This window comes from Rhopalosiphum padi, chromosome 4 (genome assembly GCF_020882245.1).
Source record: "Rhopalosiphum padi isolate XX-2018 chromosome 4, ASM2088224v1, whole genome shotgun sequence".
NCBI classification, from domain to species: domain Eukaryota; kingdom Metazoa; phylum Arthropoda; class Insecta; order Hemiptera; family Aphididae; genus Rhopalosiphum; species Rhopalosiphum padi.
The window spans coordinates 10,814,613-11,066,204 of NC_083600.1; the positions used below are offsets into that span (position 1 = coordinate 10,814,613).

At 30.5% G+C, this 251,592-nt stretch overlaps 15 protein-coding genes, 1 long non-coding RNA gene and 1 pseudogene across 21 annotated transcripts; 9 read left to right on the forward strand and 8 right to left on the reverse strand.

Annotated features, from left to right (window-relative positions):
- The first annotated feature begins 993 nt into the window (after positions 1–993).
- Positions 994–85,819, forward strand: LOC132928898 (uncharacterized). 2 transcript variants are annotated; one of them, XM_060993843.1, is made up of 20 exons: positions 994–1,904; positions 29,412–30,287; positions 44,017–44,174; positions 52,746–52,905; positions 71,579–71,840; positions 71,928–72,126; positions 72,201–72,417; positions 72,884–73,682; positions 74,025–74,157; positions 74,308–74,589; positions 75,141–75,373; positions 75,534–75,664; positions 75,794–75,886; positions 75,985–76,077; positions 76,492–76,664; positions 82,380–82,521; positions 82,738–82,932; positions 83,377–83,776; positions 83,948–84,036; positions 84,327–85,819. In XM_060993843.1, exons 2-20 carry the CDS (start codon positions 29,417–29,419, stop codon positions 84,599–84,601), a joined length of 4,905 nt encoding a protein of 1,634 aa, XP_060849826.1. In that variant the 5' UTR covers positions 994–1,904; positions 29,412–29,416; the 3' UTR covers positions 84,602–85,819. The 2 variants fall into 2 exon arrangements, with proteins under 2 accessions (XP_060849826.1, XP_060849827.1); XM_060993844.1 differs by lacking the exon at positions 75,985–76,077.
- LOC132928905 (ciliary microtubule associated protein 1B-like) lies at positions 76,891–78,401 on the reverse strand. Its single transcript, XM_060993853.1, has 2 exons — positions 78,024–78,401; positions 76,891–77,247 (listed from the first exon to the last, which is right to left on the reverse strand). Exons 1-2 carry the CDS (start codon positions 78,399–78,401, stop codon positions 76,891–76,893), a joined length of 735 nt encoding a protein of 244 aa, XP_060849836.1.
- Positions 85,820–87,516: 1,697 nt separating the features above from the next.
- LOC132928901 (structural maintenance of chromosomes protein 5) lies at positions 87,517–97,921 on the reverse strand. Of its 2 annotated transcripts, none has more exons than XM_060993847.1 (21): positions 97,847–97,921; positions 96,558–96,735; positions 95,889–96,030; positions 94,819–94,974; positions 94,612–94,741; positions 94,419–94,542; positions 93,483–93,600; positions 92,913–93,041; positions 92,656–92,848; positions 92,453–92,578; positions 92,192–92,352; positions 91,903–92,114; positions 91,622–91,785; positions 91,409–91,541; positions 90,259–90,505; positions 90,015–90,191; positions 89,705–89,941; positions 89,400–89,627; positions 89,142–89,324; positions 88,966–89,058; positions 87,517–87,880 (listed from the first exon to the last, which is right to left on the reverse strand). In XM_060993847.1, exons 2-21 carry the CDS (start codon positions 96,683–96,685, stop codon positions 87,818–87,820), a joined length of 3,144 nt encoding a protein of 1,047 aa, XP_060849830.1. In that variant the 5' UTR covers positions 96,686–96,735; positions 97,847–97,921; the 3' UTR covers positions 87,517–87,817. The 2 variants fall into 2 exon arrangements, with proteins under 2 accessions (XP_060849830.1, XP_060849829.1); XM_060993846.1 differs by having other exon boundaries at positions 97,843–97,920.
- A 161-nt stretch (positions 97,922–98,082) lies between these two features.
- Positions 98,083–105,819, forward strand: LOC132928903 (AN1-type zinc finger protein 4-like). Of its 2 annotated transcripts, none has more exons than XM_060993851.1 (8): positions 98,083–98,613; positions 98,856–99,096; positions 99,166–99,361; positions 100,138–100,272; positions 100,342–100,471; positions 102,551–102,840; positions 103,101–103,520; positions 105,461–105,819. In XM_060993851.1, the coding sequence occupies exons 2-8, from the start codon at positions 98,934–98,936 to the stop codon at positions 105,498–105,500; spliced, it is 1,374 nt and encodes a 457-aa protein (XP_060849834.1). In that variant the 5' UTR covers positions 98,083–98,613; positions 98,856–98,933; the 3' UTR covers positions 105,501–105,819. The 2 variants fall into 2 exon arrangements, with proteins under 2 accessions (XP_060849834.1, XP_060849833.1); XM_060993850.1 differs by lacking the exon at positions 105,461–105,819 and adding an exon at positions 103,759–104,520 and having other exon boundaries at positions 98,086–98,613.
- A 542-nt stretch (positions 105,820–106,361) lies between these two features.
- LOC132928904 (eukaryotic translation initiation factor 3 subunit F-1) lies at positions 106,362–108,142 on the reverse strand. The gene is made up of 6 exons (XM_060993852.1): positions 107,883–108,142; positions 107,747–107,817; positions 107,466–107,683; positions 107,209–107,300; positions 106,695–106,954; positions 106,362–106,632 (listed from the first exon to the last, which is right to left on the reverse strand). Exons 1-6 carry the CDS (start codon positions 107,989–107,991, stop codon positions 106,546–106,548), a joined length of 837 nt encoding a protein of 278 aa, XP_060849835.1. The 5' UTR covers positions 107,992–108,142; the 3' UTR covers positions 106,362–106,545.
- A 158-nt stretch (positions 108,143–108,300) lies between these two features.
- On the forward strand, positions 108,301–111,203 carry LOC132928902 (sec1 family domain-containing protein 1). Its single transcript, XM_060993849.1, has 2 exons — positions 108,301–108,459; positions 109,009–111,203. The coding sequence occupies exon 2, from the start codon at positions 109,164–109,166 to the stop codon at positions 111,030–111,032; it is 1,869 nt and encodes a 622-aa protein (XP_060849832.1). The 5' UTR covers positions 108,301–108,459; positions 109,009–109,163; the 3' UTR covers positions 111,033–111,203.
- A 6,052-nt stretch (positions 111,204–117,255) lies between these two features.
- On the forward strand, positions 117,256–120,236 carry LOC132930120 (endoplasmic reticulum lectin 1). Of its 2 annotated transcripts, XM_060995800.1 has the most exons (9): positions 117,256–117,679; positions 117,991–118,158; positions 118,219–118,354; positions 118,497–118,761; positions 118,867–118,993; positions 119,108–119,158; positions 119,293–119,439; positions 119,506–119,751; positions 119,810–120,236. In XM_060995800.1, exons 1-9 carry the CDS (start codon positions 117,533–117,535, stop codon positions 120,137–120,139), a joined length of 1,617 nt encoding a protein of 538 aa, XP_060851783.1. In that variant the 5' UTR covers positions 117,256–117,532; the 3' UTR covers positions 120,140–120,236. The 2 variants fall into 2 exon arrangements, with proteins under 2 accessions (XP_060851783.1, XP_060851784.1); XM_060995801.1 differs by lacking the exon at positions 119,108–119,158.
- Positions 120,237–121,364: 1,128 nt separating this feature from the next.
- Positions 121,365–123,039, forward strand: LOC132930530 (NADH dehydrogenase [ubiquinone] 1 subunit C2). The gene is made up of 3 exons (XM_060996460.1): positions 121,365–121,633; positions 121,708–121,851; positions 122,767–123,039. Exons 1-3 carry the CDS (start codon positions 121,438–121,440, stop codon positions 122,814–122,816), a joined length of 390 nt encoding a protein of 129 aa, XP_060852443.1. The 5' UTR covers positions 121,365–121,437; the 3' UTR covers positions 122,817–123,039.
- Positions 123,040–123,069: 30 nt separating this feature from the next.
- Positions 123,070–123,579, forward strand: LOC132930531 (dnaJ homolog subfamily B member 4-like). Its single transcript, XM_060996461.1, has 2 exons — positions 123,070–123,137; positions 123,200–123,579. Exons 1-2 carry the CDS (start codon positions 123,070–123,072, stop codon positions 123,399–123,401), a joined length of 270 nt encoding a protein of 89 aa, XP_060852444.1. The 3' UTR covers positions 123,402–123,579.
- A 196-nt stretch (positions 123,580–123,775) lies between these two features.
- On the forward strand, positions 123,776–125,184 carry LOC132930529 (dnaJ homolog subfamily B member 1-like). Its single transcript, XM_060996459.1, has 4 exons — positions 123,776–124,290; positions 124,358–124,532; positions 124,598–124,769; positions 124,846–125,184. Exons 1-4 carry the CDS (start codon positions 124,144–124,146, stop codon positions 125,015–125,017), a joined length of 666 nt encoding a protein of 221 aa, XP_060852442.1. The 5' UTR covers positions 123,776–124,143; the 3' UTR covers positions 125,018–125,184.
- A 1,556-nt stretch (positions 125,185–126,740) lies between these two features.
- On the reverse strand, positions 126,741–128,027 carry LOC132929273 (nuclear nucleic acid-binding protein C1D-like). Its single transcript, XM_060994515.1, has 2 exons — positions 127,742–128,027; positions 126,741–127,282 (listed from the first exon to the last, which is right to left on the reverse strand). Exon 2 carries the CDS (start codon positions 127,269–127,271, stop codon positions 126,819–126,821), a length of 453 nt encoding a protein of 150 aa, XP_060850498.1. The 5' UTR covers positions 127,272–127,282; positions 127,742–128,027; the 3' UTR covers positions 126,741–126,818.
- Positions 128,028–129,766: 1,739 nt separating this feature from the next.
- LOC132929272 (tubulin-specific chaperone cofactor E-like protein) lies at positions 129,767–150,576 on the reverse strand. 2 transcript variants are annotated; one of them, XM_060994513.1, is made up of 8 exons: positions 150,445–150,576; positions 133,487–133,765; positions 132,588–132,784; positions 132,420–132,529; positions 132,092–132,262; positions 131,863–132,014; positions 131,620–131,798; positions 129,767–130,553 (listed from the first exon to the last, which is right to left on the reverse strand). In XM_060994513.1, exons 2-8 carry the CDS (start codon positions 133,724–133,726, stop codon positions 130,232–130,234), a joined length of 1,371 nt encoding a protein of 456 aa, XP_060850496.1. In that variant the 5' UTR covers positions 133,727–133,765; positions 150,445–150,576; the 3' UTR covers positions 129,767–130,231. The 2 variants fall into 2 exon arrangements, with proteins under 2 accessions (XP_060850496.1, XP_060850495.1); XM_060994512.1 differs by lacking the exon at positions 150,445–150,576 and adding an exon at positions 143,970–144,327.
- Positions 150,577–167,113: 16,537 nt separating this feature from the next.
- Positions 167,114–175,407, reverse strand: LOC132928717 (histidine-rich glycoprotein-like; annotated as a pseudogene).
- Positions 175,408–179,481: 4,074 nt separating this feature from the next.
- LOC132928900 (DNA damage-binding protein 1) lies at positions 179,482–186,970 on the forward strand. The gene is made up of 19 exons (XM_060993845.1): positions 179,482–179,944; positions 180,390–180,538; positions 180,622–180,884; positions 181,169–181,307; positions 181,382–181,531; positions 181,593–181,746; positions 181,818–182,039; positions 182,108–182,558; positions 182,644–182,810; positions 182,884–183,014; positions 183,094–183,278; positions 183,338–183,461; positions 183,533–183,764; positions 183,841–184,106; positions 185,177–185,347; positions 185,414–185,523; positions 185,602–185,771; positions 185,838–186,064; positions 186,722–186,970. The coding sequence occupies exons 1-19, from the start codon at positions 179,878–179,880 to the stop codon at positions 186,818–186,820; spliced, it is 3,477 nt and encodes a 1,158-aa protein (XP_060849828.1). The 5' UTR covers positions 179,482–179,877; the 3' UTR covers positions 186,821–186,970.
- A 3,643-nt stretch (positions 186,971–190,613) lies between these two features.
- On the reverse strand, positions 190,614–195,250 carry LOC132928939 (cuticle protein 19-like). The gene is made up of 3 exons (XM_060993895.1): positions 195,102–195,250; positions 192,338–192,583; positions 190,614–191,727 (listed from the first exon to the last, which is right to left on the reverse strand). Exons 1-3 carry the CDS (start codon positions 195,243–195,245, stop codon positions 191,470–191,472), a joined length of 648 nt encoding a protein of 215 aa, XP_060849878.1. The 5' UTR covers positions 195,246–195,250; the 3' UTR covers positions 190,614–191,469.
- Positions 195,251–195,319: 69 nt separating this feature from the next.
- LOC132928940 (uncharacterized) lies at positions 195,320–199,066 on the forward strand. Its single transcript, XR_009662071.1, has 3 exons — positions 195,320–195,772; positions 197,875–197,958; positions 198,834–199,066. It is a non-coding gene; the product is annotated as an uncharacterized LOC132928940 (long non-coding RNA).
- A 37,912-nt stretch (positions 199,067–236,978) lies between these two features.
- On the reverse strand, positions 236,979–244,495 carry LOC132928938 (cuticle protein-like). The gene is made up of 3 exons (XM_060993894.1): positions 244,351–244,495; positions 239,663–239,841; positions 236,979–238,418 (listed from the first exon to the last, which is right to left on the reverse strand). Exons 2-3 carry the CDS (start codon positions 239,759–239,761, stop codon positions 237,528–237,530), a joined length of 990 nt encoding a protein of 329 aa, XP_060849877.1. The 5' UTR covers positions 239,762–239,841; positions 244,351–244,495; the 3' UTR covers positions 236,979–237,527.
- Positions 244,496–251,592: the final 7,097 nt, after the last annotated feature.

The window sequence follows — 251,592 nt, forward strand, 5'->3', positions numbered from 1 at the left end:
AGAACTAACGCTGAGATACGAAATATGCGTTTGAAAAACGATCGACCGATTACGGTTAATTCGAATAACATTACCGGAGTACGTATATTATTATAATATAATAAACGTTTTTGTACGCGTGTGATTTTCCTCAAAATTCCGTCAATATATACTGCATAATAATAATATTATAGTGTTAAAAAAATCGTTTGTGCGGCGTATACTTACGACCTAAAAAAAAAAAAAAACTAAAATCGTAATTTGTTTTTAATCCTACTATATGAGGCGTCTATAAAATATAATATTATAATAAACGCGTTTTTTATACGAAATACCTACACATAATAATAATGTATAATAGGTACGTGTACATAAAATATATTTTTTTTAATTGAAATCATTAACTCAACCGCCGCATTATTGTAATATACCTAAATAACACAGGTAGGTACAGCATATTATTATATAAACAGTGAAGTCTAAAATATTCGCGTCGGTTTCGCAAGCGAAATCTATTTCTATAATACACGCCTATATAACTGGTAAACGCCGTCGCGATCGCAGGTTAAGTCGCGGTTTACTCCCGGACGATCCGACGCAATAATAACAATGTACATAGGTAATAGTATGTAAGTACCGAAATAATATAACGAATATATACAAACGGCACGGCGGTATACCTTATAATACATGTATATTATACATATATATATTATTATAATATACGAAGGTACCTATATATATAATATATATATACAATAGAGCGAAAACGTTATAATAATATAATTTGGTTTTATTTTAGTGTTAATTTTTTTTTTTTTTTTGGAGGGAAACGCGTGAGACGTGGCCATTGGACTCGAAAATCCGTTCCCCCTGCCCGCGCGGCGGGCCGCGCCCAGACACGGCCGAACGGTTGCGGCGGCGTGCCGGGGGCCGGGTCGGCCGCTCGGGCGCCGTCGCCGCGTCCGCGGTGGGGATACGAAGGGTTTCCTGCTTTTCGAATTTTACGTTTCAGTGTCACCTGGCCACCGCACCGGCACCGGCACCCGACTACGACGACGACGACGACGACTATTACACTATACGCGGTACGACATACACGCGCCGCGAAATTAATAATAATAATAAAAATAATAAAAAGGAGGAAAAAAATTACGCCGCAGCAGCACGCACGCGGGATATACACTCGTCGCTCCGCCGCCGCCACCGCCGCCACCGCCGCCGTCGCAGTCGCAATCGCCGTCACCGTGGTTGTCCGCTGTCGTCCGTCGTCCGTACAGCACTGCACGCGCGCGCGCCCGGCAAGCACACGCGGTCCGACCGACCCCTCTGCTCACCGCCGGACCGACTACGCATCACGCGGGGGAGAGAAAATTTTTTTATTATTATTTTCTCGCCGGAGCAGAGATTTTCCTCGATTTTTTCTACGACGATAAATGCGATTTTTGTTTGTTTGATTTTTTTTTTTTTTTGTTTTTTTACCGTGTCATTTGCTCAAGTATAATAGTATATAATATATAGTATATATTACAGTGTTTTTATCCGCACCGCCGAACACGCGCCCGCGACATGCCAACGCCGCGTACCGTGAGTGCCGTTCGCCCCTCGACTGTTTCGCGATTTTTGCGGATTTTTGCCGATTCTTAGTTTTGTATACTTATAAAAAAAAATTTGTGTTTTCTGAGTGAATGAGTGAGTGACGCGCTCGTTAAAACACCGGTATATACACACCTGTATATATTAATTTTGACATTTACGAACCGTTTTTTTTAGTAATATTTATTTGTTGTTATTTATTTTAATTTTTTCGTTTTTTTTTTGCGGTAAAACCGTATAAAAATTTCACTGTTAAAATTCTCACTGTTTGTGCAAGTGTCGTGGACGCAGGACGTGTGCGTGATTGTACACCACGATCGGCTGTTACTGTAAGTAAATCATCATCGTCATAATATTATTTTGTACATATTAATGTTAATTTAATTTTTTCACTCAAAAAACGTTAACGATCCAATTTTTTTTTCTTTTCTATTGCCGCTCGCGCATGTATTTTTCTGCGCGGTAATGACTCCATAAAAGGTTTTAAATGTTTATTTTCCGTCATCATAGTTGAGATCTGTGCCAAAATTTTCAATTATTATCTTACTCGCCAGTTAACGATTATTTTTGGTCATTATGGGTTTCCTTTGAACAAACTTAACACGTATTTATGCGTTTTCGTCAATATTGTAGTTTTTAATAATTTCTAGACTTTATTTTTCTCTCGCATTTACCATTTACGCCACAATCCGATTCTTACCTAGAGTTATGATAGTTTAATATATAGAATATAAACAGTTTACGTTTACAAAACTCGTAATCGGATTTATTACGCAATTATAAAAATTCCCACCAATTACCGTATAAAAACACACAGTAAAATACACACTCGTACCCAGAAATACTTGCTATAATTAATTAATTAAACGATACACCTATACTTATTTTTACTTACAAAATACAGTAAATTTCCTAACACGCGTGTATACAATTTTGAGCTACGTACATACATTTACATAAGTCTTTATTATGGAGCTCAGAATGTTAGAAAACAAAAAAAAAATATATTGATAAAAATAATAGATTGAAATTATTGATGCAATTATTTTGGCAATCGCAGTATTCTAGGAATTGAAGACAATTATTATTATTATTTGCCATCTGAACATAATTATTGTTAAGTGCCACCTATAATTATTTGCACAACAAGAAAATTCGTTCAATTTCGTGAAATTCAGTCTTATCTAGTCTTGAAGTGGCATCCATAAAAAAATTATGATAAATTCACGTAAGCCTGTAAAAAAACGATGAAAAAAATAAGACTAGTTGACCTAAACTAATTAATACACCTCGTTATCTAATAATTTTTTATTCTAATTTTTTAATTCTTTTCCCTTCCCATCTATTTGATACGATTTTTCATGTAACTAAGTAAAAAGCTTAGATACCTATAACGATTAAAACGCCTGATATTATATATTATTATAATTTTTTTTTATCAATTGGGTGTTTTTTCTATAATCTATAATACACATATTATGTAGGATATTATGCCTACTATATACTAATTAATATACACGCATTTTCAATTACATTTCATATTATATTATCTGATCACCCTTGCAATTTAATATGTATATCATAAACCAAATGAAATTCCATTGCATTTTCTGGGATATTATTCAATTATCTTACAATAGGCTCTTCTATACTGTCCATATAAACAAGTTCAAGTTCAATGTACTACAAAATATAAGAAGATACTTATTATCTATTTTATGTTCATTTTAATTTGAACTGATCTACCATGCATTACATATTTGTTTATCTTTTTTACACAATTGAGTTTCTTATCAATACATTTTAACGAAACTTATGTTTAACATTCTGATCGATATTTGTGAGTACTTTACAAATCTATAATACATGTTTTATGCAATCATAAATTTTTCATATTTTGGCGACATCTAAAATAGAACACGGCACCTCGGAAATGTTAGCCGACAATGTTTTTTCTTTCGATTTCGTAATAATGCTTACAAATGCATTTAATTCGTGTAGAATTTCAACATTTTTTTTTGGTTTCCGGAAAGAAGTCTGTCTCACCTGTACACAGGAAGCCATTTAAAGTAAACATTCATGCTACCTGTGCTAAATGTGTAATTTTTTGTAGCGAATACGCAGAGACATACATGCACCTACGAATGATTGTAAGGACTTGATATATAATAAGTATATTATTATTACAAAATACCATTCATTTTACATTTATGCGTTTTACTGTCTTAGAATTTTTATATTAAATAACATTCACAGAATGTTATTATTTTAAATAAATCTCATCTCGATCTTTATTATTTAAATATTTATAATAAAAATAAAAAACATATAATGTATTATATACAGTGCGGTTCTTTTATCGAACACTCGTTATTTCAAAATCTATTAATGTTTTTTAAAATATTATTTTATATAATTTTTAGTTGAAATTATTTTTTTTTTTTTTTTAATGTATTTCTTGATATTTTTTATCGTTATAACTTTTTCAGTTTTTTTTTTTTGTGAACGACAACATGCATTTTTTATTTTATATTCTGAAGCAGGATATTTTTCGACGTATTTCGATACATAATAATCAAAATTCGGACTAGCAATTTACAAGTTATAATATAGTATTTAAACTTTAGGTAAGAAGAATATAAGTGGACCAATATTTTTCAGAGTATCTTTCCACCTCTCTATACCGCTCACCAATACTTTAAATACTTGTAACTCATATACTACTCGTCCGAATTTTATGTATCAAAATACTCTGTTATATATTCTGCTTAAAAGAATATGAAATAAAAAAATGTAAGTTGTCATTCAAGAAAGTAAAAAATGAAAAAATTATAACGATAAAAAATAATATATTTTTTTTAATCTTGTTTTATTCATTTATTATGGGAGAAAATTATGTAAAAAAAATATTTTTAAAAACATTAATAGATTTTGAAATAATGAGAATTGTTCGATAAATGAATCACCCAGTATAGTTGATTTACACGTGATCATTAAAAATGACAAATTTTATACTCTCGTTTTTGAGCTGCGCATTATCGTCGAGATCCGTCTAATAAAAGTTTTACAGCCTTCACGCATTTCTTTTATACCTCACGTATTCGTATTATTATATATTGTATTATATGCGTTTGACTTGCCGTCCAAAATATACTCGCGAAGCAGACACCCGTTTATACGTGTAATATAATATAATATATACCCATTACCCAACTGCCGGCTGATAAGTTTTTCGAATAAGAGAAGAAACCCTTCGGACATATTATATCTCATAATAATTTAAAATATAAAATAAATACCTACATATATTATAATATAATCGTTTACCCTACAATGATATTTTCACCGGGAGGCGAACCCAAAACGTAAAATAAAAAAAAAATCGTCAAATAGTCCTGAACATAAATAATTATTATACGGCCAAATGTTTGATGTCTTTTTGCTGGAGGCCATGGTCATATGTTTTTTTATTTTTATTTATCTCTATCTGTAAAATAATAATAATACTTATAGTTGTCGAGAAAAAGGTGCAGCTCAGTGTGTAAAAAAAGTAGAGCGTCGTGTTTCAGTGTTCATCGCTTACATTTTTTTTACCATACTCAAAAATAAAATCGAAAACGTTTGTCTGTCTTCACGTATATTTTTTCTTTCTTTCATTTTTTCTTGTTTACCAATATTTTCGTCTACGTACATGAGCGAACACGTGAAAGGGTATCCGCATACACGCGTATACGTATAATGTGTAAAGGATACACTGCGCCGGATATAGGAGTGTCCGCTACTGTTTGTTTACTCCGCATTGCGTGTTAGTGTGTACATACTCAACGCTCTGTCAAGGTTTCTTAAACATTAAAGGCGCGAACCGTGCTCACTTCTCATTTTAAGCTAATTACTTACGTTTTTCATCGCGTAAACGTCGCGTACCTAAATTATACGGATATACGTTATAATTACACGTTTTAGGTACAATGTGTACACATTAGTAGCTACACTTCATATATAGGCACACTTTTTATTTTATTTATTTTTAATTATTATTATTATTATTATTGTTATAAATAAATTACGTCTTGACTTTCAACAAACCTATTACAGGTTATAGTGTTGTATTTTAATAATATATTATAATCATAATAATTTGGGTATATACGTATATTTATATAAATAATATATATATATATATTTCACTAGAAATTCAAAAATTTAACGATGAGGTTTATTTATTTTTTCGTTCAAATATAATATTTAACACAAATATAATTTCCATCATCATAAACTAAATAAAACCTAATAGTATTTTGTTCGTGCAGCTACACCCCGGAATTATTCGTGTCACATTATATGATACGTATATTATATAGGAGACCGCGACCAGATAATATATTACGCATACCATATTATTATTTGTATGTATTTGTATTTCAGTATTTGTCACCCAATCTATTAATTGCCCAATAAACGCGTGCACCGCATAACCCGCCATCGCCTCCGTTGTACACATCACGATAATATAATATAATGGGCCTTATTACTTTTTGACCGAGTAATTAACTACACATTATAATTTATAGTAATAGTATATTATTCAAAAACTATAAAACTCTCGTACGTTTTTACTACCCGGAATCAATTTTATCGGGTTCTATTATACGTGCTCGAGACATTATAATATTATACATTTTTTATTCCCCGGGAACCGATAAAAAAATGTATATAAGAAAAAAACATTTTAGAATTCAATTAAAACAACAAAATCGTTACGAGTCGTAAACCGTCAGATATTATACGCAGCACTACGCGTCATTAAAATAATTCATAACAATATATTACTTATACCTATATCATTATTATCATCATCGATCGTCTTGTATCTAAACACAACTCGCGGGATCGACTGTGCAATTATTGAGAATTCAATCATTTCGACTGACGCCAAGCACGAGAATTTGGCAATTTTATTATTCACTGACGTCTGGCTGTAATAATATATACGTAATATACAGCAACGGTTAAAATATATGTTCCGAACATTGGCATCTTAACAACTACGTTTTAGGGTTTTTTTAAAATTTGTATTATTAAACTTGTAAAATATAAATTTCTAAAATTCTATAATGTTTGATCGATTGATCGACATATTTATAATTATACGCATTATTAGTATACATTATATATATATCATACGTTTAACGTATGTATCTTTTACTATTACTAACAAATCACGATAAAAATGACAAATTGCATTTATGTTCTTTCGATTAGTAGATTATGTAATAGCAAATGTTCACCATACATAATAAGTAATAACAATAACGCACCCGCGCCAGTATTGAATTAAAATATTATAATATTATAATCAATGATGGCAAACGAATATAATATTACGTATTAATATTATATTTATTATTGACACCAGGCATATAAAGTAATTCACGGGTGTATCCTGTATAAAATATACAATAAGTATATTGAATCGTAAATTTATTTATGTCGAATCAATAATATACCGGATAACGAATAAAATAAGAAAAACAAATGAACATTACGCCTACGATAAAGCCTATACATACGTATAACCGAGTAATATAGATGGATACCGATTCCCCCCGTACTTAGGTATATATATAAATAAGGTAGGTAACAAACGCGCGTTTAAAGGTTCGTCATGATATTATATAATATACATCTATAAATTATTATATTATTACACCGTGTATGTTGTGGTTTATAGAGGGATTATTAAATAATATATCTTTCCACCACTACGTGTCCTTGGTTTTCGCGGGTGGAATTCGCAATTTTTATTATTCTTATATATTATATATTATTATTCTTCTCTATAACCCACGCGTGTGTGCATGTGGAATTTATATTATTGCAATAGTCCATTTATATTAAAATCAAAATATATATAATAGTTAAAAAAAAATAATAAAAAAAAAATGAACAGTAAAAATGTGCGGAAAAACAATTTTTCCTGGAATCAAAAGTCCATGCCTCACACACGTGCATTTCTCCTGGTAGGGAAAAACGCGTACAAGCACTGCAGCAACGTGGAATCCAGTCGACCCAGATGCAACTATACACGCGCATGCAATAAAAATGTAAACAAAAAAATGTACATCTACCAACTATTAAAATGTATATTACATTACATTATTATTTTTATTATAATGTAGTATTATTGGTTATTTTAGTGCCAAAACGGATGAAAAACGGACGAGTACTATATAGCACCCGGATTTATTTCGAAATTCGCTCCCGGCCATTTCGGCGTGTATATTTTCCCTCCGACGTTGCAGTGTAATATATAATATATATTATACGCTATGAATGATATATATATTATATACACAAATGAGAGGAATCGGTTTTTTTGTGCTAAGTTTTTTTTTTTTTTTTTACTGTTGACCGGCACGCAATCATCCGTCTGAATTGGCCGAATAAATAAATATAAAAATGTATAAAAAAAGGCACTAATGTACGAAACGTCGAAAAAGGCGGCTAAGAACAAACAAAGACATAATTCACAAGCACACACATACGTTTACTCGCATATATGTATATAATATTATATACGCGCGCATGGAAACCATAAACCTTTCTTTTGGCCGAAAAATCTGTGCGAGTGTGTGTACGAGTGTCTTTATCCTGTTACACGAATATTTTTTACTCAGACCGAGCCGTGGGGGAATTATTATTATTATATTTTATATTTTTTTTTAATTAATATTTCCCCTCCCCCTCATCACTACCGCCACCGTCTTGTACGCGCATTTCTGCCGACGCGTTATTATTATACACACAGACATCACACACACACACACACACATACACACACATGTATATTATATAGACAACGCCGTGGCCATATGGCTCTTCACTCGCGTATTATTATTACACAGAGGCGACCACTTCCCTTCACCCGTCCGCCGCGTACACACAATGGATATTTTCTGTTCTCCGAGTCCGTTTCGTGTACGCCGGACGCTATGATACATATTATAATGAAATAATATTATGATTCTGATCATCGCTCAATTTTGTAGTTATATTCGCGATGTCTACAGAAATGTTAAATTGTATGATTAGGTAACTAAGAACTGTATAGGTACATATAATATATTATTATAACCAACGTCCAACGGTATTATCTATATATAATATTATAATGTTATGCCGTGGTATAGAGTGGTACATAAAGGTAGGTACACGATAACACTGAACATCTCTTAGATATAATTTGTTCGCGCGTTACATATATTATGATATGCCGAAGTCTTGGCAAAGACCCATCATATGCCAACAGTCAACACCAAAACTCTGCAGTATAATTCACGTATATTTTTCATCGAAGTAAATGATATTACTTATCGTAAATTTATAATAAATATTTTTGAATCGAATAAACAACAAAAATAATCTTTCAAGCCCCGACCACATCTGCATTAGGTGGGCGGAGACTGTTATTCCGACGTGATATAATAACATAAAAATATGTACTATAACAGACCTAATCTGTTACCCATATCAATAATACGTATGGGTATCTATAAAATTACACACTGAACAAGCAATGTCTAAAATTGTGTATAGTTACTACAGTAAAATAATATTTAAAAAGTTGATGCCGTTTAAGTAATTGTCGTTTCGCTATACAAGAGTTTTCTTGAATGATAATTAATATGTATTTTTTTGGTAGTATTACGCAATGACAGATCGCGTGAACGAAGACTGAGGAAAGATATTATGTTTGTTGAGATCGACCAATATACGCGAGCACATAAAAATAATATCTAGTTTCACCTATCGTACACGAACTACATAACCATTATAACTACGGTGATAAAATCCCAGGAAGAATAAAAACTCCGCGCCGAATGAAACGACGGAAACGAAAAATGACATATATATCCTTAATGTTATAAAGTAACGACCGTGGTTTATTATAGCGAACGCGTGTACATAATCGGAATCAAATTAGGTAAAAGTTGACGCGAGTGACGTGGAAATGTACTGCGACAAGACGTATCCATTGTGCAGTGCTACCAAAGCATGGTGATTAAGAAAACTCGGAAGAGATAAATTCCGAAATTGTTTTGAAAAAGAAGAGGTCAATCACTGTTTATTATATATGTATGTCTTTATATACATGAATATATTTTATACAACTATTCCAGATGTGGTTTTTTAAAATATTTTTTCGCGGTGTACATATATTTATATACGTGCACGTCTACCGAGTCGAGTTTTTTTTTAATACATCTTTAACAGTTTTGCAAATGCATTAGTATTTCGATTTTTTTTTTTTTTGCAAACCATTATTTTCCACGAACTCGTCGTCACACCGTGGATCTCCTCGTCCGACACCGCCACCACGCATAACAAAACGAACATTACGACTTACGACTTTACGATCTCGACGGGTGGCAGCGGGGACGTGCTGCAATATTTATTGTTAATATTATTATTATTATTATTTTGTTCGTTCGCAAAGGAATCGGACGAGAATTCCACAGATATCGAGTGTAACGTATATAATACTCGTATAGTTATATAATTGCTTTTTGAAGTTAGGGTTGCCATTTATTTAAAATTAGAAACCCGTGACATGAAATATTTAGTAATATTATAGTATTGTTTTGTATGTTAAATAAATTTATTAATTAGCAGAGATTCATAATATTGTTATTAATTTATAACGTTTTAAAAACCATAAGTATCATGTATCCAATTTAACTATGGTAAAATTAATTAGTATACATTATACACTTTTAAAAATATGCATATGACATGGCGTGCGTGGTTAAAAATTTCACCGGGCGACGAGAATATCATTGAAAAATATTATTTTGATGTTTATTATACCTATACCGTTTTGATCGACGATTACTGTTCTCGCCGGAAAGTCGTCATCGGTAGTGAAATTAATTTTTTTTAATCGTCTCTCTATCGCGGGTTTCTTTGGCGGCGGCGGTATTCGAGAGAGGGGTGCAGCGTTGAGCGGGTGGCAGTAGTGGCCGGAACGCGCGCATAATGTGCGTTTAAGGAGAGAACACGCATAATGTCCGTTGAACTCGAACAAACGTAATGTAATAATGCCGGTTCCGTCTGTCGGCGGTGGCGGTGGCGATAGATATAGATGCAGATTGTGCGCGGCTGCGAAAACCGGTACGGTGTACGACGATCGGCGGCGACGACGGCGGCGGGTGCGCGCCCGGAATGGGAGCAGTTCGGATTAGCATACGATACACTTATATATGAGTGCGCGGACACACACACACACACACACACACAACACACGCACTCGGAGATACATGTATACATATGAATTAATACTGTTTTATTATGCGCTTTTAAAACCGGGTTTTATGTATATATAATACCAATACCGCGACGAGATTATACTATTATTTTGTATTTTTATTTTTTGTGTTCTCATAGCCAACTGCGCGATATAGAAATAAATAAATAAATAGTATTTATATAATAATAATACTATATAGCGGAGAGCGAACGAAACGGGAGCTGCTGGGGTGGTCGGGAGGGGTGAGCCGAGAGAAAAAAAAACGGAAAAAATTGTAATAATCGTTCGCGTATATATATATAATGTACGTTCATTTATATAATATATTATATATATAGTATATGATGCCGGTCGTACATCAATTATTATATTACATACAACCATTGTTGTATGCGCTTTTTATTGCAACTGTAGTATGTTTTGTCCGAGTATAGACACGTATGTGTGCGAGAGCGTGTGTGTGTATCATAGGCCGATCTATACAAACAAAACCGACCACCCCCAAATCGGTTTTTTTTAACAAAATTAATTTCCGTTTAGATTAAAATTTTTTCCAGACATATAAACAAATTATACATAAATATACACACTCACACACAAACACAAAACACGCTGCGAGTCCCTGTCCTTCGTCCCTGACTTTTTCCTAGTACTCGACCGCTATAAAAAAAAAAAAAAAATAAAATAAAAAAATAAATAAATAAAACTGAGGAAAAACTTTTTCGGATCAATACTGAAAAGCAGTTTAAACACACAACAAAGACTGCAACATTTCTTTTTTTTCATTTCTTTTTCCCAGCAGACGAATACATTACCGTCTGCAAAAAACCGATAACGTCGAGACTTTTACGACATTTGCCCGTGTAAAAGTACATTTTTATCGTCAAAACTTATGGAAACCCGAAAATGATTGCGTTGCAATCGTATGTATATTGTATATATATTGTATATATATATAAATAATATATAGTTATATCTACCGGTGGTAAAATGGGTAGGAAGTCTTGAAGGGGTGGAAAGGAGAGAGTTAAGAAGAAGGAGAAACCGATGTTATATGACGATGAATGCGGCGGCGTGGTGGCGGTGATATGTCGATATACATAGTGAATTGATTTCAATGCAGTTTTCGCATAGCGCGGTTCACCCCGAAAGAGAGGACGACTGACCTACATATTAATAATATCATATAAAATATTATACGCGTTTCGAGTGGTTTTTATATTTTTCGTTTAGAAAACCAGTTCAATCTCGTCAAAACGATTATTTTATCAAAAAAATCCACGCCATCCGCTGGCCGGTTATACTAGACCAGTTTTCATGTAATCATGATAGATAGACGTATGTGTTTTCCGTTTTGATATTATTATTATTATTTTTTCTTAAAGAAAAAACCGTAAAACGCCCCGAGGTTGAATTCAAATCGGATACACTGTAATTTCGCCAATTTTTTCCTACTTTTTAATCGTGCTGATATTATATACCTACCTACCAATATAACGTTATTATATATTATTTATACGCAATGTATCTATATAGATACGCTATGTGCAGCACGTCGTTATTTTATGCAAACGTTGCGGTCACCCGTTTCGCGGTGGTGTTCAAACCGCTCATCAGTATAGCGTGCTCCGGTTGTCAGAAGCGTTCTGACCGCAAACGAAAATACCGACAGAAATCGCGCGGTATATAAATAGTGTACATACCTATACAGTACATTACAACCGGCAAAGGATATGTCGGTAATTTTTTATTATCGCTTGTTTTCTCTTCTTCTTTTCCTTCGATTCTGCCCACGTTTTTTCCATTTTCTAATTATAACATTATTGTTTATGCACCCATTTCGGGGCGAACACACCAATAAAAGTGTAGGGTACGTTTTTTTTAAAAAAAAAAAGTGTTGTATCGTTTGAACGTGATTTTCACCTTTTGTCACACCACCATAAAGCTACAGCGGCTTGGACCGAAAACGGCGTGCCGGCCGGTCGCACACAAAAGGAGCAATTAACGTATAATTAATATTGTTTCACGCTGAGAACCACTTGATCGACGCGCGCGCATACCGTAATAATAATAATAATATTATATATAGGTACCCTCGCCTCTATAAAATATATATACATTTTATATTATATATATATATATATATATGTGTGTGTGTGTGTTTATGTATACGGTCTCGAGAACAAAAAGATTGTACGGTTTTGTGTGATGTGATTATTATCTCTCTGGAGCTATTGTAAAAGCGCCAAGAATACTGATCGTTTCGTATATATATACCCACAATAAATATTATATGGTAAAAGAAAGAAAAAATAATAATACTCGCGTTCGTCTTATTTATATATATATATATGTATACACCGTACATGGGTACGCAGCCGCGCCTATAAAACGTGTTAATGGATGTATAATATTATTTCACCCACCTCCACCCCACAACCCACAGTACACAGCCACTGCCGCCGCCGCCGCCGTCGTCATAATCCAAAAAGGTTAAAAACGCAATGACGGCTGTTTTCGTTATAACGCGCAATGATTATGTTATATTTGTAATATTTTTTTTTTTTTTTATATCAATACTACACCTTTACGAGCTGACGTGGGTACGATACGGCAACAGATGGATTTAGAGATGGTCAAATAAATAGAGAGAGAGATACATTATAGATACACATTACACCTCGGATGATATATAACCTATATATATTGAAATAATATATGTAAATTATTATTCGTTATTATCGCGTAGTATTTAGGGGAAGTTACGCGTCTTCGTAAACGATGAAAATCTATATACAAGACCACATGACAAAAAATAAAAATACCGAAAGAAATAATCTTGAGGCCGTCCCTGGCACTTTACATTTTACTTTTTGTTGTTTTATGTGCCGCCGAACAAAACCGTATTGTGGGACTTTAGTATTGTATAGTGCATGCACAAATGAGTGTGTGCAGCATGTCTGTTGTGTGTGTTACGGCGATAAAACGCCTTTGACGTTTTTACAACTCGAATAATGCATAATAATCGTTTCGACGATAATAATCCATGTTCGTCGTGACATAATAATATTAGCCGAAACAGCGATAGGACAACAATAAGGTCCCTTTAGTTATTATGTCATAATACCTAGGCAAAATAACCTAACCGAATTTCGGGTAAACGGGTTTTATCTTCTACGGATAGTAAGAAGACGTTGGGCGTAATACTATTATAATATTATACATAATTGATAAATATTTATCAATAAAATAATAAATAAGTAGACAAGTGGAAGACAAACAATAGCCATACCCTTCATATAGTGCTAATTTAAATAAAAAATATCGCATTAACGTCACTAACGCTTATTTATTTTTCCACGAGCTACAAAAATTCCAGAAACTATCGTGAAAATTCGGTTATCTCAAATCTCTTCGTCGTACTTATATGGTCGTAAATCCGTCTGTAGTTGTGTCCGTCCTACCCGCGTCATCACCGCACGACCGTTCAATATATACCCCGGTAACCGCGGAAGCCTAGCACGGTTGCACATCAATAACGAACGACCGTATACGATATTATAATATTTCATTTATAATAATATACTGTACGGTAATAATATAATAATAATAATAATAATAATAATATTATTATAAGAGTGGACCAGAACGAAAAAAAAAACGAGTCGTGTGCGCACGCAACCAACCACGTGGACGAGAGGAGCTAGACGGCCGCGGCGTAAACGGACCGTGAATGAATCAACCGGTTCTCCCGGCGGTTACGCTCCTCGCACCCTCGGCCCGCGCGTCGAGACGGTCGATCGGTCCGCCGCCGCAGCCCTCGTCGGGCACGTGACATCGGAAGCGCGCGCGCGCCCACCGGTTCGGACCGCGGCCCGCGCGACCGCCGAACGACGTCCGTTATCTGTCGCGTGTTATCGGCCGGCGAGACGTTAATGCGCGCGCGACGAATATCACGTTGATTTATCCCGAGTGGCCGATGATCGGCAACAGACTTTTCCGAATGACCTGTCCGTATTGGGCGATGATAATCGCAATTTCTGTACTACGACCGGGACCACCGGCAACGACCCGAGAATTGCGTTTTCGTGTTTTTTATTTCCTCGGGATTTATTATTTTCCGATCACGACGGCTATATAATAATAATAATATGTATAATATATAAAGTGCCTATTATATGCCATTATCATATTATGACGCCATGCGTACACACGCTCAGTACGGTAACACACCTCCCCACCGCCACACAATATGTGAGCCACTCCAATCAGTTTTCAGTTCAACGCAGTCTTGACCGTCAATTTACTGTGCCCTAAAACAATAAAAAAAAAAAAAAATATATGAGCAGATGGAAAAGCCGAAATTTGTAGAATATAATATAATATAATGCAATATAATCACAAGCTCTGCGCAGACCATGATATTGTAATGTTTAAAAATTGGGGTGTAAAAATCGGAAATTATACAGCACTTAAACACCGAATAGAGGGATATCACCTATATGCTGTAAGTATTATATAATCTGTTTTTCTGTTTAACGTGTTTATTATAATTTATCGTACATTAGTCCAACCTTTTTGTAAACGCGTATAGCTGAATAACATGTGAATTTCGTTACACGGCCGCGGCCGTTGTGGTGTAACTCGATAGTTTTACTTGTCGTTTAGAGGGTTGAGGATTATAGGGAGATACGATATATTATATGTAGTTTCAATCCGGATCCATTAAACGATGAGTACAACACTCGTTTTTTTTTCATTTACGAGAAAAGGAACGTGTTGCGGCGTATTATATCGATTAATAAAATTCCGCTCGATTCATCGTGTTATACAGTAAATATATACATATATACCGTTCAAATGTGTAGTGGCGAGTTATTATGCATATACATATATTACACACAAATATAGGTACTTACAAGTTAAAAGCCTACAATGGTCACAACCCGTAGGGAATATATGCGCAAAACCGATGCAGTCGTATACTTGTATATTATAATGTTATACCTTTACGTCGAAAAACTATGCGTGTCCAAAGTGTTGGTGCTCGAACACTGTAGCAGTATAATATTATTTACGGACACCAGAGCTATAATATAAAACGTGTAGACACCTGCAACTGCTGCAGCGACGGATTCGAATTATTAATATCGAATCACATGCAAATTATGCGTACATAATATTATACATTATTATCGAGTTTAGCGATAATAAAGAATATATTCTCTATTATATATTATGAATATAAATATACGGGTCTGGGCGTGCTAAAATATATATACAATATATTATTGTGTATTATTATGAGGTCACGTTCTTGTCCATATATTATAGTAATATTATGTATTATATAGGTATATATATATCATATCATATACTATGCATAATATATTATCATAATATAAGCTACGAAAAAAATAAAAATATAGAACGATATTTCGATATGATCAATGACAATAAAATATAATAACAACTTTTATCGGCAGTATACGTAAACCTACGTTGTAGAGATTAATATAACCTTTCGAGTTTGCAATATAATTTAGAAATAGCTATAATACTATGGACAGCAATTAGTTCGATTTTTACTGATGCTCGGGTAGGTACTTCGTACATATACGTAATTGTGCGAGTACATCGCGGTCCACGCCTATTTTAATACACCTGCAAAAATTGTAATTGTAGATACTTAATACACGATTATATGTATATATACTCACGCGTTGGTTTCGCGCACGCACCAGCAATAGGACAGACACGCCTCCGAATAGATATAGATTGATACGTGTTGGCTTAAAATCAAAAAAATAGAAATCGATAAAATACCAATATATTTTTTTCTAAGTTTGTACACTATTTGAGTTGTGACACGTGGAACACATCAAGTAATATATAATATATATATACAGCCATAAAGGTATAGGTATATAATACAGGTGAAATTGTGTATTTTGAAGGCCGTTCCCAATTCCCATACCGAGGTAAACACATTTTTTGCCAAAAAACGCATGTTAACAGTAATTACACGTATTTTCATTTAAATTATTAATTCAGTATTTCCAGACCCCCAGGGAGTTGGCAATTTTAGATTTCGGCATTCCGACGCGACCTCCACGCCGCCGCATATTATATTAATATTATATTATATGCCAACCGGTCCGATCAATCAGCGGCTTGTCACGTTTTCTCGAATAAACCAAAAAACGTACTCTCCCGAGTTTAGCAACTCGTTGGATATACTCATATTATAATATTCATAATAATATAATCAATCTGCGTTGCATAATTATTAATATTTTTTATTCATTTTATTTTCCAAGTATACAAATGACGCTGGGCATATTATATGATATTTTTTAACTTTCTTATTAATTCTCTATTATTGATTCAACGGTCAAATTATGTATTATTACTATTATAATATATCTGTTATTGAATTTCACGCGACTGAGAATGAGTGCACGATTTCTTGTTTAAAACAATTTAACAGCTGTGTGTATGAGAAAAAAAGGAGTGTTTTAATAACTATAAATAATATTATAATTTGTAATATTTTCAACCGATAATTGTTTTAACTGCGATGGTATACTTTTACATTTACTTTAAAATACATACATTTTCACATATATGCCGCTCATATAATAATTATATTTTACGGATAATTACTATCATTCGAACGATTTAATATCAGACGTAAAAAATAAACAGTTTTAGGCGATGGTAAAAATAGGAGTAGTGTTATAATATATACCCGCGGTATTACAAGATTTCATTGCGCGCGCGATCCGGTTAGGAAACGTGCACCCGTCAATAAGTAAAATCCGTGTGTTCTTTTAATATTTTTGTCTTAAAAGATGTTTTATACGCATACACAATATATGTATATTATGTATACATTCATATCTATATTATATATAAATAGGGTCGGATGCTGCGACGCATTCATTATCGCAGATTACACGAAAATATTGTAAATACCCAACAAAAGAATCGTGCATTTACATATTCACCGAGCATCGTCGGTTATTAAATAAATCTTATTAACATAACAAATGTGTTACATCCTTTCACTTTTGATAGGTTACGCACACACGAAAAAAAGGTTCATTCATTCATTGAAAAATAAAATAGGTAGTTATATGTATATGTATAAATAAATATTATATATATGTTATAATATTTTATTACCGTTTTATTTCTCATCCGTTTTCCCATCGTGAGATAATATCATAGTTATCGCACATCGTCTGGACCTTGACGTCATATTCTATCCAAATCTCGCCCGTCGTTTAAAAGAGGAGATGCTTTTTTTCGCTGTCCGACCTAATAACAGTTCACGATCAGCGCTCGGAGGGGGTGGCAGCGACATGGACGGAGGGCACGGAAATCACTTTTCGCGCTTTCAAAAAAACTTGTTTTAAACACTTATTATTAAGCTGTGCGCACTATATATAACGCACACTGTATAACGTAAGTAAGAAGTAGGTTTATATATATATATATATATATATATGTGCCCACATCACTATATATTGTACATAAAAACGAAATTCGACTGTGGGCGCGCGCGCGCGAGCGTTTTACTCTAAATTCCGAGAATGAGGTGAAGGAGGAACGATCTGTGTGACTGTGTGTGTGTGTATATAATATATTTTGTATACGATATGGTCCGCGGGCGATCTTTTTGTGTTTAACTGAAAAAAATAAAAAACCGGATCGACCGCGACGTCTAACCACGTTATATAGCTATATATCCATACAGTTAAATAGACATCGTATAATATAATATAATGATACGTCGAAAAAATAATCACAATAAATATATAAGTATCTACCTAAATAATAATATCGCATAAAATATAAGGTGTTAAAATAATACTCGGAATGTATATTAATAGCAGTGTGTCTCTGTTTCTCTTGACAATATACCGTTTTGGACGTTTTCGCGTTAATAACCGGCCGGAGCTCCGTTTTTTTTTCTTTCTAACATTTGATATAAATGCGTTACATCTCGGTCGGCTGAATCGATATAATTGGCGAACTCGTCACAACTCGTACACGCAGTTATAATATACCTACGCAATACGCGTATATTATACATGATATTGTAATGTATTATACGGCTTGCTCGCCATCTCAAGTCGACGGTGGAAAAAAAGTTTAATATATAATAACAATAATAATAAACACGCCTTATAATGGCAGCCTGCGACGACGGAGAGCGGAGACTACGGCGATACGGCGTGACGCCATCGCGAACGGCGGAAGCGTGTCGAACACCACACCGTTACACGTATTCGCCACCGCCGACCGTCAGCTAAATAATATAAATAAAAATAATTGATGATTGTTTTATTATTATTTTTTATTTTTTCCTTTTCAATAATAATTATTATAAATCATTATTACATCCGTCCGTTGGCGCGTTTCTTCCCGCTCGGTACAACAGCCACTCACTACACAATAATTACATCGCTCGATCGCGCCGTTCGCGTTTTACCGCGATATTGGTACCTATTATATTATTTACACGCGGTCGATCGACGTCGATTTTCCGCGACAATCGAAAATTTGTCTTATCGTTTACCTGCCATAAAACGGTGCTCGTAAACATTTAATGATTGGGTTTTTCGTATTTTTGCGTGTAACCACAAAACCTAGCTAAGCTAGCTATTATTGCTTGTAGACATAACACGAGGCGAATCTTTATGAAACTGGAAAAACGTATACATCACGTCGTCTGAAAACTGTCTCTTTTATAGTCCCAGTTTTTTTTTTTGGAGGGGGGGGTTAATATTGTTGAATTAACGTACAATAGGTACAACAACTGTAATAACCGATGACTGTAGGTAAAATGAAAAGACGTTTTGTTTAATAACATAATATTGGGCGACGACTGTACGTCCAGAAATAAATTTATATAGTTATACGTTTTTATTAACGATGTACGCGATGATAATAAAAATAAAATTCAAATCTCTATACGCATATATATATATGATTTGCCTGTAGTAGTGTAGTTACCTTTGTATGATGTATTATGCGCGAGAACGGAGGAGACAAAAAATACGTATATACTTATTGTCGTTTGAACGTCATGCTTTGTATTTTTGAAATTGATTTCGAAATTGATTAAGTCAAACGGACACACACTCGCACACAAAAAGACCATTGCGGCGCATAAGGGTGCTATGCACATAATTCATGTATATATATATATATATATATTTATAAACAATATACTTATCTAATGGGGGAAACGCCGTTCGGGTGACATGTCCTAGGCGGCAGTGTCGATGGCGGCGGAGGATTATGGGAGCGTTGACCATGATGATGATCAATATGTTCAGGAAAAATTGGAGGAAGGCTGAAAACAAAAGGAAACTTAAAACGGGTTCGTGATTCCAAAATGGCGACCGTACGGTCGACTTATGCAAATATTAATAACGGACGATGGGAACTTTATACATGTATATTTATCGGGGAAAAAAAGTAAAAAAAGAATGTAAGGGTTACCGACAAACAAACACAATAGCAATAATAAAATATATAGAAGGGGTATATATATTTTTTTTAATACTCTTTGAGAACTCGTTACGTGCTAGGGGTACTCACTTCTGTGTGTGTGTTTGCATATGAATAGGAGTTCAATTTTTTATTTTTTTTTTTAATTCTTCCCTACAGTAAAACAGCTAGAGTGGGAAAGGCGTACGCGGGCGGGGCGCGGCGTCGTAAATACTAATATTCGATATGAGTCATTATTTTTAATGAAAAGCGCCGTAAAGCCCGGTGTCAATTTTAGAAGCACGAAACGCTTGCGCGTGAGTCATCGAAAAGGAAAAAATGCATATTCCACACAAAAAAATATATACGTATATACTACAGTGGAAATTATACGGGTCGGCCAAAATTCGTTTTTTCCCCCGTTTGAACACAATAATATTTAAACGGTCGTCTAATGAATCCTCGTCGAATATTATATACCCTTGAAGCTAATTAGATTCCATTATATAATCTCCATCGCCACCGCTGCGCTGCGATGGATACGTCGTGCGTGCACTAATTCTCCGGGCCCGCTGAGGTCGTTCTTATTGGCTCGTTAATCATATTTTAATTAAAAATAAAATAAAAAAAAAAATTAAAAAATTAAGAGAGAAAAAATATTATTATACATAATATATTATATTATATATATATATATATACATACGTTGCACACTACACGTTCACTGGCGTATATGATGCGTATAAACTCGGGTAAAATACGAAAAAGAATACACAGAGCTGGGTTTGTTTAGACGATATTACGGTGGGCCGGCAGACCGTGTTTTTTGAGGTCATTTATCATTTCGTATGAGACGATAGCCGGCAGACACACTCCTTCATCGTATTTATTTATTTATTTTTTCTTCGTATTCTTTCTCCGCGTCTCCTCATATCCTCTCTTAACTAACCGGGGGAATCTTAATTATTTTGGTTTTTTTGACAAAAACAAAGATTTATTATTGTTCTTTTGTTCGCAGACGTCGTCAAATATGACGGGAATTTAATTACATCTGTATAATAATAATAATAATAAAGTATATATAAAAACGGTCAGATCTTTGTTCTAAACGTCGTCATCGTTGTCGGATGGGTATCATAATATTATATATTAGATGATGTCTTTCGTTTTCTTTTGGATTTCTAACGGACAGTGCCGAGATAGCTATATATACAATATACATTGTAGGTTTTTCTATGCGTGTTACGTCCATTATAATACATAGTTTTCGGGATATTTGCTAGTTTTAATGACAGCGAAACTTATGTATTATCATCATATGTGTTGAATTTGCCACCTTATTGTTTTTCGATTTCTTTTGATCGTTTCGTGTTGCCATATATACATTAATACTCGCGGGATTTCAATTCAAGGTTATACCAATATCAATACGCCTGTATATAGATAATTATTGCCGAATAATGTATTCAACAAGTATACGAAGCAACAATAATTTCAAAAATCTCTACACCTTCAGGATTTGAAATAATAATAAAATGTTTTATAGTGCATAATAATATTATTCGAAAATGAAATAGGTCTTGCGCAGTGACTGCACCCCGCGCAATGTAGACGTCGCGAGTATGCACAACACTGTGCTGCAGTCTCGCAATCATTATAATACAGATATATAGTATAGTTCCACAGACCTTGCCCGATTTTTATTTCGGGAGAATTCATTATTATTATTATTCCAATTTACAATAAACATGTATACATATACAAATAAATGCCATCGGCAGTGACGTGTCGTGTCGCGAATAATTGTTGTCTACTATATATAGTTGTACATTATACGCGCGCACTGCAGTGTTTAATATATATATATATATATATAGGTACAGTATTGAGTGTAACGTTGCACAATAATATGGACGCGAACAATGCGATTTACATACATTTGCGTGCAAATCCGAAACCCCGCAAATACCACATAATATTATATACGTATATATATTGGAGTATCGGACCCGATTTGACTTTTTTTTTTTATCGACACATATACATGCGCGTGAACACGTAATATAGTCACTTCACTTGTACGTACGCGTAAACTATTATATCATATATAATATACTTATGGGTACATTATAATGCAGTATAGGCATGTTCGGGCGAGAATCCGTCATCAAATAATACGCAATGACTGTAATAGTCGACTATAGCCAGATAACGATCACCGTTTTATTAGATACGTTTGGTCGCGAAAGCTGCAGCATTGAGTGTATTTAGGTAGACAATCTATGTATACTATTGTAATATACCTACATAATATAATAGTATATTATTTGTTGTTATTACGCGACAATGAAATTCAGAACGTTATCCGCGGTGTGATTTCGGTTAAATTTACGGGCGAGTACCTATAGGTATAATATGCATTATAACAGTGGTACGATTCGACCGACGGTATTATGCGTATACCAACGATTACTATTTTTATACGTAAAAAAAAAATCGCATTGCTCGAACAATAATTAAAGTCGAGTGGGGTTCGCCAACGTGACTGTCACGGCAACGCGCGAACGCTATTTAAAAAAAAAAAAAAACACCGAACGCACAATAATATTATGATATATACTTATTACTTATTATCTATATATCAACTATATACATAATATATATACTTATGTGTAGTGGGCAGGTAAGTTCTTTTTTTCACGACTGCAGCGTATAACAACACGTGTGTGTTTATGTGTACCTATATAATATTATAATGTGTACACAGACTTTACTCCAAACGGGCGATCATCATATATCATATGTGTTATATGTATATAAACTTGGCCAATGTCGTCGCACTGCTGTTGCAGAAAATTGATTTAGCCGGCCAAAATTATTAACACACCGCCGCAACGCAATAAATTATGTAAAGGATTATAATGTACACCAGCGCTTGGCGCAGATACATTATTTACAGTTACTTATACTCGAAAGACGTCATGTAGGTATATATAATATTAGGTATAACTACATGTTTACAATTTCGAATTCTGTATATGATCTCAATACTAATCCACAATTTTTTCTCTAGTTTATACGACACCGACCATAAACTCATTCACTATGACAATGTACACTCCATATAATTTCGCATTTAATTTTGCTCGACTCGTTTTGTTATGCAAAGGGTCAGTCAATAGAATTTGATTTGTAATTGATGAGCCATGATGGGTATATAGTGATGAAGTCATCGCGGAGAACAAAATGTTTTCGTCGTAAATGTAATTTTAACGTGAATTACCCGACTGAATACAGTATTATGTATAATATTATGTACATATTTGGCCCATGTTTAATATACGCTGATAGATATAGATTCTGTGCGAATTTTATTTGTAAATATGTGTGTGTGTGTAAAATCTGCGTTTAACACTCGCGAGTTATACGGTAATACATCGCCCACGCGACCAACACGAATAAATAATTTTATACGATTTCGCAAACGATTGTATATTTTCATACGCAGCATAAATGTATAATAAATAGGTATAAAACGCGTATCGGAAACTTGTTATTATTTTATTTTTCCGATTCGCGGCCGGACACCCGGGGTACCTAAACTACACGCTGTATTCTATTACACGTACACATTATTATATATTGTGTGTGCGTCGAACAACAGAATGATAATAATAATAAAAAAAACCAAATCATAGCTATTACTATATACGCACATAATATTATATGTACGACGATATACCGCAGTATATATAATATTATATATGGTACTGGTACAAAAGAATAACACGCGATAACACGACATCTAGTACATATACTATATGCCTATATATAACATGTATACACACACACACACACACACACACACACACACTATATAGGTAATATTATAGGTACACGCATATTATAAAAGCGGCGTCAGACTGCAACAACCGGAAGATTGCGGCGTGACCAATCGGCCGCACGTTTGACTCGCTGGCGCCCGGACCTACCGACGATGGACCTACATAACCGTATTTTCGTATTACCGCGCGTCGTCGGTATATTATACCTACACCGTGTTGTTGTTGCTCATAAACATACATATATATATATATTATAATTTATATTATATAAAAGTTGGCTCACGCTTTTTATTTAAATATAAATTATACAGTTTATTACAATGATGCACAGGTACCTATATTATACGTTTTACAGGAGGCGCTCACATAATACCGACCACGAGTATTGCGCCGCTGCGGCGTCGCGTTGACTTCATGTACCGCCGTTAATGTCTCCGATAAATGTAATCGATAATATATAATATATCGTATTATTATATTATTGTTATCATACGTATTGGCCATCGTCGCGCGTTTTGGGTCAACCCGCTCTTGTCGTCGTGTCTGATCGCGTATCTATATAGTTAAAAGTATACATAATATATATTATTAAAGATAAATTTTTAAAAAAATCGATTTGTTCGTACGTTGATATTAGGTATATGTGCGTATACGTGCGTATCGTTTCACACGAGAAATATTGTGCATAATATGCATCGCGTATTTAATCTGACCGTCCGATATACTTGCAACTATCAGTATACATAGGTTTTAAGCACACGAAATACACATAACGTATATATTTGTCTATTTAATACATTTTCTCTCTGCAGAAAGATCATATTTTTGCTCAGTGCATTATATATAGATGTGTACATATCTCGCGCGTTGTACACTATACGCATATCGTATAATATAATCGACTTTTATCGGGAGAAGGCGTCCACTTCGTCATCTTCGTCATCCGCACTCCTTCCCCACACGTCTGGTTATTGTTACACGTTTATCGTACATAAATATAAACTATAAAGTGACCTTTACGCCAGGTTGTAAAAGCTCAATTTCGCAACAATGCTATTATTTATTTTTTTATTAGCCCCTGGACGAAAATGAACGTTGCCAAAACTTATCGATTCGATTCATATGCGCACAAAAGCTGAAAAGCACCGGTACTTTTCACGATTTTTTATTATATAATTACAGAAGATTATAATACATATTATATAAAAAAAAAAAACAATGAGAAATAGTGCCAAGTCTAGTTTCTATATTTTACGGTAGTGCTATACCTAAAAATAACGTTTTAAACATTTTACAGTTTTTTTAAACTATTATGATTTGTGATAAAATGTTTTATTAGTTGTGACTTTGTTCATGTCAAAAGTGGCCTAATTTTTTCTTAAATTGGGTTTATGAAAAAAACTCATTTCTTCAAAAACCTCATAAATGCGCCGTTGATACCTATGATGATATCTATTCTTTTTAGTATCTCTTATTTATATAGCCTTGCGTCGCGATCGATACTCCCAGCCTGCAAGCACAAATCAGTTTGGAATGCGTCCTTAACTTGAATCCCACAACAAATGTGACGATAAGACCAGACTGCACTGCAGCAGCCGCGACAAGGACAGGAGTGCGCGCAAGAAGGGCGATTGGAAATTCCAGTAAAACACAATGAAACATTGTGGGAACGGGCACAAAAGGACGTCCTTCAGTTGCGATGTCTTGTGTGTGTATAAATGTATAATAGTCCTAGTCTATAGGTGTCTATAATACACGTATAATGTTTATATGCTATATATATATATACGCCTGCAATAGCGGACAATAATGTGTTTTTCGAGAAAAAAAAAATAACAGAAAAGGGAAAACACGTTTTTCAAAATCTTATTGCGTACTATATTGTGCAATTAATACAGTCGTTTAGCCCGTAATTCACTGCAGTGTGTAGTTTAACTATTGCTGCGCTGCAGCCGGCTACTATCGGTGTCGCTTGCAGCTGCCGAAAATCTTGTCGGTCTAAAAAAAAAAAATACCCTCATAAAACAAACACAATAATATTATAATTATTGTATTCTTTAGCCGATCGCAAAAACTAATAATTATTTTAATGTATCATATAGTCTGCCGTTTACTATTGTATCTAACCGTTTCGTATTTCACCTGATCGGATTATTATTATTGCTATATTATAATTTTTTTCTTCGAAATGCAAAGCACTATATATTATATTTTATACGGTCTACGGCGGCCGTGTCATTTACAACCAGGGGAACCACACCTGTATATTATCGGTAACCAGGTGTCAGCGCATTTTTTTTTTTGTTATTATATGACGTATATGTGTATTATTTTTTTTTTTTTGTTTCCGGCAACCCGATTTTATTATTCGAGTGCAAAAAGGTTAGCTGAAACCCAACTCCTATTGTTTTTCGAATAATTTAAATCGAAAAACATCGATCACTACAAAAGTCAGACTGCTCAGTCTGACGACCTATAACGTTTGTCGGGCGAGACACCGCCAACATTGCAGTAGTATATATATATATATATATATATATATATATGATATACTGCAGTCGTATGGTTATAGGTTATTAAACCACGCACTAATATTACACTCGTTCCACGCGAAATTTACCCTTTTATTCCGCGTTATGTAATATAAAACATAATATACGACCACCGCCGGATCGTCTGTTTTGCATCTGTTTACGGTTTTTTATTATTTTTTTTGTTTATATTGATCGCCGTCGCCCGAAAAGCGAATTATTAAGTGGTTATCCCTCGCAGCGATATTGAATTGCAACCGGGAGGGTACGAAACCGATCCAAAATAAAGACACCGCGACGATATGCCGCGTGGATACGGTTCATTGATTTGCGGGGCACGTTTTATTTCTATTTTTTTTTCGGTCCGACCTACACTTGAACGAGTACCTATATATATTTGGGGACCGGCATATCATACTGCATGCTGCACGAACAGCTCGTGTGTGACTAATGATTTCGGGGGCTTTCTTTCCGCGCTCCCGTCGAAACAACGCACCTGATCATTGTCAACCCCTCGTCGACTTCGGTTTGACCTTTGCGATTTATTGTTAAATTATTTTATTTTTTTTTGCCAATTTTGTCGGGTATGGGCTTATATTTATAAGTTTGATTACGTCCGCGAATCCGTCGTTATAATTATACACTCGCGCCCAATAAATGCGCGTAATGTACTCGACTCGACCTATCCGTATAACCTATCCGTATTGCTTTCACTCCGTCTAGACCGTTTTAAAAATCGATTATCGCGGACGCACAGTGCGCGAGGCACTGTAGAAATCAGATTTTAACGTACGGTATTTTTTTTCTGCAGTTTTAGAAACGAAATCCGTTTAGCGAACGACGCGAGAATATTAATTAACGGCGCTGTGTATCAGGTCCTGTTTCGTCTTATTTGGTGAATTCCGGTCCGTAAAAATTAATAGCCGCCGGACTGTAGCGGAAAAAAATAGTAGTCGGTGTTGTATAGCAGGTGCCGTTTTTATACAACTATCAATAGTTTTTTCCACGCATTCCGCGCGTACTGGATTCTGCGTATTTAGTACGTATAGATGGGTATACAGTATACACTATATAATAAATAAACTGCAGTAAATTATGTTTTACATGCATCGCGCGTCTCGTCACGAGTCCCTCGACGTCACTGCGTCAAAATTGCATTTCCTGCGTTCCGCCGCGGTAATTTCCGCCGCGTATTGTGGAAAATTATACAGACATTTGATTTGAAAATGTCACTTCCTGGGACTTCATTCTCGCGAGTTTTTTAAAACGTCAGATTTTATTTTTCTGTCCGGTTGGTCGTCCAATTTGAGTTCTCATATTGTTTCGTCTGTACATTATAGCGAACGTATATAGGTACCTGTATAATACAATATATTATATTATATAGTCTAGCGACTCTTTTATTCCAACACTATCGATTATACTTAGGCCTATAGTATCGAGACTTTCGATTTATTGCTTTACGTGCGCGAAATACGAGGACGGTGGTGACCGCAGTCGTATTATAGGTAGCACGTTATAGAAGAAAAAAAATTGGAAAACCAAAAAGTGTCATATTATATTATTATACGCATACTACGAGACCCGCGCACGCGCACTCGTCCATCTCGAGTTCTCCCACGTCCATATACGTGTCCCATTATATCATATATATATATATATATATAAATGTATAATAAAATATTATCCTTTTGTGGACATCGCGTATAATAATATACTATACACGCGTCGCTGTCGCCGTGAAAAGGACACGCGGGAACCGATGGCCGGAAGCAATACGTCTATATAATATTATGTATTAATAGGATATTATTATATATTATACACAGGTGCCTCCCGTGTCCGTCGGACGTACACATCACAATATATATATATATATATATATATATATACATATATTACTGTAGTGCGAGAAAACTGTATATATATATATATATATTATGCTCAGGCCGAGGCGCCGGGCGCATCGATGACGACGACACCGAAGACGGCCGCGTTATTATTATTGTCGTCGCGGTATATTATAATATTTATAGCGTACGCGCGCGTCTGGGTCCTCCCATACAATGATATATATTTATATATACTGCGTTGTTATTGTGGATGTCCGAGTCATTGTATTAAACCGACCCGCGACCGTATATACCCGTGTGTTCATATATTATTGTATTGGTATACGTCTCTGCGGGGCGATCAACGCCCTGCCATCTCATCGTATTCGTCGTAAACAACGTCACTGGTTTTCAGCCGACTGTGCGTATTTTATATACGTAATGTATAGGACTTGATCCGCAGTCGACGATAATTAGGCCAAGAGCCGAGTCGGTTTTAATTCGTGCGCGGCGCGATCATTATTAGTCTTCTCGCATATACTAGTCGACTTTAATATACCTATTTAAGTCGATTTTGGATTTTCACTGTCGAAAAAACATTTTTTTTTTTTTTTTTTTTTTATTTGATTTAAAAAGAACATACGCGCTTACCATAAATATCTACGTACACGTATATAACTACAATATCTCGTGATTAGGTACATAAGTTAACTGCGTCAATTTGAGTGCGAACTTCGCAGCTGTTTTTTGACATTACAACACAATAAATTAGCACCTGCACCTGCAATAATGGTATGCATATTTTTTATGATTACAGGTTGAATGGTGACAATGGCCGATACGGGATTGTTGGCTGCACCGGCGGCGGCGGCAGCCCGGCACAGCAAAGTGCAAACGCCGCCGCTGGGCGTGTTCTCGTCGGCCGAGGACACGGATTCGGAGGCCGAAGCCGACCGGACCCGTGACGAGGAAGACGACGACGACGACCATCAACACAAACACCAACACCACCATCTCCATCAGCAGCACCAGCAGCAACACCACCACCGCCGCCGTCAGCGTCAGCAGCACGCGCTGCAGCAACAGCAGCCGGTCTGCTTGGCGGCCAGATCCAACGCGTCCGTCGTCAACCACAACAACAACAACAGCAACAGCAACAACAACAACAACAACATCAACAATAATCACAGTACGCGGAACAAGCGGAAAAACTTTCAGCCGCGCAACATCAGCTACACGCAGGACACGGCCGAGGACGGTTGTGACGGTGGCAACGGGGGCGCCGGCGGAGACTCGGCCGCGGCCGGCGGCGACTCGACCGCGGCCGCGGTGCTCGACCTGAGCGCGTGCACCGGGTCCACTGTGGCCAAGCGGCCGCGCGTCGACGACGGTTCTGCACCGATGGATCTCACGTGCGCCGTACCCCAACCCCCGGCGGCGGGCGTGGCGCCGGTGGACAAGCGCACGTCCAACGTCGCCGCGGCAGCCGCAGCCGCCGCCCAAGGTGTCCAGCACCTGCTCGCGGCCGCGGCCGCGGCGGCTGGCCACCACCAACACCACCAGCCGCACGACGCGACCGACTTGAAGGAGTACGCTCAGAACACGGTCCGCGAGCTGCTGGAAATCTACGGGCTCAACACGGACGTGGCCGACGCCATCACCAACAACGTGCCGATGGTTAACTTCTCCACCGGTAAGTCCCGAGTTTATACACCAAACAATTTCGACGACTCCGCATAGTTTAATATTATTAAATCGTACTCGACGCGCCGAAAACGAGATTAATCGAGAAAGGTACAATAATACGCTATAATCGGTAAAAGTTAAGAATCGACAACGAAAATTAGTAACATTTTAACTCGATTTCTAACTCATTAATTATATATAACTCGCGATTCCAGAGCTACTAACATTTCGGTCTTACTGTTTCGATTCGCTCAGCATCATCTACTAGTTTACACTGCGCGTTATAATGTATTATGTATCAATCGGCGAATTATCGAAGAGACGGCGCGATGCGTTGTACGACCAAACCGATGATGATGGTCTGCGAGTAGCTTTTAAACGGTACAAACGTAAAGTCAACAAAGTCTAATCGGCGTGTAAAGGACACGACGACAGTGCGTGCGGCGTACCTATATACACACACACACGATAATATAATATAATGTTGTGATCCTAACGAGGAGATGTTTACATAATGCGCGCGGTAGCCACGAATACTTTGGCCCGCGGACGTTTCGAATATTATTGAATTCGTGTCTGAACCGAACACGCGATCGATTATTAATAGCAGCGGGTTATATTATATCGTTGTATGTGTATAATACATTGTACATGTGTGTGTGTGTGTGTGTGTTTATATGGATGCGCAAAAGACTGCCGAAGAATGATTATGCGTTCTTATACGATATAATATATAATGTAAATCCGGATGCTTTGACGCACAACCATCCCGTATTTAGGTATGTACCGCGGTTTCAATTACACGAAAACGTGTTTCCCCCACGGAGTGGTGGTCGTCGTCCGATCAACCGAGATGAATATTGATTAATGTACACGTAGAAAAATATAAAACAATAATTAAAACGTCTCGAGGGGCCGGCCGATGTGCGCACTCGCAACGGTATAATAATATAATATAATAATAATACTATGGACAAGACACGTTCCGAGTTAGGACCAGTTGAGAAAAATATATTGAAAAATTGCAACTCGTTTGGATCAATTATTTATACGGGATAATTATATTGTTTTTATAGAGTTTATCGTATTTAATTATTCGCGTTAATTATTTTGTTATTATAGGTAATAATATCCTAGTTATAAATTATTAGACATATTGACATAAACTACAAATTTGCATATTGTAATTAGAAAGCATAACAACGAATAAAAAAACAATGCGCTTCATATATTATTTCGATGAATGATGTTTTCTATTTTTTTCCTTATATTCATAAGGTGATATGCACAATATTACATTTTAAAGACTAAAAAGACTTATTTTTTGAGTCGTGAAAAATAAATATCGCACTCTATGTCTATATACTCAATCAATCATATATCGTTTTTTGATCACGTTATAATAACTTTTTGTTTATTTTTTCTTTCAATCGACACAAACGGATCCCGTTCAATGACATCCTAACAAACGGTACGAATAACGTCAGAATTCGACATTTTTAACTAAAACCGTCGAAAACCAATACCCGCCGACGGCACACCCGCGGTGAAAATACCCGTTGTGTATAATGTATATACATATTTCCTATTGTAGGTACCGATAGATATATACGCTGCGTAGTCTACGAATTACCGCGTACTTACACACGAGCCGTTTGAGGCACTGGCAGGGAGGGATAGGTATTCGTGCGTATTGTATCGACCTTGATGAATAATCTACTCTGCGGGTACCTATAGATAGATCTACGACGTCTAAATTTCAAATCATTTCGTTCGGTAATTTTTGACTCATTTCTTTTGGTTAATATTTATTTTTTTATTATTCTTATTATTCCATCGTCAGACTTGTTCACATACTGCCGCCGCCGCCGCCGCCGCCGCCGCTGCTCTACACATCATCATCATCACACACACACACACACTCGCTCGCTCGCGCCCGTGTTGTAGTCGTGGCACCTGTAAATTTTGTAAGAATGTGTCGACTCACCTCAGCAATCATTATCCTCATCTCGGTCGTGGGAACGATTAATCAAACCTTCCTCCCCGTCCCCACCACTTACACCCGTCCGCGTTCTGAATCGGTCTTAATACACTCGTTCGTACTAGCCAGGTATATACATTACGCCCGATGACTTATACGCGAGCGGCGTTTTATGGAGATTTTTCTTTCTATATTTCGAATGACGCGCGTAATTAACAACGATATATTGTACGCATATACACGATATTATACACAATATTTTACACGAATACGTCTCGAACGGGCACCCAACAACGCGTCATACAGCGCGTTCAGACGTCGATGAAGCGGATTTCGGAAGAAACGCGCGTAAAGAAAAATACACTATTTCAAACCATATATCGTTTAATATATCCACGTAATATATTACAATAATATACTTACACGAGTAGTATTGTAGGTATATAATATTGTTGTTTTGGGAAGCGAACGCATTATCGTTACTCGTCACCGTACACACACACACACATATATATATATATAATACATAATATGTACTATACATGCATATATATATATACGACTAATGTACACGTTTTATTGGTCATTAAAGATTCGCAGAAGGGGGAAAAAGAGCTGTATTATAAGCCTGTGGAGTTTTTTAACGGAAACAAAAATATAAAATAAAACATAAGTCTAGTGAGACTTTATTTTAATGAAAAATAAAACGAGCGTTATACGCACACACGCGCACACACACAGGGTTGTAAAAACCGTCTGTCTTTGGGAGACGACGGCGGCGGCGGCGGCGGACTCGTTCATTTTTTTTTTTTTTTTTTATTTTTTTTTATGGTCATAATATTCTTTTTTTAGGCCGATACAAATCGTATGCTAACATCTGCAATAAATTATGGCCAATGTGTGCACGCTGGCCTTAAAAACATGGAAAAAAACCAAGAAAATATTCCTATATAGTGTTGGCGCGGCAATAGCTGCGACGGTGGTGGCGGCGGTAACGTTGGGACGGGTCGAAGGGAAAAAATTTGCCGCAAAACCGTCTTGAGGGAACCGCCCGGCCATGTTGGCCCCGTTTTTATGACGCGATACGCGAAACTTTTACGATAGCTTTAACTGTCCCAGACGGACGGACGCGTTTTTCTATTATATTCCGGGGTGCGTTTTATTGACTATATTTTCTTCGCCGTTCTCCCTTCCCGCTACTCGCCGCCGCGCCCTCTCCCACTCACACGATCGGTCTCTCTCTCTGTCTGCTCTGTCTGTCTCTCTTTCTCTCTACCTCTACAATACCTCGGCGGCTCTCTGTCTATCGCCCCGCGCCACCACTGGCATACTATCCCCGTTGTACGATTTTTAATTGTTCGAAAAAATATCGTTATACGTATACGAACCACCACCCCGAGCGATTTTTTTTTTTTGTTTCCCCACAGCACACCCCATTGCTGTCGGTTTTATCGTCACCCATTGTCGGGGAAACGAGTCGTTTTCATAAAAAATAAATAAAAAAAACAATAAAATCGTCTCCGATCGACGTCCAATCGTACCGACTGCATAACATAATAATATAATATGTACATCATACAATAATATTAGATCATCACCGTACGTTCCGACCAATCGACGAGTACACTTATATGTACGCTGTATTATATACATATGGATATACGTGTAAAAGTGCAATTATAACGCTATTATGACTCACGCCACTGACATTTCAATATTTCACCATACCCGCAGCAGTGGTAAAAGCAAAATCAAACGAAAAATTATATATACTTACGACACGCGGCGTATAAGTACTCGAGTGTATACTAGCCAATACCAGACCGTGCGAGAGGATTAACCTATATAATACACTTACAAATTATAAACGCGCTCTAGAATAATATAATATACTTATATGTGTATATGATAACACACATTTTTAATAATAATATATAAATAAAAGTGTATATATATTACATGAAGTAGATCGCCACCGCAGTGCGTCGAACGGTATACCCCGCCGATCCCTGGCAAATCATTTGCATTTGATTTGTACCTATAAATTTTAATATATATATTATTATATTGCGATACATATAGGTACACGACAAAGAGGGTGTCTGGAATGAATCGAGTTTTTTTGTGCGAATTTCTTTGCATTCGAGTGTTTAAGTGTCAATATAACGGTCTGACTGCAGCAATAATATAATACACGCATCGACTATACACTGCGGACGACGAAACGCTGTATAATGTATTACATTTGAGTATTACAAAATTCACACCAAACTACGTTTTGTGTCGTAAACATATAACGTTATATTATATTATCTATATATAAATTCGAAGTAGACGCATGTTATTACATATTATCGGTTTGTCGAGTCAGCGAATTCTCTACGTGTATATACACCTATATATTATATTATACTATGTACGCACACAGATACATCACACGATATACACGTTGTTATTACGTATATATATATATATATATATATATATATATAGGATATATAATATAAAACCGTCCGCCACCGCTCCGATGACCCTTCTTGACGAGTGCAATTGAAATGCTGCAATTTTGCGCACCGCTCGCGACGTGTTGTGCTGTGTCGGGTAGGGACGGCACGGAAACGGTAATCGGATTTTCTTCGAGCGGAAAACACGCTTTGTACGGTTTCGCCAATGCGGGTTTTTTTTTTGCAGCCAATGGCAAATTTCACCCCAGTGTCTTTTGGGACAATTTTTTTCCTCGTATTTTCTATTTCCTATTGCTGTATTATTATTTACTTATTTTTTTCGTTTTTGATTTTCGTTTTATTATTATTAATATTATTACTATTTTCCTACGTTGAAAGGTTTCGGAAACCTTCCGACGGCGCGCGGCGGCGGCGGCGACTGCGGTGGTTCGCGTGTATCGGCGCCCGACCCCGGCCGGATTTTATATAACACGCGCGCGTAAACCGAACCTTATCGCATTATCACGCCCGCGGTCTGCACATAATATATGTAATATATTTATTATTATTATTATTATGTCGCGCATTTGTGTCGTCGGTGCCTAGAATGACACCCGGGGCGTGTCTCTTGGCTAGCGTTGGTCACGGTGCTCCCAATGATAAATGGTTTTGCCCTAACATAAAGTATATAATATATTATAACGTCGAGAAAAAATAATATGTTACGGCGGTAGAAGGTGGCGAACACGTTGATCGGTGAAATCTGGTGAAGTAGAACATTGAGACTATTTATCGAGATTTTACTTAAAAAAATATGCTATGTGCGTGTTCAAGATAACAGTCGTTGAGGCATAACTATATCTTAATACATTCTACATAAACCTAGATAAAGGAATATGCGAGTACCTACTATATTATAATACCTACACAAATATTATTAATTTTTTCTGGCTACCATGGGTGCACGGTTATCGTTTCCTATGGTTGTTACCAATTAGTCTACGCGTCACCATCGTTAATGGAATATAATATATCGTATTCACACGATTGTCTGAATTATTTATTAAATTACAACATTAGTAACATTAAATATGTATATTCTATTCGATAAAGTCGTTTAAATGTTGGCCTAAATGTGTACTCGTCTTAAATAGGTGCGTTAATAAGCGTTAACAATCAAGTTTAAAATACATTTAACAACGCCGAAACCACAAGAGTTTGTTATACCGTTTAACGTATGTACACCACAGTTAAGCGTAGCGTGTGTCTGCAAGGGTTTTTAGACCACAAATTGTTTGTACAAATGCGCACATTTCTATAGTATTTTTTTTTTACCACTCGCTCTGAAGAGCTTCTAGCCATTTCTCTGCATACATATATAATGAGCCGAGTGTAAAACTCCGAAGACCCCGACTACTGCAGTAATGTATGTAATATTTTGTGTATATACATATAGCTTGTACGCGAATTACGTCACAGGTGTACGCGTATACACACAGAAGTCTTGTCTGTGCAACAGCAGAGCCCGGCAAAGTGTATATCAAAAGCTGATTCTCGGTCTACCACCCAATAATAATATCACAATTACAGTCACAATATTATAGACAATGCGATCCATGTCACGGAGACAATCGTTGACGTCGAGAACAGTGTCGTTTGACGAAAAAAATGGTTTGCCCGTACACAGCGCAAGTTCGTTGGAAGACTTCGCTGCGGATTGTCGAAACGGCTAAAGGCAAAGTGCTTGATTTTTTCCCCTCTTCTTGACTTAAGTCGTCCGCCATCTATTATACTGACTTTAATGAACACCGTGCTGATAAATTACCAATGCGACTCGCCATTGATCTCATTTAGCAACATCACGGCTATAGCTATATGACCCTCAAACGAGAATATCCTCTACGTAGCCACACTAGGAACTTCCACTGTAAACAATTTTGTGTGAGCTTCCGGAAACAAAAAAAAAAAACATCTCTGTGTATAACACATAACAGGCCGTTTCGCATATACAATAAATAATAATAAATCTACCGAATTCGAAAGCCTCCGACGAGTTCCTCCGACCAGAGTTATGTGTATGCGATTACGAACGCGGTAACCACTGTGCAGGCGTCCATCGTCAACGTAAAGCACGTTTATACTCGGTTAATCGTGAATATGACACATAAGAGCTATTTTTTATTCTCTTCGGCGAATCGCGCGTTCATTTGTATGTTCTATGCGGAAAACTAAAGCGCGGCGCTTAAAGAAAAATCCTTTATCTGCGTGTACGTTACATCATAATAATATGACGTCGCCTGTATATCGTACGGTCGTATACATGTGTACGCCACGCGTGCACGATAAACTCTACTCCTGCAGTATAGTACGTCACTATATTCTCGTCCACCGCCTCTAGTTGGAAAATTATACTCGGTGGACATGTAGTTATTTTAACCGAGACCGTTATTTGTCGGAATACGTCAATGTATAACGAGGTTATTACCGGGATCGACATCTGTAATTACACATTCTGTAACCATTATATTATTATTATTCGTTCAATGTATGTGTGTGAGCATGAGTGTATTTGTGTGCATACCTATACACTGGACGCGTGGGGATATTATTATATCCGAGTCTCCTGCCGTGGATTCGGTTTTGAGCACTGCAGACGTGTTTTTATCGCGATGCGTGTGCTGATCACAAATTATAATAATATATATACGCGTATTAAACATAGTCCTACACCCTATAAATTATAATCTAATTCTCTTATATCGCGTAATAGGTGTACGCTGTGTGTTTATTTGTTTATTTGTTTTTGATTAATTTTTCTCTTATACCTGTCCAACTGATTCATTATAATATATTATTTACGCGTCGAGATAACCCGAGTTCGTTTTGGCGCAATCCTCTCGCGTTGATGTAGTACCTATATTATTATGGAATACCCTTCAGCGGGCCAGACGACGATTTATTTACATTCTTACCGAAAAAATTCACGTTAATTGATATATTACGTGTACGCACAGAACAATTGGAAGCGCCCACGTGTGGCTGTTCTGCGGAGTTTTTCTAACGACGTTATTATATATTATTTCGATTTTTTCATCAATTATTATAATGATTTAGAGAGTCGTGTCAAAATACACACGGACCAACAGCGAGTTGTCTCGTTTTAATGGAAAACCATTCACCAGAACGCAGTTCGGCCCAGTCGCACGTTATAATAATAACGTTTAAAAACCTTATATGTACGTATATGACGTGTATTATGTAGTTTCGAAAAGTCGTATATCTGCAGCTATATTATATATTATATGTGTCTGCGCTGGTGACGTGTGTCTACAAACACTGCACGAAACCAGTCTCAGATTTGATTTCGCTGGTTATCAAATTACGACCGAACGTTTAAATTTTCGCCGTTTTCAAGTCGTATATATCTATATTATGTATTTTAGTATTTACATTATACAGCATATACCTAATAATAATAATAATATTATTATTATTATACGGAAAACACGAACACTAATGTCCGTTTCAATTATAATAATGTATAATATAGCGGTACTCTAACGTGGATATTATATACATTTATATACAAAATGGTAGTAGCGTTTGTTACAAAACACACACATTATAATATATTATATATACGTGTGCGTTAATACGATTCTAACGATCGTTATACGTTCAGATGCTTTTAATTTGATGTTTTTTATTTTTCAACAACGCGGTCATCCGAAATCTTCGAACTTTCGGCGTACCTCTATACTGGTATCTATTACGTTTATAGAGTTATAGGTAAACCTATATTAACGATAACTTGGAAAAGCAGATGTCAAAAGAACCCCCGCCGAGGATCGGCATAAACTATAATAATATACAGCTGGCATACATCTGGCCAGGTAGGATAATCTTGTATATATATAGTTTTTTTTTTTTATTATTATTATTTATCCCCATGTACACGAAAAACACTTGAAAACATATTTTCGTACGATTTTTTTCCCCCATTATTTAATCCTTTCGGTTATTCTCTGGGAACTCAACGTAACCCCTTCCGATTCGTTATTTCGGGTGTCCTGGATACACACACGCACGCACGCACGTACACGCATATATATATTTACGAACGATATGAGGGTTAAAAAACTGCACCACGACAGCTGCATGACGTGTGTAATCAGATTTTTCTCTTTTGTTTTGGGTTCAACGGCCAAAGGTTTGCGCGAGGATTTCCAAGTAATATATAATAGTTTAGACCCTATGGGCTTATGGACGATGGAAATGCTCGACTACGAGCACCTACCTACCACAAATGTGCACGACGAAAAAAAGTAAAATATCTGTATTAAGATTCAAAACAAATTGTTATGCCCGATAATATTCTATGCATACTGCTGTATAAAAATATACATATTTATATAATTTACAATAATATGATGGTGGACGGCCGGAGAGGATAACGTGTAGTTATATTATTATTTAAGTCGATAAACAATGATGTCACGATGGATCCGCGGACCAAAGAGGCTTACCGAAAAACGCTTACGTCACTTCGATCAATATGAACATAACTGTTTTGATTTACCAAATACGGCGTTTGTTGACGAGTGTAAGCCACGTTTTTTACTTCCATTTCATATTACCAAGAGCACGTTCATTATACAACTTTTTCATTTTTTTTTTCTTTCCACTTTTTTTTTTTCAAGAAGAAATACTTAAACACGCACACATACGCCTTATATAGGAAAACACATTGTAGAAACACACCAGATTTGTGTGTTCAATGGATTCTACTGTTCGTCAAGTGGCCAAACACATTGCAGCATGCTCTACGTCCGTGTTTAAATATAATATAATACATTAACCATGAAAATAAATATACACAAATAATTTGGTTTTTATAAAAATACTTAGTTCGATTTTTTTTTTATGTGTGTGCGCACGAGTTTGTTGTAATATTTGAACACGATAAAATGTAAAATGTAAATAAAATTCTAATGAATTGAATTATTGTAAAAACACATAACTCAGTCACGTCGTAAATTTGTAAATTATCATCAATGTTGCAGCTTAATAATCAGTTATTTTAGTATTAAATTTTTTTTTTAAATAATATTACGATATTTAAGCATAATATATTAAAATGACATTGTGTAGAGCATTAAGTGGTATAATATACTCGCCTTATACATATTAAACGTATGCCACTATACATATACAATATGTAAAATATTATAATATACGAAGAAAAGTGCACTTATAATATATAGTTGGAGTCAAACCACTCGAAATTAACGTTTCGAGAAAATACTTTCTAGAATATTTACGGGTTTAAATGTATGGTTCGATGGACTGTACATTGTTTTTGGTAAAAGAACTACTTCCCTGCGCGTATGAGTTACTCATGTGGAAAATGTTCAGTCTATTGTTATGTAGTAGCGTTGTTAACTAGTCCGATGGATGGATGCGTCTAGTCAAATGCGGTAAAAAATATCTTAATATCACTGACATTTTTATTTCTTTATTTATATTTTTTCTCATTGGGATTTGTTAAATTTCAATTCGTCTAAAAACCAACATAGAGCCAGTCACTTGTGACGATCTCCATTTTTCCGACGAAAAAAAAATAATTCTAGACAGTTGCCCGGAAATAATGAACTATTATATTCATTAATATTTCATACTACTGCAGTGTATATGTGTGTATTAACAAAACGTATTCATTAAAATTCGTAGAAATTAATCATTACAACTGTAGAGCGGATGTACTCTATATAGCATTATGCATAATTTTTCGGATAGTTAAATACTTAAATAAACAACTCGTCTGAAAATGACCAAAAATTCATGAATAATTTACCAACAATGATATAGGTGTAACTATAACAGCAGTATATAATAAAATAATATTATAAGTATAATTTCTTCGGATATCCCAGTAAATTATAGGTGATATCTTTCAACAGGTGTCAGGTATCCACACAATATTTTATAAATTCGTATATTGTATTTATTTATACCTTATAATATATTTATAATATATACCTACTACCAATGCATATATTATTTTCATAAATCACTGACAAAATATGCTGTTAACGTATTTTATTGCTCAATCAACAAATAAAACAAGAGGAAAAAAAAACTTTTTTCTAGTTCAATATATTTGGGGAAAGAACTTTGGGGTCTCCGCTATAGGCCGTTAATCTTTTTGTTACTTATGTACGTCGTCGAGGACTTCAGGAAAAAAACGTATAAAATAAAACGATCTTCACTATTCACACGCAATCTAACTCTATAATCGAAGCCTTCTCTTTTTATTATTATACAATTTTTTTTATTGTCAAATCGTATAATATAAATGCAAAAGTATCCTGCCGAGTTTTCGACAATAGGCGGCGAGCCACGTATACGCATAAACCTATACCTACCTATCTTGTCAGCTGCTGGCTGTGTTTTTTTGCAAAATCATATTCCGGGTTAAACGCCCAAGCACGGTGGGAACAAAATAGGATGTCATCCATTAGTCCCCTTTAAAAAACGTAAAAAATTATCCCGGTCCCAGGATATTATGCGGAGCGAAAAAAACCTCTCGTTTATATAGCTTTTAACCTGTTCAATTGATCTCCCCATGTGTCTGTGCGTCGTATAAATTATATATATATATAATATAATAATGAGGATATCAAACTGCCGAAGGGGACTGCTACAACAGTGCGTGGTATATACGGCGATAGTGTGTACGAGTGTGCGTGTGTACGGTTATTAACAGTTTCCACCGCAAATAATATTTACCCATTTTACGGAAACCCTCGTGCAAAAATATTCGGTCGAAAAAATATATAATAATATACGATATGGGGGGTGACAAGTGTGACATAGGGGTCGAGGGTTTTTTTTTTTCGGACGCTGCAGCACGAACCCCCGGCGCAAAAGCACGCACGCACGCGGATTAAGATGGTAATGACGGGAACGAAATAACCGAAACACTCGAAATTTTTTCATCGTTTTTTTTTTCCTTCATCCTTCCGGGTGTCACATTACCGCCGCATTGTGCTCCACTTTTACGGGTCCCTGAGTCACAATAGAAAACGGATTGAACCCGTCCACGCGAACCGCGCTGTAGCGGGGCGAAATGCAGATCACGAGAGCAATATAATGTTATATTATTAGGTATTATATAATGTAGAGGCGTTTATTGTATACACAATATAGATAGTATTATTATAATATCATATATATAAAATAGTTATATATCGACTATTGTACGTAAATAATATATATATTTTTTATGAAGGCGTTATTAGTATCATATTATTATTATTTTTGGGGAGAAATAATGGTTCCTATATTTACTCGTATATTAAATGGGCATGTAAAAAAAAAAAAAAACCTATAAATTAGTCAAATGTAAAATATTCCAGTAGTGGAAACTACTTTTTAATTTAACATGTAAATGCGTATCCGGAGCCACCGTTTGCGACTTCTCACGCGATATAGCAATTTTAGGGGAATATATATCTATATTTTATTTTAAAAACAGTCAAAAATAAAAACATTAACCTGACGATAACCGACCGTGATCCGTGTCGACGAGATTAACGCGTTATACTGACTAAACGACGGTTTCTCGACGACGATAATGGGCGTATTTACATAAAACACTACAAATATGTACACCTATACGATATTATACGTATACAATATACAGGCAACCGGGAAATAACGACTGGTCAAACAACATGGAAAACGACATAACAAATTTTCAAGAATTCCTAGTAAACAATATTTCGAATGCAAATCATTATAATAATTAACACAAAACATAATAAATCCATCGTGAACTCGCAATAATATCATGGCCAGTAAAACGGTTGCAAGACCAATCGATAATTTTTTATTCGCGCGGAAGAAAAACAAAGTCACACCACCGGCGAATTTCACCAAAGCATACAACCATCACGGCGGTCGCTGTAGACGGTCTGACGGAACAATTTTTTCGGATAAAATCTGAGTTCAACGGTGTTTTGTTGGTAATTACCTATGCTAAAATTACTATACGGCTGATCGCAATTTATTACGAACGTTTTTTTTTTTTTTTTTTATTATTATTTGCGAACGTCAAATTACAGTTTGTACACGTTAAATGTATAGCATATTATTATAACATACCTACGGGCTACGGGCTATACCTACGCTCTATAGCGGCGTGTTAATGACATGGCCGTACAATTGAATAATATGCGTGCGCGCAATTTTTGATATTCGACGATAACTCTTTGGGTGCGCGCTATACTGTTATCTCGGTGATCTCCGGAGTCGACTGTATCGCGTTTTTTGCGTATTCCTACCATCCGACAACTATACTATACAATATAGCAGTACAGCGTAGTCGCGTCTTCGTCACGTTCGTCGTTCTAGATACGTCAAACAGACACTCCGCGGGGATTTTCGACGTTGGATTTTTTTTTTTTTGTGACTTCTCGCACGATTTCTCGTGGAAAATATAAATTCACTTCACGATTTCCGCCAAAAGAAAGAGAATAAAAATGATAAACGTGTGTGTTATTCAAAGACGATAAATAATAAAAACGAATAATAATAATAATAACAATAATATATACATGTATAATACTCGCATAAATATATTACATTATTATTATTATTATTATTATATATTGTAATAATATGTGAACCACATTTTCATTACGCATAATAAAAATGCCGTTGTATATGCTACTGACGCCCGTGGCGTTCCACGCCGCCGATACAAATATGAAATAAAAAATATTAAATGTATGTGTGTACCTATATAAAATGCTTATCTTACGCCAACTGACAGGTTCACAAAAATTGCCCCAAAGGCGTGTCATAGTCGTCGGTTTCTACACGTACGCGTATAGTATCGCCAGGCGATAGAGAGCACGATTTTTCACCTCCTTTATTTTTTGCTCCGGTTTCGTGTTTACCTTATTTCACGTCCGTCTGTGACACAATGACTAATGCGTTGATTATGTAAATATACGTGTATACGCACACACGGCAGCCACTGTATTATTGTATATTATGTCTATATCTTTACGTATATTGTGTATATATAAGTAACTCATCGGGGGTATTTGTGTTAACGCTCCCGTACGCGCACGACAAGCGCTTTCAATATAATATTATATAAATATATAGGTAAACGTTATTATTACTATTCGACTTCAGCGATATACCTACTCGCAGCAGTCTATGTGTTTTAGTCGGATAATATATTATAACGACGTATTATAATAGAATTTTAGTTTTAACAAATTGTTTTCTTATTTCAGGTCGTATACTGGAATCATTGGCCGCCAGAGGTGTGGGTCTGTATCCAGCCCTGGGTCTGCCACTGCTCGCGGCCCAACACCAAAAACCGACTAGCGTCTCGTCGGCCAGTCCGCGGTCCAGTCCCGCGAATTCGGCTCCATCTTCGCCCACACAAAAGGTAATAATTATATTTATCAACATAACATCGGCTCGGCGACGTTATACTCGATATGCCTTCCAAAAGTCCCCACTCGATATATAATATACATATAAATAAATAAAACAAAAATCATTTATTCGTCCCCAGTCCTGCAGGTCATGTTCATTCCGCTATGCGCAGTATATTTTAGACGATATGAGACGCCGTGATGCACAAATGCACTTTTCGTTAGTGTTTTCTATTATTGCATTATAGATTAAAGTATATATACATAAACCTATATATATTATACATTTATACACGTATGTGTGTGTGTGTGTGTGTACAAATTTTATATACGTATACGTATAATATAATGCATCGAAAAATACTGATCTTTGTTTCAGCGCGTCGAAATGTATTATGTCGTCAATCGATAGCTTTTCGTTTTATTCCGCATCAACTTTCCGATTTTACGTGCCGTCGGTGCACTGTACATTTATATAGGAACGCCGTCGTATATGATTTTGCTCGAAAAGTTGTGTCTCTTACGTATACACAAACACATATGCAAATGCATATTGTAAATGCACAAATATATATATGCTTTAAAAAGATGAAGTTGCATGTTGTTGAAAATTGACTTATGTTAAAACAGTTTTTACTCCAATACGCCACGGTACAATATAAAATTTCGAGCTCGCGTTCGGGTTAAAGACAACAAGTCACCACTATCCCCTCCCCAACATCGCCACATCGCGCGCATTTCATATCGTATTTTACACGATATTTTTTGCACTATTTGTGGATAAACGCAAAAAATATTCTACTCGAGTTCACCAAAAATCCAACACATGCGTGTGAGTATGTGTGTGATGCGCGATATGCCAGAGTTTATTGATCTTACTCTTGCATATCATGTTTAACGATACGCGTTTACCGAACTATACAGTTACAACTTGTAAACATAATAATTTATATATCTAGTACACTATATAGTCTATAAGTTATAACAATGATATAATATATAGCAATATATAATATATTGTATTGTGTGCGACGCGAGGCGTGTCGCGCAGCCCAACACCGAGGAACTTCGAAAATCGGTCGGGTGGTCGGGGGATACGCGCTAAAGAGGTTCAACAGAAAAAAAGTCACAAAATAATTACGACGTAATTATCATATAATTACCCCGCCGATGCGATGTATAACGATGACGGTGACGCCTCGGGAATTCGATAATGTGTGCCAGTGTAGAACATTATTATTTATAATACGAGACCGAAGAATATACAGAAAAAATGAGTGTGCGCGCTCTTAAGGATCGGCCAACATTAGACAAGGCGTATATTTATATATATATATATATTTCTGTATAAGACAGTATTATTATTATAAATATATTTAGTACGACAAGAGCCATTAAACGTTTCGGTATTGTGTGCAAATCGGGTCTAGAAAGCCAACGGAGAATAATGGGTGTGTCGTACATATTTTTATGTTTGTGAATATAAATGCGTATGAAAAAAAAAAGAAAAATTAAAAATTAAATATTAAAAAATAGTGTGATTGTTGTATAGGTTAGCCTACAACCGTGCGTGAATATTAATGCGGTACTTTGCGCTCGCGTATATAATATATACGTACGAGTATACCGTATACGTATACCTACGGTTATATGAGTTTGGAATCGACAATATATAATAATAATAATAATGTAAAATGACGTGTGTTTAGGTCGATCGCATCATCGCCGGTGCCCATTTTATTTAAACACACACACACACACGCGCGCGCGCGCAAATGTATGCACACGCACAGATACCTGTATTAATATCGTACGAAAATTATTAGAAATTTAATCGCCGTCGCTTTAACGACGATTTTTACCGATTTGCTAATCATCGTCCGTACGGTGCGCATTATATTTATATTGTATTGTAATAATGACGACGACGACGATAATAAATTAATAATAATAATAATAATAATAATAATAGGTATTAACGTTATTGCATTGCACCCTCTACGGCACGGCTAATCGAATAAAGATTTACCTATTATTCTCGGAGAAACATGCGCGTAAGTTACGATAGAACACGATGGAAACACACGGTGGGTAATTATATTATTACTCTGTCGCGTAATTGCGAATTTTATCGGTTATTTAGTACGCGTGTCTGTCTGCGCACGACGTAAGTATACATTGTATGTGTATATATATATATGTGTAGGTACACGCGAACCGATATATACTAATGCTTACGGTTTTCGTCGTGTATATACACATACGTATATATAAACGCGCATCATAATCACCAACGTGATATAAATCTCGCCGTGACGGAATATTAAATATTATTGTCGTCGACTACATATTTTCACTGCCGCGCGTATACGCTAGTATAAAATAATCAGAAACAAAATAAATATCGTTGTCTCCGTCGCCGTCCGCATATTATTATAACTCCTGATAGATAATAATAATAACAAACACGCGTATTATCATACCATACACTATGTACGTATTATTGTGCAGACGAAATATGGAAAATGTTTGCCTTTGATTCGGGTTTTTTTTTTTTCGTCCTCCAATCGACTGCCATCGCGATTTTTCTCGCGAAATTTCAATTTATCGCCCATAAAATTATCACCGCGATCCGCCGCCGTCCACTGAACAACACACGAAATATAATAATATACTAGTCCGCTGAGCCGTTATTGCACAACGATGAATATTATTTACGTGCGAAATATACGTATATGCGCGTATAACGAGGGTCATGGCGCGTGTAAATTTATTTCGGAATAATTTTTTCGCGAATAATAATGCAAATCTTCGGGATCTACGGCGGGCGGGGTCTATAAGCAGCCGAGACGTCGTCGGTGTGTGGTGAACGACGAATACACCGCGTGGAATAACAAAAAAAAAAGCGTATAATTCGAAGCGAACAAAAAAAAAAGCTAAATAAATAATATAAGGATAATAATAATAAAAAAAAAGCCATACATTATACGCAGGTAATATACGTACCTATACATATATATAGTGTCTTGTGGACAATGAAATTTTTAGCGTTTCCGAAGGGCATTTGCAGTTTTTGTCTTATGATATTTTCTGCAATGATTTCAGATCAAACTATACAATCCGATAACATTATTTAATATGTACTATTGCAAAACGTAATAATATGTTGGACGCGGCTATGCGCGAGAACACCGCGAGAACGTACATTCCGTATTATATACAGGTTTATGAAAAATTAAGAACCGTTTTCCACCCACGCTTGTCCCGCCCGTACCTGCACAGGAAATACGTTTTTGCCTGCGTATACGTGCGTATTACAGTATATTATGATTATGTGTATATGTGCGAATACTCGCGCGAAATTCTTCTTATGATTTCTCTCATATATACCATCCACGCCGAGAACACTTATACACATCGCACACAAAAGTATATAGCTGGATTACCCTTGTCACGGCTTATGATTCACTGTCGTGAATGTACATTATAACAATTTTCCCGGCTTGCGGATATAATAGGATTCCTCCCTATACCTCCTATACCACCTATTATGGGTTGGCGAAGAGAAGAAGGTGTTTTGTTTCAACAACAAAATACACGATGTCTATGTCTGTATGATATGTTCCTACTCGGATACTCAGATCGCTATCGTGATGTGTGGCGCGTACGTGCGTGTGTGCTATCAAAACCGGAACGGAATCGAAATATCGTTATGATTTCGTTTCCCCTCTTTACATAATATTGCGTTCGTTTAACCTGCTTTTAATTATTGCCACGGCCCGCGATAACTATCGCGTGTTCTTGTCCAATACAACATTATCGCTTATTCGTGTACCTACCTCTGTATGTACATATAATGGACAAATGATGTGCTCATAATATATATAAATAAACGTATTATACACGTAGGAACACATTTTATATACATAATACCAAGCCCGTTCCGGCCGGCTGGCCAAAGAGTCGGATCTACCGCGTTGGTATAGGTACGCGTAATACGTATACTGAAAAAAAAACTACACGTGTTTCGTACATTTATCTTTTAAACGGCACATTAAACATTGTTTAGTAAATATATATATATATATGAATACCCCGACGAAACGATTTAAATTAGCAAATTTTATGCGTCCGAAACAATGCGCGATTTAAACCATCATTTACTGGAGGTGGTTTATATTGTTTCTAATTTCTGTCGTTTTTTTTTTTTGCAAACATTTTGTATATATTACCGGAGGAGCAGAGGCGGTATTAATAAGTTCCATTACGCTGCACGACGACAATTCCGTACGGCTGATTCAGCCGATGTATATAGGTACGCTTGATGACGTTAAGCTCGGACGAAAAACGCACAAAAATCCGATAATCTGCAGTATAAAAAGCCAGAGTCCTAAAGTGTAGTCTTTTACTATTATTATAATATTTTCTGTACAAGACTCGTCTACTCGTATATATTACAGTTAGCCGCACGATTCGAGATACCGAATACCGATCGATGATAATTGATTTCATTGCTACGCGTAGGTATTATCGTCGACGCGTTTTCCGTCGTCTAAGCGAAACATCATCGCGATCGTTTTCCGTTCGAGGCGTGCAGGGTACACCTGTTTTCTAAAAATGTTATATGATCCGTCACGTGCATAACGTTTTTAGCGCATACATTAATTAAGTACAACGGTCGTTTATATTATATATTATGATATATACTGTATAGTCTGCCACTATATATACCGCAGCCGCGTCGGCGAACGTCCGACAGGAGGTTGACATTTGACCTGTAGTTTTTCACCAATGATAATGATATAGGTATACGCCCAATAATGCTACAGACGCAAATAATTTTCAAAAACTACCGTCAACCCGCGGTGCCGGTGGTGCGGTCAGTTCGACGTCTATCAATAATGCTGCGCGCACTTTCTAAATTATATTTTGTCCGTTTGGGTAGGGGAAAATTATTATACTGATAAGAAAATAAAATATGCGACTCTATTTTGCATAATTTACGCATTTGTGTATTATATAATTAGAAAAAATAATTATATCTAAACACCTATTCCTCTCCTAAATAATATATTATTATTACCATTAAAATATGGTGGTTTTATAATGCAATTTATTTCGCACTACTACCGGTTTCGACGGACCACTAATCCGACAGTGACGGAATGTTAATAATACAGTTGTATAGCTTGTAATATGTGTACAACGTGTCGATGCGGCGTTTGCGTCTGCTCGCCTCGGCGATCGATCCGTGAGAGAGAGAGGATTATTTAGCGAAAATGGGACGTGTTGTCGTAATAATATATCAATCCGGCGTAATGTACGAAGGCATATCGAGGTGCACGCCGCCTAATATATTATATCGCATGTCTGTACCATCAGAATATGATTCTAATACGATTATGTCGCACGAGTAGAGAAAAAATTCCATTTTGAACGATTTTGAAATTAGATTTTTTTTTATAAAATGTTTATATATTAGATTAAGCCATTTAGAGTTGGTAGACGTATAACATTAGATTATAACACGGGCGAACAGTTATCGAACGCGTTACCGAAATAGGTATAGGTAATATATGATAAAATAGATAAGGTTTATCACACATATATTGGTATTATAACACGGCCGCAGTCGTGGGTAGATGAAAACGTCTCGACAACGAAATTATTTTTTCTGTCAGTATACCTCTATACGTAAAATGTCAAAATATTCCTCGACGTTGTTATCGCACATGTTTTATTTCAATTTTCGAATTTCCAAACAGTTATCTGTGTTATGTTATTTATGTTTTTTTTTATATATATACAAAGGAAATATGGATAGGTGAACTAACAGGATTCTGTTTTTATTTATAGTATAATATACAAGATTAATATATTCTTGGTAAATATTTGTTGACAACTGAAGTCATAATAATGTTTGAATCAGCTGATTTGTCGAACTCTACAGCAGCTCTAACAATAGCTCGGCCGTCATCGATCCCCCGTTATTATTCTTATAAAATATGTTTTAATTAAAAACAATGAAAAAAAAAAAAATTATTAGTGCGTTCTCCGAAAGCCGCTATTGTTTTCAAAAAGTCAAACTATTCGCACAACATTATTATATTATATTATGTATAAATCGAAACGTCGTCGGTCGCAGCGACGTGATAAACGCGCCCGTGAGCGTGCGCACGTGTTTGTATAAATCTCACATTTTCGCAATACGTGTAAAAATTGCGATTCGGATTTCGCGAAAATCCTTGATCTACACGCGCGCACCGCCACTGCTGCTTTTCTGTTACATGTACACGTATGTGTGTGTGTGTGTGTATGTATGTATATAATATGTCGGTTACGTGAACAATGGACATGACCTTATAGAGAGGAAGGATAAAATTTAAAAGGAGAAACGAAAAACACAAACACACACACTATATATACCACGCGCGAAAAGAACGTTTACAATTCGGAAATTTAAATCAGCAGCGCTGCAACACTCCAACACCCCAACCCTCACCGCTGCCCGCGTTTGGACGGACGCGAGTTTGTATAATATTTGCGAAATCGCATAAACAAATTCGGAAAAAAACGCGTCGACCTGAGGACATGTGAAGGTATGAAGAATGACGGTGGGAGGGCGCGGGGAGGTCTTAACGAGTGTATATATATAGTATATAGGTATCATGATACGATTTTTGCACACCAAAAAAAGGAATAATAACCTCGGCCTATCTTTTATTAGAATCTGCAATTATTCAAGTACATCCGCGTTTTGGAATCGAAATTCGCATTGTAATAATAGGCGAATTTTTTTATTATTATTATTATTATTATTCCTTTACATATATCGAATCTCCCCCGTGGTTCTGAATTTATTATTACTCTCTTTTTTTCTTCTGTTTTCGCTTGTTTCACAGCGCCGCGAATAGTATAGTGTATAATATGTGCAGCACTCCGACCCCGCTCCGTGCGTTTATTGTCTATTACATAATATGGGTATATCTATGTAGTATACAATACTAAAGGTAATAATAAAATAAAAAAAAAACACATAATATAATATATATTATAATATAGTATAGCAACACGCATCGACGAATTTCGGTTCCCCGCGGGAGTGTAAAATTCAAATTGTCTAGGTGGTGTCTTCTCCGCGATGAAAAGAACTTTACCCCTTTTTCGCACAAATACCGTCTCTCATTATAATCATTATAATATATATTATACACGGTTAGGCAGGTGATGTTTATAAGCCAAAAAATTATTAGTTGTTATTTTTTTTTCTTCCTTTCCATGGGACCTAGTAGAAATGTAATTCTTAGTATAAGTTGCCTATATAAATGTATATTATAATGTACGATGTATGAATAATAATTATTACTATTATTATTCACCCCCGAAATTCGAACGGCTAAAAGATTCATTATTATTTTTCGCATCCTATTCCAGCATAATTATATTATTACAATACCACTGCCGCAAAAAAGTCTCTCTTTCTCTCTGTCTCTAGTCTCCTCCCGTCGACATCGATGGCCGTCCCCGTGTGAATCGTATGCAAATGATATCGTTATACCGAGCACACGCTGTGTGTGTGTGTTTTGCCGCCGCATCGTGTAGGTATATAACTGCCGTACGTCACGAACGTCGTCTATTGTTAAAATAAGGAACGACGATTGCACAATCTCGTAACGATATTCGCATTCGGTTCTTATAACCGAGTGAAATGCAAAAAATCCGATCCGCGCATAATACCTGACTACCATTTTATTACAATATGTACAGACGATGTTTGCGCATTACACAATTTTGTTCAATTATACATACACATTCCGAGTTTATACATGAAAGAACTAATGTCATCTGTTTGGTCATCCAACACATTTATCTATACATATATATTCATCTATTACATATATGTAATACACTCACACTTGACAGTTGACAAGTGCTTTAATATGTGATAATATAATAAAACTATAAAGTCTATAATATAAGCTGTGTATAATATGCAACAGAATTGACGAGCGTGTGTGTCTGTGAAAAGTTCGATATCATCTAATCTTCGCGGTACAATAATATGTTATAATATTAAATAGCGATTTATTTCTGGTATATATACCTAGTTATACCTTCCGTCATAAGTATATTCTATTGCTGGATTGCGCAATCATAATGCGACGAAAAATTAAAAACACATTAAATTTATCATACTATTTTTGAATATAACCACTGTTAAAATATGTATCTATCATTACACAAACCATCATCATCTTTGATGGAATCTAATAAAGGTATAAGTATAGTATAAAATACAAATATATAATATACGATCGACGAATAATACGATTTAAAATTTAAATAATGCTGTGTTGTATATACACGCGCCCGCGCTAGTGCTCACACACATTTACACACACACACATATATATATATATACCTAAAATTTATTATTAATCAAAGTTTTGTATTGTGCGTATATCAATTAAAATTGTCTGCCCATTTACAACGACAAATCGTATCATAACCGTCATTAGAATAGATAAATTTGCGTGATATTAACTTTGTTAGTAAAACGATTTTTGTTTTGTCTTTTGCAGCACGTCTCACCGTCTGTCATCGTACCCTTGCCTCCGGTACACAGGGACACAGCCGGTACCACAGCTGCGATGACGTCACTAGGCATTCAGACCCTGTCGCCGCACTCGGCAGTCACCGCTCCGCTCACGGTGCCGACGCCGACCTACGCCAATGCCCAAGGTCAGTGAAAAAAAAAAAAATAAAAATAAAACAATTTATATATACATATTATATGAATAAAACCTCTGCGTGCGCCGATGCATACTCATATTATATATATATATGTGTGTGTGTGTGCGTCACATATTACATGTATGTGCAAGGGTTGAGCGTAAAACAATTTGTTGGTTCGGGTTTTTCTTTTTTGGCAAACGAAACGAAAGCCCATAACCTCGATACCGGTATATACCATCACCACTACTACAACCACCTCCCTTCCATCGCTCCCTTTTTACTTGTCCCTCCCCGCCACCCTTGACCGTCTATTTTGGTGCACGGGTGGCGCGAGACGAACAAACGAGTTGATTTTCTCTCTCTCTCTCTCTCTCTTTTCATTTGCCGTCCGATGGTATTTGTGTCAAGCGATCGGCCAAAAGCCGCCTATCGCAAATGTCGTGTTTTCCAAACAATGCGGGAAATGCACAACCGCTGGCCGCATACGAAGGTCAAATACCGGACCACCTTTACGCTCTTTTATTCAAAAATAAATCCCAAAAGATCGATGAACCCGTTCGAGGAATCCGTCCACGTTACGCTTTTTTAACGTGGTTTCTTTTAGCACATCTCTTATTTTAAATCTTGGCGGACGAATGGACTTTTAGTTATTTCATATATGGTCAGCTACTCAGCTATACATGAACGTACATAATAATATAAGGTATATAATATTATACCGCGTGTTGCGCGGGTTGCTTCCCATTACGGCAGCATCGTCGACCACTGGTGGTCTGTCTCCCAAAACGGCGTGAATTTTGAGCGAAAGGGTGTGTTTTTCCGGCTTTAAACGTAAACATGTCGTATTTGAGTTTAACAAAACCAATTTTGTGTTGCTATTTAAAATAATAATAATATAAATTGATCTATTGTCAAACTTAAAAATAAGGACATTATCTGTTTTGATTTGTTTTCGACATTTTAATCTTTAAGTATAACTAACCATTTTTAATTTGCGATATTTCACATAGTGATATTCTGCCAAAAAAAAATTTCTTAAAATAAATCCGACACTTATGCACATATAATTTTCTTACGTTTAAGTTTTAAAATAGGTCAATTTACATAATTATTTTATATAACAACACAAAATTGGTTTTGTTGCGAACTCAAATTTGAAATATTTTTTTACGTTTGTAAGACAGATACAAAATACGAATAAATAGCGTTTTCTAAAGAAAAAAAAATGTTTATCTTTTAAAATTAATCATGCATGGTTATAATAATAATAACTACGCGCGCTAAGCAAGACCAGAGGAAATGAATCGGTTGATTATGTACACCACGGTGGACCGTAATCATCGCGTATTTTTGGTTATTATTATTATTATTATTATTATTATTGGTATAATATTATTTGTATTGAGGATCCGTACCGGTGGCAGGGTTGATTTGAAAATTACGGGCAATTGGTTCGGAGCATAATAATCCGACGTGGGAAATGTGAGCTACTCAGTTAAAATATATATATATAATTATATGGGATGATGACGATATCGTAGTAACGTATTTAAGCGCGCTCGGTTAAGTTTCCACAAAAATGCGAGAAAAACGATACCGCGAACGTAACCCGATGCCTTTGTCTGATGCGTGTAATCGTCGATTGTTTTCTACAAAAACCTTTTTTTTATATATTCCCCTCTCTCCACATATGCACGAGGGTGTATTTTCCTTTCGTTTTTTGTTATTTTATTTTTTTTTATCGTCGCTACTCACTATAAAGGTTCGCAGCGGTCTTTTTCTTGTTGACTGCGCGTCCTAGTTTGTTTCGCATCGCGTCGAAAACCTTTTCGCCACATCGATACACGTGTTTACTGTACACAACATCTTATTTTAATTTTATTTTTTACGAATATTTTGAAACTGTTTTATTTTCTTGGCGCACACCGGTAACGGCGGCGGCGTCGGTATGTAAAGAACGCATCAATTGCTCACATTTCTTATAGGCCCTCACCACCACCATCGTCGTCATCATCGTAGTAGTACTTACTGTGTGTACATTAGCCTATAATACGGCATTTGTATCAATCTAAATTTATTAACAGAACCAGTTTAGAGCAATAAAGACCAATTGCCGTTTGTCCGACGTCGTTTCCTCTTAACCCGTTCCGCAGACGAATGGGAATATATACTCGAAAAAAAATTAAAATAATAATAATAATAATAAAAGATGAAAACGGTAACTGTGAGGGAAAAAAAGAAAGAATTCGTAGACGATGAAAAAAGTGTGTATTAATAAAGAGTTTAACGCGCATATGCGGGACTCGACAATTTAGCAATCAAACACAATAGCTCGTTTTAATGAACCGCTTTCGGACGATTTACTGTTTGCCCTAAGGTCCCATGTGATTGAGGTTAAACCGATTTTATTCAAATCAAAACCCGGTCTAACTAGATCATATATAATATATATAACATAAATCATTACAATTTCAAAAAAAAAAAAACATTCACTCATTAATTCCGCTAGCGAATTAGTCTTAAACGATCATTGATTACTGTTCTCCCGTGCGTATATAAAATAACTACGGCTATAGCTATTGTAACCGTGTAACTGCATAGAACACTGCAGGAATATAATATTTGATTTATATATAATATTTATAAAACGATTTACAATAACGATTAATAATGTACGCAATAGTATGAATAGTTCGATCCCATAGTGTGATAAATATTATGATTTAGAAACGACAACTCCAGCATATACTATATATATAACCGTATTGGTTTATTTGTTTTTACTCTTAACTATGTAATTATGCACAAGCATCAATTTTTTACAGCCTATTGCATTATTTTAAATACGATAAAAAAATAATTCCAATTCATTATTACTTATTAGTCATTAGTATATAGTTTTTATTTAATTTTTTTTTCACTATTGTATAGTTTGTTGTCGAAGAATCTTAAGTTGTATGTCACGATCTTTCGCAAATATATGTTTACAGATAATATATTTTATACGTACACAACGTCGTGAGATCTCATGGTTTGTAGCAAACAAACAAAAAAATAAAACTCATATAATTTAAATTATAATAACAAAACATGCAGTGAATTTGTTTAACAAATACTTCTACAAAAGTCGTGAAAAAAATTTTTTATGTACCTATGCCGTATAAAAAATTCAAGAATCTCGGGAATGAAAATATGTTCAAATGTTTGATAGTATAATATTTTTAGATTTTATGTTTTCGCTGTTACGTAGTAAAACACGTTATCGTTGGCCAAAAATAAAAAATAAAATCGTTCTGAAATATTATTTCGCAACCCTTTGCAAGCATTAAAAAAAACATGTTTACAATATTATACTTATTTCTAAAATGACTAATTAGATCGTTCTAATAAACGAAAGGAAAAAATATTGGATAGTCGTCATTCAAATAACCCATTGCAGTACAATAATTTAACAACTGTCCTTCGGTATAATATATATATATAAATATATATATGATTGTAATAAATTATGTTTATTATAAATTTATACATTATAGCAATATTATACACTATACATAATGTTAATTATATTATAAATGTGCATACAAGCGGCTGCGGGGTGTAGTACACACACACGCTCATATTTTACCACAAACTATCGTTTACGTGTCATCCTTACAACCAGAGCAAACCTTGTGTGAATTGAAATCGAGCAAGTGTAAACAGACACGGGTGGGGTGCAAAAAAAAAAGACACGCCTGTCACTCATTCAACTGGGGGTGTGTTTTTTTGTGTCATTTCTGCGTTTTTTCCGAAAAAAAAATGATATACATTCGTTTTTATGTGTGTAACACGTGTACCTATAAACGAATCCCCATATTTCTTACACCCTCAAAGCGCCACCGCTGCCACTATCGTAATAAGTAATAACTACGACCGCTTACCACAAGGGCGACTGAACATTTGCTACGATGTGATTTTTTGGCTATTGTTTTAATGAGTTTATTATTTACGGAAATCTCTGAAAAAAACCCATACTCAAAAATTATAAACACTAACATTAATAATAATAATAAATAAAAAAAACAATAACCGACAGCGCTTATAAACAATAGAGTGATTTATCGGAATCCCCGAGACGTATGTTTTGATTATGTTTAAAGAATTTTCCCAGCCCATATAATACACAATGTAGTCGACGAGTTTTGTATTGGAGAGGTAGAGGGGAAATCCATTATCATCTGGTAAAAAAATTTTCTTTTTATTGATAGTCTTTCGATCGTCTGACGTCGTTTTCTCGTCAACCGAATTTATTTAATATTTATTATACCTGTATATAGCATACTGCAGTGTATACGATTATTATTGTATATAAATACTATACATAACTACATCTCTTAGTTCGTATACATCATATACCATATACATTATTTAACAATAAAAGTACAGATAAGAGTTAGTATAGCGACTAAATAACGAGGATTTTGACAACGTGTATGTTTTATATGTATAATATAGAGATGTAATAAAAACAGAAAATAAAGCACTCGTTTGGGTTCAATCGAGTGATAATATTATAGTTTTAAACGGCGTCGGAGTTGTGTGTGTGTGTGTGTGCGTGTGTGAGCATATATGAGTATAATATGGGCACTCGAAGCGTATATTATAATATAGTAATATGTTTGCGATTCAATAGTATTCGCGCGGCCGGAATTGCATCGTTTCTTTCGTATTCTTATATAATCCGTTTGTTGCAGAATGGCTAAAGTCCGATGAAGTGTTGTGATTTCCCACCTCCCCCGAATGTTTCGATTTTTAGGCATTACCGTCACGCACAGTCGTTTTCGTCGTCATCTCCGTACGCGTATATTATTAATATATTTTATTAGCTATACAGTAGCGATGTATAAATAATATTAAAAAAATAAGAATACCTACCAACTACTTATATTATTATACGCCGAGTTAATTAAAAAAATGTCACGTTAGGATATTTTTTGCGCACGTACGCATCCACGACGTATCACGGGCGGGCGCTTGGCTTATAATTTATAAATAATAATAATAATATATTATTATATTAAGAACCCGAAAGAATAATAAAATAATAACGCATTCTTCAGGTTGTCCGGCACGTACTTACAAGCAGTCGCCGTAAATACATCGTAAAATGTCGCTAATTGTTATCGGTTAAAAATAATAATGTGCGTAGATAATATATGGAAAATAATATTGTATTATTGGATAAGTGGCGCGCGTACGACGACCGGTGGATTTTTAATTATTCTGTTAGTATGCTACGGGCGCACTTCCTTACGAAGTCGATTCGGGTCAGATATTTTGGATACCTACGGTGGTTAAGACGAGTAAGAAGAGGAGAAGGAGGTATAATTATTATCGACTGTTTCTAGATAAAATGAACTAAACGACGCGGCCAATATTTTTCCAACAGAGCGAATATAAACTATAACAAATACTAAAAAAAAAATTAACATAATACCCTATATACAGTGTTTATAGTAACTTAATATTGAACGTGCAGATAATAAAATATACAGAAAAAGAAAATCGTCCGTTGTTTTCCGGTATTATATTATACGCGGACCATGTCGCTTTTGCCAGTCGAATATTATGCGTATTACATGACGTCTCGCCACCGCGGCTATTCGAACGGCGCAAATATCGGTTTGCGCGAATAGAACGAGAAAAAATTAAAATAATTTCTAGTAGAATAAAACCTTATTATTATTATTACTATACAATAGGCATATACATATACCTACGCCATTGTCGCAGATAATATATTACACACGCAATGAAAACGGGTAGCGCAAACACAAAGTCCGCGCACATTTACCGCCAACGTACACTTTTATATTATTAAAATATGTATATTTAGGTATCCTCTATGTCATCACGACCGTGTTCACAATGAGTGCGTATTTACCTTTGCGCAAGTCTTAGTCCATAAGTGATTGTACGCAGTGTTTGTATACACATTTTATAATTTGGCCAGTGATATTTAAACTCCTGAAGTAGATATACCTATATCGTATACTAGGTAAACTTATTTTATGATGAGCGAAAAGATCTTGTTTTGACGTACTGTAGATATACATATTATGTGCTTAATAATAAATTAAAATTTGATCTGCGCTGACTTGTGATCACAGTGTCTACGTGCTGTGGTGTAACGCGTCTCGTAGTATAAATAATATATGTGTATAATATAATATTATTGAGGTATCGCGAATTGTCATACGATCTATACCACGGACGGTCGCGATGATGAACGATAGACCTCATGCTGAATTTTTCACGGAGATCGACATGACATGATAAAATTCTTACTCGGTATTGAGATGAAATTGTCTCCACAACATTATATTATATATACCGGAACACCGTTTTTTTTTTTACACATAAGTATATAATATAACTAACGCTGATATTATAGTAAAATTCCGTAAGAGGGGAAAATATATCGAAATAAACATATTATTATTACCTATATATTTAAAAACCCGGGACCCGTCGCACTAGATAATATAACATATCGCGATAGGTATACTTAACCATCAGTTATTTTTTTTATATTTTTGACTTTCTTTTCAAACAGTGTTTTACGGCGTAGTATGTATATTATAATGAGCGCGTTAACTTGAAAATTATAATATATTAAGCACACCGCCTTCGACGAAACCGGAATACGACTCCGGGTTCGGTGTTTGCATATTGTATACGATTTATTAGATATTAACAGTAACGGCTGCTGTTGTGCGTAAACTCGGAAAATGTCTCAATCCTATCCGTGAGGTGGCAGCAGACACGATTATATATTTAATATACGTACATACGTATAGCATACATGAAGGTTTAATACTCGTTTCCGTCTCCAATCGATTAGCGTCCATCTTTACAATAAACGCTTAATAATTATATAACAAACTCGTCAATTATATTTAAATAAATCATTATTCTCACACTGATCGGTAAACCGTTTGCCGGAAATTTTTGGCGTCACCGCAAAAAATATATAATACTACCGTTTTATCAGCTCTGTAGAAACGCGCTTGTATATGACACCTATTGGGTATATATTACACATAATATAATTGTATTAGTGCAGTATACATCCATTCGCGGGTGCGTTGTGTTCGTCTTCGAATTATTATTTTTTTTTCATTATTTTTTTTTTCATTATGTATATATTTATATAAAACCGACATGTGTTAATTCGCCTCGTTCACCGACCGGGTTATAATGTTAATTATCATTGTTTGCTATATATAATAACGTCGGAAACACAACGTTTGTCTGTTTTTTATTGTCCTCTAGTAATTAAGTATTTATGAATTCGTCGGTAATGCCCTTGGTTTTTTTTATTTAATTTTTTTTTACGATACCGTTTCAGGCGCGTGTAAATGTATGCGTGCGCGCCTCTGTATATGTGTGTATGACACGCGCGCGCTTGTGTGTGTGTATGTATGTGCGGGCCCTTTGTCGACCGAATTTCAGATCGCATTTAGGTACACACACTTCGAACTATATACATGTATATAATATATAGGAATATTAGGTACTTAAACTACTACTAATAAATATTATATTAATATATTATTAATTATTATGTATTTAAAATTTGTTTTCACGCAATTTTTTTCTCGATTAATACTGTATTCTATTAAAAGCACATATGCGATTAAAACTGCTAATTAGAGTTAACGTGTGTACACAAAAACCATTTACTCGACAGTAATAATAATAATAATTCGATAGTCCGCCATTAATACAATGTAAATATTTGACGTGTTCGGCAGTGTGACGCCGCGAAGCAGTTAATAAAACCGAAAAATGATTCCGTATATTATGTTCGTGTTTCTTTTATTATTATTATTTTTTTTTATGCAATTAGCATTTCATAATATTTGAACGAGACTCTTATATTATACCTACTGTTGTAGTAAATTTAATAAGTATCATATAATTATACTTAACAGTGTGCATTTAAAAATTAAAAACTTATGATAATTAATTTAATCAGGTAATTTACCATTCGTGTTTACCAATAATTTATAATTAGACAAATAGAAAAATATTGATATTTATAATCGATAATAATTATTGAGTACCTGTCGTTAATATAAATATTTATAGGACGCAAAAATATGGTAATAGTATACAATATACAATGTCATAGATACCTATGTATAATAGATTTTTATATTGATGGTTTTAAAATAATGTGTATTATTTATGTATTAGTATTTGATCAATAAATCATTATTCGAATAAAAGGTTTAAGTCTTATATATTTATAATTTATAAATAAAAAATTAGACACAGAGAGCAAATGGGTAGGTGGTACTGTAGAAAGGTCAAATTAGGTAGTTCCCAGTAGATTTCCAGAATACAAAATCAACGAAAAAACCTTAATATTTTGGGAAATCCTAGGTAAGAACCAATATTCAATTCCCGTTAAGTAGTAAAACTTTTAGCGTTATTTTTTAACTTTTTATGGTCTTAGAGTGATATTAAATTTAACAAATACCTATAGTTTTTATTTTATAAAATTTGCAATTTTAATTACGCAGACAAATACTCGCAAGGTTATAATCACAATATATGTATGCCATTTTAATTAAATTGAAAAACACTATACATTATTAAGTAGGTATGCATAATACATAATATGCAGAAAATCGTTTTCCCTTCAAAATCTGGTATATTATACACAACAGTATTTTTGCTAGGAAGCGAACGAAATGACGAATTGACGCAAGTCATACTGCAGTACCCTCTAGTTCTTTTATTATTATTATTATTATTATTAAAAATAATAGTTTTTACATTTTGCTGTATGTACTATAATAATATTGCGTACCTACGTTTGAATATCCGACGTAACGGAAATATATTGTAATATTTCCGTTAAATCAAATTAACATTAATGTCTATTGTTTTCTGTGAAAACAAAATCTAATATGTATGAGAAATATAATGTAAGTCGAAGAGAAATCAATTTTCATTTCCGAGACTTTGTTGTGTATTGTCTGTACTCACAATAAACTTACAAGAATATCGATTATTTTTACCATTTTCCCTGGAGCGTGCCACAATAGATAATCAAATTGTAAAGTAAAATACACAACATTTTCGTTTCTCGATAAACACGCGCATTTTCCCGCACAAACATATTTTTTTCTTTTATTCAAAAAAAAAAAAAGAACAAAATAAATACGACGAAATAACCTCCGAACTGAGTACAAATTTAGTGTAGGTCTACATAAAAAAAATAAACCTATACCATGGTAAACGCGTACCGCACACAGTAATAGCTTTCACCCATCACGAAGATTTCGAGAAAAACCTGAGGCGGCACGCGTGGGCTGTACAAAAAGACCGTTCGCGGCCACTTGTTAATTAAATACTATTAAAAATGCACAGTTTAAACACTATTAAAATAAACGCGCTCGCCGATGAAGCCCGTTTTCTCGGGCCACCGCCGGTGATTCCGATCTCGTTTTGGTCGTAAAAGAGAAAATCAAAATGACGATAACAATATTATATAAATATCGTATAGGTATAAGGTAAACTCGATACGACGCGTTACATTAATTTTAAAAAAAAATTGAATTTTTTGAAATTTGCCACATACACATAACGCCCGCACCGAGATGGTATATTGCCCAATTATTGTGTAATGATATTTCAATTGAAGTAGCGTGTATAAAATACTTATTATATGTGAAGATAATATAATAATATCGTGCGGGCTGTTCAAGGCTGATCTTCTATAGAAAAACATATTTCGTTCATCCGCCGCGCGCACATTTGTCGTGTTCGTTAGTTGATACTAATAATAATAATATTTTTATTTCTCCATCTCCGGCTCTCTGGTCATTTTTATGTAAAATAACAATAATAATAATAATAGTGAATATGGTGGGGAGACTATATTGACTGGTAAAAATAATTTCTGTAATATAAATAATCGTCATTAAACTGAATAATTATATAAAATATTATACAAATGTACATTTTTATTGTTATTATTTTTGCGGTGAGAGTGAAAATACTGCTATTAATAAGTATACTTATCGGTATATCGTCAGTGCATATCATAAGATAATGTAGGTATATAATATTATCTAATGACTCGTCCATTAATCCATTTTCAACCGCAACGTTCGCGCGTTAAACGAAAAAAAAAGCTTCATTTCTCTTCGTCAATCATGAATTAATTATTTAAGATAAAAAATTGCCTACTCAATTTTCGCATCCGAATCAATCATAACAGTAATAACGATTACGTATATATTTCCATTCCGAAAACCATATTAACATGTTGTATTGTCAATTAAATATTAATATATTGCAAAATCCACAAACGTAAAAAAATAATATTAACAATAAGTCGGTTTCGTCGAAAACTCGAGAACAATATAATATATTAACATAACGATGAAATAATATTAAGAGCGCTATTCGAAATTAAGAGCTATTATAATATTAAATATAATAATATAATGGTAAACTCTTTGCACGACGGCTCAAGTTTTCGGGAAATTTCTATCGTCTATATACGTCTTTATGTTGGTAATTTTTTATTTATTTTTTCAACAGTCATAAACATTTCGTTAAGGTGTATATTATTATTAAATATTATATTGTGTGCGCGTTATGAAGTGTACTTGTATCTGTATATGTGTATATATTTATATACGTACACGTACGCGAGAAGTTTTCGAATTACTTATGCAAAATTATGTAAAACGTAAAATGTCATATTTCGATTATTTACACGTCGAAATACATTTCCAGTTTACACGTGTATACATTTTATATTATATATATATAAATTATAAGGTCGACGTGCTTAATATCATGTGTAATATGTATACATATACACGTAGCGGGCATGGGTTCTATATCCAAAATGCAAATTATCACTCTCGACAGTCGACACATCCGTTTCCCGTAAACGAATTAACCTCATCGTGGGGGAGCAGGGGGTTAAAATAGTATATACATTTTTTTGTGTTACTGTCGTGTGAAACGCGACGAATAAGTACAAACCTACTACATATACATGTTTTAAGCACATTGTTCAATAAAAATTATATTATTAATCTAGAAGAAAATAATTTTATTTCGATTCAAAATTCCGGCTGTGTTTACGTTATAACAATAAATTATTAATATAACGCACCCGTCCGGACGTGTGCATATTATTATTATATAATATAAAATATACAACCAAATAGATTATACGATATGTGTACATAATATTATATATTTATAGCTATAGGTGTATCTTGCTGTAATGTATTTACTGGTATTATACGTTTTTAACATTGTCGTTTTTATAATTAAAATTATTATTATAATTTGTTCGCGAGCGTGATAGGTATCGTACCATTCTTACCTATTTATTTTTCACTCATCAATAATGTATACGACGGCGGCGCTGAAAATGTCACGGTTTGTGACCGGACAGCGGAGAATGCGCGTGCGCCCCTCTCCCCCCCACGATAACCTTTTTCTGCACAGTTTGTCGCTGTCGTGATTTTTTTTATTCAATTTTTTCGCTATACAGACATAGATTCGCGTTTTTGTCTTACTGCCCGTTAGGATTTATGACGTGTAGTATTATCACCTGAACGAAAAAAATTCGTCATAACTGTGACGTTCCCCATCCGATTTCACTGTTGCAACTTTTCAAATGCACCCGAATTACTGCAGACCGAAAGTATAGCGTGGCGGTAATAAGAAGTACGTTTCGTGTAATCGTATTCTATCACCAGTGAATACAGGTACGCATTTATTATAAAGTATAGCGACGAAAAAAACAAATACCTCTTAGGGCGACGAGTGCAGCACCGAAAACGGTCGTCGTCGTTGTCGTCGTATGTGCGCCGAATGTCGAATATCGCAAATGTTTCAGATTCTTAACAAACAGAATAATATTATTATATTGCATTATGTACAGCACCTAAATCGCGTTACATTCACCAGCACGCCGTTGAATACAAACTTATTCGCGCTCGTGGATTTCTCTGTTTCGGACATTATGTGTTATAATAATAATCGTGCTCGACGTAATAATGATCGCGATATAATGTATCGTTACTATATCGAATATTTTTTATCGGATTCAATTTCGCCGGGCGACTATTCCGTCCACACCAAGAAGCATGCAATATATTTTATATAATATCGTTTCATATTAATTTATCAGATGTGCATACATCGAATTTGTTTTTCTACAAAAATATTATGTACCAATTTCATCGTCCGACGTGACGTGGGAGTGTTATACATTGCCAGTGTCGTACATATAAATATAGTATATTATGTCGCGCGCGGGTGTTCGGAAAGACGACAAAGAGCAAAAAGGGGGAAGAAAAAAAGCTCACGTATATGCCCACAACACATATTGTGATGTTTAGGTCCAGGTGGTTCGCAACCCCTTCAGAAAAAAAATATTGTATTCCTGCATAGTACGTACACACGCGTGTGTGTTTGTCTGTTTTGCCCTATAAAATGCGTATCTTTATATATAGGTTAGGTTAGTAGAAAACGTATGAAATGAAAAAAAAAGGGTTATGACGAGCATTATGAAGAGTGATTTTTATATTATTTAATCATATATACGTGTATATATATATATATATATATAATCAGAGGGTCGGTTTTTTATAAAAAGGTCGAAACTAACAGAAAAAAATAAAACCGGTCCCTCCCGTTTCCCCATACATGTCGTCGTCGTCGTCGTCATCGTCGCCACCGCCGCCAGCCTCGGGGGAACCCCGCCACGGTGTATACACCTATATATATTATATTGTATACGTTATTTAATTTGTGGAAAGGATTAAGGACGACCGTTTTGTCGTCGTCAACAGTAGCAGTGGCAGTGGTGCGTTTCACTAGCGCCTCGCCGAAAGAAATTAAAAAATTGTTATAATACGCAAAATGGCGCGACCCTGCTAGTTACGTAAACAGAAATCGGATACGGGATTAGAGAATTTCGCGCTCCGCTATATTATATTATTGTATTATATTGTGTACAACTTACATATTATGGGGTGCAGCTAGAATTATTTCCGTAAAGGGGGTAACCGCGCACGGCATCATATATATATCCGCATACAACATAAAGGTAATAGTATATAACACACGTACATTATATTATTATTATATGTGTAGGTACGTGCGAGTCGAAATCCGGTTACGGTCACGGCGAATATTTTACTGTATATCGTCGTGCGTGTGAAATATTATCGGTAAGACACATTATTGTTCCTGTATGTATATGCACCCGGATCAATAAAATCGCGTAAAAACTAAAAACAACGACACGTAAGACAAACGGATGTGGTGTCTATAATAGATAATAAATTGGACGCGTTCGTGTTAAAATGATTATTACTGTCTTGTATAATGCCAGCGCATATACCGAGCCGAACCGGGCGATGATGATAATAATATAAAAGATGTGTTGTCGCGTCAATTTTCGAACAATAATTATTGTCGTTATATACCTACTCGTTATATTAGTGGGCGATCCCGACTGTGATTACGTTAGTAATAATAATAATAATGCTATAACCGTTGTGTACACGCTTCCCGTTTATATATATAATATATATGCCTATGGGTATATATGACCATATCGTTAGACTCTCGGCGTATAATAATAACATAATAATGATAATAATAATTTGTCACTAGTTTTTAAAACCTAATTCTCGCCTGACGACGAATCGACGATAAATAACTCGTAATAAAACTAATGTTTATACTGGTCTTTCGACCGTTGTCGGCCTTAGCGCCACAGGCTATACCTGCGAGTGAAAAAAATACGTGTTAACACAAATATGTATATATTAAAAAAAAAAAAACAAATAAAAAACACACCGGTATTTGTTAATTCGACTTATAAAATAAATCAAACACTGCGATAGCGTTTGGCTCGAGTATATTACTTTTTTTAAACACGATTTTTTTCTTTCCAAATCATTATTAAAAATCAATGCAGTTCAAAAATATCATAATAATATATTGGCAAGCGATATAATATACTTTATACGCCATCGATAATGATAAAAAAAAAAATCGAAACGATACTATCTATCATACGCACGCACGCCGAAATGCGTCAAATTCATTATAAAACGAAAACTTTACACCTTGGCAGCGTTTCACCATACGCCTGTTTAATATATCTATATTTTTCGAATTCGTAAAAACGGAGAGGATAATCCGTTACGAAACAAAATAATAATAAGAAATATTATTTACATCTATTATAAAAACAGTCGCAATGGCTGTGCCTACAAATTATATATAACATTATACTCGCGGGTAAGACTATCGTTCGGATTCAGATCATGCGACGACGATCGGATTGCATAATATTGTATTCGCACTTCTACCCATTGTTGGTTGATTATATATTTTTTTTCTTACTATTATGTTTATCTTTGCTTTTTTGCTTAATCCCACGGGTACGCGGACCGTGACGCACTGGTCGAATAAAATTTATGTAAAACCACACACGAGAAAAACCGACGAAAACGGAAAAGAAACAGTCTAGGCATATAGTATATACTTACCGCAGTTATAAAATGTACGACACTGTAATTCGATCATCTCGCGTGCAACGCGCAATGGAGAAAAAATGCCAATAGCAATCCGAATTACAACACTTTTTGCAACAATATAAATATATACGCGCGAGTGCGGTTACAATAAACATATAAATATATATATATATACGAGTATATACACGTATTAAAGTATAGGTACTCGCAAAAAAAAAAAATACCATGTACGAGAGCGTAAACCCGAAAGAAGTCATTAAGTCGCGAACGCGGGTGGTGAAAAGCCGAAGGGAGGGAGTGAGAGAGAGATAGAAAGAAAAAAAATGTTTTCCTCGTTGTTTCTGGCACTGAATAGATAACGGATGCCCATTAATCACGTCGAAAAAATATCACAGATTTCACTGCGTACAAAATACCTCCGGCGGCTGTGGCTGCCGCATACATAGATATTTTCTGTTAATATTTATTTTACCCACATGTTCTTTTTTAGTGTATAATACCTACTGGTTGAGAAAAATATATATACAAAAGTAAAATAAAATAAAACGATTTCTTTTTATTTCATTCCCCTACTAAATCCCGCATGCAACGCGTATATACTGCATATGTATATAATATAAATACATACATATATATATATATATACGGAGGAGTCGTGCCCACACCTCTATAAGCGTTTCGGTTTATGCTTCGTCATGACCTCATATATGTCTTTAAGACACGTTTCGTACAATTCAAATACCATTATCGTGTCTTTTCATCATCATTTTTAAATTTTCTGTAAAAGGACGTAAAAAAAAACATAGTGTTTAACCCGTGAAATCCGTATATACATAGTGGTAAAAATGGTATTTTTCATTTTTTTTTTTTTGTTAAACCATCCCTTTATAACGCGCATCCGATGAATTATGAGACAGAATATGTATTTTTTATGTGTGCGCGCGCGCCTGTGTATATATATGTGTGTGTGTGTGTGTGTGTGTGTGTCGCAGGTGACACCGATACTAAATGGATTTGTGCCCAAAGCAATTTTCTGTACACCCACGGGAAAAATGATACGCGAGAAATTCGGTACGCGTGTGTGAGTGTGTGTATCGTATATACGCAGGGGCGAAGACGGGCGGACAGCAACGGTTAAAAAGTCGCACAATTCGCGTACATAATATATATTAAATAAAGTGAGTTAGAAAGGAAACCGTCCGATGAAAGACGCACGCGTACTGATATATATATATGTATATATAAACTTATAAGAAAAATATATCATAACTATAATAATAATATGATAATTACATATAAATATACTTTAATATTATAATATATAATTTTTAACTATCACATTATACACTGCAATCGCCTATAATAATATTATAAATAATGTTAAGTATATAATATTATATAGATTTAATAAAACGTCATTTACGAATATCATCGCGGTTAACTTATGTTATAACACTATAAGTATATTATTATGGTATTATTATCACATTCTTGTATTTACAAGGCTGTGACGGTTGCAGTGCACCCCCGTGATTTGCCTACGACCGCGAACGACCGCGCCACCGAATGTGATGGACGACTATAATAGCAACGTGGCGACCGGAATTTTCGCGAAAGCGACGGGCGTTTTGTTTTTGTTTCCTCGTGAAAAAAATACTACCGAAGTACCGACAGACTAAACCGATTTGTATTATTGAATCCGGCTTGTGTTAGTATATACTACTATATATATATATATATATATAAGTGGAAAGACGAATTCGCAGGATAATCAATTTTAAAGTCGAAGAGGGACGTAAGGCGAGTACCGGTGGGGGGGAGGGGTAGGGAGAGAAATGTTCAGAAGTCGAGAAGAGTGGATAGGAGTAAAAAATAAATAAATAAAAATAAGAAGAAAGAATTTCCAATAATATCAACAATAATCGGTTATCATGGTGATTGAGTTTTTGTGAAACGTCTACGAGGCCTGTGCGCTTAAACTTTTTTATTATTATTATTATTATTATTTTGTTCCAGTCAGTTGTACAATAGGTACTCGAACAATGGCTAAAAAGTTTAAAGTTCGATAATGTAAAAAAAAAATACCTGGTTTACTCGGAGATCAATAGTTTTCATTAGAACAATAAAACTATGTTCATTATAAAATTCTTTTTCCGTTTCTTTCTTTCTTTTTTTTTAATTTGCGTTGTGTCGTCTTGCGGCCAGATATGAGAGAGACGACCCGAACATGCGTATTTAAACCGAATCTGATAAGTTTTCAATTTCGCGCACAATATGGGCTGTTAGTGAAATAAAAGGGGAAAACGGCTGTGTATGGAACCTGAATAGGTGCTTGTTGGTAGTCGTAGTGAGTATGAGGGGGTATGGCAATTGTAAACTTTCAATCGAAGACATTGCGACACGCCGATGATAACGAAATATTTCGTTGGCCGACGAGTATTTATTTTTATAAATTTCAATTCTTCACATTAATTCTGAGCAACGCGCGGAGTATGAGTTTGCGAAGATAAGACTTTATCTCAATATATGGGTCGGTCGGCAGATAGACCATAATATATAATATTATTGTGATCCGATTTTTTCATACCGCTCATTCTTACCTTCAGTCTATTTTGGAATTTACTTTTTACCTAACCTTTTGGGTTTTTTTTCTTTCCTAAACAACTACACTTCTCTATATAGCATAGGAATCTTACGGATTCAAAAAAAGGTGTGTATATACACTATACAGCTTATATATATATATATAGCGTACACCTACATTACACACAAATATTATTTAGGTACAATTATCACCTTTTTCGTTTATTTATTTGTTTATTTTTTTTTTCTAACTCGTAAAACACTATCCGTGTCAAGGGCGGTGTGCAGCATAAGACGCGCGTGTACCTATACGATTGTGTATACAAGGAATGACTTGCAACTGCCGAGCATCATGCACTGCGCGCGCACAATAACGCTTTTATATTATTATTATTATTATATTATGCACGTTTGGCTCAGGGTTTGGTCTAGTTGAGTGCGTGTGTCTTGTCCCACGTGATTTCCTTGACGTCACTCGATACGATCGCGCAATGACAAACCGGGAAAATCAAATACGAAAATATTATAATACACGCGGGCTTTAATAATGATTGTTATCACGTAGGTAACTTCTTTTGCATCGTGGCGATTAAAAGACTGTTTTGGGCGCATCAAATTATAATGTGACAGTTGCAGTGACATTGTTAAGTCGTCGACCGTAGTACAAAAAAGCTACCGCGGTCGTTGTTTACCGGATTTATTAAAATTAATGCTGGGAATCGGTACAGAGCAAAAAAAAATGTAACGTCACGTATATATTAATATAAAAAAAATAAAATAATAATCTTACAAAACCGACAGTATAAACTCCTTAAAAAATATAATATATAACACAATGTAGCGCGATTCCCTTTTTGATAAATTTCCCTTTTTAAACATCACATGTTTCATTGTACTCGCGGTCTTTTTTTCACAAAAAGACGGTGACCTTTTTTTTTCTTTTTTTGTCGAAAGGGTTGGTCTCACTCACGAAGGATTTATTATTTCGTTTCTACGCGCACCTGGACCACTGCAAGTATACGTAATTATGGGAAAACAGTCCGGCGCGTCTCTCCCGGTTGCGTGTGTCACCCCTTTCGCCCAGCATCGGGTTACGCGTCTGCCACCTTATATTTTTTTTTCCACAAAAAAACCATTCTGCAACTTTATATTATGTACTGTTATTATATATTTTTGTATTACACGCGTACAAAGAAAGGTTTTTTTCGGGGTAAAATGAGGTGACACGGACAGCTCGGGTTACCGGGAACACAATGATTTAACCCTATCCGGTGGCTTCTCGTATTGTCGTTATTGTTTTGTTTTCGCAATATACGGATTCTTTATAGAGGATTTGAAAAATTCGCTCATTTTTCTCATGGCCTCGCTGAGAACCGAACGGGTAACCCGACACCCGGCCTAAGATGACTTATAAGTCGCGTGTTTTAATACATAAACAATATATAATATATTTACGCGTACACATTACATCGTGTTATATATATAAATTTCATTTTTACTTTTTTTCACAGATAACGGAATATCAAAACGATCCCTAAGTCCGTTGGCGCTGACGACTACTAGACCTGAATCTCAGACGACCGGAGTTTCCTCGATCGCTTCGGCCCTCAATAACGTCACCATGGTGTTGCAAGGGGCATCGTCCAACATTGGCGGCAATGGTGGAGGTAGCGGGTGCTCGACGCCGACCAGTGGCGATTACTCGCGTTACGTGAGAAGGTTCAGTAGCTGTCAAGAATGTGGATCAGCCCGGTGCAGAGATTTGAACTACAGGTACGGCGACGACTTCTTACAAAGCGACTCGCCCGAAGTGCAATGCGAGACAGTGTAATATTATTGTTATTTGTTTTGTTCTCGCAGAGAGCACTTCCATTGTCTCGACTGCAACTCAAGAGTGTTCGTCAAGAAAGAAGAAATGATCAGACACTTCAAATGGCACAAAAAGAGGGACGAGAGCTTGCAACACGGTTTCATGAGATACTCGCCTAGTGATGACTGTTCGGACAGATATCAGGGATGCAGTCACAACCGCAAGCAAACACATTATCATTGCATTCAAGTGAGTTATAGAAATTTTAAATATTTAATATTAGCACGTCTATAGTTTACATTATCGTAATTAATTTTTCGCAGGGCACCTGTGATAAAGTATATATAAGCACGTCCGACGTGCAGATGCACGCAAACTATCACCGAAAAGATTCGGCCATAATACAAGAAGGGTTCCAAAGGCTTAGAGCCACGGAAGAATGCCGGACACCGTACTGCGCGTTCTACGGTCAGAGGACAACTCATTTTCACTGCAGACGTGATCACTGTCAGTTTACGTTTAAAAACAAAGCCGACATGGGTAAGTCTCGTTAAATGATTTCAAATTCGTATATTATTCGTATCTCAAACTTAGGACATTAGTTAAATATAATACATTTTTTACTATTTCATATTATTTTTCTTAGCCGCATTAAGACCTCTATTCTATGATTTTTAGTACTAATGACTGTTATTGTAGGTGTTGTATAATATTGCATACATATTATATTGTATATTTATTATAGGTACATAATATACCTATTGCATACCTATCCACAATAATAATATTATTATTATTATTATGTTGATCGATACGAACAAAAAATACAAAATAATGACTGTCACTACTCGGCCAGTTCAATGGTGGTGGGGGGATAATGTATATATTATTTTAAAACGCAAAAATCGTGAGACGAACAAAATTAATTATTCGTACATAAATACCGATCAAAACGTGCCCGCGTATTATACACGATAAATAATGCACATTATTGTTATTTTTCCAGAAAAACATAAGACCTATCACATCAAGGACGAACAATTGGCGAGAGACGGATTCAAGAAGTTCATGAAACCGGATCCGTGTGGTTTTTCCAACTGCCGGTTCTCGCAGGTGTGCAATCACATCCACTGCGTGCGGGACGGATGCAACTACGTTCTGCACTCCAGCGGACAGCTGCTGAGCCACAAGCGGAAGCACGAGCGCAAGGACAGCGAAATCGCGTACCGAAAGTTCAAACTGGCCCAGCAGGCCGTGATGAACATGGCCGGTAGTGGCGGCGGCGGCGGCGTCGTCGGCGGCGTAGTGGTCGGCGGCGGCGTTGGCGTCGGCAACCCACCGGACCAGGTTAGCGACGACGAATGGGTGCCGTGGGACGGGAGACGCGTGGCCCACGGTGCGGCGGCCGCGGGAGATTCGCAAATGAACGAGTTGTCGATATCGCCCAGCAGCTCGCTGCAGTTCCTCCACCAGCAGGCCAACTCGCTGGCCTCGCTGTCCGCGCTCGCCGCACAGGCCGGCGACGCGGCCAGCTACAGCAACAGCTCGAGTGATGGCGGCGGCGGTCCCATGTCGCCGTTGTCCTCCACGCCGCGGGCCCAGTCCAAGATGAGCGGTGGCCACGGGTTCTTCACAGACAACTCGTCCACTGGCGGCGCGGACGGCGGGTCGCCCGAAGACGTGGAGATGTGGCCCAGATACCTGACCCGGTTCAAACCGAACACGTGCACCGGCGGTTCTGGTTGCGCGATGTCCGACACCGACCATTTCCACTGCAAAGAACCCAACTGCGAATCGCCCGTCAAGTAAGTTCTTAATACATTTTCAAAATACTATAACTATATAATATAATGTTTAAATGCACATACGTTTCATTCAAATTTATTTATATCGAATACCATTCTTTGTGTGCGATTGAAATTTAAAAATCATAATTCACAAAAAATAGTACATATAAAATGATAAAATAAAGTAATAAGAATAATAAATGTATTCGACACCAACAAAAACGTTTCAATACTTTTGATTGAATGGGAAGTGTAACGATATTTTTATCGGTGTTAAATTGTGCAGTGGTGCATTATGCAAGTTATACTAAATACTTATTACTATAAAATCTAAATGTTTGTATGTTTTCTCGTTTACAGGACTCAAGACGCTGCCGAAACGCACGCTCGTAATCACGACAACCAGGAACGTATCAACGAGAGTTTTTACCCGGGCGGCCCGGCATACTGCCAGGACACGTGCACCAAGGACCAACATTTCCATTGCGTTTTGGTAAGTACACAGTTTCCGCCGTTTCCGGTATAACGACATTAATCACTCATTAAAAACACACACACACACACACCCACAATACGCCACCATATCAATGTTGTGTATAGTAGAAATAACAATAATATAACACGAGACTCGTACGTTTTGCAGGAAGGATGTTACGAGGCTGTACTGCCGTCCGAGCGCGGCGAGCACATCAAGAGCCACGACGTCCCGTACGGTCAATACAATTCGTTAGACGCTCTGTTCAGGAGGAAGCGAGGCCGACCGCCGAAGAACCGAGTGATCGAAGTGTGGAACGACTACGCGGGTGGGTCCACCGGCGATTCCCCGCAGGCCATATTCACCAGTTTCAAATTGCCCAAGCCCTCGCAATCGTCGGGACAGTCGCAACAGTCGGAAGATGCGGAAGTGCCCACCCAGACCACGCTGGTAAGACTCACCGCGACGTCGACAAAAACGACGATACGCGATATGTGTACATATCATATTATTTCACTACCATTGTCATGTCGTGTGCACTTACATGTGGTTTTAATAGATAGGTTTTTTCATCCGATTTTCGATATACGAGGGTTGGGGTTGTCTTTTAATAGCATATATAGGGGTCGCGTAACGAGACAATGTTCTCCGACGATTTTATTTTATCACCAAACGCGAAATATATATATATTAAAAACATTCGATCAAATTAAAACGTTTATAAGAAATACTAAGAACGTAATTTATTGATTTATTAAATTCGATAATAATTTTGCCCTTTTCGATTATATAATATCGAGTTTTGGCTATATTATGTTTCTATTTTTTTATTTATTTATTTTTTGTATCGTCGTATTGTAACTACAGCGAGTGAAAAAGAAACCATCACAATTTTATATGACATACGTATGAATAAGACGTCACGATAATGTAAACATATTTTTTTAAATATCGTTTTATTTGCCGAGATTTATAAAACATGCATTTGCGTCCATTTTTAGGAACAACACTGTTTCGAGGAATATCGTTACGGTTGTCCGGACAATCTCTGTAAGTACACCAGCGAAGGCGTCGCGTTGCACTATCACTGCCGCCGGCCCCGATGCTTTTTTGCCACCGACAACGACGAAGAGTTACAAGCCCATTCCACGCATTTCCATGACAACGTCACCATCATGGAGGGATTTTTGTTCTTCGACCGATCGGTCGACTGCCGCCTAGAGACGTGCGCTAAGTGAGTGCAATAATATAATTATAATACATGACGACTGGAAAAATGAAATCATTATTCCGAGTCACTGCCGTTGATAATATTATGATGATAATACGTAATATTGTACGTTATGTAAACGGTTCGTTATTTTATGTCATGGTCCGTTTCGATATTTTTACAGCAACACGATCAACAAGCATTTTCACTGCGTGAGAGCTGGATGCGGTTACTCGTTCACCAGATACACTCAGATGGCTCAACACTTATTACAGCATCAGGCGACCGCCGGTTTGCAGATTTCTGAGAAATTAGGTAAGTTTGCATTAAAAATGCAATAATATTGTAAAATAAATTCCTTTAACAGTATTATTACGGAATAATAAAAATGAAATGCCTAAAAACCATATAATAATAATATAACTCGACCGTGGTCTGTCACAGAAACTCAAATCAAAGAAGAGATCATGTCACCAGTGCGGCCTCAAGCTACCCCGTCGCCGTCGGATTCAGCTACGAGCCAACGATCGACAACGGGTAAGTGTTTTATTTTATTTGTATTTATTTCTGTTTTAAACGAATTATCTTAGTGTAGTATTTTTGTCTTGATTGTTTTTTTTCTGTCTTGTTTAAAGTGGTGAAGGCTTCGGGCACTTTCTACCCTATGAGCGGCCTATCGAACGCTAAGAGTTCCTCTCCAAATTTTTCAGACCCTGCAACCCTGACAGGTGGGTCATGCAGAAATTATTTTTTTAGTTGTTATTATTATTTTATTTTTTTGTTATAAAATAGAAATTGATTATATTATTAGGTTTATGATATAATTATATGTACATATACAATATTATATTATACACACAAAATAGTATTACAATTTATTAGCTTCGCTTTTACCGGTGGAAGTGATCGACCGTTGTACACGTCTTATTATGATCGTCACACTACAAATATTTATATTATAATATAGTCGAAAGACTTTATTGTACACCACGCAATTCTTGTTATTAATTAGCTATAATATATTGATTTTTAATTATTATAGTTTCGAATTAAATTGCCAATGTAGATTTAACTATTCGTATAATAAAAAATTTAACGACTGTAATAAATACTAATGGGGACATTGTTTGTGCATTATTTAGAAAAACCGAAAACAGATTCCAGTTTGAGTATCGAACCGGTCGTGACTATTCAGGTTTTACCAGAGTGGATGAGTCTAGAACGACACGAGAAGTACGGACCCGAACAACCCTGCAGCCGCGCTTTCTGCAAACTCAAACGAAAAGAACATTATCACTGTAACGCGTGTAATCAGGTAAATATATAAATATAACAACTAATTATAACTGTGAATATTTTCACGAAAATTTTATTTTATTTATCGTAAAACTTGACAGTACCTATAGATAGATATTATACACTACGATGTCACTATAATAGTTATTTTCGAATTTCGAAGTAGGTACACCAATATCTAATTGTGGTTGCAAAAAATAAATAACTCGCGGGGTTGTTATAGATAAAATATAGTTAAAAACCGTTTATTTTGTTATTTTCACTTCGTCGCCGCACACCACTAGTGGTGGAAATTTATCAGGGCGGCGCATCCCAAACGAAAACTTCGGCATAACTTTGTACTTGTATTTGAGTGTGGGATTGTATGCCTGCGGGCTCGGCGATTGACCCTTGATCTCGTTGGTCAACACAGGGTCCTCGAATTTCTTTGCCAGACTGTATTGGGGTGCTTTGCTTTTGTATTTGTTCAAAGGCACCGTTTGATATACCGGTCCGGGCGATTTGATGTCTACGATTTCGTCGATTTTCTTGGCCAGCGTAATGGTTTTGCGCGACAATGTCGACGGCAACTTGTAAACGTTGGACCCGGGGTTAGCGGCTCTCTTAAACAAACATATATACCCACATAATGATAACCTTATACTATGTACTCAAGTAGTCAAATGCGTAAAATATATAACTAAGCAATTTAACTACCAATGAACAATATTAAATGATGCGAGGTTGAACAAGCTATTGATCTAGCAAATCAAAATTTGTTTAAACAAAGACAACCTCTATAATAAAATCTTTTTTAGTGCCATATGGTACATTCTAGATAAAAAACTGATATATTTTTGAATTTTTTTTTTCAATTAGGTATATGATACATTTTTGTTTTCAAACGACTAAAATTCGACTAAATACGAGTTTATTAAATTTTAATAAACACATTTACCGTAATAGGTATGCAGTATGCTATATACTTTGTAGAAATTCCGATTTACAATGAAATAAAATAAAGTCAGAATATCAATAAAAAAAAAAAAAAATACGTCTAGTGAAACTAGAGTGAACGATATCTCTGATACGAAAATCGTATACTATTGATTGAATTAACTTTAAATTTAAATTATACATATTTAAAAAAAACTCCAAATATTATGCTTTTAACAACGGTCTAAAAACTTATCATTAAAAAAGGAAATTTTTGATGGGTCGCCGAAAATCAGTCTGACCATGAATGTTTAGAGCAGACCATTGATGTACTATTTATTAGTCCAATTCAAGACCGAAACAACTCAAAAAATATTATTTTCATAAATTGAAATATTTTTAAAAAAGGAACTTATGGGGGTCATTATATATTTTAAAATAATAATAATATTTCCGACATTACGGGATCCGGGTCGACCAGCGGAAACAACATTTTGGGTACGGGCCCCTTGACCGGCACTCTGGGCATGTACGCCGCCGGTCCCGGGTTGTCCATGTCGCCGTCCACTGGCAGTTTCTTGGCCATGCTGTACTGCGGCGCGAGCGCCCGGCCACGGCACGTCAGCCGCGCCAGATTGTACACCACCGGCCCTGGCCCGTCGGTCTCGTTGCCCATGTCCAACTTCTTGTGCATCGAGCACGACGGCGCGTCGGCCACGGTGGGCAACCGATTCAGCCGGCCCACCGTCGTCCGGGTCCCGTAGGCCGCCGGTCCCGGGCCCGCGTCTTCCATTCCGAATTCGAACACCTTGCGGTCCATATATCCCGGACACTTCTTCATGACCCGCCGCCGGTTTAGCAATTTTTTTGGTCGAAAAATTTAAGCTCAAATCGCTCCTGCGATGGCCGTATATATATATATATGTTGATATAGTTTATTTTTTATGAATCATAAATTAAATATTGTGTAAATTATATTATAAACACGCCGTTCCAGGCGCCGTCGACGTGGAAACTAAAATTTACGAAACCAAGCGTTTTTTGTGTATATAGCAGCTATGTACGTATACACACTGCGTAGTATTATTATGATATAATATTTCAACAACGACGCGTAAAAAATTATTCGGCCGGAATTATTCAGTCTTTAAAATATAAACGGCAATACGGGGCACATTAAACGGTTTCAATTCTAATCAATTTAAGTGCGCGCACATTTCACACTATCAACTCATTGCTGATTAAAATTGATGATGGCGTGAAAAAAAAAACACTCAATATTTGTAAAGAAACGGAGGGTATCCGGTTACGTGTCTTGAATTTCGCATCAACAACTTCGTTAACAATAACGAAAATAACAATCTCGTGAGAATTTCAAGCACATTAAAAAAAAAAAAAAGAAAAAAACTTTTTCTGCAAAAAAAACTGTTTTTTAAGGAAATAAAAGAAGGGAAAAATCATTTTTTAAAAGAAACGAGTAGGTAGTAGTAATATTAGTGGTAGTAGTAGTAGTAGTTTTAATCGATCGTGCGGAATCGCTTCCGAAAAGATGATTAATGATGCGACGACAAAAGGCGAATATTATGGAGAAAAAACGCACCCGGCTCGGTTTTATTATTATCATTATTATTTTTTACCCGCGGCGCGTAGCACCGCCGCCGCCGCCCCGAGAAAATCGATAATCGATCAGCATCAATGTCATCGGTTTCCGCGGCGTTCACCCCTTTTCGTTTTTTCACTTCTTTCGTTTTTCGTTCCGGCCACGTACATATATATAAACGTACAAGTTGCGATAATTATTGTCGTCGAATCCCCGGGAAATACGCGCAGGGTGCGCATTACGCTTTTATACAATATATACACATTTTTTTTTCGTTGAACATATGCAATCGCGAATGACACGCGTAACGAAAGAGTTAAATGATTGACGACGCCGGCACAATTATGTGCGCGGACCGCGTTCGTAGCCGTTTCATTTATTTATTTTTTTTTCGCACCACTCGTTCCTTTTCCGGGTGTTAATTTTTTCGGAAACGGAAAAAAACCGATTAAAAAACTATGAGCGTATTTCCCCTTTGGCTCCAGCCGAATCGCGCGGGCTAATGATTTCCGCCGCCGCCGCCGCCGCCGTTTTCCCAGGGTTTTGTGTGTTGTCACGCATCGCCCGATTTCTAACGGCCGGGCAACAAGTCGCTGCTGCCACTGCCGCCGCAGTCATCGCCGACGCCGACACCACATCACGTACCTATCAATTGGCGCATGATGCTGATGCATATAATTATATTAACTCGTTTGTAAAATGTGATAACAATAATTTTTATTTTTTCCGATTGTTTTTAAGTTATTTTATAAAAATGTTATGTTCCGCTTCTCTCTCTCTCTCACACACACACACACACACACACACACACACACACACACACACCTGTATAATAAAATAATACGAATAATAATTTTAATTGTACCTAACAGTGATATGTATATTATATTACGTGCAGTAGATCGAGACTTAGGGTTTCTCGCTTCAACGATATCCGAACGAAAACCGGTCGAAACACTCGAACTTACTCTGGACGGCCCCTCCCGACGTTCGATTCCACTCCGCCCGCCTGCACTCGGACGGTGTTTATATACTTTTCTTTGAGCGCTAAATTATTCGTTCCGTATTGCTTTGCGTCACATTAATAAATATATATGCGAGCAGACTACCCGCTGCGTTCAACAGTAATAATATTAACGTGTTTCGACCGAGTTCGTTGTCGTTAAATCTGTCAAGCCGTCTGCAGAAAAGTAAAAACCATGTAATTGTCGTTGAAAAACCCAAGACACTATCAGCGACTATATAGGTCGTTATAATTGGTACGCACTTGGTTTTTGCAATTTATAAAATCCCAGTGCGCGTATCATATTTATCACCTTTCTCTCTATATGTACTACTGCTGCACAACATTATGTGGACCGTATGGGTCTTGTAATATGCACATGTTATATTATTTATTGTTATTGCTCGTATGACGATGACTCGCTCGTTGAAAAAATAAATAAATCGACAAAAAACTAAAAAAAAAAAAAAAAACTGCTAGACAGATAATACCTATATATACGTGATGTGTAAACGAAAAACGTGGTTAATGGTCGTTTATTTTATTTTATTTTTTTTAATATTGTCGATTTATCACTTTTAATTATTTACGTACATCTATATATACTTGTACATATACATTTGTGGCGATCGATAGTTCTTAACAACGAGGACCTATAGTACGCCCAATGCGTGCGTTTAATAAATAATAATTTTAATATAAAATCATAAACCACGTAAATGCAGACAATAAATATCATTACAATATAATACATAGGTATACTATACATATATATAATATTACCAATATGACCTTCAACTTTTTTTTTCGTTTTGTCTTTTCATTCCGTTGTTCTTTTTTCGCACTGACATCGGTGCAATAATATCAATAACAATAATAACAACATATCCTGGGCGTGATGATATCGCGTACAATATAATATTCACGTTTATCGTATAAAACTATAAACTATTATACGCCTCGCATTCGTTCATTTCCGTCGATCGGCGGATAACGTACTTCAAAAAATAATTTGTAAAAAAATAAAATATGACGATACAAAGAAATTATTTGTGTATTCATTTGAATATAATTGATACAAAAAAATTATTATACACCGCGATCGAGAGGATCTTCTCTGTCTGCAGGTCATCGCCATGTATTGGTATTATATATTAATATATGTTTATAAAATTATAAAATATTATAGAATATAGGTATAGATTGCACGGTTATTATTTTTATTATCAATGTATTATTGCAGTATACCGAACGTAAAGCCTTAAGCTTGATACAGAAAATGCGGTACCTACCGTAATAAAAATAAAAGCTTTTTTTCGTTAATATATTTTCACCACACGATAAAACTTTACGCGTTTATACGAAATGGACAAATTTCAGTCATGAAAACTATTTATGACATACATTAATCGAAACCAATCCATTTTTTTTTTATCTACGGAAACCCTCAGCCGCCTGCAGAACTTATTTATATCGTATTTTATATTTATTATATTCGTTATTTCATCAGTATGTTAATGCCAACAAAATTGAAATGACCTATGCTGACGTCGCGTTATAGTTAAATGAAAAAAAAAAAGAAAAAAGTAACTAGCAATTTTGCTTCTGATTTTGACTAAAAATATTATAATACTATCGTGTATCGTGTCGTTGGAAAACAAACGCGTGGCGCAACCTGTTGACGTACAACAGTGTAGTGCCCTGCACTGCCACACGCTTTGTTTCATTCGTATTGTATTTATAAATTCAGTTCAGAGTTCGTTTACCCACCAAACCTAACCACTCACCCGATGATGCGCAAAAAATTAACTATAAGCACATCGTTCACGCCCACGTTTACCCTGTTTTGCTATTAAAAAAAAAAATATGCTTTTAAATACGTTATACGAATAATAATAATAATAAATTATAATTGTATATGTTTATATAGTATATTAGTATATACTATGTATTAACCACGTACAAAATGTACAGAATTGAATTAATTGCTGCGATAACAAGCAAATAAGAAACGTGCGCACAACAAAAATGTTTGGTTTATTCGAGTCTTCGTCGTCCCGTCGTTATATATATAATAATATCTGCGATCACCGATAATATATCATATACGAATGAGTCCGTCTGCGTGCAGCGGCGTCAATGAATTATTATAAATTATAATATCAATATTATTACGTCATTAAAAAACGTCTATGTATATTTCGTTTTTTTTCAAGGCTTTCTCAGAATTGGACAAGCTCAAGCCGCATATCATCAAACACACGCCGGGCGCCTTACCGACATTTATGCAAAAAACCGAGAACATCAACAATAACAACAACAACGACGATACCGAGGAGATCGCACAGCATCCACCCGGTAAGAAACGTTTTTATTATTAAATATTTCACCCGAAAAGTTATTTAGCCGGTCCACCGAAATTACATAAATAATCTATATCTTCTGATCATAAATATTCCTAATTCCCTTGAATTTGATTTGTATTTGAAAAACATAAAACGGTTCTGTTTACCTTGATAGTAAGTAATAATAATTATTATTTCGTTTCTCGTGGTATTTACCGCACACCCGCAGCACTGACAATGATGCCGATCTCGAACGACAGCAATAACTCATCGGCCGCCGGTATGCCGCACTCGCCGTACCCACCGGGATTCGGTGCAGCCATGGCTGCCGCTATGGCAAACCAACAGTTCGCGTCTCTGATGACGTCCCAAGGGTTGCCTTTCATGCCACACGCCATCCAAGCCATGTACTCGTCGCCGACAAGTAAGTACACACTATGCACAGCACAAACCGTTTTCGTAGAAAAAAAAAAAAAATGATGTCATATATAATGTGATCGACTAGTGTGATGGATTTTTTTTTCGCCCCGCGAATTCATTTAATAAATAACACAAACCGAATGAGTATAGCTCGCCAATGCTGGTCCGAAAACCTTTAAGAATTTCGAGCCGCAGCCAGGCAAATGTACCGCGAAATTATTTAAATTATTACGTCGAAGTCTCAAACGTCGCAATGGCGGGATTTTATAGTTTTTTTCTTAAATTCGTTATATTATTATATCAATCGATGCTTTTCCTCACCCTGCCCCGTTTACGGCGGACAGTCAAAATCGGCGTTCATAATATTTTCCGATAATACTAGCTAAAACTCCCTATAAATATGCTAATAATATAAAATATGCTAATGACATGATGATGTATTTTATAGGCCTGATGTTCGCGCCACCGCCCGGCTTCAACCACCACCAGACCATGTTGGCCGCGGCCGGCCACAACGGGCTGCTGAACCACCACCGGGGCGGCGAGGCGGCCGGCGGCAGCGACGGGACAGCCGCCGCGGCGCCACATCACCACGTCAACCTGCCGGTGTCGCCGTCGCGGGACATGAGCCCGGAAATGAGGAAGGCACGCGTCCAGAACTCGATGCGCATCCTCAAGGACGAACCCGTTCCCGAGGGATACCTCCGGTTTCGGTTCAACGAGGACTGCCATTACGCGCATTGCGGCTACAGAGAACACCAGACGCACTTCCACTGCATGCGCCAAGACTGCGGTTACAGTTTCTGCGACAAGACCAGATTCGTGCAGCACACGGCCAGACACGAGAGGTGAGTTCCGATAAGACATCATATAATATAATAGAACGATTTAATATTTATGTAGACAGGGTCACGGCATTCATTGACTACATTAGTTTTGAAAACACGTTGATTGGCACATATTGCGTGGCGCGTGTGGGTATCGTTTATCTGACATTTGTTTTTTTTTTTCTTCTGCAGACTCGACACTCTGATGGGAGGCGACTTCCAGCAGTACAGGGCCAACGTGTCGTGCGGGCGAGCCGAGTGCACTTACATTTCTGCCATAAGTGAGTACACCTTCTGACTATGTCTGTAATCAGACCTTATCGTATATATAAGATAATATCCCACACAAATCAAAACGGTTTTCTCGGCCGACAGAGTTCTCAGAATCGATACTCAAAATTTACCTATAGAGAATAGATACTGATAAAAAAAAAAAACCGTAGATAATATCGATTAATGCGATTTCAAAAAAAAAAAAAAATCACCTATTTTATATACTCTGTCCCGCCCTTTACTGTATATTGTTATAACGACTTTACCTATTATAACCCAACCCGTTTTTCGCACACAGGTACCGGCCAGAACAAGGCGTCGCACTTCCACTGTCTCAAGTGCGAGTTCGTGTGCACCGACACCAACAAAGTGGTGGCGCACCGGCGCCAGCACCAGAAACTCGACTCGATCATGGCCGCCGGGTTCGAGAAGTTCACCCCGGCGCAGGCGTGCGGCCAGCCCGGCGGTTGCGTGCACTCGGGCAAGCAGACGCACTACCACTGCTTGAGCTGCCAGTACGCCGTGCTCGGCCTGTCCCAGATGACGGCCCACAAGTACCGGCACATGGAGTGATGCGTCTCCGCGCGCGTTCGACGCGTACAGATCTGCCCACGTCAATCTCTCTCTCTCTCTCTCTCTCACACACACACACACTCTTGTCTATATTATGTATATATCAGTTCCTATGTAGACGCATATACACCTATAATATATACATATATGATATTATAAATATTACAATGATAATTATTAAAATTGTTATAAAAAAAATTGTTATATACATATATAATAGGTACTATATTATACACTACGAGATGGATAATAATAATAATGCATATATGTAGTAATAATATGTGGTATAATCGAATTTTTAGTATATTTTCGCGATGTACATTTCTTTTTTCGTTTTGATCTAATCATTTATTTTGTATACACACACACACACATACACATACACACACAGGGTGTACCTATATATATATTATATTATATTTATATACGCGCGGAGCAGTGTCGATATTGTGTATATATTATTATTATTATTATTATGTTACATATACTATTATTACCGATGATATATTGTTGTACATATATATATATATACGTATAAGTAGAGAGAGGGAAAACAATTATTTAAATAATATTATAATTTATTATATCATACCATATTTACCTAGTATTACCTATATATATACACTCGCGATATATATATTAATATTACGTGTGTACGCCGTACGGGTATGATATTATCATCATTTTTATTGTATAAAAACGCTCAATCGTATATTTTGTATAGTAAGTCTCGACGACAATTCTACGTCTTTTCGCTGTTCTGCGACCACGTCGTATAATATGTACAGAGGTGGCCGCCACCCTCTCGCCCCACCCCTCACACCACACACACACACACACACACTCACCCCCCAAAGACTCTGACTATACCCGACCCACGGTAAGCCCGTCGTCCGCGATCACGTCTCATTGTACGGCGTAGGGAGGTTTAACATACAGTCACACCACCACGTACTATGATGGACCTACGTATGGTCACATTATTACGCGAGTTATATATAAATATAAATACATTTTTTTAGACTCGATCACTATCTTTATTATTATTATTATTTTTTTTTTTCTAAAACTAGTCTCGCTTATTATTTCTATTATTATTATTATTATTATTATTATTTTTATTTTATTATTAATCATCTTTTAACAGACCAAGTTCTTGTTTTGTAATATTATTTATGTACATATTATATTTTAATATACACTTACCTATTATTATTATATTTTGAATCGTGTAACTTATTTTTGGAAACGGTTCCTCCCACCTCGTTTGGCGGTTTCATTAATTTTTTTTCTTTTGTGATATTGATTTATTATTATTATTATTATTATTATTTGTACAAACACCACTCACCCCGACACAACCCCCCAAAAAAAACGGTGTACATAAAATATTTTAATTTATATATATATTCTTTATAGTTTATATAGATTAATAATTAATAATATAAATAATTACAATAACGTGCACACGCGTGTGTGCGCGGGAGGGCAAACAAATACCTACACGTCGCGCGAGTGATCTACATAATATTATATTATATTGTTCAAATAGAACTTTTATAAAACTATAAGACATCGTAATATATTAATTATTATTTATTATAATAATTCGTTTACCTAACACTATTATGATATGTTATATCGATCGATCGAAAAACGCGATTACATAGACTTTATATTATCATAATAATATTAACGTAGTCCGCCAATGCCTTCATCATTGTTTTGAGTTTTCGTATAGATTCGAGTATAATACTATATATTGCCCGTCATCATCATTATAATAATATTATAATTTAGGACTTCGTGATACGTATAAACGCGTAAAATCGTGAATATATCGTTATGTAGGTACCTACAGCATTTTATTATCATCTGTATGCCGCCTTTGGTTTTGGGTGCGGGTGATTTGTCGGTTGCCGAAAACCGTGGGTGCGCAGAGCGTCGTCGTACAGTCACTGGGACTAAAAAGTAAAAATGTTACCCATTTGCCGGAAATAATTCGCGCCGTCGATCTGTTGACTGTTTCCGGTGTAGCGGTGTATGGATTACAACACCCAGTCATACTTATTATTATATTAGGTACCTACGTGAATACTTTGTCGCCCGATTAACCCGATTGACCACGCGCCACACTATGACGTGTAATATGCTACCCCTCCGACAAATGTTTTGTATTAAATTTATTTTTTACGCGGTTGGTGACCTCCCTTTGCCCTACCGGTCAACACCGTCCCGATCGTCCACCGAAACGCACTGCTGGGGACGATCGCTGTGGATTTCATCAGAGGGAATACAAAATTTAAGCGACGAGAGCGCGAAAAAAACGGATAAAATTTAATAAAAAAAAAAAAAAAAAAACTACAACATGATAATATTATGCCATCGCGGACACGGCGGTATATAAAAATAAATGAATAATACCAATGCGATAATGATTTTGGTTTTTTTTTTAACAAGTATTGTGATAGAATTTTTTTTTCGGTATACATTCGTATTGATTTTCACGGCTGCCATATATATATATATATACAAATATTTTTTTTCAACTAGGTACTGTGTTTAGATTTTTATATAGTTATTATTTATTTATTAATAATAATATATTGTGTATTTGTAATAAAAAATTAAATAATTCATTTGAATATAAATATTTATATACTATTATGGGTTAATTAGTGCCTTAACACATTATTATTATCAGTTTTTTTTTTTGTATATTTGATTTTAGATAATCATTATGATGTGAGTTGATTATAAATATTTAATTGTACAATCTTTGTTTATTATTATTATTATAATCATTATTTTTTTTTTTTTTAGATATTATTTAGATGGTAGATATTAAGTATAATTTTTATGAGTTGGTGTATAATAAATTTGTGAATTGAATAATAATAAAAAACAAAACAAAATTATTGAAGAATGTCATTTTTAATGTTTATATACGTATAAATAATATACATTCAAAACAGTTACACATTGCTCTTATGAATATTTAAGACTTCAATATTTTATGAATACAAACATGAAACATAAATCTTAACAATAACTCATAGCACTGTAAATAACATAACATAAAAATATAAATAATTAGGTAAAAATTAAAAAATTGAACAATCTTAATACTAAATAGAAGAAGAACACAAAATATTTGAAATATTGAGTCATTCTTATAAGTGATAGGATAAAAAAAATCCCTATGGTCATGTTTCTTTATTTATCAATACAAAATATAATGTCCACTGTGGTGTTTTTAAATGTGAGGTTCTTGATTAACTGAAATTATAGTATAAAAAATATTAAATTAAAATACAATTCATTTCAGTTACTACTTATAATATTTTGGGTATGTTTAAGCTAATATTAAACTAAAAATATTATTTAGACATGACAACAGTGTACAATACAGTGGCGTGGTGAACATAGGTCCCAAACGGGTATTTGCCTTTGTCAAACTTTGAGGGGGTACCCCCTTACCTGGCACCAGTGTATTTGTAGACCAACATTCATGTATACTGTATTTTTAATTAGGCAAGAGAATGCGGGAAACTTTGGGTAAACCAACACTTTCATTATACAATTTAATAACTTAAATTGTGTAAATACAGAAAAAAAATATTGGCACTTAATAAAATTTATGCCAATATTAATTGGCTGAGTAGTGGTGGGAGATCTAAAAATATGTATTTTCCCACAGTTAATATTTAATTTATCATACCACTGGTACAATATACTATTCAATTATAATGATCATCTAAGACAGCACACTTGGTATTATCATTGATTATAGAATAGATTATTCTATAACCAATGGCATTATGGTATCTAATGATGTAAGTTTAATTAGTATACTAAAAATTATTTTGTTAATGATTGTAGCCATAATAACTTTTAAGTTGAAAAACAAAAATTTTAATACATACTCATCTCATTAATAATAATTATTATATATATGTACTTAAATTATTAAATTTAACAACAACTATATTATGATAACCAAATTATTTTCATCACAAATGTCATTTGATTTAAGAAAATAATTAATTGATAAAGGATTATTTTACATTGATATGATACAAATATTTGAATTATAATATAATATTGAAAAAAACCTATGTAGGTAGATTCAATACAGAAGGTACACATTTTTAAAGAACATTTTCATTATATGGACATAAAATATGCAATTATTTGATATTGATTTATAATAAATTATTTGGCTGCAATATTTAAAAAAAAAAATTAATTCTATAAAGACATACTTAATAGTGGCGTACTGCATTTACTATTAAAGTAAAATAAAAACTATTAAATTTAATAGAAAAAATTCTCATTCTTTCATACAAATACATTTAACAGACCTTTGGTGTAACTACAAAATATTGATTTTTCCTGTCTTCAAATAACTCCATAAACAATTCCATCAATTTCCTTTCATAGATTTTATCCATGCCCTACAAAATAACATTATTGTATATCATTTATACAGTTATCTAATATCTAATATTATCATAAATGTTTCATTTTAATAGCCAACCTGATTAATTTCATCAACAATTCTAAATGGAAAATGTGTGACTTCTTGGAGGGACAACAAAAATAATGCTGTTGTCAGTGCACGTTCACCACCACTTTGGGTTTTAGCATCTAATAGCCTCAACGAAGGAATATCATTTCGAAATTGCACCTTTATCAATAGCCCATATGCTTCAAAATCATACTATAAACCATCAATTAGATTTAATTCATAAATTATAATCATTGCCAATAAGAATAACAGTTACAAAATATTTACCCTTGTTACGCCAATATCCAATTCAATTATGCCACTACAACCAAATGATTTGAGAAACTTATGGAAATTTTCACTCAACAAACCTGTAAGTTCTTGTATTTTCGGTAACCATTCAGAGTGTAATCTATCAATTTCATATTCTTTGGTTTGAGCATTCTGGTTTAAACTTTCCAATTTCTTTTCCAAATTTTTTATTTTTATTTTTCGTTCTTTGTATTCTTTTATTAACTATAATATAATCAACAGAAAATATAACTAATGTGTATTTATTATTATGATAAATTATTTTTTTGTTCTCGATTTACTTGAGGAGCATTTGGATCAATATTCAGGCAGTTCAGTTTGGCTTTTTTCTCAACCATTAATACATCTAATTCTTCAATCTCAGACTGCTCTATATCATCAAATTTTTCCTTGAAAGGTTGAAATAAAGTTTTATCATATGGAGACACTCCTCTAGACCAATGTATAGCTACATCAAGCATTTTCTTAAATTCCGAATCCAACTTTTGTATGTACTTCAGGTACTCGTTGAAATTGTTCTAAAAATAAAGATGTAAATCCTAAAAGGTTTAATTAACTAAACAAACAATTTAAATTCACAAATATCTATACCAAGTTAGTTTCATAGAGTTTTTTCAATTGCTTCAAAACTTTATTTTCTTCTTCCATATCAACATGACAATTACTGACAACAAAGGTTGAAGCAATCAGATATTTTATACTTGTTGAATAACTGTCCAGCATCTCAATAATTCCATTCATTGAATCAAAATACTTATTGGTTAATTGCTAACAATACAAAGACAATAAACAAACTGATATATGATTAATATTTAATATAATATAATAAACAAACCGAATTTTGGCTTAATAATTTGGTCAACCTTTCTTTTTCTGTTTTAAGTTCACTTTGTTTAAACTCCTTATCTTTGATCATTTTATCATAAGCTTGTTGCCTATTTTGAAATTTCATAAAACTTCCTTGTATTTCTTTTTTTCTAGCAATAAAAGGCTGACGACTATCTTCAGCCATTCTGAGCTGATTATTAAATTCAGTTTGTTGTTGTTCAAAATGTTCACAATTTACTCTAGCTTCTTCTTTTCTAGAAAACACATAATAACAAAATTATGTTAAAAACAAATTAATTTATTTAAAAAATGTGAGGACAATTTAGAATACTAATAATAAGTACCTGGAATCATATGTAATTACATATTATTTTCATTAGATAATTAAAAAATAGGTAAGATACAATGAAATTTAATTTCACATATTATTACATAATACATTTTTGTACATTTTTAATTATCATACATATTTTTGTGTTTTTCAAAAATATAATACATGTAAAAATGTAACATACAAAAAATAGTATGAAGTTAATATTATTACTTAACTAAAGATATCCATAAAAAAATCTACTAAATATTTCATCTCTATTTTTGTTCTAACTGTGGTTTCTATACGAAGTGGTTCCAAATTTATGTTACAGTCATTTTATACATGAATATAAGATATTTATAATAGAGAAAAATATTTACAGTAGAACCTCTCTAATCCGTCACCTTCGGGACTGGGGGTGTGGTCGGAACGCGAAAAAAGTCGGATTTTCAGAATATAGAGAACCCTGATAAGGGAAATATTAAACTAGCGATTAATTTTATATATTTACTATAAATTGGAAATTACAAATGTATTTATATCGATAATACTATGGTCGGATCAACCGGCGTGGCGGATGAAGGGTTCTACTGTATATGAAAATACTAAAATAGTTTAAAATGACCTGAAATTACAAAAAAAAAAATTTAAAAATATAAAATAAAATGCAAAATAAATATAAGTTAATATTTATTAATATTCATGTTTAATCATTTTATCATTTCATTCTTTTTTTCTTAGTAATATATTTTAGCTAAGAAAATATCATCAAAGTAATTCAAAGATAAATGAAAATAACTAATCATAAGCAAGTAAGAATTATACAATTGTAATAACAATTTACTTGATAGTCAGTGATTTTATCAAATTTGAGTCTACAGAAAACAACAAAAATTGTGCCTCATTTGATATTTGTGTTTGACGGGTGATCTTTTCTCCTGTATAGTTTGAAGTTTTTATATGGACTTGATCATTACCTATAAATACAATTATATCACATAAAATAAAAATACAATTAACAATAATAAATATTTCAATTTCAATTTTGTTGCATTACCTGCAAAAAAGAACCCAATATTATTGGGTAAATTCTGTAGATTATTAATAACTTCCTTGGATCCAATAGGTATATTTTGCATGTCATAATTTCTAGCTAGATATCTCCTTATAACAGTTGGAGCTTGTATCATATCTAATGCATATGAATGGAAACCAAATTGTCTGTTTCAAAAATGAAAATATGTTAAGTTTGTATACAAATAAATAAAATAAAATAAAAGTTTTTATAAGATCAAAAAAAAATTGTTTTATTAAGTATTTTGAATTTTCATTGCTTACCTTAAACTATTTATATCATAATTTGGTGTCTCGTTAATGTGAATATTGGCAGGAGGAGCTGAAATTGAATTTATTCTTTGCCAACGTTCTTGTTTTACTATTTTATTAAATGTAGTCAAATCTTCTGCATACTCAAAAACAAATGCAATCATATCCCGATAATTAATAATGTTTTCTATGTACTTGGCATTTTTTTGGTCATGTACTTCAATCTATTATCATTATTAATTTTATAAACACATAATTAAAAACTTAATAAATAATAAATAATGTTTTTAATATTAAATACCTGAGTGAATAATGGTTCAAATACTTGTCCATGAAAAATTTTTGACTTGTCACAATTTCTTAGCCATTTAATTGCTTTCCACATTTCCGGAAACTTTCTCTGCAGTAATTGATTTTTGCCATCCTCTTTTCTTTTTTCACGTTCAAGTTCTTGATCAATACCTTAATAAAAAAATATAAATAGTTAAATAAAAATTAAATAAATATTGTATGAAACTAATATAACATATCATGTTTACATAAATAGTTTGAAAATACTAACCATACATTTTTTCAGTTAGACCTTTCAATTTATTTTTAACACTCTCTAAGTTATTCCTCACAGGATAAATATTTGAATCGATGCTTTTGATGCTTTTATTAATTTCGTTAAGTTCCAATTTACACTCTGGATAAGATATAATTACTCATTTCAGTATCAAAAATATAAAATGAATGAAAAAATATTCAAGACCTTAATTTTACCTTCAACATTTAATGTTTCATTTTTTATACTCTGTAACTTCTCTTCCATAACAGATATTGACTCTGTAAGGTCTTCAATTTTTATTGAACTTTTTCTAGCAGTTTTTTTCAAATCATTTAAATCAGATACATGACATTCAGCAGCTCCAACATGATTACTAAGTTTTTCTATTAACTTACTTACTATATTTGCCTAAACGAAACATACATATTTTTAAATTATTCGAAATGTTATATAGGTAGGTTTAGTAAATTACATTCTGAAGAACCACATTTTTCAGATTATTTTCTCCTAATTTTTTATTATTAATTATTTCTCTGTGCTGATTGATAAGACTCAAGGCAGCATTGTTATGTTTTTTTGATTCTTCAAATTTTTTTCTTTCCTATGAACAAAAATATGGGAATAAATATAATATAAAAGTTTATCACTTTTAATAATATTGGTTCATATCATTCAAAAAAATAATACAATGAAAGATATTTAATTTTTAATACATTGGTGTAGTGGCAAATCCACATATTCTAACACTTAGACAATCATGCCCAAGGCCATCATTTTATTTATAATTTACACAGTTATTCCAAAAGAAGATTAATTAACACCATTAATAATGATATATTTTGTAATCAATGCTGACTATAAATATAAATTTGTAGATTAATATCATGCAATTTTCAATAGTTTTATAAATATTTAAAATAATATTTTATTATAATAATGAAATTCTTACTGAGTGAGCCTCAACACACCCCAACACAAATACACAACCACTATATAAATACAGTTCTGTGAACCATAAAAAAATATAAAAATATATACATACACTAGAAATTTGTTGCCAAGCTAATATATATAAGGACCAACATCTCTTCTGTAACACAGTCAATAACTGTTCTTCTAATAATTTTTTTTCCGTGAATGTATTGACAATTGTTTCCAATCTATAAATGAAAAATTTTAAGATAGAATTAATAATATAGGTGAATGAATTCAGAGAGATTGAAAGCAGTGACTTTCTGTCGTTCTTCTAGTCCAACAAATTAATATAGAAGAGTTTTGATGTGTTCTATTCCCAATACACTAATTGTTCCAATAAAACGATAAATTCTGAAAACAAATTTGAATTTTATGTTGTCGTATCAAGTATACTTATTAAATTTTATCTTTTAAATTAAAAAAATAGTTATATCACAAAAGTAAAATCTAAAAAGATATTATAATAAAATTATTGAAAAAAAAATCAAAAATTTGGTAAAGTTTATCTGATGTAGATTTTAAGACAAATTTAAATTATTTATTAAAATTTTTTTTTACCACGTGCTTATCTCATAAGAGATGTAAACGGAATCATTCTCATTACAAAATATATTAAATAGGCTCCCTACCTTAAAGTGAGAAAAATGTAGGCTAAATTTTCATGACAACCTAGATAGTCGACAACACAACAAAACACTATATTCTGTCTCAAAGTAGAATAAACTAAGCGTCAACCAGTTTCCATCCAGTGGGCTTCTTACACATAACAGCATAGGTAACGACCGATGGAAGGGGAAAAAAGTGAATAGAACTGATGTATTCTATTTTGAGTATACACGTTATTTAGATATACAAACTGTATTTGTTCTCTCATAACACAGGCTTTATTAGATTAATTGGTACATTAGTAATAGTCGATAGAACCAATCTAAATATCTATGTTGAGTGTATAGTGGACAAAGACAGTTTACTACTTTCAATTCCTTAAAGAATACAAGCTTACTTTAGATTTACAGCAGTTTCTGATCTGATACTATCTTGTAATTTCTTTTTATCGCCATCATATGTGGTTATACTATCAGCAAGAGTTTTTAACTTTTCAAAATTGATCAATAAGTCTTTATTTTCTACATTAATATAATTAAATAATTTAATAAAAGCCATTTATCAAATCTTAAATCTTGTTAAAAGCTTACCTATACTTTGTAAAGCATTTATTAATAAACCTTTAGAATCTAATTTTGAAAAATCTTCTAATCTGTCTTGTGGTAAAAACTGACATAAGTTATGCACTTTTATGTTAAAGCTTTCAACAACATCAATGTACTATAAGTAGAATAAAAAAGTGACAATATTCATTAACATTAAACAAACAATTTTACAATATTTTTTTAAATATTTACTTTTTTTTTTGAGACTAAGATACTATTGACATAATAGTGACAAGTTTCATTGCTGGCAAATATTGTCCTTCTCAAATTCATATTTTGATTTGATCTTTTGTAAAGTTCTATAGAAATATCTGCTACAGATTTACCTTGTTTTACAAATTGACTGACCTACAAGTAAATTATACATAATAATAGTTTAATACAATATCAACATTCAAATTAAAAGATGTTTTAATGATTACTTATGTTTATTTATTTTTTTACATACTTATTAGTTATTATTTTTAGAACATTCAAGTTTAACATGAAAATAATGTACATTGATATATATTTCCTCGAGCTAGTTACAAATATTTTGACTCAATAGTGACTATGCTACATAGTACATATGACTATATGAGTATAAAAATTGTATCTAAAAATTAGTTATGAATATTTTTATTACAAGTATAAATGTATACTTTAAATGCACATTTAAAAGTTTTTTAAAACATGAAAGTCATTGCTCTAGTGAATAAATAATGATACTTAGAACTCTCATATTTTAAGATATTGATCATTGATTCTCAATTGCTATTATCATTCATGGAATATGGATAACACATTTACATATTAACCTTCATCGGAACGAATCAATTTTTTTATTTAAAAATGATAGCTGATACAACAGAATTAATAAACGGAAAAAATCACATATTGTTTTTAATCATCGTCCAATTAATATTATAGCTACAGATGCTGCAGTTGTATTCATATTGAACTTATAGAGAAAGTATTTGCAGGAGAAGACAGTGCTTACTCAGCTTCTCCTGTATCTAGTCACGCATTTATTACTAATTGATATGTTACAAATAAGTAAAAAATTGCCTGATAATATTTGATGATGCAGGGTCGGCCTGGGTACCTGAGGGCCCACACAGGAATTATTTTCTGGAGCCCAATAATAATTTTATACTGTATTTTGCGGTAACACAAGTACAGGGGCCCAGGAACTATAATACGGCAAGTGCCAAGGCAGGAATCCCTGCCCTCCGGTCATGGCCAGGCCGACCCTGTGATGATGTTACTAAAATTATACTAACTTTGTCTCCTCTATTAATATCCTTTGGATTACCACCAAATCCTAATATGAGAGCTGTAACAATTGATGATTTTCCAGATCCATTGGGCCCAATTATTAAATTCAGTTTTGAATGTGGAGTATATACAACTTCAGTAAAAGTCCTGCAAAATCAATAAAAATGTATATCTTTGGCTTATTAGGTAATGTTTTTAAAACTTCAAATTTCTTTAAAAAACATTCAATATAATTGTTGGAAATAGATATTAAGTATTCATATAATTGTAAAACTCTTAACTACACATAGTAGTAAAAACCAAATAAAATTAAATAAATACTCACATTACAACAATTAATAACTTTGATATATTTCCATACTAAATAAAAAATTACTTCTATATTACTTGTAAACAGTATAAGAATGTGTGTAAAATAACAGTCAACTAGTATTAAGTAGACATAATACAATGGCATTGCATTACATATAGTTAAACAGTAAAATAAATAAGTTATGAATAATTTTATAAATCAACTAGACGCTTAAATTAAAATTGTATTATTATACTTAGTTATATTTGTATAAAATAGTAATTCATGTAATCTATGTGAGACTATTTATACAGTATAAAATTCTAAAATAAATATGTAAAAATTAAAAATGATAATTTAATGGATATAAAAATCAACTTACATGAAATTCTTTAATTCTACTTTGACAATTGAACCATCGACCATGTGATCAATTTTACGTTTTTTGTTTAAAACTTCTGAGACTTCTGAATCATCACCACTTCGGGAAGTTGATGCGGAATTTTTCATTATGATAAAATAGTAGAGAAAATACTCAAGAATATTTTATACTTGACGTACTTATAAAAATAGTAAAAACTCGTTGAATGCAAATATATCATACAAAATTACTATCAATCCAAAAACAAAAATTTAAACCTAAATCACATCTAAATAAAACGTTGAACATAATTCCACAGTTTATAAAAGATAATATATTTTCGATGAAAAACAATCATGCATTACTTTTGATGGTTTCCAAAAACATACAAGAATTATTAAAACGGATAAGAAAAATAGAACAATTGACTACAGTATCGTCGAAAGATCGGACATGTTCATAAATGAAAAAGTAATTATTCCATTACCACGAAAACAAATTTGAAATTCTAGTTAGAGGCTATAAACTGTGAAATAAATACTCAATAGGTACTCGGTATAACTATAAAAGTCTTTAAGTCTTTTGTCCATACAAGATTATAAGATAAAAATGATAAAATACAATCGTCAAACGGTATTTTAGCAGTTCCGAGTTCGTCTAAAATAGTAAAATATAAAAAAGAAGATAATAATTGAATAATAATTGATAACAAATGGCGCGAAAGTTAACAAAGCAGTGTCGCTACATACGGTAATCTGAAAATTATTTCTCGACTACTAACTACTCGACCTTTGTATATATTATATTATTATTATGACTATTGTTCTGTGTTATGACTACGAAAAGATATACTAATTATATTTAGTAAATATTTTAGATATATTTAGTACCTATTTTAGTATACCTTAATATTGATGATCACATTTAAAAATATTATATATAAATAAACTATAAAGTATATCAAACCGATGTATGACGTATTTAATAAATAGACAAAAATGGATCCGTTTTTTCATGATAAATACACCTTAATACCTTTTATAATACATAAAAATGATATGACATAACCATTAACCATATAATAATTATTATATTAATGAACATTGGACATAGCAAAAGGTTTTTATTTGTGGTCTGTGCCTTAACTGTTGGTTTGCTGAGTAAGGAAACTGAGGATTATTATAGGACTACTGTAGGAGTCGTGACTTCGCAAAGGCCAGAGATTTATAGATAATATATTATATTTAAATATAATAAAATGGACAATGCACATAAAATATGGATATTGTACACTAAATAGGCGTACCTACGCAAGAGGCAAGAGCTTAGAACCTTAGACTGGTGAGTGGTGACAGTTGATGGTAGACGGTGTTGATGAGCGGCGGAGAGGGAAAGGGAAACTGAAAAAGAAATTGATACCAAGGAGGTGTCGCGAATTCGTGATTCCCACGATAGAGGTCGTGTGTCGTCGGTCATCGTCGTAATATTATTATTTTTATTTCGCCATAATTTATTATCTCTCCGTCTCCGCAGTCCACAGTCCTCAACACTTCCGTTCGGGGGTCCCCCACACGGCACACACCTTTCCAACAACAACGACACCGTCCTCGCCGCCGTCGCCGTCGTCGTCTTCTCTTTTTTGATTTTTTCTTGACGCGCGTACACTTCGGCGCACGAGCGCGCGACGTCCTTGTCGGTGGATTAATCGTTTGTTATTTTTTTTTATTATTATTCACCATCCGCTTCGTAACAGTGTGTTCAAATTCAACAATATAATAATAAAGAAAAAAGTCTATTATCATTAGTTCGATCACCTACTGACCCACCACCATCACCAACGGCGAAATAGCTACCATTTCCGCATTTAAGTCATTCACATTTCACGTTAGGCGCCTGCGAAATTACAATCACTAATACCCACTACCTATAGTATCGCCTCTTTGTCTTTCCGAGACGCTCGTTACTCATCACCTGGGAGGGCCGACGGATTTACACAACAATCATCGAGCTGATTGTAGGTAGTGGACTTCAAGTGTCATACTTCGAATTTGCCATTAAAGACATCGTTTTGGAATAAGTAAGTATTTACCTATGCGTCGTTCAAATGCAATAAATGTTTAAACAAAATATAAAATGCGTTTTATTATTGTGTATTTGGCTCTGAGGCCTAAGGTCACATACTATCTCACTGTATATAATAATGGCATATAACATATATGTTTTAAATTATAATCTCAATTCAGTAGCTATTGAACTTTGTTGCACCATTTATGGCAACTGAGTATGATGTCATCATTACTATACATTTCATTTTTCCAGGTGTTGTTGTTTTAACCGGAATAATATAATGTTTAGACAACAATAGTACGACAGTATACCTTGTAAATTCACTTAGGTATGTCACGCAAACAAAAATGGAGATCAAATCCTGAAAATGAACAATTGGATGAATCACCCATATCGCTTACTATTGAAACACTGACGGGTACAGCATTTGAAATTACTGTGTGCCCAACAGACTATATAAGTTCATTGAAGTCACGAATACAACGTGTTGAAGGTTTGTGTTATAATTTAATATCTGTTTGTCTGTTATATGGTATTCAATATTTTAATGATTATTCCTCAGGTATACCAGTTAACCAACAACATTTGCTCTTAGGCGAAAAAATATTATCTGACCATACAACTATAGCTAATAATAATCTTCATGATGGATCAACATTGCGACTGGTATTGTCCTTACAAGGTGGACCCATTGGCACAAGTCGTAGAATGCTGCCCTTGGACAATGAAACTATTCGACAATTGGTTAATCTAAATAAGTAAGTAATATTTTATAAGCAAAGATAAATTATATCTCAAACACAAACTTATAAATGACTCAAAAATCAGAATATACAAATTTACTTAATGTTTAATAGCATAATAACCATAAATCTAAAATTATTATTTTCGTAAGTACTTTTAATTTATACAATATAATCAATAGAGATTAATAAACAAAACATAGGTGTATACTAAAATTGTAGATACTAAAACTAAACACAAGTAAAATTAGTTAACTATATCCTTATTTTATAGGTGATATTAATGAAGATTTTTTTCTAAGTTAAATTTCCTATAAAATAAATCTGTTAGTATTCTTATAATGCACTGGATTCTGATAACTGATACAAATGATTTGATCATTTTCCATTTTTTGAAAATTCTAATTCAGTATTTAGGGAATTCAGAATATATTACCATAAACTCATTAAATTATAGTGTTATCATGACTAAACTTTTAATCACTATTACTGACATACCAATTATGTAACAATTTTAGATTATAAGTGAAAAGATAAATGTTTTGAATTTATAATGATAGTTATTTTTAGATTTGCTTTCTATAAATACCAAATACTTATATATTTTTTAAATCTGCTTTATGATTGGGAATCAAACCTAGTTAGTGACTTAAAAATTTATAAAGAAGTATTGGGAAAATGATTATTGATTTTTGGTTCTCTGAATTTTAAACCCATCATATAAATTATATCATAATATAATTTCTCTTATGTAATCTTATCTTACATAATTGTTATTGTTACATTTACAGAAAAGAAATATTGGAGGATGCACCTCCAGGTAGTAAGCTTGCAGTCTTGATATTTCGCGAAGGTGAAGTAATTAACTTACTTCGTGTAATTGAAAATAGTGATGGTTCGTTAACAAATTTAAAAGAATCCACTAAGTAAGTTTTAAAATATTTCTGAATTAATTTTTTGATAATATAATATATATATGAAAAAAATGTGTCTAGAAAAATATCTACAGCAGAATTACCAAAAAAGAAAAAATCTAAGCCATCTGTTGAAAATAATACAACATATCTCAAGATGATGCTGTTGAAACATAATTTAGAAACACTTTCTATTTCTTCAAAATCTAAAGTAAGTTTAATTTTTCTTTAAAATTATTTTTGTAGTTTATTACCTATTCTTTCATTACTTATTGATAGGTATTATTTTAGTATCAAATACTACACTTTTAGTACGTAACCTGGGATCCACTAATACATTTTAAGTTTAAACTAAATATTTAAAAATTACTAATTAATTTCTTTAGCCTGAACTGCTGAAGCTATAAGTATGGCATTTGGCCAGTTATTTCTTTATATCATGTAGAAACCCACTTAGAAGGGATTTTACAAAATTCATTCTCTAAAAAATGGATAATATTATTTTTTAACTTAATATACATACTCTGTAAATCTTTAATAGTCATTATAATTGTGTATTATTTTAGACCTGTATTTTTTATTTGGTCAACACTAAATGAGTATTAAAAATAATGTTTAATTTAAATTACTGGAGTTTAAGAAAGATTAAATCTACTGGCATTATTTAATTTGTCATAGATAACGCCGTGTAAGATAAGCTATTTATAAATATAACACTTTACTAGTGTTAAGTATATAATCAAATTCCAATTATTCACAATTTGTTCAAAGACAAGGCAAGTTCTTGATACCCAATTTCTGTAGTTGTTTTTATTTTAGACTAGTTAAATAATTTTAATTTTTAGTTGTTATTCATGATAGGTATAATTATTGCCAATATACCAGTTTACCATTTAATTGTAAATTTGTACTTAACTATTAACATTTTATTGTTTTTAAAAGTTAATACTAAAAAAGTGAAATATAAAATAAACTTTACTTTTTTAATTATATACTTTCAACGTATTTTTCAAAATTTACACTGTAACCATTTTATCATATAAACGTAAAATATTTATAATCAATAAAAATTTTTAGTATGAAAGTTTTTTTATTTATAAATGATAATTCATCTAAAATTATTATTAATTTTTGTATTCTTTTACAATATTTTGGGGAGGTTTTAGGAATCAGTTTAAGAAATTAAAAAGGGAACCTATACTTTTTTGCAATCGTAAGTGAAGAATTTTTTCAAAATATTGGTAAGAAAAGTAGTAGACTAACATGTATGGTACCCCTACCATTTCACTCCTCTAATCTAAACTTTAACTACTCATCTAAATATTGATTTTTAAGTATCGAAATACTTTGAAAAAATTATTCCCATTAGGATTGCAAAGTACTGGTTTACCCATTTGAATTTCTTAAGTTGATCAATAAAACCCCACCTAAAGTATTAAAAATATAAAAACTACTTATCATTTTAGGTATTTCTAAATAAAAAAAACCTTTATACATACATTTTTCTCTAATATGAATATTTATATAATACAATGGCTATAACATACATTTTGAATTACCCTGTAAGTATAGGTACTCAGTAAACTTCTTTTTTATCTGAACAGAGCAATGAATGTATTGATTTTTTAGTGATGTGTTTGTATGTATACTTTATTTGAAGATACATAATAGAAAGTATTTTTTGATCTTCAACATTGAGAAATTTTTCTTGCAAAAAAAATTGTCTCTAATTTAAGCTATGATGGGTCAACAATAAAAATTTCCTAGTACTGTTCTAATTAATTTTAAGATAAGATTTACAAAAAAAAAAAATAAGAATATTTACTCAAAACAAATTTTTAATTAAATAATTAACTCTGTCAATGATTTTATTTTTAATGTACATATGTACTGGTTTATAATATACTCTTTTATTAATTATTTTCATCAATATTATATAAAATGGTTTAATATTCATTGTTAGTTTCTTTTGAGAGTTGAGGGAAAGTTACTGTAATGATTTTGTTCACGCTCTACTTATTTGTGACTATTCACCTAATCTCATGGCTTAATTACATGGCAAGTTATTTTACATTTAATAAAATAACTTTTACTCTAAAAAGAATAATTAAATTAACTTATGTTAATTTATAGTTAAATTTTGAAATAAAATATATAAACTGACCACAATAATATTTCACCTAGTAATTAAGTATATTATTACTACATCTTAATTTATTTTGATTTATATTATATCAAACAATATTTTATTATTTTTTTTAATTAACATAACATTTTTAAAAATTTCCAGTTAAAAAGAACAAAACCTGAACATCGTAAATCAGCTTCAGCACCAGAAAAATCACAAATGAAGACTGAAAAAGATAGTAGCAAGTTACATACATGGAGATTACCTATTGTTCAATCAACTCCTGTTTTGGGGAAATATGTTCGTAGTGCTGAATTCTCAAGAATACCAGTATTACCGACTATCGCTAGTACTACATGCTCGGAAAAGAATGCTAAATCAACTACAACTAGACAACTTTGCCATATCATGAATGAGCCTAGACATACTGGTAGTACTTCAAGTATTGACAGGTAATTTAAACTATCAAGTGTAGATATAAAACATTAAAATATTTTTATCTTATAATTAATTTTGTAAGATTTGATATTAATGTATAATAATAAAATAAATTAAAAAATATTATACTATTTTAAAACTGCAGTTTAAAATTTTAGGTTTAGATTTAATAGTTAAGTATTGTATTGATAAAATGATATAATTGATTAAAATTAATGCAATATGTATTATTTATAAGCTATAATAACATTATTATTTCATGTTCTGATTTCAGTATTTCAGAATCTGGTACTGATATTGATGTGTCCAGCACAGATTGGTCTAGGCGTCCTAGTAGTTCATCATTGGTGTTATCCCATAATATCCACATAAATGTTTCTAGACAAGCGTCACCGACTGAACAAATGACTGCCATGTCCTCCCTGTCTAATAATACTGGATTGGGGGCTATACATAGGATATTGAATAGATCAGATATGCCTATTCAACTTGATGATGATGAAGAACCTATGGAATCAGAAAGTAATAGAATGGAAAAAAAAACCCCAGCTATTGTACCTGAAGATCTGAATCAAACTATACCTGATCAAGTGGTGGAGAAAAAGAAAAAAAGATGCGCTCAATGCAATAAGAAACTAACTATTAGCGCTCAGTATACATGTCGATGTGGGCTTACTTTTTGTCCTGTACATAGGTAAGTTATAAATAAATTTAAATTGTTTTTACAATTATAATAACATTTGAAAATATATTTAATGTGTACTTATTCTAATTCAAAACATTTGTGTTTGGAGCAAAAAAAAATAATCATTTATTTTAGAGTATAAATTAATTATGTTAGGTTTTATTTATTTGTTTCTTTGTTTCTATTTTTTTTAAATGTTAGATCTTAATTGTAAATTCTAACTTGTTTTATTTATATTACATTTTAGGTACTCAGAATCGCACAATTGCTCCTATGATTATCAAAAGAATGGTCGCAATTCTATCGAAAAAAACAACCCTTTAGTTGTTAGGCCCAAGTTACCAAAAATTTAATATGTTGGTTCAGAACACAGAATACATATTATATCTTATTTGTAGATGTAATTTAATAGGTACTCATGACTCACAACCTTTAATGATTGTCTGCATATTGAATTATAAATAATTATTAAAATGCCTCGTTGACCCATTTTTCCGTAACTATGCAATACTTGTTGAGTAATTTAACTATATAATAATTGACTCAAACATTGTTGTTATAGAAGTGGTTTTAAAAGAGCTTTTTACGTGTTCTAACACCAACTTACTAATATAGTTGTTTAATGTTGACTATCTTCCATTTAAGCAATTTATTAAACTTATTATAAGATACTACTCATAATATAATAATTATAATAATAAATAATAATACAATTATAGCATTTTTGGTTGTTAGAATTAAAGTACGGGTAAAAATGTAATTTAACCAAAATATGTAATATTTTTTTTCCTAAATGACCTATTATTTTTTTTTGTTCTTAAATTTATGATGCCTATATTTATGTTTGTTATAAGTTTATTGGCTCTTTAAAATATCTGTAACCTGATATGACAATAAGACATAAGTGGTGTATTGCAATGAATGTTGAATTAGAGTTGAAATTAAAATTTAGTTTTATTTGTGTTAAAAAAAATATAATACATGCATATAGTTTTATATGCACACGAAACATTTTTTTAATTTATTTTAACTATAAGCAATGCAAATCAAAATATAAAAAAAACACTATTGGCAATAGTCAATAGGGTATTTTAAAATATACTACAGAACCACTTTTATTATTAAGTATAGATTTTTCCAGGTCATAGTATACAATTAATTGTGCTCTATTTGTGAATATTAAAAATATCTATTATATTACAAAATGCACAAAAATAACTTTAAAAATGGCAAAGAACTATTAAATGCTTTATTTATAAAAAACAAAATGTGTATATTTAAAAAATACTATATAATTATAAAACAAGCAGTATTTATTCAATGTTAAATTATTATTCATTAGTCATCAAAATATGTTTTTTATAACCTACAGAATGTTATTCTTACAGCACTTAAATAAAAAATAATACAATTGATTCTTCACTTACTTACTAAATTATAAAGTAATTAATATTTTTCTATTGTGTATATTGGATATATTTAAAAACTAGAACTACTGGTTATAATTATTGATTTCTATACTAAATCAATATATACTACTTACAATATTTAAAAACTAAGACAATTATTGAAAAAGGTATAAAGTATAACCATTGGCCTTTGATTGTAGATTAGTGTATTTAATAATTATTGGTACAAGTTATTTATTTAACATACGTAGGTATTAAATGCACTTTGTCATTGAGTAAAACATTAAAATGTTAATGTTCATTTTAAATTCACTAATATTTTTTATAGATGAAAAATAATTCTGAGCAAATATAACTGTCAGCATATTTTACTATTAATACGACGGTAGGTTAATATTTTATCAAAAATATAAAATATTACATTAATATTAGAACTCAAGTATAAAATCCCCACTTAAATTATTACTAAATTACAAGATAATTAATATTTTTATTATTTGTTTAAATTAAATATATTAAATTAACTTAACTTTTGTGCAGAAATGAAAAGAAGAACCTTAAAAGTTTAAAACTGTATTAGAATGGACACCAACGAGGAAGAAACCTCTTAGAAGACAGAAAGAAATAGCTGAATAAAATAAAAGACCCCATTAAACTAAGGGTTCAAGAATGGAAAACATTAATTCAAGACAAGTGGAGGGAAATCCTGATGGTGAAAATAACCCTAAAGTACTGAATGCCAGTAGAAGAAAATAGCTTAAAATATCTACAGTACCTTATGGTTATTTATATTTAAATTATCAGAAAATGAAAAAATTGTTTTTAAAAATATGTATTGATGTGTTAACATACATTTATTATGCATATTTATTTATTCAATAAATTTTTCAGCCTTTTAATTTAGTTACTGTACTGATAGTGCCAGTAGTAATTTAAATATTATATTTTAATTTATGACAAAATGCTTATGATACTTGCTGCACACCTACTACATGACTGTTGCTAACTGTCAGTACTGATAAGGAACAGATCTACAGACATTGTTTTCTTCAGTTGGTTCATGCAAGAATCAATTATAAATTTTTATAGCCAATCTTACTACCTCCAAATCACTTCTCATGCAATAACCGATAATTTGTTCTCCTTTATTTTGGATACATATATGTAATGCACTCCTACTCTATTTCTGATGAATTTCTATTCTTTATTCTACCCTCCCTAAGCATTATCACCCTATATTTAGTATTGAACCTCTACTTTACATTGACTGTCTAACCAATGCAACCTCATTTTTGTTGCATCTTATAACTAATGAGGGTATCATACTACAATACAGGAAAATAATTAGTCTTAAATACTACTAAAATACCAAATATATATATATTTAATTCTATAATATATAGGAAATAAAGGAATATGTATAAAAACCGAAAATAATAAATTTAATTAATAAAGGTTTTTAATTCCATTATTATTGTTTTAAGAATAAGATAAATTATCAATTATTATTATATACTTAAAACCTTTATTAAATTCCTACGGCATAAATTGATTAACTTATGGATGATTAAAGATTATAAATTTTTTTTTTGTTTCGGTCTGTTATAGTAATATACTTGATATATTTATGACAAACTGAGTAATGTGAGTTTTTCGTTGAGTTCTAATTGGGTCTTGGTCAATTGAGATAAAGTAATAACCATCAACAAATCCTAAAAAAATAAATATATATATTATTTATCCTTCTATTAAAAAAAAAATTAAACAGAATTACCTTAACATTGGAATTAAACATTTCTTCAAATCGTTCAGGTGTCACATGAGGTACACTGTGCATAAGGTCAAGTAAAATACGACCAATATGACTGTTGTCAGCTGCATTACAGTCACTTGATGCTAACACCTTATCAATGTAAGATAAAACTACCTCCAAAAGATCAGAGATTTTTGATGATGCTTCTTCTATTTGTATCAGCTCAGCAATTGGTTCTTGACATTTTTGTCCGACAGCTACAGTTTTCTGGCACAAACTTACTAAAAAAAAAGAATCACAAATAAATAAAACTAAAATTATAACAAAAAATGTAATACTGCTAGTAGATTTAAACAATCAAAGCGTAATTCTGAATTATTATTTTTGAGTTTACTTCAGTAATATTATACTTATATATTTGTAAAATACTGTTCCAATAATTTGTACTGGTATAATTAATACCATTACTGTATTACAAATATTTTTAATTATAAAATTTAAAAAAAAAGATAAATATATATAAAAATTGACATACATCCAACTGTTTCAGGTTGATAACATGTAACTTCAATTGGTACATTAATGAACATATTTCCAGTTTTTCCTCCAGGAACACCAATTTGTGTACTATAATATAATATTATAATTAAAATAAGGTATGTAAATATTCATAAAAAATAGAAACAACTAAAAAAATTAAATGCAGAAATAAAAATATTAACATATTAGTCACACTTGCCAGCAAAAATGTAGGCATATATTTTTTTATTTATTCTAAAATCAATAGCTTACCTAATGTATGCTTTTAAACCCATATTATCGTTTTTCAATGTTGTATCCAAAGTGATGTGTACTGGATTGTTACATTCCATCAAGTAGTATTCATGTATAGTTGATGAATGTGTAGTTACTTCGTTACCTGTAGCCCACCATCCAACAATTTGTTCTGATCTATTGACTTTTTGATTCATTTTGAACATATCTGCTGCATATACAATATCAGCCTCCACCTTAAAGTGTATAAAAGATTACAAGTTTAACTATCAAGGAAGAGTTTATGCGAATGTACTAACGGTGTCTTCATATTCTTTATGAGGGACTCCAAAAGAATTAGTCACTTCAACTACACCTTTGTCGACAGTACCTGGAACGTAAGAAATTATAAATGATAGGCCACAGTGTTTTGTATTTAATTTTTTTGTCACTTACCCATCAATGTTCCAATTACTCGATGAGCATCAATATTCCTACGCTCATACGCATCCACAATTTGAAATAACACAACAGGGTGCACTTTTACTTTTAAATTCAACGCCATTGTAATAAACAAAGAAACTGAATTACTGAAATTATAATTAATTTAACAAATTAAATTTCAAAATTTAAACTTATTAAGATTCTTCTTGCAGAGAATTTCAGATACAGAAATTTTTTTATTTACATGAAACAGTAAAGACTAAAGAGAAACGTAAGAATTTATTTTGTGGTTATGTCAGACGATCACGCCGTTCTGTTACTAGGTACTCGGTTAAATACGAAATTGACGTGGTAACTGACAACACTACATTGATAACAAACTTAATTGATAATAATCAAAAGGAAAAGGTATTTAATTATTTTTTATTATTATTATAATTAAAAAATAAAATTGTTCATTTAAATATTTAATTAAAAACCATTACATTTTATGATCTTTTTTAAGTTATTAACTTAAAAATTAACAAAAAAATGTTCATTTAAGTGTTAAAATTTATTTTTGGTCTTATACATTTGGATTTAACTAAAAGTAAGTGTTTTACATACCTATTAAATTTTAAATTCTACTGAGGTCTAAATAAAAAATATTATTTTGTTGAATTAATTATAACATTGATATTACATCGAAAATGAACCATAGAAATCTATATAGTTAATACAATTTATACATAGGTTATCATATAAATATATATACATTTATTTTCAAAATCATCTAACTAAAATGCAATCTTAGCATTTCAATTACTTAAATGTCTTTATTAATTATTGTACCATTTTTAAAATCAATCACCGATGTTAAGTTTCTGAAGGTTTCTAGATTCAAGTTAAAGATCAGTATATATTTTTACCATTTTTATTTTACAATAACCAGTAAGGGTTGGTTATGTCAAAACAACAATTTAAACATCTAAATATTAGTTTTAAAGTTCAGAAATTAATAAAAAAAAGCATTACGACTTTATAATAGGCTAATATACTTTTATATTGGCTTAGACTACAGTGTTAGTCATACTTTACAACAAACACTATCTTTCTCATATATTTATTTTAATTAACTATGTTTTTTATTTTATTTTAGGTGTTTTATCCAGTTAAAAAGTAATATGTATCTATAATTATATCAAGTTTGTAAGATCATTACAAGTCTAAAGACATTTTAGTAATGATATCAATATTTATTCAATAAAATCTTACATAATAAAACACTAACGAATCAATAATAAAATTATAATTATGGCATCTTCAATTCGGGATAAACAAATTGCTGCGTTGAAACAAATGCTCAACTTAAATAGTCCCGAATATAAAGATAATGGCTCAGAACCTGTATGGAAAGTACTTATATATGATCGCCGTGGCCAAGACATCCTATCACCATTAATTCCAATTAAAGAATTACGAGAATGTGGTGTAACATTGCATTTAAGTATTCATTCTGAACGAGATCCTATTCCTGATGTAGCAGCTATTTATTTTTGTATGCCAGATCAAGATAATCTTGATAGAATAGCTCAAGACTTTCAGAATAATGTATATGAAAAATATTATTTAAACTTTATCTCTGCTATTTGTCGTCAAAAATTAGAGGATTTGGCTAGTTCAGCATTACAAACTGAAAATGTAAGTCATGTTCATAAAATTTATGACCAATATTTAAATTTTATTTCTTTGGAAGATGAATTATTTATATTAAGCAATCAAAATGCTCAATCAGTATCATATTATGCATTGAACCGTGCAGATGCTAAAGATACTGATGTAGAAGTAATGATGGATGATACTGTTGATGGATTATATTCAGTTTTTGTAACTCTTGGGACATTACCTATTATTCGCAGTGCTCGTGGTAATGCTGCAGAAATGGTAGCTGAAAAATTAGATAAAAAATTAAGAGAAAACTTAAGAGACACTAGAAATAGTTTGTTTTCATCTGAAAACTCTGGAATATACAATTTTCAACGACCCCTCTTGGTTGTACTTGACCGTAATATTGATATGGCAACACCTCTACATCACACATGGACTTATCAAGCATTAGTACATGATGTATTAAAACTAAATTTAAATAGGGTTACAGTATCTCAAGAGCACAAGAAACCAAAAACTTTTGATTTGGATCCTAAAGATTCCTTTTGGATAACTCACAAAGGAAGCCCGTTCCCTACAGTAGCAGAATCAATTCAATCTGAATTGGAGCATTTAAAGAACTCCGAAGAAGAAGTCAAACAGTTAAAAGAATCTATGGGTTTAGATGGCGAAAGTGATGTGGCTTTAGCAATGATGAGTGATAATACTGCTAAACTGACATCTGCTGTTAACTCTTTACCACAACTATTAGAAAAGAAAAGATTAATAGACATGCATACAGATTTAGCTACTAGCATTTTATCAGTGATTAAATCACGACGTTTAGATTTACTGTTTGAATTCGAGGAAAAAGTAATGAGCCAAGCATCTTTAGATAAACAAATATTAGATATTATAAATGATACAGAAGCTGGAACTCCTGAAGACAAAATGAGATTATTTATAATTTATTACATATATACACATTCCATATCAGATTCAGACATCGATATGTATTCATCTGCTTTAGAGAAACAAGGTTGTGACCTCAGCCCACTTAAATACATTAAAAGATGGAAAATGTTTTCTAATATCACAACAACATCAAATCAGTATGGAGGTGGTACTAAATCTGTTAATATGTTTGAAAAATTAATTTCTCATACTTCCTCATTTGTGATGGAAGGAGTGAAAAATTTAGTAGTTAAAAGACATACATTTCCTGTAACTAGAATTGTTGATGAATTATTAGAAAATAAACAGTCATCTGGCACATCAGATGAATTTCGTTATTTCGATCCAAAACAGCTACGTAATACTGATGGATTTAAGTCAAAAAATAATTTTAGTGAGGTTATAGTATTTATAGTTGGTGGAGGCAATTATATTGAATACCAAAATTTATTGGAATATGTAAGAAATAAAACTGTGTCACCTGGTTTACCACAGTTAAGAATTGTCTATGGATCAACTGTTGTGAACAATGCACCGGAATTCTTAGAACAGCTGTCATTATTGGGTCAAGAGTTACACTAATTTTATTTATACAATAATATTGTGTAATAATTTTATTTTTTTATAATAAATTCAGATTTATATATATTTATGTAAAATGTATTAAGATTAATTTATATTATAATAACTGTTATTGTCATTTATCAAAAAACAAATTAAAAAAATTATAATAGATAAATAATATTATTTAAATACGATTTTAAATACCTACTTTAAACTATCAACTATTTAGTGTTTAATATGGTTATGGAATTAAAGATCAACCTAATATATTTTATTCAAATCTTATTGATTTGCATAAAATTCACTAACTTCGTGGTTTTTTGGTACCTAGATTTTTGCAATATTAGGTAAGTTTAATTATACCTTGAAAATTATGATTGGAAACAAACAACCCATATAATATAACCTAGGTAAACAGAGTAAATCGTTTGGGAAAATAAATTATCAGTGATAATTTACTGTTTTATTATGATTTGAAAATAGCTATATTCTTAAATTATGTTGAATGATGAATTTAATTATTAATTCATTATACCTAATCAAAGTTTATTTTCTTTGTTTCTTTAATTTTATTGTGGAGTGTGCTCGTCCCAGCAATTACTTTGCACCTTGCTTAAAACCAATATTATCAATGGAGCATTGGAGCTTACTACCAGATATAGTAATTTTTTTAAGAGGATATTGTATACAGCTGTATTAGCAAGTGCATAATACTTCATCTTAGTAAATCTACATAACCAGTGGCGCCGAGTACGTACTTATTGTGGTGCAAATGCACCACCTAAAATTGGGGGTGGGTACCTGAGTGACTAGGTCTATATAATTTGGTAAAACTGGCACTTAGTAGCCTAGTAGGCTTTGTGTTTTAAATATTTTCTCAAATTTTTGAATAGGTAATGAATTTTAGGTGGGTGGGTGATATTTTGTGAGAATTGAACCACCTTTTTTAACTGAGCTCGGCGCCACTGTACATAACGATTTCTTACTACAATTTTTTACAGTCTATATTAGAGCAAATTTTATTTTATTATGAGTAAATTTACTCTAACATAAACAATAAATAAACTGCGCTTTATAGTAATAATCAGAATGTATATTATGACACAAACAACACTTTTCCTCTTAATCTAAACTACCATAAAAGTTAATTAAACAAATTATGAAATTTAACAGAAAAACCGAATAGTCACTACTCACTCTATTATATAGTAGTTATCTACCATCTGTCTATCTAGTTTAACTTTGTCATTGAGACGTAGTGGTGGTGAATGTGTAAAATTTGTGTTTAATGTTAAATCATTGAATACAAAAATTGATTTTGGGTGGAGGTCGGAGACAATCTATCAGCTGTCAACTTTATAATATATATTATATATAATACTATGTAAATGTTATTATATACTATATTTATAGATATTTTTGTATGAACAAAAGGAAGTAAGTTTGGTGAATATCACGGTTAAAGATATATCTTTAATCGTGATGAATATTAAAAATTCACAAATTTCACTAAAATTATAAATTGTTATTACATTTGGGCATCAAAATAAAAATAATAAAATATAACTATGTCCTTTGCTAAAAATTACCTGTATAACTATATAAACTTTATGATGTATCATACTATAATATACGTATAATAGTATAAAATAAATAAAAAATAGTTTAACCATGGTCCTATTTCTTTCATATTATTTCTATAAATTATTATTTGACTGTATTTTCCAATATCAGCTGAACCAAATGGAATTGGTATTATTATGGTATATAATAAAATATACAGTAACAGTTTTTTAATTGCAATATAATAATGGTCACTTTTTCAAAACTAAATAAATTTTAAATTCTGACCAAAGCGATGAAAAATTATTGAGTTTCTAATAAAGTAATAAGCTATTACAGTGATGTATCAATGTATGTCTTTTATTTTTCTTATTTAGTCATAAGAAAATGATTAAACAATATTGTTAATTGTTTATAATTTAACACCACACCCTCTCTCCCACATTAAAAATATTGTGTAGTGTGTACGCGATACTGGCTGATTTAAAAATGTTCATAATATTATTATTGATCATTGATGATCACGTAGAGTTTACATTCGATTAAAGCGCCAGTACAGCATCATAGTGTATAAAGTAATTTGTAGTACAAGATACAAATTATTGTTAAAATTATGTTAAAAAAATTAATAAATTAGGTAATAAACTAAATAAACTAATAACATCATAAAATGTAATGTACCCACTGACCACTATAACATGTAGTTAAATTGCCTATTTATTACGCCGTATAATCATAGAAACATTTTAAAATACAAGTGTCAGACTAATATAAGTAGTTAATAGGTTAACCAATAACAGTAATAAGAATAACTAATAAGTAATAAAATGTGTCTGATTTCATTGTAAGTTAATATTTTTATTAATAAATTAGAATAGGATCCAGTAGGGAAGAGACAACGGGGAAGACCACGTATGATAAGGGAAGATCTGGTAAAAAAAATATGTAAGTGCCTTAGACGCATAGATAATATCATCTATGCTTGAACTTAGATTGAAGGGAACGAGCATCCGGCCGAGATGGCTGGAAGAATGGGTGTTTTGGGCATTCCGCTATCCCAGTCATAGCAGCCAATAACACGAAGAAGAATGAAGATTGTAGTAATTACTTTGCTACATTATGCATATATAAATAGGCAATAGCTTAAAACTAATCTAAATATTATTTAGTAAATTTCATACATATATTGATGATAGTAAAAATGTTAAGGCCCCGTAAATATTCTTATTGGATTACAACAAAATAATTAAAATCTTTAATCTAAAGAAATACTTTGTCTTAAAATCAAATTAAATAGTAATTAATCTGTAATCAACTATAATATCATTAATATTCTTAGCAGTGAGTAATGAACAATAAACAGTCATGATTAGTACTTTAATCAAGTCTACATCGAGCGATAATATTATATTAATTATAGACTATAATATATAGTATATAATATCATTATCTAGAACTATTTATTTATTATTTGGTTTATTCACTATCTTTATCGAGTTGTTATTGTTAATACTGTTATTAGTTGTTATTGACAACAATTATATAGATTCTTTTATGCACAATTTTATTATTGTTGACTTAAATTATTATTTTATCCATTTTCATTCGTTAAACATTTAATTATTTTTATATTTTTGTATACTTTATTATTTTTATTTCATTTGTTTCTATAGATATAATAACACCAATCGAAATTTTACGTATGTGAAATATCAAACAGTACATAATTAATTAATTAATATGATTATAAAATTAATAAAATAATATAAATTTCGCTGTATCTTATATGAGCTATTGAAATTTATTTAAGCTCATTATTATGCTAGAGGATAAAGTGAATTAAAAAAATTATGCTTATAATCAAATAATGGCAGTATAAATATATCGTAATACAATATTTTTTCATAATTTTATAAAATTCCTACTAGTATTAAATAAATATGTACTCGGAGGGGGTGGGTGGAGGTATGCTACACCTACAAGTTGTAGGCTACAACTCCTCTCCTATCGCAACACCACTAATCGCAGAAATAATTATGGGAAACTATTGCGTCATAGCAGGTGCAGGGATCATATAAATACTAAATAAAGTCTAGAACAGAGTTTGTTATGTTACATAGTTTGCGGTGAAAGCACCTTCATGCCAGTCAAATTCCATAAAATATATTTTACAAGTACCTTAAGTACCTGCTTTAAATATTAGTGTGTTAATTAATAGATAGTTTCAGCATTTAATACATTTATTTTACTTGGGATGATGAACACATTTCTGCATCAACATAATACACTAGGCACATTATATTGAGGTAACTTAAAATATAATTTAGGTAAATACTTAATACGGTGAAAATATTATAGATCAATTAAATTAATTCAAATTATTTATTTTTGATTTAGTAACGGGATTTGATTATAAACTTCTCGTGAACTGTGAAGTTACTACATTTTTAACAAATCAAACTCGTTGACGGCTGGTTTTATTATGAAAACACTTCACTAAGACATCAACTACATTTCAAAAATTAATGTATATTTATACTATAATCAGGAATAAAAGTAATAAATGTATAGTTTACTCGCATGATATAGTGATATACCTACCTACAACCTACCAATAATTAATTTAATACATGACTGGTGATCTGCAAAGCACTAAAACGCGATTTACTAATATCCGAATCATGCTATAAGATTTTTCAAACAGTATTATAGCTGCTATTTAATTTTAGTATATTAATATTGTTTAAATTCCTAATTAAAAATTTAAATCAATATTTTTAAATATATTTATTATCGATTCTAATATAATATTTAGTCAGATACTCCGCCCAGAAAAAAAAATTAAATGGAAATAAAAATGTATTTTATCTACTGCATCGTTGGAACTATGCTTCTGCAAGTTAATGCCAGTTGGCTATCCTTTTCCGCATGCATAGATAATTGTAATGCTAAATGTCAATGTGAAGACGTTGGTGGAATAAGTAGAAGTCTATCGTCGCCACGTGCATGTGATTGTATTTTGATATGCCCATCAGAGTGTCAGCATCATTTGAATCGTCGACGTAGAAACGTACTTAATTGGCTTAGTAATTGGTCATCTCAACCAAGTCAACCATCATATTTTTGCAAAGGAACCAGATTCAATGTATTTAATAATTGTATAAGTCAATGTAATCAAGACCGGTGTTCTTGCCAAGAGATAAATCATGATGGTGGCACGATGTACTATTGCACTAATAGAACTTAAGATGTTGTTTTCTTCTAAAATTTCTGTCGTGCTGAAAAGAATCAAAAGTAATAATTCATACAATTTTAAAATATAATACCCAATGATTTTATTATTTTAAATACTATAGCTGTGTAATAAGTAGTTGATTTTATCTACTAATTATATATATTTCTCCTTAATTCTTACTCAAACTTTAAGTTTCAATATTTACGTGACAGTATTGTGCCAAGACTGCCAAGTATAGAATACACATAGATTTAGAATCGTAACTACATTATATATTTATAGACCATCATGTTAAAATATGTTGGTATCTTCTAATTATATTATATTAATCATTTTCAATAAGTACCTATATCGTAAATGTAATTTAAATTTAAAATACCTATGTAAATTATGATTTTTAAGATATATTTCTAATAATGAACAAAAATTGTTAAAAATCAAAAAAACAAAAATAATGTAGAATAATATATTATATAAATTATTAATTTACCGTTGTATCGATAAATATAATCATAACATATCTAATAGGTAATAAACTGTATTGATGTTGAATATTAATTATTATAAAAGATTTATGTCTTGCACTCTTGTAGTTTGTAGACCGTAAGTCCAAAAACTTTCTTTTGTAAAAAGATATTACGGACTCTAACAGTAGAATAGCTTGTAGATTTAAATAGTTAAGAACAAGTATTGAAAAAATTAATCCTCACCCTTAAGTATTTATAGAAGATCGACTAACATTAAAAAAAAAAATAATATTAATAAATACGATTGTCAAAATATATTACAATTTATTCGAATATTTTAATTTAAGTTATTGTTTTGGATTATATAAGGTTCATAGGTTTGGTTTAAACCACATAAATTACAAAAAAAAAAAAAATGATAAATTAAACAATATATTTTAGTTGATTTGATCAAAATATATAAAACGTTTTTTATAAACAGGTCGAGTAGACTATAGTATTACATATTAACATTTTAAACATACTAACACCAATATATTACAATATACCATATACGAATATACGACATACAATAATGTTAACACAGTACTTTTATCGTTTTATACCGTAATTGGCGTAATTGCTAACAAAGTAATTGTTGTCAAAAGAAAAAAGTATACGTGTTTATTAGTTCGCTCATAATGCAATAGGTAATATTAAGAAGATAGGAGAAAACTAAAAAAAAAAATTCTGGATACGTTACTATTGGGAGATTCAAGAGATATAACTAATTTTTGAAAAAGCCAAAAGCTACTATAGTCCCAAATTAATTTAATAATTATTCTTTTTAGGTGCGGTACATCATTTATAAATGTTATCGACTTTGAGTCTACTCACGATTTAAGATAGTACTATCTTTGGTACATTAATAATCTACGAATTATTTCAAATAGATAAATAATGAAGCTTATCGTTATCACTATAATGTTTTAGTTACCCATGTATATATTGTATATCGTGTCGTCGCCTCGTCGGTCAAATTTCGACCGTATATGTATATTTGCATATTGTTTAATGTTTAAACAAATTCTTACACTTTCTGTGTTTTAGTGTTTGCCAATTTGCCATCTGTTTTCTATATTAATACATCATACAATGATGAAGTATATAAAACGAACGTCAGTGAAATACATTGTTTGAACTTACTTTACTTACTTTTGAATTTGCTATTATAGTTATTAAGATTAATTATTCTTCTCGAACTGTATTATAATATGATATCGTCGTATAGAATTTATACGAATTTACTCATTGTTTTCTTATTAAACTTTTGCTATTCACAAGAGTTTAAAGGATTCGATGATACTATACTGTATAAAATAAATTGGCCAGGTAAAGATGTCACTGACCGATTGGCGAAGGTAAGTTTTCATATTAATAAACTTATCTATCCAAAACAATTACAATTAAAATAATTATTTTTAAATTAACATTTTAGTAAAATATAGTCATCATTAAAAAGAAAAACTGGAAGTATAAATTCTATCTTATGAAAAAACATTACTATATCTTGATTGAAATTTAGTCTCTCAAAAAAATGTAAAAATCGTTATGACATACTCATATTTTAAACCCACTTGTCTTAAGTTAATTTAAATTCATAGGTCTTGCCACTGATAGTGACCAGACACGTAAACACATTTTTGACAATAATTTATTGTTAATTTATTAGGAACAAGATGAAAACACATTAAATGTAATGACGGCTGTTGGTGAATCATATAAGTGTATTTTACCAAAACAAGATGAAGTAAATAAAGAATCCGACACATCTTATAATGGACCTAGCCCATTGGAACTATTATCACCATTATTCTCAAAACAAGCTTGTTCTTATAGAGTAAGATATATTCTATGATTTCTATTTAAACAATTTTAATTGAAATTTTTTTTATAACAGGTTGATACGTATTGGATTTATGAGGTATGCCATGGGCGGCATGTCCGACAATATCATAATGAACGTGAAGGAAAGACACAAAAAGAGCAAGAGTACTTCTTGGGAAAATGGAAAATTTTTGATGGTCTTAAATTAGGTAAACTAATGTACAAAATAATTTGTATTGACTTTGTGACAATTAATCAGAAAATGATATGATAGATACTTGTGTAAAAATAACTAATCTACAGTTATAAATATTTTTATATTCTACTTCATTAAATTGTTATATTTTACAGAGGAAGAACTGAAAAGATTAGCAAACTTAAATTATCCTGGACCTACAAAGACAAGAAAAGTTGATGGTGTAAACTTACCCTATTTTGAAATGAGCATGTCCGATGGCACAGTTTGTGACCTTAGTGGCCGTCCAAGACAAACCAATGTTTTGTATGTTTGTTATCCTCAAAGTAAACATAATGTGTTTTCAGTAAAAGAAACATCCACATGCCAATATGAAGTGATCATTTTAACATCTTTTTTATGCACACACCCCTGGTACAAGTTAGTATTTATTATTTATAAATTAAATAATATGTTCTATATTATTTTTATAAAACTTTTGTTTCTGCGCGATTAAGTAAAATTAATTTGCAAAAATTTAAATAGGCCACCAAACAGTGATGAATTAAATATTGATTGCCTTCCAGTTGGTGATTCAATGCGTAAACCCCACAATTTAAAAGTCCTTCAATCTGATACATCTAAATTGAAAAAACAATTAAAAATGCTAACTGTAAGTTTAATTAAATTTATTTTTAGTATACATTTAGTACAGTTTGTTTACCAGTTGCAAGCTTATTTATTATTTTTATTTTTGAAAGTATTTTTAATTTTATTATTTTTAAAGGATCCCCTCAATAAAAAGGAAAATTACATAATTGCTGTTTCAATAGATAAGGTTTATTATTTTATTTTTTAAATTATCTTGCTTTTCTATTCTTTTTATTGGTTTATTGGTTATTTTTCATTTTGAAATTGAGTTATAAAATTGAATATTATAAATAATATTTTGTTTTACATATATTTTTCAAGAATGGAGAAACTAAAATACAAGTTAAAGTACAACCAAATAAAGAATCAGAATTAAATTTGTCAAAAGAAGATTCTTTATTAATGCATTCCAAAACACCAAACAATGAAATTGAAGAATATGTGAATGGAGACTTATGTTTATATGGAGTAAGCAAAAAAAACTGCATAAAGAAATATTGATCAATATTCAATGAAAATGGTTATTTGTTATAGGGCTCTGGCTGGTGGAAATATGAAATATGTTACAATAAATACATTCGTCAAGTTCACAAAGAAAAAGGAAAACCGGATGAAATTGTTGTTTTAGGAACATTTGATATGGATGATCATATTAAGTGGTTATCTCAAAATCCAGAAAAAAAACCTAAGCTGGACGCTTTTGGCAAGATACAAGTTATATCTCATTTTTACTCTTCTGGATCGGTTTGTGAAAAAACTGGCGATAAACGAGAAACTGAGGTAAATAATTAATTTTTTAACTATTCAACTGTTATCCTAATCCCTACAATTTTTTCAGGTACGGTATAAATGTGTCAAAGGTCGATATAATGAAGAATCAGTAGCACTTTATTTGTTAGAGCCCAAAACATGTAAATACATCTTGACAATAGAATCACCATCACTATGTGAAATTATTAATGGACCAATGGATGAATATGGCATGTTCAACATAAAGCCACTTTATGACACAGAAAATATAAAAAATAGTGCTCCATTCCAAACACAAACCATAGATAAAACAGAGGAATATTCTGAAGAAAATATAAAAAAAGATACAATTCCACCTGTTGAACAAGAAACTGAAGTAACCGATGAAAAAAAGAAAATAGTGAAAATTGAATTATAGAGAATATTTATTTTTAAATATTTTGCATATTATTGTTTGTTTATATATTTTGTTTATTATTTATTAACTGCCAAATAAAATGGGTCCATGTATTTAATATGATAGTTTTATTTGAACTAAATCCTAACAAAAAAAAAATATATAAATATTTTTATGATGTTTTATATCATCATATCTGGTGACTATTATTCTCGTAATTTATTTATTATTTAGTGATTTAGATTATAGATAAACATTTTCTTAAGTTGTAGGTAAAGAAAAGTTAAAAATTAGAAAATGGAAATTAATCAGACATTCTAATAGGTACTAAAAGATGCAATATTGATATTGAAATAATAATGCATCTATCATCCAAAGTTGAGAGGAAAAAGTAAAACAAGATAATATATTAATAAATACAATATAGTATCTTAATTTATAGAGCGATATGTTTTCAGAACTTTTTTTTGAATTATTCATTTTAATTGTCTTTAGTTGCATAACTGACAGTTAACAGAAACATAGATTAATTTTTGTATTATTATTATGAAATTATTGGGAGTTTGTCGGCTTATATTTTTAATGATATTCTATTATATATTTAATATTTATATTACTTTATATGAATAAAAATCATTTATTTTTCTATAGCCATTCAGACAACCTATATGTCGACTGATATAATAATTGGCCTCATATCCGCACATATACATTAAAAATAAAAAAATATTAGCCTTTAATGTGTTCTAAAATTGTAGGTAGTAGGTACATAACTATCTTAACCACCATACTTCAACATTTATTATAATTAATAATTGTACAAAACTTTACAGAGTTAACCCTCAACATCGAAGATCAAATCATTTTTACTACTTCTAAAGGTTAATGCAAAGATATTAAAAAAAAGATGCCTACCATCATATAGTATGCAGTCTACTGCAAATATCTTAATATTAATATAGTATTAAATCATCTTACGAAAAAAAAAATAAATAAAAATTATAGTTAAATATAGGTATTTAGTAGGTACTTATTAGTTATTGTTGATGTTTATCAACTGTGTTTAAAATATTGTGTTGTTAATATTGTCTATTAAGTATTAATATATCTATGAATCGCGGACTAAGATATCTTAGTCCGCGCTATGAATTATACGGCCAGTTTTTGTAACGCGGACTAGTTATTACGTGTATAGTGGTATTGGCAATACTGGCAAGTCAATCGGTCGTACGGGTAAAATCTTTGATAACATTGATAAGAGGTCAAATATAAAATTTTACTTTAGCTAGGTTTTTATTTTATTTTTCAAAAAATTTAAAATGAAGCCCATTGTAGATTATAAACCGGCGACTTCTGTAGATCCAACGCCAATAAATTTATTGACACCAGGACCAGATTATGAAAAATACCATACAACGTGGTTGGAAGACAAATGGTTTCCTTTCATGGGGTTTGTATTGGGTGCGGGTTCAGTCTGGTACACATACACAATTAATAGAAGGCCTTTTTATTCTGGTGAGTTTTATCGTTGTGCCATTTTAAACGTAAACATTAAATGTATTTATATTGGATAAATTATTTTTGTTTAGGATTACATGTAAAGCTAGGTGCTGGAATCATTGGCGCTACTGCCCTCTATTATTACAAGCAATATAGAACTTCATATTTAGCTGATAAAGATGCCATGTACAGACATTACATTCAACTACACCCTGAAGATTTCCAAGCTCCAGGTTTGTTTGTAAATCAGTTCTCATAGGCTAAATATTTATATACTTAGAACACATTTTTATTGGTATCAGTCAATTTCAACCCAAAAAATAAGATATTTGTCTCCTGGAGATGTATTTAAATAACATTTTAAACGACACAAAATGTTTAAAATTTTCAATTTTATGCTAAAAAGACAACTATTTTTATTTAACATTGAACATACTAATCTACCTAGTTATGCAATATGGACTTTGAAAACAAATTCAAATTTCTCATCTTATGGTATTTAGTCATACTAACAACTATTAAATTAATTTGGACAATCATTTATAAAAATTTGACTTTAAAAATGTATACAGTTTTGTATATTCAACTAATTATCCTTTTTTAGATAAATGAATAGAAAAGTTGTTTGAATGATTTAACTTATTACATTAAAATCAGTTTTAAACATAAAAATACATAGAATATTTAATTTTAATACTTATGGCTTGAAAATGTATCACAAGATAAGTTTATCTTATTAGAATTAAAAATTAAGTTTAAGATAAAGCCATAATATGTTCATGGCTCATCATAGTACATTTTGAGTGGCAATTGTCTACTACCCTTATAAATAAATGGATGGTAATTGATCTAATTTTATTTTTATTATAAATACTTAATGAAAGTATTTACCTATTTAACTTTGATAAATAATGACGTAATAAGGTTACAAAATGCACTTTTTTTTATAACAGTTATTATTATAAATCTTATAAATCAATTTTATTGTTTTAAACTATGTTTGGAAAATATTTTTAGAATGACTTTAATTTAGCTTTTATGTATTAATTTATATTATAAATTATTCATATTTATATTTTTCTTAAATCATTTTTAAGATACATTAAAAAAAGTTTCATAGATATATGATTACAATTATTTTGTTTCAGAACGCAAGAAAGTTGGAGAATTATTCAAGGAATGGGTCCCTGTACGCTAATTTCTAAGAATTTACAAAATTAGAATTAGTTAATCAGAGATAAACTTTCAAATGTTTTATTGTTAAAGTGTAAAAGTAACCTTTGAATTGTAAAGAAATGAATGCCTTGTAGATTATTTTCATGTACAAGTTATGCAGCTGTACAATTATAAAATAACAAATATCTATAGTAACTCTTGTCTATTATTCAGTTATTTGATTAAAAATTCATTTTTTGTTTAAATCTTAGCTAATATCTAACTTATTTTAAAATATGAATATTGATTACTATTCAATATTAAATTTAAAAAGACATTGCACCAAAGATGACATACATATAGCGTATGCAAGTTAGCTAAATTATAATTTTCAAACTATTTCATTAATATTAACTATGATTTTAGATTTGGAAAACTAGTAAAAAGTCAAGTTCAAAATTGTTGTTTGGTTAAGTTGTGTGAAGCATATGAGGTATTATCTGACCCATTTCGCCGAGCTATATATAATGAATTTGGTGAAGAGGGAATTAAAAAAGGTGTAAAAACCAATGACTTGTACATTGGTCCATGGACTTATCATTGTGATGTGATAAGCACATATTCGTAAGTAGGCATTCTTAGGTGCAATTTGAAAATGCTACAAATTTGTTTAATCTTTTGTGGGTCCATATCTTGTAGAAATGTATATACCATGATAATTATAAAAATAATTAATCTGTAAAATCAATAATGACAACTATTAAAATAAACAAAAAATTATTCAATTATTGTGAGCTAAAACTAAATGAATGCATAATCACTATAAAAACCTATAGGGGTTGAAAATGTTTATAATTATTATGTATCTAATATTGTCCAATGTTGAACTTAATATATATTTATATATATTGAAATAAACTGTTTAAACATTTAATTTTTTTGGTTTCAATATGAACTACTTAAGTGGAAGCTTAAACTTTAAATATTCATAACCTAACTTATTAAAAAGATCTAATAAATCAAAAATCTCAAATAATGTAAAACAGTTTAAAAATTAAATTCATATTAGTGTTTAATTTAAAATTTGTGTTAATGAAGCTATGTTTTACATCAATCTTTAAATAATATATTTTCTACAAATTCACAATACTAATTTACCTATCCAGTTATTCATATCTTTTTAAATGTTAAAAATAATTATATTAGTAATAAATTAAATAAATAAATTTATCCTTTTGAATTTTCTATTTAGAGGGTAGTCATTGTTAATTTAGGATAGTTAGTCTTTAGGGCTAAACCCCCACATTTATGATGATATTATGATTTTAATTCCATAGTTTTTATGCAATATATTTTACATTATTATTAATATGTACCATTGTAGAGAGTATTGTGCACTTAATAACCCAATAACTAATTTGTTCATGAAATCGAATGGTTTATTAATTTTGGATTTAAAAAAAAATAAAGGTAGACCTGATATAGTGAAGTTGCGCCTTCCATTAACACTGAACGAAGTAATTTTGTTATGAAAAACATAGTTAAAATTGTGTACATAATTATTAATTAGTAAATAATTTTTAGGTTTTTAATGGAACAATAAAATTAATTAAGATTAAAAAAAAATCTGATTTTATTTGTGATTCAATGGAAAATGAAAAGCAAGTTTTGAAAATAAAAATACCACGTGGATTCTCCACAGGAGGAACATTAAAATCTGAGATATCTAAACCGGACATAGGACATAATAATATTAAAAGTATCGTATTCATATTATACATTAAAAATGTAAAAATATAAGAGGATAAATAATTTATTTAATAGCTGTATACATTTTCACCACGGAGGATTTACCCCATAAAGTGTTCAAACGAGATAACATGAATTTAATTATGGTTCAAAAGGTTCTGTTGAAACAAGTATTACTTGGTATAAGAATTGTTATTGATACATTAGACCATAAGGTATTAAGGATAAATATCACTGAACCTATAACGTAAGAAAATAAAATACATTTTTAGTTCAATACCTAATACCTATGTGTATAACATAATTATTTTTTAAATGTTCAGACAAGATTACGTTAAAATAATCCACAATGAAGGCATGCCTGATATAAATTTTCCATCAAAACGTGGTAACATAATCATCCAGTTTGACATAATTTATCCACTTTATTTTCCAATTACAGATGAAAAATTTTGTGAATTATTTGACAGCGAAAAAAATTACCTAAATAATTAATTGTTTTATATACATATAATCAGTGTGATCATAATATATGTTAATATAATTCTATAAAAAAAAAAAATACAAAATACAAAATCATTATTTTTTTAGGTAAATTATTTTATTTTATGAATTTTTAAATGATTTGGATTCAATTTAATTTTATAATTAATTTTAGAAAAATTGACCAAATAGCTATGCAACAATGCTGGTTTTTTTATGATTATTTATCATTGGAACTGAACTACACAATTTATGAAAATCTATTCTGTGACTGAAATTCCTAGGGAAATTTCCATTTGGAGTATTAGAGTACTAGATCAAGATTTATTTGAAACACTTTTGGCTAGATTATAATAGGTTTTAATTATATTTTGTAAGTCTTCAAAATTAATTTTTAATAATCAATAAGTAAACTTTTTACCTTTTAAAAATCATTAATTTTAATAATTATTGGTTTAAGATTTAAAATCTTATATAATTGCAAATTAAGATTAAATGGGGAATAAAGTAAATTGTTAAATCAATAGTTTTTAATGGTTTCTCTTTATAAAATGAATTATTAATTATTATATTATGCAATGATTCAAAGATATTTTTTGAAAATTTATAGCTAATTGTTGTATTGAAAACAATAAAACATTATTAATAATAATCTTTATATCTAAAATATTGAATTATAAAGTAAAATTTAATTTTAATTATGTCTATTGTTAAGCATTAATAAAACATCACAAAATAATTATTTTGATACTAATGATTGTTATAGCTCTATAGGATATATTTTTAAATGCAAAAGTAAGCATGATAAACTATGACTAATATATAAATATAACTATATTTACAAATTCATGATGTTTGTTTGACTGTTAGAACTTGAAGATCTTAAATGTATTGTATAAATTACTCAAAAGTTCTTTAATACTATAATATTAATATTCATTATGGAATAGGATAAAAAAAAAGCTAACCAATTGATAAATATTTGAATTAGATTTGGTTCCAAAAATAGAAAATTTGTTAAATAGTTATCTAAGATCTATTGAGGTCATGAAGAACTTCAATAAAACGTCATAGAACACAGTACAATTCAGAACATTCACTAGCATTAATTGCACTATAAAACTATAACTAATTGATAGGTAGTAAAAAATATGAAAATTAGAAAGTATTATTCATAAATTGTAATATTACATAAAATGCTGAAGCAAACAAAACAATAGAAACATTATAGATTATTTATTATTATTTTTTAATACCATTAATACTATTCTCGTAGTAAAAACAGGTTATTTGAGTTATTTCGTTTTTGCCTATTATGATATATTTTATAATTATTAGGGTAGATTATTGAAATTTAAGATATTAGAAAATATATATGCAATAATTAATCAACTGATGTTTCGTCTCAATAAACAAAAATATTTTTTGTAAAAGTATAAGAACCTAAATGGTAAAATCTTTTGATGATCATTTAAATTCTTGGTTACCAAAACTTAATTGAGCAAATATGCTGTAAAAGAAAAGTAAAAATGATTAAATGAGAACAAAATTATTACCTTGTGTATTGTAACAACTAACAAATGTGTAACTATACATACTGCTGCTGATGAATTAATACATTATGTATGTTTTAGTAATTTATCTATTTTAAGTTATAATGGTTGTCTCCTATGTCAACCTTATCAAAGTTGAGGGTGTCAAAACACAAATAAGAAAAAAATACAAAACATTAAAATACAGTTTAAACCTTGGTTTATTGTAAATTTACAATATAATAATAAACATCACATAAAATAAGTTATCTAAAATAATTTCATTTCGATGGGTCACCATTTTCATCAAATTTTATTTTTTTATTAGATTTTTCCATATTATGAGACCTACGTTTCTTGTCTTCTGGTGTCCAAAGAGCATGGTCGATAAACCTTTCAGCAGCTTTTTTATCTACTCTTAGCATATTTTTTTTGGCCATAGCACCTTTAGCCATATCCATAGTTGATTTTATACGATCTAATTCTCGTTTTATATTGTGAGTAGTTGGATCTGTACCACCCAATCGCAAGTAAATCCAATACAAACTATTCAATGTAAATGCAATTAGTAAATCATGCTTAATTTTATCTTCTTCTGATAAAGCGGTATAGTCTACACTCATTCGTGATTCAAGTAATGTTTCAATATCTACAATTGAATTGTCTAAATTTTTAATATTTGTAACTAACTCTTCATCTTTGAGTAATTCTTCATCCAAGTCCAATGTCGCCATTTTTATTTGTCCTAAATAACAAAGATTTTAAATAAAATAAAAAAATTATTTTTACCATAGACTTAAGAGATATTTAAATCATAATACTATACTAATAAATTATCTAAGATTATACTCAGCATATTAAAATATTATGTTATTTTATATATTAGTAAATGTATCGAGCAATTTATATGTTTGATTCGGTAGGTGATTTGAATCTTAATACAAGTAATTTAAATGTTTTTAATTATTTAAAGTATTATATATCTGTTATGTGCAGTTATGCTGTAATTATTAATTAAATAAATAAATTAGAGGATTGAGAAGTAGAATTTCTTTTGTTGGAAATTATATTATGCAACTTCATTACATTTTAGTAATTAATCTAATTTCATATTTGAAACAAATGTATAGAGTAATGAATAAGATAATACAATAATAGCATGATTCTAAAGGTCCAAAGAAACAGAGTAAATTGTTTAACTTACCAAGTTCGTAGTCGTCAGTAAATGGAAAATGAGTTTACCAACGATACCGAGTAAAGTCGGTAAAAGATGAAATGATCGTTGGAAATATAGTATATTGGTGTCTATTGGACTGTAATCTATGTGGTATATAGAGTTTAGACACTATAGATCGTGAAATTACTTTTACAATAATAATAATAATAGTCTATAAGTCGGTAGTCAGTATTGTATACTTAGTAATTTAAAGTTTTAAACTCATCTCGTAAGCGTACATCGCGCGGCGTGCACCGTAGACGGTTATCACAACTTAGCTCGTGGTATCAGATAATATCGGGGATCACTATTTTTTATGCCACGGTATACTATTAGTTCCAACGAATAATTGTTCTATAGTATTTATACTACCAACCAATACTTCCAACAATTTCGTTTTGGGACATAGTTGTTGACTGTACCGAAATATTTATTTCATATTATGTTGGCTTATTTCTAATTATTACACGTTATAATTTTCACGTTTATGGTTTATTAGAACAACTGAACAACTGTTATAAGGAATAAGAATTGGTTAGAAAATTAGAACAATGAATTGTAGTGATATTAGTAATGGGCAATGGCCTTAAGTAGGGGCGTATTTAAAAATGTCCTAAGGGGGGGGGGGGGCACAAACAAAAAGTTCAAATTTGCATACACGGGGCGTAGAGTTGTAAAATATCTCATAAAATAAAAATAAGCATAAAATAGGTTAATGAGGGGGACACGGCCGCACGGGCCCCTCCCTTAAATACACCCCTCTGCCTTAAGCAACCCATCGCCGCATCACTGATCTATTGAGAAGCTACAACGAAGCGACGAAATGTTTTCAGTCTACCTATATAGCTAATAATGTAAACATTGTAAACAGACAATAGTCAAATATTGGTGGGAGGGGGTCAGGGGGAGATAGGTAACAACAGTTTTTTTCAGTTATGATACAAGAACTAATGACTTTATTTTTTTTTCACTTAAATTACTAAAATGAAATGCTCTAGAAATTTATTCCATTACAATTAAAGACTCGGGTATATTTAAACATTTAGTAATAATGTTTCTGAATCAACATTAATTTATAGTTTATACGAAACAAAATTATTTTATAATATAATATATAAATAATTTATAAATGTTTGTAGGTATATATCTATATTCTATATATATGTAGAATATGTAAATTTTTAGACCAAATACATAAGTAGAAAGCAAAACTCTAAAGCTGGTTAAAGTTTAAGAATAGAGTAGGTATTAAAAACTTTTATCATTTAATAGATGAAAAAATAATTTAAAGGGACAGCAGGTGCCCGAAGGCTAATGCGATTTCAAGAAGCAAAAAACAAAATTCAAATAAAATTAATAATTTAAAAACTGCAGTAATGCAGTGCAATCTTACTCTTAAGCTAATAAAATTATTAATCATATATTACGTTTAATAGTGAGCGATTCTTGACGAGTTACCTGGGATGGTTAATAAAAATATAATAAATATGTATAAAAAAATTAATTAGTTACATAAATGAAAAATTAAAGAGGTTAGAGCACGTAAAGGTAAATCCATTTTAAATTGTAATGAATCTAAATTTCATAAATTCTGTGATTTAAGTATAATAAAAAATCTCCAATTTTATTTGTATGAGTTGTCTTTAAAATTTGTTTGGGTCATTTGGACTTTTTTCCCCATGCTATGACCGCTAAGGCCCCAGTTCAGTAAATCAGGCAGAAGGCAAAAAAAACGAAAAAATATGAATTAATTAACTATTATTAATTGAATATTATAAATAAGTAAACATCTTAATTGAAGGAGTTATTGTTATTTTATGCATCATATACAAGGTATACACAATACTTATTATAAAGTATTTTATTTAAAAAAATGAACATTTAGGTAGGTTTTATATGATAAGCAAGATCAATAAAACTTTGAAGGATTGATATTGTTATTATTATCAGCTCTTGTTTATGAAGGTAAATTTGCAAAAATGTATATTTAGGAAAAAAAATAATACAGTTCAATTTAATTGTTAATTATAACTTATAATTAAGTAAATGAGTCTTTATCTTTCTAAAAAACTGAATACATCTAGTATTAGTATTACACACTAAAGTCAAATCATAAAACTAAATTATTATACTAAGTCTTGAATTGAAAATATACATATTATGGTACATATTGTTCAAATGTTTAAATACTGTAAATATTTGAAAGGTTTTGATTAAAACATATTTTTGTGTACTCAAGCAGAACAAGTACAAGCTGCCAAAAATACAATAATAAGATTATAGTTTTTAAATATTTAATCACCTACATTGGAAACTTGTACTTTCTTCTACTGACTAGTGTATAAAAATAATAATTAAGTTTAATTTAAAAATTATAAAACTAAGCATAGTATTGTGTATTCAATTATATTTAATAACTTTATATCACAGGCCACTAGTCGCTGAATAGTTCGGTTTTTCGTACGCTCGTCAAAGATTTCATTTCTTTGAATCGACTATTATTTGATCTCCTTTAATTATGTTGTAGCTGTATAATCTCTTATTGGGAAACTTCATTTCTTCAGGACCAATAACTGAACACACGTGTTGATCCATATAAAACACTCGCATACGGTGTGCTGGTATACCGGAAAATTTTTCCAACTTTTGTTTGAGTTCAGATACAGTTTGATAGACATCCAAAATATGTTGTTCACATTTGTCACCACAAATAATCTTCACCTGAACTTTGCTTTCAGGTGTCAAGTCTATATTTACTAAAGGATCAAGTTTTCCGTGAATTTGAACCAATTCATTGTACCTGAAACATTTTTACATTAAGGTTAGTTAGGTATTATTTTTCTTTAGGTATCAAACTATATATGAAATGTACCTACATATTTACACTATATATAACAAATAAATAAAAACAGTTTATAATCATTAATAATAGTTACGCATTAAAATATTTAGCCGAGTTCTTTTTAGGTACCTATAAGTATAGTTTAATGTTTAACCCTAATAACCTAGTAGATACCTAAATGTTCATTTTTTTATTATAATTTATTGTAATTATTAATTTACAAAAATGTTAACAACAATAATATTCATTAATTTAAAATAGGTTCATTAGTTCAAAAGACTTGTCAAGATGAATCCACTTTGAAGTTATGCTAAAAAAAATATGGTCATAGCTCATAGAGTGTAGACTACCTATTATAATATTAAATTTAGTTATTCAGAATGATGAATATATAGTGAACACTCTTAATTTTAAAATTTTTAACCGCATTTTTTTCGATATTTACCACTCGGAGCTTCAAAAATGCTTACTAATCAATTACAGTGACCTACTCAACGACAAGGTATAGTTGACATCTACTGTATAGCAGATCGGTTATCTATTTGCCCACTTATTAACTTTATGTTCGTAAACTACACTATCAACTTATAAGTTTAACATCACATACGGCTATAGGTACCTACTTTTAATTTCTTAATATTCGATAACTAAATGTTAAAAATTTCATAAAAACGGTCTACTACCATCAGTATTATAAAATAACAAAACTTGGTTCTATTTAATGATCAAAATTTGACAGTGGGTTAAATAACAAACATGAGAATGAAAAATTTACCTATGGGAGTAGCCGAGTAGGAATACAATGTTAGAATAAATTTCATATTTACAAGCATCTTTAGATTCTCCGAACAGTAATTACTTATAGGGAATAATGTGTTTATAAGAAATTATTTTTGTTAACACTGTACATTTTATTATTATCGTAATTACTATTTTTATATATATATATAATAATTAAAAGCGGTGCAGATAAAATTAATATTTTTGAGTTTAATACTTAATATACCTAATATTTTTTTTTTACCTTTCTGGTCGTTCATTTTCTGGCTTATCCATGTAATATCTAATTAAAAATCGTTCAGCGTCTTCTCTATCATCAGCTGTAATTTCTGCTCCACCATTCAAGGTTTGTATGCACGTTAATCTTGCGATTAGCAGCTGTCTGCGTTCGTGTTCAGTGTATTCTTGTCTTTCAGAATTTTCCTAAAAACAAAAACAATTAGATTCCATTTCCATTTAAGAGATTAAAAAAAAATGTATCAATTACTTCAAATATCGGGCAGCCTTGTATTCTGAGGTATCGTAATGCAGGGAAGCGTCCCAGGATGTCAACATCGTCCCACGTTCTAATTAAGGTTCTATTTAGGTTTAGGAATCTGAGATGAGTAAATGCATCGTGTGGCGAATCCAATGTCATATCTTGAGTAGGTAAAAAATGTTATGATTAAATATCGTAACACGATAATAAAATCTCGTATATTTGTTTTAAAACTCACCACAAAATCCACTCCCTTGTCTTGGGTAGGATAACAGGCCTAGATGAGAATCTGGCGAAGGTGGTGGAGTCATAAGCGACTGCAAGGGACATTCAGCAAGCACCAACGATTCAAGATTTGGAAATGCTCGACCTAGTTTACATACTTCAGACCATGTAGATACAGGGTTTCCTATAAATGTATTGCAATTTAATATTTATTTTAAACAATTAACTACAAGGAATTATTATATTATAGGTACTAGGTAGGTATTGTACTCGTAATTATGTATTATTATTAGTAACTATTTATAGAAAACATATTAAGGACTCCTAAGATTAGGTCTTACCTGTAAAATGTAACCTTTTTACTGAGGGCATTTGAATATGCTGACAATGTTCGTCGTCTTCTAAATCAATGACATCGTAATTATTCATGCTCAAGTGTATTTCTTCGACCCTATAGGAGTATTTTGACGTAAGTAATTGTTAATATTTTTAAATTGAAATAAACTTACATGGGTATCCGTTTCAATATGTGCCTAAAGCTGCGCCATGTAATATTTGTTGAATTCAATACAATACTTTTCAAACATGGGTATATTTCTCCAGTGTCATCGCAAACCTCAATTGCACTATTTATATCTGAACTTAAATTGTTAAAACTTAGATTGGCAAATTTCAGTCTCGGCATAATATGTAATATTTTGAATACCTGAAATTAAACTTAGTAAAAATAATTTATTTTTAACATAGTATCGTACCTATCCTATTAAGTATTTATATGGAATATTCGGAATATTCATAATGTCCATTTAGACAAAAAAATATATAATAATAATAATAATGAAAAATTATTTTAATTAATCTTTTTATTTTTTTTATACAAAGACTAAAACCTAACATTCAAAAGTGAACAAAATTTGTTTTAAAATTTTTTTGATTGAAAAATGCTTCGTTATTTTGAAATATTTTAATGTTAAATTTAAATTTCTTTTAATGTTGTAAATACATCACGTTATGCCACTACACAATACACAATATGCATATCATCATCTTTGAATAACATGTATAATATTTAATTTAGAAAAAACTAAGTACTCGTATAATCAATATTGTCATATTGATTTAGAATTACATCATAGTTAAAATTATGCACAAATTAGACTTAATATTATTACTAGGCTAGTTCATGTTTGTGTGCTGATGTACATGTGCAACTAAAACGGTGTGTAAAATCGAAAAAAAAGAATTTAAAAACAAATAAAAGTATTCATACAATAATATAATATAGTAGTAGTACTAGTAGTGTGTATTGCGTAGTAGATGCCTATACCTCCATAGTTACCATCGAAAACACGAAAAGGTAACACTTTATTATTATTTTATAAATATAGGTAAAGTATGTAGGACTTACTTCACTCCATCTAGACAAACAGTTCTGAGCTAAATCCAGTTCTTCGACGCCATGACATTTATCTCTCAAGTCGGATTCTTGACCAGCCGAATCAATGTCACAGTCATTTAATACCAATAAATTAGGTATCATATTCCTAGGATTCTTACGTGGCACGTATATTGCTATAGGCATTTGATCGAATGTATCATCTTCAAAACATTCGTATTTCTCTACGATCGCTTCTAAAAGCGACGGCATGGTAACTACTATTTGTTTGTCCTGTTTTGCTTAAATATCCTGCAATCAAAATAATATCTTTGTTTAAATTCTATTCAACAAGAACATAAAAGACAAGGATCTGAGAATTAATATTTGTAATTGTTTAAGTATTTTAATTCATTTTTAAAATAATCTAATAAAATATATAATAAAGAATGAGTATTATGCGCATAGATAATATTTGTAGGTAATGTATTATTTTCTTTCATGACCCACAAAAAATAATCATTATTTTTATTTATACTGATTTAAACATCAACCAAATTCTGAAATAAACCTAGAATTAAATAGGTATTTATGTTAGATTTAACCGGTTGTAGACGATAATGGTTTTTGTCAAAACCTTGAAATAGAGGTAAATATCGTGAATTCGTGATGCACAAAGTATTTGATATATTGAAATTGAAGTAAAACTTTCACTTAGAACCTTAGTGTTGAAGTGGATAAATTTCGTTTTTTTTACAATTAGTTTTGTAAGACCATTGATTAGTGATTTAAGTGATATAGTGGTACTATAAATACATCATAAATTAATTTCTCAACGACCAGTGGGTCATCCATTACAATAAAATATAATATATTATTATTATAGTCGCTTGTAGGTAGATGTAATCTGATGTATACATTTGAAATACATAATCTTTATAGTTTATTGACTAATTTTAAATACTATGACCGTAATTTACATGTTGAAACTTGAATGGTTATGTCACGCTCAATGGAAAATCACAAATTCTGTTACAACTTGAGACTTACGAGGTGTTCTCAATGAACTATGGTGGATCTCTTTAGAATCACCATATAGTGATTGTTAATCACAACCGGTTGCATGAGACCGGTGAGTTCACGTCTGTGGTGGACATGGAATGTACCGATATAGATATATACTATCATTGATTATCAATTGTACTATATGCACATAATATAATGTATAGGTATCTCTGTTTTGACTTGACTTATCGAAACAAGTAAGAGAGTACATAGTAGATAATGACCGTTTATTTTGTGGTGTGCATAAATTATATAGACCGCTACCACAAGATTTCATTCATGTTAACCGATTTCTATTGCATAATAATAATATGTTTATAAATTGACAAAGTGTAATGTGTATAGCACACAATTATATTTATATTTAATTGACTTATACATATTTAATAACGTGTACAAATATTTATATAATTTCGCATAACACATAATTTATACATTATATATTATAACATATTTATACCTATTAATTATAAAATAATTTGTATCTGGAAGGTATATTATAAAAATCGTATTATTTTATAATTATGTTTTATTTACCGAAGTGCTGTTGCTGAATACTCTTCACTTATAAGCCTACTATACGTCTATACGTGCCTGTCTGTACAATTAAATAGATATATTTTCGACTTATTGTATTAAGAATGTAAAGATTAAATTTAATTTCTCTAGAAAAAATTTAAAAAAAAAAATGGTTTTATTTGAGAATAGTATTTTTCAAACATAGGTTATTGTAATTTTATTTAAGTATTATTTTAAAAACATTGTCATTTTCTCATATAAAATATACAAATAACTTAGAAAACCTAGGTATCTTTTACTACATATCACATCATTGAATGAGTTATAATATTTCATCAAAGATCAAATATTTAAAATTAATAGTAGCCAGTAGGTATTTGTATTTTGTTACTTATTCATCGGCTACATTAGGATTTAGAATTCAGAAAATGACTTTTCCTGTCCATATAATACGAGTATATTTATTAAAAATCGTATATCCTAATACCTTATAATACTTACGCGTATAAGTATAATATGAACAAAATCGTGATCTCAAAAAACTCGGTCTTCTTATGCTACTCTTAAACCCGGAAAGGTACACGACCTGTGATCGGGTCAGGAACCTGTGTTGTCATTGTATAAGTCAAAGCCAGATGGCATCATTCATGTGTACCTAAACGATTGTTTATAATGTATATATAGATATATTGTATATCAAGTATAAACTATACAGTTTTGTATATTTATTGGTGGACGTCTGTCCTCCTCTGCACTTTTCATTGTCACTAAAATATATAAAACCAAAATGTGTTTCATTTATCTTAATATATATAATTCACTATTCAATAGTTTTACTCGGTTAAAATTTGATTAATTGAAAATGAAAGATTTCTTAGTAGGTATAACTATAGTTTATAATATATAAAGAGAACGGTAAACATGCAAACGTTATTTTATAGAAACTATAATATGAGTCAAATGATCCTACTATTCTTTATTTATACCTAATCATATAGAATTCATATAAGCAGTACTGTGGTCGACACCCATTTTTGACTCTCAGGTCACATTAAATAACTAAAAAAGTTTTGTGGTCCGGTTAAAAATAAAAAATTGTAAATAAAATTTAAAAAAAAAGTTTAATTAATTATCAATACATTTCAGAATAAATAAAATATAATTATGTTACACGAAGGTGTGAAAATTATAACTGTTTGATATAATCCTTAATGTAATTTTTGATGTTTGATATACACAATTTTTTTAAATTAATTGTGTTTGCTACTCTACTCTTAGTATCTATGATGGAGAATGGCGATGATTATCTGTATAAGCGTGTATGTACAATCAGATCTATTAGATTAAATCATAGTAAAGTATTTTATGATGGATGGAGAAATGAAAAAAAAAATGAAAAACGATAGTGTTTGAACGATTTTTAAGTTTATCTCGACTGTATCTATTATTTCCATTTAAAGTTTAACAGAAACATCATAAAATCAATATTAATTAATTAATTGGCAAGTAATTAAAAATATTATGACGATTAAAGAAAAATATCAACAATTTGTATTCTTGTATTTTATAGTTAATATAATGTCATGTGGACTGTTGCCGAATAAGTGGATAATGACCGTCATCAATGACTTATTTTAGACTTCTTTGTTTGTTTTATTGTGACTTTAATTGTATATAAGGTTCGTTGAAAATTGAAATGTAACTTGATATCATTTTGATTATATATACGTTTTTATAAAAGTAATTAGTTTTTTTTTAATTAACAAGTATCACTTATCTCTTTGTTTTATAGAACTGTTTAATTTGTTGATATATACCTATTTAAATGGAAATAGGGTACAACTAATGTAATATTTAACATATGATACGAAGAACATGTAAACAAATTACAAACTATCAGACATATTTGTATTTCATACTTTTATTTAACTAAGGTACTGCGTTGTAATATCTATAATAAATTATAGATACCAACCCGTTTTTTAGAGTGTACAATAAAAGGTTACTTTACTATTAATAAGAATGTAATTGGTAGAATTATTTTGGAGTCCTACTAATTTATTTTTTCATCATTAAATTATCACAATTTTTTCTATAGAATTATTTTTAAAAATAAATAACCCAACGTGATGTATATGTTAAGGTGTTATAAGAAGATAAATTAATATATATATGTATATTATAAATTATATAGATATCTATATGTTTTAATAACAATGTTTTGATTTAAATATTGAAACAACTTAATAGTTATTTGTTATTATTTTTATTTTGTCTGCTAGTTTTTAAAATTTTATTTTAAATTCACTCTTTAAACGAAAAATGAAGATTATAATATTAATCAATATCAATATATATATATATATAATATAGTATATATGACATACTTATTAATAGCTATTTGCTAGCAATACTTGGATACTTCAATTGTAAATTTAAATGTATTATACGAGTATATTTGTGTAGTGATACTTTTTTTATAGCGATGCATCTCCAACATTTAAAATTAAAAAAAAAATCACGCATTCGATGATATTATGGTTTGCACTTTGGGCGTTTCAATTCAACGGTTTACACTTAACAGTATCACAAGTCAGGTACCTCTACCTAGCTATTATACTATTATATGAACTACTATTATTTTTTTAACATTAATTTTCACGGAATCATGTTAAATTTTACCGAAAAAACAGCATTACATCAGTTTTTCACGCGAATAATACCGACAGGAAAACCGTTGACCACTGACCAGAACGGTTCCTCATACCACCGCGTATTGTCCTTGGTCTGTGTATATGGATAGGACAAAGGAAGCCTGTCACCCAGCTGGATTCCTCAGCTGGTTTAGAAAAAATGAACTCCCGCGCCCGTTACCGTATCTGTACTTTCGTCTTTCACGTGTCCCCTCTATTTCTCTCTGTCACTCTTTTCTTTTTTCGCATTTATAATATATATATATATATATATATATGTATATTTATTTTATCATATGGGATAAAATAAAAGTATATATGTATAAAACCAACAGGTGTCTCATGACTGATACTCTGGTTTTCCGCTACGAAATCATTGGTGATAATAGTATAATATTAGATATCAACTTAAATTATCGTTTAAAACTAAAACAGATAATTTCATACTCATATACAGTCATATGTAACGAATAAACATTTTCACATTTGCTGTTGCCTGTTAACTATGTAGATATTCATATTGTGTGTATTATAATATTATGTTGTATGTGTATTAGTAGTATGTACACACCCGGAGGGAGATTATTATATAATATAATAAAGTACTATATATATTATATATAGCATATTATACATATACGAAAGCAATATAATTATAATGAGTATTAAATGATAGTCATTATAATTTATATTGTATAGTCACACTAACATAATAATACATACAACTTTGGGGAATTTTTACTCTAATCTGTCTAATCAGTAATCAACTTAAGATTTTAACGTCGTGTAAATATTATTACCAAATGTTAAAAAAATAATGTATGTAATATGATAAAATCATAATATTTTAAGATAATTTCATTTTTTTTACTTATTATGTTACAATAAGGCCTAGGAATAATAATGTATAATATTTTATAATGTTACTAATATTTCCCAAACGAATCATTACTATCTAATTATCTATACAACTACCTATATATTACTATACAATTGAAACACGATTTATTATTGTATTTAAATTTAATTCGTGATCATTGTTTATTTTGTTTCTATAAAATTAAGAAACAAAAATCAGTTGTATGACTTGAATACTTACTTTATTATATTATAATAATCTTCTTAATCGTGGATTACCTATATATATTTTTCACTTTACATATTGTCAACACAAAGAAAGCCTACCAGTGTAATCGTGATTGACATTTTTTTTCTATATATTTAAGTATCTACACCTTACATAATACATTTAAATGTTCTTATACATATATGTATTTCTAAATTACTAATAGTACTATTATTCATATATTTATTTGAAATGTAATTTTGTTTTAAAACATTTACATAAGTAAGATAATTTAATTAATTTTACCATATACTAACTACCTATTTAATTGTACATACGATATGAATTTTCTGTTTTTAAAATGATGTCAACCAAACTAATAATTGTCATTTGCCATATTTATAAATACCGTATACGTGAATATGTGACAAATTGTCTATTTAATTATTTAGGCATGGCTGTCCTCAAAGTAGTTTAAACTTATGAATTATGATGATGATTTCTGATTGCTGACAAAGATAAATAAGAAATAGAGACACTGTAAATTATTAAATGTCTTAAGAATCATAAAATACTAATTTCATTAATTATTTGTCACTTGATCTTTAATTTAAACCGTTGTATTATATGATTTGCATTTCTCAAACACTTATAACAATAACGTGTTATTTGTTAGATTTTATTTATGAAAGGGTTACGCTTTTAAAATTTGAATAGGTACGCGTCTTAAAATATCATATTATATTTTTCATTGACTTTTTTTTTAATGGGATTTATATTTTTAGATTTAAAAATTTAATCAACTATAACTTCTAATATCTGAGCATAAATTTACAATTATTGTTTTAAATAAAATATGTATTTTCTATATAAGACAAAAAAACATACATGATTATAATATGTATAATTCATATTATCTATTCAAAGATTTAAGTTTTAAACGATATTAATAAATTATATATATATATAATTGTTAAATGGTAAATATTAAATTGAATTTGTATTATGTTTATATTACCAAATATTGTTACATGTGCAATACACAATAATAAAAATAATCATTTTAGGATTTTGTGTAAAAAACACGTTCAGTCAATGTCGATAGGTTCAAGGTAGCTGTATTTCAATTAGTAACAAATTCAAATAATATGGATGTACAATGTACATTGTCAGTGAAAACTTTAAAATTTATTGTTATTTAATGCACCATATATGTAATATAAATAAATATAATTACCCAAGTGAATTAAACATATTTTGATGAGAACTTTTATTGAATTTAATATTTATAACACATATAGTTTGAAGAAGAATAAAGATTTGAACAAAAATTAAATTAAATTATCAATATTTATTTAATATTTAAATATATTATATATATTTTTAAATTTAAATATAAGAATATTACATAATTAATTTGTGTAATAATTACAATACACAAATTAAGAATGTATCTTATTTTTTATTTATTAAATATTGCAAAACAGAAGTTGATGTACTCATAACATACTAACTACTAAGTTACTATATCATAGTAATATAATATCATGTATACATATAAGTACAGAATGTCCCGTAAAGATTTACCCATTACGATATCTCCTTAAATAGTTCACAATTTTTTTCGAACTAGAAAAAATATTAAAAATCACAATGCCAATGAAAATAATATGTTGAAAGTCAAAATTTTCAGAAAAATAAACTACAAAATGGCTATTTTTAATTTTTTTAAACTTTTTAACAAATCATTAAATTAAATTAAAATATGAAATACTTGTAGCCTCCGTGAGTTTAAAAACAAAACCATTATTTTAGAAGATATTGCTATGGGTAATTTCTCATGGGCCACTGCGTATATATATATATATATATATTACATTGTTTTTATGAAAACATTTTTTCTGTGTTTTCAATTATGATTTACATATAATATATTATCCTTAATTCTTATTATTTATGTGAATAAAAATAAATTTTTTTTATAAGAAGTTTAACTTTATTCAATAGTCTATGATATATTTATGGTAATTTTTGTGTAATAATAATTGTATTACAACGTAGGTAATTTATGACTTTATGAGTGACACCGATACACGTTAGTGTAGATATCATACAATTATATATTTTTATTATCCATTATTATGGTTTATGTTATCTAAATTGTATACAAATAGAAACTATTGTCCGATAAGAATGTTCACAGTATAATTTTGAGTTTTGACATCCTATTATTCTTGTTTTATTAGATACTAGTAAATACTATTGTAATTTATACGAGTCGTAGCTCAACAATTATTAATTATTACAAATATATAACACTACAATATAACATTGGAAGATTACAATATTTATTGTAGTTATGTATAACATTAAATATATTTTATTATTTAAAATGAAATAATTAATTAAGGAATTATAAGAGCTGATAACGCAGATTATTAAAGGTGTAGAAATATTAAACAACAATAGATTAAGGATGAAATAAATAAATGAAATAAGTGTATTGGTCATTGAATTTAAATTTAAAATAGCGTATGATAATATATTAGAGATAGTTTCTAAAGGTAAATAATTTTGGTTTTTTTTTTGCAGTTCTGTATAATTCGTTTTAATTCACACTATAATATTTATAGGTGATTTAATAACTATATTTTCTAAAAAATTTATTTTTTTTTAAATTCAATTATTTTTTGTTAGTATAATTACAACATACTATAGTGACGACTCCATTACTATTTAATTCGTACCATAATATATTTAAAAATTTAAAATAAATCTGGTTAATGAAAGTAGGTAAGTATTTATAAGTTTATGTTTTTACAAAAAAATAATAATATGCTACCAAACTAAAAGAGAATCATGGTATTGTAACATATAACATATTATAATAACATATAATACATATCTAGAACCTAGATATTACCAACGCTATAATAATAATCCTGTTCTTGCGAAATCGACCGAAATTACGTAAATATATAAAAGTAGTTTTTTGCATTTAATACTGCGACGTTCTGATTTTTTTTTTTAAATTAATTTCTGCATATTTATTTTATTTTATTTTGTGCGCAACAACTGAATTTCAGATATTGTCGAATTTAAAAACACTTATATCACTTATATAGTTATATCTGATTATTATTTAATGATAATTAGGTAAGTTTATTGTTTTATTATTTTATAATGTGTTTGTGTATCGATTAAACGTGACTGTAAAATCAAAAAAATAAATACATAGTAATAACACATTAGTGTTATATGAATAATATTAACGTGTATTTTAAAAGTGATTTTCATTATATCCGAATGAATTAGTTGCAAAACATGTTAATAATGTATAGCTACTATATTTTATCCATTAGTTAGCGAAAGAGTTACAAAAATCTATTAATATTCACAATGTTTTATTATTTGTTCATCAATTCGTCGTAAAACCGTTTCGCAACGATTGTCGACCTCTATATAATATTATACATAATATAATAATATTAGTATTGTTATTATACATGTCGTCGCGTATAGTCATAATTATTATTGACTATCTACGGCGCAAATCGCCGGTTTGTGCAACAAAATCCTGGATCAGAAATATATAGGAAGTATATTATTACCCTATGATCTGATTGGTAATCCCGGGGAAACGAAGCGGTAAGCATAATATTATTGGTATATCGATCTGTGGGTAGGCAATCGGGTACACAATCACACGTATAATGGTAGGGCGGGCACACGGAATTTGAATGACCCGTCCTCGGAAAATCACAAAGTGCAGTCCCGTCGAAAATCCGTACGTTTACACGGGTATCGCGAGACCGCGAGTACGATATGCCGATGCAGATGTAATTTTATCAATGTACGATATTGCAATATTAAATATTATAAATTTTCGGCGACTATGTCGATTTAATTATCGCGGTCACGCGGTGCTGGACGTCGATGATCGATCGAACATCATCGCGGTAATAAATAAATTACAATGATGATATCGTAATAAAACATTAAATAATAAATGTATTTTAAAAATCATTTAACACTCGTAGTTTTTCAATCTAGTCGACCTCGAAAACCGCGGCGGTGTGTTACACAGTGTACTATGAGTTGTACGCGTAATCGAATTACGACGTAATAATACTACGCGTTCACCCCCCCCCCCCCCCCACCCTCACTCGCCGAACAACTTTACGCACGCACCGGAGCGGCTCGTGTAGTATTATTATTGTTATTGTTCCGTCGTGCCCGTCGTGTTTGTAAATAAAAAACAGCTGAACCGTTTGGGCGAGGAGGCGGTGGCGGTGGTGATGGGTGGCGGGTGACCCAGTGGCGGAGGCGGCGGCGGCGACGATGGCTCGTCCTCTCCCCCCACGCACGACCATCTACGACGAATTTTATATTATACTATAGGCCTATCGCGTTTTCAATTTTCCATTTACGCGAGTAAACTGTAAAATGTATTACATTAATATTATGATGTTACGTATTACACGGTTTACGATCCGTTTATCGATTAAACCACTATACTATACTATGGCGCACGATTTATTAATAGAAATTGGGATAGTTATTGTCTTTAAAACGAATTTACGTTTTAAACGTCGCAGTAGCGCACTTATAATATTATTGCTAAAATATCATTGTTGTGCAGACAAACTACGGTCGATACAATCCATATCGTGTTAAACATGATTATATCCAGTAGTGTGGTAACATATTACATAATATAATATGGTCCAAACGGACACTTGACCGACATAAATTAAAAAAATTGATGTTTGGTGATGAGATGTCGTGATTTTTTTTTTTATATATTATGATTAATAGTAGGTTTTTGGCTATAAAGTTTTGTCTATACATAAAATATAATAATATACTGAGTAGACAAATAGTCAATATGTGTTAAAATAAAATCATTTTGCCTGTACTGAAAATATTACTCACCACGCGGAATTTTGAATTTCTTTAAATCTCCTGTGAAGTGAAAAAAAATTCAACTTAAAGCCTAGTTAAACCTGTCACCTTGGTATGCAAACCTATAAAGTCTAGTGTTTACCACAATAACACGGTTCAGTCATAAAGACGTAGTAAAAGTATGTGGGCATAATTATTATTTATTATAATATATTATAATAAAGTGTATGGGAACATTTTTTTATTTGGTTTGAAAACTCGACCTGACCTTGACTTTGTATCCTCAGTCCCCTGCACGAGTCCTTTGTCCCGGCACTGCGAAAGAATCCCGATCTGATAAACGTTTGTGCGCCGCAGACTGCAGTTGTACATCAAAACGAAATACGCGAACGAAGGGAATAAAAACCAAAAAAAAAAAATTTAATAGTCAATAATAGCGTAACACTCCAAAATAATTTTATATTATGTTTTGGGCTTGAAACGATTTCGAAAATTCATGAATTATTTTCGTTCGTATTTTTCTCGTGTCTGTGCGACCCTATGTATACGCGCTGAACAAATGAACTAGTAGTGCACTAGTGCAGTAGCGACGCTCAGAAGACCAGCGATCGGCTGCGTGAAGCACACTCTGTTCTTTTGTTCTTTGCGCGATCCCTACCATAGCGCGATTTTGTTATATCATAATATTATATACATATTATCGACCGCGCGGTCGATCCTGACCGCTCGCAGCGCCACTGTCGATCGCAACACCTCGTGTCTTTCACGTCCGTCCGTGGCTCGTCAACAGTTAACAACGCAACTACACTATTATTAAGTAAGAACCATATGTAAAGTAGAAAATACTTTTTCAACTCAGGTTATTTTAAATCATACATATACAAATAAAAATTATAATTTACATGGGTGGCAACACTAGGGAAGTGGAGAGGAGCTAAGGAGCGAGGACAAAGTCCCTCAAAACTAGTACGTCCCAATATCACGTTGAATAATTTATTTTTACTTTTTTGATACGTTTTTATGCTTAAACAATTTAGAACTGAACTAAACGGACATATTAAGTTATTGATTTAAGTTTTATATTTTGTGATTGCTTATTTATTTATTTTTATAATTATGTCTTAAAGAATTAGAAAGTACAAAAATATACAGATTACAGGCAATAAAAACAATATTTACATTAACTAAAATAGGTGAAAAATAATGATAATACAATAATACATACACAATAATAAAGGTATAACTGTATAAGATTTAAATTGAAATGACCCAAGGATTTATATATTATTGTAGTAGCTCGAAGCGTGCATCGGTGTAACTGAAAGATAAAGTCTTGCACAGATGATGTTTTTAAAAAGTGATAAAATATATTAAAAAAAAATACGTATTTAAAATATATTTTTTAAACAAATTTCTAAAAGTTGGCCACCAGCACCTTATCCTCCGTCTATTGACTATTCGTTGCTTCGTTGCTAGCTTATTTATTGTGTCTTCTTTTAATCGGAATGATAGACTAATATTAATATTATAAATAAATATTAAAGTATAAAATAAATAAAAACCTATTCATATTAAATAAACGAGAAACATCTTGTCTATTCGATTAAAAACTTTCAAAATAAAATTTTTTGATCTCAATGTGTCAAAAGCAGCACCATTTTAACAGAAAAAAATAGATGGTATTACTTACAATATTTGAGCTATTATATTTCTAAAATAATTTATATTTTGAATTAAATCCCTATTCATTTAAAAGATAGAATCCTTTCTTTATTGTTCTTAAAAAAAAAAAAAGAAATTAATTTCAGCATCGTTCTTTAACTTTGACAACACAGATATTATTGTTTTAAAAAATAATAGCGGGTTTATATATCGCTTATAAGTGACTCTATGTTTCTAACGTAGGTAACTATATTTAGATAACTAGATTTTAGGCTCTTTCGAGTATTCTTTTGAATTTAATTTTACAACAAATTTCAAATGATCCTACTAATACAATATTCCGAAATTTAAAAACTATTATAGGTAAATATTTTATTTTATATTGTAAATTATTATTATTATTATTATATTTGCAAATTATTACATAGAGTTTATTTCAATTTTATTATTATACAGTAATTACTATACTGTAAAGTGTAAACTATATTACATTAACTTATAAAACTAACTAATCATGTTCCTTATATATAGTTATAGCCTTATAGGTACAATTAGAATAAGATTCAAAAATCGACTAGTGAATATTTTAATGTATTACTAGGGAGTGTATAATTTATAGAAATAGTTTTATCCATTATACATAATACTACTTCCGGGCAGGTGGCTTACAAAAAAAACCTTATGTCCCTTTGACATGGGGCTTGTTTTTTTTAATTTTAAACACTACCTATTGAGTTATTGTCTATTAAAATATTATAAATATAGGGTGAACAAAGAATAACTAAGTGTTCAATAAATATAAACATTTTTCAAAGTTACCATGTTGCATTTTAGACTTACACGACTTGATATTTAATATTAGTTTATTACAAATAAGTAATAACTACCATCGACGTATAGTTTTACTTAAATATATATTCAATATTGTTTTAAGATTCCTTAACAATATAAAACCTATAATTAGAATCAAATTATTTCTTAGTTAAGTTATAAAGTATACTGAGTTAATCAAATCAATATTTTAATCCATATTTCCAATATAAAAACTGTTTATTTTATTATAATTGTTATTTTCTGATATAAGTACAATAAAATAAATATTTACAATATTATAGAATATGTTTTCATTATGAAAAACATAATTTACTATATAATGTTATATAGGTAGTGGCTTATTTTTAAGTTTTGACTATTTTCAAATGTTTGATCTGTATATAAAAGTTATGAAACTTTTAGAATAATTATACTTATATAATTAGAATTATTATTGATAAACTCAAACTACTATAATATTACTGTAAAATGTAACAAAAACCCGATAATTTTAGCTCCTAGTGTATTCACTTAGGTAGTTACTCTATATATACAAATACAATACACATGGAAGTTTATAAAAAGTTAAGTTGTTTTTAATGTTTTAATCACATACATATGAACCTGAAAATAATCTGAAAAAATAGAGTTTACTTTACTATGCTTCAATGTTTGGTTTTTTCTAAAGGATAACACACAAATAAGTTACTCGGGAATGAAATATATAATATGAAGGCAATTTAATATAATACACGAGTTCAATACACTTTTAAGCTGTTCTGAAACAAAATTATGAACGAATAAATGTTTATTCATAAAATGATATGATTGTAATCCAGTGTAAAACTTTTCTCTTCAGGTAGATTAATGTTACTAATATATTTATACAATTGCTTTAAGTGGCATATGAATATAATGATAGATGGTATAAAATATTCAAAAGAAATCCTTTGTCTGTTTTTGTGATTCATTTTTAATTCAAATTTGTTTATGAAAATTCGCGATAAATGTTAAATTATTGTATATTAAATTGCAATTTAAACTTTTAATTTCTGTTATTTCGCAGTTCTGAAGTCTGCAGTATCCAATAGACTCTAAATAGTCTTGGGTTAATTAATTTTATGATAAAATATTTATTTGAATTATTTCTTATAACCAGTACCTTGTGGGTCATTGGTCGCAAGCTATGTGTGCCAAAATAATTGATCTATAACGCTAATAGCCGACTTTCTCCTGGTAAAAAATAATGTAACGATCAACAAGTTGAGACGTAGGAGAACCCTTTTGCCATTTTGCAAACCCACAGTCATTGAATATTGCCCACGCGCATACTTGTCGAGTATCCTATTATTTACAACCGGTCGTCAAAACAAAATATTATTATTATAAAGACGCTTCATACATTGAAATTATCTGATTTTTTTACTTATATGTTTTCAATTAAACCACAAAAGTGTACAATTACTCTTTACTTAAGAAATTATATTACCAGTGTATCAATATAACGTAAACTGATCCAATAAGGAAACTAATTTTATGAAGTAATTTATAATGTATATTATATGTATAATTGTTGAACTCAATAGATGATACTTTAGACTTTTAGAATAAAAGGGTGTAGTTGAACATATTTAGTTATAATATAACCACTAACACCAATTCCCAATATTATAGAATAAACTTTTAAAGTGCATACATAATTATTAATTAGATATTTGAATTCAATACACAAAGTGAAAATATTTTTTTTTACTAGTCTTTTAAATATAAATGTAGTAATTTGTAATAACAGTTCTACAATTAAAAATGGACCACTATTATTACAATCGTTCTGATTTTATAATCGTGAAACGTTTTTAATAGAAAACACATGCAATAAGTACGTATAATATGTTACCTACCAAATAAATATCAATCTTATATTAATAAGTATTATAATTGGTCGTGGTATTTAGAATGGTTAAATTATACAGTTTTTATAAAAAAATAAGGTATCTACTTTTTATTAAATAGGTATCAAAACTATAAATTTCCAACATTTAATCGATATTATTAAGTTTCACTGTGTCTAAAATAAATTTATATGATTAAAGTACTGTATTTTATCTACAAATTATATGATTTATATATTAATGTTTAATCTTTAGTTTAATATTTATTCTCATTTACCACTAGAAACCCCAAGGTGAATAAACCTAAAATTGTTGAATCTGTATAATATAATATGTCTACGTATTTGATTTTTGGACCTCATAAATCATCACATAATATATAAACGAGTCTCATATTAAATCAACAATTTTACACAATCATTCCACGAGGTATGGTAATTGGTAGGTATAAAGATAAATTATATTTATTTCTTTTTTGGATTACTGACATTATAAATGGCACTAAGAGGCAAAGGCAAACGAGTCATCTATTTTTGTAACAATAACGTGATCACCTGATCACGTATGTTCATGCACTTATAGGTGAAGAGAATACCTATTACATTCTGGAATGCCAAGCCACCTCCACACCATTATCAAATTATAACATTAAATATATTAATAATACAACTAATTGAAGTTTTATTATTGTCGTAATGTCGTCTGTCCTCCAAATATGTAGGTTTCTAATATAACTTATTATTTTTAATACTTAAACACTTTAATTTTAAACTTTAAACTAAACCCAAGTAAATCGTAAGTATAATTGATTAATTATCACGACATATTCGTACATTAAATACTATAAACTATATTATACTTTCGACTTTCAAATTTAATGTTCATCCTATGATATTGGGTTAAACCATTAACATTTCTCCACTTCACATATTATACCTCTTATAACGTATTATAATAGACTTAGCATTTAATAGTACTATTTTATATTAAAACAAATCTGTATAGATCTTGAATTTATGTTTCAAGTTTCATGTATTTATATAGTTTTAGTCAAACGTAATGATGTCGATCCATTATTAGTCTTATTAGTTATGGTGTAAATACAAATTTGTATATATTAAGTATTAAAACACTTTTAATCGTTGGTTTATTTTTTATTATATACTATAATGTAGTGTATATGCTATGACTCATTTTGGTCAATTCAATTTTTATTGTTTCCAACATTCCTTTTTTAAATAGGTAAATATTTTTCATTTAAAGACAAAAATATTCACGAAAAAGAAACTTATAAAATAGTAAAATATTAGTATTTATAATCAATGATTTAACAATTTGTATATGAAAAGGATTGAAATATATTTTAAATTTAATTACATTCACATCACATATACCTATTATGTTATAATGTATTTAATGAGTATTTTGCAAATGTCAGTTAACTTATGCTAATACATTTATAAATATAATATGACAAATATAAAAACATCAAGTCATATTTTCTTTATTATAAGCAAATAGAATAATAGGAAGTGTTAGTGACATAGTAAAAATGAAAGACAACTGCATATGGTTTCGATAAAAATATTTGTTTAAATTTTAAAATATATTGCAAATTTTAATTCTGAATCTTAAGTTTAAATTAACTACTTATAACTTATGTTAAATATAAATACATTTTTCAGATAATTCCAATCTAGATATTATAAAACCGTTATTTAAATTAAGAAATATGGAAGACATGCCCAATATAGGCCTATCTTTATTCGTGATTTCAAATTTTTCAAAAACTTAAAAAAAATAGTTAAAGTTAAATTAATATCTTTATCAGAAGAAAATTATCTTACATTAAAATTTATTTGTCATTACTCATTATAGATTAATGTATAATATGTAATTTAGTAAAAGGATAACAATACATTAATTAATCAAGATATTACGAATACGCATTGTTCTGTAATTTAAAGTAGAATAATAGCTTAGTGACATAAAATCGGTACATATATGATATAAAACATCATTACATCAACCATATTACACATATATGTATTGTATGAACACGTAACTACGTAAGGTTAAAATGATTATACATAGTAAATATATCAATATTCTTGAAAGTTATACGAAAACATGCTATATACTAATATAAATGTTTTAAAATAATTATTTCTTATTAAAACTATTACCAAACACAAAACATTCAAATAAAAGTTTTAATTAATGAAGCCCATATTACGATCTATTGACTATTTGTTACGCTCGATTTGTTCAAGTATCGACATAAACCTTAGGGAGTGAAATACCTTATTGCACGTTTTTGCAATTGTATTGTTTTATAATCTCGATAACCTTTTGCATTTAAATATATATACTTACTAAAAATGCCCCGGAGCCAACAAGTGAGTGTTTTAGTTAACGGAACTATTGACTATTGAATGACCTCTTAAAAAATAGAATAATAACCGCACACTGTTTATACTGTTTATGACATAACTTGGCCGCACTAACTCGCTAATAAAACGTTTTTACTCGTAGGTGGACTGTACCCGTATGACTCGGAATTTAACGGAAAAAATTTGAATTCTCAGACACGACTTGTGCGACAAAGGATATAGTGATAGTTGGTGCTGACTGTCGAGGGGAAGCAAGTTTCCATATTGGGACGAACGATGAAGTTGCGCCGCAATGACCGCGACCTTCGTAAACAGCGGGCGTGGTGTGTATTTTTTTATATATTATTATTTGTATGTGTGTTTTTGTTATTTTATTTGCCGATGTGGCAGTGAAACGCCAAAATCCGTTTTACAATCTGACGCGTTAAAGCACCTACATTATTTTACACACTGCAGGTGTGATAAATAGTTTAAATAGTACAATTTTAAATTATAAAATTTAATTATTTACACTTTATTATGTGTACAATTATAAAATAGACACAGTATAAACACTATACACACCCACTCATTATGTTTCAAAATTAATTTTATATATCCATAGACTAAAATATCTAAAGCCAACTATATAATATGTTTATACTTTCTATATACCTTTACTATATATTACATTACAACGCAATTTTACCATAGTATTGTAGACATACCTATATTGTAATTTTATCATTCAGAAGAGAAACAACATGAAGATTAATTAAAATGTAAATTAAATATTTATATTACTAGTTATTACACATGATATAGATATAAATATATAGGTAATAATAAAAATTATTTTAAATTTTTGACTTTTTGAATTATTTTTATTAATAATTGCTGTTGGTAAATTAAAAATTTTATCGATAAAAAAGCTCGAAAATAAGGTTAGAAATACGTTTTTATTACAGTAGTCAGTAGTTAAAAGAATCGAAATTAAATAAATCTAACATTACTTTTAATATTTGAGCATTCGAAGTTCAAATTTTTATGAAATTGGACATTCATATACCTACTTCAAAAACAAACAATGATTTTTTCTCAAAACATTTTAGTTATTTTGTTGTATTAAAAATAAATATTGGCTAGATAAAAAGTAAACTCTCCAAAGAGATTTTCAGAATTATCAAACTATCTACGATCAAAACTAAATAAAAAAGTGAATATTTTCTCCATTGTACAGAAAAAAAAATTAATCATAATATTAATACGTTTTGGTTAGTTGTTCTAATGTAACACTTAATATAACGTGAAAAATATGCTAATACCTATGTCAAACAATTTAGTTTATTACATAGTGAAAAATTGGTTAACAAAATACTATTTATTTTTTAATGTTTAGTTGGTATTAAGTATGCGAAATAGGCTTCGCGAAATCATTAAGAAACTATTTCGATATTATTGAATAACGATTAATCGACATAATTGTAGTTGATTTATTGTCATGGCAACTATAATGGTTAAAAAAATTCGGCTGGTAAAAAAAAATTGTATTCAGTCTAATATTATCATCTAAGCAACAAGCCAACTCTCCGTCGGTTCTCAAATGAGGACGCCCACGCGATGTTCTTACATAATAATAATAATAATAATAAAAGAAATATAATTATGTCGAATAACCGGAATAACATACTTCTTATACCTAATTTTTATTATTAGTACCATATCTTTTACTACTTTTATTGTTGTTACATTATTCTTATTATTATCATTAAATCAATTGTAATCAATATTTTTATATCGGAAACAGTATATACTTTTGAGTTCTCACAATCATTGTAAATTATTGTAAATAATTATTGTTAAATAACAAAAAATTAATTAAATTTTAATAATATTACCATGGTTTTGATGACATGGCAGTAAAACTTTATTAAATAAAAAAATAATTAAAAATAATTCAATAAATCTTAATGTAGAAACTTGAAATATTACACTATTAATAAGATATATAACAGATATATGACATGTTTAATGTATTTTGATAAATTGTAAGTTATTTATACTTTATAGGTACTACGAATATATTCACACCATAATACAATACGTTAAGCTCCTTATATATAGTTGGATATCGTTTGATCATTGTGTTAAAAAATAATAATAATATATCTACTGATTATACAAATTATCTCTATGGTGTATATATGCACAGAATAATATGCCTTAATATACTTACATTTGTTAATAAAAATACATCTCTTAAACATTTTCTTGTTTTCAGAACTTGTATGAATGAAGTTAGATTAGTATACTATTGTACTAAATAAGCTAATAATTCCTAGTAATTATTTGATTTTAATTTTGGGTTGCATAAACATAAAAAATTACCCATTCACTGATTTCAAATCATTACAAAATAATGTGGACAATATAATTGATTGAGTTGCGAAAAAATAAACTGTAAATTATACTTCTCATTATAAATTAACGCTTTTTAAAATACTTTTCTTTCAAATTTTTCACACTGGTATTTTTGTTCTTTATACGTATTATTAAATGCTTATCCCTTAAGGTAATACGATAAAAATATAAATACGTAACTGGTTAGCCTTAGACCCTATTTATTTTTACAGTTACTGTCTTAACGGTTGTACCTATAAAGTATAATGTTTATACTATGTACTGTATAATATAATGCTATTATAATATAGGTATATTATATGAACAGTTGTCAGTAATAATGAATATAACATTTTATTTTTGTTTAAAAAATAAAATCTAAAAATCTAGAGTCATTATCACGTACTACCATCGATGATACACTTGATATATGTGTAGTATAACGTTAAAAGTCGTGCATGACGTATAGACATATGTTATTTGTCGCTCTCAAAATCATTGTTTGAGATGACCCTGAACTAAGAGAAATAAAATAACACAGTCATTATATAATTATTATAGTATATGTACGTACATATTATACGCGAAGTAAAAACACTTTAACAACGATTTTTCTTTTTTTCGTTGTAACGGGTAAAATGTCATCGTAAGGTCAAAAGATATTTTGTTGCAATTTGCACATCGAGTTTTATGATTGTATCTTAATTCTTAATCTACTCGAAGTCGTGCTTATCGAATAAACTGACTTAGGTGTACTAATTATTATTATATTAAACCACGATGTATCACGAATAACTCAGGAAATTAACATCGAAAATAGATGAATGTCATTATTATTTTTATGTTTATGTGTAAATTTAAGAACTTTTAGTTTCTAGATCTACACGGTGGTGATCAAGTGATCAAATATTATGTATTATGTATAATAATTTAGTGTAACTAGCATAAGTGCATATAATAACTACTAATAATATAATAGTAAAATTGTACTGTTCAATCATTTAAATAGTGGGATATAAGTTACTTAGCTACATTATTGTATTAAATACGGAATTTACAAGTACGACAAATATATAATATTTTTTTAAACTCAGTATATTAATTTTATTGATTATATTATACCATTTATAATTTTTATTGTTTAAATTTTTACAGTAGGTTAGTAAACCCACGTGGTACGTATATATAATTTAATTAATATTTGAATATTAAATACATATATCAGTTATACCCAAATACCCAATTATGAAATATTGTAGTGTTTCGGTATAAATTACACGTTTTTATGATTCCAATGAAATTTGCTTATAGACTAATATAATAATAGGCACCTTCAAACTTTATTATTTCACCTCCTATAGTCCTATAATTAATAATTGGATGATAGTATAAAATCATTACCCGTGTAGAGAAAATATATTGTGTATATGCGTTGACCTAGTGTAAAATGATAAGTTACCTGTTTAAAATAAAAATTTAAATCACAGACGCAATAAATGTTAGAAAACCTGTCTTTTAAAATCAATTCGGCGATGATTTAAATTATTAAAATATTTTGGTTATTATACATCCAATAAATAAGTCGTTGATATTGAATTTATTTTGAACCATTGCTAAACCATTAAAATTATTGTGTACTATATTGGACACGAAGCGGGTTTCCTTTCATTTGTTCATTGTGGTCGTTAAAGTAGGGCAGCTATTAAAATATCAAGCGTGTGCTGTAATATATGATTTCATTTTTTTGGATACCTTTAATAGATTACAAATCACATTTACAACTACAAAAAAAATAATTTAGTTATCATCAAATTTTAAAATTAGGCAAATCACTGTCATTAGTAAAAATTGGTTATTGATATACCGGTAGGTTATTCTTTATTGTATATAAGTACCTACATACATCGAGCAAGTTAAAAAGTAAAAATCGATGATAATAGATTAATTTAAATAAATTTAAATCACCTATTCAATATTATTAATATTTATAATAAGTTATTTTCTTTTTAAATATTATACCTACATGAATATGTAGTGTATTAAATAACACTAGTTAAATATAAATATACTTAAATCATAGCTTTATTTTCTAACTAAATGTATTGTGACTTTTATTTAAATTCTTATTAATGGAACTCGTGTTTTATTATAGGTAGCATGATAATTTGTATCGCTTACAAAAAAAACCTATAGTGTTTATTCTGTAAGATAATTTTTCTCAAAGATTGACTTGTAACTAATTTATCTTTCACATTTATTATGCGTTTAAAGATACTCGACTAAATTTTGGAATTTACATACGCTAATATTGAGGTACTATCTATTTAATAGTTTTTAAATTTCTAAATTTTATTATTTACTTATTTAGGTGATAACTTATTTTATATCCTATCATATAATAATTAGTATATTTATTTCTAAAATAAAGTTATTACTGTAGCTAATTATTTCTAAGGTAGTAAGGTAGGAACTACTACACATATGCTAAGTGTCTAAGTAGTAAGTACTAATACGTTTTAAAAATAAGTAATTTTTTAATAACAATAACTAATAAGTGTTTAGCTAAGACAATTCAGTATACGTTCAAACAAAAAATTTTGTTTACCTAAAAGCTATTATGTATTTGGTATATTATTAACTATCTAGATATTCATATATTTTATGAAAATCGACTATTTATTGTCGGTTAAATATATTACAAGAAGATCGGGAACTTTATTAAGTATAATATATTAGTGTTTACTAAAATAGATGAATAACTGTTGTAGGTATGATATAATTTATTCATTATTGCACTATTTTTTAAATGAAAAAAAATCAATTTTTTATTAAATATAGATAAACAGTGGTTGTTTTTTATTTTAAATCTTTATTCAGGGTCGTTATAGACACTGTAATCAAAAATACATACATATTAACACATGGTATAGTATGGTACATAATGTTATAGTACACAATGTCACGCACGATTTTCAACGGGTACTGCATGGAATCGTTTTTAGCAATTGCACGTGGAAGTGTTATTAAAACGAAACATGATCGCACAATATTATTATATTATGAACTGCGTTTACGTCATTTACGAAATCAATAAATAAGTGCATAACTGCATAAGTACTATTGTAATATTATTCACCAACGACTGAATAGAGAACAATGTTTGTTATTGACGTTATTGTCATGTACTAGCCGTGTCATAGAAAAAAGTATGACCTGCAGAAAGTTTGAAGTACCTAGCGGATAATGGATATAAACTATAAAGAGCATGAAATACAAAATGTGTATACCTACCTATAGATTAGAAATAATATTTAAATTTTAACAAAAATAAAATAGAAGTGTTCACGGAATTCTTATTATTTGCTACATTTAAACGTATTGTCAAGTTAAATAAACCAAATTTCGTCTACAGATCACAACCATAAGTACATACGATACACAACTACATAAATTACTAATGCCGAAGAGATTTTACTAAACAAAACGTTCTTTGCTGAGCATATCATAAGAACGCCTATTAAATCATGTATTAAGTCATCTGGCTTGCTTATAAAATGAGTTATGTATTCTAGATTCAGAATAAAAACAGATTGCGAAGTCTTTCAGCTGTTATAGTGTTATACATTTTGTTGGCATAGGGTACGGTACTAAAAATGTAATATTAGAAAACATTGACCACAAGTTGAACTAACATTTACCAAGGTCATATATTATATTTATAAACAGTATAGATGTTGAATTATTTTATAATATTTATTGGATTTATGCTAACTTTAGTGCATTTTGGTTAATGAAAGCTCGTAAAATTTTTTTCATCTTGGTTTAATAATTATTATAATTTTATTTATATTTTTTAATTTTCTTTAATATAATTAACTGTTATTTAAGTAACACTTGTACCGTTATATTACTTAATATAGGTACCGTAAATGTATTAAATTTTTACTGCAATAGCCAATTGAGCCAATGCGAAAGTACCTATATATTATTAATGCTCTTTAATTGAGTTTAATATAATATATTCCCACAGAACTATATAAAACACTATACTTTTGCTTGATCATAGTTTTTAGTTTTACGTTATCAATTTATTATAATATAGTAGGTAGGTAACAATATTTTGTTATTTTAAAATTTAAAGTTATTCTATATTAATTTTATCGATATTGATAAAATAATAAATAATTTTGTATTCATATGTAAAATATACATAAATTTAAATTAATTATTGTGTTGTTTATTATGCATTTATAATGAAAATATTCTTTATCTTTATGCACTTATATTTATTATTCCTCACAGGATAGATATACCATTGTAATTTTTAGCCAATGTTAAAATTAATTTAAATTATGTAAGAAATATAAGAACTAAATTTTTTATTATCAATAATATTAAAACATTTTAATCAATAAATGTGTTTTACGTACTAATATTATAAGTTAATAAACTGTATTGGTCTTTCAAACTTGCGGAGATCACATAGCAATTTAACCTAATCATCCTAACTAATTGTGCTACACACAATTTTTTTTTCTTTATTTGTTATATACAATCTATACTTGTACGGACGTACGGCACATTAAGTACATGAGATTAATGGTAATGTATATGCATATTAGTTACACAATTTTAAAATATTTTTTTTTATTATAATCACTAACATATTTTGATAGTTTTGGAACTTATTTTATAGAATAAAATAATCTTGCTTAGAAAGTTTATAGGTCATCTACTTTTACAGCTGAATAAATTCCCTGTCTACTCTTCGACACTCAAAAAGTCAAATAATTACACCAGACATAATAAGCTATCTACTGAATATTATGGTTTTACACTCATGTGTATTATGTTTGAGACCAATTCATAAATATAGGTTTTTTTTATTGTAAATATTAATGAAAATTCTATACGTCTATAGAAGACATAAAAGTTTTTGTATATTTGTAGGTTTGAAAAACGAATTATAAATTATAATATTAGACATAGTATTATTCTGTGTTATTATATAAACAAATTATCGAGCTTACATGTAATGTCCCGAACCTGTGTATAATATAATCACATGGGCTATTATTCGTAATTTCGGTTAAACAGTGATTATTTTTTCTCGGCAGAAGTATATGTTATTGTAATATTATGCCAACAGACCGTGTAGTGTATAGTGTTGTTATAGTCGTGCTAAACGTTATTTCATACAACTCGCGCACCCGCCCGGATGACCCGATTGCAGTTGTATGGCTGCGGCGCGCGCGATGATTGCCAATACGGCAGAGGAGGACCTCAAGCGGCCAAAAGCAATTGTTCTATCTACTGCTTACTAGAGAAGATCACGCAGACCACATAATTGTATAACACATAAAACATCGCACACGTAATAAAATAGGTACATTATCGAGAACCGACTAATTAATTCAGAAAAATGTGCATATTTTCGATTAATTACTCTATTTTTTTTTGCGTGGATGATACATACGAAGGACATGTAGTATAAGTTGCAGAGCCACACCACGGTACAGGCTGTACAGTAACAGTATAGTACAATTATAATATTATGTGTTTATATTTAGGTAAATAATAACGATATACTAATTTCGTCGTAACAATAATATGTGCGTTGCGCAAAATATAATTTCATTGGCGTGTAGTTTTATTGGCAACGGGACTAGTCGCCGTCGGTATAGTCTGTTAAGAAAAATGTTTCGAGTGGTGTGTTTTGGGTGTTTCTATTCCTGGACAAGCCTATTTTCGAAGGACGCGCCCTAATTTTTTCCGGGACAAACTATAATTATAATTGATGATTTTTAGTATGACTCACCTTTTCTTAGTTTTTTCGTGTGTCGATCGTTATACGTGAAAATTTTGTGTTTCTGCTCTTATACATTTATTGGTATTTAGTAATTTTGAATTCAATTTTTTGTATTCTTTAGCTTCATGCTGGTTTTTATATTTTACTGTTACCTTGGTGAATAAAATATACACCGTTGTCGAACAAAATTATTCTTCGTTATTCAATAACTTGTTTGTTTAACTACTATAGTGACTGCAATAACCTACCAGAATATGAAAAAAAAACATGCATTTTTATTTTATAATATTATCTAAACAATTAAACTAATATTATCAATATTTTCAATAAACTAATCAAGCATTAAAGTTCAAAACTTCAACGGGATAAAATCCGCAGTCTTAAAAATGTATATTTGTCCTAATATTTAAATATTTGATTCATTGAAATTTGAACGTATAGTTCAAGTGTTTATCATACACATTATTTGTATAAATGTATTCACTGAATAAATTATGAAGTTCCCATATATTAAATTTACATGTTGAATTAAAATAAAATATTAGTGTTTACCTACTGAATATATTATATTATAATAGTATCTGTAATATAATGTATGTGAGGAATAGTTGCACTCTGATGAAACTGATTGCGTTGTTCAGAAAAAAACTAAGAAGGAACTCACGAGTCCACGCTTGACATTGAATTTCGAAATAATAACAATGACTACATAAAAATTAATAATTTATTTTTTCTTGTTCAATAATCGGTAAATGTATTTAATAATAATACAATGTTCTATTTAAAAAACCTTTGTATGTGAACTAAAACTTATTTCTATATTCGTAGTATTGTAATATATGAGTTTATCATGATATGCGTTGGTATATTTAAATGTGCTTCGATTAAATTATTATCATCGTTATGTCATTTATATTGAGCATTGTCGGTAGCTAATTAGTAATTACATTTTATTTTTATTTCTACTCCAGAGATAATAATACTCATAATTTGTTAAACTTGTTGGGAGATACAATGTTTGATGTACCTAATTTTTATTCTAGAGCTTTTAAGTTTTGATACTTCCTGTTTACGTATTACTAATACCAATGCTAATACGTATATATAATACGTCATAGATATACTATGATATAGACGTTTGTCTATTACTCATTTTCTACATTACAAACAATAAAATATTATTACTATATAAAAGAAATACAGGTTTAACAACAAACTACTGTACACTACCCTCAGTATGCTCAGAAGCGATGTCTTCACTTTTCGTTCTGTCTGACGGCCGCCTAAATAGTAAAATGGCATTACGTGTGAGTATCCCGTGTACTATATGCATATAATATATGATATATACGGAGTGATCTATTTCACGTAAGGCACTTATTATTTCAGAAAACACTAACGTTTTTGAAAATATTTCTAATACATAGTTTAGGGCCATAACAAAACATTTTTGGATAAAAATTATAATTTTTTTATCGTTATCATTGTTTATGTTTTTATTACACACTGAATGACAATATACATTTTTAAATTTATTGTCCGAAGCAGAGTATTATTATTTTGGATAATTAGATAGATTATTTGTAAAATGTGTTCAAAGCATACATAAGAGGAGTAGTGGACTAATATTTTGTGGTTTTACACCACGCACCACCTATATCAAATCTTTAAATATTTATCTTCGTATATAACTAATTTAAAATTTCATTTTCATACATCAGAGTACTTTAAAAAATATTTTGCTTTAAAATAAGGAATTAAAAATCCATGTTGTCATAAAAATAGTAAAAATTTAAAAATAATAACGATAAGAATTATTAAAAAATATAATTTTATAGAAAAATGTTGTCCTTTTATAAATTTAGATTATCTATGTAAAAATATTTTTAACAGTGTTTATGATTATTGAAATAATGAGTATCGTACGTTATATATGTATCACCCGGTATATATATAGGTACCTACGTTTAACAAATTTAAAAAAAAAATCACAAAACAGAATGATGCACAATGGTCATTGGCCGCCACGGACGTTAAACGAAACACAAACAAAAACGCCAGTTAACGTCCATAAGTGAAAGTGAAAAACGTTGCAAAATCATGACCGTTCAGTAGGTGTGCATAACATCGAGTAATAAGTGTAATATGTACCTAATAAATACGATGTATGAATATGCCTAATGTATATATGTACAGTAGTGTGAAAAAGAATAATTTCCAGGACATACAATCGAGGATAGGTTTATAGCCTATATCATCATGCGTAGTACATTTTATGAAGAAGTTGTATTGTCATCGTTGATCGTTTACGAGTAAAAAAACTTGGGTTGATCATAAATTATTTCAAACTTCAATAGGTAACAAATGAATACGTGTAGCAAAAGTGTAGCTCAATTGTACTTGAGAATCAAGTGTGAATTGATCGATGATTATTATTTATTAGATACCTACCATCAATCATCCAGACGATTAAAATTTAAAAATTAATAGATTAAAGAAAACACATTGGTTTGAGTTTTGAGTATATAATCATAGGCGGAACCAAGGAGTGTGCAGGGTATGCGGTGGCACCCCTTAAACAAAAAAGTTCTTTAAATATTATGCTTTTAGATTCTTAGCGGAGCGAGTCATTGTGTATAATAACTATAATATATAATACTGATAACCTGAAAATTTGTTATGTTTTTAATAATTTTATTTTGAAACATTTTATTAAATGCAATACATAGTATAGTATATTATAACAATATTTTTTTTTTGGGAGGGGAAGGGGTTATGATTTTCAGAAAGATTTACCTCCTGAATATGAAGGCTACCTCCGCTTATATATTTAATAATTATAATGATTAATTATTATTTATTATTGAGTGTACGACTTATTAGTGTAATTACCTACATTGGCGAGAAATGTATTAATATTCACTAAAAATTTAATTTGAATAATAAACATTATATTTATTTTATGAAGCTAGTGAGACGTGTCGCTAGTTTGCTACCTCGTGTATTATTATTATTATTATTATTATGTATTATGTTTATTCTAAGTCTGGTCAACAAAGAGTTAATTCGCAAAGGAAGGATTGCCGTGAAAATTTTGGGATGGGTCTTGTAAAATTCATATGAATTTCTTGCTAATTAGGTAGTTGTATAATATTTGTATGGGTTTTATATGGAAGGAGCGGATTTTCAAAATGTATGTTCTAAATAATATTGTTGTAACATATTTTTGACCACGTGTGGATTGTAAAACTAACGGTTGCATGCGAAAATTATCAATAATTACATATTAGTATTATCCCAAATGTTGAAACACTTTTATTATGATTTCAATTTGTTCTGTTTAAATAGGTAATCAATAGAAATAATAGCATTGTGATGATAATATTTATAATTTAATTTAATTTATAATAAAAAAAAAAAATAGAACTGTATGCGTGTTACTACATTTTAATATTAGTAGATACTAAAACTAAATACTAATCAACAATAATTACATAAAATCTCAGTAGTTTAAATCTCGGAACAAATATTATATAATATTTATATTAAAGTGTAAAGAAAATTTAACTAGGGTTAATTTTTTTTTAATTATGAGAATTTGATTTATCAAGCTCGATGTATAATAATTCTACTTATATAAAGTACAATTAAAATAAAACATGTAGGTAGGTGCCTATACCGTTTTGAAAATTTGATTTTATGTTCGTATATAATATGATACCCATTTCATCAGTAGCACACTTCTTTAGACGGATAGATATGTGTTGTCGATAAATTGCACTATCTCTAACCTTGAATTCGTCACGAATTGTTGGACTTACATACAATTTTCCTATCTATATAGCGTCTCTTAAAGTGAAAACAATATTTACCTTCTAAAATGTTCGATATTATTACAATCATAATAATTGATAAGATAGCAATATATAGTATATAGTATACGTACTATTGTTGAAATTTAAAAAGTCCAAATATTGTTGAACAAATTATTTCTAAACAAAAAAGTATAAAATAAAAATATAAATACATTAAAGAAAGTAAAGAAAAAACAATAGTTTATAAAATCATAACTGGTTATTTACTTATTTTCTATATGTATTTATTTACTAATTGAAATTTTATGAAACATGTAACTGATGCAACATGAGAGCTTAATTTTATAATTTCGAATATTTTAACTTCATGCATATGAAACTAGAAAATAAAAATAATAATGCGATACTATAAACATGTATTATAGCAATTAATGAAATATCACACTAAAATGTCATACAATTTATCTTCTGTTATGTGGAATAATAATAATTGACGAATTTCGTGGGTACTCCAGTTTACATAAATTATTTTGTTGTGATTATGTCATATTATATTTTCAATGTAATGATTTGTGAACCAATACATGCGTGTGAGGGTCTGCATGGGACATTTTAAGTCAGTAGAGCAGAGGTTCCCAACCTTTTTTGACTCGCGGCACCCTTGGACATTTTCTAAAAATCCGGAGGCACCCTATGCTCTATGGCCTATATTCTAATATTCTATAGACTACTTCGGTTCTATTTATTAATGCATAAGTATAATCAAAAGTAGTAAGGTGTAGGTGCATACTATATACATATTACATTTAATAAATAAATTATTACATTGTATTTATTTTTATTTTTAATTATTATTTATCTTTATTTATTATTTAATTTACAATATTAATTTAAAATTAGGGAACTTATTTATTTATATATTATTAGAAATAATGTGACACTTGGGCTTGTTTTTTTTTACATAAATCTTTTATTTGTGGTCGAATAGTTGAAAGACATACTCTCATTTCTTCTTCAATGAACTCCATTTTCATTCGTTTATTTGATTTTATGTTAACAAGAGTGGAAAATCCTTGTTCACATAAATATGATGTACAAAACTGCAGTAATATTTTTAGAGCTTTTTTGCCAATTTCAGCGTGAATTTTTTAAAAGAGTTCGATTGTTTCGTATTTCAGCGAGCTCTTCTTCTTCTTCAAAGCTAAATTCAGTTAAACATATATTTTTATCAAATGGATCATTTATCCAATCACACTCGGAAATATGTAAATAAATACTCGGAGACATGTTTTACAAAAATTAAGATAAGATAAAAGCACAAGATATCGAAGCTATAGCAATCAAACTGGTATATGAACATTAAAATAGATTGAACATCGTAATATTTCTACAAAATATATGAAACACGATAGGTTTTATATTATTATAGTCCGTTTTATTACTCACAGTGCTATATTTTTAATGAAATTGTTTTTTCTAAAAAAATATTTCAAATAATTTCGCGGCACCCTAAAAAGATTTCGCGGCACCCTGGTTGGGAATCTCTGCAGTAGAGCATATAGACGACCTAATTTACTATGTCTATATGTTACATTATGTACATTGTATAACGTATATTTTTCAACTCCGTGCATGTTCATGACAGAAAATCGAATTTCGTTGGTAGATTAAATTTGAACTTCAAAGTAATGATTTTATCAATTCTTCAGGTATTCTCAAAAGAAACTAACACATTTTAATGAAATATATATAAATTACTAACGAAAAAATCATATCAAAATTTTGTAAAATGTAATTATTTTTTTTTTTTAATAAAATCTTTTGCTAATATAATTTTAGGAGTAAACTTAAAAATGACAATATATATATAATAATAATTAACATGTTTAACGATATAAAAAGTGAACAATCAAGTTAAAGGTCACTAAATGTGACTCTATACAGATACTTCAACTCTTTAGACTTTAGCATATACTATTAACTTATATAAACTCAATTGGGTATTTATTAAGGATTCGGATAAAGTCGGCAAATCCACAAGAGAGGCCTCGTACAAAATGTATCAGTAATATACACCAAAATCACTTGCTTCACTCGCAATAAATAATAATTAATAACCAACCAATGTTAATTTTATTGTAACGAATCATCTTAATAAATAAAAAAAATTACACAATTTTTACAAATAAAAAAAATTATTAATAGGTAGGTATATAAAATAAAATTATAAAATTATGGTTGAGAACCTCTGCGAATTTTAGCCTTGGAAACGTTGATAAGATCGTTCATATCAAGGAGTTATGTTGCTTCATACTCCACAGAAAGCTAAATTTATTGTAAAAGCGGTATCCGATAAATCATAATTTGAGTAGTAAATTCTTTATAATTATAATACTTAACAACATAATCAATGATAATATTATAATGTAATGTTATCTGTATGGATGCTATGATAAACAATAAATATTTTATATCACAGTGCGTCAGTGCCGTTGATTAAGTAATGAAAAGATTGTTTTTATACGTCATGTGAGTCTTATCGTGACGTTGATTTGGAGTCAAATAATTAAAATAACAGATAGTCGCTAACTTACAAATGACTATATTATAGTAAATTTACTGGTGATGGTTATTTTAGTTTTCGCAAAAACAAAGTTCTTGGTATTAGTGTATTTTTATTTTTATTGAGTGGGAAAACCTAAAATGGTATATCAATAGGTACAAATAGTAATAAGTTGTAATAAATAGATACCTACATTATACTATATAATTTTACAAGAAAAGTGAGAACCTCGTGCAACAAAATTGATTATAATAAAAATATAAAATCCTACATTCGTACATAGAGATTAGTACGCAGTAGCATCGATTAAAATAAATTATAAATAATATTATTTGTGATCAATGGTCATTGGTATAGTGGGTAAAACGTACCTATATATTCTTTAGATTTACATAAAAAGTATTTATTCAATCATTTGAATTTTTTACTTTGTTTAATTATAACATTTTCTACTTTTGATTTTTTGAAATTTTTATTTATATATTTAAATTATTTTATTATTAAAACAATGGTAAATTATATTCCATTTTGCAATATATTTTTTTCTACAATTTAGAGCAGGCCCTGTCAGCATTTACCGACTAAACTACCGTTAAATCCGTTACTATATAAAATTATATTATGCGTTTCGTTATATATAGAATATTTACGTTTACTTCGAATATATATAAAAAAAATATTATTACAAAAACTAACAATTTTAAAACGGCTGAAAATATTATTATGTTAGCACATTTTTATTAATAACATCATTAATTTATGTATGTACGACGATACCGTATATAATATATTTTATTACCTACTGAATAAGCTCTATTTTATATTTTTAGTCGTCTAATAAAAGAAAATAATACATATTAATGTTTAGGTATATATTATTATCATGTGAAGTTTTAAGATCTTATCATTGAACCACGCATAAACCGTGTTCACTCCTATCAACATTTTGTTTTGTTGTTAATCAAAGAGTTGATCTGTAAAGGGTGATTTTAATGAGTAAGGATAAATTCTATTCATATGACTAACACAAGTGCTAGGCATTAATGCTGAAAACGCTAAGATTTACGACGTACAATATAATATATCATGTTATCCTTATGAAGTATTATAATCATGTATTCAGTGGATCCTAGTGTTTTCCCATAAAGCAAACATTAACAAATTACGGAGACCCATCGTGTTTGTGAATTATTATTATGTTTTTAAATGAAACTTAACAGAGTAAAACCGATTTCAAAAATAATTTATGATGAAATATTTAATTAAAAACAATAGAAAAAGTGTAAATAGAATTACAGTTATTTAAGATTTTACTATTTATTATTATAAACTGTAGATAATGATATAATATACGACTGGTATTTCAGTTTAAATTTTTTTTTGAAAATAAAACTAAAAAATATGACTTTACCTATATCTTATAATACATAGATGGTACTTATTATTTTTGAGAAGAAAATATTAATATAATATATTATTTCTTGATAAAATATAAAAATTGTTTTTTCCATACTGCACATAATATTTTGTCCGCTTACATAAATTACTACGTCGTAAAATCGAGCCCACGCGTTTACATCAAGGATAGGTATAGTAATATTATACGAGTAGGTATACACATAATATATTATAAAACGAGAAAATAATAAATATAGAACGCGTGGTGTGCCTACTTATTTGTCGTGGAAAGAAATTATAAATTTGAATAACTGAATGTTTGGAAGAAACTATACCTATTATAAGAACCGGAAGTGCATTGAAATCAAGTAAGGGATCTTGACATCTTATACACATATCATTATAAATATAATAGCGCCTATAGCAACCTATAGTGGAGCACTTCTGCGCGATAAAATAAATGCGTTACTTGGAAAACGTTGATAAGCATGTATGTGTTTGAGATAAGTATGATTCATATAATGTAAAATACGAGAGTTTCATGTTTTGCACTATTAATACGTAGTAGCCCTTTTCGCACATCAGCAGGCTCTAAAGTCTGAATACTAATTTATTATTTTTGAAGATTTAACACAAGGAATATAATACCATGTTTGCGATTTCGGAGTAGAAAACTAATTGAAAACAATTTTATAACAGTAACAATTTCATTTTAATATTATAAAATACTAGTTAACGATAACAACAAATTTCGATTAGGGCTTAGATGAAAGGTGAGTCCCGTTACGCAATCTTGCACGCAGATCGCTCAAAACTGTTGACGTCCACCGCGGCGGTGATGGCGGTGATGGTGATGACCATGGTGGTGATGGACTTGGGGGTGATGAGCGTGGTTTTCGTAGTGGACGTGCGCGTTGAACCCGTTGTGCTTGTCAGCCGTATACGTCACTTTTCGGATACGACCGTCGGGCTCGACCAGGCTATAGCCGCCGTGCACTACGTCCCCGTCCCGTTCCTCCCACTGGTGTTTGTCGTCCTTCGTGTGTGGGTCTTTGACGCCGTACTTGAACGTGTACTTGGGCGGAGACTACAGAAACGACGAATATCCGATTAGAAATACACATATTTTTCTATATAAGCGAGCGAGCTGTCGAAGTGGTGTGACGAAAAAACTTTGTATAGTTGTAGTCGACCGAAGTACCCCCTTAAACAGTGAGCGGCTTTCAGCGACTAACTTGTCTAGAAAATTCTTAGTACACACCACAGCAAAAGGTTTGATTTATGGACAAAATTATTTTTGAGAGATTTTAATGTTTTATACCGTTGTCTATTCTTATACCATCCTATTACGATCCTACTAACGTCGAAAACTTTTGTGTTTATAATGCAATGAATTCCTGTTTAAAATGTACCCTGCAGATTCTCTACGATTTAGTGTTTTACTTTGGACCAGAGTCTGAGCCCTGAGGTACCAGAGAATATTGACCCGGTAAGACTTAAAGTATAAATAATGACGTGAATAAGTAATAAGTGTCATGTTATAAATCGATCATCGGTCGAATTAAAACCTAGAGATAATAATATATTATGTATACTTTTCCGATAATATTATTATTTTAAATGCTATCAGATTACTATGTAACTGCTATAATAATATCACCGTTTGAGTACACAAACAATAACCCTCGTTAATTGTATGCACACGATGTTATACGTACGTAATAGTCGTGTCCGTGGTGTTCGGTGTGATGGAATATCGGGTGGTAATAAGCGTACGATGTGGCATCGTGGTGTACGGCCGCCGTCAATGTCATCAGCGCGCTCAGGGCGATCACAGCAACCTAGAAAATTGCAGGCAAATCAGACATTTTGCGATTGAAATTCGCACGCTTTCGCGGAGGAGATGACGTGTATCGTGCATTTCTCGTACATATCGTTTGTTTTTATTACCGTCCGTAATGATATATTATAATATGAGACGATATTTTGCGTAACTACCTAATCGATGCTAAAACTTGGAGAAATTTCAATGGAAAATATATTTTACTCCTTATGCACAGTCAACCGAATTCACACGAGCGCGCGTTAAACAATAATAAGACATCGTATGAGATTGATTATATTGATTAAAATTATGTTGATGAGATTTTGACTTAAATATCTTAGTAAAAATGTTCACGTGATACGTTACACACGAATACATTAATTACAAAATTATTCTCAGTTTTGAAAAATATTCTATTCTTTTGCCAAATGTTTATGAAAACAGCAACAACAAAAATGTTTTACTTTTTAATAGGTCCTAAATATGTTCGTATAATTTGATACTAAATTAGAATCAATAACAACTATGAAACTGTTGTTAAAAATGAATACATCGATAGAAATAATAATATCACTGTGATGTTGAAAATGTCAACTATATTAACATAATCGTTATTATATCATGTGCATTTATAATAAATATTTTATTTACTTACCTGTAACATATAAGCCATCGATAATGAGTTCGTAATGTTCTTATACCAAACTGATTGAGAGATATTGATTGAAATAACTATTGTTGTTTATTCATCAAACACACAAAAACAACTGATACTACTTCGCTGAAATAATTAGTATTTATAGTTTATGATTTTATGCAAGTATGCAACGGCCAACACCACCCAAGAGTTAAATATGTCGAAATATCTGATTACCCGATTCATGTTTTATAGGGCCGTAATTTTGTATTGGTTCTGCGGTGGGTGCATTTACGGTTCATCAGTTAACTCAAACAAAAAATGGATTATAATTAGGAACACATTTTAGTAAGGCCGTTAGTGGTTACTTATTGAGTATTTAACATTTGCGTATGAGTGGTAAAAACGATTGTGTTTACATATTATGCAATATTAACATATAATAATGTAAACAAATTAGATAGGAAAAAATTACAGAAGCAAAAAAGAAAAGAAAATGTGATAATGATTGTTGATAACAATATTTGAAATATTAACAATATTAAAAGATAATAAAATAAAATTTAGTAATCATATATTAATCAATAACAATATTGTATTTTTAGTTTAACTTATAACATGTGTCGTACTCCCGTACCTAATGCTTGTCAGTTTTAGATTTTCCATTTTCATAATATGATAAAACAATTATAAATATCAGATATAATAATATATTATTTAGATAAAACAATTATTTATTAAAAATCATAGAATAAAAAAAAATGTCGATAATATTATAAATCATGATTTATATTATAGATTTGTACTAAACCATTAAAAGTGAAATTCTTATTTTTATAAAACAATTACATGTATAGTGTTTTTAATAATACATGATTGTTTGACGTTTGTTATCTATTTGATTATTCCATATTTCCATGTATTCATTATATTCTTTTAGAGCCTAACTTCAGTGATCTGATCCAGAATAGAAGTTTTGATGAACTATTATGAAAACTTGAACTTAATTCAAATTTAAAATTTCAGATTTATTGTAACAGAGAATCAATAATTTCAATAGAATGACTAAATATAAGGTAAAGTAAATTATTTTAACTTTTTTTTTAACATTTATTAGAAAAATACAATCTTTAAAATGTATTATTTAGTGTATGCATATGTTAGTTAGTTATTCAAATTGTAGACTTGGAATAAAAGATTAAAGTGATTACCGAGTACTTAGCAGTAATATTTTTGACGTCATATATAAATTAAGCATAATAAGAATATTATGGCTTTAGAAGGATTTTATATAGTAAGAACTAGTAATTTATAGTTTAGGTTAAGTTTGGAATGCTATACTTAAAGGGGGTAAAAAGTCTTACAATTGGAGTTTACAATAACCATTTTCTTTAAAATATACTCCATTATGGTTAAATGATTGGGTAATGAAGATCAAATTATTTTCCAGAAAAATTGGATAAATTATACCTAGTTTAAAACTAAACGTAATACTATTGATAATAATATTATTATGATAGATTATAATATAATTATTGTTATAAATTATAATACATTTTTAATTATTTATTTTAATTTTTAAAATGTGTAATTAAAATAATTTTAAATTCGCAATCGAATTTTGGATAAGTAGGTTATGAGTTATAATTTATAAGTATTTAAAGTTTAGGTAAGCGGAGTAGTAGACCAATATTTTGTAGGAAACCTGTATTTCTCCACTCCGCTCACCTAAACTTAAAATTCTTATAAAGTTCTAACTCATAAGATACTCGTCTGAAAGTTAGGTATTTTTATAAATCAAAATACTTCCAAAAATATTCTGCTTCATAATATGAAATTAAAAATGTACACTGTTATTTAAAAAAGTAAAAACTATAATAACGATAAAATATATAAAATTAAATTTTTTTAAATGTTATTTAATCTCGACTAGAAAGTATGTAAAAAATACTATTTTCAAAAACATTAATATATTTTGAAATAATAAGACGTGTTGTTTGATTAAATAATCACCCTGTAAAGTATATGATAGACGAAATCGCACTTTGTGCGATAATAGCTTGGATAGGAGATAAGTTTGAAAGTTTAGAACCTATATCCTAGTAACAAAATCGTAAGTATTATTTTTTATTATGAAAATATAATTAAAATTTGCTAATCATGATATGTATATATATAGTATAGGTATACTTGCTGTTTTCACTTACTCCACAAATGTATAGTCCATAGTGTTTTTACCGATATATATGACCAATAAATTACAATATATACATATATAGCTATATTATTATTGTCATTATTAAGGCGGGATATTAATTCGTATATATTGTTAATATACAATAATATCCAGAGCGACGGTAGTGGCGCGAAATTAAGTAAAAAAAAAATAGTGGAGTAGCCACTAACGTATAATAACAGGAGCTAGAGTTGTACCATTAAAAACCGTCCTAATTTATGTAAATCGTTGCTGAACATATAAAGTCGTATAAGGTATCAATCGATCATTATATTATCTACACCACTACTGTCATCGCTTCTTGCAAATTTACCTATCAAACGAAAATGGACCTGTGGCCATGCCATTGGTAATTTTTATAATCATACATTCATACGATCATATACGAGATATAACTATAAATATAAACAAAAATAAATAACTGATACCTATTATTGAATATTAAAATCACTAGTCTATTATTGGGTATTAAAGTCACTAGTCCAGGCATGACCAACCCGCGGAAGTATTCCAACCGACCCGCGACTATTTTATAAAAATTAGAAATTTGTAGGGATAAAAAAAATAAAAATTATAATTTATAAAAAACTTTATTTTAATAAGCTTTTAAGAATTACAAAATATTTAACAATTTTTAATTTACTATAGAGCCGCAATCATGACGAGAATAATTAAAATAGACGTTATATTTAAAAACAGTAAATTAACGAAAATACGTTAATTTATTATAATAATTATGCATGTGCATAATTTGGTATTATGTCTCGATCGGCAACAAATATCTTTGAATCATATTTCATTCAAAAGTGCGATAGATGTAGACGTGAACTGCGATCATTGTTTGTTATAGCCAGGTCAAAATAGGTGTTGTGTGTAAAGTGAGGAATGGGGATAAGAAAAAAGATGGAAAATGGAAAATTAAGTGTATAATATCAGATTGTATTGGATTACAATACTATAATTAATATGAATTACACTTGTCACTCGTAATGGTCGGTGCAGGTTGTCGTCTCAGATCTAGTTATAGTTGTAGAACATCCTAGGACATAACCAATATAAATAATAAAAAAATTGTTTTTATGTTCTATTTTTATTTAACTATTTAAGTGTTTATTTATTTGATTATTTTGATTTACCAATCATAAAACTAGACTTTTCGACTATAAATCTTTTATAAGACCGTTTGAAATGTATTATTTTATTCTTTGTTTAATTATCTATGTATGTTTATTAGTGTTGTAATTAAATTGTTTACTTAATCTTACTCTTAATTTTGTACTGAATTCAAACGTATATAACCCTCCAAAACAAGCTTTATTCTTAAAAGGGAGTAGCCAACATATACTTTGTATATTTTTATTTATATTGTAAAATTGTATTGTCTCGCTAAATAAATTATTATTATTATTATTTATTACAAATTTATATAATAAATCATATACCTTGGGGCCTAAAAGTGTTAACGATGACTGTCAAGTACTCGGTATCGTAAAGATAACTGATAAATGTAAGACTATATTTACCTTGATACACGCAACATAATAACTAATAGTAATAAATAATAACTTAGGTATTATAAACGAGTAGATGCGACTATAGTAAGTGTAGGCAGTCGATGTTATGACTGTTATGTATACAATTGAGTACATTGGAACTATCGAACTATATACTATTTTATTGATAAATATTACTTAATACATATAAATACTATATTATTTGTATAACTTAAGACAATATTCTAATAAATTGTTCTTTAAGTATAGGTACTAAGAATATTACATATACAACCATAGTGCCGGATAACGCGATAACCCTTTGATGAGCTTTTATTGTATACCTAAGGCAAGTATAATTTCTTTTAATTTTACGGCATCATTCTTATATTAAATTGAATAGAAATGAAAACATTATTATAAATAATATTATATAATAAATATTATTAAAAATGTTCTACAAAAGTTTAAATATTATTATGAAACTCGAGCTTCATTTTAAATTGTTAGTCATTATAATAATATTGCAATATTTAATTATTTTTAATTATTTATAAATACCTAGGTAATTATACGTAACGCAACACTTGTTTGCGACATGGTGATTGAAACTAAAAAAAAATTACACTCACTCTGCTTTTAACAGCAATAAAGATAGGCACATAGCTAATTTAAACCAAACCATTGGCTGTTGTCTAATTATAATTTATTTTCATATCGAGGGTTTCAAAATTAATGGTGTACAATCAGATATATATCGTACCTTATGTATTCGTTTTAGGATTTACTTAAATATTTCAAACATATTTAATGCGGGCAAGAACGCATTGTGATGGCTTACACCCATTGTGATCAATTAACTGAATTTTCGTACGTAAATTTTACATTCTAGGAGTTCTTATAAATTTTTCGAGTACCCGTAATTTCAAAGTTATATAGGCAATATATAATCGTCTACGTATAAAAGAATTAAAGAAGACTAGGTAGCTATTTAAATACGTACATAAAATACATTTATAAGCTCAGAAATGGAATATTGTACAATTCGGCCAGGTAAACATTATATAATGTAATACATATATAGTGATTGTGTATTGTAATAAATCAGTTTGTAAAATTGGATTATTATATTTTACTCTTTACTTACTGCAGCAGTAATTTAGTACCTACTTAGCACTTGCCAATAGGTATATATTATTGGATTCGTATGTACGGTGATTTAAACCGTTTAGTATTGTCTACTCCGGAAAAAACATAACATATCTTAAAATTTAAATTACGTAACACCACTCATTCAGTAACAAAAATAATCTTTAATGATATAAACAAATCGTTGACACAAAACAAAATAAAAATCAATAATATATAAACAATTGCAGCAATATACGATTACAATGCATATACCATATTATTATTATTATATTATGATTAATCTCGCAATGTCTAGCTTTAGATATTTTTATGTCTTATCGTTCGAATAAAATCATTCCTCTTCGTGGTGTCCGTAGTGTTGCGGGTGGTGGGCGTGGTGGACATGGTGGACGTGCGCGTTGAATCCGTTATGCTTGTCTGCTGTGTAAGTCACCTTGCGGACTCGACCGTCTGGTTCCACCACGCTGTATTCACCGTGCACCACGTCACCTTCGCGGTGCTCCGACTGGTGTTTGTGGTCGCCGGTGTGCGGGTCTTTGACACCGTACTTGTATGAGTAATGAGGCGGTGCCTGCAAGTGCATACAAAGTTCGTATAATTTTTTTTTCGTTGAAAATCGATATCATATTATAGATCGCGATGACGGCAATTTAAGATTAAGAGGACGGGATTCCCGAGTTTGGTGTATTCGTCTTACAAACGCAGATGTATAATATGTAAAATTTGTGGTCAAAAGAATCAATGTTGTGTTATTAGTAAGTTAAACAATAAATTACATAATAAGTTTAACTATTATAAAATTTAAAAGTAATAATATTATCTTCAATTGTTGGTTTTTTTTAAATATAGTAATTTTAAGCAAGTTACGAGCATATTTAAATTAATATTTTACATATACTTATACATAATAGCTGTTTTTAAACTGACCACCGATAATATTAAGGATATATTAACAGTATAATGCTCTTACGTAATGGTCGTGTCCGTCGTGATGAGTGTTTTCGAATTTCGGATGGTAAAAGGCGTAAGATGTAGCGTCATGTTCAGCAAAAGTAATGGCTACTAAAGTGGTCAATACGAGTACAGCGATCTGCAATTTAAATACATTTAATTTAAAAAATATACAATATAAATATCAGACATTTGTTAGTGTTTAATAATAATACAATTTGGTTTATCAATATCTATTTAATTTTGTATTATTTATTATAAGTATATCGACTATTTATAAGTAATTTAATACATATAAATGCAATATAAATTTAAAAATATACGAGTATACTTTTACTAAAAATGTTTTATATAAATAAAAAAATATTAAACTAATAGGTATACATTTAAATGCGTAAATTAATAAACCAATAGTTAACCGTACAACATAAACAAGAACTATTGTCTATCCAGAGACCAAAATACATAATAATATAGTTACTATAATACTATAATAGGTATATTCAATATAAATATTGTAGGTAGTACACTTACTTGTAACATAATCTTCACCATCTTGTTTTTACGATGATTACAATACTTTTATAGTTGATTCCCGAACGATACACGATGAATAGTGTACAATAATAGTAAGTTGATAATACTTAGAACGATCGATGTGAACTGATGAATACTCACCACTGTAGACAAGTATTTATACTAAAATTCAAACCATTTGAAATGATGAAATAATACAACTAGTGTACGAGTTAGGTATCTAAATTGTTCCATAAGCTAGTTTAATGTGTTTTGCTAACCTCTGCGGTAAGTAAATTTCCGCTTCAACAAGTTTGGTTAGACACAAATGTTTTATGAGTAAACATTGTTAATTATTTTTAATATTATCGTCGGTGGCGCTAAGGCGTAAGAGGTCAACCGCGGTTATTAACTACACCAACATACCACAGTGTTGGTAATTTACGCATTGCGTCTGCTTAGATTTTTGTGATATTCCGTTTTATCTATCAGTATATGTAGGACATATATTTTACGGTCTCTGAAGATCCACGAGACCAAAACCATTCAGACGCGTCCTACAGACGTATAATTTGGTCATCTGATTCGGAGTCCTGAGACGGTTTCTGAGTCTCTGTAACAGCTTTAAATCCAGTTATTACGTGGTATTGTCTACAGTGGTTTCGAATATTCTCGACATTTAAATTTGTAAATTGTTTGTGATTTTTTGTTAGCTATTAATTATATTTGTCATATAAGTATAGGTACTTTGTTTTTACTAACCTAATAAATAATAATAATACAGAAACAAATATATTATGCAATATTTAATACTAATTGTTATAACTTATAAGTATATATTGTTGATATTTTATAATGAATGGACTGAAATAAAATCTCCTAAATGAAAAAAGCGCGTAAACTTTACCTGCCAAACATTTCATCAAAAACTAAATCAACAAAAAATAACAGTTCTCAGTTTGTAACTGAAAATTGTTTCATTCAATTAGTAACAAATGACAACGATATCGAAATGGAAACATACACTACAGACGAAGCAAATGAAAAGCCGCAAACGCCAACACCAATTTTTATCAAGACCATAATTAAAGATTTCTTATTACTTACTGAGGAATAAAATCAATTATTAAACCTGATACTGAATTTTCGTACAAAAGTACAGCAAAATACATTAAAAAAAGAACTTACTCGTCAGATCTGTAATAAATTAATCAATTATTTAAAAGAAAAAAAATCTGAATTCTTCACCTACCAACTCAAAACCATATCGGATGATAATTAGGAATCTACATTCAAGTACATCAATAATCGAATATATAAAAGACAAATTAGAACATAAAAGATTTTTAACTAGAACTATCACGCTCTACACAGGCTAACTAAAACAAAGATCCCACTATGGTTCTATGTTTTATTGGCATAGAACTTAATAAAAATAATAAAGAAATCTTATCGCTAAAATCGTCATGTTATACCAAGATTAGAGTTTAAGAACCGAAAATCAATAAAAAAAATTCCTCAATGTATAAACGGTTTAGGATTATGAACACACATGGTCTTATTACCATAGCAGACCATGCTGTGTCAAATGTGGAAAATATTTAAATATCACAGTTCCACCTCTTTACGAAAAATGTCGAACTTCCAGCCAAATGCGGTCATTACGGAAACAACCACACAGCAAACTATCGTGGATGTACGGTCTTTAAAAATCTAGAACAACTAAGAAAACAGCCTCATCAACAAAAACATACCTCAAACTCAAAAAAAAAAGTCAAACATTGCATCAGGTAACATTTTTAATAGTACCTCTGAAATTGATTTAGAAAATACCAAACAATCATACTCATCCGTTAATCAAAATCCCAAACCTAATATGCCCAAAAATCCTCAACATTTCTCAAAATCAAATAACCTATTATCACAGTTAACTTCATTCTTAACCGATTTTAAAAATTTAATAATTCCTCTTATATCACTATTCGCTACTAACTACAGTCATTAACAAAGTTCTATTGAGCAATGTCAACTAATTCCAATCTAAAATATTCAAATTCAGAGGTGCTACTAATGAGTAATTTCCTCAAAAAAGTACTATTTATAAATATTTACTTATTGTACTTACTTAAATATAGATCGTAAATAAGCTATTTTAAATTTATATAAATAAATAAAAAAAAAATAAAAAGTATATTTTACATGTCTATTTTTAATTATTGTTGTAATTGTTTTTTACCTAATCAATTATTGATATAAACAATTAAATACCATAAGAATTTAAAGACTATAATATTTTCTATTTCATATTGAAGATAATAATCTGTTTTTTATACTTATTTATTTGAGATTAAGCGGTTTAAAAAAAAATTGAGATAATATCATTATTTATTAGTTTATTACATATATAATATTATTTATAATTAAATATAATACATTTTATATAATAAATACACGACTTATATTACTTATATGTATAATAAATACAAAAATTAATTTGTACTCTTCCAGAAGAAAATTGTATTTATTTGAACTTCAAATGCTTATAAAAAAAAATATACCTTTGTATCTTAAATATTTTTAAAAACAAATTATGAGCAAACTTGAATTAATTTTTTTAATTGATTGACCAAGTGATTAAATATTTGTCGTAAACATTGCATTTATTATACATATTATTGATATTCAATTATTATAAATTATGATAATGTATATTTATACATTTATTTATTTTTATTAACTTCTGAGTTAATATTACCTTACTATAAGTCTGTAGAATAGTGAATAAGTTCATGGTCTACACAACATTTAAATACGAATCGGCATTCACGTAAGAATTCCCGTTTTTTCTTAATTTTTTATTTTTTTTTTTTTTGATCCAACTTGTCTACCAGAAACCACTTTTAAAGTTGAAAATCAAGGATTTTTAGTACTCCAAAAGGCAAAAGGTAATAACAAAAAATAAAAATTTTAAAAAGAACGCCCATCTTATTAAAAATAATACATCCATCGGTCTTCTCAGAATCTAAAAGTAACGTATGGTTCTTACATTATTACCTTTATAATATAAGTAGTTATGAATTATGATAGGTAATTAAATGGATAATATTATGAAAAGTTCCATTATAATTTAAAGTAAACTGTTTAAAATGTTTAAGCTATGTTCCACACATTGATGTTGCTCTATTGCCTATACATAACGCCGCACAGCAATAAATCGTATTGTCAAAAAGAATTCGAAATAGCATTCTAGTAATTCACAGTGATAGTAACTAAACTCGCACTGTCCTCACAGCATTAATATCAACCAATTATTACTTTACAAAATTTAACCACATACATCATACATTTATAAATGTATTTTTTTTTTATTGAAATATTAACTATGTCCCGAAAAAAGTGGGTGATAGCAGATAACGAAACTATTCAACTTATCCTAGTCCCCTTAACATATAAATAAGTTATTTGTTAAGCAATCATATAGGTTTATTTTAAACTTTTGATTTAAAGAATAAAATTGAAATACATTAATTAATAAAATATTTTTCAATTATGATTTTATATTGCCTGGGATTTCTTATTCAATGATAAATTCCAATTAAATTGTACCTATGCAATAAGTAAGTATTATTTAATGTTTGATATTATAATGTGTTTAATGAAACTCGATTTACTTCTAACCTCTTGAATAGAGGCTACTAAATGCGGAAGGCGAACAATATTTCTTTCAATAACTTTATCTATATGACATACTAATTATGTATAACAATTAACAAACATTAGATTAACAAAACATTTAACTAAAAAAATCAATTACATAATATAATATTTCAATGCTTTGCTACTCATTACGCCGGATCTGTCATATTGTTCTTTTTACAACAATTTATTCTGTCAGTTAACTTCTTAAAAACTCGCAAATACATAGTTAAGTTTCTTTATTTTGTGCATTGTACTATAATGGTATACGTATAATGTAAATTTAAGTATAAGTCTTAGGCGATATATTTTCAGCAGGTAATTGTTTAGAAAAATAAAAACAATAATTTTATTGTGAAACAAGTTTTTACTTTTTTGGAACAGCTGCATGCTGTGGTTGCACCAGCTCTATCACTATAATAATAATAATAATGCAAATTTAATGACGATATTTCTCTGGAGTTATTGGTAACACTGTAACATAAACCAACCGCAGTCGTACATGATACCATACCGGTCGGTCCGGCGTTTTGAGGATATCAGGCGCATGGTGAACGGAAAACAAAATAAATATGACATGGTACACACAGTTTTTCCCTGCTTTCCTGGTGCTACCGTACCGTCTCGCGATAACGTAGTCTACCGCCGACCGATACGACAACAAGTAACGACACCGTGACTTACGACGACTGGTAGTTACTAGTTCCGCCGTACACGTTTTGCGCGGTTTTGGCCTTAGTAATAACAATTATTAATTGAAGATTAACTAGTGATACCTAATACCTATTGGCTATTATTACATCTTCATTATTTTTTCACGATATCGTTCACGCTTATTGTCTTACATTGCCCATTGCACGTGAATGAACGATACTGCTGAACACGAGTTCGTTGTCTTCAAAAACCTGAATAATAGCAGTCTAATAATTGATCAGTGATCACAGACATGACCATGCAGCAGTTCTATACCGTAACAGCTCACAAGCCTACAGCGGTCGTCACCAGCATCTCGGGTACGTGATATAAAGCATTTACCCCAACACCCAAGTACCATAAGTATTTGTTTGCCAACACCGTCCGGTCACTTATTTTGTGCCGGACATTATATTTTACATTACAGAACGTGTAAACGTTTAAATTCGTGACTACCCTTATAAAACTATTTTAATGTCAATTAACAGTTAGGTTATTTTCTGCTTAGTTTAGTGGTTTTATGAACATTTTTACTGTTTCTCAATGTATTTGATGACTGGCTATTCACTTGTGGTATTGAATTAATTTATGAAACAAACTTTTAATTTGAGTTTATCTGTATAATTAGCTCAATTATAAAATATTTAGGTTCTAAGAAATAGTATTATTCATCTGTTTGGCATAAGTTATTGAATATTTTTATATAGTCACTGTGAATATTGCAATTTTTTTTATTTTATAAGATTTTAATATTTTCAATTTTAGCTAATTTCACATCACCGACTGATCGTAATCTACTTGTTGCAAGATTTAATCGTATAGACATATCTTTAGTCACCGAAGAAGGTTTGCAGCCAATTAAAGAAATAGCATTATATGGAAAAATTGAAATAATGAAAGTTTTCCGCCCTAAGGTATGGTATTAAATTTATGACAAAATTATATTAAACCATGATTAAACTTATAAAAATGTCAATGATTAAATTTTTTTTTCAAGCATAAGGATAAAGACTTGTTATTTGTAGTAACTGCTCGATACAACACCATGATTTTAGAATGTGTTCAAACAGAAAGTGGTGATATCGAAATTATTACAAAAGCTCATGGTGTTATATCCGATCAAATTGGAAAAATATCTGAGATCGGTGCTATGGCTGTCATTGATCCAAGTGCAAGGGTAATTGGTCTAAAATTATATGATGGATTATTTAAAATCATACCATTAGATAAAGAAGGCGAACTAAAGGCTTATTGTTTAAGGTAAAATATGTTAAGTATATTAATAACTGAAATTATAATGATTATTGTTCACTAAAATTAAAAGCAAATTGATTGTATTAAAAATTTTAATTTTAATATTCTTAAAACTAACTATGATTTATTGAATAACAGAAATGATATATCATTGTTTTTATATAAATTTATTTTCCTCTAAAGCAGAATAATATAATCCAATAATACAATATAAAATATATTTTAACAAAAAATTGAAAATTATTATATTTAAATTTATATTAATTGTGTATTTTTTGATTTAATGCTAGGATGGAAGAAGTTGAAGTACAAGATATTGATTTTCTGTATGGTTGTGCTAATCCAACTATTATTATTATACATCAAGATACTATGGGCCGCCACATTAAAGCTAAAGAATTATCTATAAAGGATAAAGAATTTGTAAAGGTGCTTCATATTTGTTTTTCTTGAAGTTATCTAGTTTATTTGCTAATTATTATTATTATTATTATTATTAACAGACTCCTTGGAAACAAGAAAATGTTGAAACGGAAGCTTCAATGATTATTCCTGTTCCCGAGCCTCTTTGTGGTGCCATTATCATTGGTCGAGAATCAGTTTTGTATCATAATGGTTCCTTTTTTATTGCTATTTCTCCTCCTGTCATAAAAGTAAAATATTATTTATTTATCAAAGAAAGACATTTTTAGTATTTTATATGTATATTTGTAGCAAAGTACAATAGTATGTTATGCCAGAATTGATTCAGAAGGTACAAGATATTTACTTGGAGATATGGCTGGTCATTTGTTTATGTTATTACTGAATTATGAAAAAAATCCAGATGGTACATTTAAAATCAAAGATCCAAAAGTTGATTTATTGGGTAAGTAATAGTACATAATTATATTTAAATAATTATAACCTTTATTAAATCAATGTATATCTCTTTTTCAGGAGAGATCAGCATACCTGAATCCCTCACATACTTAGATAACAAAATAATATACGTTGCATCTCGAGTGGGCGATTCTCAACTTATAAAACTTAATAAAAAGCCTGATCAATTTGGTTCACACATCACTGTTTTAGATACTTTTATGAATTTAGGACCTATTGTTGATATGTGTGTTATAGATTTAGAACGACAGGGCCAAGGACAAGTTGTTACTTGCTCAGGTGTGTATTAAACCTTATTAAAAATAAAGACAAAAATGATAACATTGTTTTATTTTTTCTCATTTAAGGAGCTTATAAAGAAGGATCTCTTAGAATAATACGCAACGGAATAGGAATTCAAGAAGTGGCCACGATTGATTTAGTTGGAATTAAAGGAATGTGGCCTTTACGTGTTACTACTGATAGTCTTCTGGATGATACATTAGTTTTATCTTTTGTTGGACATAGTAGAGTGTTAACATACAATGGGGAAGAAGTAGAAGAAATAGATTTAGAAGGTTTTCAATCTGAGTTACAAACATTTTATTGTGGTAATACATCGAATAACAAAATGGTCCAAATAACATCTGCTAGTGTTAGATTGATTTGTCTGGAAAGCAAATGTTTAATAAGTGAATGGAATGTACCCGATGGTAAAAGTATCAATGTAGTATCATGTAATGGTCATCAAGCTGTTTGTGCTACAGGTAATAGCTTATATTACATTGAAATTGGAACAGACAAAGTCTTACAAAATGGGTATGGATCATTCATATATTTTATTACTAATAATATTTATTACTTAATTCTAAAATATTTCATGTTTTTTTACCTTTATTTAAAGATTTATTACATTAGAACATGAAGTGTCTTGTCTTGATGTTTGTTCATTTAAAGATGAATTTTCCAAAACTATAAGTTTGGTAGCTGTTGGTTTATGGATGGACATATCTGTAAAAGTACTTCAACTACCTGACTTTGTAGAACTTGTTCGAGAGCCTTTAGGCGAAGGTAAATATAATAATTAATAATTATTACAAATTATATTATTTACAATATGTTTTAACAATATTTTGTTCCATAGAAATCATACCTCGATCAATATTAATGGTAACATTTGAAAATATTGACTATTTATTATGTGCATTAGGAGATGGTAGCTTATGTTATTTTCATTTAAACCCTGAAAATGGAGTATTAAGTGATAAGCGTAAGGTTAGAATAAATAATTTTAATTAAATAATAAATAAACTTTTAAACAGTTATATAAAAACAATAAATATTTTTATTTTAGGTCAATCTTGGTACCCAACCTACTTTAATCAGAAAATTCCAATCACTTGCTACTACAAGTGTATTTGCATGTTCAGATCACCCAACTGTAATATATTCATCAAATAATAAATTGATTTTCTCAAATGTTAATCTGCGCAAAGTTAACCACATGTGTTCACTTAATACTAAAAGTTATCCAGATAGGTAAATAAATTGAAAGATTAAATACATATATAATTATCTAATTTTATGTCAATTTAAAGTTTGGCGATGGCAACTGATACTTCTATTATAATTGGTACAATTGATGAGATGCAAAAACTACATATTCGTACCATTCCTCTTGGAGAAGCACCTCGACGAATTGCACACCAAGAATCAAGCAAGGTATGATTATCAAACAAATACTTTAAATTTTACATTTCTAATTTATTTATTTCATTTTTAAATTATATTAGTCATTTGGTATAATAACAATGAGAATAGATGTTCACGAAGGAATAAATTTAGTCCCAGCTAGACCTAGTGCTAGTACCAGTGCTCAGAATACTTCTGGTGCAATTAATAGTCGTATGCCAAATAGTACATCTGCAAATAGTAATCAAGGACCATTAAGTATTGGAAGTAGTGAATATGGTCTTGAAGTTGAAATTCATAATATGCTTGTGCTAGACCAAAATACTTTTGAGGGTAAGTTTATTTATTTATACAAATTACTAAAACAAGGCATTAATAATTAATAATAACTTTTTAACAAAACCTGTAGTGTTACATGCACATCAGTTAAATTCAAATGAATATGCGCTAAGTATCATATCAGCAAAATTGGGTGATGATCCTGCTACTTATTATATATTGGGAACTGCTGTTGTAAATCCCGAAGACCAAGATCCCAAATTGGGACGCATACTTATATTTAATTGGGATGATTCTTCATCAAAACTTACACAAATAAGTGAGAAAGAAGTAAAAGGTGCATGTTATGGTATGGCTGAATTTAATGGCAAACTTTTAGCTGCAGTTAATTGTACGGTAAGTTGAAGATTAATTAACTATTATTATCTATTGGTCAAAATTTGACCGCAATACCTGGTTTGATTGTAAAATCAACAAAAATTCAATATTAAATTTTCTTATCGCACATATTGTTTAATGTTGGTGTATGTACTTTCTTTCCTTTTTATTTGTAAGTGTTTATTATGGAAAAACACAAAAATTTTAGTTTTTGAGGATAAGTTAGATTTACAGACATTGCCTTTTGATTAAATTTGAATAACAAACAATAATAATATTAGCTATTATAATTTATATTATGTTGTATTAATTTATGGATAGGTTACTGCTTATTATATGTTGTATTACAGGACTGCCTGGTAAATTTCTTTTTTAAGATGTTATTTACTGGACAGATAGCTCCACAGATGTATTACTGTTTTGAATTTTATTTACCTCACAACACAAAATTATGGAGTTCAATTTGTACTAATCTAATCTACATTTTATTCAATGATATTCAGTAGTTACTACATATCTACTATTGTTCTCAATTTACATCTATATAACCACAGAGAGAAAATTGTCTATTAGACTCCACTGGTCAATGTGTACTTTTAAGAGCATATTTCCACATTTTCCATTTTATTGATCACATTTAATTTGCCAATTATAATTATTTTCTTGTCTTCACTTCAAAAGATTTTTTAAAATACATTATGATTATGATTTATGATATAAAAAAAGTTAAAGACTGTTACTGGCAATATTTTTAGAATAATAATAAAAAAGTTATAAAAAACAATATTTTTTTAAAAATTATATCAACTAAATAAAGAAATAAAAAAAATATTGAACATTATTTAGAAAGTTATAGATTTTATTTTGTAAATAAATTAAAAAATTAATAATTATATTTAATATTTCAAACTTAATAAATTGTTTGTTTATTTTTAAATAATTAACACATTTTTTATTACAATTATATATTATGTGTGGGATGTTGGATAATATATGATTTAATTAGTAACAAATGACTATTTGTATAATTTAGGGGTAGATGCTTTTTATTTATTCGCCAACTTATCTAATTATTCTTGTTTTCATAGGTTCGATTATTTGAATGGACTGCTGAAAAAGAATTAAGACTTGAATGCAGCCACTTCAATAATATTGTAGCACTATTTGTGAAAACTAAAGGAGACTTTATTGTTTGTGGTGATTTAATGAGATCATTAACATTGTTACAATACAAAACTATGGAAGGTAGTTTTGATGAAGTAAGTTACTTAAATTTATGATAAATAAAAAATCGTATTATAATATCTTTAACATGTTACGAGTAGATAGCTAGAGATTACAATCCAAAATGGTCAACAGCCATAGAAATTATTGACGACGATATATTCTTAGGTGCAGAAAATGATAAAAACCTATTTATTATACACAAAGATAGGTGAATTATTGTTTTATTATATATTGTGTATAATATATAAAATAATAATTTAATAAATATTTTATTTTATGTATTTAGTACATTGACAAGTGATGAAGCCCGACATCAACTTCAAGAAGTTGGTCAATTTCACTTGGGTGATCTAGTAAATGTGTTCAGGCATGGTTCATTAGTAATGCAGCATTTCACTGATACTCATGTATCAGTTCAAGGAGGTATTCTTTATGGTACTTGCAGTGGAGCTCTAGGTAATGTGAAAATATTTTAAACAAACATGAATTTGTTATTTAATAATGATTATATTATTTTATTAGGGTTGGTGACACAGTTGACTCCCAAAATGTATGAATTTCTGAATGATTTAGAAAAAAGTTTAGCATCAGTGATTAAAGGAGTAGGAAAAATTCAACATCAGTCTTGGCGAAGCTATCATACTGAAATAAGAACAGAGAATGCTGAATCATTTGTAGATGGAGATTTAATTGAGAGCTTTTTAGATTTATCAAAAAAAGAAATGCAAGAAGTTATTAATGCACTTGAGGTATTGTAATATAACTTATTAGTTAGCATTCAATACACATAATGTAATGTTATTTACTTGAAAAAATAATTATGTTTATACTTAATTCTATTTCTTAGTAATATTTTGTTTTGATCCACTATTAATTGATTTTTTTAAACTTTTAAACATGTTTGATGGTTTTCAGTAAATCATTGATATAATTATTAAGGCAACAATAATTCTAATCCAAGATTTTAGTGCAGAATGTGTTTATCATATTTGTATAATTATATACATACATATTATACTATATATTTTAATTATGATTCACAGGTTTATTTTCTTAAAAACTAAAAATATCCTTTTGAAATTTAAGACTTGACTATTCAAAGTAGTATTATAAATGAAAACTGCAATTCTTGCAAATATGTGTTAAATATAAAATTGATACAACTCTTAGTATTTTCCTTGATGAATGTATGTTTCAATATCTAAATATTTTATTTTAGTTTATCAGTTGCTTTATTGTATTTCTTTTCTTTTTTCATGTTATTTATAATGATAGTTTATTGTATGATTGATAATGTAGATAAATTTATTATTATTCAAAACCTTTAACAAACGTTTAAATACAGTATGTATATTGTTAAAATTATGCTTATAAGGTACATAATTTTATACATTTTTATGTTTCAGTCATCCTACGATCATGATTTCAAAAAAATTGCAAAAGAGTCAAAATTAACTTTAGATGATGTCATTAAACTGGTTGAAGATTTAACCAGAATACATTAATTAATAATTAATTGAATGTTTTTTATGATATTTTTGTATTAAACCACAATTTTTTCAAATGTACAAATCATGTATTATACCTTTGATTTAGTTTGTTCAATTTAAATTTTAAATAATAGTACTAAAAATAAATTGAATTTATATTAGTAATTTTCATAAGTTAATATTTTTTTACTTAATAAGATGACCGTATTTAATGTTATTTCTTAAAAAAAAAAAAAATACAATTACCAGTATATAATCTAAAAGATGTATACCGTAAATATATTGAATTTTGATATGATTATAAATTATAATATTCTAAATTCAAACTTGAATTATTTTTAAAACTAAAATTGTTATTATCTATAAGATATATCAAAATTGAATAAATATGTTTTGAATGGATGCTGTAAAAAATAGATACACTATTTTATAGTTTTTATTGTTTAATGTGATTAATTTTACGTTTGTGAATATAATATATTTCTAATGAAGAAATTATACTTTGTAGGTTGTAGCCATTGTGGTATTATCTACAGAATTCAAAATCTGTGTAAACAAGTTAGTCTGAATACATTTTAACTCTTTTTTAAGACTTGTAACCATTAAAAAAGTATTGCTCAGTTGTTAATTTGAAATATTAACATTTGTACACTGTTATAGTTTTAAACCATACTCACCAAATGTCAAACCCACACATGTATATTCCACAGATTTTCTTGTAAATAATTTTGAGATCAGATTTATTAAAGTCCAACCGTATGCTTATGGCTTATTAAAAGTTATAGTACGTGGAATTAATTATTGTTCATTAATACCAGTGACTTATCAAAAATATAAACTCAAAACCTAAAATATTTAAACTTGTTTTGATGTTGTTATGATTTTGATATTGATTTTAAGTGGTACAACAATGGTCAATAGTTTTTAAATCAATTGTAATCAACTATTATTGAAATAACAATTTTATTATCAGTGTACCTATTGGTATTATAAAAGAAAGAAAATTAAAAGCAATTGATAGGGCCCCAGTAAAAACTTTCTTGATGTCTTACGCAGAATATGCTAATAATATAGTTAAAACCTCTATTCGTATTTCATTAACTATATGTTCTTATTAATATGCACTCATATTATTATATGATAAATGCACCATAAATTACCAATTGTAAAATCCGTGTTCTGAATAAAAAAAATATTATTTTGATTTAATACAAAACAAGTTGCAGCAATGTCAAGCAATTAATAATTTATTATAATATTTTATACTCAATAATAATTGGGTAAGTAGTTTAGAATTTATCTTTTATGTTTTTATCGAATTAGCACTTATTAATAAAATCTTGATTCTTATTTTCACAAAATCGTACGTTGTTTTTTCTCACGTTACAATATGACATTAAAAAAGACTAAATACGATCATGAAATTATAAAATATGCTCAAATTCGTATTTTGAATAATCAAATCTCTGTGAAACATAATATTTTGTGCTTACTTAACATATTACAGGACGATCGACCAATAAAAATATGCAAACGCTTTCAAGTCCTAACTAATGACAACAAGTAAATCACAAAGAGCTGTTTTTTTTATATAAAAGTATATCACAACACTAGTGTTGGACAGTGAAAAAACTTGCACCAGCGTGTCCGCTTAACCCCGTATAAAAGAACTCGACTTAATCAAAACGCAACATTGACGTATCTTTAATTACTAAATCGTATGCCAATCGTGTTTAAAACAACGTCGTGCCATGTTGGATGGATAAGGTCACACGCAAATACTCGGCCAACCATAAACACTGCGGATAAATCAATCAACAACTGCACCCTCGTCAAAAAGTCCAGGTAAGACTTATAATTAAATTCAAATAGGTAATTTCCGTATAATAAAGTAATTTATTTAAAACTACCTATTTATAAGGCCAGGTTGGTCGTGTTTTGTATGTATCTAACAAGTTTTGCAAAATTGAAATAAAATCAAAAATGTTCACAGTTATTATGCGAATTGGTCATAAAAAAATTGAATGTATATAAAAATTAGTATATAAAATTTATATTTTTTATGATACGTTTATTTAACTCCAATAACTTTATTCGCTGAATAGCTATCTAGTAGATAATTTTACATTGATATACACTTATCATTTTATTCGGAGGTTTATCCTTAGAATAAATATATTCGAAAGATAGTAATTTCGCGAATAAATAAACGATTGAAAAACCGGGTTATAGTGATATTATTATTATACGTTGGTATCGGCCGGTTTTGAACACGGCGTGACGTATAGGCAATATAGGTACTCGCGTGCACGTAATTCACACAATATAGTATCGTCGTCAATTAATAATAAATTAACATTAGAACTCGGACTTTTTTTCATCGATTCGTTACGGCGGTGACGACTAGCAAATATTTACATTTTCCACGCGTGTCGATCTCATAACCGCGACCGCCTAATCGCTATTATCTATAATAAATAGCGCGTGCCACGTACAGTAATCATTATTCATTAATCAATACTATTAATATTATCATGATCGATGACACTACTATAATCACAGTGGCGTACGATCCGCGAAACCGTGCCCAAACCGCGTAGCGCAAAACGCGGACTTTCGGTTTTCGACTCGCCCGGCGTAAAAAACACGGTACAACACAAACGCGGAAAATACGCTTCCCTTTCCCCACACCACACTTCGTAATATGTACGAGAGCGTCATAACGTATTACATTATTTATTATTTATTATTGTTTATTACTATTATTATTATTATTATTATGTGTCGTGTCCGTTCGCCGTGCTCGTTCGTGACAACCGTCCCCGCGCGGCGGTTCGATCGTTGCGAAATATTTGTTTATTATAACGCGTCACTATTGTAGGGTCACCGTCACACGACGAGAATGATAAGAACAGAATAATAATATATATATAATACGTGGCCACAGCCGTATTGCTATATATTATATTATATACTACCCTACCCATACCCCATATATACACAACACCTCATACGTTATTATCCAATATCCATAATATACGCGTGTGCAACCGTATATAACTAGCGCGCAATCCATAGAATATATTCAGTGTTATTATATATGTACACCAGCTGTATATAGATACATTATTGTGAGGCTACAGACCTTAAATACAAATATTCTGAATTCGATACAAAACGCGCACGATTCCGTGTGCCGAGTTCGGTTTACCGTACGTTATAGATGTATATAATATAATTCTATGTATAATATTTTGTTTCCAGGCATTTATGTAATATGCATTGTGCGCTGTGTGGTTTATGTGTGCACGTATATGTATATATCGCCATATCGGTGTCGTACCCGGTACAGTGCCCGTCTACGACTTTTTTTCCTATTTAATGTTAATTTTTATTTTTTTTTTTTTTGGAATGTCACAAGAAAATTATTTATTAATTGTAATATGTATAACCTATATATTATTATTTACTGCAAATTGCAATCGTTAAAATGTATGATATTTTTTAGTTCATTTGGATGCCAAATAACATTAAAATTGTAATTTCCTTATAATACGTGTATAATATTAACGAAATAGTCTATTTATAATGTAAATATTTAACATTATAGTTGCTTATTTCTTTAATTCCTCTAAAGTATTGTTTATTTGCATGTTACGTACTTTGCATGCCGTTCGCGCATTAGCCTAGTTACTTAATTATTTATATATATATCATGTATAGGTATCGTTGTTGTCGCAATGGTATCACTATTCACTACGACATAGATGAAGTTATCCAGAAATAATACAATAAAATTAAACAGATATAGAAATATATATGTTTTAGATATATTATGAGCAATTATAAAATGTATATACAAAACAGAGTACAATAAATGGTCAAGTAAAAAGTATACAAAAATATTTCAAGTATGTTTTCTACAACATTTTTAACAATCGAGAAATATTATACCCAGGATTTGGTATACAATTCTTGAAAGCGTGTAAAAATTAATAATAATAAATTTGAATACATAATAAAATAGTAGACATTAAATAAAAAACACCGTGTAAAAAAAACAAATGAAAAATAATTTTAAAGTAAAAAAAATTTCCTCATTCTAAACGTATATTATAATAATTACGAAACAATATATATTAGGTGTATACGACCTACAGTAGGCACGTCGGGATATTCGGTTATCGTGTAATAATTATATCGAAAAGAGATCATTGACGAAGCAATAAGAGCCGTATAATATATAAATATAGTTCATTCGATTAATCGATTTCTTGCGTGTAAAAAAATTGTTATAATAATATAAGAATCGAGTATATTTCAACGAAAAGCAACGAGTGGAGACAGAAGGAATCAGAATAGTTTTGTAAAGTTAACGCCAAGAGACTCGATATAGTATATATAGCGTGAAATATTAGAATATACTAAAATTTTCGTACTCATATTATACCGTATGAAACGGAAGAATTGACATTTGTGTTATTTATATTTTTTTGATTTGGTATTGGTAAAAACTCTACTATTATATGCTATATATATATAATATACTATATATTAACGTTGTACGCTTATAAACGAAACGTATACCTAAAAAATTAATACTTAATAATATAACGTGTGGTAACGACGGTTTAATGTTTGGTAAATTCGTGTATTAATTGGTCTTAACGACGGTAAGCGTGGTGGTAGGTTGGTGCGTGGGCGACGTGGGTCGGGTGATGGGCAGTGCCGGACTTGTGTACGACAGCGTTGAAACCGTTGTGGTCGTCAGCGGTATAAGTGACTTTGCGTGTGGTGCCGTCTGGTTCGACCAAGCTGTATTCACCCTTGACAACGTCACCGTCCCTCTCTTCCCATTGGTCCTTGACATCGCCGGTGTGGTAGTCCTTCACGCCGTAGTTGAACGAGTACTTAGGCGGCGACTGCGGTAGCCATTCCGAGTTTAGGATATGAGAAAAACAACATAACAATATTGTACACGTTAATGAAGTGACATGATAATATTGTGTACGTGGAGGCTTTTTATTTTATTTTTTATGGACCTAACTTTTGGCGGTCATCGGTCATCGGTGATAAGAAACGGTTTAAGTCGTCTGAGCAGTAAACATATTGTATAAAGAGGATATACATACGACATTTGATACATAATATTCATAATAATATGATATTGTCATGACCGATTTTTAACAAATTTTTTCGACGTTAAAAGATATTGAGAAAAATTGAATTTCCGTATTAATTTATCTAATTAAATCGTTATTTATCTACGAAAAATTTTTATTTCAGGAAAGGAAAAATTAATATATTATAACTTTTTAGGTGTATGTTTTGTTTCTTTAGATTCTATTGAAACCAAATATATAATCGGTGTGATCAGAATATTTTAATGTAAGTCAGAACATTATTTGGATGTAGGCTATAGGCGTTTGATACAAGGATTGTTATCATTAATATTATGTATTGTATTATTCATGTAAAATGTATTAAAAATTAATATATTGTATTATGTATTGCAGGATGTGCATCACTCACGTAGTAGTCGACGGGTTTTGAGGAGTAGCTGGGGTAGTCGGCTTGGTAGGTGCTGGCTGACGAGTAAGCTGGATACGCAGCGTAGTCGTAGGATGGGGCCTCTTCATAACCGTGGTGAAGGTAACCAGCAGGTGCGCCGCCGTGGTGGTAACCGATCGCAGCGGGTGCAGCGCCGTGGTAAGCGGCAGCGCGGTGAGCCAAGTAGCTTCCGCAAGCCACGTGCAACAGGAGAGCAGCGAGTGTACACTGCCAAACGGACACGAATACATTTCGATATTATTTATCAAAAAAAAAAAAAAATGTTGTTTTTTCTATTTTTTCTTCGTTATTTCACTCGCATTAGTCTTACATTTACGCGGGTGTATTTTATTAAATATCGGGAGGTATCGTAATATATGTAAAATATACGTATATGTATAGACTATAGGTTATAATATTATGTAATATTATACTGAGATTACTCCTATAACACAATATTCACACAGACCTTGTTCGTAACAATAATATTGTCATTATACGTTGAACCACGGACAACCACATGGAATGGCTACAATTATTGACGAAAACAACGCGTAATATGTGAATAAAATTTCTCGGCGAAGTTTCCGCCCCCCAACGCCACACCTTCGCCCGCGTAAGGCGGCTACAAGCAATCCGCTCACGTCGTGCATCTCGATATAAAAAGACACCACTGCTGCACCGGCCGTTCCCGGAGGTACTTACGTATGACCATATAATATAACCTATATATTATCTGCAGTGTACGTATACCTATTGGCTATTGCGTCCCTACTGCAGCAGCGTATTATGTATACATAACATATAATATTATGATATGCACCCGTGTGCGTTTTTTTTTCGAGTCGATAACGCCGTAGCGAAGAACGGCGAACCTATCGTTCACGTCGAATCGTGCCCGATGATCGGATCTCGTATATTTTATATACACATCATTACGCGTATATATCTTACATGTATATTTAAATGTATATATTATACGGAATTTATCGAGTCGGGTGTGATCACGACCGCGTGTGTATAATATTATATGTATGATACAATAATATGTATATATTCATGTAGGTATTTAGCGCCGCCGACGAGAAGCGCACTCCATAGCGGTGCACGCGTATATGTATATACATATATATATATATATATATATATTATGAATGTAATTATTTTTTTTTTTTATTCTTTCGCACGCACGACAATGGCACGGCGGCCAAGCACGCACAATGGACGTGAAAAATGAATCCGATAATTGGGTTATAGTCGCAAGAAAACGCGGTCAACGCGCGTGTTGCGCAATCGTCAGTCGTCGCTGCCGATGATCTTTTATTAATTGTAACACGCGGAAAACCGGACGCGTACGTATATTTTATTATTGAAATGGTCACACGTATAATATATATATTTATATATGTGTGTGTAATATTATATCTATAAATGCGCAGACCGCGGTGGGACAGACTTGCGCCCGACGAGCGCGTAACACCGCCGCTGTGAGAATTCGTGTAGAAAGTCGAAAACTATATTATATATATTATAAATAATATGGTATATATACTTGCAGGTATAGTGTCGCGTACAAACAATGCGATTGAAATTATATTTTTCTCGTGATTACGAATTGAATTCACTAATGATTGCGTATTATATTATATGTATAATATGTGTGTGGTTTTTACGCCAATAAACTATATATATATATAATATATGTGTGCTATTTATATGGATATGATACTGCGTGAGATCGTAAAGCGCTTCGAATAGTACAGATATATGATAATATATAATTGTGTATTAACCGTATGCATTTTATATGAACTAAAGAGAATACAATTTTAAGAATATATTGCTGGAAAAAATGTATGCACGAATGCAGGAATACATTGCATTCGTCAATTTCGTCATAGACGTACTTACAACTTTACGTGTTAGTATAGTTACTACGCAGTCGGTCTTTATATGTATATATATTTTAACGAAGGTTTGAATAATTTTTTTTCATTTTATCTTAAATATTCTACCAAATAACTAAATTTTATATTAATCCTATTGTAAATGAGAATATAACGTATTTCGAATTGTTTCAAATAATAAATCATCCATTCTAATACAAACGGACGTTAAAGTCTCTCATACAGCCAATCACAACCTTCGTGAATATTAGATATTTTTTATTTTATACATTTATATAGCCATTTCTTTTCACCATCTATAGAGGTTATGGATTTTAAAAATGCAAATTTAAAGAAACGGTACGATTTTTTCATCAATTTGGACATAGCTAATTATTAATATTATAACTTTCAGATTTAAGAAATATCAAATTTAAGAGTAGTTATGAAAATGAAATTGAACGTTGCTATAGCCTTTTTTTAATAAGTATATAGGTTGAAGAGATTTTATGATAAATATTTATTAATTCATAAAAGTACAAATATAAAAAAATGTGACTTTTCTATAGTTCTGTCGAATTATAGAGTTGAAATTAAAATTAACTATTTATTATTTTTAAACTTGCGATAAAATGTAGGTGTAAAAACATAGTAATTTTATTTTTAATGTGCAGAAATCATATGCAATTGTAATAATACTATTGAACTATACAGTATTAAATTTATAGATCAGTAAAAAAATATAAAAGTTTAGATAAGTAGCCAAGCGATATTTTAGTATTTCGGCGAGATCAACTATCATTTTTATCGTTATACATTACATAATATAATCTTAAAATATAATATTATGTTATACTGACCTGTATGAACGCCATTTTTGAGTTGAACGGTGAGTAGTGATAAAGCACTGTTGAAAAATAAAACACAACGTTGAGAACTAGCTGTGACTGTTCTAGAACACTGTTGGATTCAGTATGATCTGTACAACGGACGGGACGGTGCATTTATACTAAAAGGGAGACATCGGGCGTCCCCACGCTCGCCAGTCGCTCATTGGTCAATCGTCCATCCACGTGCGTTCGCGGTCGTTTTAGGCCGATGATATTATTTCTTTTTTTTTTATCAACCACTGCGGCCGTCGTCACTACAATTGCTCTCACAATAATCGTTTTTGTTTGGTTATTATTATTTTACTTATTTTATTTTGCGTTATTTATTTTATTGTCGGTGTTATAGCAAATAAATTATATTTAAGAACCTTGGACTAAATACTTAGTCAGTGTCAGACGAGTAACTTGTAGTCTGTAGTATACAAGTATCATACCTACTATATGCGCGTATGCGGCATAAGTATCATCATGATATTATTGAGTGTTCCTATTCTGCGGATAAGCTTAATACTTTACTTCATCTCTGTAGTAGAATTTTTACTGTAGAAATTTACATTTTCAAAATTTTAATGGAGTGAAAAAGTTGTAAGACATGCTATCCACTGTCTACTGCAAGTTAAACTATTCACGTATGAGATCCCGTAAGTCTATAAATATGTATATATTACTTTGTTATATAATTTTAATAAACTTGTATCACTGAAATATTTAAAAAATATTATTTTCTATACTAATTATACTAAAATTAGCATCTAAAAAAATATTTTAGTCCAAAAATGAAAACTGATATATTCAACATTAAATATTATACAACTTTTAATTTTTTATCAATAAATACTAATTTTAAACTTAAAAAATCCTTTGTAATACGTATACAATAATAATTATAAATTATATTAGATAAAACTAATGAAAATAACTACCTAATTTAACTTATTTAATTTAATATAGCACATATATTGTTATATATTAATTTTATAAGTAAGCAGATTTCAAAATCATATTCAATTTTTGGAACACCAATATTTTGATGTTTATATAGGTAATACTATATTGAATATAAAATCTTAATAATATATATTATATTATTATTATTATTATTATTTTTTTTTATTATTTAGTATTATATTATGTTTGCAATACCTAATTATTGTTATGTCTTGTAAAAGTAATAGTACATTTATAACAATTATTTTAGATTTAATAAATAACATTTTTTTTTGTTACTAAATATACAATCAGTAAAAGTTTATTTACAATAAGCATATACACTAAAATACAAGATGGCGTGAGTTACGCGAGAAAAAAAGTTATCCAATAGTTACACTTTAAATTTTATTTCTTAATTTCTTATATTTTATTTTATTCTTTCGTTATTAAAAAGATTAAGAGTTCAGATCACGACACTATCTTTTTTTTAGAAATTTTCAGATATTGAATAAGTGTTAAGTGCAGAAAATAGAGGATTTAAGTGATTTTCTAGGCACGAACAATAAATAATCTGAATATATATTTTATGTATAAAAATATCTTTGGCAAAACAATTTTCAAATTATAAAAAACATATTTTATCGATTCTATGGCAGATTTATAGTTATTAAAAAAAAACTTAAATCACATTTTTAAATTAAAATTAATGTAAATATGAATATAAATACACTAGGTATAGGTAAAGAAAAATATTAATAATAATATATATATAACCATATAGGTATAGTTGAACCTAATGTACTCCTTTAAATTGAATACGAATAAAATCTACTTCATCAACTAATAATTCAAATTTCATGTTTATGAGATTAAACTTCAATTTCTTACATAATTAAAAATAAAATATAATAACATTTTTTTTTTAGTAACTGTGTGATATTTCTTTTGCAATTTTAAGCTATTTAAACATTATGAACAGAGATTAGTGATCATACTTAGTAATGCATTGTAATTTATTTATTTATTTATCATTAATTAAAAATATAATTTGTACATATTTATAACTACAATGTACAACACTTCAATAGTGTCATGTGGTATCATTAAATATGTAATTCGATTTTCGTAATTGGTACTCGAAAATTATCTATTGTATAAATACCTAAATTATTCGCTTTATTGTCTATTATAAGCAAGTAATACAGTAGCCCGTGACACGTATATATATAGATTCGTGTTATTAATAATGTGTTAGTGCCAATGATGAACTCTTCAAAAGAAGATAAAGGCTCTATTTATCAAGGTCGTCTTAATACCCATGTCAATATTCCATTTTCATAATTTTATTGTGCTCTTAAAGAAAAATCGTCTTTGAGTTAATGTATATCAAGGTATTAAGTGTATTGTATTTACATTTGTATATAAAAATAGAAATTTATCATCTATAACAAATTGAAGGGCATTATTAAATTACTTTAAATGAAGGTCTCAATGTTTTGGACATACGGTACATCTTAAAATAATTCTTATTTCGAGTATTTGTTAAAAAATAAAATAAATCGATAATAATATCTCTCGAGATAATTACGTACACAAAAGAAATTAGGAATAGTCAGAATTCCAATAATTTCTTGTGAGAAAATTATAATTCTTTTAAATTTTTCACAACGTAGTGAATACTCTATTGATAATATCAAACATATTATGTGGTATGTGCACAAATTAGATAACTCTAAAATAGATAGCCCTATGATTGATAATTGTAAAGATTTAAAACACCTCTTTCAAATCATTATTTTTTTTTTTGTTTTAGGAAAATTCGAATCCAAATTCACACACATCAAATAAAAATAAACAGACCTAATGTATTTTTTAATAAGAACAAACCAAGTTTCAGGTAACTAATATAGGCTACCTATTAATTACAATACACACATATATAAGTAAAACAATATTACGTGTATAGGTTATGATTTTATTTTTTTTTAAATAAAATGTAATTATTCTCTCTTCCTGAAACGAATAAGTGACTTTACGGAATCTCTGTAAATTTTAATTATGTCATATATTATACGTTAAAATAATATTCGCGTTATAGAAACATACATTCACTCATAAAAAGTAATAATAAGTCGGCCGTATTTTATATTTCCATGGGAATATTCCTATGTTATGAAACCATTTGACTATAACGTCATAAATTATAATACACATAATAATATATTGGTACATAATATTATGTTTGAATAGTGTCGAATAGTGTCCTAGTATTTTATAGTGCACTTCAATGCACCTGACTCATTATAACGACCATAAATTAAAATAATTTATCCAAATATAATGTCACTTAAAATATACTTATAATTGTAAATTTTTTCCGTAATCAGAATATTTTTATGGTACAGTTTTAAATTGTAAATTCTGAAAAATTGTAGTTTGAACAGTATAGTACTAAAAAAGATAAATGTGATCATGTATGCATATGCCATATACAATACAATTATAAACAATTTATAGAATCGTAATAAAAATTATAATATTATAAATAAAATAATATAATTTTAATACATGGTTATGTCTTGAGCGTTTTGTTCCTATAAAACCAAAAGCATTTTTAATTTTTCTAAAAATTTAGAAGGTCTGTATCCTCCCCCTTTTAACCCCTTTATGCCGTGTTTATGATTTGTATGCGTATAAATCAATAAGTTTAGGCAACAACGACGTTTCTGTAATTTACAGAAGTATAATGTACTCCGTTTTTGGGTTTTTTAGATTTGGTATGCAGACAATTTATCTACTCGTGAAGACTTATGCGTGAGCCATCGTATAAATAAAGTGGTGTATCCAGCATTATCTGCGGTCATAACACCTATCGCAATGTACCTACTGCGTATAATATAATATATATTCCATCTTTGTACAGTACATTTAATATATTACATAAATATGTAATACGATAATACATAGATATAATATATATAGTTATGATTTGCGAGTATTTGAAATCGATGTGTGTTTTCGTGTATCCGATTAAATACTATTACAATTACACGCGAACGTACACGTATTACGTGTAAATTGAATACATATGTACGTATAACATAATTATGCTTTTTCGTTTTTAATATCAACAATCAATATATATATATACCTAGTAATATATGAGTAATAATAATATCATGTACGAAGAGTTTCTCTGACGTACCTAATATACGTACACGTCTAATAATAATCTGTCTGCGATCGTCGCCGACCGAAGAGGATGTCGTGCGTATACACAATCATATTATTATTATATTATACCCGAGCGCAGCATAATAATATAATATAGGTATTGGCAAATTTCCTCGGGAACAGTAGGCACATAAACTGGATTACGTGATTTTATTTTCGTGAAAACGTAAAAACAAATAATCGCGTTGCGAAACACCGACCGGCACCGCTCGCCGCGGTATACCTATACAATAGATCTTCATCGCCGTATCATTTTTCATTCCGTTGCCCAAGTCTTGTGCGCGCCGCCAAAAGGTTAAGGTCGAACGGACGGACGTACTGCCTGTTTTTACTTTATTTGATTTTCGTTACGTATAGGCTACACACACACACACACACATAATAATAACATTATGATATTATGCGATGTGTATAGTATTATATTATGCTATCCGATGTCCATTCCCGCAAAGACGTTTCGCTCTAATAATTATTATATTATTACTCGCGGGACGCACATACACCACAGCGCTGCTCTCGTACACACACACGACACTCGTTATCCGTTTCATTAATATTATTAATTTTCATATCGCGGGTACACCTATAATACTCGTATTATATTGTTATTATGCGATCATAATGATTATGGTGTGTTTACACGCACAAATACGTATTGTGACTATTGCGACACGCACTCCGCCGCCGCCGCCGTGCAGACCGCTATACTACGATAAACCGGTGAAGACTTCGACTATTATATTTTATATCATATAGTGCATAATAATATTATGTGTGCGAGTGTCGCGTGTATTATTATGACGCGTGCCCGAGAAATTTGAATTTTTCGTCTCCTGTAGCAGCCCACGACCAACCACCACCCATCCCAGCCCACCCGGTTAATACCGCGGCCCGGATCGCGGCGGCGGCGGTGAATTGAAGTGTCCGCGGAAAAGTAAAAGTATCGTGTCGCCGGGCGAAGTGTAATCTCTGTAGCTTTGATTACAAACAATAATATAATATGCATTATTATAATTTGTGTCCACACGGTAATAAGACACAATTTGTCAATTTATACATACCATATAGGTCGTACGACATGTCGCGCGGCTATACGGTCACGTATTTTGCTGGTCGTCGGTTAAACGCAATAAACATGTATCGTTATAATGTCCATACGTACTTATAGTACATACATACATAAATATTACATGTGTCTGTAATAGGTATCGTTTATTAATATATTCTACCAATTGTTATTACTAATTTCGTCTGTTGACGTGTGGCGCGCATTATTGCTGTTTCATCATCATCGGTACAAATGTGTCTTGAAATCAATCACGTTTTTAAAATCTATAGCGACCATAATAATATAATAATATATACAACAGTATAATATATATTATATAAAAAAAAAAATTTAATTAAGAACGAATGTTATGAACTTATGAATAATATAACATTAATTAAACCAGTGGATTAATAGGTACCTGAGTCCTGAAGTTCCGATAGAAGTCGGTGGTATAATATACGGTATATTATATACCTATAATAGTTACATAATATTACTTTGTTGAGTGGTTGTAAATAATAATTATTGTCTTCACTATAGTTTGGATTTAATATACATCACTCTTCGGTTACTCATCGTGTACTATCAACGATTTCTTATATTTTCATATAGGTACTTAATGAAGCCTCAAAAAAAAAATCATTAATAGTGCTTATATAGGATATGTATAATATATATGTTATTATTATTGATCACACCCATAAATCTCTAATAGAAAAACTATTTTCTCATTCAACGTTTTGACCATGACAATTAAAAAATAACTTTTTGTATCGTATTTGAAATTATTGTGATGTCGGTATGTCGTATATATTATACATAAAATATAGTGTAGGTACTGCGCGTGTCTAAAACTCTATGGAACCTATCATATTTCAAAACCTTATAAATAAACAATTTTCATTTTGACCTGTGCTCAGTGGGCAGTGACCACTGATGGACGGTTTGATTGCGAATGATTATAATATCATTATTGTATCCACTCGAACGCATATTATATAAAAGAATACTTTAGGAAGGATTCAACCGCGACACTATATAAATATTACATAGTATTATATACCTGCCTACTCGAATGTTATAATATATTTTAAATTTTAATAAATTGTTTTATGTCAACAACTGAACAACCCAAAACAGTTCAAGGTCTACACACTAAAAGGTCCGTATACTATATACACTGCTGCAGTATAAAAACATGAAAAACCATCAAGAGTGCAGTGTTGTTATATGAATTGTACTACGAGTTCTCTCACTTTGTCACATTCCAATTTTTTATTGTGTAATATGTACTGCTGACTAACACGCACGTATCGGTGTATAAAAGACACTTTTAACCTACTCGTACCTATATTAAATTTAAAAAAAAAATTGTCCTTTAAATAATCTACAATCAAAACGGGGGAAACGTTCTCATTCAAAAACTAAAACTTCGTATAACCACAGAACACTTCATAAAGTATAGTTAAAGTAGTACAAAAAAATCTCAAAAGTTTGAAAATATGAACAAAAAGTAGGTATACTCAAAAATTTCAAACATCATTATTTGAATAAATTCATTATTCAATTTAAAAAAAAAAAGGGGGTGAGCATGATTGGTAAATCAACCTGTACATAAAGCACAATGCATAATATACACAGCCATGTGAAAATCAGATAAGACAGCTCCCTAATAATCATTGTGTACATAATCTATATTATGTAGATAGATATATACGCAGGACCGGTCGCGCGAACAATCGTGCTTCGCGATTCCTCCCAGCGCCGATCGTTATTACTTATTATTATATGCCATCGACGATGTGTTCTGGAATATTGTTTATTTGTCAAAATAATAATAATAATAATAACGACTGTTCGCCGTTGCGCGAATGCTGTCATAATTTTTTTTTTCACCATTATTATGGCGATTTTCGTAATATAATTGATTGGATAGGATTGCCGACTGCTCGTGAACCCCGTATTATGATGGTATATTGTTGCCACATTTTTTTTTTCCGTTACCATCTTACTTGCACTATTGCAAGAAGTGTATCCGCGTCCGATATTATTATTGTACTATATATATTATTATACCTATGCCGAGGCTCTATGTATATCTCTATAATCCTGATTGCCGGCCGAGACTAGCCCATTACAGCTCGTCCATTAGTTCGAAACCATTTTAAAACGCCACAGCTAGTGCACTGATCGGCTGATTTTTAATTTTCGTCTGAGATCAACAAAATTTAGTGTGCAGACACTATTCCGCAGTCAAAGCTATGAAATTGTGTTATAAGATTTTTTTCGATGACTTTTTTCACTATACCGATGATCCGACGATCATCCAAAGGTGTTAAAAATTGTGCTATGTATGCCATGCTATATATTGTCTGTTCAATTTTATTAATAAATTCAATAAATTTTTTTTAAATGTTATTTGACGCCGTGCTGACGTTTACAACGAGTCCACGAGTCGACTATAAAAATTGTACACAATAAATATTTAATTATATAATATGGTTGAAACTTGTTCGTATGATTTATTTGTTGTATATAATTATTATTTATTACTAGTTAGCGTACATCAGTATTTAATTTTCACAGTTATACAATTTTCCCTTTTATTTACTAAATTTCGTTTTAATAATACATTAATATTTATTATACAAATCTAATTTATTATTTTTTAACTCTGCAATCATATGTGTAATAGTATTAGTTATATTATCGTATATAATATATATTACACCCTTTGGTAACCAGTTATCGATTTAATAATTTATGATTAGTTAATTATCCACAGTAAATTTAATTTTTTTCGTAAATTTTGATCTAAAAATGAAAATGTATTCAGATCCAAAAATAGAAAAGACTAAAGACTTAAAAAAATCAAATTCCAAATCTGTTAAATCTGTTTATACAAAGACTAAATCAATACTAAGATTTTTTTAATTAAAATTAAAAATTTACAATCTATAACATATGTACAATATAAGCAAAAGGATATAATGATATGGAGAATATTTACATGATAATATAGTACGAGGAGGGAGGTTATCCAGTGACAGCACCCTCATAATACTAAGAATTAAATGCTAGAATTCAGATTTAGTTAATTAGATATTATATCGTTTTGTTTGGCCAATGCTTAGTTTTGTAATAGACGTGAAGTTGGAAAAAATTCAATATTATTATTATTTTTTAAACTATCATCATAATAACCTACTCAATAATGTAGGACTGTTCGTTCACGAAAAACCTTTTATTATACATTATGATCGATTGCATTAGATTCATCCATCATTATTAAATCTGTAGGATTGTAGACATCTCAAACATTACTTGTCTCAGTTTGACATCGTAATATCTATTTACAAAACAAAACGATATTTATCGTTTCTGTTCAATAAATTACACTGCTGGGTTTGTATCTTTTAATGTTTTAAATTGTGTTATAGGTATCTATTATATATTTATATTAAATAAATAAAAACTAAAACTTTTTTTTTTATACTGCCCTAAGGCAATTTTATTTAAACGACCGATTTAAGTATTTTTAAATACATTACACAGTACACGCTTGCAGAGGTTATATACCTCGAATAAGGTAGCCCTTTTTCTTAGTTTAAGACACTTCGACTTGGTCGACAGATTCAATCGTTTGAGGCGCCTAATTTCTTATATGTTGTCAAAAAGTTGTTTAGAATTTACGTTGAACGCTGGTGAGCATATATAGTTTATTGTTTATTCGAATTTTTGTAGTAAAACTTTTTTATTCCATCCTGGATGGATGATATATTTAGATCACGGTGGTCGATGAATGATTTCGTCTTCATTACTTTCTTATGCTGCAATAATGGTACGAAGGACAATATTTTGACAACGTTAAATGACTTCGATGTTGGATTTTATGGCAAATTATAACAACCACACAATTATATGCTATAAGTCCAAATCAGTGTAATGATTATTTTATATTGAAAACTTTTACTGCCATCATGTGCGTAATGTGAAATGTCTTCCAAAAAGTCAGTACAATTTGAGCATTTTTTTTTTTATTTGTAATATATTCTAACGGACATGATACCTATATACTAAGACACATATTACTACTTTTATAATAATAATAGTATATCAAAATAATTGGAAAAACCAGAAACCATACTTATTATATTATTTAGGTGCGTATATAAAATACGCTTAATAAAAACAAATTACTACAATTTGAAACGATTTCTATGTGTATAGTTATAATATGTTGCCATATTTTTAGTTTATTAGAACAGAACTACCTACCTATTACTTATGTTCTGTAAATTACTTTTGAAAATCAGATTTTTAAAAATTATTATTTATTGGTCTAGCTACTCGGGGCTAAGTAAATTCGTGGGTGGTTTATGTTGAAATAAAATAGTCGTGATATTTATGTTTCATCGACACGAAGATTAATTATCATGATTACTAAAGTGTATATTATATTTTCAACTAACCTGCAATATTAATGTCAGTATATCATCTACATTTATGCTATTCATATACCTAGTTATTGCATTCTATTACTATTTGAATATTATTATTATTTATTCGGTTTATCGTGTATCGTACTTATTTATTTATGATGCTAACTACTAAAAAAATAAAGTAGTTTACTAAAATGAACTTATAAAGAGTATAATGACTTACGACCAATATTATTTTAATAATATAAATTAATTACAAATAATCTTATTATTTATTATTGGATTAACATTACACTTGTATTCAACATGCTTAAACGGCCATTATATTACGAATATTAATTTAACTGGTTGAAACTGATTACACTAATAACGCGTTCTTTTTAATACGAACAAAAATATTATAATATATCTAATATTATATATTCATTTACATACATATAGTTAAAGTAAAAGCTGGTGATTTTATAGTGTACCTGTATGTACTTATAAGTAAGTATATGAAGTAACAAGCCTCGAGTTATTGTTACAAAACCTTATATGCTGGTTGTTTTTTCTATACCGTTGTAAACAATAATATAAACAGATTGTATTATACATTTTGAATGGCTCATATATACATTATAAACGCCGTTATTGCCGATCTCAATGGATAAATATAAATCTATTACTAAATAGTTTTTCTTGCAGACCGCACCGTCACCGCGCACTTATTAATTCCTTTCGATTTACGGTCCCACCGAGCATTATTATTTTATTATTATTATTATTATTATTATAGTCGCCCCCAAACAAATTTGGTCCTGATATTTGACTTTTCGTCATATATTTTTACGTAATTGTCAAAGATATCCAAGTCCAAAAGGAAACCCACCTACGGCCCCTCCATTACTCCATTGCAAAACCATTTGGTACTTATATAGATTATTATATAGGTTATAGTTACAATATATAGGTATATATTATTATAACTTATAGTACAATATAATATTCAATATTTATTTTTATTTTGCTTAAAACGAATATTATATAAAAGTATAATTTTATTTAAATGAGAAGAATAGGTATAATCATATTCGTATTTTTTCAGATTTCTTACAAAAATATAGTATAAGGATATTTCACTAACGTCAAGTGTGGTAGGTACCTACATTTTGTACATATAAATTTATAATGAATTTGATATTTTGATTAGATGTATATACTCGCGTATGTATACCGAAGTGGTCGAATGTGTGCACTCGCGGAATTTTACGTTAAAATTGAAATATATATACATAGAATAGGGTACATAATAATTATTGTTCAATGATCCATTTAAGTGTTTAGGTATACTAAATATTAAGATAACATTTTTTTGAAAATTCATATTAATATTATTTATTTTAAATTTTATGTTTATTTTTACATAATATTATATCATTGCAGAACAACAATTAAAAATAAATATACATTTTTACAATATCATTTTTAATTTTATATTCCTAAACCAAATATTCTTTAGAGTATTTCGATGCATACAAATTGAATTTCGAAAGATTATTGGTAAAATACTTATATAACTAATTAGTTATAAGTTCTAAATTCTATTTTGGAATACAAAATTAAAAATGTATGTTATTATTAACAAGGAAAACAATTAAAAAATAATAGCGCTTTAAACATAACTTCCAACATTAAGGTCACGCTAAGATTACCAGGTTTTTATTACCATATTACATGTGTCTTCTACTAGAAATAGTTCCCATCATACGTCAACTGATATACATAGGCCTAATAGGCATAATATTATACTACATAACTATAAGTACCTATACGTTCATTGTTTTATATAACCGTCGTCGTCATACGGGAATCGCGTATTTTATATTATCTCATGGATACTGAAATTGTACAGAGAACATAATTTATAATATTAATGATATAATATATTTTATATTAAACATATTATTGTATATACTTAAGCACGTGGTGGTACATAATATGATTGTGCCCATCATCGTGTAATAATTTTGACGACGTTTGTTATGCAACTGATTTTGATATTTCAATTATTTCGAAAATCAATTTAATAAAACACACGGACACAATCGTTTAATCATTTCAACGGGTCTATAACCGGTGAACGTGTTGGAAGCCAAAACCCGCGCCGCCACAACGCAGAAATGGTATTACACCACAGAATTATTATTACTACCTAACTGCCTATAAAGCTATAAATATTATTATATTGTATACGTAGACGGACAGATGTAATTGATTTTTTTTTTCGGTACCTACAGCTTGACCGTAAAAGTTTAACAACGTCTCTGATGACGAAAAGAGAACGCCCTGCAAGAGACATACACTATACCATAACCTATAGGTATCATAATTATATCATTAAAACTATAACCAAATAAAACAAATGTTTAAAACAAAATATTATCATTGACACGTCTTATAGATATGAAATCGATAGTCTACATGGAATTTTCGATTACGATTAGAATATGATAATATGTATATATGATTTTACACAACTTTTGGCTCTCGGACGTCGTAGGCCGTCGGCGTGTTATGTATATCATACGTGTAATACACATGCAGTTTAGACATAAATATTTATATTATCTATGCACTTTTACTTTTTCATAAAAATACTTTTAGTAAATATAAAACCATAGTTACGTGTACACGCTGTACACTGTATGTACTTTACAGTGTATTTTGTGTACCTCGGCGGCTCGACACCTTTATAGTTGTGTTGTACATAATATATAATTTAATGCTATTTAATTTCAACGACATTTATACGAAACCTAATACTATATTATATTCTATTCCCGTGTATCGCATATTATATTGTCGAAGGGACTTATAACGTGAAAAAATAGGCCAAGCTCAATTTTTTACATACACGTGTGCGTTACCAGTGGCACGTTTTTCTTGTACCAATAAATACTGTGTAGTTTTCAATTTTCGAAAGAAAAAAGACACACGTTTCTCATGTTTTTTCGCGTATATAGATAGCAACTCGTATCAGTTTATACCCGATCATGTTTATTATAAGCGATAAACGATGTATAGTCTTGATAGACTATAGTTTTACAGGTAACATAGACCAACTACATGACTAACAAATATATATACTATTTTTGTAAATTATTACTACGTATAAATAGTTACATAGTTACCTAGCTTATATATATATATAACAGTTGCGTGCATATTTTATTACGTAAGTAACTATTTGTTGACTTCAGTTTAATAAATATATTATATGTACAATTTATTGAATATTTGATTTTACTTGGTAAAACATTTAAAATAATATTAACAACTAACAAGTTATCGGGAGACATAAATTGTATAGCTAATTTTTTGTCTACTATACCATTAGGTTTATATCAAGTTATTTCACCACTTGATTTTACACGCGTGAGTCTATCTTATTTTCATAGTTATAATCGTTCAAACCTATTTGTTCTGTCATAAGAATGTTATACAAAATATGTTGTAGAATAAAATACGTTTCTACTATAGATATGGACGACTTACATAAATACTAAATACTACATTTTAAAATGATATATAACCACATGCCGTTTGGTTGTTTATCTGAATACTATATACAATCGATCAATTGGTCATTTTTTTATTATTTTTATTTAATATTTGTAGAGGATTGTAGAATACGCATATATACAATACAGATACATTATGATATCTACATCATTATCTATAATTTTAATTAAACGATAATGTTCAATTCAGCAATAGGAGGACACAATAAAAATCAACAATCAGAATGGACATAATTCAGACGGTATACCTTATCATCCTTATCTATATTATATGATTACTTGTGTAAGCGTGAAAAACAAATAATTAGGAAAAAAAAAGTTTAAACCGAAATTATTATCGATCACGCACTATAGGTACGTCTATATTCTACATATTTTAATATTTTATGATTTATATATAATACTTATATTTAACGAGCATGCGTTCGACTTTGGGACAACAGTCTACAGCTAGGCATAGAACACAGAACACTGAACAGAATATATATTATATAATAAAGCTGTTTTTATTTTTATAAATTTAAATCAAAAAATAGAACAAGTACACTATAGATATGTCAATACATATTTACAACTTTATCTATCTCCTAAATAGCTAATAGCTCGTGTTAGAGGTAGAGAATTTTATAACGATTATTACAAAATAAAGTTGAATAATAAAAATAAATTAAATTATTACTTATACATTATATACTGCATTAAATATAGGTATTAATATTATGTTTTTAAATATTTCACTATTTATTTATTTTTTATTCGTCTAATAATTAAAATTAAACTTCCTCACACTCAAATATAACTATTTATTTACATATTTTTTGCGTTTTTAAGTATTATACATACAATTTTGTTAATTTCCGTAAAAATCCAAAGGCCGTTGAATTGAAACAAGTATAGGACCTTTATAGTCCAAAAGTCTTTGAGCAAAACATTGATTTGTATATTATATGTTAATGTGGCATTGTGTGTCACATATATATTATATATACCCTTTTACATTATAAATCATTACTATAATAACCAATTAATTACGTTTTTTACGAACCGTAAATTAGCAAATTTTTGTATAGGTACTAATTTTAATACTAATTGGACTTAATTCACTGCAATTTTGTTAGTCCCACCTGCAAACTATATAGATATATTAATCGCTGACAAAAAACTAAAATGTTTTAATCTTCTCGGGTTCTCTCTTGTTTGATTGCATTTTCAGTTGTTACACCGTTGACTATTGCGTGGCGTTTTTGCTGGCTTTCCGATATTGTTACATATTATCCGTAATATAAACATTATAATAATAACACATCATAGATAAAAACGCTTATTTTTTTAAGCGCTCCCCTTCGCTATATTATTGTAGGAAACGAGCGGCGGCCGGTCCCATTGTGCTCTCGGGAACGTGTGTGCGTATTTATATTAATTCAATCATTTTTTATTATTATCGCGTCAACATATTGACTCGATATATACTTATACACATATAGGTATATACGCCCGCAATTTACACACAATCCCTCGCTAATTCACCGCGGCCAGCTCGTATACACGTATAAATATCACACATTTCGTGTTCACCGATATATTTCTATATGTATTTATTTATTTACCTATGCTCGTACAATGCGTGGCGCACACACACACACACACACACACACACACACACACACACACCGCACAGACGAGCGCTATTGTGGATGTGCGTATATAACATAATATATTTTATAGGCTCGCGCGAACTGGTTATTAACCTTTTGTGCCACCGGCGACCTTCTATCATTGTGCGGACGGTAAAAAATTGTGAGAAGAAAAAATCGAAATATATATACGTACGAAAACAAAACGTAACGAGGGCCGAGGCACGCGACTTTGGGACCCATTATACCGGTAATAATAATAACAATAATAATATTAATATTTAACCTATTTATGTGTGTGTGTGTGGAGTTCTTATAATGGCCTGCACGGCAGACGGCGACGTCGATGGCCGAGTTCGCCTTGGAGTCAATAATTGTGCTGCGTGTATCGCAGACCACGACGCGCGGCTGTCTTATATGTGTGTGCGTGTGTGTGTGGCTTAGGAAATCGCCTCATGGAGACGCGTCGTTTCCCACACGATTTTTCCGAAAAGACAATATGAAAATACAGTAATAACAATATCATGACATTATTATTATTATTATTATTATAATCATTATAACGCATTATCCGAAACGCGATTGTCCAGCCGTGAAACGGTTTCGTAATCGACGACTGCGACGATGACGACGACAGATGAAGTTTTTTCTATTTTTTTTTTTTTGTTTCATTTAATGACTGGGTCGGTCGCCGCGATGGTGGTGGTGGTGGTGGTTTTACATTCCTCGAAAACGACAAGTCACGTATATAGGTACGCATGTAGTATAATAGATCCGTACGCGCGTGCCCGTATGATCGCGGACGTTTCGAAATTTAAACCGTTTCATCTGTATCGGGAATTTTTCCGTTGACCTTCCGGACGTCAAAATAATAACGATCGACGCGTACACTCGCGCCCGCAAGTTCAGACGTAATTCTCGTATTGGTATTATTATTATTATTGTTTCGGCGAGCCTACCACCGATACTATAAACTATAAAGTCATCGGGTACACGTAACATATATGCAAACGGTTTCGTTATTACTATACTATTATTACCATAATTTTGACGGGCCGTGGGACGAAAAATCGATCGGTGAAATGTTATATTTGGTAACCTATACCTGTAATAGCTCGGTACTCTCATACCTACTTCGATATGGGCACACGATATTACAATTGTTCGGTGAGATTTACGATATTGGTTTCTTTTTAGTCGTACGCCAAGGCCAAGTTCACAGCGTATAATTGAAGTATAATATTATATGTGTAATGCAATTGTGCCGAGCGGTGAAACGGACGAAACGCGTGCCGGTACACGTTGTCGGCGCGCCGCCGCTGCTCGTTGCGTCAAAGGGGGTGTTGCATATTATTCCGGTGCTGGTTACAATATTATAATACGCGTACGTACATGCCTTGTTTTATTATTATACATTATACGCGTTGGACAAAATGATATACTACGCGATGATGATAATAATCATGATGGTAATAACCGTACGGAGTCACGTACGACGCCGAAAAACGGCCTGCAACGGTAACGCGCGTGGAAACAGCTTTGGTTAGACGTTATGATATATTATATGGTATACAATATATATATATATATATGTATGTATGTACCAGATGCTTATATCGTTATTGTTTTGAAGTATAGAAAACCCGTTGTACCCATTTCTCTGCAAACGTTGGACGGGGTGCAATGTTTTCAAAACAAACGTCAGTGTGTGTCAACCTATTTATATTATATTATATTTCATATTATGTTCGTCTACATGTAAGATACATGGAAATAAATCTTGAGTTTAATGTTATCCTTTTTTTGTGTAGATTATGCATGTAAAATAAAATGCACGTATCGATAATAATTGTCAACCGTATTCGTTCTGCAGACATCGTTGGTTAGCTTCGCAACTGAAGATGAAATGAATAGGAAATGCTAAAATTATGTAACTATTATATTAATATCGGGTTTTAAGTAGGTATAGTAAAAATGTTATGTTAAGACGTCTTGGATCCAACTGTAATAGATTAATGTTAATTCGTGTTGATAGTTAATACAATATTTGTTGTTAATTTGTTTTATAAACTTGTACTGATCCAAAATATTGTATTAACGTAATTAAGTATTTTAAATCTACATTAAGTACATAAAAATATAGGTAAGTACTTTTTTAAATATAACCAATATAATTGTAATAAAAATAGGTTAAACATTTTTTTTTGTAATTCTTAATGTTTTGGAGTTAGCCCAAGGGTGCTAAAATCAAACTTGGAATGAACCAAGATATACGTCAAAATTTCACTAATGATTGCACGTTATCACTAATGTGTAGTTATAGATTACGGGTATATCATACATTCATATTATGTAATATACTAGTATATAGGTACTACTATAGGTATGCAGTAACATAATTTCAATTTCATGATAATTACAAAAATATAAAAACGATAATTAATGAATTAGGTTCTAATTATTAAGATAAAGTTATTTCTTATGTTTATATATTAAATGCACACTAATACATACCGTACACATATAGAATTCATTATGATAAAATGAAATCATCGCACACTTGTTGAAATATACCAAATTAAATAATCAAACATTCAACTGATTTCTATGCAAAATAATTCAAATGTATTGTTTGAAATGCATCAGTTTTTATTATTTTATGTGGTCAATAGCTCTTGACCGATATTCGTTTATGAGTCGCATGATCGCTGGACCGTGCCCACAATACACAAGTATAGAGCCCTCGAAAAGACATGATAACACGTGTGGAATCCATAAAAATTCTGAGGGAAAAAGTAAAACGAGAACAGTCCTATAAGATTAAACAATAATTACAACCATTATTATAATTATATATATATAGGCCCCCCCAGACTCTTGTGTTTTATATAGGAGTGCGCACACGCGAGTGCATCGACAGCAATTACGCTGTTATGCGTTTAGCAACAGCGTTAGTGGCCTGGGGAAGAGGTTAATGGTCATCAAAATTAATTGATATACACAATTTACACATACATAAGTGTGCAATGTATATATGCGCGTGGACAAACTATAAATGTGCGTGTCTGTATCCGAGTTGGATATAGCGAGGCGTAAACACACGCGTATATAGTTTGTTTTTTTATTGTTTTATACTTTATCTCGCCAACGAGCACCGAGATCGCTTTACTTTTTACGTTCTAGTTTATATATTACCTATATAGGCTTTGGTGATAAAATCGGTTTAATAGGCGACTTAATATGGCAGGTACCTACGGGATTATTTTATTATTATTATTTTTTTTTTAATATTTTTTTTTTTTGTCATTCGAACTTAAACACACGCATTCCGAATGACCAACTCACCGCCACGCAAGTCAACGTGAATAAATATATATATGTATATATATATGCATGTTCCTATACAACGCGCGGTCTCGTTGTAACACACTGTCTACACACATTTTAAATACACATCGTGCTCGCAGCCAATGCACTAATTGCGCACCTGTGGTCTGTGTTACAATATATAATTCTATGGCTTTTCGCATTTTGTTGCCGTTGTTTTTACATTAACGCAATTTATACTTACAAAACTGACATGACAATACATTATATTATAATATGCGGTTCGGTCGCAAGATTTAACTCGCGCGTGAATCGACAACGGCTAAGCGAACGCAACCAGTACCTACGTGTACATTTTCATACTGCATAATATATATAATTACGCCTTTAAAATATTGTATAGGTAAGTAGTAGGTACACCTAGTGCCTAATATTATCACCTTATTATTACTAGGTAGTAAAAGAATAATTTCAGTACATGTTTTATCTTTTGTTTTACTATAGATATGACAGATATTTTTAACAATCGTTTTAATTCTAAACAGTAAAAATATTAAATCAAAAATGTACATCTGACACCTTTATCTATCTATATGATATATAAATACTTCAAATAGAGACCAGAATTCATAGAACACTATTATTTTGTCCCTAACTTATTAGTTATTTATTCCGATCGAGTTCGAATTCCTAACATACACTGGTTCTTAGAATAACACTGTATAAATAAAATACATAATTTACATTACAAATATATAATATTATTTAATATTGTTTTATTTGTATACGACATTAATCATAAATTTATAAATATTAGCTAGTCTTATAAAATTACAGAAAATATAATATAATTTATTATTATTATAATTAATACAATCAACTCCCAAGTATACAAAAATAATATAATATATAATGGTTAATTGCTCAATAATTTTAGAAAATATAAAAATTACTTTTTATGGTTTAAATTAATAAATATCTGCAAATTGCAATGTATTAAAGCATCATACACGTATACCTCTATAATATATATATGCAGATGATTTGTATTAATTCTAAATTAGAGCAGTATTGTTTTATTTTTAAGTTTTTCGATAAATTTGAATTTTGATAAAATTTCGGTTTGTTTTTCGCTTATGAGTACGTCATGATGTTCGTTATGTAAATGCACTAATATATGTATATTTATTTAAAAATCCATAATATTCAATTGGGTTTATTTAGTTTTAATAACAAATCAAAACTGTATTTCCTACCTATTTTTTATAGGTACTGACCGCAATCGACATAATATGAAAATGAAAAAAATTATGTTTATTTGGTTGCAATCAGACATTCGTCGATAAAATATATTTCAACGTTACTGTGCCTGTGTTTATATAATATACTAGTATATCCATTGCATTCATTGGCGCTTACACCATACCAATTTAATTAAATGTTATTTATGGTATTAATAAATTACTTGTTTAAAGTTGTATGCATTTTTGTTCAATTGACTCTAATTTAAACAAAAAAATAACAACCATTGAATCCAAGTTATTGAATTGAGTTCATGAGACAGTCACATAAATGCGTATTAGAATATGGGTGTGAATAATCGTGTTTACACCCAACAGTTAAACAAAATAAACAATAACAAGATTCTTATCATAAATGAGATGTGGTTATAGGTCAAAACCTACCTTTTTCCATGTGTTATGTTCATGGAAAAATATTTGGACCAAAACTATTTTTCTACTATAATATAATAATATGCTCGATACTCTTGGAGAAACAGTGAACCTCATTGTAAAAACTTGTTGTATACAAATACTATAAAATTTGTTTAAGAAAATATAAATTCACCTGCGATGGCGGAGATGTAACTGATGTAAGTCATTTTTTATACATAATAAAAATGTACAAAACTTAAAAATAATTTTGTATCAGTCAACCATGATAAAATTGCTATTAGGTACACACTTACCTATCCGTTTTTTATTTTATATTTTTCTTAGAAAATTTTTTATTAACACACATTTATCAAACAGGCTATAGATAAATTAACTTATGACTTATTATATATGCGTAATGTGGTTTATTGTGCGACACGATGAAAATTATAGTGTTTAATTCTTCGCGATGGTACTGCTATAATACGTGTACCTATGACAGTATTATTACCTACTAAAATTTTTCAAACAACCCAAAAATAATGAGTAATCTATCCATTACCTGCTTATAATAAATTAATGATGTAGTTATTAAGACGAAATTTATGAATATAAAGTTAGATACGAGTGTTATCATAAAATAATCATTCAAAAATGAATTAGATTTTAGGGGCCACTGGTTTTCTGTACCTATAAATTTATTACCATGTGATCAATACACTTTTAACTTAAATTTTTTACGACGTAATTATATGTTCATATTAATAATATTTGAAGTGTTAACATAATTATGTTGTTTATAGATAACATATGTGTAAAACTGTAATAATTTAAATTATGTCGATCTTATTGTATGATAGCTAAGTGACTACCAAGCCTTAGAGCTATAATTTCTAGTATTTCTACTGTTAACTATACGTGTTAAACACAAGCACTTGAATATCTTATGATGTATATAGAACGTAATTCATAATTATTACCCGTGATTTATTATATATTATATTTTTTATTACACAGCACAGAATACATATTTTTAAGCACCCGTGTGACTCACCTCATCCGGCCCACCCTGAGGATATTTGTAAATATTATATTAAAATATTACTACATTACTATAGTTACCAATTTTTTATTTATGTTTATGTGAATTTATATAACGATTCTCAAAATGTCTTCTTGACTTAGTTCGTATCAAAACATTTAAGAAAAATTATTATCATTTTACTGGTTTATTATTGCTAAATAATTACTACCTATTTTATTTATTTTATTTTTACAATTATTTCTAAACTATATAGTCCACAATGAAAAGCGTTGGGCAACTCCAAACAAAAATCATATTTGTGGTACTATGCAGTGTAAATAAATACAACGTTACGCGTATAGTCTACTAGCGGGAAATCAATTCCAACTGTATACAGACAGTCGATTGTACATTCATAATCGTTGTAGTCGTCATCGACTCTATTCCAATAGTCAATATAACACATACGTAATATCATCAGTGTCACTGTTTCTGATACAGTAGTGATACTTCAGTTTACTGCAGTCATGTCATCCACAACTCGCTGTATCTTCAACTCTTCGTGAAATAATATTATTCTCGAAATTAAATTCAAAAATAAAATAGTGATTATTCGATACTTTGACTAATAAATTCCACTAAACAGTAAATTATTATAAACGTGTTATAGTATCGCTGTGCTCACAAATTTAGGCCCTACGTACTCGCGACCTATTGATTTATAACACATTTTCCGCGTGACCGATCGCGGCCGAAGATATTATTGTACCTTTACCGACTCTCATATTGTTTTATACTCTCGAGGCGTCGACGGCGGTGGCCACGGTGGCTGCACGGGCGCATGGTATCTCGAGATCACGAAACACTACCACCGAACACACTTATATATTTATTATTAATAGGTACCTGCACATTACAGCATCATATATACATTATACTTTATGTATATTATATTATATCCGAGAACACACGGTAATTACAAAATATTTTATGTACCCGATATTATTATGTAATTGGTGCGATTGTCGCTGTTCCGCATTGCCGTTGCGCAATTTTGAGTGCGAATTTGATTTTTACAACTCATTATATTATTATCGTTATTATCATTATTATTATTATTATTATTATTACACTGTGCTGTTATTATTATCACTAAGCTATTATTATTGTTATTGGTGTTAAAATTTTTCCCTCCTCTATGAACGCTAACAACATGGGTATTATATCTTATGTCTTTTATATATCCAGCCATCATATATAACCATCGTGTATGTATTTATATATAGAATACCCATTACTCCGTATATACACGTCAGTTTTTTAATTTTTAAATGGTTTCATTTTTACATTATACACTGTTACTGTACGCGTACACACGCATAATATGTTATTCGTGTGCTATTTTGTTAATTTTATTTTCTTACAAACGGAGTGTGCACGATGTCATGCTGGCACTCGCCAACGCCGTCGATCTGACAGACACGGTGTAACGATTATTGTTATAACTCGGAGCGGTGTGCGAGGACTGCACGATCTATGACTATAAGAATAATAATGATAATAAGATTGAATTTTATTATTTCGACCGAAGACCCCACTCACCCCGCGAACTATAAATCAACGATTCGTTTTTTTTTTCGTTATTTTAACGGATTTCGTCAGCTACCTAATGTTCTTATTTCTTATTATTAAATAATTTAATTCAATACAAATTATAAGCGAAACGAACAATATTTTATAATTACCAATACTCTATACATTACAATATACAAATTCAAATCCTATTATATCTTAATAGTTATATTGGTCTTTCTAGGATACTAATAATTAATACTTACTATCATACTACTTCTTGAATATAATCTAACTACCTTTATAAATTATTCAAATCATTCAATAAATCTAATGTTCCAAATTAATTTTCCTAAAACGCTTATCGAAATCATCATTTATAAATAATAAGTTTTATAATTAACAGTAAATAGCCATAATTAAAACCATAAGGTCTATGTACGCTTGTGTACATAACAGCCAACATTATATCATGTGTTTCTTCTTATAATGAAATGAATTTAGCTTAAAGACGCAGACAATTACATAAGAATAAATTTGACTGTAAGTTTTGTTATTAAAACACCTTAATCCAGAAATCTCTTGCAAAATCAATCAATATTTTATGTATATGTATATTGTATACAAACATTTTACGTACACTAAAATATACTATTTAATCTATATATGTACTATAACCTAACCTAGCCTATGCATTGTCACATCACCACATTTACATATAATTACGCATAAGATATTGCAGTAGACGATCTGGCCGAACACGCAAAAAACGCAATGTGCATATGTATGTATGTGTGATGGTGGTGCCCTAATTCACACGTGCTCGCGGTGTGAAGTTTATCGAAATAAATTTAAATAGCTATATGGCCTCCAATATATTATGTATCATCTACATCCTATACAATATATACGATATACGCGTGCGTTTTCAGTCTTATCTTGTCCACATAACCACGCTGGACGCCATTTAGTCATCGAAATACTCTTAGAAAAAATGCTGTCTTTCCAGCAAAATTTTATATTACAATAATATTGTACATATTATTAATATTTCAATATTCACTATATCAGATATAATAGTAGACGCGTACGCGTGCACATCGATCTATCGGAAAAATGTACCTATAATATTTAGGGCTGGGATTTCGATTCCCATTACATTGTTCTTTAAAGCTAACTTCACAATGCTCTTCTAAAACCAATGTACACCATATAAGTTTCATGTATTTTTGAATCAGAATAATAAATTTTCATTTCTTAACAATTTTCAATACGTCATTTTTACAGCATTTTAGGGGTTTTAAAACATTTAACACTAAAATACAGTTTTTAAATTATATTTTACTACCTGCTTATACTAATATGCTTGTTTGATATGATATTTTTACATAACGCGCATTAACTTATTCTCATTCATTATAAAATCACGCTAAAAAAAATGTATTAGAATTTAAAGCCAAGGGTTAGTATTATGTAGTGTAAATGTATAACATTTATGACCTGGTTACGATAAAATGTATATATTATGTTAAATTGTAAAGTATATTGAATAGCTAGAAAGTTGATTGGAAAAAAAATGTACAGTACAAACAATAAATATAGCTGGCTCATAAATACTTTTAAATTTAAAATTATTTGAATAAGTATGTTTATAAGCAATATGTAAGTTTAGAAAATGCGTGTTATGATGAATTTAAACACAACAATTATAACGTTAAAAATAGTTATGGTTCTATAACTTTTTCGATTTTTTAACTTCGCCTTTAATTAATAACAAATATAAACTTTCTCCGGCATATTATTTATAGTCAAAAATATATATGATTAGAATATTAAACATTTTTTTCGAGTGTAGGATAACCTTAAATATTTCTCAATTTATTACTTAATTGGTCTTTTTATAAATTTACTCAAAGAAATTAAATATTTATAAAATAGTTCAAATTGAATATAATTGTATTAAACATGTAAATTATTACAGAAAGAATATTAAATAATAAATATTTTAATTGATTTCATGCATACGCACTGTGTAACAGCACTGGTTAATCGAATTTCAACATTTTTTTTCAAGTAACCTAATACACCTATGTGAACAATTTAGTCGTATATATTTTTTTTAATTAATATTACAAAAAAACTATAATGGCTAGGTACTGTAAAAAAAAAATAAATCAGGGCCAAATATTTTTCCCACAAGAAGTGTGTGAGAAATGGTTTAATAAAATTAAGAAATTCATAGAGAGCCCACGTCTTATTGTTTTTTTTTAATGATTATAATATTTTTCTTCCTCCGATACTATTTCGCGGTGATAGAGATAGAAAATATGATTTTTGCCCTTGGCTCACTTTCCATAATAATCATAAAAAAAATCGAAAGCAAACCAATTTAGAAAATCTATGTTAAGAAGTAAGAACAAATCGTTAATACAAATCTTGTGACTTTTGTGTAAACTAATATAGCTGCTTACTATTTAATACTGACTAACTGACCTAACTGACTACTGTAACCATTCAGATTGTTGTTTATATAATATGAAAATTTGGTTAATGAACTCCATTACAGTCAATAATTCTGCTATTTCTGTAACAAGGTCACTTACAATATCTATAAGTATTAAGTAGTATATACATAATCGTATATGCGCATTAATTCAATTTAAATTTTATATATATTATATAACATGTGATATATATTATATCAAGCGTAAATACAAGTATACAATGAATACAAAAAAATACGTTTCAATGACTTTAACGGCTATTTTCTATCACACGCAAACGAGTATATTATTTATTATACACTATTATACACTCCTATACCCCATGATTAGTTTGAAACGCCCGCGATTACACAGAATAAACACCTGTGCAGATGACTAAAGTTTACATGCGGACTTCTGAAGGCAACAGTGTCATTAATTGTTGGGAAATAAATTTATGTTCTCTTGAAATTCTCGAAGTTGAAACCCAACTACAAATTCTGAAGAGCTTGAAAAAAAAACAATAACGCAATAGTTATCACTTGTCTAAAATACGGCAATTTATAATTAAAAACTAATACCGTGTTACCGTAACCGTAGTGTTTATACAATATCCATAAAAGTACCATGGGAAATACGTCTGGTTTGATTTTTTTATTATTATTCAATCAGTTATAAAGAAAATGTGACTTATTTGAAAAAAATCACGACTTTTGCATTATTATGTTTTTTATGAATTTAGTTCGATACACTCGATGCAATTTTTCTAATAAAAGTGTTAACTGCATTAAGTACAGCATATAAGTTTTTCAAACGTCATTCTTATTTTTTTCGCAAAAAAAAAAATCGTGGATATTATTGATATATGAAACATTCATTAATTTCGATTAATGGAAATGATAGTTTTTTCAAATCTTTTATAGTTATAGTAACTATACGGTTTGTTGCGTGATTACAGATTACCTCTCTCCTATATCTATACCATATATGTAAACCAATTTTGAAACGTGTATCCCTTTAAGTCGAACGATAAAAATGTTCACCATATAGTGATATGGTATATACACTCAATGTGCAATGTTCAGTCATTGAGCAAATGTTATTTGATAATTATATCAGATAAAATACATTAAAAAAAAAAACTGCGAGCAAAATTACATAATGACTTCAACGATAACATACATTTTAATAATTATTCAAATCACATAGGTAAATTGTTTGTTAAATTTAAACAGTTATTTAAACAATAAGCGTAGAAAGTCTACAAGGGCTTTAAATGAGATTATGAAAGTAGATATTGCTCAGCTCCTGAATGCGCTCACACTTACACGTCATATATATATAATGTCATATTATGCATTGTTATTCAATAGAATCGTCGAGTTTGGATAAGTTCTAAAGGAAATAAGAAACGACCTCGGTAGATACATATTTTTTTTAGGTAATGAAACTGAGATGGAAAATATGATGTCATTTTAATTTATGCTTTATTATCGATGAACTTAAGTACCTATATAGAATAACTAAACTCAACATAAAGTATATACCTAAGAATTCTATATTTTATTTATAATTTTAATGTTATATATTTTGCATAGTCATATAAGTAGTGATGATGAGTCGTATATTTTTTTAAGATACCATTTGATAATAATATAGCACTTTTTAATCAAGTTTCAACATTTAAAGTTATTGAATTAACGATATTATTGATTTAATCGCCTACCTTTGTATAGATTAAGGTTATTATATTATATTATACTTTATTGTCTATAAACGGAATTTTAATAATCAAATGCCATAATATAATTATGCATACATTTTGCAATGTATAATTAAATGTGACTGATTTTAATTTTTTAAATAATTCTAATAGATATACCGTATGAATGATTGAAAATCTTGTTAAAACTTGAAAGTATTACAAAATTAAACATTTTTATAAAATGAACAAAAATTACAGACAAAGAAATATAGTAACAGGTTATACGTATATATCAACTATTAACTACTATACACAATATATGCTGATAATATCGATAATTTTTTCATTTTTCAAATAAACGATTACAACTAGGTCGGTATTGTAGGTGTTAAAAGATTTTATCAATATAACACATAGTTGTTAGTTACATAATTGGGTGAGGTTTAAAATGGAATTCTGATAAGTATTATAGTGGTAATAGGATATATTACGCGATGATTCTTATAACTTTTCTTTTATACATCATAATATTATAGTTGCTTACTACTTAGGTTACTAAAAAGTAAAAATATTAAATGTATTGTTAGGTATTGTTTTAGTTTATATTTAAATATAAATCGTCTTACGTCGAAAACCGACTCACATTTATGAACACAATAATATAATTTGGGTCAAAATAATCAACTATGGATATCGTAGATTCAGAAATGTATAGAATTACAAAATTGTACTTTATATTTTCATCAATGCAGTAAAAGAGAAAGGAAAATTTTTGGTAAAAATTATAACCCAATGAATTGGTTCTCGATAAAAGAACATGAATGGTTGCAGATATAGCTATTCGTATGATTAGAATAACGACTACCTACCTACTATATAGTTCAAAGACCCATCTACATTCCATTTCACGACTTCTTATTGCATTTATATAATTTATAAACACAATAAAATTCATTTGCTCTTTATTTTCTCCTACCGAAAATAATTAAACTGTTTCGTGATATTATAGATACCACTGCGTATTTAAAATGCTTTAAAAATTGATTGTTAATTATTACCAGCCCATTACGTAATATATCGTTAATAAAAAAATCAAATATATAGGTATATACCATTATCATAATTTATTATTTAAGTATTCGGTGATTTAAAACAAAACGGTAACATTTTAATAAAATGTTTCCACCATAGCACTATATTTAATTGAATTCGAAATAGATTAACTTTTCAAGTCGGTGTCTTAAAATATTACAGGTGTCAGTGTAACGCGTGATATACCGAAAACTTGTTTTATGTAATTATATTGTATATTAATGTATTATGTATTATCCACAATTAAACGTGATCAGCTATATTCTCGACGAAAGTTACTCACGTATTTCATATCATAGTGAACAAACTAAATCTACGCAAACACATAGTAAATTGTTTATATTCAAGTGGAAAAAAATCATAAAAAATGTATCTTGTTATATCTTATTTGTTTCTAAAACAAATAACATTACGTATACATTAATACATTAATAATAGTTTTAATAATTTGATTTCATATTTTGTTAACGTACCTCTCCCCAGTGAATCACATATAATATTATGTCATATATGTGTAAATCCTAATTTTGAATCGCTGAAATGATTCGAGAGATTATGTATCTTTCTACATTTGTCGCTTATTTGACGTAAATCTTAACTGTATATTATAGAAATAGTCATTAGAAGGTATACCATACATGTCATTACTATCGGCATTAATGATGATCGTTGTCTACATAATTACGTTAATAAACAGATTACAATTATATTATTATGTTTTAGAGCGAACATGATTTCATATATTATCTTAATTAAAATAATTATAGTTTTCCATCGTCTATAAAAAAAACCATCGAATACCTCTTTCCTAATATTAATGCGCATGTCATATTAGGCATGTATTAATTAACTAGCGAACTATATGCATGTGGTGTTTACAATAAACTACTCATACTGGTTACTACACGAATACACGAATCAATTTCATAACGCGATGCTCATACATTTATCAAAAAATAATATTATGTGGCCATGTTAACCGCCTGGATATAGTTTATGTAGGCAACTTATCTAACAACTTCGTTTTTAACTTGCCTACGACGCACGTGAATGCGCGGTTACCTACGCTATTAATTATAGAAATGTATTATGAAAAATAATTAATAGTTTTGATTAAATATTGAATCATTATTTGAAAATTGATATAGATACCATATTTTTCCACCCACGTATTGAATTACGATTTGTAGTGGTGCAATTTTATTGTATTTATGGTCTTGGACTTTCACTGAGAACTATTAATATCGCATTAATACAATATAGAAACAAAAGGAAAAAGCTAAACGAATTACTTCATTTAGTATTCACAATTCACATCGAAAACTATGTGAAGTAATTAAAATAAATTACTAGTAACTTGAACTTGAACGAGTTTATTTTAATCTAAAATGCAATATTATAGACAACCTATAAATAATTCAAATTATCTACGTTTCGAAATACTATTTAAAAAAATATATTTATTTATTATTATTTCTACAACCTACTTATTGAAAAGTATAACCAATATGATTGAAATAAAAATATTTTAATTTAACAGACACAATTTAGAACGTAATTTATTTATTGTTCAACACTCGTCTCTATAGGTATTATTAAATGGAAAAATTATCACATTTTGAAAACGATTTTGAATGTATACAAGTAAAATCATACTTGCTAACATCTATCAAATATCTTTACAGGTTATTGGAGTCTTTTTTTTTAATTTAAAAAAAAGTAACGTTATTTTCTTTTGCTGATCTGTATATCCCATTCTACCCTCTTACTTTCTTAATGGTCTTAAACTATAACGTGTTACCTACATTAAAATTGTTTAATTTAACTACTCGTATAATCTCTGTTTTAGTCCTGACATTGATATAATGATAGGTAAATAGAGCACTTCAAATTCTGGGGTTCATCATTTGTAACATTAAACTATTTAAGTCTATTAGATGGCTTTATTGTCTATACACCTTACACTTTTCTCTAGTTCGTTTTTAGAATACGAATTTATACTTTGGAAATCTTGCCACCATACCTTTTATTCTACGTAGTGAACCATAAAATTATTTTTCTTTTTTTTTTAACATTATGCCTTCATTTTAAATATACCTATTACATATTTATATCTAAATACATAATATGTGTACAATAAGCAATAATTTCGGGAGGATAAAAAATACTTGGAATGAATAATGACATGGTAGAAATTCTCACATTAGAGATACTTAGTAGCTTTACATTTGACATACAATTCTTATGGACAAAATAATCATACTTTATAACGTATGCTCAGAGTTGCAAGTAATAATTAATCCTAGGCCACACTACCACTTTTACTATCATCCTTTAATTTTAAATATTTATTTAGAACTCTGTTTTCTGTATAATATTAACCATATTATGTGTATTAGCTCTGTTCACTGTTGTATCCTAATAAATGCTCGCACATGTATATACTTATCTACCATACTTGTTGCAATAAGTAAAATTGCCATTTGGCATAAATAATACTTACTGATAAAATTGAAAAATTATCTTTCCAATAAACCAAGTTTAGTATGATTGAGTTTAAAAGTGGTTTTGTTTAGATACTTAAAAATGTCTACAAAAAAAAAAATATAAATTTAACTTTAATACATTTAAAAAAAATTCTATATTTGCCTAATAATTAGACCTTTATTTTACATCACAACAAGACGCAAGTTTACAAATAGATAACAATCCCCAACCCCTAAATATATAAATCGTTATTAATATCATTTTAAAATATTCTTATTTTATGACTCTGTATTGTGAAATAAAAACGATGATTTCTTTTCTAAAGAATAAATGTAAACAAATTAATAAATTAGACAGCTCTATAAAACCACAATAATAAAAACTACGATATTTTAATGTTTTAATTATTGAATCGTAGCCTAGAGCATATCCGCAATAAACAACTTTGGATTGTTAAATATTGTTTCTATTCAAGAGAGATTTATTTTGACAGAAATTAAGTAGAAAGTTTAACTCATTTATATTCAATATTACATTTTAAAATACTATCCAACAATTAACAAAGTACACTTATAGCCTAAACCAAACGATGGAAATAATATTAAGTAGGTATTTACATTTGTGTTATATTTCGAGTTTGGAATTCAAATTAATTATATATAATTATTGTAAAACGAGTAATATTTTAAATGAACAGTTTACAAAAAAAAAATAAAATTGAGTGCTTTAATAAAGTGATATAATCCGTGTCATTAATACATTATTACATTATTATACATTTCTATTTTCTACGCATCATATGTATAGAAAGTCATCCAAAGTCATAAATTTGTAATAAGAGAGTTTAATATTATTCTATATTTCTACATCGTTTAAAAAATATTCTATTTTTACCGGATTTCAGCATTCCAGAGACATAATAATATATACAATATACCTTTACAATATACATATGCTTTGAGATTATCAATCTTGCGATTTGATTTAAAAACATTAATTCCGATAAAATGTATAATAGTTCACATTTAAACAAATAAATAATATTATCGTGCGCACGATAACCATGGTGCGTATAACACTTTCTCCAATTTTATGATTCTCAAGATGAACCACCATAGATTTTACGAAAACATAAACCTTTTTATAATTTATAATATATACATTTAGTAGATACAATGTGTAAATCAAATATTATATTACGACTGAAATGAATGAAAATGATTCTTTTCAAAATTGTTGATAGTGTGCATATTCTAATTTTATTCAGGTCTCGTGTTTTTAAAACTCAATAAAATATTTATAAATACAATACGTATATTTTAAATTATCTTGGGTAAACTCCACGTAAAGTATATAAATAAAATATCCTTTTAAGTTTTTTTTTGTTTAAATAAACAATATGAGGTTCATTTTGTTTTTATTTAATTAACGACCATAGGAAGTACTTATACTTTATAAGCGTGCGCAGGCATTATCGGCAAAAAAGTTATAATTAATACAAGTATTCAAATTTAAACTTAAGTTCTAATCCAACTATAATAGTTGGTAGGATATAGTTACATTTTTTTGTAACCACTTACCGCTCTTGATGTTAACAACAAGCGCACATATCAACCACATCATCAGATAGTCATCGATTAAAATTATCTTTAATATCATTTCACAAGTGTACAACATTATGTCATTATGATTTATAATACATCAATTATTAGTCTGTAGTCATATTTCTATATCAAATACTAAGGGTGTGTGATAAAATATTAAAATTTATTATAATTTATAACTGGTGTATATTTAATGCAAATCGAACACCAACGATTATAGTTTGATATTATACTACTCAACGTATAAATACGTAACAAAATTACTATTTTACTTATATCAACACTTAATATCTATTATGTTATATATATGTATAAAATCGTGTGTAAGTAAAAAAAAAAGGTTCACAGAGTAGACAGTAAACATCCTATCTGCAGGTATCTGGACTACCCGAGCGCTATCTTAAAGTCGTATTATATATGTTATATAATATTATTAAATACACACTGCAGTCTTATAATATTTATTATCGCATGTCACACGGAAAATGCACATCATGTAACCAATATATATACGTGTCAACATTTGAAATGTCTAATACGCGCGTCTCACGCGGACATAATAACGACTACAAACCGCTGGTCGCTCGGATCACACATATTATTGGCAGCATAGTACTACTGTGGCGCGTCGTCACACGAAAGTGAAATCTTCCGTGACCAGAATTGAACGATTTTCGTCCTTTAAATAGGTGTGCAATGTGTTCCGATATATGAGTAATAAATAATAATATATATAATATATATCATATCGATATAATAAGATGTATACGATTTACGTTAACACACACGTACAATGCGCGATTTCGATAATTACGTAAAAAATAAAATCTTTATAATACGCAGTATATTATTTGTGTGTGTGTGTGTGAGTGTTCGTCTATCTATTTGTAAACGAAAATATTGATGACAGACAAATAACAAACCCATCGGACGCCATGCTGGTATCGATGGAGAAAGTTTACGCTTTCGTCGTTTTCCCTGAAAACAACAAAAATTGTCCTAACCCTTTCGATAGCGATGGCGTTAGTCCGAAACACCGAACTCATGATTTTATTATACTTCACAAAATTCAAGATTTTATATTTTATTTAGTTATATACGCTCACCACTTTACGCGTATGTGTAATGTGCGTAATAAACGTGATAAACGTGTGAATATGTGATATACTTAGGTGTATTTTATTGTCCTAAAGCGTTGCCGCCGAGCGCACTCACTCGTGCCGTTTAAATGGTTTTACGTAATATTTTTCGTTGGACTGGTTTGTTCGGATGTTATAGTTTCGTTTCGCTTTTCGCCGTCACCGCCGCTCTCTCGGAATTGACGAAATTCACCGCCGCCGGACTTGAGAACAATGATAGATATTATAATATTATAACGTAAAACGGTTGGACCGGGTGACGGAGCGGAGGCAAGAAGATCCGGACGAAACAATTGTCCAAGCGGAGACAGAACCATCACATTAGTAATTATGATCGAGCTTTTTTCTTTCCTGCGTTAAGACTGCGGTAAATAGCAATTATAATGCCGTATAAACGCCGCGTTTCAGCCATCCGACTGCGTTTTGATGTGCACGTCCGGCCGGAAGTCAATGTTATGTATATTATGGTCTTATACCTACTATAGTACTATGACTGCTATGCATATAAGGCCAACGCGCGGCTGAAGCCTAAACCATAAGTATAGGTATATGGATTAAGCATTAGCCGTGTCCGTGCATATATACAGAGTGATTCATCATGCATTACATGCTCACTCCCAATTTTAAAGAATAGATTTTGAATAACTGCATAATTGAAAATGAAAACGGTTAGGTCTGACGACTAATACTCTTTACTTTTCTCTATACCAAGAGGTTTGTTTTTGGAAAATAGAAGTTTCATATTTTAATATTACCTTTTTTCGTTTCACCTTTATGCTTGTACTTATTGATTAATAATCACTAAAAACATTTTATATTTAAACAACAAGTAACTTAAGTTTAGGTGATCAAAATAAGTGAACACAAATTTCGAGAGGTACGACCGGTATGGGTTTTCCTTGTCATTTCGCTTTTTAACTAAACGAAAAATATTTATACATACGTACTATATTCTGCATTCACCTGTATATGAATCAACTATAAAATTCAACATTCTTACAAAAATATTCTTCTGCTTTTAAAAAATCGAATGACGATTATGGTGTTCGTCGACAAATATGAAGGGTAAACGAAATAAGGTATAACAATATAAAATTTCGATAAAAGATAATATTAATTGTCAAAATACTAAAAAAGTATGTAAGTGTTTAGTTTCAGTTAAAAAACTCATCTCATACGCAAAATAATACAATTTTATATTGCCTATATTAAACAATAATTTTTTCCCGACGACTTGCGCCGGTGGAAATTCTTCATAAAATTAGGTACAATAATATTATAAATTTGTATAATTGTACACGTAACCGTTTTTATGGTCCGTTTATTACACTGCGGACTTGCTAGTGTTGACCTAGGACACGCGCATCATAATCCCTCGTATAATTATATATGAATATACGTTATTAAATATTCATTATATATTATGCGAAAACGTTATTTACGATGCGTTTACGGCTGTTATAATAATTTCTAATTTGTTCTTTTGTATATGTATACCATCGTCTTCTTCCGTGGTTATATATAGAGTTAATCTTTATTATAGCATTGCTTCAACACTATTCACTATAATACCGATTTCTCTAGCTCACGGGTGCCTAAACCCATATATTATTCAAAATTACTATATTAAAATAAAATATCCGAAAAACATAAATGTATAACTTTAAATATATGTATTTTGGCTTTTAAAAGTACAATTTCTATCAAACCTCAAAAAAACGCTGAAAATAATAATTAAACCACGTTTTCCTGCAAAACCCGTTGTATATAGATTATTCAACCTCGTAAGTCATATTACTATGAAACAATTTGTTTTTACATGTAACGTGTATTTAATCGATCGTATTTATTATGTATATCATACAATTAACTACAAAAAATATTTACTTTTCTTTAAAAAATATATATATAGTTATTCCTGCAGTACAATTATTAGCTAATATTTTGCACATATTATTTGTATAATGATGAACAAAATATTTCAAAATACAAAATGTGTTAGTGATCTACAAGGAACTTTTAAAGATTTATTCTAATATTTACGACCGGTACAATTTGTAAAGTTAAATATACATGATTAACTAAATCTGCAGATTTACATGTAAAACAATAATAAGTATTATTATAAAACAATATTTATTAATTAATTGTGTTATAGAATTATTATAGGATTATTCTTAAACAATGTATAAGAACGCAAGCGGCGACCACCTACGATGTACGTTGCATCAACGCGGGATAAGTTAAAAATATTACCATATTATTATAATATCTATAAGTATAATATTGTGTTCGAGAAATCGGACGTACTTCCTATGCGTGCGCACATAAACTGCGCTTCCCGGAATATCGTTTCCGGTAATTTCCCCCCTTCGACTCAGCCACGACACTACAATTTAGTGATCCAGAAATCCAGTGCCGTCCAGCCAAAAATCGGATAATAGAGTATAGGTAATAGGTATTGATACAAATAATATTATTGTATCAATGAAAGTCTGTCCGTACAAAGCCACTGTTCGCACGTAGTATTAGTATGTGTATGTCGCACATGTATAAAATATTATGCTGTGTGTGTGTCCAATTATATTATTGTTGTTATCGTCGTTATTACCCGGTGTGATATTTTTTTATCCGTAAAAAAAATCTTTTTTTCCATACGATGTATTCACAGCTAGTCTTATTATATTATATTACATATTATAAATGTACACAGAATTTCGCAGAAACGAAAATTTCTCATCGTATTTAATATTTTAATGTAATATATTAAAATAACATGACTTATATTTTATTGTCGAATCTCGAATAAGTCAAATTATAAGGTTAAACTAATCGTGACGGTGATATATTATTTACGAAATAACAGTTAGTGTATACGAAATTCAAATAGTTTGTAAGAAAAGTATATTTCATCGTGAGATTACTGAGATTAATAACAATATTAACAACATTTATCACCGTATAAACGGGGTCTAGGAAGTCGTCAGCAGAATTTTTATTTTATATCTAGTATACAAATCTAAAATATATTCTATTTAATTTAATACTATCGTCTATCAGCACGTGCCGTGTTAAATCATATTCGTATTATTTTTTGGGTTTCGGTGAAAACTTGTTATGAAAAAACTATACAAATCACAAAAAATACTAAATAGCAAATATTACCTACTGTAATTCTGTGTAAACGTGTAGCAATATTAAATTGCTGATCGAAAACCCTACGCCTATATAGATACCCCGTCCGTCATTAAATATAATTTTCACGCGGCACACAGCCATCCTTACTGCGTCATGTTTTTGACACTGCGGCCGTCTCATAATCAGAGCTAAAGCGAACTTCACGGCCAACGGCCAACACGACTTTACTGGTATAAGACTGACCAACAAAACAAGTACCTATTTAACACAATTTTAGGCGTTTTCCGTGATCCCGTTTTTGCCTCTAATAAATATAATCTGATTTTTGTTTTCGGTTCATACCTGACATATAATAATCGTAATAATGCGTACCTACAATGTGTACATATATTACGAGCATAATAGGTATATAGAACTCGTTTTTTACGTTTCACAAATTCCATTAAGATGTGATTTTGATTTGAATACCGTATGTCTTTAGTTATAGTAGTAATAATAACTGTATATCTTATGTACAGTTTATTTGATTTCTTCATTAAAATAAGTGTTCTTTTTATCTGATCAAATAGAAATAAAATAAATTTAGAAAAGAATGTTTTTTTTTTATTACAATACGTAATTATATTATTACATTGCGTTATAGTGTTCCATTTCTGTCGTACGCGGCTTGCACCAATAGTCACTCCTAATACATCTGTATATCTGTCTGTATATTGAACGAGCCTATTATTTGGTGTTTTATTGAAATGTTATCAAACCTGGACATCTGGGTGTGCGTATATATGTCTTGCCATAATTGTGCAGTGGAAACAAAAACACGAGTTTCGTAATTTTAATTAAAATCTAACATTTCAAAAAAAACTGATTGCCAGCCAGTGAAATATTAGTGTATATGTTTTAACTTTGTACTTTGTAGTAACATAATAATAACATTATATCTGTGCGACTGTGCAGCATTTAATTCTATATGTACACTGAATGTGCCTTGTTTCATAACGAGTTATTTATTACTCATTTGGTCCAAATAATTATTTACCGGTTCATTTCATTTTTATCAAACTGGTCGATCTCGTACGTCCCGTATTACGCTCAACGCGTGTACAATATTATGCAGTCCGTTTTTTAATCATCTATTTGTTTTAATCGAATTCGAATTTTTAAACTAAGCAAATCAACCAACAATCGCCGTATCGCGGCTATGTCCGAAATAAATTAATTTTGAAACCCAAAACTATAGTACTATTTTATTATAATATATGGTTTTCGACGTTTATCGGTAATGAACGAAAAATGTAATCCAAGGCCATATCATCGATACGGATCTAATGATCTATAAAAGTGACTACGTGCACGATTACAATTGTTGCGTAAGGTATCATCATACAGTTACAATGGCTATTGGCTACCAACGGGTCCCGATAAAACGTGCTACAACATTTATGACCATAAGCCATCAGAAAACAATTGATTGTAACTCTGAAATAGATTAAATAATAATAATAATAATAATAATTAGATAACATCTAGTATTGCATCTAGTATTGTTATCTAGTATTGTTATTGACACTGATATTAAATCATATTATTATTTTACGCCCGTGTTATTAGCGAATTTACTTATTTGGTTCATCGATTACATCTGCATGAACCTTGATAATATTCGAACCAAAAGAAGCGAAACGTTCAATTGGGCTTTTCGAAATATTTATGTGATTATCTATATTATTCTATGTAGCTGCAGTGTAATTCAATTTCAAGGTAATTTTGTTTTTGAAATTGCCAAAATTTTCTAGAAAATGTTCCGACGGTGAACATAATAAATTAACACGAAAACAGTGGAACATAATATATAATATGGAAATAAGGAATTATATTGATGATATTAGCTAAATAAAAATGAATAGATACCTTAAAAAGTTAAAATGGCGTTTATTTACTTTTACGAAAATAGATTTAAAACTAGTTCATACGAACTACTTTTTAAATTATTTGTGTATTATACAGCAAATAAAAACACATATTATGCAGTAAGGTTTTTCAACGTATATATAATATAAACGTTGCTTGTAAATTGAAATTTTCATAATAAACTCATATATCATATTATGTGTGTTTTCGTGGTACACGTATTTAAGGCATTTTCGTTTTACATATTACACTAATATTACTTACAGTATTATTTAACTATATTTACTAACCTGTAAACATTGTGATATTAACAATGAAAATTCACGATTATACAAAAACTTGTTCACTTTTATAGACCTATACCATGTACTTGACAATAAAAGAGTAGAATGTATAATTATTATGTGTACATATAGAGTCATAGAGATGACTTTAATATTATATAACAGTATAAGTATTACGTATATCACAATATTTTTTACGAAAAACAGACATCAAATTTCAATTCTTGTACACGTATTAACAAAAAAACCACAAGTCCTCTAGAAATGGTTTGTTTTCTCGAATATCTAATTTTAAACGTTCATAAAATCATGACAAAGATTAGAGAATAAAAACATAATATATCTAACAATATATTGGGACACATTAGATATAGGTAGTGTTTTTAGGTTTTTTTTCAGAGTATTCTGCAGTATATGTGTACGAAATTTCTAGCCATTAAAGTACTATATTACTTAATAATAATAGATACAATAATAATTATACATACAAGTGATTCAGCAAACAATGAACATTTTTTTCTTTTAATGATGCATTTATTAAAATTCTGATGTTTGGAATTTTAAAATATATGTAATGGACTTATTTTCATATACTTGGAGTTTTTTTTTTTAAGAAGTGTCTTATTGACGACACTGACTTTTTTTTCAAATTAGAGCCATCATTAATCCTATTCGTTTTTTAAATAGATGGTATTTTTGAAAAAAAAATGTTCATGTAAATATCCAGATTGAAATTTGAACGAGTAATTTTTGAGTTAATATTTCATGTATTTAATAGTTGTATAGAATCATTTTAAAGAACTATTATTTTTAGTATAATAAATGTTTTTGTAATCCAAAAACTACTCGTTTGAATTTTGAATTCGTTTTCAAAACTTTTAGATAAAAAATTTCAGTAAAAAGGATGGACTGAATTTGAATAAATTGTTTGATGTCGCCTCGGGACGCTATGGTGAAAGAACTCTAAGTATTTCAAAAATGTTCCTTTTAACTTTATAAGTATAATTGAAAAATTAAAAAATCGTAATTTGAATAAATTCATCGTCAAAAGAAAAAATGAGGTTGATCATTATGTTTGATACGAATCAACTTATATATACCATATCTCACACATATATCTTATCAGTTATCATATTATACATTGTCAACAGTTGATTGAATACGTAAAAGGCTTCGACTTTAAAATAAAAGTATTAAAGCGGAATGTTTTATGTAAAATGGGTCGGAAAAATCATAGTGTCAACAGACAACAATACTCTAGCAATCAGCAATATATTATAATATTTCACGTGAGACCAAGTACCTATAATATGACATATTATCTATGTCAATAACCGAGTGCATAATAATGAATATATTACACGCATAATCTGATACATTTATACGCAATATACGTATTACGTGCATGATGATGATTTCGTATTTATTATATAGTCTCGTGTGCACCACGAGTGATTCCCACGTCCGGTATATAATACATGCATCGCAAAACCTCGACATCGGATACCGGGAAATTCACACGGATGTATTCGAAGGTATTCATATATGGATACATGGGTGAACCATCGCGTAGTTTAGTTAAACATCTTTGTATTAGATATGTACGTATAATATATTATATTATTAAGTGGCGTGAATCCTAGTTCCTCTCGAACAGTCGCGGCGTAACGGAAAGGCACATCCGGTCGGAAACACACACGCGCAGATTCGTCTTCATCAATAACGGAATGCGTTATTTTAACGCGCGCGCATTTCCTATAACAAAATCTTCTTCTTTCATATCTTTCAGTTTCAGATCTCGGTCATCCAAAAAGTAACGACTGCTGCCGCTTTGTCATTTTCCAGGTCCAAGTCATTTTTATCACAAGTAGTTCCTATTAGAAGGCATTGTAGTAGGTGGTGGTGGTCCATTGTATAACACAATATAAAGAGTGAATCGCCAAGTACTCAAACCCTCTTTTTCTTCTCTTATAAACAGTTTTTTCAAGTCTGACTTTTGGAATTTTTGTTATATACTCACTACTTAGGCTTGGGAAGTAAGCTGTAGAGATGAAAACTTCTTTTTTTAAAGTTACAACCTTCCTTTTATATAGTAAAATTCAAACAAGTATTTCAAAGATTAATAATTCTTAATACAAACCTTTTAAGAATACTCGTTTAAGTTTTGAATTAGGCACATTAAAACATTTAAAAAATAATATTATTCACACAATAATTTACAGTGAAATGGGGGTTCTCCTTTGAAAACATAAATTTGTAGATACCTTTTCGACCTTTGGCCACTGAACGCTTCTTAAGTAGGCAGTATACAAAATATTATGAAAAATTTGATCTCTAAGTAAATTTGTGTATTCCAAAAATCAAAATTTGAATACATCAATAATTAAATGACGGTGGGCATGCTTATAGCCGCGGTGTATCATCATCTCCCTATATGTTAACATTTAACGCCAGCGGCGGCGAAACGTTCCTCAAAAATGAAACACTTATAAACGCGGTATGCTCACTGTAAATATTGTAATGATAATATTACGTACGAGTTATGTGTTACTCGCGTGGCTATATTATATATCATACATATTATTTATTATGTACACGCGCGTGCACAGTATGTTACATTATATTATTATCATTATAATTGCGACCGTTTCAATACGTCGAACGTATAGTAATTATAATTGACAAGTGTGTACAATATATTATAGCCGTGTCCGGTATATCGTATATGTGTATAATATTTATACGTGTTGTTATATTATTATTATATACATATACGTTTGTGTTTACACTTTACACCACGTGAACTCGCAATGATTTATGACGAGCATATATACCTATTATACCTGTTCTAACTATGGGTATTTAATTTTAATTGACCGGCGGTCGGACGTACTACGGTGTGTATTCGGCGGCACCTGCACACGCCGTGTCCCCGAGGCCTAATGAAATCGTCAAAAAGAGGAAGTCGACGACGATAGCCGTTATGAAATCACGTAGTATGATAAAAAATATTCTATTGCCCATTGTATGGATAATATAGGTATACGTCGTGTCACCGTATAAACGATTCGTCTATAATATGGTAATATTATAATGTTCGGTCTCATATACGTATACGACTTATAGGCAAAGAGGAAATAAATGTGAAATAAATTGTATACATCTTTTTTTTTTATATAAAACAATTGATATTTATTTTAAAAAAAATACAAATATAATTACTATACACATAAAACGTGCGTTTTACATTATAAATACGCTATAATATATGTACTATAAATATTACAAAAAAAAATAAAATAATATTAACATTAAATAAACACGAAAAAGATCAAATCAAATATTGCACTTCGTTACAAAGACTATAGTAATGTCCTAAATCTAAAATACACATAAAAATAATTAAAAATATTTGGTTGCACTAAGGTGAATAATAATAATAATAATATAATATAATGTATGCGTATAGGATTTTGTCCGACAAACGCGTTATTATTATAATATACTATATGGTTCGTTTGCAGACGGTATTTTTGATTCGAAAAACTATTATATAATATAATATAGATCGTACGGTAAAAGATCAAATGGCTCGTATATTATATGGATCGAAACGTAGAATTAATGTGAAGCAGCGACGGGAATACGCACAACTCGGATGTTATATAGAAAGCAAATATTATATGAGTACCTACTGCAGCGAGTACGTGTTATTTTACTATAATATATATATATATATATACACATATACAAACATGCGGTTTTTTTCTACAAAAAACTGGACTTTCACGGTATGTACGGTGTGATAATAATAATAATAATAACAATAATACATCGTGACACGTGCGTATAATTTCGTCAGTTGGAATGAGTAACGCGATTTCGTATAATAATATATTACAAGTAAGACGAGTTGGAAAATGACTTGTCCCGTACATGCGGGAAAATGAATCTCATACCCTTACGATTGGGTTCGGAAAATGGCGGTAAAAAAAAGGGAGTACGCACACTTTAATAGTCATATTAATCATAATGTGAGCAAAGTCTAAACTAAAAAATCTCTTTTGGCAGGAAGACGGGGGAGGCGATAATAATATTATTATATATTTTTAACAGCTGACGAATTATGCGTAATAGTTGTAGTCGGCGTACAGTGGTTGGCCGCCGTTATTGTTGTCCGCGGGTTCGTATTTGAGCAGAGTGATCGGCGTGGGCGACGGCGACGGTCGGTCGGACGTGGCGTCGGCCGCGGCGGTGGCGTTGTCGGCCGGGAACAGGACGGGACCGGACTTGGCCGAGTCTGGCGTCGGCGACGGCGACGCGGACGGTGCCAGCGATTCGGCGTCGGGCGTCGCGGCCGACGTGTAGTAATAGTACTCGGGCGCGGCCTCGGCTTCGGCTTTGCCTTGGACGTCGTAATCGGCCGGCGACGCGGCGTAATACTGTGGCGCGGCGGCGGCGTCGGCGGTGTAGTACTTGGGCGTGGCCGTGGCCGCGGCCGAATCCTGGACCAGACGGTTCGGGTACGCCATGTAGTTGACGGCGGCCGCGGTGGCCGTGGGCGAGGACTTGCCGTAGAAGCCGCGGTACAGGAGCGGCGGCGGGTACTTGGACGGCGGCGCCTGCTTGTACGCTACGAACGCGGGCTTGTGCTGCTGCTGCTGTGCGGACACCTGCAGGTACGCCGCGGCGGTCGGTTGTTGCGCCAACGGCTGTTGCTTGTAAGTCTGCAACAGCACCGACGGCTGTCGCTGCTCGTGTTGCTGCTGCTGTTTGTCGTTGTGTTGGCGCTGGTGGTGTTTGGCCGGGTGTACGCTGTGGCCGCTCTTGGACACGACCGCGTTGAACCCGTTATGGCTGTCGGCCGTGTAGTCCACCGTCCGTATGGAACCGTCCGGCTCCATCAGGCTGTACGACCCCTTGACCACGTCGCCCTCCCGGTGTTCCCATTGGCTCTTCAGGTCGCCCGTGTGCAAATCCTTGACGCCGTAGTTGAAGTGATAGTTGGGCTCGCTCTGTGAACACAAAACGCCATCGTGTTGACGGATGTCAGACGATATTGTTGTTGTTGTTGTTGTTATTACGCGAACTACGCGAGTTCATAACGAGTCTCGTCGCTACCGGAGACTTCTACGACGCGCATTTTACGTTTTAATAGAAACGCCTACGAAAAATTACTACATTGAAAGAATATAATATTATTGACGACGACCATTAGAAATCGCGTCCGTTATTATCGATAGACTCGTGATATCGTATAGGTATTTGTAGACAGATAGACCTGAACGAGATTTATGGTAAGCCTCTGCTCGCGCACGTTTACTGCTTTTGATCAAAATACGTTTCCGTTGTGCAACAATAATGCGCGGGCGCTACGATAAAATTATTTTAATTGTCATGTCGATACGACATGTCATCATCATACGACCCGCCGAGACGTTTCGACGTTTTAAAACCGCCCCGCACACGTTTCGTGTTATAAACTAATTAGCTCGGTGTAATTTCGGTCTTGCAGCATTTGTTTTGTTTTGTCTGTTGCGAAACGCGCGATTACTCGCAATCCGGCGAAGGACGTTATTGTGTCCGGGGGCGCGTGCACGTGACGAAACAGAAAAAAATCTACACACACAGACACGAAGCCCGAACCCAAGACGAGTGGACTGGTCCGATCGCGCCGATTTTGTGCTGCGACCATCATAAACGCACGTGTGCAGACGCGAATGCGACACACGAGAAAAATAGTTTTGACCGCTTAAAACCACAGACCTCGTAAACTCTTGAGCTGAGTTCACGGCTCGTCGTCTGTCGTGTAACGTCTGAGAATTGTGCTCGACCCGCGGACTCAGGAAATTTCACGGCTGTGAGATCGTGATGGTTAGAAAATGATACCGCGACGATTACAACTGTTAAGGTCTATCTCATGCTTACCATATAACATGATACAATATAAAACGCGTCCGTCCGGAGAGTGGTATATACTGCAAGGAGATAAGTGCTCGGCGGTCGGTCGGGTCTCTGTGCGCAATATATGTCGCGTAGCACAATAATAACCGTAGGTACGGTTAGCGTGCTCGTTCGAAATTAGAAAAATCGCAATGATCGTACTTATAATCGGCGTCAGCGGCGGTACACAAAAACAATAGGGCGCGACCATCGTCGCCGTTGCCCCGTCAAGACAAAAATAATAATAATAATAATAATATACTTAAGCTTTTGTGTGCGTGTGAGTGTGTATCACGATAATAAAATAACGACTTACGTAATATTCATTCGGATCGTGAACGGTATGACCCGATCGCGCGGCTACGGCGGCTGACAACAGCAACAACGCTGGTAGACACGGTACGATGGCCAGCATGATGATGACTACACGGCGGTGCGGTAGGCTGACGAGGATGGCGTATATTGAAGATGTTGAGACGGCGACGGAGAGACGGCCTGCGAAAAACACACGCGAACGACTTCCGTTTTAGACAGAGATTAAATAAAAATAAATTATGCAATAACAACGTTTAATTATTTTTTATTATTATATCATTATCGCTTTGCCCGCAACACATAAATAATATTTATAAACACATTATGTAAATAATGTGCAGTGCGACTTACGAGTATAATAATATATTAGTCATTTACGGTCTGTTTGTTCGAGGACAGCTGACCGCCACGGCGCCGCCGACCGAGCGACGATAAGTTCGCGTTTAAATATACCTACGCGTATTGCATTAATACATTACACGACTACACGTACGTACACGCGTGTACTACTACCGTAGTAGTAGTAAAACTATATATACATAATACAATAACATGCCACTATAAGCAGAAAGCACGACGACGATCGTTTTATTTTGTCGCGAGTATAAGTGGAGGTCTTCACACGCGTGTTGTGTCTCCGTCCTTAAAAGTATGCGTTACATTATACGGAAAATTTGAGTTCAGCGCAGTTCTCGTTCAGCTTCGTTAGTTTTAATATTAGTGTTAATTTTCCCGTTATTAAAGGTGACGAAATTTTTTTGCGGTTTTTTCGTATAAGTGCTTTTTGAAATTTTAATTATGAAACAATTTATAAACACTTTATGAATATATTGTAATACTGTAATAGTTTACATCACTCATATGACTTGCTTCGAAATTAAATTTATATCGTAAAACACTAGCGAAAAGCCATGGATGTTTTTGTCACCTTAGTTCGATAATGAGTAAATATATTGTTCCAAATCTAACGAAACTAAAAACTAGAATTACTGAACGTTAATTTTGTATGAACTACAATGTATGATGGTTATACAATATAAATACGGCGACGGTACACATAAGTAGTTGTATCTTTTATTCCTAGCTCAAAATATTGTCGTGAATCAAATCGACCGATATTAACAAAATATAAACAAAAAACATTATTGATATTTTGAGCGAATTGTGAATATGAAAAACATTAATATTTAAAAATCCAACATGCAAACACATCACCTTCAAGCTTAGTATCAGGCCAGTTCACTCTAATATTATAAAGTTAACTACACGAAATTGGAACTAATGAACGCTATTTTTTTTTATACTGTTCATATGGAGACAACACGTTTGGACGAGACGCGTCACTTAATAAACGCACAACAAAAACAAACCTTTTTCAAACACGTCCATCGCGTATGCGCCCTATATATTATGTACTATGTGCACGGCCGCGATTTAAATGGCGCGTGCGTTATAATAATATTCGTCACGGTCGCGTTAGTAATACAGGCACGTCCCGATCGGATAAGTTTATTGTAATATATTATATTATTATACATTTATATGTACTCTTGAGTATGTGTTTTTAACTATCGGAGTTTGTCACGCCGACGTATCGTCGTCGGTCCGAGACGATTTTTTTCTTTTAATCGTTCCATGTATATATATACGAACTCTATAAGTTATATATCAGAACGCTACAGCCTTCGCCGGTTTTTACTGCCAATAATTATTATGCATACGAGATGATGGTCACGTGGGTAAGTACCATCGTTATGTTACAACTTACACGAGTCAAACGCATCGAACGATATCATTTGTACGATTCATACACTGTTAAAAAAATATAATATACAAATAATAAGGTGGTCATTAACTAGTAACAACATTTTTTTTTTTTAACTCGACTAGTCAGTTAAATTTCTAATAAACTTAAAGATTTGATAACTGTAATCAATGAATCTATTGCAGCAACTTAACTTTTTAAAAATAATTCTACCTAAACAGAACTACACGTCTACACAATATCGTTTTTATAACATATGTAGTTCATGTTAAAATAAAATATGCTATACATTTTATATTATTAACTATACGGGGATATTTACTGCTAATAAAAAATGTTTCAATTGTATAAATCTCATTTGTTTCGTGTTTCTATTTTTAAGACTGCAATAGGTAATATAATATAGAACCACCACATTTACAATTTAGCATATTCCCGTGCCAGTAATGTATTGTATAATAAAATTGCTACTTGACCTCAGTGTTACTATTTTTTTTCAAATTAAAATCGATCGATTATTAAACTTCTTTTAAAATTATAATATCAAACAAAATTGAAAATACAATTTGTACAAATTATTGTAAATGTGCGTATGCAGTTTCATTTTACGTAAATAGAAAAATGTTATGTAAATCCGAAACTGTCATAAACATGAAATGTTCACTGGAATTTGACATCTCTCCGGTGATAAATAAGTTTATAATGACTATCAAACGTGAATAAATGATCTTTTATCGTGTTTACCGTTACAAATCGATACGTTTCTCGCGGGAGGAAAATAATATAATGACATATATAAACTGCCGCACATGATGGATGGATCGAGCATAATTATTATGTCCGTTGTATAGGTATATTATTATTATCTAATTGAACCAACAAAAAATGTATTCGTTGGCACATAAACACAAAATAACGAGGTGTCGATGACATCCGGAATAATTTCATACGGTGTATATAGTGAAAGTGCTCCCTTCGTGGATATATTATGTATATGATATATATAACAAGAACTACGAGAAAAATCCAAAATATCATTCTAAAATATCATAATTACAAGCTATTAATTCCGAGTACATTATTTCAGTGTGGGATGACCACGCAGGACTTGTTAACGACGGCCATTGATGACCATTATAGATTAGCAAACTAGCTTGACTAAAACACAACAGCCATGCAGCATCTGTGATATAAGTAAGAATGCATTGAATGCAGTATCATCGTAACGACTTTAATTTAAATTTGTTTTGATCTAGCTTTATATGCTTTATAGTGTTATATGGGGTGACACAAAAATCCTAATATAGAAGAAAGCTCAACAAAACGACTTATAAGGAACTTAAATGGTACCCACCCAAATAGTGATAGTCAACAACTAAACAGCGAACGTACTATACGACCTTTATATTTTATATATAATTTATACATAATATAGACAATATAGCATTATAGCCTATAGTTGTGCCAGTTGGATGTGCGATAAACGATTACTATTCGGTGTGATCAATATATCGTTTAATCCATATTAAAGTACAGTCAACATGCAATAAGATTAAAACAAAAACATTTTATTATATCCCATTATAATTATTAAAATTCGATACACATTTGTTTATTTCTAATTTTTCTTAAATCACAATATATTAGTTAAAATAATAAATAAACTAAGCGTATAGACCAGATCAGGTTTACTAATGAATTCTACTATATGACAGGGAAAAACCTCTTATGTATGAGTCCTGTGAAATTTACATCATAACAACAATATATTTTAACTGAATGACATCTATAATTTTCACTGCTTCCAGCTCAAATTAGAACATCACCTAAATGTGCCTATCACTAGGACCAGACCCATAGTACAACACTAAAACGTTAATAAGACGTTATTTTATAAAATGTTTTATAAGATAAACCGATTTTTTTGATATGATTCAAAAAAGAGAAAATGTAACAATTTTGAGTAAGAAAATCTAAATTCAAGGTGTAACTTCATATAGTAGCTAAAGATAGATTTATAATAATAATACATGTTTACCATATATGTTTTAATCATATAAAATAATTATTAGAAGGAATCATCTTACAATTCTTACACATTAATTATTTTTGAAGAATAACTTTTAACATCAAACTTAAATCAAAAATATACATAACAACTATTGAAATATTTAAAAACCAACAGGCAACAAACAGTTATTGTGATTAACAGTAGGTAATTGAATTTTTTTATTATTGATTGATTTAAAATATAAGAAAAGTATTATATTATGTAAGTATATGATTAAATTTATTTAGTAAATGATAACATAATATAATTTTAAAACGGTTTGTAAAATGGACATTATATTAACTAAAATATCTATACAATAAATTATACAAAAAATAGTATTTTATAAATTAACTATAATTATAAATATCAAAACTTATGTCGCTTCTAATGTGTATCGTGAAGACTTTATTACAGTTAACTGACTATTATTATGTTTATATTTTGATGAAAACCTAAAGGCTCACTTCAAAAAATAAATATCAAAATAATAACTATTACACTTATCATCTTTTCAAATTCAAATAGGCAATAGAAATAATTTTAAATTAGTTAACTCCTAAATAACTATTTTATAGATACATTAAATCTAAACAACGTGCGTTTAGCCAGATTTTCAAGTAAAATTAATTGAAAAATAATATACTTTAAAAAGCTATAATATTTATAAAAAAATATTAACGATTATAGAAAAATTATTTATAACTTTTTATTACCTACGTAAATTATTTTAATTATAATATTTATAATGAAAAACCGTTTTAAAACTATATAAATACAATAATAATGTATATTGTAATATTTACTATCAAAATAGTAAAATAATAAATATTGATGTAAATTGGTAGCTTTCGTTATAAAAATAAATCCTTACCTTTGTATAATATGACGTGCGAAAAGAAATGTATATAACGTATTGAATACGAAACTGATCACAGACTTTAGTAACTCGTAATGGATACGAAAACACACTGAACGCTGAATCGGTTGCACTGGACGTTTTAAAATGCTTTAGACCAACGAGCTGGACTTGATATACTTCCGATTTCACTATATAGTATATAGTTTCTTCCCATCCCTCTCTTATTTTTCTTTCTCTACGCGTCTATCTCTTTCGCTCAATCACTTTTTCTCTCTCGCGCGCCGTTCAGACTCTTAGAAACGACTTTAGTTTTATTTTGTATTTGTTTTACGTATAGTACAGTGTTACACACCCCCCACGCATCAGTAATATTATACAGCACATACCACGTGAATTCCCGAGTCAATTGTTTCAGCATTAGAATGTAATAGATAAACGATAATCTTATAATAAGGTGAAGCAATTTTTATTCTTAAAAAAATAATAATAATAATAACAACAATAATAATTTATAGCTGTAGCGGGACATAAGATAGACGTATTTTAATTACTATATTTACAAACGTCTAATAAAAAATAGGTTTTCATTTTTTTTTTATGTGCTTATTGCGTTATGCCGTTATGGTAATAATGTCCGTACCCATTTAAATAAAAGTAAAATTGTTTTAATGAATTTGCACGTTCCCAGTTTTCATAATGAATAGTTATTTAAAATAGGTATTATACTCGTAATATTTATTATTAAATATTTTAGTGTAAATTTATGAAAAATACTTCACACTAATATATTGTTCAAAAAATTAATAATTTAATATTGTACTACCTCAAATAATTATTTTATAATAAGTGTATGTACGTATAATAATTATTTATAGGAATTAGGTAGTATTTAATATCTTACATATGCATATAAAATGTCAAAATTAATTGGAATTGTGTTTATTTTAACAATAATAATGATATTTAAATAACACAATAAATAACACATAAAAAATGTTATTTTTGTATGAACTAGTCCAACCATATAACTGTTGTTATTTTAATTGATAATTGTAATATCGCACAAAGATAATTAACCAAAACACTTGTGAATACTGATTTTACAAAATAAATGCTATAAGTATACTTATACCTACAATACCTACATAAAAAAATATAATTTGTATTATAGAATTTGTTTACGATCATTCGATAGTTACGTAGCCCATAAGCACAAAATATGACCCATTGCAATAGTACAACTAGTGCAAGAATAAAAGAACGAAATAAATTACTTTTTTAACAACCCACATAAGTAAATTGTTTCATTTTTCATTCATTTAATTTTAGTTTTAAATAAACTCATGCCTATTTAGTATTTTTCTTTAAGTACTTTAATACAATTATAAATAGATGGGTGTGGACTTTGAATTATAAAATTGGTTTTTCAACTTTTCAAGTGACGGTGGTGTTCTGGGCAATTGTCAATTGAGTCCTTGGCGTGTTCGAAGGTTACTCAGCACAAAGGTGTGGTGGATATTTGCTATCATTTTCAATGAAAAGATTTAGCTATTAGCTGTAACTATCAAAAATCCCATTTTGTGTAAGTTTTTACTGTTTATAATGTATATTGTATATTGTATAATAAAATTATCTAAAATGATTATCAATCATAATCATAATTTAAAATACGACGCAATTAAACTAAATTTTAACTGAACTGGAACACGATTGTTTTTAAATAGAAAAATACACTATACTATAGAGAATTAAATAAAATGAGCGTGAAACTTTAAATTTAAACTACAATGTCGTAATATGTAATAAAATTTATTTCTGCGCTTTTGTCCAATTAGGTACTATAAGGTTCAAAAATGCAAATTAATTTTGCACTTTTGGGCTATAGAAAAAAATAGACGATTTGCCGTATCACCGATTTTTTTAAATTGCATTCATCACAATAATATCCAAAACAGTTGCATTTTACATGGTAAAAATAAATATTACATAATTTAATACAACATATAGTTATCATATTCATTGCTACCTACACAACACAGAAAATAATTAAAAAGTAAAAATTGTGATTTTGATGTAGGTTTGTAGGTAATGGGTATTAATACTCTTGTTTTATATCTATACATTTTAAACGTAGGTACAGTCGTTTCGATTCTTCGTGCCTACTGTCGAAAAAAAGATAAAATCTACACAAAGTTAAAAGAACGATTTGTACATTATACCGAATTTATGTACGGTTTTACGTTGCACGAAACGTCGAAACTTGTATAAAGTCAATAAAATATATTTATTGAACCATTAACGAATATGGTTATTTTTTTCAATGTTTAGTCAATCAGTCAAGCGAATCGAAATTTGATAAGAGTATAATTTTCGCGCATAATATAAAATATATAGGTACATAATTAGTGATCGTACCCGGAGGAAATAGTTGTATTATACTTCTCAGACAAAATTTCGGATTAAAATATACGATAAGCAATGATTTGAAACATTTCTTATGTAAACTAATTATTATTATTACCGCACTCAATATGTGCATTTTTAACTTCCTTCTGATTTGTTTCTGATTGTCAAGCGTTGAATAGAAAAACGCTCAAATATCGGTCACGAAGCTTGCTAACAGAGGCAAGCGCACAAAACAGACCTATATATACATATAAACATGTAGGTACAATAATATTATGCAGCGTTGTCGTGTACTCGTATGTATTATATTATGTATTAAATTATAGAACGTTTACAGTAAACAAATAAAAAAATATTAATCGTACATCATTATCTATTTGTCGACTTGTCTATATTATTCTATGCGTGTACCTGTGTATAATAATAGATGTATATTACTGGTTTTAGAAAGACAGACCCCTTCTAGCTAGGAGTTTGACTCTATGATTTAATATACTCCTACTCAAAAACTGAAAATCCAATAATATTTTATATAGGTATAAAATATGTTATAAGAATTTTATGAAAATATTTTTTTAATTGAAAATTTAACCACTTAATATTATCAATGATTAAAAATATAAGCTATTTAAACATATATACTCGTAATTTGAGTATGTGTATTAATATTGTATTTTGATTAAGTTTTATAAAATATATTCCACACAGATAATGTGATAAATTAAGATACATATAATTATTATAAACTGAAACATATAAAATTAAGGTTAGGTGAGGTTATTCATCATTTTCCGAAAAAAAAAATTATTATATGTAATTGCTCAAAATATCAACATTTTTGATTTTTATTTAAATGTACAAATATTGATATTTTTCTGTTTTTAAATACATATTTGATTGATTTTAATACAGAATTTAAAAAAATGTAATTTTGTATTTTATTAACTTATATCTGAGATCTGAATTTATCAGCCAATTTAACTCGACCTTAATCACCCGGTCAACATTTATTAGAAATAATATCAATAAGTAATAATATAAAAAAAACTAACAACTTTTTTCTATTATTCTTTATGTATTGCATAGTTTCTGTCTATTTATCTGTATATTTTAATGCATACGCAATACGCATCCTAACCCTATTTATAATATTTAATGTACAAGAGGTAGGTTAGGTATCGTAATTTTACTTGATTAATTTTTATGTATTATAGTCTTAGGTATATTAACCGAGCAAAAATACAAGTATATCTCCATTTTATAGAATTGTTCCGTAACTATCTAAATTTACTCTTCCATAACTACTCTACAATTCATCTAAATACATACATATATAGTTTATGAAAATATTTAATATTAACGTAAAAAGTAAATAGTATTATTCAAATAATTAATTATTCATATTTTACTACATTTTTAGGTAAAATTACATACATAAGAGAACACGTGTATATACAATACTCTATACTCGTAATAATAACTAATAACTATACTGAGTAATGTAAGCGATGAGATACGATTTTAAGAAAATTCGTAATAAAAACCAGATTTAAAAAAAAAACACGTTCCATAACAACTTGATGCTTGAGCATACTTAATACACTTAACGAATTTGATATAAATGTGGTAATTACAACTAATTATGTATGTCTACGATAACTCGACAAATAACATTGTTTCCAGTAATTTTACTCACATTTTTTTTCACACACGTGCATCATCAGTGAAACTGTGAAAGTCGCCCGAAGTAAAAAATAATATATTTTTAATTTTAATCTTATATTTTTATACGTTATAAATTATATTTTATTATATATTTATATTATATGATGTTCGCGGTAAAAGTATTGTTTGTAAGAGGTTTTATAATCTTTTTTTCTACCAACAAATTAGGTAGGTACCTACTAAAAATCACACTTTTTCAGATTTCATTATCGCAACAGTCGTAAATTAACTGACTCGTTCAGTCAATAGTTTTAACAGCCATTAACCGGTTATTGGATAGAAATAGAGGATTTTCATCATTTAGACCAGTTTGCGCGTAACGGATCATTCGCGAAACTTAATTATCTCAAAATGCGACGCAAGCGTTTAACGGATACAAAACGCACCGCATAGGTATAATAATAATATAATAATATATAGATACGATGCGTATATATAATATTCAAACAGTATTATTTAGACGCATGGCCAAAGGGAATCGCAAAAAAAACTTTCTTCGGCATTCGCACCTATATAATAATATATGTTTCTATTTATTTGTATATATATTATAATATTATATACCTACACGTATTATTATAATACGCACGTGTATATAGATAATACGCATTATGTTAGGCGCTATACCTATATAATATGTACTGCAATCTATACTGTTTTAGATAGGTATACCTACCTGCGTTTTGCGTTTGTTTAATTTATTCGCATATATAGATGTGCATAGGATACGTATAGGTAATGCTGTAAATCGTAATAATAAGAGTAGGTGTTTATTATATTATTATTGTTGTGTATATATTTGTTATTATAATAATAACGCCAACGGTTTCAGTTAAAAAAACTTTAATGGTATAATAATAATGATAATGATAATGTTAAAGATAATGATAATAATAATAATAAAAATATTAAACGCGCGTGCGTTCGTTTCGAAAATCGTCAAAGACTTTTCCCCGACTACCTTATATGTTGATTTAAATAAACGATAACGATAATCGCGGACGTAATTGCGTCGAGCGTTTCTCTAACGGACATCATGTGCGCGGATATGAGATGTGCCTATATACACCTACCTAGCTAATAGCTCGTCAAATGCACATTATTTTATGGACATAATATTTATAATATTGTGTATTGTATACGACGTGATAATTCGCAATTGATTGACCACGCTAAATTTGTGTTTATGAAAAAAATATGTGCCTTTACAGTATACACATAACACATAGATTGACATGTTTTCCTATACTATTTGTCTACTGAATATTATATTTTTACAAAAAATCTAAATTTTTAAAGGATTTTTTTAATGACTAGATATTAGATACGTATTTTTTCTAATTCTTTGTTATTATTCAATATCTGCTCAATAAAAAATCGGAAATATATTCTGCTTCTGATTATCAATTACGGTGATAAATTTAATCATGATTTATATTATACCAATAAATACTTACAAACTTAAATAAAAAAAAAATTAGTATAGATATGTAATTATATCACGTGCACAAATGTATTGTATGCAACAAACACATAATACCGTACATATTATTATTTATTTATTGTATTGTCATGTTATATTGTAATTAATGACATTACCGGAAAATAATATAATATGTACAATGTACATAGTACATATATTACGAGTTTTTTCGCTCAAGTCCAAAGACGGCGTAATAATAATTACAATTTACAACAAAATATTATACTGCTATGTGCCAGTGTATAATGTATATTAGTTTTATTTATTTATATATATTATATATATATATACGTGTGTTTTTCTTTTTATGTAATTCACGTTCACTCTCGTCCAAGTAGAACGAAACGATGGAATGTATCCAAATTATTACGGGACACGTACATAATAGATGACCAACTGATATCTCTAGCGTGCAAAATAAATATGTTATTATTATACAAACTTAAGGATCCTGCTACTGCTTATACCAAACTATATATTATTGCTTTATTGCTCTATTTCTATGTACTGTGAACCCATCTACGCTATACCTCCAATATTAGATATATACCTATACTAATAAGTGATGATTAGTCAGTAGAGAAGTTCCTTTTATCCGATTTTTGTCAGCACAGGCGCCAGGCGGTATTGAATACAATATTGAGGCTTTTATCTAATAATATTAATAATACAACCAAATTGCATAGTATATACACGATTGTAAAAGGCTATAAATTTATATACTCCGACGTATAGTATATGTCAGAAACCGTGATAAGTGATAACATATATATGCAATGATAATAATTAATAAACTAAAATATTTGAAAAACTTTTCTCATTTTTTTACTAAAACGCTCATGGAATTTTAGAAATTGCAAAAACCACCTTTTTGACATATATCTATTCTGGAGTACTTTTTTCCAAAAAAATTGTTCACAAAAAATTTAATTTAAAAAGCATCATTGTAAATCTAATATATTCTTTTCTTTGTTTAGAATCCATAAAATATTAATGTATATCCTACAATCATTAAGCATATATGTAATATTAATGATACCTATACGGTTATATACTCATATAATAATATGTTATAACATTTTAATGTTATTCTCATGTTATATAACACGCACATAACACTCTATTCTTTGAAAATGTAAAAATTCGGATTCATTAATAGTAGGTATGTATGTGTTTACAATTCACGAGTAATAATTATAATGTCCTAAATTATATTTAGTGTAATCAGACGTACGGAAGCTTTAACAACCTTATTGAATTATAGGTACACTTACTCACATCATCACATTATTCCTTAATTAGTTTATACTAATATTGTATGTACTAATAAATTACATTTTTTACATTTAATTAATTTTTGAATTATATCTACTCGCCAGTGCGGACTGCGGTGGCGTGGTGAAGAGATAATTGAGAGGCGACCGGCTCTGAGTTTTTTTATGGGTGTTTGTTAATGGCTAACGAATAATAATTCAGTATAAACTAGCATTTACTACAATAGGTAGTTAAAAATAAAAAAATTAAATTAAAAAGTAAATGTCTTTATTAAGTTTTAGGTGGGTGAGTTCAGGGTTGGTGGAATACATGACTATAGCATCTGAAAAATCTCCAGTTTACCATACCACCGGCTGTAACAGAAT

Bases quoted from the DNA above. Each gene is read 5' to 3' on its own strand.
- LOC132928898 (XM_060993843.1), top strand. From the start codon at position 29,417: ATGGTGACAATGGCCGATACGGGATTGTTGGCTGCACCGGCGGCGGCG. The intron at 30,288-44,016 runs GTAAGTCCCGAG...TTCTTATTTCAG, and splicing joins GATGGTTAACTTCTCCACCG to GTCGTATACTGGAATCATTG. The intron at 52,906-71,578 runs GTCAGTGAAAAA...TTTTTTTCACAG, and splicing joins GACCTACGCCAATGCCCAAG to ATAACGGAATATCAAAACGA.
- LOC132928905 (XM_060993853.1), bottom strand. From the start codon at position 78,401: ATGAAGAAGTGTCCGGGATATATGGACCGCAAGGTGTTCGAATTCGGA. The intron at 77,248-78,023 runs GTAATGTCGGAA...TGTTTGTTTAAG, and splicing joins CGCTGGTCGACCCGGATCCC to AGAGCCGCTAACCCCGGGTC.
- LOC132928901 (XM_060993847.1), bottom strand. From the start codon at position 96,685: ATGAAAAATTCCGCATCAACTTCCCGAAGTGGTGATGATTCAGAAGTC. The intron at 94,742-94,818 runs GTAAATATTTAA...TTCTACTTATAG, and splicing joins TCTTAGTCTCAAAAAAAAAA to TACATTGATGTTGTTGAAAG. The intron at 87,881-88,965 runs GTCTGTTAAATG...CTATAATTTCAG, and splicing joins ATTTTGTAGTTACACCAAAG to TTAATCAAGAACCTCACATT.
- LOC132928903 (XM_060993850.1), top strand. From the start codon at position 98,934: ATGTCACGCAAACAAAAATGGAGATCAAATCCTGAAAATGAACAATTG. The intron at 99,097-99,165 runs GTTTGTGTTATA...ATTATTCCTCAG, and splicing joins ACGAATACAACGTGTTGAAG to GTATACCAGTTAACCAACAA. The intron at 103,521-103,758 runs GTAAGTTATAAA...ATTACATTTTAG, and splicing joins ACTTTTTGTCCTGTACATAG to GTACTCAGAATCGCACAATT.
- LOC132928904 (XM_060993852.1), bottom strand. From the start codon at position 107,991: ATGGCGTTGAATTTAAAAGTAAAAGTGCACCCTGTTGTGTTATTTCAA. The intron at 107,301-107,465 runs GTAAGCTATTGA...ATTATATTATAG, and splicing joins GGTTTAAAAGCATACATTAG to TACACAAATTGGTGTTCCTG. The intron at 106,955-107,208 runs GTATGTCAATTT...CTTTTTTTTTAG, and splicing joins TCAACCTGAAACAGTTGGAT to TAAGTTTGTGCCAGAAAACT.
- LOC132928902 (XM_060993849.1), top strand. From the start codon at position 109,164: ATGGCATCTTCAATTCGGGATAAACAAATTGCTGCGTTGAAACAAATG.
- LOC132930120 (XM_060995800.1), top strand. From the start codon at position 117,533: ATGATATCGTCGTATAGAATTTATACGAATTTACTCATTGTTTTCTTA. The intron at 117,680-117,990 runs GTAAGTTTTCAT...TTAATTTATTAG, and splicing joins TCACTGACCGATTGGCGAAG to GAACAAGATGAAAACACATT. The intron at 119,159-119,292 runs GTTTATTATTTT...ATATTTTTCAAG, and splicing joins TTGCTGTTTCAATAGATAAG to AATGGAGAAACTAAAATACA.
- LOC132930530 (XM_060996460.1), top strand. From the start codon at position 121,438: ATGAAGCCCATTGTAGATTATAAACCGGCGACTTCTGTAGATCCAACG. The intron at 121,634-121,707 runs GTGAGTTTTATC...ATTTTTGTTTAG, and splicing joins TAGAAGGCCTTTTTATTCTG to GATTACATGTAAAGCTAGGT. The intron at 121,852-122,766 runs GTTTGTTTGTAA...ATTTTGTTTCAG, and splicing joins TGAAGATTTCCAAGCTCCAG to AACGCAAGAAAGTTGGAGAA.
- LOC132930531 (XM_060996461.1), top strand. From the start codon at position 123,070: ATGAATATTGATTACTATTCAATATTAAATTTAAAAAGACATTGCACC. The intron at 123,138-123,199 runs GTATGCAAGTTA...CTATGATTTTAG, and splicing joins AAAGATGACATACATATAGC to ATTTGGAAAACTAGTAAAAA.
- LOC132930529 (XM_060996459.1), top strand. From the start codon at position 124,144: ATGTACCATTGTAGAGAGTATTGTGCACTTAATAACCCAATAACTAAT. The intron at 124,533-124,597 runs GTATCGTATTCA...TTTATTTAATAG, and splicing joins AGGACATAATAATATTAAAA to CTGTATACATTTTCACCACG. The intron at 124,770-124,845 runs GTAAGAAAATAA...TTAAATGTTCAG, and splicing joins AATATCACTGAACCTATAAC to ACAAGATTACGTTAAAATAA.
- LOC132929273 (XM_060994515.1), bottom strand. From the start codon at position 127,271: ATGGCGACATTGGACTTGGATGAAGAATTACTCAAAGATGAAGAGTTA.
- LOC132929272 (XM_060994513.1), bottom strand. From the start codon at position 133,726: ATGCCGTCGCTTTTAGAAGCGATCGTAGAGAAATACGAATGTTTTGAA. The intron at 132,263-132,419 runs GTAAGACCTAAT...ATACATTTATAG, and splicing joins AAAAAGGTTACATTTTACAG to GAAACCCTGTATCTACATGG. The intron at 131,799-131,862 runs GTAATTGATACA...TTTTGTTTTTAG, and splicing joins AAGGCTGCCCGATATTTGAA to GAAAATTCTGAAAGACAAGA.
- LOC132928900 (XM_060993845.1), top strand. From the start codon at position 179,878: ATGACCATGCAGCAGTTCTATACCGTAACAGCTCACAAGCCTACAGCG. The intron at 182,811-182,883 runs GTAAATATAATA...TTTGTTCCATAG, and splicing joins TCGAGAGCCTTTAGGCGAAG to AAATCATACCTCGATCAATA. The intron at 183,765-183,840 runs GTAAGTTTATTT...CAAAACCTGTAG, and splicing joins AGACCAAAATACTTTTGAGG to TGTTACATGCACATCAGTTA.
- LOC132928939 (XM_060993895.1), bottom strand. From the start codon at position 195,245: ATGCACCGTCCCGTCCGTTGTACAGATCATACTGAATCCAACAGTGTT. The intron at 192,584-195,101 runs GTCAGTATAACA...TCCGTTTGGCAG, and splicing joins CAAAAATGGCGTTCATACAG to TGTACACTCGCTGCTCTCCT. The intron at 191,728-192,337 runs GTGAGTGATGCA...TGGCTACCGCAG, and splicing joins CAAAACCCGTCGACTACTAC to TCGCCGCCTAAGTACTCGTT.
- LOC132928938 (XM_060993894.1), bottom strand. From the start codon at position 239,761: ATGCTGGCCATCGTACCGTGTCTACCAGCGTTGTTGCTGTTGTCAGCC. The intron at 238,419-239,662 runs GTAAGTCGTTAT...TTGTGTTCACAG, and splicing joins ACGATCCGAATGAATATTAC to AGCGAGCCCAACTATCACTT.